This window comes from Thalassophryne amazonica, chromosome 16 (genome assembly GCF_902500255.1).
Source record: "Thalassophryne amazonica chromosome 16, fThaAma1.1, whole genome shotgun sequence".
NCBI classification, from domain to species: Eukaryota; Metazoa; Chordata; class Actinopteri; order Batrachoidiformes; family Batrachoididae; genus Thalassophryne; species Thalassophryne amazonica.
In genome coordinates, this window is record NC_047118.1 from 31,503,056 (window position 1) to 31,710,262 (window position 207,207).

A 207,207-nucleotide genomic window follows, 5' to 3' on the forward strand; every position below is an offset into this window, starting at 1 on the left:
ACTGATAGGGCTAGTAGAAGAGGAAATGTCTTTAGGTAGAATTCACATATTGTGTAGTCCCTTTTCAAATCAAAATGACAATTTTCTCTGGTGCTTTGGTCAATTTCAGAATGCATGCATTCACAATAACGTACAGCTTCGTTAAAACAAAACAAAAAAAAAAACAAAACAAAAAAAACAATGAATATATAAACTTGCCAACATACCAATAAAAACACTGAATGTCTGAAAATGTTGAAACATGATAAAGTAAAAACCCCAAACAAACTAATATACACACACCCAATTAATGTCTCCATCATCTTAGCGCTCACTTTATCCAGGCTATAATTAAATGGAGACATGTTACGGTGTTGTTTAATACAGTAGTGTGTGTTATGCGGTGAAACTAGGGAAGTGCCGTGGAGAGAGCACAGATGGGTTCAGATGAGGGAAAAGAGATTGAATGAGACATTTAGCAGAATCCAGAACAGTAAAAACAAATGACAGTAAGGAGGGAGAGTGGTACATGGACAAAACCGAAACACAATAAGTACAGACCCGACCACCCCGTCCAACCACAGAAATCAAAGTTAAACATAGCTCTCTTGCAGTAGAAATGGAAAGATAAGCAGTTACATGTTGTTGTTTTCTCTTTTTTGTTGTTTCTTAAAGATGCATTTTTCTTTTGTTTTCGCATATCATTTGGAGTCATCTTCTTCCAAGCCTCTGTGCAGCCTCGTCTCTCTTCTTCAGGGGCTAAAAAAAAGAAAAGAAAAGAAAAAATAGAAAATTTGAGTAAATAAACAATATATCTTCGATAAGTCACTTCGTTTTCATATGAACGAATGCTTTTGTAAGAAAGCACAAACCTTCTAAAGGGGCAATTTTATTTTAACGATAAAATTGCAACTGACCACTTCACTCAGTAAAACCGCCGTTACACAGGGATGAAGTCTGTTCAGCGGTCCTTGTGCGACCATGAAATCGCTGCACAACTGCAACCAGGATTTTGCAAGGCCTGCTCAGTATCTGCTCACAAACCACCACGATTGACATGAAGTATGAAGCTGCACCTGACTACAGGAGAAGAATCGCCAAGGCCAGAAGACGCTCAAATACCACACAGAGAACCGCATGGCCGTCCAGCACCCGCGCACACAGGAAGCAACTTGGGGATTATGGACTTTGTCCAAGGGTCCGTAGTGATTGTCCGGCCAGACTGGGGTTTGAACAGAGGATCCTCTGGTCTGAAGCCCACTGCTTAACCACTACACCATCATCTCCCTTTTAAACACACACAACATCCTTACAACTGTCGCCATCATGTGTAACAGGGCTCTAACAAAGTAGCAGTAAAGAGCCTGAAAGCTTGTCCACATGAACACACTCTATGGCTCTGGATTCATAACATGTGCATGTTATGCAATATGCTCTTGTACAAATAACTGAATATTTGCAAGCTGCTGGAGCCACAGCTGTATCCAGTATTATCAGTCATTTAAAAGCAAAACAAAGCATAGAATGTTACTGAGGGTTGTTCATGGTTTATTCAAATGCCTATTTTGGTAACTGAATAATCATTTTGAGTCTTTGTAATAGCAACACCAACAATATTTATGGACCACACAACAACTGGATTAATCCAGAAAGCAATCAGATTACTTGTTAATGAAAATAATTTAGCTGCACTCATACGAAAAATGCTGGGATTTTAGGTCATGGTCCAGTGCAGAGTACAGGGGTCTTCAACTCCAGTCTTTGAGGGCCGGTGAGCTGAAACTTTTAGATGTGTCACTGCTTCAACACACCTGAGTCAATTAATGAGGTCATTAGCAGCACTCTGGAGAAGTTGACTGCATACTGAGGAGGTAATTCAGCCAGGGACACATCTAAAGGGTGCAAGACACTGAGCTTCCCTCAATGACTAAAGTTGAAGACCCCTGGTCTCATACTTAAGCAGTGGGCTTGAGACCAGAGGATCCGCCAATCAAACCTCCGTCTGTCCGGAAAATCACTAAGGGCCCTTGGGCAAGGTCCTTAATCCCCAAGTTGCTTCCAGTGTACAGTGAGAGCCTTGCATGGCAGCACCCTGAAATTGGTGTGTGAATAGGAGGCATTACTGTAACATGCTTTGAACTTCTGATATAGATGTTAAAGCACTATATAAATGCAGTCCATTTGCCATTTATTTTCTGTCTTAGGAAGAGGCAAAGCTGTGCGCAAAGTTTTCATCTATGAATACCTCTTTAATTTGTGGCTATTTATCTGAATTATAATAGCCAAGTGGTCTCTGTGTGCGTCGGTGTGTGCATTATGGCTTCGATCACAATAACTAAGGAGAGCTGACATTTGCTGTTTGGTATGCTTATGTATTTTGGGTCAAGGATGAATACTGCGAATATGGAAAGTTGACAGGACTACTATTTTTGAAGAAATTATTAATTTTAGCTAACCAGAACACATGGACAATGTGCTGCAATGCAGTATGGGAGCTCTGGATTTTAAATGTTATTGTGGTTCATGTTAGTGTTATTGATTTACTGTGTTTTTGTAGTTCAGCTGGTTTAGTCAGTTTAGTTAAGAGTGATGCTGTCGTTACCATGAGTGAAATTTTGCTTTTGATGTCTTCTGGCACAGTCTCTGTGCATGTGTAAAAATTAAAAGCACCTGCTTGGAGCAGAATGCAGAGAAAAAAAAAAAATCTCTGCGTGCATTCGACTGGCGACAGCTGACATTCGCTGTTTGGTATGCTTATGTATTTTGGGTCAAAGATGACAGCCAATCAGAGCCGAGCAGCATCGTGACATCACTGGCTGATCTCTCTGGCACTCCAAAACTGCTTCCTTTCTATCTAAATATAACACGTTTCTCATATATTATGTAAAAGCTAGCAGGAAATAAAGACTTCTAACTGCAAGCGCTGTTTTGTAACCTGACACCTCGTCTGGAGTCATTTACAAGACATCTCACGGATGTTAGCATGGTGATGTCTGGTCTGGCTAGCTGCTAACACCACTTTGTTTCTGTGTAAATATAACATCTGTCATGTATTATGTAAACGCTAGCGACAAATGAACACTTCTAAAATTGAAAATGCTGTTTTTTAACCTGATAACACTTCTGCAGTGATTTTCAAGACATCTTGCGGACATCAGCATGCACGTGCATCACACGAGGTCAAAGCTAACTTCCACCTTTTCAAAAGCTCACGTATGCGCACACGCATGCCATCCTGCAGATGCCGTTTCAACTTAAATAAAATATTGTTTATTCTGCAACATCAATATAAACATACAGAGGTGTATGTATCAATGATACAGATAACACAAAGCATAAACGCTTATTTCCACTGTGGTCCTTGTGTAATTATCAAGTGAAAATATAGGGACTTGATTGAATATGTAAAGATTGTACATAAGACAATAGGATCTTAATAATTAATGTTATATATTATATTATATTATATTATATATATATATATATATATATATATGACACTTCGGAGTAACACTGTTTTAGACTCCGCGTCGTGCATTCAATCCGTATAATGTGCAGCTTCGTCGTTTAATCCTTACTTGTCTTATGTATAAGACAATAGGATCTTAATAATTTACATTAAATTTAATTTTATTTAAATTTAATTTACATTAATTATTAAGATCCTATTGTCTTATGCACTATATATATATATATATATATATATATATATATATATATATATATATATATATATATATATATATATATATATATATATATATATATATATATATATATATATATATATATATATATATATACACACATACACATATACACACACACACAACAAAAATAAACGCAACACTTTTGGTTTTGCTCCCATTTTGTATGAGGTGAACTCAAAGATCTAAAACTTTTTCCACATACACAATATCACCATTTCCCTCAAATATTGTTCACAAACCAGTCTAAATCTGTGATAGTGAGCACTTCTCCTTTGCTGAGATAATCCATCCCACCTCACAGGTGTGCCATATCAAGATGCTGATTAGACACCATGATTAGTGCACAGGTGTGTGTGTGTGTGTATATATATATATATATATATTAGTTTGCACTGAGATACCAATTAAACAACTGCAAATTATCAATAAGACAATGCTCATATGGCTGAGGGTATTTTAGCATTGCATTATTTTTAATTTGTACAATAAATACTTTTCATGAAATAATATTTAAATGCACGATTAAAACCTATTGGTAGAATACACTGTTATGATTTACTGGTAAATTAACCAATCATCTAATCCATAAATAATCAGACTATTAAAAAACAAACATTACATTCATTGGTGGGGGGTGGGGTAGATAAATTTATCAATTTCAAAAATAATCATTACTTGTATTTCACATACCGTTAAAAGCTGCATGTGTAGTTTAGGGCCATTATTTACATATTTACCATCCTCTTGGAACAACGTGACAACAGATTTACTGGCAGCTGTGAACACACACAGTGCTCCATCTAGTGGCGCATTATTAATTTGATTTAGAATTTATTTTTTTTTTAAAAAGTCAAAAAGTCGCTGTTATGCTCATACGGCCGAGGGTATTTTAGCATTGCTTTATATTTATTATTTTCAGAAAAAAATTAAACTTGAGTGATTCATTTTTAACATGAGTTTAGCCACAGCTGTTTAAGGTCACTGTGCTTCAAATTCTCAGTTTGCCCTTGTAAAGCTGCACGTTACTGCAAGTAGTCAAGCTAACACACACACACACACACACACACACACACAGCAAGTTACTGTCACTCTTAAAATCATTGTTGCTTAAACGCTCCAATATCTCCAGTGCAGCTGTGACTGGTGTAAAGAAAAAGGCTTGTTCTTATACCGGTGTGTCTCAGGAAGATGTCTGGTAGTTTTCCTGGAAACGAGCGGTTTCCTCAAAAATCAGCTCCTTCAGCTTCTCCTTGGGAAGATCATCCAGTTCCATGGAGAAAGTGAAGGGCTCCTCTGCTACAGGCTGCACACAAATACAAATACGTGAAGCATCAGCTACAACATGGTAATGACACCTTAAGAAGTCCGTCAGAACACTGTGTTCTGACTATTTAAAACACATATCATTAAAACAAATGTACGAATGGCTGCAAATAAAGTAAAAAAAAAAAAAAAAAAAAAAAAACACAACAACAACAACAACAACAACAACAAAAAAAAAGCTTTTGGCACCATGGCTGCTGTTAAATCTAATGAGGTATTATGCTTGTTAGTAATTATGTCTAGAATGTAGTTTAAGGTGTGTTGGCAGCTTAGCCTTTTGCAAATGTGTACCTCATCTGTGGGATCATAGTACTGCTCCAGGTAAGGGTGAGCCAAGGCCTCCTCAACGCTAATGCGCTTGATGGGGTTAAAGGTCAACATGCAGCATAGCAGGTCCAGAGCTGTGGAAAATTAAGAGATCACCAAAGTGACTGGTTTGCAAACTCAGTCCACAGGGACCAGTTCTGCACATCCATATTATTCACTAAATGAGTGTCATTTTCTGGTTTCATGCAACATTCATTACATATTCTAATCCAATAACATTTTTTCCGTGAATCTGATTGGTTAATCGTGTGAGATTTTGCACCGTATAATATCGGGGTAACGGTGGGAAAATAGTCGACCATTTCACATTTGGATGTTACTCCGCGCCCTGACGAGATGTCATTCCTGTTGAATATCATTCCTGTCTGCAACTGCGCATGCATGCTCAGTATTGCTGGGGCTCGGAACTGTTTTATGAACTGATTTATGCGACGACACGCACAATTCGACAGAACACCAGCTGCGCGCGCTGCTAGCTGAGAGCGAGAGAAAGTCAGGTACCGCTGCCGAAATGCGTGAATTTAAGCTACCATACGAAAGTATCGATGTGGAGTCTGATACAGAATTACCGTTTCACATTTGATGGTTTTTCACGTTTGATGGATTACTCTGCGCCCTGACTGCTGTTGGAGCAATGCTACCTCGATGGTAAGCCTTGCTGACCGAATTACCTACAGAAAAATAAACTGTGCAAACAATGGAATTGGATTAGAATGGGAATAACCCTGTTGTGTCTCATGATTTGTGGACATTCATGTTGTTACACGGTTGAAAATAGCCATTTCTCCTTTTTACTCACTTCACATACGCTTTGCCGGTAAAGCTCAATTTGCGATTGTATAACCAGCATGAACATCCGCAAATCAGACACAAAGGGGTTATTCCCTAAGAAGACACTGGCACTGTGTAGTTTTCTTGAACCATACTTTCCTAAACGTGCACAGAAGAGTCATGTGGCATTTTCTTGTACCGTTTGAGTCAGCCTTTGGGTAGATTTTGCTGAAAGGGACCCTATTTTTAAAAGGCAGGTTCTGCAAGTAGTTTCTCGCCTTCATGTTGATAATGCAGTTCAGATCTTCTTGAGATGGAGAGCCAAGGATGCCTGTCCAGAGGGGAAAACAGGAACTAACCTCTGTTCCTACAGACAGTTGTTCTTCAATGTAGTTCCTCAACTGGTAGCTACTAAACATTGCTCTACAGTTACTCTGCTACTGATGTAAGAAAAAAACTGTAATAGTATTAAAAGTTGTAAGATAATCCTGTTTCACCTACTTTGCTTTACAATCCTGTGCATCGTCTTACAAAACATGACTGGTTACCATAGCAGCGAATATTCCACCTACTTGAAAAAGAAAATACATTTCACAGTATATTGATTTAAAATGTCCCACCCAGTATGTGGTTGAGCTGGTCCAAGTAGTGTTTCCCAGGAAAAAGAGGCCTGTTGGACAGCATCTCAGCCAGGATGCAGCCCACTGACCAGATATCAATGGACTTGGAGTAGCCCTAAGTGGCACAGATGGTCAACAGACTGAGCTGACATTCAGTCACATATGTAGACTCGCAATCACCTACACACACTACTACGTGCCTACCTTTGAGTTTAGCATGATTTCTGGGGCCCTGTACCAACGTGTAGCCACGTACTCTGTCAAGAATCCTGTGTGGTCATGATCTGGGTCGGCTATCCGTGCCAAGCCAAAGTCACAGATCTGAAAATGGCATAAAGAGTCAGAGGTCAGAGACGCTGATCTGCCACCTAGTGTTAAGGTGCCCTGACACTTGCATGACTTTGATCCGCGCACTTGCACGCGCTCTGCCATGCAGGAGAGTGAACTCATCTCAAACTTGTAAACTGTGCAGGGCTTCGTGCAAGTGCGCAAATTTTTTTTTTTTTGAACTGTTCAAAATCTCCAAGCATTAATTATGTGAACATTGCGCAAACAATTCAAAAACACAGCATGTGATTGTGTCAGTGCACCGCATCACAGCACAGCTCATCTGTATGATTATAACAAGATGTTAAATTTATCATAAATGTACTTTTACAGCTGCTCATAAGAAGGAAAGAACATGCAACTCTTTTACCAAACAACTACAACATAAACATTACAAATAGTTACCTTTTAGACTGTTACAATACGTTCTCCGCCTCATTAAGCATATGAGAGAGAGAGAGAGAGAGAGAGAGAGAGAGAGAGAGAGAGAGAGAAAAAAAAAAAAGCAGCAGATGACCGGGTCCTCTGTGATTCCAGAAGTGATTAGAGGTGTTTTCAACAGCCAAACTCTGAGAAAATGATTAATCCGCTATGAAATAATTGTTTTATATACGCAGCGACCAACGCACAAAGCTCGACATCCAACAGGTGGGATTGTCACAATGAAGTGCGTGCAACTGCGCAACTGAAAGTCATGCGATCGTCAGGGCACCTTTACCTTGAGTCAGATGTAAAAGTGCAAATTACTAGAAGAGGAGCAGATTAAAAAGGCCTCATCTGCTCCCATACAGAAATCAGGAGGCGGCGCTAGAACCTATTCCAGTGCGTATTAGGTGAGAGACAGGGCTAACCGATACAATCACATTAACACTAAGGGCACTATCTAAATGCAAAAATGAGCTGTCCAGAGAGTGCAAATTTATTTGGAGTGCATCAGAGTGCACATTGCTACTTAAGCAGTGGGAAATACCAGCAAAACCTGACCATCCCTTTAAACCAGAGTGCACCAGGGGCACAGTGGCACTGAGAAAGTGGACACAGTTGGCAAAAGTTAAATGATTACAGACAACTTGTGAGATTCCACAGAAGTCATCAAAGCTCCTTTAGGTGAAACATTGCAGCAGGTAGTCTCATTTTGTTAACGGTTATCAATACACCTTTGTTATGCATTTTATGGATATAATGACACGTGTCTGAGAAGGGGGCATGGCAAAGTGAGATTTTTCCCAATCACAAACATTACATCACAGACACTGTAACCAAATGTGCACATCAGTGCACAAATAGATTTTAACACATACTAAGATGCAGATTTTGTAAAATGTGAGGTTTTGTTCTACTTCCCCACAAGCGATTTTTTTTAAAATTTCAGTAGACTCCACACACAGGCATACTAATATATTGTTGCAGGTGAATGCCGACGATACGTACACTGCATCCAAAACATATTCACAGCGCTTCACTTTTTCCGCATTTTGTTATGTTACAGCCTTATTCCAAAACAATAAAATTATTTTCCCCTCAACATGCTATTGAACATCTCTCCAGAGATGTTCAAATCGGCTTCAGGTCTGGGCTCTGGCTGGGCCACTCAAGGACATTGGCAGAGTTGTCCTGAAGCCACTCCTTTGATATCTTGGCTGTGTGCTTAAGGGCATTGTCCCGATGAAAGATGAACCCCAGTCTGAGGTCACGAGCGCTCTGGAGCAGGTTTTCCAATCAAGGCTGTCTCTGTACATTGCTGCATTCATCTTTCCCTCAACCCTAACTAGTCTCACGGTTCCTGTTGCTGAAAAACATCCTCACAGCATGTTGCTGCCACCACCATGCTTCACTGTAGGGATAGTGCCTGCTTTCCTCCAAACATGACACCTGACATTCATGCCAAAGAGTTCAATCTTTGTCTCATCAGACCAGAGAATTTTGTTTCTCGTGGTCTGAGAGTCCTTCAGATGCCTTCTGTCTAACTCCAGGTGGGCTGCCATGTGCTCTTTATTAAGGAGTGGCTTCCATCTGGCCACTCTAACATACAGGCCTGATTGGTGGATTGCTGCAGAGATGCCTGTCCTTCTGGAAGGTTCTCTTCTTTCCACAGAGGAATACTGGAGCTCTGACAGAGTGACCATTGGCTTCTTGGTCACCTCCCTGACTAAGGCCCTTCTCCCCAGATCGATCAGTTTAGATGGGCGGCCAGCTCTAGGAAGAGTCATGGTGGATCCAAACCTCTTCCTTTTACAGATGATGGACACCACTGTGCTCATTGGGATCTTCAAAGAAGCAGAAATGTTTCTGTACCCTTCCTCAGATTTGTGCCTCGAGACAATCCTGTCTCAGAAGTCTACAGAAAATTTCTTTGACTTCACGCTTGGTTTGTGGTCTGACATACACTCTCAGCTGTGGGATCTTATATGTAGACAAGTGTGTTCCTTTCTAAATCATGTTCAATCAACTGAATTTACCCCAGGTGGACTCCAATTAAGATCTAGAACAGGGGTCACCAACTCTGTTCCTGGAGGGCACCTGCCCTGCATGTTTTCTAACTCTCCTTGTTGCACTCCCAGGTAATGAACTCTATCAGGTGTGCTCAGCCAATCAAGAGCTGGAAAACAGCACTTAAAAAAAAATCAGGTGACTTGAGTAGATAGATGTGGAAAACATGCAGGACAGGTGCCCTCCAGGAACAGGGTTAGTGACCCCTGCTCTAGCAACATCTCAAGGATGATCAGTAGAAACAGGATGCACCTGAGGTCAAGTTTGAGCTACATGACAAAGGCTGTGAATACTTATGTACATGTGACTCCTTAGTATTTTTTAAAAATAAATTTGTAAAAAAAATCTTGGAAATTTTTGGGGTATTGTGCATAGAATTTTAGGAAAAAATGAATTTCAACCATTTTCAAATAAAACTAACATTAAAAATGTGCTGTGAATACTTTCTGGATGCACCGTAAGGAAGATCAGAAAACAGATGGATGGACAGCACTGTATGCTGGATAGATGATAGAGGCTAGAGTTGATTTTGAGTCACCATCATTTGTAAAATAGCATTCTCAAATCTTCCATCTGTGGAAAAAAGTTAATGTCCTTTGCCTTTGTCCCAATTGGATGGGCGTGGGGAGACGTGGTATATTTTGTGCAAAACATTTAACCATAGTATCTGTTGTAAATGGGGGGGAAGCATGTATTTGAAAATACAAACCCATTTTTGTCTCCAACAAGCACAATACAACGGTTAAACCTTCTGAAATTCGTTATTCCGTTTGGTCACCCGTAAACCCCCCCCCCCCCCCCTCCAAAAAAAAAAACAAAAAAACAGCAACAACAATATTTTGGTGCACCGAATGTCTGTAAAAGGGAACTTTGAAGTTTTGGGGTTTATCTTTTCACTCTGGAAAAAAACATTTTAATAATTACACTGTTGATTTAGAACGCAAACATCATCGTGGGCTCAAAAGCTAAATAGTGTAATTGTTTGGAGTAAGTGAAAAAACAAATGCATTTTGTAGCCACTGAATAGCTGAAAATGTCAATGTAGAAGTGTACACAGAGAGAGAGAGACACACACACCGAAGTATAATGAACGCATAAGTAAGGATACAAAATTAGCATGCACAGCATATTCCTCAAGGTGTACAAATTAAATACACAAACAGCCTTTCCCAAATTAAAATGAGACCCAGAGGAAAGCTCTCGTGTGTGCGGTAGTGAAATGACTGTAAACAAACGTTAACGTGTTGTGCATTTATGTTTGGAAGCAGAACTCACCTTGAGGTCGCAGGTGGTGTTGATGAGCAGGTTGGAGGGCTTGAGGTCACGGTGCAACACGTTGGCCGAGTGAATGTACTTTAGGCCTCGGAGGATCTGGTAGAGAAAATAGCAGACGTGGTCGTTGCTCAGCTTCTGAGTCTTCAGCAGCTTGTACAGATCTGTCTCCATCAGAGTCTGCACTATGTAGCTGGAAATATGCAAGGAGGTGCATGAGTCAAGGAGGTCAACAAGAGGATTAAGAATCTCCAGTTAAACCAACGCAAGTCCAACATAAAAAGTATGAGCATTTCTTTAGCATCTTTCTAATCCTATTATTCCTGACTACAGTGAGGCGCTTTAGAGTAAATCAGTGTTATCAGCTGTAACAGCTCATCTCTCGCTGTCACTCTCAATCTTAGCGATATTGAGGGACTCACACCCAAATTATTTTGTAGACAGATGGATTCAAAACTACTTTGTACTGCTTTTGCATTTACTGCACAGCAAGAGAGGTTACACGGCCTCAACAACAAAAGCAAACTTTATTTACAGCCTGAGTTTTAAACATGAATAAGTTCTAAATTATAATAAATAGAATCAATCCATTAAATAATTAGCTTCAAATTAATTGGAAATGTACCCCTTGCAAGGACTTCACTTGCAGAAAATGTTTAAGTACAGCACTAACTACAGCAGATGTTGCTGTTCCTATTTAAGTCTTTCTGAACCTCTACTGAAGGAGCATATGAGGTTTATAATTCAGACTCCTCCATATCTGTAGCCAGCAGAACATTAAAGCTGCACAAAACTCAATGTTTTCAAGTACCTGCTGAGGTTTAGGGATTAAAAATTCTGAATTACTGGACAGTTGAACATTCCTTAACAGTGACAAGTTGCTCAAACTAGGGATGCACGATACCACTATTTTCCAGACCGAGTACACGTATGAGTACTCGCCAATACCGAGTATCGATATAAATACAATGATACCATTACAGTTTTCTGATTACTTTGAAAACATGTTTTATTCATCAATTTTTCCTTACTTTTGGGTGGAACTGCTACCAATATCATTAGCTTTGTTTTTATTTACAAACATTTCACTTAAATCATGTAACTTCACTTTTTGACTACAACAAATTTTCCTTTAACGTCAATCGTGTGTTTCTTAACAAATATGACACTGCTAGACAACTCACTGAAATGAAACTCACTCGGTTACGCCAATCGGAGGTCACTAAAATTAACATTAAATCGGTGTGTAACTTTGCAAAAACAATGTCGGACTCTGTTTTCTCTGGGCCCCTCCCCAATCAGACCGGGAGTGACATGTTTAGCCGCATGTTCTCCTTGAATTGCTGGCTGTCTGAGTGGTGTCCAAAAAATGAGGTGGGCTTCATAGATAATTGGCAAAGCTTCTGGGGAAAACCTGGTCTTGTTAGGAGAGACGGCATCCATCCCACTTTAGATGGAGCAGCTCTCATTTCTAGAAATCTGGCCAATTTTCTTGGATCCTCCAAACTGTGACTGTCTAGCGTTGGGACCAGGAGGCAGAGCTGTGGTCTTATACACCTCTCTGCAGCTTCTCTCCCCCTGCCATCCCCTCATTACCCCATCCCCGTAGAGACGGTGCCTGCTCCCAGACCACCAATAACCAGCAAAAATCTATTTAAGCAAAAAAATTCAAAAAGAAAAAATAATATAGCACCTTCAACTGCACCACAGACTAAAACAGTTAAATGTGGTCTATTAAACATTAGGTCTCTCTCTTCTAAGTCCCTGTTGGTAAATGATATAATAATTGATCAACGTATTGATTTATTCTGCCTAACAGAAACCTGGTTACAGCAGGATGAATATGTTAGTTTAAATGAGTCAACACCCCCGAGTCACACTAACTGTCAGAATGCTCGTAGTACGGGCCGGGGCGGAGGATTAGCAGCAATCTTCCATTCCAGCTTATTAATTAATCAAAAACCTAGACAGAGCTTTAATTCATTTGAAAGCTTGTCTCTTAGTCTTTTCCATCCAAATTGGAAGTCCCAAAAACCAGTTTTATTTGTTATTATCTATCGTCCACCTGGTCGTTACTGTGAGTTTCTCTGTGAATTTTCAGACCTTCTGTCTGACTTAGTGCTTAGCTCAGATAAGATACTTATAGTGGGCGATTTTAACATCCACACAGATGCTGAGAATGACAGCCTCAACACTGCATTTAATCTATTATTAGACTCTATTGGCTTTGCTCAAAAAGTAAATGAGTCCACCCACCACTTTAATCATATCTTAGATCTTGTTTTGACTTATGGTATGGAAATAGAAGACTTAACAGTATTCCCTGAAAACTCCCTTCTGTCTGATCATTTTTTAATAACATTTACATTTACCCTGATGGACTACCCTGCAGTGGGGAATAAGTTTCATTACACTAGAAGTCTTTCAGAAAGCGCTGTAACTAGGTTTAAGGATATGATTCCTTCTTTATGTTCTCTAATGTCATATACCAACACAGAGCAGAGTAGCTACCTAAACTCTGTAAGGGAGTTAGAGTATCTCGTCAATAGTTTTACATCCTCATTGAAGACAACTTTGGATGCTGTAGCTCCTCTGAAAAAGAGAGCTTTAAATCAGAAGTGTCTGACTCCGTGGTATAACTCACAAACTCGTAGCTTAAAGCAGATAACCCGTAAGTTGGAGAGGAAATGGCGTCTCACTAATTTAGAAGATCTTCACTTAGCCTGGAAAAAGAGTTTGTTGCTCTATAAAAAAGCCCTCCGTAAAGCTAGGACATCTTTCTACTCATCACTAATTGAAGAAAATAAGAACAACCCCAGGTTTCTTTTCAGCACTGTAGCCAGGCTGACAAAGAGTCAGAGCTCTATTGAGCTGAGTATTCCATTAACTTTAACTAGTAATGACTTCATGACTTTCTTTGCTAACAAAATTTTAACTATTAGAGAAAAAATTACTCATAACCATCCCAAAGATGTATCGTTATCTTTGGCTGCTTTCAGTGATGCCGGTATTTGGTTAGACTCTTTCTCTCCGATTGTTCTGTCTGAGTTATTTTCATTAGTTACTTCATCCAAACCATCAACATGTTTATTAGACCCCATTCCTGCCAGGCTGCTCAAGGAAGTCCTACCATTATTTAATGCTTCAATCTTAAATATGATCAACTTATCTTTGTTAGTTGGCTATGTACCACAGGCTTTTAAGGTGGCAGTAATTAAACCATTACTTAAAAAGCCATCACTTGACCCAGCTATTTTAGCTAATTATAGGCCAATCTCCAACCTTCCTTTTCTCTCAAAGATTCTTGAGAGGGTAGTTGTAAAACAGCTAACTGATCACCTGCAGAGGAATGGTCTATTTGAAGAGGTTCAGTCAGGTTTTAGAATTCATCATAGTACAGAAACAGCATTAGTGAAGGTTACAAATGATCTTCTTATGGCTTCGGACAGTGGACTTATCTCTGTGCTTGTTCTGTTGGACCTCAGTGCTGCTTTTGATACTGTTGACCATAAAATTTTATTACAGAGATTAGAGCATGTCATAGGTATTAAAGGCACTGCGCTGCGGTGGTTTGAATCATATTTGTCTAATAGATTACAGTTTGTTCATGTAAATGGGGAATCTTCTTCACAGACTAAAGTTAATTATGGAGTTCCACAAGGTTCTGTGCTAGGACCAATTTTATTCACTTTATACATGCTTCCCTTAGGCAGTATTATTAGACGGTATTGCTTAAATTTTCATTGTTACGCAGATGATACCCAGCTTTATCTATCCATGAAGCCAGAGGACACACACCAATTAGCTAAACTGCAGGATTGTCTTACAGACATAAAGACATGGATAACCTCTAATTTCCTGCTTTTAAACTCAGATAAAATTGAAGTTATTGTACTTGGCCCCACAAATCTTAGAAGCATGGTGTCTAACCAGATCTTTACTCTGGATGGCATTTCCCTGACCTCTAGTAATACTGTGAGAAATCTTGGAGTCATTTTTGATCAGGATATGTCATTCAAAGCGCATATTAAACAAATATGTAGGACTGCCTTTTTGCATTTACGCAATATCTCTAAAATCAGAAAGGTCTTGTCTCAGAGTGATGCTGAAAAACTAATTCATGCATTTATTTCCTCTAGGCTGGACTATTGTAATTCTTTATTATCAGGTTGTCCTAAAAGTTCCCTAAAAAGCCTTCAGTTAATTCAAAATGCTGCAGCTAGAGTACTGACGGGGACTAGCAGGAGAGAGCATATCTCACCCGTGTTGGCCTCTCTTCATTGGCTTCCTGTTAATTCTAGAATAGAATTTAAAATTCTTCTTCTTACTTATAAGGTTTTGAATAATCAGGTCCCATCTTATCTTAGGGACCTCGTAGTACCATATCACCCTAATAGAGCGCTTCGCTCTCAGACTGCAGGCTTACTTGTAGTTCCTAGGGTTTGTAAGAGTAGAATGGGAGGCAGAGCCTTCAGCTTTCAGGCTCCTCTCCTGTGGAACCAGCTCCCAATTCAGATCAGGGAGACAGATACCCTCTCTACTTTTAAGATTAGGCTTAAAACTTTCCTTTTCGCTAAGGCTTATAGTTAGGGCTGGATCAGGTGACCCTGGACTATCCCTTGGTTATGCTGCTTTAGACGTAGACTGTGGGGGGGTTCCCATGATGCACTGTTTCTTTCTCTTTTTGCTCTGTATGCATCACTCCGCATTTAATCATTAGTGATCGATCTCTGCCCCCCTCCACAGCATGTCTTTTTCCTGGTTCTTTCCCTCAGCCCCAACCAGTCTCAGCAGAAGACTGCCCCTCCCTGAGCCTGGTTCTGCTGGAGGTTTCTTCCTGTTAAAAGGGAGTTTTTCCTTCCCACTGTAGCCAAGTGCTTGCTCACAGGGGGTCGTTTTGACCGTTGGGGTTTTTCATAATTATTGTATGGCCTTGCCTTACAATATAAAGCGCCTTGGGGCAACTGTTTGTTGTGATTTGGCGCTATATAAAAAAAAAGTTGAGTTGATTGATAACTGAAGTGAAACTGTTCATCTCCACCATTATTTCTGAGGACTAAAAGCCTTTTTTGAAAATGTGAGGGACAGATTCATTTTGATGGAAAGAAGCTTCTCTGTGTTATCAGCTGTGAGCCTGTTTCTGTTTTTATCTACGATGTGACAGTGAGCTAAACAGCCTTTCACTTGCCACACTATTTTTTAACTTTTAATTAAATATGTACAGGTAACATACCATAAATGCCCCCCGCCCCAACGGTGGAACATGTAAATATTGGAGGAGCACGGCATGCATGTCGCGCGGCATCTCGGCAATATATGGAGGCAAAACAGAGTAATTTTAACATTATTTGATTTTTTGTTTGTGGATCATGGGATAACTTCCTTGTGTTCAGACAGAACAGCCCGTTGCCTGCAGTAACTGAGCCGTTAAGGAGGTGCAGTGAGTCAACTTCTGGCACAAAGTGCAGCTCGTGGAGGTGAGTGGGGGGTCCAAACACAGCACCAGAGATTACGCAAACGGATTACACCTGTAGCGGACCGAGACGGTCTCCCATCGGCTGAAACTCACCAACCTGATGGACAATCTCCGACGCTGAAACCGATCTGGGTTCTGACGGAGGAACTGGTGCAAAGTGCCGAAGTCACAAAGGAACCTTTTTTTCAGCCACACGCAGAATTAAAGTATTTTCAGATGTTGTGTTCCAAACTCAGGAGGCTTTATGTGGATTATTTTTCATTCAGGACTGTATGATGATGAAGTCCACAAACAGCTTATAGTGCAGAAATTTCAGAGCATATGCGTGAAAATCCCACATTGAGAGGTTGACATCACGCTGCTGTAAAGGGGTATTGGGTCATGTAGTATCGGAGATGTTTTATGAATACAAGTACCAGTAAATGAATACGGGATCAGGTCGATACCCAATACTGGTATCGGGATCGGTGCATCCCTAGCTCAAACTTATGAACGACTATCACATTGAAACCGAGAACACACAACATTGTAAGAGCACAATGATTTTACTTTTATGTTTCCTTTTTTCTTTTTGGAAATTTCCAGTAAGAATTTCTACGAAATGTTTATGATGATTTTGTTGTCAGGAGTACACATATACACACACAAAATAAACTTGATTTGTGAAATGTTTGTAGCTTAAGAAACAAAACAAACAGTTTGGTGGATTTGTTCAACTGAAACCAAATATTTAAAATCTTAAACATTAAAATCTTGCAGACAAATACAGCCATGCCCTCATTATAAAAGCATGAAAGGATACACATCCCTCATGTTGTCTATGTGTTGTGCCCTGAGAATGTCGTTGATGCCGATGATATTCTCATGGTGAAAGCGCAGCAGGATCTTGATTTCTCTCAGCGTGCGCTGGCAGTACGTCTGGTGCTCAAATGGACTGATTTTCTTGATGGCTACACGCCGGTCCATTAAGTTGTCAAGAGCAGAGCTGGATAAGACAGATGTGGAAAAAAGAAGAAAATATCTCTGGTTACAGTGCACTCAAACTGTATTAGAAACTGGATTAGACTCGTGTTTCCCCTCAAAGTATGTTGAAAACAAGTTCCACTTCTGTATTGTGTACTACAGCCACAGTCTTGATTGCAGATGGAGATTAAGTAGGGATGAGAAAAGATGTGGACTGTGGGCTTCTGGGACCCTTAAGCTTACAAACTTCAACAACATTTAGGATCCAAATTCTGTCTATTAATAATGACTAGACAGTTACACTCCACCAAACAGGTCACCTTGTTTTTTCCACTTAATGAGTTTGAAAGGAAACCCTTTTCATTAATAAATGGGAATTGTGCTCCCCAACACACACACACCTTAATAGTAAGTCCCTTCGGCTGCTCCCTTGTTTTTTTTTCTTGTTCTTGTATTTTTTTTTTTTTTTTTTTTTTTTTTTAAACTTGGTGCCTCCACAGCATCTGCATGTTGAATTGACACAAATCTTACGCCGGACGCCCTTCCTGATGCAACGCTACATTGCATAGAGAAATGTGGCAGGGGTGGAGTTTGAACCGGGAAGGTTTCGTACTGAAATCAAGCACACTAACTACACTCAACAAAAATATAAACGCAACACTTTTGGTTTTGCTCCCATTTTGTATGAGATGAACTCAAAGATCTAAAACTTTTTCCACATATACAATATCACCATTTCTCTCAAATATTGTTCACAAACCAGTCTAAATCTGTGATAGTGAGCACTTCTCCTTTGCCGAGATAATCCATCCCACCTCACAGGTGTGCCATATCAAGATGCTGATTAGACACCATGATTAGTGCACAGGTGTGCCTTAGACTGCCCACAATAAAAGGCCACTCTGAAAGGTGCAGTTTTATCACAGCACAATGCCACAGATGTCGCAAGATTTGAGGGAGCGTGCAGTTGGCATGCTGACAGCAGGAATGTCAACCAGAACTGTTGCTCGTGTATCGAATGTTCATTTCTCTACCATAAGCCGTCTCCAAAAGCATTTCAGAGAATTTGGCAGTACATCCAACCAGCCTCACAACCGCAGACCACGTGTAACCACACCAGCCCAGGACCTCCACATCCAGCATGTTCACCTCCAAGATCATCTGACACCAGCCACTAAGACAGTTGCTGGAAAAATCGGTTTGCATAACCAAAGAATTTCTGCACAAACTGTCAGAAACTGTCTCAGGGAAGCTCATCTGCATGCTCGTTGTCCTCATCGGGGTCTCGACCTGACTCCAGTTCGTCGTCGTAAGCGATTTGAGTGGGCAAATGCTCACATTCGCTGCCGTTTGGCACGTTGGAGAGGTGTTCTCTTCACGGATGATGTGAAGGAGATGTGTTGCACTGCATGAGGCAAATGGTGGTCACACCAGATACTGACTGGTATCCCCCCCCCAATAAAACAAAACTGCACCTTTCAGAGTGGCCTTTTATTGTGGACAGTCTAAGGCACACCTGTGCACTAATCATGGTGTTTAATCAGCATCTTGGTATGGCACACCTGTGAGGTGGGATGGATTATCTCAGCAAAGGAGAAGTGCTCACTATCACAGATTTAGACTGGTTTGTGCACAGTATTTGACGGAAATGGTGATTGTGTATGTGGAAAAAGTTTTAGATCGTTGAGTTAATCTCATACAAAATGGGAGCAAAACCAAAAGTGTTGCGTTTATATTTTTGTTGAGTATAGTTGGCCACCACCCCTGCACACGCGCGCACACACACACACACACACACACACACCCCCCCCTTAATAATATTTAAAAGCATGCTTGTCTCAAAACCTTAATATGACAAATGAAATTTGGTCCAAAACCAATAGCAATTAGCTCATGCTGAAGTTGTAAACATTTTTGTATTGTCATCCACCAGCACCTTTACCAAAAAATAGTACTGATAAGTATATAAAAAGTAAACTCGAAGTATACTTCAAACATACTTGCATATACTACTTTTTGGTAAGGGCAGTGCAGCTGTAAGAAATCCAGGAGTGGCCGAACACTGTTTTTTGCAAACAACATTTATAACTTGGGGGGGGGGGGGGGGGGGGGGGGGGGGGAATTTATTTAATTTGATTTTAAAAAAAAAATTTGATTTTTTTTTATTTTTATAAATTGGAATATGAATATTTGGTCATTTCAAATTTGGTTTTCTGTTGGCCTTTAAATAAAGCCCCTAATACTACATTTTAACTGAAAATCTAGGGTGCCTCAATCTTTCACATAGCACTGTACATTTTAAGACAGCCATACACTGTACCTTGCGTATGGCTTCCATTTATACTACTGCAAGTTAAGCACATAAAATGCAGGCCTAGATCCCGCTGGCACGCAGCAGAAATCCCATACATTTTGCAGCCCGTGATTTGGCATTACCTGCATGTATGTATCGCTGGGTTTTTTGCAAGGCACTGGATACATTTTCATTTTTGCACTAATGGCAAGGGAATCTGACCTGTCTTTCTCTCTTGAGCAAATTATCGAGCGCACTCAAACAATTAATGCATACTTGGCGGACAACCTGATAGTCTAGAGATGGCATGAATTGTTGGGTGTTACGTTATACCGTGGTGGACGCAATGTCTGACACCAGCAGCAAATATAATTCCTCTAATATATCGCATTTCCAGTGGTGGGCACAGTTCCGCTAATCCGCTAACCGTTAATTATCAAATTTAACTTTTTTGTTAGCAGATTAGCTTTTCAGCTTACTTCAAAAACCATCAGCGTTGTCCATCAGCAAAAACCATCAAACCATTAGCTTCTGATAAATTTAGTTCCGATAACTTTTAGGTTGCTAACTTTTTTTTTTTTTTTTTTTTTTTTACAGAGTAATGGTGAAAGACATTTATAAACCCTGTTAGCTCCTGTCTGCTACATATTTTGCAGTAGTGAGGCAACTAAGAGGAGCTGAGCTCAACTCCACCCCAGCAGAAGGAACCTGGCTGTCGAGCTGCTACAAAAAAAACAAAAGTCGTTACCCTTTACAGCGGTCCAGCCGTGAGGCCGAAGTCCTCAAAAGGAAAGCAGGTTTGACTTATGGTTTTGATTTATAAACCAAATTAATCCAGATAGTTTAACTACTTTAATGTCAACTCTGTCAATTGCACAATGTGAAAATATAACCATATAATGTGTGTGTATATTCATGGTCATTTGCATTCAGAAACGCCCTCAATTAACCATGTAAGTGGCAAAAGATTAATTTATTGCTTGTGTTCCTTGTCGGAACTTTTGTGAAACTGAGATCAAGGTGTTTGTGTGAGAGCACAGCAGTGAAATAATAAATGTGAAAAATAAATAAATCTAGATAGAGCACCACGCTCGTACAGCGCAAACCTCCGCCAACACTAGTTTTCAATTCCACAAATTTTTACCGTGGAAAAAAATTATCAAGGTCAAAGTCCTGCTAGAAGTGCCATTTCATAAGATAAACTAGAATACAAAATATAGATCAAAGGGGCTTTTCAATATTAAAATCAAATATCTACTAAATCTGCAATACGGATCAGATGTGGATCAAACAGTCTTCATTGAGAGCACCAGTTTGCACCTCATTGTCACAAATAAGACTGATTGGGGCCCCTTTTGATTAAGATACGAGGTCTGTTAGAAAACTATCCGACCTTTTTATTTGTTGCAAAAACCATATGGATTTGAATCATGTGTGATTGCATCAGCCAAGCTTGAACCTTCGTGTGCATGTGTGAGTTTTTTCACGCCTGTCGGTTGCGTCATTCGCCTGGGAGCAGGCTTTGTGTGAGCAGTGGTCCACCCCTCTCGTCGGATTTTTATTGCGAATAAATGTCTGAACGATTTGGAGCTTTGCTGCATCAAATTTTTCCAGAAACAGAGAGACCTCCAGGTGGACACCATTCGGAAAATTCAGATGGCTTTCAGGGACGATTTTATGGGGATTACACAGATTGAGGAGTGCTCCAGGCCGGTTTTAAAGACCCGCCCACAGCAACATGAGAACGCGGCGCACTCCGAGCGCCGATCGACAGGTTAAAACCCCGCTGAAACAACCAAATCATTTCCAAAGTGAAGGCTTTGTTGATCCGGGACGTCGTCTGAGTTCCACAGAAATGGCAGAAGAAGTGGACATCAGCACTTTTTTGGCACATTCCACTGTTACAGGAGTTTTTGTCATGGAAAGAGAAGCGGAGGGATGCGCCACGGAGCCGCTCATGGCGCGGACAAAAGCACCTCCGCGTTGGTCTCACAGGATGGCTTTCAGATGGCTTCTGGTTGCTTTTCAGTCGTGTAACTATCCGAGAAATTGTGGATGAGCTGGACATGCCAGAACATGTCCTGTGAGGCTTCATCACGGCATTGCTTTGCGCCATGCGGCTCCATCCCGATGCGCAAATTTCTCAGCACGTCTGTCTCAATGTGCCGAAGAAGTGCTGATGTCCACGTCTTCTGCAATTTCTGTGGTACAACCCCTGGCAATAATTATGGAATCACAGGCCTCGGAGGATGTTCATTCAGTTGTTTAATTTTGTAGAAAAAAAAGCAGATCACAGACATGACACAAAACTAAAGTCATTTCAAATGGCAACTTTCTGGCTTTAAGATACACTATAAGAAATCAAGAAAAAAAGATGGTGGCAGTAACGGTTACTTTTTTAGACCAAGCAGAGGAAAAAAAAATATGGACTCACTTAATTCTGAGGAATAAATTATGGAATCACCCTGTAAATTTTCATCCCCAAAACTAACACCTGCATCAAATCAGATCTGCTCGTTAGTGTGCATCTAAAAAGGAGTGATCACACCTTGGAGAGCTGTTGCACCAAGTGGACTGACATGAATCATGGCTCCAACACAAGAGATGTCAACTGAAACAAAGGAGAGGATTATCAAACTCTTAAAAGAGGATAAATCATCACGCAATGTTGCAAAAGATGTTGGTTGTTCACAGTCAGCTGTTTCTAAACTCTGGACCAAATACAAACAACATGGGAAGGTTGTTAAAGGCAAACATACTGGTAGACCAAGGAAGACAAAGCGTCAAGACAGAAAACTTAAAGCAATATGTCTCAAAAATCGAAAAATGCACAACAAAACAAATGAGGAACGAATGGGAGGAAACTGGAGTCAACGTCTGTGACCGAACTGTAAGAAACCGCCTAAAAGAAATGGGATTTACATACAGAAAAGCTAAACGAAAGCCATCATTAACACCTAAACAGAAAAAACAAGGTTACAATGGGCTAAGGAAAAGCAATCGTGGACTGTGGATGAAAGTCATATTCAGTGATGAATCTCGAATCTGCATTGGGCAAGGTGATGATGCTGGAACTTTTGTTTGGTGCTGTTCCAATGAGATTTATAAAGATGACTGCCTGAATAGAACATGTCAGGTAAAGGCACTGGGGAGATGGCTGTCATTACATCATCAATAAATGCACAAGTTTACGTTGATATTTTGGGACACTTTTCTTATCCCATCAACTGAAAGGATGTTTGGGGATGATGAAATCATTTTTCAAGATGATAATGCATCTTGCCATAGAGCAAAAACTGTGAAAACATTCCTTGCAAAAAGACACATAGGGTCAATGTCACGGCATAGGGTCAATGTCAACGAGCAGATCTGATTTGATGCAGGTGTTAGTTTTGGGGATGAAAATTTACAGGGTGATTCCATAATTTGTTCCTCATAATTGAGTGAGTCCATATTTTTTTCCTCTGCGTGGTCTAAAAAAGTAACCGTTACTGACTGCCACAATTTTTTTTTCCTGATTTCTTATAGTGTTTCTTAAAGCCAGAAAGTTGCCATTTGAAATGACTTTAGTTTTGTGTCATGTCTGTGATCTGCTTTTTTTTCTACAAAATTAAACAACTGAATGAACATCCTCCGAGGCCGGTGATTCCATAATTTCTGCCAGGGGTTGTAGTCAGACGATGTCCCGGATCAACACAGCGTTCAGTTTGGAAATGAACGGCATATTCCACTGTTACAGGTGTTTTTGTCATGGAAAGAGGAGCGGAGAAATTTGCGCGTCGGGACGGAGCCGCATGGCGCAAAGCAAAGCCGTGATGAAGCCTCACAGGACATGTTCTGGCATGTCCAGCTCATCCACAATTTCTCAGATAGTCACACGACTGAAAAGCCACCAAAAGCCGTCTGAAAGCCGTCCTGTGAGACCAACACGGAGGTGTTTTTGTCCGCGCCATGAGCGGCTCCGTGGCGCATCCCTCCACTTCTCTTTCCATGACAAAAACTCCTGTAACAGTGGAATGTGCCGAAAAAGTGCTGATGTCCACGTCTTCTGCCATTTCTGTGGAAGTCAGATGATGTCCCGGATCAACAAAGCCTTCACTTTGGAAATGATCTGGTTGTTTCAGCAGGGTTTCAGCCTGTCGATCGGCGCTCGGAGTGCGCCGCGCTCTCAGTCGCTGTGGGCGGTCTTTAAACCGGCTGGAGCACTCCTTAATCTGTGTAATCCCCATAAAATCGTCCCTGAAAGCCATCTGAATTTTCCGAATGGTGTCCACCTGGAGGTCTCTCACAGTTTCTGGAAAAATTTGATGCAGCAAAGCTCCAAACCGTTCAGACATTTTATTCGCAATAAAAATCCGACGAGAGGGGTGGACCACTGCTCACACAAAGCCTACTCACAGGCGAAAGACGCAACCGACAGGCGTGCAAAAAACTCACATGCGCACAAAGGTTCAAGCTTGGCTGATGCAATCACACGTGATTCAAATCCATGTTTTTTGCAAAAAATAAAAAGGTTGGGTAGTTTTCTAACAGACCTCGTATAATGCAAAGCACCAAATGCGCTTTTCAATATTAAATTCAAATTTCCATAAAATCCACAATCCAGATCAGATCAAACTTTCAGGCGATAGTGAGTGCCAAGCAGTTTGAACCCCACCTTTGGTCAAGATTATTCACTCATGATGTTTATTTAGACATCAAAATCACTAATAATGGCTGTTACCATTTTGACCACAATGCAGAAGTAGATAGAGTGTGGGGCAGCTTTACTGCTTGTCATGGACAGAGAGATGTGCCTGGCATAGAGGAAGGAAAGAAAATGGTAGACCAACCTGTTACCTCAATGTTTCTGGTGCCTTTAAGAAACTTCTTCAGGAATGACAGGAAAGGTGTACAGAGTTATTACAATTTTTTTCTGCTCCACCTATAGTGCATGAAGATACAGTATTCTAAAGACCACTGGACCTGCTGTGATGCTAGCATTAACCCTGAAGCTCCTTAGCACAAGCGAGACAAAAGTTTACTTTTGGGATGAATAGTGGTGGACATATGTGCAGATAGCAAATAATGCAGTCATTTGTGTTGAATATTGTGCAGCATTTTCTCAACAGTTACTTCACTGTGTTGCGAGACATTTATATGCATGTGCATACTCTGGATGGGACTCTGGTTCCAAATTCATCAGAATTGGATGCTTCAGATGCTATCAATGCCTCTTAACATTGTGATCATGTTATTTTAACATAGCTGCATTGCAAAAAACGCATGTCATAATGTTACATCTGATATCGTGCTATCAATATCTGCACTGAGCATCAAGAGAAACAGCTGCATTGACACTGAAAACCTATATAAGCCAATATTTTTTTTTCAAACACAGGAAATTGATTATGAATCAACAATGAATCAGGCCGATAATGACAATCTATGCCATCAGCAAAACCTTATCTGTCCCAACCCAAGCACATATGCTTAACTGAAGCCCAGATTCACCCGGGTGTGTAATGTGTGTACGTCTGTTACACTACATCACAAATATGAAATTTTGCAGTACACATTTGTGTGGCTGTTGGCTAAGTGTGCTTGTTTCCAGTGCAGAAGGTTCCCGGTTCAAAACCACCCTTACAAATTCTCCAATAAGCAGTTGCGTCAGAAAGAGCATCTGGCGTAAAACTTGTGCCAAAAAAAAAAAAAATAAATAAGAAAACATGCAGATCCACCTCGGACCTGCTGTGGCAACCCTGAGTGGAAAAAAGAGAGATGCGAAAGGCATTTACTTTATTGCATTTTACCAAATATGGCTGCAATCCACCGCATAAACCTACACATAAGACTACAACATGAATGGCCTATGCAAAAATGCTCAATAAACCTTCCTTTTATGGTAGCAACATGCAGGGTCAATTAAAGATTACACAAAGGGACTACAGGGACAATCCAGATGAAATTTAAAACAAAGCAGCCACTTTCATATTGTCTTTTGTTGTTTTTAATGTGTGACCTTTTTTTCTTCCTGAAGCAATCTCTGCATTTCAAGTTCGAAGCTTATGTTAGGAAAAAGGTACACTGCAAGTGTTCACAATGCATGAGAAACACTGTTTTAATTATGGTTTTTTTTAATCCTTAGAAAACCTACAATAAAATAGAAAAAAAAATATGGGGCTATTCCACAGTGGGCCGTTCCTTCCCGTTTAATCCCGAAGTGCAAATCTGGACAAATTTTGAAGTATCATAGTAACTTATTGATCCATATGTGTGGATCTTGAACAAACCTGGTATACATAGTACATATGGCCATCATCGGCACCAGATTTGAAGTAGGGATCCAATTTATGAACTACTGAAAAATTTCATCCCGATTTTCAAAATCGGTGATAGTACATGGTAGCTTCCAGGTATTAGCAGTTTTAACAGCGTCAATCATGTAAACGTCTTTAAACAGGGTATTCGTAGTGACTACAACTTGAAACTCATTTGATCGTGCGCCATTGAGGTAAAAATCTGAAGCCAAAGCAGCGTTTGTTGTGGTTTTTGTCTAAAGGTGAAAAGCTCAATCATGTCTGAGTGAGGGCAAAGCTCCTTTCTTTCGGTTTTTTTTTCAGGCGGGTTGCCAAGTCTGCACTTTATAATCCAGCCAGTTGCCAGGTTTGCATTTAATAAGACAGACTGTTAACAGGCAAACCAGATTAAGCAGTTTCATCCCGTTTTAGCAATTTTTTTGCATTGTGGGTGATTGCAGAACATCCAGAACATCATGAAAAAGGGGTGTTAGAGAAGAAAAGGATTACATTTATATTGAAAATATAATCAACTACCTGGTAATTGGATGGAGAATAAACTATACCCCCCCCCCCCCCCAAAAATAAGCAAAATGCAGCAAATTTAACACCATCCTCGACCTCTCTATTCACCCTTTTCAGTTTTCAAATCCAGCAAAACCTTGGAGAGTTCGCCGTGCTGCGAGATCTCAGTAACATTGAGAACTGCATTGATACGCCCTGATCACGCTGCACTTTAACCGCTGCACATGGACAACACCATTAACATTGCAACATAAAACTATTTTTATATTGTGCCTAAAACTCTCGTGAATATATTCTCTGGGTTTATAGACGTTATTGCATTTGTTTTATGTAAACATGCGAGAATCACAGGCTGTCTCTATGTTATTTTCAATGGGAGCTGGTGTGAGCTACGCTCACTTCCTGATGATGTTGCTCGGGGGGAAAGTGAAGTTTGCTCTTTAACATCTTTATTATTGTTCTTTACAGCACTGTTTGTCCTCTTTGTTCCAGACTAATATATATAATATGTCTGAAAATCGGTTTGCATTTATTAAATTCCACGCAGATTAAACGTAGTAGACATGGATTATTTGTTATATTTGTTTTAGCAAGTTTTCAGGGTATCATGCAGCAGTCTCTTATTAACATGATGAAAAGCATAAAAAAAAATTACATTTTTGTAGTACAATATTCATTGACAATTGTGTTGTGGATTATGTTGTTTTGACTGCAGCGACTGTCTGGCGCGCAAGGGATTGTGGGATACACAAAAACCCCGAATATAAATTAAAAAGGTGAGAATTAAAAACTTTTTGAAAAGACTATTACAAAAATGTTTATGTATAATTGGGGTTAAATTTAGGGTCTGGGTTATGCACAATTAATGCCAACACCCCCCTGCACCCAAAACTTGAAAATATATTCATCTTTAAAGCTGGTACACACAGACAATAACGTCAAATCCCGAGTAGGTTTCTATCATAAAAAATACAGTGGGTGTACACATTGTTTACAAACACGACTATGACGACACAAAACAAAACGCTGCAACTCCACTGAAATCAATGTGGAACCCGCACTTATACAGGGCGCAGTCCTGTCGCATCTAATCGCAGTTAAAACAGTGGTCTCGACATTGATATTAAGTGCAACAGAGTTGCACAACATGCCCACACAAGGCTGGAGATCACGCACGATAACACGGGGCGAGCAAAGGCCTCAGCAAGAGAAGGGGAGAGAAAAAAAATATCCCACTCATATCCTCTGCAGCCGCATTTGCTGCAGGCTGCATGTTTAACGACCGAAAGTCAAGATCAGATCGTGTTTCTGAGACTGAAGCCAGAATCGGCGATAACCAAATTGTCTTTGCGGTAAAATGCAACATGCAGCAGATTTTATTGTGTGACAGCAAAAGACGTCCTGCGCAATCACTCCCGATATGGTTTCCTGTATAGCACAGCCACGCCTGTAGCCAGTCAGCTACCAGACGAACAATAATTCACCAGCGTCTGCTAACTGCTTTCTGATATTACACACACGGCGCTATATCACGTTCGTACATTTACGTAACAATGTTACTAGTTACATTAGACAGTGCGGAGAATCTGCTAACCAGCAGCTTGCGTTAGCTAGCACGTTTGGTTTACATACTACGGCAGCACGAACTCACCAAACCATTCCGTACGCTCCCTCCCCGATGTACGACAGGTTGGTGTAGCGGGGGCCCACATCAAATATTTGGCCCTTGACGGACTCGGACCCGGGTTTGGGTCCCGCAGCTCCGGGAGCTCCATCATGCGCAACAGTGCCAGCCACCCCGGCAGGAGCAACGCAGTCCGAGTTCGCGGCCCCAACCGCTGCAGTGCTGCTCGAATCCGCCATTCTTCCTCCAAAGCGCTCCTGTGCTGTCGGTGACAGTTACCGAAGGACCGCCGTGGCTCTCAGGCCGATGAAGCGTTCGTCAGGAGCGGATTGTTCACGGAGCGGAGATCGGCCCCTCTTTTCCAACTACTGGTCGTGCGCGAGCGCCGATTTGATCATTGGTGGTAGCACAGAGCGTAAGTGCGCGTGCTGCCAAATTACGGGAGGTGCGTTAGTTTTGTACACTGAGGCGACTTGTGTGGGCGGAGTTAAACCACTTGGATACTTGTTTTGACAAGAAGCACCGCCTTTTCAAGTTTTACCGTCAGCACAAATCGCTCGCGATTTACAAAAATAATATACTAAACCTACGAGCGCGTGTCAATTTTTGCTATTTGTATAACAACAACAACAACAATAATAATAATATTAAATTCAATGTATTTTCTGGTATGCTAACCAGAAAATTTGGAGTATCTGATTTAATGGTGTCAGACAGGGTGGAATTTTGTCCCCTCATTTATTTAATATCTACATGTGGATGGCTGCTATTATTGTGGCATACTAATTAACCAAATTATGTATGCAGATGACCTGATACTAATGACCAGGCAGGACTCAACAAACTTGAAAGTATGTGATCTGCTATCTAAAAGGGTAGATTTGCCAGTGTTTAAACTAAATGGTGAAGTCCTGAGAAAAGCTGACTCGTGTATACCTCTGACACCTAATCAGTAATGACCTAAGAGATGACCTTGATATAGCCAGACAATGCAGACAGCTATATGCTCAAGGGAATATGATCCTACACAAATTTCATATGAATAATCTTAACCTTGTCTACTCTCCAATGTACACAGCTCAACTTTAGTGGACCTACAAGAAATCATCTGAAAACAAACTGTATGTGTCATATCATAGCATTTTTAAATTATTCATTGGATTCTCCAAATTTGAGAGTATAAGTACACTCTGCACTTTGGATGCTGTAGCTCCTCTGAAAAAGAGAGCTTTAAATCAGAAGTGCCTGACTCCGTGGTATAACTCACAAACTCGTAGCTTAAAGCAGATAACCCGTAAGTTGGAGAGGAAATGGCGTCTCACTAATTTAGAAGATCTTCACTTAGCCTGGAAAAAGAGTCTGTTGCTCTATAAAAAGCCCTCCGTAAAGCTAGGACATCTTTCTACTCATCACTAATTGAAGAAAATAAGAACAACCCAGGTTTCTTTTTCAGCACTGTAGCCAGGCTGACAAAGAGTCAGAGCTCTATTGAGCTGAGTATTCCATTAACTTTAACTAGTAATGACTTCATGACTTTCTTTGCTAACAAAATTTTAACTATTAGAGAAAAATTACTCATAACCATCCCAAAGACAATCGTTATCTTTGGCTGCTTTCAGTGATGCCGGTATTTGGTTAGATCATTCTCTCCGATTGTTCTGTCTGAGTTATTTTCATTAGTTACTTCATCCAAACCATCAACATGTTTATTTAGACCCCATTCCTACCAGGCTGCTCAAGGAAGCCCTACCATTATTTAATGCTTCGATCTTAAATATGATCAATCTATCTTTGTTAGTTGGCTATGTACCACAGGCTTTTAAGGTGGCAGTAATTAAACCATTACTTAAAAAGCCATCACTGACCCAGCTATCTTAGCTAATTATAGGCCAATCTCCAACCTTCCTTTTCTCTCAAAAATTATTGAGGAGGGTAGTTGTAAAACAGCTAACTGATCATCTGCAGAGGAATGGTCTATTTGAAGAGTTTCAGTCAGGTTTTAGAATTCATCATAGTACAGAAACAGCATTAGTGAAGGTTACAAATGATCTTCTTATGGCCTCGGACAGTGGACTCATCTCTGTGCTTGTTCTGTTAGACCTCAGTGCTGCTTTTGATACTGTTGACCATAAAATTTTATTACAGAGATTAGAGCATGCCATAGGTATTAAAGGCACTGCGCTGCGGTGGTTTGAATCATATTTGTCTAATAGATTACAATTTGTTCATGTACATGGGGAATCTTCTTCACAGACTAGGGTTAATTATGGAGTTCCACAAGGTTCTGTGCTAGGACCAATTTATTCACTTTATACATGCTTCCCTTAGGTAGTATTATTAGACGGTATTGCTTAAATTTTCATTGTTACGCAGATGATACCCAGCTTTATCTATCCATGAAGCCAGAGGACACACACCAATTAGCTAAACTGCAGGATTGTCTTACAGACATAAAGACATGGATGACCTCTAATTTCCTGCTTTTAAACTCAGATAAAACTGAAGTTATTGTACTTGGCCCCACAAATCTTAGAAACATGGTGTCTAACCAGATCCTTACTCTGGATGGCATTGCCCTGGCCTCTAGTAATACTGTGAGAAATCTTGGAGTCATTTTTGATCAGGATTTGTCATTCAAAGCGCATATTAAACAAAATATGTAGGACTGCTTTTTGCATTACGCATATCTCTAAAATCAGAAAGGTCTTGTCTCAGAGTGATGCTGAAAAACTAATGCATGCATTTATTTCCTCTAGGCTGGACTATTGTAATTCATTATTATCAGGTTGTCCTAAAAGTTCCCTAAAAAGCCTTTAGTAATTCAAAATGCTGCGCTAGAGTACTGACGGGGACTAGAAGGAGAGAGAATATCTCACCCATATTGGCTCTCTTCATTGGCTTCCTGTTAATTCTAGAATAGAATTTAAAATTCTTCTTCTTACTTATAAGGTTTTGAATAATCAGGTCCCATCTTATCTTAGGGACCTTGTAGTACCATATCACCCCAGTAGAGCGCTTCGCTCTCAGACTGCAGGCTTACTTGTAGTTCCTAGGGTTTGTAAGAGTAGAATGGGAGGCAGAGCCTTCAGCTTTCAGGCTCCTCTCCTGTGGAACCAGCTCCCAATTCAGATCAGGGAGACAGACACCCTCTCTACTTTAAGATTAGGCTTAAAACTTTCCTTTTGCTAAAGCTTATAGTTAGGGCTGGATCGGGTGACCCTGAACCATCCCTTAGTTATGCTGCTATAGACGTAGACTGCTGGGGGGTTCCCATGATGCACTGTTTCTTTCTCTTTTTGCTCTGTATGCACCACTCTGCATTTAATCATTAGTGATCGATCTCTGCTCCCCTCCACAGCATGTCTTTTTCCTGGTTCTCTCCCTCAGCCCCAACCAGTCCCAGCAGAAGACTGCCCCTCCCTGAGCCTGGTTCTGCTGGAGGTTTCTTCCTGTTAAAAGGGAGTTTTTCCTTCCCACTGTAGCCAAGTGCTTGCTCACAGGGGGTCGTTTTGACCGTTGGGGTTTTACATAATTATTGTATGGCCTTGCCTTTACAATATAAAGCGCCTTGGGGCAACTGTTTGTTGTGATTTGGCGCTATATAAAAAAAAATTGATTGATTGATTGATTGCACAGTCTTTGACATACAGTGTTGTCAGGCTGTGTTCAGGAATTTGGCATATCGGTTCATGCCCATGTGCTATTCTTGACACCACCTTAAAATATAGGTCCAGGATCAGGACCCACTAGTTACGGATGTTACATACAATCTTCACTGTATAAGTCTGTAACTGCTCACACATGGACCTATGTACACGTCATGTATCTATGTACTCATGAGTGTGGAATAAAGTCATTATTATTATTATTATTGCTACTACTACTACTACTACTGCTACTACTACTACTACACAGTTATGATTATTAATTTATAATTAATTATAAGTAATTGTAATTTATTATTATTATTATTATTATTATAGTATACAGCTACAAATATAACATCGTTACCTCACAGTGCTACACTCATCCCATAAGCAAAACATAATATTATTAATAATAATAATAATTCTATGTACATATTTTATTGATGAACATAACTAATAAATAAATAAATGAATAATGAACACGCTATGACAGAAAACAATTATTTTTGTGTCGCCCATCATTAACAGTCCTTGTTATTGTTGTGGTGTTCTGTAAATTAGTACGGCTTATTAATGCTCAGAGGATCAATAAAACCGTATGTTTTTCTTCCATTTCTCATGGAATATATAAAGATAACATTACTTTTTATATCAGTGAGTTATGAATGTTTACATTTTACGTTCATTGATGCCTACATTTATTTACACACGCATTTGCCATTTTTAATAAATTAATTCAGGAACCAAACAAACAAATCTGCAGGAATATGTGTTGTTTTTTGTTTTTATATTTGTTTATTTCTAGAAACTCAGAGAACAATGCGTAATTAGTATCTTATCACCATGGACATGACGCACCGCTCGAGCGCGTTCTTTCGGTGACGTCACGGCAGCGGGCGGAGCGAGCACTTCCTGGTTGTGTTGCGCTTGTTGTTGATTTATCTTCTTGAGGAATGGTACGTTATTTATTTCTGGAACAAACTTGGCTTGGACGGATTCCTCTTGCGCTGACTCTCCTCGGGCTCCCGTGTACCGTCTGCAACGTCGGAACCAGGTGTGGTTTTGCAAATGTAGCCTTGCGGTTTCACTTAAAGTTAATTGAATTTCTACATTTTCCATTGCTCTTAATCAGTTGAACTGACAATGATGCAGCAATATGGGCAGGAAGGTGCTCGTTACAAGTATTAAATAGTTACTTCTGATAACTGTATGCAATATTCGTGAAAAAAAATGTAACCATATTCACTGTCAGACAAAGCTACATTTAAATTATACAGTAGATGTGTCATCACAGTGCTGTTATCACTAGGACAACATTTTTTGTTGCAAGGTAGATATGTTGGGTGGTGCAACAGCAGCCTGGTGCAGGGAACAGAAAGCGATACTGAAGCTTTGTCTTTCTCATATTTCTGTGTCTGCAGACCAGCTCACGTCTGCTTCTCCAGCGTTCCATACACAACCGGTCAAATCGTTGTTCCCAGTGCCTGCAACATGACATCCCCAGCAGCACCTCACATCAAGTCTAGATGCCCTCAGTACCCAGGGTCAAATGTCAAACGATTCTCTGTGCCTGATGACAAAGTGGACTGGAATAAGGACTGGCCCAGTCAGTATAATCCCCTCAGCTACACCGCTCAGTCTGTAGCGAAACAAGCCAGCATGGGCAGATCCTGATATTGGGTAAGACAACTAAATCAGCAGATACTAGCTCTAAAATGTATCATGTCTCCTTATTCAAATCGAACTGTGATAGATGATTCTGTGCAGTAAGCAGATTGGAAACATATGGTGGTTGGATCGGTCCATATCGGATTCTGATATTTGGAATTTCAGAAAAATTTTAACTAACAATATAGGTAAAGTAATTTGCATGATTGCTGCACAGGTATAATGCTCAGTTGGTGTAACACCTGCATCTTGTTAGATCTCAAAGGGGGAAAGCAATGTTCTGAATAGGCTGAAGAGACTGCTTGTAGAACCCCAAGACCTCTGAGCAGTGTCTACATGCAGAATTGTTGTTACAATCAAGAATGGTATCCAGCATTAAACTTGTGGCATATCCCAACGCAGATCTCTATGGGATCTGCTGTGGCAACACTGAACAACTGGGGTCAGCCAAAAGCATAACTATATAAATTGTACAGTCTGCTGAGACATCAAGCTTAGAGCCACATTCTGGAAGTGCGCAGTGCCTTGCAGGACTTACAGTCAGATTGTCATGCACAAAACAATCTGAGTTTGTCTTGGGTCACGTTACATGTAGGACATATGCCCTGTAAAATCTGTCTTGCGGTTAGCAGTTAGAACCCCCAGAAAAATAGGTCAAGGCACCGGTCTTCAGTATTCTCTTCTACACCCCAACATGCATCACTAGCACTACTATAATGGCATTTGCCATTTCCCTTGAAAAAGTAAGCCATTATTACCAATCTTCAATAGGCCTCTTGTTCATCCCATGCATCATTGACATTAGTATAATGAGTATTCATTGTGTTATCTGGTGACATTCCATTTACGTTGTTAATGACAAAGTTGGCCTATTTTCCTTGATGTCTCCAATCTTTAGGAGGCTTGTGATCCATCGTAAGATGTGTCACTGACATCAAAATGATAACTATTCCTGAGCCCATTCGAGGGATAATGTATTTATGTCATCACTTGGACATACCAATGGACCAAAAGATGATGACAATTCTCCTTTGGCCTTCAGCAGAGGTGTTGGAATGGATATGGCACCAGCACATGCTCCCAGACATGACCTGACCATTAGCTGAGGCATGATTTAAAACTGCATAGAAATATAGATGCATTGATTTTGTGGATATGTTTATTTTTATAAAATGATAAGAACTGAAGAAGGTGGCAGTGCACATATGAATTTTAGATAGCATAGTATTAACCCCTTAACGCCCAAATTTATATAGCTGTATATAAAAAAAGTTTTGTGTATGTTTTTGCCTTTAAGTAGATGGTAAATAATGTTGAGATTATTAATTTCACTTTTGCACAAAAACTAGATAATAATATTGGGTATTCTGGTAATGACTTTATGTTTTAATGTTATAATAATAATGATGGCATGTTGCAAATTTGCGACAACGGGCATACAGGTCAATTTGGTAAGTCGCATATTTGAGTCAGAGATTGTAGCATATATGCGACGATGGGCGTTAAGGGGTTAATCCTTTTTATTCTGTTCTAGCTCAGTATCTCTACCTTGAATGGGTTATGGCGTTTGAAGAATTGCATGTTCTACACTAACGTTCTGTTGACAAGCATGTGCAGAAAACCCTTTTTATTAGGGAGAAGTTTTGGAACTCTGTTCATCACAGTTTTTGATGTCTTTTGCAGGGCTTTCTCCCCTTTATTCAACAGCCTGATGGTCCTGTGGACAGAACAAGCTTTGACGGCAACTATAAAGTGAAGAATGGAAAGCCACTGTAAGCCACCAAGTGCCATGAAAAATTAACCTCCACCACTACTCACTCTTCCACGTTATCTAAATGTGCATCCGAACCCATAGTAAATATGTTCTGATATATAACTTATTGGCAAAGGTTTGTCACAGTTGCTGAATCTACATGATTTCATTTGTTTTTGTTTTTTTTTGGTGCAGTTGCAGGATTTGTTGCCATATTTTTTGTGGTGTAGTGCCTGAATGAAAGTCAACCCATATAATTTGTATACTATTTTTATCCACTAGCCAGCAAACCAAACCAAAAGTCCTATCTCACAATGTAACCCAAGTCTCGACATACTTTTCCATCATCTCATGTCTTTCTTCCTATTGTTGTGGAATTGCTATATCTACTGCAATTGCCCTTTCTGGTTCCTTGTCAACCACCACTATGTCTGTTTGGTTGGGCGCATCTGTTTGTCTGTCTGGAACTTCAAGTCCCACCATGTGCCTAGCTCTGCTGCTCTCAATCATCTTCTGGTGGTGTTACCGCATGGACTTTGGTACTTCCAGTCTGTATTTAGCAGAGATGTTCATGTAGACTGTCCCAGCTACTTGGTTGCGTTTCTGTATTTGGTGCTAGCTTGCACCCTCCCACTATGTGCTGGGTCACCTCAAGGACATCTTTGCACAACCAGCAGCTGTGGTCCTATCTGTGTGGTTGACCACTGCATCTTTGGACCTGGTGCTCAGGGCCTGTTCTTGTGCTGTCATAATCAGAGTCTATGTGCTGTCCTTTGCTAGCCATTGGTAGGTATTATTGATGTCAGCTACCCCTCTAGAGCATATGCTGGTGGTACACCTTTGAAGCTTTCTCTTATTGTGCCGCTGTTCTGTGGAATGATCTCCCTGCATCAATAAAATAGTCAGATTCTGTGGAGATTTTCAAGTCCAGACTTAAGATGCACTTATTTTCCCTTTCATATGGCTAGCATACTGGTACAGTTTTGTTTTACGCTTTTACTCTTTTAATTCATTTATTAGTAATTGGAGCGGGCTGCAGCCTCAACTTTACCTAAATTCTGGGTCTTTTAGTGAAGTTTAGGGCTAGTGGCTGGCAATCACCTTAGTATTTCTCTTTTTTTCTTGTTGTTTAATGCTGGCAAATTATACAGTTTTTTTTTTTTTTTTTTTTGTCTTTCTGATGCCCGATTCTGTCTTTTTCTCTCTGTTTAAGGTGCAGTTCCATCCAGAGATGGGAGTTGTATTCGTGTTGGCGATCCTCCTGTCCTGTGCGCCAATAGCATTTCTTGTACGAGGGCTGTCCGTAAAGTATAGGTCCTTTTTATTTTTTTTCAAAAACTATATGGATTTCATTCATATGTTTTTACGTCAGACATGCTTGAACCCTCGTGCGCATGCGTGAGTTTTTCCATGCCTGTCGGTGACGTCATTCGCCTGTGAGCACTCCTTGTGGGAGGAGTCGTCCAGCCCCTCGTCGGAATTCCTTTGTCTGAGAAGTTGCTGAGAGACTGGCGCTTTGTTTGATCAAAATTTTTTCTAAACCTGTGAGACACATCGAAGTGGACACGGTTCGAAAATTAAGCTGGTTTTCAGTGAAAATTTTAACAGCTGATGAGAGATTTTGAGGTGATTCTGTCGCTTTAAGGACTTTTCACGGTGTGAGACGTCGCGCTGCGCTCTCAGGCGGCGTCATCAGCCTGTTTCAAGCTTAAAACCTCCACATTTCAGGCTCTATTGATCCAGGACGTCGTGAGAGAACAGAGACGTTTCAGAAGAAGTCGGTTTCAGCATTTTATCCGGATATTCCACTGTTAAAGGAGATTTTTTTAATGAAAGATGTGCGGACGGGTCCGCGCGTCGACGCGGCGCGGCGGCACAGGAAAAACACCTCTGTGTTGATAACCATTTGTTAAAATCCAGTTGGCTTTTGATGGCTTTCAGTGGAGTGAGTATATGAGAAATTGTTTATCAGCTGGAGATGTTCCAACTTGTCCTCAAGGCTTCCAACAGAGGTGTTTTTCCTGTGACGGATCGTCGCGGCGGCTGCGAGCCGACGCTGCAATCCGCCCGCACGTCTTTCATTAAAAAAATCTCCTTTAACAGTGGAATATCCGGATAAAATGCTGAAACCGACTTCTTCTGAAACTTCTCTGTTCTCTCACGACGTCCTGGATCAACAGAGCCTGAAATGTGGAGGTTTTAAGCTTGAAACAGGCTGATGACGTTGCCTGAGAGCGCAGCGCGACGTCTCGCACCGTGAAAAGTCCTTAAAGTGACAGAATCACCTCAAAATCTCTCATCAGCTGTTAAAATTTTCACTGAAGACCAGCTTAATTTTTCGAACCATGTCCACTTCGATGTGTCTCACAGGTTTAGAAAAATTTTGATCAAACAAAGCGCCAGTCTCTCAGCAACTTCTCAGACAAAGGAATTCCGACGAGGGGCTGGACGACTCCTCCCACAAGGAGTGCTCACAGGCGAATGACGTCACCGACAGGCGTGGAAAAACTCACGCATGCGCACGAGGGTTCAAGCATGTCTGACGTAAAAACATATGAATGAAATCCATATAGTTTTTGAAAAAAATAAAAAGGACCTATACTTTACGGACAGACCTCGTATATTCGTCTGTGAATTGTTCTGTAATTTATGTTTGTGGCATGGCCCAAGCAGAGGGTCACCCCTATGAGTCTGGGCTGCTTGAGGTTTCTTCCCCAGAGGGAGTTTTTCCTTACCACTGTTGCTCTGGGGGTTGGTAAGGTTAGACCTTACCTGTGTGAAGCGCTTTGAGGCACCTCTGTTGTGATTTGGCGCTGTATAAATGAAAATAAATTGAAATTGAGGAGTTTGATCTTCCATGACTTCTCTTCTTCCTCACCACCCTTTGACATCTGCTGGCAGTTTCTCCCTGGGAGTAATGTACTACAGGATGCTCTTTGTTTCATTCTGGATAGTGGCTTTGACGCTTATTATAAACCCCACCCTCCCCGTTTTCCCTGATTGTACACTCTCAGAGTGCTGAACTTCAGGTGGAACCTTCCATGTAATGTAAGGCATTTACATATGACATCTACAGTATATCTTCCTTTGGGGGTGGTGGGGGATGCCAAATTGTAGATTTCTGACATTGATATTTGACTCCAAAAGTAGGTCCAAGGTGTTTAATATCCATGGTTTCATCTGCAGTTGAGTCGGTGCATGGACAAATAGCACTTCATGACCCTTCAGCCGGTTTTGACTCCAAAATCAAGGCATCTTGAAACCTTTTCTCATGTTATCCCGGTGGCAAGAATGGTGATGTACCCCTTTTGTTTTTGCTTTATCATACAAACAGATAAAGAGACACTGCTGAATGCCTTACCCATGCACCAGTTATCATCAGCATAAGTAATAAGCTGAAAGCACTAAAAAGAATGTTAGACCCGATGTAACTTTAGGTATCTTTGCTTTTCTAGTGAGCATCTCTTTTAATTATTATTGTGGCATTACATGTTTGTAAAAGTATTTCTAATGTTCCTTTTGACTCCTTCAAGTAATTTCTGGCAAACACAACTTCACCATCCATTCTACTTTTGCTCATTCAGAAATCCTCATGGACGCACAGGGTTGACTGGAAGAGGTTTGTTGGGACGATGGGGACCCAATCATGCAGCAGATCCCATTGTCACCAGGTAACTTACAAAAACTTTTTTTTTTTCTGTCATTACATATTCTGTGAGGTTTGTTACACATAGGTGGAAATTAAATTTTCAGCTGGTATGTTGGTTTACATTAAGACTGTAATGAATACAGAAGTCAAGAAAAATATATATTTTTTCTCATTATAATCCAGTCTGTCTGTGGAGCAAATTAATCTGTGAGATAATTGCTGGGCTACAAATATGTAGACATGGGTTCAGTTTCTGGCCAAGCTCCCTGTCTGTGTGCATGTCCTCTACTGCAAGTATTTAAACTCATCTGTCCTCACTACCTCTACTCTGTGTAACCACACTATTCCACTGGGCTCCCTCAAATTCAAACACATGTACTCAATCTTGCTTCTGTTGACTTTCATTCCCCTTCTTCCCAGAGCATACCTGTAGCTCTCCAGGCTAGTTTCAATCTGATCTCTACTCTCACTGCAGGTCACAATATCATCTGCAAACATCATAGTCCATGGAGACTCCTGCCTGATCTCTTCAGTCAACCTGTTCATCACCTTTTCAAAGTTAAAGGGCTTAGAGCTGATCCTTGATGTAATCCCACCTCCACCTTGAATGCAACAAATGCATCTGTCATTCATACTGTGCATCTCACCACTGTCACGTTGTCCTTGTTGAGATCCTGCATCACCCTCACATATTTCTGTGCCACTCCAGGTTACCTCATACAACCCCAATTCCAATGAAGTTGGGACGTTGTGTAAAATGTAAATAAAAACAGAATGCAATGATTTGCAAATCCTCTTCAACCTATATTCAATTGAATCCACCACAAAGACAAGCTATTTAATGTTCAAACTGATAAACTTTATTGTTTTTGTGCAAATATTTGCTCATTTTGAAATGGATGCCTGCAACATGTTTCAAAAAAGCTGGGACAGTGGTATGTTTACCACTGTGTTCCATCACCTTTCCTTCTAACAACACTCAATAAGCGTTTGGGAACTGAGGACACTAATTGTTGAAGCTTTGTAGGTGGAATTCTTGCCCATTCTTGCTTTTTTGCCTTTCATAATGTGCCACACATTTTCAATGGGCGACAGGTCTGGACTGCAGGCAGGCCAGTCTAGTACTCACACTATTTTACTATGAAGCCACGCTGTTTTAACACATGCAGAATGTGGCTTAGCGTTGTCTTGCTGAAATAAGCAGGGACATCCCTGAAAAAGACGTTGCTTGGATGACAGCAATGTGTTGCTCCAAAACCTGGATGTTCCTTTCAGCATTGATGGTGCCATCACAGATGTGCACGTTGCCCATGTCATGGTCACTAACACACCGCCATACCATCACAGATGCTGGCTGTTGAACTTTGCGGTGGTAACAGTTTGGATGATCTCTTTCCTCTTTTGTCCAGAGGACACAACGTCCATGACTTCCAAAATCAATTTGAGACGTGGACTCATCACACCACAGCACACTTTTCCACTTTGTGGCTGTCCATTTCAAATGAGCTCGGGCCCAGAGAAGGCGGCAGCATTTCTGGATGTTGTTGATGTATGGCTTTCGCTTTGCATGGTAGAGTTTTAACTTGTACATGTAGCGACAAACTGTGTTAACTGACAATGGTTTTCTAAAGTGTTCCTGAGCCCACGTGGTAAGATCCTTTACACAATGACGTTGGCTTTTAATGCAGTGCTGCCTGAGGGATTGAAGGTCACGGGCATTCAATGTTGTTTTTCGGCCTTGCCACTTACGTGTAGAAAGTTCTCCAGATTCTCTGAATCTTCTGATTATATTATGGACTGTAGATGATGGAATCCCTAAATTCCTTGCAATTGAACGTTGAGAAACATTGTTCTTAAACTGTTAGACTATTTTTTTCATGCAGTTGTTCACAAAGTGGTGATCCTTGCCCTGTCTTTGCTTGTCAACAACTGAGCCTTTTGGGGATGCTCCTTTTATACCCAATCATGACATTCACCTGTTTCCAATTAGGTGTTCTTTGAGCATTCATCAACTTTCCCAGTCTTTTATTGCCCCATCCCAACTTTTTTGAAATGTGTTGCAGGCATCCATTTCAAAATGAGCAAATATTTGCACAAAAACAATGAAGTTTATCAGTTTGAACAATAAATATCTTGTCTTTGTGGGTGTATTCAATTGAATATAGGTTGAAGAGGATTTGCAAATCATTGTATTCAATTTTTATTTACATTTTACACAACGTCCCAACTTCATTGGAATTGGGGTTGTACAATACCACAACTCTTCTCTTGCCACCCTGTCATAAATGTTCTGTAAATACACAAATACACAATGCAACTCCTTCTGGCATCTCTATACTTCTCCTTCAGCAGTCTCGGTGTAAACATTGCATCTGTAGTGCTCTTTCTTGGCATGAAACTGTATTTCTCCTCACAGATCTTCACCTCTGTTATAAACCTATCTTCGACTACTCTTTCCTGTAACTACAAGCTGTGTCTGATCAACTTAGTTATTACAGCTCTGCACATTGTCCACCCAGCTATAAATGGTACCAGTTTTTGAGTGGGGCAGTAACATGTCATTGAGTGGCATCCCATCCAGAGGGAGGCCTACCATGCGTCCAAATGCTAGTATGAACTTAACATTGGTTAATACATACCACTCAACCGTAACTGTACTATATACTATAGAAGTAAGTGAGTGAGTATTAGGGGCACTATTTGGATGTGCTGTGTTGTTGCCATTTTAGGTGTTTATGGATTATGCATGTGTGCATACCCATGAAAATGTCTTCGTCTTCGGTTACCAGGCTTCAGCTGCATAATGGGATAGCTTAGAGTAGTAAGTTTGTGCACCATGGAGGTAGTAGAACATCTGAGTACCGTTCGACTACTACTAAATGCATACTGAGTGTTCGGACACCTTGTGGATTGTGCGTACTACTTGTTGTCTAGTGTGTGTAACACGCTAGTATGCATATTAAGATGTAAGCCTAGACTCTCATCAACACTAATAGACCTCAAAGCATATATAGAACTTTCTTATTCTGCTGTTTTGGCAATGGTGTGGCAATGTTTACATGCTGTATATGTTGTGTAATTTCACTTTTATTAATAACTGCATGCTTTTTGTTATTATCACACAGGTGGAAGGTCGGAGACAAAGGAGCAAAGATGAATCACTCAACCTCCAACAGGCCAATCCTGCAGTTTGTGTCCATCAAGAGGAAAGACTGTGGGGAGTGGGCCATTCCAGGGGTGGGCAGCATTTACTGTATTCCATCAAGTTTTTCATTTCATTTATTTCCTCATATTTTATTACTCTTCTTTCTTTTCCTGCTTACTGTTTTCTGTACAGAAAAAGCACATAGACATGGTTCTACTATATTTAAGTCTTGTTTAGGTTTGAGTAGTAGAGCTGCAAAACTGGATGTTGCAGCACTGTGATGAGCTTGATATATTGATTTTTGTCTTTTTGTTTATTTATTTTTTGTAGGGGATGGTGGATCCCGGGGAGAAGGTCTCTCTCACACTGCAGAGGGAGTTCTCGGAGGAAGCGTTGAATTCGCTGGCAGTCAAGCCATTAGAGAGGGCACAAATCCATGAGCGTATCGTTAATCTCTTCAGATCGCCAGGGTTTCTGGTCAGCAGCTCAGACACACTCACTTGTTTCAAACTATTACATTTACCTGTTGAATTTAAGTGTAATTTGCTCTGGGAATATGCATGTCTACAGTTCTGTGAAGTAATTTAAAATTGCTGCAAACATAATATCTAAATATAAATATGTACAATGTGCGACTGCTTTTCACCTGAAAAATACATACATTTTTAGGTGATAAAACTACATCATTTCATTTAGGTGTTCTCTTACACCTTTTTTTAACACCAAGGCAGGTGTAGGCATAAGGGAGTCAGTCAGTGAGTGACTGGGTCTGCAAAAGGTCTGTCAGTAACTTCCCCAAAATTACTGCACATTCAGGTTTCAAATTTTGTATTCTAACAGATGCAGGTGACCATCAGTGAACCTCCACTTTTGGGCCATATTAGCATTTTTAACATAATTTGCAATTATTCCTTTTGTTGCCCCAGGGCAGCTGTGGCTACACTAGTAGCTTACCACCACCAATGTGTCTGAATGTGCAAGTGAATGAATAATGCAACTTGTAAAGCGCTTTGGGTGTCTTGAAAAGCGCTCTATAAATCCAAGTCATTATTATTATTATTATTATTATTATTATTTTAGTATTGACATAGAAACATTTCTTGGCTTTTATGAAAGTCTTTATTGAAGGTTTAATCTGTTTTCAGTTGTGTTCAGTTTCCTAAAATGAATTTTTGTCATCAATGAACTTTTCTGAAGCTGCTTAACCAGTATAATATTTCATGTAAAGAAATTACAAATAACTGAAGTTTTCTATTTGCACTGTGACAGTGTTCACGAGATCAAATCTCTCTTTTTTTTTTTTTCTCTCCTCTTTTTTTCTTTTTGGCCTGTGTGAGACACTGTTGAGACACAATTCTGCTGTTTTGAGTGTGAACTTGTTAATTCTGGGTTTGGGGTCACATGCAGACAGAAAATGTCCAGATTTGAATCTGCTGTCTGGGATGTTAAAGGATGGACAGGCTGATGAATTCTTTCGGGTCTGCAGCAAACTCATAGGCTTTTATTTTGAAATACAGACTCTTATTGTGGAAGTGCAACATAAATAGGCTTGTTGTTTTCAAAAATTTTATATTTCTAAAAAAATATTGGTCTGATCACCTTGCTGTTTTCATGACTTGAATCATCATGAAAAATATATATGTAGGCCAAAGGATGAAATCTGCTCTTTCTGGATGTTAATTGATGCTCCCGGATACACAAAACACACATAGGCCAACTTATCAACTCATCCAATACAAAGTTCTTTCATAGAACACACATTACACAATTAAGACGTATAAAATGGGCCTCTCAGACTCTGATGTTTGTTCACAGTGTGAGGTAAACACCACTGATACCTATTATCATGGTCTTTGGCTCTGCTCAACGGTCCAGTGTTTTTGGTCAAAAGTCACTAAAAAATTGTCCTCTTTCTTGGGATATAGAATTCCCTTATCTCCTAATTTATGTTTACTTGGAGACATGACAATTATTGAACCGCCAACTAAACAGTCTGAAACTGTACTTGTAGCACTGATTATTGCCAAAAAAACCCCCAAAAAAAACAATTTTGCTGAATTGGAAAAATAAACAATGAATCAATATTAACCATTGGTCAAACCTCCTTATCAAATATATATCGATGGAAAAAATAGCCGCTTCATTAAAAAAACAATTAACACAATTTAATGAAACATTGATTGATTGATTGATTTATCAATTCATTAAATTTGAATTTGGAGGTCTAATAAAAAAATTATTTTCTTTTTGCCTGTTAGGGAATGCCACTCTTGCACCTGTACTGTATTAATATTACATTATGATTTGTTCCTATTATTGTTGACCTACTGACTTTTCTCTCTCTTGTGCCGCTGATTCAGGTTGCAGTTCTTTGGGGTACTTCTGTTGTCAGAGACTGATACTGTGTGTTTTTTTTTTTTCTTCTTTCTCTCTTGAATATGATGAATTGGTGGAGGAGAGAGATTGTGTCTTTTGAGTGGCTGGCCCCTCGGGTGCGGTGGGCTGTGCGGCCTGGCCGTGCGGGGATGGTCTGGTGTCTGGGTGTGGGTTCGTGACTTGCTGGGGGATTTGGGGTTGGGGGTAGGACTTCAGGGGTCCAGGGGTTCCTTTCCGGTGCTGATCGTTGGGTCCGCGGGCTTCTGGGAGGTGGGTTGGGTGCTGGCCGTGCTCCCCTTGCCTCTCCCTTCGTGGCGTGGGTGTGCCTCTGTGCCTGGGGGGGGGGGGGGGGGGGGGGGGGGGCTTGAGTCGGCTGGTTGGCCCGCCGATGGGGGCTGGGCGGCTGGTTGCCTGCCGATGGGGGCCCAGATACCGCGCCGCGGGGCTTCTGGTCCTATTGGCGGTGGGGGTGGTGGTGGTGGGTGTGGGGAAGAGTTTGGCAGCCATCGTTCCTTTTCAGTTGGGTCTGTCTGCTCTGCCGGTGGTAGGGTTGGGGTCCGGTGCCTGGGCGGGGGTGGTGCCTCTCCACGGGGCTCGGGTGTACGTGGCCCCCCATGCCTTGGCCTCTCCCTCCAGGTTTGTGGGGCCTGCCTGTCTCCCCTTGGCTCCTTGGCTGTGCCTTCCGCTCCAGGGTCCCATCTTGCACCTTCCCTGGTTCGGGGACCTCCGGGCAGGGTGGCCCATCATATTGGGTTGTAAGTAGCACATTGTAGGGTTCATATAGATTTGTGGTAGGGTGTTGGGGATGAGTTTGCAGGGCAGTCTGTGGCACAGCTGTGCGCTCCAGCCTTCCACTGCGATCTCCATCCGCCACTCCTGCCTTGCAATTTTAATGCACACACTTTATTTCTACACGTTTAGTAAACACCTTCACTAATTTAGAGTTGGGGTCACTAGGCAGTGGTGGGTTTGTAGGGCAGGCTGTGGCACAGCCGTGTGCCACGGCCGCCCATGGCAGTCTGCCACCTGCCGTCTCTTGCCCTGTTTTTAATGCAACACTTTATCTTTGCACACTTAGGAGGTTGTACACAGAAAGGGAGATTAATTGTTACAACTATGGTGGGGTTGGTAGGTAGGGTGAGTGTGGCATGTGGGGTTGGCCCCGGGTAGCTGTGGATGTCTGGGGCTCTGGGGTAGGGGGTTTGCCTTGCCGGTTTTGACGTGGCCCTGTGGCCCTGCTCTGTACCTGTGGGGCATGGGGTCCCGCGGCCTGTTGTGGGGGTGGGTGTTGGCACTGGGGGGTTGGCGGCTGCTGGGGGATGTGGTCTCTGTGGGGTGGACCCCGCTCTCGCTCTCGCTCGGGCGGTCTCCTGATCATGGGCTTTGGTGTTTGGCATGGGATCTGGGGTGGGGGGGTTTGGGGGCCCTGCTGGCTGCGCTGGTGGTGCCTGGCTGTCGCGGGGCCTTGTCCTCTTCCTGGCACCGGGGTTGGGCCTTGCCTCTTGTCTTGGGGCTGGGCCCCGCCCTCGTATGGCTCGGTGGTCCCTACCTTGTGCTTTGGATTCGGTTGCGGTGGCTTCTTTGCCCACCCGTCCTTGCCGCCGCTTGCTCCCGCCTTCGGGGGCTGTGGCCCTGGTGGTGTGGTTCTGGGGCACCCCCCATTGGTGGGCCTATGCTGGTACCCTGTGTGCTTTCCTTGGGTATGGGGCTGCTCCCTGTGCCTTCATGGGGAGGGATGGTGTCGGGGTGCATTCCGGCATTGTCGGGCCGCTCCCCTGTTGGTTTGCTGTGCTGCCCGGTGGCTCTGGGGGCTGCCTTTCCTGGCCCCTGTGCCCTTCCGCTGCCCCTTTTCTCCTGGTTCCCCCGGGGCCCTGCTTCCTGGACCCATTTCCGTCGGTTCTCGCGGCCGGCCACATGGCTTCTGACGTACCATATGGTAAGGTTCTGTACCCTTGTCTTGGCCCAACACACCAGCCACAGTAGTGATTGGATATTTAGCTGTGATCTGGGTCTCTGTGTGTGGATGGTTGCGTGTTTGTGGCCGTCAACACAATTTGGTTTTTGGGTGCTATTAAGGGGATTAACACTACGGTGTTCTAGATTAGCGTATGGATGCTCACTAATTAGACAACAGACTGTTGCTGTCACTGTTTGTTCATGTGTGGTTGTTTGTCCTGGTATGTTGTATGGTTGGGGCCCCGTCTCCTCGGTGTCTCACGTCACAGTTCTTGTCTTCACCACTCATCTCTTGTTCTTGTCTGTCTTTGTGTTGTTTTGGTGGTCGGCCCTTCCTGATAGAAGCTGTCGGTTGGCTTTGAGTAGGATGTTGTAGGCTGATCAGTAAGGGTGGATGGGGGTCACACACACACCACATTCACTCATGCACTACATACCTTCTGTCTTGCAAGAATAAATTGCACATATGGGTATTAATGTTCATAAATGGTTCTGCCAGTGTGGCATTTACCATTAGTATACAGTGGTCCCTCGGTATAACGCAGTTCACTTTTTGCGGCCTCGCAGTTTCACAGAATTTTTTTTTAGTGCAATTTTGCATGCTTCTTTTTTTTTTTTTTTAACAGCGCATTGTGTTCTGCGTCCTTATCAGGTGGACCGGTCGCAGCACCGGTCGGCATCACCGCGATTGAGCTCACTGCCTCCGATGCGCTTACTAAGTCTGCGGGCTCGGTAAACGCCGCAGCGGGCCTCTCACTCCTCCCCCCTGTCTGCTGTGCGGAGCTGCGGACAACTCTGGCAACAGGTCCAGAGACTACGCTCGCTGTTTTGATGCAGAGCGCTCCAGCAGCCCGCAAGGATAGACTTCTTGCAGAAAAATCCGCAGCGCCCGCTGCATGGTCTCGGTAACCGCAGCCGCAGAGCTCCGTGGCCATGACTTGGATTCTTTGTGGGTCCCGCATGCGTACCCCCGGAGGTAATGAGCGAAGGGAGAGCATGCGCATTGTGTTCTGCATGTGTTTATAATCTTCTCGCCCAGAAGAAAAAAGAGTGTTTACACAGGAGAGAAAAGTTAGAAAATGTTAATGCCTGTTTGAGAAAAGTGTATAAAGTGTGTAGTGAGGGGTTTTACAGTCTTAAAACATCTATAATAATTGTAAAAAAATAACGCTGACTACTTTGCGGATTTTGCCTATTGCGGGTTATTTTTAAACGTAACTCCTGCGATAAACGAGGGACCACTGTATATGCAGACAGGGGAAAAAACAAACAAACAAACACACAGAGGCCACTTCCTTTTATTATATGGATGTTGCATGAAAAGACATTGGACTACTGCAATGTTCTATTTTCTAGTTTACTGCAGTCCAGCATTAGGGGTTTCCAATTCGTTCAAAATGCTGCTGCCAGACGTTCGACACGAAGCAGAAAGTTTGACCACATTACACCCATTTTGGCATCCCTTCACTGGCTTCCTGTCCCTGTGAGATCAGATTTTAAGGTTCTACAACTAGCCTATAAAATTGTTCATGGACTGGCACCTCCGTACTTAGCTGACTTAATTAAACCCTACGTATGACTAGCATACTGGCATAGTATGTTACTATGCTTTTTACTCTTTTAATTCATTTTATTAGGAAACAGAGAGGACCGCGGCCTTAACTTTATCTAAATTCTGGGTCTTTTAGTGAAGCTTAGGGCTAGTGGCTGGTGATCACTTTAGTATTTCTTTTGTTCTTCCTGTTGCTTAATGCTGACTAATTATACTGTATTTGTTGTCTTTCTGATGCCTGATTCTGTTCTTTTCTCTCTGATTGAAATGCGGCTCCACCCAGAGATGGGTGTGGCATCTATTTCTGAAACACTCCTGTCCTGTGCACCGGCAAGATTTCCTGTATATTCGTTTTGTGAATTGTTTTGTAATTTGTGTCAACAGCATGGCCCAAGCAGAGGGTCACCCCTTTGAGTCTGGTCTGCTTGAGGTTTCTTCCTCAGAGAGAGTTTTTCCCTACCACTGTCGCCTATGTGCTTGCTCTGGGCGACCTTACTTGTGTGGAGTGACATATTTAGCCGCATGTTCTCCTTGAATTGCTGGCTGTCTGAGTGGTGTCCAAAAAATGAGGTGGGCTTCATAGATAATTGGGAAAGCTTCTGGGGAAAACCTGGTCTTGTTAGGAGAGACGGCATCCATCCCACTTTGAATGGAGCAGCTCTCATTTCTACAAATCTGGCCAATTTTCTTAAATCCTCCAAACCGTGACTATCCAGGGTTGGGACCAGGAAGCAGAGTTGTAGTCTTACACACCTCTCTGCAGCTTCTCTCCCCCTGCCATCCCCTCATTACCCCATCCCCGTAGAGACGGTGCCTGCTCCCAGACCACCAATAACCAGCAAAAATCTATTTAAGCATAAAAATTCAAAAAGAAAAAATAATATAGCACCTTCAACTGCACCACAGACTAAAACAGTTAAATGTGGTCTATTAAACATTAGGTCTCTCTCTTCTAAGTCCCTGTTAGTAAATGATATAATAATTGATCAACATATTGATTTATTCTGCCTTACAGAAACCTGGTTACAGCAGGATGAATATGTTAGTTTAAATGAGTCAACACCCCCGAGTCACACTAACTGCCAGAACGCGCGTAGCACGGGCCGAGGCGGAGGATTAGCAGCAATCTTCCATTCCAGCTTATTAATTAATCAAAAACCCAGACATTGAAAGCTTGACTCTTAGTCTTGTCCATCCAAATTGGAAGTCCCAAAAACCAGTTTTATTTGTTGTTATCTATCGTCCACCTGGTCGTTACTGTGAGTTTCTCTGTGAATTTTCAGAACTTTTGTCTGACTTAGTGCTTAGCTCAGATAAGATAATTATAGTGGGCGATTTTAACATCCACACAGATGCTGAGAATGACAGCCTCAACACTGCATTTAATCTATTATTAGACTCAATTGGCTTTGCTCAAAATGTAAATGAGTCCACCCACCACTTTAATCATATCTTAGATCTTGTTCTGACTTATGGTATGGAAATTGAAGACTTAACAGTATTCCTTGAAAACTCCCTTCTGTCTGATCATTTCTTAATAACATTTACATTTACTCTGATGGACTACCCAGCAGTGGGGAATAAGTTTTATTACACTAGAAGTCTTTCAGAAAGCACTGTAACTAGGTTTAAGGATATGTTTCCTTCTTTATGTTCCCTAATGCCATATACCAACACAGTGCAGAGTAGCTACCTAAACTCTGTAAGTGAGAGAGAGTATCTCGTCAATAGTTTTACATCCTCATTGAAGACAACTTTGGATGCTGTAGCTCCTCTGAAAAAGAGAGCTTTAAATCAGAAGTGCCTGACTCCGTGGTATAACTCACAAACTCGCAGCTTAAAGCAGATAACTTAAAGCAGATAACCCGTAAATTGGAGAGGAAATGGCGTCTCACTAATTTAGAAGATCTTCACTTAGCCTGGAAAAAGAGTCTGTTGCTCTATAAAAAAAGCCCTCCGTAAGGCTAGGACATCTTACTACTCATCACTAATTGAAGAAAATAAGAACAACCCCAGGTTTCTTTTCAGCACTGTAGCCAGGCTGACAAAGAGTCAGAGCTCTATTGAGCCGAGTATTCCTTTAACTTTAACTAGTAATGACTTCATGACTTTCTTTGCTAATAAAATTTTAACTATTAGAGAAAAAATTACTCATAACCATCCCAAAGATGTATCGTTATCTTTGGCTGCTTTCAGTGATGCCGGTATTTGGTTAGACTCTTTCTCTCAGATTGTTCTGTCTGAGTTATTTTCATTAGTTACTTCATCCAAACCATCAACATGTCTATTGGACCCCATTCCTACCAGGCTGCTCAAGGAAGCCCTACCATTATTTAATGCTTCGATCTTAAATATGATCAATCTATCTTTATTAGTTGGCTATGTACCACAGGCTTTTAAGGTGGCAGTAATTAAACCATTACTTAAAAAGCCATCACTTGACCCAGCTATCTTAGCTAATTATAGGCCAATCTCCAACCTTCCTTTTCTCTCAAAAATTCTTGAAAGGGTAGTTGTAAAACAGCTAACTGATCATCTGCAGAGGAATGGTCTATTTGAAGAGTTTCAGTCAGGTTTTAGAATTCATCATAGTACAGAAACAGCATTAGTGAAGGTTACAAATGATCTTCTTATGGCCTCAGACAGTGGACTCATCTCTGTGCTTGTTCTGTTAGACCTCATTGCTGCTTTTGATACTGTTGACCATAAAATTTTATTACAGAGATTAGAGCATGCCATAGGTATTAAAGGCACTGCGCTGCGGTGGTTTGAATCATATTTATCTAATAGATTACAATTTGTTCATGTAAATGGGGAATCTTCTTCACAGACTAAGGTTAATTATGGAGTTCCACAAGGTTCTGTGCTAGGACCAATTTTATTCACTTTATACATGCTTCCCTTAGGCAGTATTATTAGACGGCATTGCTTAAATTTTCATTGTTACGCAGATGATACGCAGCTTTATCTATCCATGAAGCCAGAGGACACACACCAATTAGCTAAACTGCAGGATTGTCTTACAGACATAAGGACATGGCTGGATCAGGTGACCCTGAACCATCCCTTAGTTATGCTGCTATAGACTTAGACTGCTGGGGGGTTCCCATAATGCACTGAGTGTTTCTTTCTCTTTTTGCTCTGTATGCACCACTCTGCATTTAATCATTAGTGATTGATCTCTGCTCCCCTCCACAGCATGTCTTTTTCCTGGTTCTCTCCCTCAGCCCCAACCAGTCCCAGCAGAAGACTGCCCCTCCCTGAGCCTGGTTCTGCTGGAGGTTTCTTCCTGTTAAAAGGGAGTTTTTCCTTCCCACTGTCGCCAAGTGCTTGCTCACAGGGGGTCGTTTTGACCTTTGGGGTTTTTACGTAATTATTGTATGGCCTTGCCTTACAATATAAAGCGCCTTGGGGCAACTGTTTGTTGTGGATTGGCGCTAAACTAAGGGTGTAAATTTAAGTAAAGAACTCAATTTTTTTAAAAAGAAGATTGAATTAAATGAAAACATACCAGTGAAAAAATATGATAACTTTTTAAAAAGAGGGTGAATTTCCATGACCCAGAGTTGAACTCTCAAGGCCTGGGGACTTTCCAGAAAAGTAATCTCACCAAACTGAACTCTCCAGACCTGGGGACTTTCCAGAGAAAATGATCTCACCACCTGGGTACTTCTTGAAAAAAATATCATCATCAACAGCTGTTTTTATTGGTGTAAGATGTGTTATATTTAGAAAGACCACCCATTTGGGGTGGGGCAATTGCCCTTTTCTCAGTATTTAAGATGACTGCAAACCAGTGTAAATCGAAGCTGTTCCATGGTTCTTTGAGGGCTGTGTGAATTTTGCTTCCTTTGACAGCAAATCAAAACTTGCTTTGGGACTTTGATTTTTCTTTGACTTTTCTAGACACCTTTACGGAGATATTTTTGACCCATTGAGTGCAGGTAAAACATTTAGACTCTCATCTGGTGTTCAAGGGCTCTGTCCTGAGTCTCCACAACACTTTATATATTTGTTGAATGGGGGATGTTGACACATTTGAACTCATCTTGTGCAGACAGGCACATATATAGGCCTTTTGTTTGCATGCAGTTTATGAGGCTTTGTTTTTTTTTTTTTTTAAACCTAATAATTTTCTTTGTGAGTGAATTTGGAAAAAATCTGAATGGATTTTATTGGAATATTTCAACACCCCCCGAGTCAAATACTGCATTGTTGTTCAAATTGTAGGCTGCCTAAAACGTTTCCACACTGTGATGAAAACAACTGCCCTGACAACATTAAAGTACTTGGTACTTTAATGTTGTGGGCTTTAGGAGGCATTACAAGAATTATAAAATTTATTGTTATAATTGAAGACTTGGGTTTATTGTTTTTGTTATTGCTTCTGGGATTGTGGGTTGTGTGACAGTGTTTGTCTGGTAGTATTCTGAGAATTGTGTTTATGGTTGCATGCTTGTATATAATTTTTATTTTTAGTATAAAGGGTAGGCATTTATAAGCTTTGCTTCTGGACTCATCCTTTCGGCCACACGGGGTCTTTGTAAAGTTGTTTTGTTATGAGTTTTTTGTTATGATTTTTTTTTGTCGAACTGTGTGCCGAATAAATTCATTAATTCAAAAAGAATTTGTATTATCAATACTAATCAACAATTGGTCCAGTCTGTCTGGGTTTGTGTGTTTTTGAACATCTGTTCTTTTTGTGTTACATCCAGGTTTATAAAGGCTATGTCGACGATCCTAGAAACACTGACAACGCTTGGATGGAGACCGTTGCCGTGAACTTCCACGATGAAGCAGGTATCGATAATTTGATAGTATGTATTTTTTTATTCATTGTGGACGTTTAAAAGACTGCAGTTTCACTTAATTCAAAATATCAGTGTTTTTAACAATTTCTCAACTATTTTTTTAAAACAGGTTTTTGATTCAGTACATGATTTTTGTTTTTAAGTGGCATCTACAAATGGTAAAAACAAGAGAAATTGATTTTGCGGCTACTGAAATATCTGTTGCTGCTTCAGGTACCAGCGTGAGTGAGCTGCCGTTGCAAGCTGGCGATGACGCTGGACAAGTCCAATGGGTTGACGTCGACTCCTCATTTGCCCTCTATGCAAGTCATTCACATTTTCTGGAGCTGGTTGCCAAAGAAAGAAAAGCCCACTGGTAACTAAGAACATAAGGGTATGTTGTATTTAAAATAAATAAAAATGAAGAAAACACCAGAGAATTAATACTTGTAACTCTGATCTTAGTTCACTTTAATTTTGCATTTATGCTACATGCCACCTAACCTCTTTGGAACCATCCACTGTCAGAATGAATATAATATTATATTACAGCTATAACGATCAAAGTCTGAAAGTCATCCCGGTGTAGTGATGGTTTAACTTTTTTATTTGTGCCACTGTGTGCAGCTTGTGATGTCACCGAGTTGTTTTATGCTAATGAAGTACTGTCGATCTTGCCTCCTTGAAAATGGCATGTAGAGATCTGAGTGGCCGTGTGATCACATGACATGGCTTAAATATTGCACAAGACCAAAGTGTGCTCTTTGAAATCCCTTTTATAGTGCAGTGTTGTAATGTGGCTTTTGTCACAGAACAGAAAAGAAAAGAAAAAAAAATTGGGGGCAGGGGAGGATATAGTAGAGTGCCTATATACTGAGACTGGCAACATTCAGTGTCCCAGGGCTGTAACTCACAGGTGCCACATTGTTTCAGACACAAGAGTATTCGCCCATTGATCACATTGTAAATCTCACACACATCTCTCTCGATGCAGCGGGTTGTTGAATGCACGCTTTCAATCCCCAAAAACTGTAAAAATGGCAGGATGTCATGCATATGAGTGCCACAAATTGTTCTAAAAGGGATATAAAATGTACAGATTTCCTGCAGATAGAGAAAAGAGAAAATGTGATTAAAATAAAGCAACATCCAGCTCATGTCTCTGTCAGGCAGGTTCATGTTCAAGCTTACACATAGTGTGTAAGTGCTGCCCTTCAGGATTTTATGTTATAATTATGGCTGTCAAAATAAAGTGCTATTTTTGAATAATACATACATATACAATACATACATATAACATAAAAATGAATTTAATTAATCTCATCAGTGTCAGGCCAGAATACTATATATATATATATATATATATATATATATATATATATATATATATATATAATATAAAGTAAGTCCCTTTGACTGCTCCCTTGTTTGCACTCGGGGTCGCCTCTGCATGTTGAATTTGCACAGGTTTTACGCCAGATGCCCTTCCTGACGCAACTCCACATTACATGGAGAAATGTGGCGGGGGGGATTTGAACCCGGAACCTTCTGAACAGCTGACATACCATTATCTAAAATGTGTGTTTTGTGTGCATTTGTATGTTAAGTAGTGGAGTTTTGCTCTGAACGCTTAAGCCTTAAACAATTGTGAATTAAACACTGGCCCTTGAATCATGTAAACTATACAAAAATGCTTTATTTCCATTGTTCTTCATCCAGATTTTAATGGGTAAGGATGAAATATTGGAACAGGTTATGTACAGATAAGAATGGTTATTTTTCACATGTTTAAATGATAAAATAAAATTGTAAATGGCACTAGGTTTCTTTTTTTTTTTCGTTTTTGTAAATACATTTTCAAATGTACTCTAAATGAAACCTATTGGGTGACTATAAGACAGCTATGACTGTGAAGTTGTCATGTGTAAAAACAGTAAATTAGTGTCCAATGGCTTACGCTAGGAAACACTATGGCTTCAAATTGCTAGTTGTTGACACTCTTCGTATGTAGGCACTCTAGTATATAGGAATCACAGTGTACGACTTCCTTCTGTCTATGAGTCTTGTAAGCGCAACTCCTTTTAAAATGTTTGGTGGATGTCAGTGAAGCTTCTCACACCATATGAAGATGTACATGAAGCAAAATAATTCCAGTCAAACACCTTCAAGGGGAGATGATTGGAATTTTGCATTTAATTGATGGATCACATGATATTGATGTTGTAAGCAACTCCTCCTAAACTATTTGATGGATTTCAGTGAAACTTCACACAATGTTAGCACACCGTAAGAAATATGCATGGATGAAAACAATTCCAGTCCAATGTCTTCAAAGGAATAAAATTGGTATTCTGCATTTAATTGATGCATCACATGACATTGACTTCATACATGCAAAGTCTCTTAAACCATTTGTTGGATTTCATTAGCACTTCATGTAATAGTAGCACACCATATCAATATGCAGATGAAGTAAAATAATCAAGGGAGACAACTGGAATTTTGCTTATACTTGATACTGACCTCATAAGTGGCTTTTCACAGAATGGTAGCGCACCATATGAAGGTGATGATGGTTCCAGTCTGACATCTTCAAGGGAGATAATTGAAATTTTGCTTTTAATTAATGTGTCACATGATATTAAACTTGTAAATGCAACTCTTCCTACACTCTTTTGTGGATTTCAGTGAAACGTCACACAGTGGTAGCACATATGAAGATATGCAGGAAAGAAAATAAATGTGGTCCAGTGCAAAATACATCATATTTGTCAATTACATATATAGAGGTTGACCAGTTTGTTAATTCAGTCGTTTCATGACAAAAGATCTACTAATACCAATATATAATACTCGTAGTGTTGGGAGAGATAGCTAGTTTTACATTTGCATTTCCATAAAACATCTCAAATTTTAATTGAAGGAAGCTTGATGCTGCTTAGTGGCACATTTCAGCGGAATAACAAAATACTCGTACACAGCTCACCACATTGCTTCCATTGTTAGGAACAAATTCTGCTACTTTATTCAGTGTTAATGAGAAGTACTGTGAGCAGCTGAACATGACACTCATTACATAACTTAATGCAGCGTGGCCATGGAACAGTCAAAATAAAATCGTGCTCTTACTTTGATCTTCGCGTTGGAATAGAACACATAGATGTGCTGGACTTTTCCTCACAGATCAGCAAATAGACTCGAAAGAGACAAACCTGTTTACAAGTGGTACCAGATGGCCGCAGCCACATGGTCACTTTCACACTCAACAGCTCGTCTGTCCAAACTTTCACATCAGTATGTGTCATCTTGCTGATGGGTTTGCTTTGCAAAGAGGCAGAGATGGAGGATTATGCATCAGACAGTTTGTAGCTGTTAGAGTTTGTGATGTAAAGAGACGCAGATGGACCCTTCTGTGCAACAAGGCAGTCAACACCATGTTGATTAGATGTTGTCTAATCTCTCTTTGATTGGAGAACAAGTCATCAGGTTGAATTAGAATTTACAAATTTGCAACATACATATTTGTAACAAATGTGGCTGTAATCAGGTTGATTAAGTTCTAGAAAGAGGTCAGAGGCTGCAGAGTGAAATCCCTTACGGTGGGAATAAGATGTGTATAATGTTTTCAGTGCTGATCAGGTATGACATTTTATTTTACCTTGTAGTGTGCAGGTATCACACCAGGAGTTGTGTCTGAGGAAGTTCCTATTAAATTTGGCTGTCAATCTTTTTGCATTATGTAGTGTAATCTTAATGCTTCATGCACACAGATGGACATTCTATTGTACAGTAACACTTTGGAAGTATCTGAGCACCATCGGGCTGAAGTAGACCATTTAGTGGCCACACCGAACCGCTTTCATTAAGAACACCAGCAACATTTCCTGTGGGAAGGAAGTGTAACCCCCACTAGGCTTTTTCCATTTGTACTGTTGTATTGTCACAAACCCTTCTAATATTTTATGTCAAAGTTGTATCCGATTTCATTTTTCTCTGTATGTGTCTGCACTGTCGATAGTATTTAAACAAAGTTCGGATGAGAGCGCTATATCATTGCACTGTGTTGAAACCAATTAACTGTCAGGTTCATGATGTTCATGTATTGGCTTTTGGAATTTTGTGGATATTTGCAAAGCTATACATTTTAGAAACGTGCAAACAATAGTCAGTCAGAAAATGGATGGTTCCTTTTTCATGCACGTCAGCACAGTGGCTGTCTTAGATTCGTAATAATGGCAACTTAAATTGAGGTAATTTTCTCATTATTTCAGCTTCTAGAATATCTAGGATCTTGATTCCTGTGGGTAAATACTCATTTTCAGGGCTAATGAATCCGGTGTTGTGAACTACAAAAAATGGAAACAATGATAAATCCACATTTATGGGTGGTGATCTTTGATTATCAACTGACTTTGCCCACTTGTACATTTTTGTAGTTGGCAACATTGGATTCGTTAGCCCTGAAAATTAGTATTTAGCCACTGGAATCAAGATAATAAGGACATGTAGAAGCTGAGATATTGGAAAAACTCCTGTTTTAAGATCCCTTTTTTCAAATCCAAGATGGCTGCCATGGTAGCGTCTCCAAAAATTGAATCATTCATTTTCTGACAGGCTACTGCAAACATTTTCCAAAAATTATGGTTTTAATAATTAAAAATTACTTTAAATTAATAAAAAAATTACATAATGAATATGACTATGATCTGATGATTATGAGAAAACAGTGTTATACTTGGAGTTTGTATTTATAGGGGTCATATTATACAACCTTTAAGCAAGCCAGTATAGGCTGCTGGCAGTTCTAAAAGCAGACATTGTTTGTAGCTAATATTATGCCATAGACATTGATGTGAGGTGTCAAAAAAGGAACAAAAAAGAAAATCCCTTTTTCCCAGGTGTTAAGTCAAGCAATTTGTGCACTTGTTGCTTTAAATGAAAAGAAGCTGCTGTTTGCCACATCCATTCTCTATTAAAGGGGGGGGTGGGGTGGGGGGTGGTGCCGCTTCCATCTTCTAAAGACCATGTGGTTCTTTGTGTGTTACAGAAGTCTGCAACAAGCCATTTCAAACTTAAATCTTGCTTGTTGCAGGATAATGTCTGCATGCACTGACAGATTTGTGGAATTTGGCAGATGTATAACAGAATCTATGTAACTGTAAAAGATAAATGAAAATATGTCACATTAAGACCCCTTTAATTGTGTGTAAGCTAAACTTCAAAAAAACTTGCAAGCTTTACTTGCACTGGATGTTGTCCAAAATCTATTTTTGTGTTTATTTTACTCACTTGAAATCGTAGCACATGTGCATCTTTTCTCATCTGAGGGAGGCATCCAAAAAACTCAGAGTGGGCATACTTTATCATGTCGTGGCCTTTGTGACAAATCTTTTTTGCATTATGCTTAAAAACCATTGATGAAATGCTTGTTTTATAATTGAAAAATTGTGTGAACGCCCAGCGCCTGTTGCATGGTTGTGCTCCACGTGTGCGCACGTTGAAAGAGAGTACATTTAGTCTTCACATATTTCTCACATTTTCACACTATTAATACACTCAATAATCAGTCCACCAATGTTTTACATCCCCTCAATTATGCAACAAACAAATGCCTTAGAATTGGTCACATCAGTCACCATGACCTACTACTACAGCTGCTTCACCCCGGTAGGTCCATTCTGGACTTTCATTGTTTTGGTATCATAGATTCTGTATGAATGTATACATGTCAAACCCAACCATGAAGTTATTCCAGATTATTGTTTGAAAAGTCATGTTTCAAATGTTTGTGAAGCCTTTGACACCATCTGTATTATGATGTGCAGCACAACCAATAAAGTTATTGTTGTTGAAGATTTTGTTTCCTATGTCAAATATACAGGGTGACCCCCCCCCCCCCAAAAAAAACCCCAAAACAAAACAGAAACTATAAATATTGTAATAAATCCTACAAAGGTCCAGCAAATTTCAAGAAATTCTTGCAAATTTCAAGAAATTTGCTGGGTTTAAATTTCAGTCTGGGTACGATCATTCCCCAAAGCTTCCATTGTCTTGGTCGCTTTGCATAAAAGTCATGTTCTTTCAAAATTATGCTCCAAATAATATTTGTTGGTGAAATAGGCCACTAGGCAAAATGGCTTTTCCTTGATTGACCAAGACATGCTGAGAAAGACAGTTGTTCCAGTCGTCTTCTTGAAGTTTCTTGCAAATTTGCTGGACCTTTGTGGGATTTATTAAAACTTTATGGGTTCAGTTTTTTTTTTTTTTTTTGGGTGGGGGGGGGTCACCCTGTACTTGCTTTGGTCTTAATTTGTGTGCCAAATATTTGTGCATTGTGACACTGTATCAAATCGTTTTTGCATTATGCTTAAAAACCATTGATGAAATGTGCATTCTGCATTCTGATTAAAAACTGTATCGCCACTCAAACTGCCTTGTGTCTGAGCTGATATGTAAAATGTGTCCTCTTAAAAACAGTGAAGGGCAAGATACAAGAACAATGGGATTGTAGGTACTGGGTAGATTGTCAGAAAGCACAGGGGAGACTCACACCAAGTTGTTTTTTTTTTTTTCTTCTCCATTTTAAAGGCCTTCCTTCTGGCATGAAATGGTTGTAACTGGTGAAGCACCAGAGAAAAATCTTGCTGTTTGTCCAGTCACATTCACAGAGGCTTGTAACTCCTTCAGTTGTCTTTGATGTCTTGGAAGCTTCCCTCACTTCATTTAATATCGCTGTGTTTTTTCAGTGAGCCTGCTCTTAACAAAACTACCATTTTGCACCATAATACTGCTATTTATTACAGAACTAATTCACCCCATAGATATTCAGTGACTTGGACTTGTTTTTGCATCTGTCCACTCACTTGTGTTAAGCAAACAAACAACATTCTTATAAAATCATGACTTGGATGCGTTAAATTAAAAATGTGTGCATATTTGGACTGACTTTTCTTGCATTGACTTTCTACTTTAGGGTGTACTTTTTCAGCATTGTCTTTCTAAAGTATTTGCTTTTCCATTGTTCATAACAGGAAGCACTCTACTTGTCCATTTAGATAAAATGCAATTTTTGAGAGATAAGATCACAGCTGGGAGCATGCGCTGCTAACATGCATCGCTACATCCGCCACACTACCAAATGGCAGGCAACTACACTCAACAAAAATATAAACGCAACACTTTTGGTTTTGCTCCCATTTTGTATGAGATGAACTCAAAGATCTAAAACTTTTTCCACATACACAGTATCACCATTTCCCTCAAATATTGTTCACAAACCAGTCTAAATCTGTGATAGTGAGCACTTCTCCTTTGCTGAGATAATCCATCCCACCTCACAGGTGTGCCATATCAAGATGCTGATTAGACACCATGATTAGTGCACAGGTGTGCCTTAGACTGTCCACAATAAAAGGCCACTCTGAAAGGTGCAGTTTTATCACAGCTCAATGCCACAGATGTCACAAGATGTGAGGGAGCGTGCAACTGGCATGCTGACAGTAGGAATGTCAACCAGAGCTGTTGCTCGTGTACTGAATGTTCATTTCTCTACCAAAAGCCGTCTCCAAAGGCGTTTCAGAGAATTTGGCAGTACATCCAACCAGCCTCACAACCGCAGACCACTTGTAACGACACCAGCCCAGGACCTCCACATCCAGCATGTTCACCTCCAAGATTGTCTGAGACCAGCCACTCGGACAGCTGCTGAAACAATCGGTTTGCATAACCAAAGAAATTCTGCACAAACTGTCAGAAACCGTCTCAGGGAAGCTCATCTGCATGCTCGTCGTCCTCATCGGGGTCTCGACCTGACTCCAGTTCGTCGTCGTAACCGACTTGAGTGGGCAAATGCTCACATTCGCTGGCATTTGGCATGTTGGAGAGGTGTTCTCTTCACGGATGAATCCCGGTTCACACTGTTCAGGGCAGATGGCAGACAGCGTGTGTGGCGTCGTGTGGGTGAGCGGTTTTCTGATGTCAATGTTGTGGATCGAGTGGCCCATGGTGGCGGTGGGGTTATGGCATGGGCAGGCGTCTGTTATGGATGAAGAACACAGGTGCATTTTATTGATGGCATTTTGAATGCACAGAGATACCGTGACGAGATCCTGAGGCCCATTGTTGTGCCATACATCCAAGAACATCACCTCATGTTGCAGCAGGATAATGCACGGCCCCATGTTGCAAGGATCTGTACACAATTCTTGGAAGCTGAAAATGTCCCAGTTCTTGCATGGCCGGCATACTCACCGGACATGTCACCCATTGAGTATGTTTGGGATGCTCTGGACCGGCGTATACGACAGCGTGTACCAGTTCCTGCCAATATCCAGCAACTTCGCACAGCCATTGAAGAGGAGTGGACCAACATTCCACAGGCCACAATTGACAACCTGATCAGCTCTATGCGAAGGAGATGTGTTGCACTGCATGAGGCAAATGGTGGTCACACCAGATACTGACTGGTATCCCCCCCAATAAAACAAAACTGCACCTTTCAGAGTGGCCTTTTATTGTGTGCAGTCTAAGGCACACCTGTGCACTAATCATGGTGTCTAATCAGCATCTTGATATGGCACACCTGTGAGGTGGGATGGATTATCTCAGCAAAGGAGAAGTGCTCACTATCACAGATTTAGACTGGTTTGTGAACAATATTTGAGGGAAATGGTGATATTGTGTATGTGGAAAAAGTTTTAGATCTTTGAGTTCATCTCATACAAATGGGAGCAAAACCAGAAGTGTTGTGTTTATATTTTTGTTGAGTGTATTTTCTGCTGCCTGGTGGGATGTGGGTGTCTGTCCCCTTGGCCCTTTCCACTTGCTGGAGACAACTGCATGCTGGCTCATACCCAGAAAAACGCCATTTGGCCAAAATAACTGAAAGGTGATACAACTTTGATTCATCTGATATTGATATAGAAGGGAGTCGTACTCCCTTCTGTTGTATACTCTATGCAGTGGCTGTGCTGCGTGTGCATGGATTCATTCTTTTCACCAGCTGGCTGCAGGCCCAAACACCTCCCACATGCAACTGCATAATGAGTACTCTTGTTGAAATCGGCAACTAAATTTAGAGTATAATGTGTTTCTGTGCAGCTTAGAGCCGGACAGATAATCTCTGAAAACTACATGTATAGTACATTATAAACTTCTTTCTGTGTTGTTTTGAGGCATTTCATGCATGCAAGGAGGGGCGGGTGCAAAAGGTGTTCAAAGGACACTGCTATATAAAGTATTTGCTTGAACAAAGTGTACTGTCACTGACATAAAAGGGTGTTTCTTGTTAGACCTGTTTAAAGGCCATATAATGAAATACCAGGCCTTCTTTTGCAGTGGTTGTTTTTAAGGCCAGGCTCAGTCCCTAGCAGCAGCAGCAACAACAACATCCATCCATCCATCCATTTTCTTCCGCTTTATCCGGAGTCGGGTCACGGGGGCAGCAGCTCAAGCAAAGCCGCCCAGACCTCCCGATCCACACACACCTCCCCCAGCTCCTCTGGGGGAACCCCAAGGCGTTCCCAAGCCAGCCGAGAGATGTAATCCTTCCAGCGTGTCCTGGGTCTTCCCCGGGGCCTCCTCCCAATGGGACGTGCCCGGAACACCTATCCAGCGAGGCATCCAGGGGGCATCCGGAAAAGATGCCCGAGCCACCTCAACTGACTCCTTTCGACGTGGAGGAGCAGCGGCTCGACTCCGAGCTCCTCCCGAGTGACCGAGCTCAACATGAGTACTTAAGATGCAGCTTGTCTTCAGACAGTTTAATTTGAGTTATATACAGCATGATGAAGCTGTATTTTTGCTTCCCTCAGTCATTATTTATATAAGGTCGTGCGTCCGACTCAATTATAACATGCTTTTATTTCATCTTGGATTGATTATTGCAATGTTTTAGTCTATGACCCGCCATTTGTTTCTAGCACAAGTCTTCCAGTTGCGGCAAGAGTTCTAACCCACTCACTCATCTTTAATCGCTTTTCCGGGTTCGGGTCACAGGGGCAACAGCTCCAGCAGGGGATGTGCCTTGTCACCAATCCTGTTTGTGGTATTCATGGACAGGATATCGAGGCGTAGTCGGGGGAGGAGGGTTTCCAGTTTGGTGGGCTCAGGGTCTCATCACTGCTTTTTGCAGATGATGTGGTCCTGTTGGCTTCATTGGCCGGTGACCTTCAACACTCACTGGATCGGTTCGTAGCCGAGTGTGAAGCGGCTGGGATGAGGATCGACACCTCTAAATCTGAGGCCACGTTCTGGAAATGTGATCATATAACTCCATTACTTCTCTTGCTTCATTTTCCTCTTGTACATTTAAGATTAGACATAGGTTTTGTTGTTAACATATAAAATACTGAATGTTAGAGTGCTATTTTATGTGACAGTTCTTGCAAAGCCTTCCCAAGCTTAGCATTCCCAAAATGCAGTTCTACTTTGTGAACCTGTGGTCATGAAAAAGAAGTCAGCAGGTGTACAGCAGATAGCTCATTGGTTAAGGAGCAGACCTACCAATTTGTAGACCTGGATTCAAATCTGCATCATCCCAGTCCACCCAGCTGTAAATAGGTACTGGCCTTGGCTGGGTGAGTAACCTACATTGGACTGGCACCCTGTCCATGGGGAGGGGTAAACTCTCATCTACTCCATGCTACGGAATCTGCACATAACCAACAGCACCAATGGGCCCATGTAGAACTCTGTCTTTTCCATCTGAGATAGGGCAGAAGTACTTTGATGCTTCATATTCATCTTCTCACACACCAATATCAGAAGCTGCCAGGCAAGACCATCAGCTGTATACTGGGAACAACTGGGAAAATTCAGACAAATTGTTTGATCCAAGGGCTGAACCCAGGCCAACACATCAGGAAGTATTTCTTCTCAAAACATATCTACAATAAACAGTTCACCAAATAAAACAGTGACCAGTAATCAGTGGCTTAATGAGCCAGTTGTAGAGAATTTACAGACAGCAAGGGGGCTTACAATCAGTAAGACACTTGAATGGCCAGTGGGATTCGATAAACTTCGGTAAATATTGGTAGTCCAATTCCTTATCTGAGTTATCTGTTCATATGATATACCTTTTCATTTTGCCAGTAAAGTTACAGGCGTGGGTACATGTCACTTCTGGCGAGGTTGGAAATCCGAAGTTGAAAATTTGTACTTCTGTGACTGGTCGCCCCTTGAAAACATGCTTGGGCTGTATTGCTTGTCTATTGAAATCAGCTGGTTTGGTTTTGTCTCTATCTTGTTTCTATCAGCCAGATGATAATGATCATTGCCTGGAATTATGAGATTTACATAATATGTATTTGAGTTTGGCGAGGCCAAAAAATGACCACCAGAGGGCGCTGGGGTGAAGTCCGCGCCCGCCCATACAAAACTTCTATGGATTAAGACAAGGAAACTTCCAAAAAAGAACTATACTTATCGTTATTATACTCTTCAAGAGCAAAAATGTTCACAGGCACATGAGGATTAGTATATTATGAATTATTATGAGACGTTCACGGACAGAATAAAAGAAACAACATTACCCACAGGCCTCTGCGGCAATAACCGCTGTTGACGACGTGGCCGAGGGGCGGTTCCTTCTCCTATGTTTAGTGGACCGGGGTGATTCAAATTGAGCTTTTTTCCCCCCCACACACAAAGTCCAGGGTTACGTTGACTTTAAATGTTAACACACATTCTTTTGAAAGCTTGACGTATTCAGTGCTTTACCATGTCTGGGAAAATTAAGAGCCGAAATGTCGCAAACGCAGACGCGATCTCTAGCGGTGTGTCCTGCGATGAGCGCATCTTGCGGGATTGTCATCAGCTGTACACGGATCCTGATAGCGGTAAGTTATTTTTTAAGCACTTTGACTCCAGTTCTAGTTGGGAAAACGCGAATTTTTTTATTTTTTTTATGTTCGAGATAATTAGCAAACCCGTGTTAGCCATGTTGAGTCAGGACGCTCGTCATCCACGCGACTAGCTGTTAGCTAGCTTAAAAAGTTTTATGCTTCATTGTAATATCTTGGGCAGTTTTATAGACCGTATTGTTTTACATACATTAGTTTTTTGCCAAATAAATCAAAAGCTATGTGTAAGATGCCGACGGCCAGAAATACCCCGAAGATGAAGAAGCTAGCATGGCAATATAAATCATTTTGGTACAAGTGCATTATAAACTAAATCAGAATATCGTGAACAACTTCAATATTTTTTGAGAAATTCAGCCTCATTACATATAAACTAAAATGTTTCAGGCATGTTAAATGTTGATTAAATGCTGCATCTTAAAAAAAAAACAAAAAAAAAACAGGAAAAAGGGAAACCCACTTGAATAAAAAATATCCTACAGGACAAATGCCATGAATCTCTGAGTCAGTTTCAGTGAACACCATCAAGGGGACGACTGCTGACTTTGACAGTTGTCCAAAAGACGCTCACTGACACCTTCCCCAAGGATGGTAAGCCGCAGAAGGTCATTGCTGAAAGAGCTGGCAGTCCACAGAGTGCAGTATTAAAAAGAATGTTCATGGAAAGTTGGTCGGAAGGGAAAAGTGTGGTAGGAAAAGACACACAAGCAACAAGGATGGCCGCAGCCTTGAGAAGATGTCAAACAAAGCTGATTCAAGAGCTTGGGGGAGCTTCACAAGGAGTGGACAAGTGTCACAGTCCTAGTGTCGAGCCACTCCTGAGCCAGAGACAATGTCAAAAGTGTCTTACTAGGCTTATAAGGAGAAAAAGTTCTGGGCCCATTGCTCGGTGGTCCAGAGTTCTCTTTTCAGATGAAAGCAAACTTTGCATTTCATTTGGAAATCAAGGTCCCAGAGTCTGGAGAAAAAGTGGAGAGACACAGAATCCAAGTTGCTTGAAATGCAGTCGGGGATGATTTGGGGCACAGTGTCATCTGCTGGTGTTGGACTACTGTGTTTTTCAAGTCCAAATTAACGCGTCTGTCTCCCAGGAGATTTCAGAGTAGTTCATGGCTCCATCTGCTGACAAGCTTTCTGGAGATGCTGATTTCCTTTTCCAACAGGACTTGGCACCTGCTCACAGTGCTAAAACTATGAGTAACTGGTTTACTGACCATGATGTGAAGTACAATAAGACTATTACTAATACATTATTACCAGTACTTCATTGGCCAGCCAACCAAACCCATGGAATCTATATGGGGTATTGTCAAGAGGAAGATGCGAAATGCCCGACCCAACAATACAGACAAGCTGAAACTCACTATCAAAACAACCTGGGCTTCCATAACACCTTAGGAGTGCCACAGGCTGCTCGCCTCCATGTCACGCCACACTGATGCACTCTCATTCCTGCAAAATGATGAACCCCAACCAAGTACTGAGTGCATAAACATACTTTTCAGTAGTTCAGCATTTCTGTATTATAAATCCTGTTTGTGTTTGTCTGAAATATTCAAGTGTCTTTTTTTTGGGGGGGGGCTTACTGTAGGCTGTAATTATAAAAAAAAAAAAAAAAATGCTTGGAAGCTTTTGGTCTATGTAATGAGTCTAGCTGCTCTAGCATAACCGGCGACTTTGTTTTTTTTTTTTTAAGGTACACCTTGCTAGTACCATATTGGAGCCCCTTTTGCCTTCATAACTGATTTAATTTTTCATGGCATAGATTGAACAAGGTATTGGAAGCATTCTTCAGAGATGTTGGTCCATATTGACATGATGCCACCATGCAGTCTCTCATTCTTCTCTGATATCAACAAGGCATTTTTGTCCACACAACTGGATATCTTCTCTTTTTTTGGGCCATTCTCTGTAATGGTTTTGCGCGAAAATTCCAGTAGATCGGCGGTTTCTGAAATACTCAGACCAGCCTGTCTGGAACCAACAACATTGCCATGTTCAAAGTCACTTAAACCCCCTTTCTTCCCCATTCTGATGCTCGGTTTGAACTTCAGCAAGTCATCTTCACCACATCTGGATGCCTAAATGCATAGAGTTGCTGCCATGTGATTGGCTGACAAGCTATTTGTGTTAACAAGCAATTGAACTGGTGGCTGGTGAGTGTATAAAACTTTTACTTTGTTTTTCACTTGGAGTTGCTAGAGCAGATCCAACATGGATCTGCATGTTGTTTTTGTTTTGTTTTAAATGCTGGATCCCCTTAATGACACATCTCCACAGGAGAATTGGCATGTGTGGTCTTGAACGTGGAACCTTCTGTTGTGGACACAAGTGCACTAAAGAGAGGAGGGCTTGTGGCCAGAGGATGTTCTGTTTGACTCCCAGGAGTCAGATAAGAAACTTAGTAAGGTGCCTTGCTTGGAGCAAAGTCTTTAATTCCTATGATGCTCACTGTGTTGTATTGCATGATGGCACGCTGATGTAGGTATGTTTTGAATGGGTAAGCGCGAGGCACTGTTTTAAAGCTAGTCGAACATCTGCATCACATGGAAAAAGCATTCTAGAAATACATTTCATTTACCAATTAATTTCTGTATTTCAGGCTTGATCAAACTGGCTGAATCTGTCGGGGTTAAGTTGCTGCCACCCAGGAAAAAGATAACCGTCATGCTAATGGGCAACCACTCTGCTGGGAAAAGCTCCTTCATTAACTGGTAAACATGACTTTGTATGAAGCCCAATCCAATCCACTTTATTTATATAGCACACTTAACAACAGAAATGTTCCAAAATGCTGCACATGCAGTAGAATCACAATAGATTAAACCCCAATAGTCAAGAAATAAATTAAAAATAAGAAAATTAACAATAAAAATAACTAAAATGTGCAAGATAAATAAATAAATACATACAGCATACAAAAGATAAAACCAATAAAATATACCAAAATAAAAACAAAACCAATAAAACAGAGGACCACACAACTCGCGCAGTGTTAAAAACCAGAGAATAAAAGTGGGTCTTCAGACGAGACTTGAAACACTCCACTGTAGGGGCTGTTCGGACATGGAGGGGCAGAGCATTCCAAAGTCTGGGGCCAGCCACAAAGAAAGCCCTGTCCCCCCTGGTTTTAAGTCTCGCCTTGGGTACCAGAAGCTGGAAATGGCCCTCAGACCTCAGAGCATCCGCCGGAGAGTAAATTTGTAGGAGGTCAGTGATATATTGAGGGGCCATTCCATTCAAAGCTTTAAAGACAAACAATAAAATCTTAAAATCAATTCTAAAATTAATAGGAAGCCAGTGCAAAGATGCAAGAATTGGGGTTATGTGCTCACGCTTCCAGGCTCCTGTTAAGTCGCGCTGCAGCGTTCTGGACTAACTGCAAACGGGAAAGAGCCTGTTGGCTAATGCCGAAATAAAGTGCGTTAGAGTAGGCCAGACGACTTGAAACAAGAGTGCACAACTTGTTCAAAAAGGTTGAAAGATTAAAAACGGTTTTACCTTTGATAAAAGACGAAGATGATAAAAGCACAATTTCAAAACACCATTGATTTGTTTATCAAATTTAAAATCGCTGTCTATTGTGACGCCAAGGCTGGTGACCTTGGGATGTACAAAATCCTTAAGAGGTCCCAAGTCAACAAGGGCAATTCCAAACAACATAACCTCTGTCTTGCCCTTATTAAGTTTCAAAAAATTCTTTGACAACCAAGCCCTGACGTCACACAGACAGTCGAGTAGGGGTGTCAGGGGGCAAAGGCTGTTTTTAGTGATAGGCATGTAGATTTGACAATCATCAGCACAAAAATGGTAGGCCACGTCATGTTTGTAAAAATCTCTCTGAGTGGGAGGAGATAAAGAGCAAAGATGATGGGTCCCAGGATAGAACCCTGGGGGACTCCACAATGAAGTGGCTCCACAATAGCTTTTTTACAAAAAGAAGGCACAATTCCACAAGATAGACTACAATTAATAATTTCTGTGACAAAAGAGCCAGTGGTGCAAACCTCCTTAAAAAAGCGAGGGGGGACCGGGTCAGTGGGACAGGAAGAGGGTTTTAGATTCCTAACTATTCCTGTTAGCACAGTCATTGACACAGGCTGAAACTTACTAAAAACACCTGAGCACTGATTTGCTACACAATGACACACTGGAGACGGTGATATATTGGCCCTAATGGCATCAACCTTATCAATAAAAATGTGGAGAAACACGTTTCACTTGTGATTTCCAGTAAAGTGGACGAACTGGGATTAAAAACAGAATCAGTTGTTTTAAAAAGAATACGAGGCTTGCCAAGATTGTTTAAAATCACCAGCTTTAGCTTTAACCACCCTCTGATAATTATTCCAGCTCTCTTTAAGAATCTGTTTTGAAACCTCCAAACGGTCTTGTTTCCACCTGCGCTCTGCCCTCCGACAGTCACGCCGAGCTGTGCGCGTGTCATTAAACCATTGTTCTCGCTTAAGCTTAGAACGCATGACTTTACAGGGAGCAGCAACATCCAGAACCCCAGAGCAAGTGGAAATAAGAGTTCATCATCTGTTCTGTGCCAAAAGCAGCAGAATCTAACAAATTCTGCTCAAATGCACTAAAAAGAGGAATAAAAGCAGCAGCGGTGTCAGGCTTAATAACACGCCCGTGACGCACAACAGGCATCGTCATGTCAATGTCCAGATTAAAATCAAACATGATGGGGCTGTGGTCAGAGAACACAGCGTCACCAATAACAACATTTTGGACAGGAAGACCAAGAGATAAAATAATATCCAGCGTGTGTCCCTGCACTTGTGTGCTGCCAGTGACATGCTGCGTCAAACTGAAAGCTGCGATCAAGTCCAAAAACACTCTGGCCAGAGGTTTTGACGGACAACAGACATGTACATTAAAATCCCTGACGATTTTAAAATTTTGTCATAACATGTCACCATCGAAGCAACAAAGTGAGAAAACTCTTCTATGAAGTCTCTGTTGTATTTTGGTGGTCTGTATATGACAGCACACAGCACTGGGATAGTCTGTCTCAGCTCAAAGCGGCTCAGTTCAAAAGAGGAGAAGGACCACTCCAACATCACTTTGTCATAAATACAGTTCTTTAAAACAGTCGCTATGCCTCCACCACAACCAGTAGCTCTTGGCGTGCTTATAAAACCACAGTCAGGAGGTAGTAACTCTGAGAAGGCAGATGACTCACCAATGTTGATCCAAGTCTCCATTAAAAACAATAAATCCAAACTGTGCCAAGTAAAAAAAACTTGCAAAATAAGTCTTGTTCACCACAGATCGTGCATTCACGAGTGCACACCTCGTAGAAGCCGTTGCCAGGTTAGCCGCCAGGTTAGCCGCCTGAGCTGCCCGGCTCAGCGGCCTGAGGTTAGCCGGTGACACGCCGCCAAAACCCCGGAAAGAAACGAGGCGAGGGCGCAGCGTGCAGACATTCTCCCGGAGTCCAATAATGGGAGGACTGACTGGAGCAACTGCGTGTCGGGAGACATACCGGCGAAAACAATCTCTGTAGTCCCGTGGAAGAGAAGAGGACCACACCACATCAGGAGAAGGTGCCAGCAAGGCTTTCAGCTTTACCAGCCGGCCAGATCACACCCCGCGGTGTTTGCGCTTTCTGGGCGAAGGTGCCTTCACACGAAGAAGGCACTTAGGCAGTTCCGCCAGATAGAAAGAATCTGACTATTTTGCATCCGAAAAGGCACACGATTGCACTGTATCTTTGATTTTTAACAGCTCCAGGCGATTATACACCAGCAGTGAGTCAGTAGTCCTTATGACAAATGTTAAAATCAACATAAAACAAACAAAACTGAGAAGAGCCAAGCGGTGACACAGACACACCGGCGCCATCTTGTCACCCAACCATTCCAGATAGCCCAACAACAGAATGAGCCAGCAAAATAAAATGTGGACAGTCAGAAAAAACAAATCAATATATAATTTTGAAAAGCAACATGTTTCATCAAACCTGATTCATATCTGCTCTCCCACAGTTAATCAATGCCTCAGTCAACTAATAAGAATTGTTGAATGTCATGGTTTCCATACAACTAGTAGGCCTACATAAAAAATTACATTAATTTTTCTCAAAGCCATAAATGTTTAATGTACCTACTTGCAAAATGGTTACAGAAGATGCCCATCCTGGCAGAGGGTAGATTCTGTCACACAAAGTATAATCAAAATCCACCAAAGGATTGCTGCAATCTGATTTATGCCCATAAAATAGAAAGTGCCATCTGCCAATCCAAATATTGACACGACCAGTATCGGTCCAGGGCTCAGTATTAACATTTTACCAAATGCAATGTAAACCCACTTGATGGGCAGTGAGCTGCCCCCACTGTTACAGTGGGATAGATGGACTGACACACACACACCATCACTCCTGATATATGAAATATAGACCTTTACACAGTTGCAATAAAAACAGGTCTCATGGCATACCTCAACATGCCCATCCATCTTGACTTGTGTGTAAAGGTGCCTCGACACTTGCACAGATTTGATCAACGCACTTTCACTTGCACATGCACGCAATCTCCCCTGCAGGAGAGTAAACTCCTTGTAAACTGTGCACAGCTTTGTGCAAGTGTGCAAAGAAAATTTTTAAATGTTCAAAATCTGTCACACATTATGTGAACTTCACGTGTACATTGCTCAAACAATAAAAAAAAAAACACTGCGAGTGATTGCATCAGCACACCACATCGCAGCACAACTCATCTGAACGATTATAGTGAAATGTTAAATCTATTACAACCTTAACTTTCACAGCTACTCATAAGAAGGAATGAACATGCAACTGTTTTACCAAGGTATTACAATAAAAAACATTACAAATAATTACCTTTTAAACTATTCCAAATGCGTTCTCCACCTCATGAAGCGAGAGAGAGGGGGGAAAAAAAGCAGCAGCTGTAACGGTCATCTCTGATTCTGGAAGTGATTAGAGGTGTTTTCAACAGCCAAACTCTCACAGAAAATAATTAATCCGCTACAGAATAATTATTTTATATAAGCAGCAACCAGCTGCACAAAGCGCGGCATCCAGCTGGGAACACAGCGGGTGGCATTGTCACAGTGAAGTGCGCGAGAGTGCAGGGCCAAAATGCATGCAAGTGTCAACGCACCTTGACACTAATAGTGTCAGATTATGCACCAAAGAGAGATGACATGGTTCAAACATCGCGCAGTCATGATGCAGATACATTTTTATGTAACTTACTGAATTTATTTGATTTTTGTCTTCCAGGTATGTGGAAGAGCACATCCAGCGTACCGGAGTAGCTATTGAGACACAAGGCTTCAGCTTTGTTACAAATGGTCGCAAGAGAGAATCTCTCACAGTGAGCGCAGTGTTATAATTGTGCAATAGGAGTGTATGTCTATAGTTGAGCCTTTATCATAAAAGGCAAAACTGCTTGCAAATTTAATTCAAAGTTGTAGTGATTATTTCATAAAAATAAATTAATTCTTCCTCACAACTGATGCCAACACCTCTCTTTTTTTTTTTTTTTTTTTTTTTTTTTAGGGAAATGCCACTCTTCATCTATATCCACACTTCAAGCCTCTGCAAGATTTCAAAGGTGAGACTTTTGGCTTGAATCACAATCTTATCTCAGTGCTGTTTTGTTGGTTCTTCACAGTGGCAGTGTGTTCTCCTCAGACTGCTGTCCCACAGATCCATTTCTGCACAGACAGTATTTTGATGAAACTTAAGAATTATTTGTAATGTTTGCGTAGTCATCTCTGGATGCAACAACAGCTGATCAGTGGTGCTGCAAAGTTGTTTTTGTCCTGTGTATTCATGGGCCAGTTGCCAGTGTTAGAGTATAGTACTGTAACGATTTCCCCTTCAACGGTATAATGTTTGTTTAAAAAATAAACCTCTGTCATTCCACATGAATCATTTAGGGAGTTTACATAGCTGAAACACTGTTGCAATGGCAGGAGGAGGCTGGGAGTATTTTGGTTTTCAAGATAACCCCCCAAAAAGGATTAATCCCCTCCTAAAAAAAAAAGCCAATTGCATCTTAATGTGCACAGCATGTTTTTGATGCGTGATTGTATGAGGAGGGAAAACAATATTGCACCACTTTTTAATTCCCTCACTTTGAAATTAAGTCAAGACCACTATAGGGAGGTGCTAAATTAGTGAAACAAATACTGTAGCATAACCAGCGAGGCAGATAACACAGCTAATTGCAAATTAGTCAGAATTCAAAGCAAAATGCCACAAAGTCAACTAGCAGGATAAAAAAAAAAATTACACCTAAGTGCTGAAGGACTCCTCTCTAACCTGTGTGTGAAAACCTGTCAGATATGTGGAGATTGAATTAACTTTTTTTCTGATAAGTAGTTTGCTCCATTAGTCAGTGTAATAATCAATGCAAAACACAATAAAAAACAGAATGAGTATAACAAACTGTGGATATGTCAGATGTCCCACGTCCAAGTCCACAGCTTCAGTAAACAGCATGTCTCCACACTTTAGGCTCCAAAATCCGACACTCTGAAAAAGTTAAGAGTTTCAGGGTGAAGCGGGTCGTCTCCTCTCTGTAAATTCGAGCCATCACTTTCGAACGGCAGCTCAGAAACTTTTTTTTTGGACAGAGCAGGTTTATTTCCCTCTGTCTGTCAGTCAATGAGAGGTTTCTCTTTTGCTAATTAAGATGTCACACACTGAAAAATGCAGAGAATTGCCGAGTGAAACGTTTTCCAGAAATGCACCTGCTAATGCTCAGAGAGAAAGGAATAAAATACATCAGAGACCACTAATTATTAGAATAGAATAGAATAGAATTTATTTCAGCAACAACACAGCAGCATAAAGACAACATATCAAACAAACAAACAAAAAAAACAAGACCAAATTAAACACCGTGTGCCTGAAAAGGGGGTGGGAAGAAGCAAAGCTTAAGGGGTGGGAAGAAGCAAAGCTTCACATATGTGCGGAGACACTTACAATCATGAGTACTTTTATGTTGTCTTACTAACTGGGATGTTAAAAAATGTGAGGCATGTCCTTTAAGTAGAACAAAGCAAATATGCATCTGTTTTTAACAGTGTAAAAGGATGTGTGGATTCAGCAAAAGTTCTTTTCACAATAGGTGACCGGCTTCAAAAGTTTAATTCTCGGGTCTTCCTCTTGAGCATTCTAGGCGTATCAGAGTACTTGAGCACAGAGATCTGCACATCACGACAGAAACGGTTCAGCCTGGTGACATTTGTGGATTCACCAGGGTTGGTGGACGGTGACATGAAATATCCTTTTGATGTGGATGAGGTTATCCTGTGGTTAGGTGAGCGCCAGTGTTTATTTACAAAATACACCTGTTGAACAGGGGTTTCAGTCTGTTTTTGTAGATAAAGTTCTTCCCACTGTTGCACTCAGGTGACCTGTGTGACCTGATTCTGGTGTTCTTCGACCCCATGGGTCAGGCTCTGTGCAAACGTACCCTCAATATTGTGGAGAACCTGAATGAGAAACACGGGGATCGGCTTCGGTTTTACCTCAGCAAGGCTGACGAGGCCGGTGGAGAATCTGACAGACAAGTATGCACACAAGTCGCTCAATTCAATTGCCGTTTATTACAACACAGGATCAGTCACTCAGCAATGGAACACCATGTGCAGTACATAAATGTTACTACAGTAGTTCCAATTGGGCTCTTACTCATTGTGCAATAAAAAAGGTCTTTGTCTGTAAGATTAATAGATGATGATGTGGAAATTTTTCTTCCATTTTTGTCGCTACATATATTTGTAATTTCTGGTTTGGAGTTATGGCTTAAAGTAACCTATTCACATGGATGTGTGTGAGCTTGCAGAGAGCTATCAAGTATCTCTCATGTTGGCTGATTTCAAGCACATGAACAGAACAAGTCAGTGTGAATTGACTTCATCACACCGCTGTATGTACTCAGAATTGAGAACTAAACATACCAAGATTACCCATTTCTGTGATTTAAATTTCTTAGAGAGTAATGATGCAGATTGTCCAGGAGCTCTGCAAGCGACCAGGCCTCAACAAATGTGGCTTTGACATGCCAACTATCTACATTCCTAATCCAAATAAGGTAAATGTGTTTTTGTAGTGAGTTTTTGTTGAAAATTCTAAATTTTGTGAGTTTTACTCAAATAACTCTTTGATTAAATTACCGAAAATTGTTGTTCCCAGCCAAGTCGCTGTGTTAACCAAATTGAGGATGTGTGTCGCACCATTGAGAAAACCATCAACCAAACTGTCCAGAATACACTTAACTCCCTGGAAAAAGACTGTGAGCTCATTATTAAAGCCACCAGTGATACACTCGTCAATGACAGGTAACACACATGCTGCTATTACTGCTCTGTTAAAGGCAACTTTTACGTTGGAGGCCTATTTTATTTCCAGCAAATAAAGTAAATGCCTCTTTCTTGGGAGTGTTATGGAAACACTGATTGATTACTACAATTAATGAGGGGGCACGGGTCTTTAGTTTGTTATGGAAACACTGATTGATTACTACAATTAATGAGGGGGCACGGGTCTTTAGTTTGAAGGAGTAATACTATCAGGCCATTAGTGTTGTCAATCCAGAGACCACAGCATTAAAGACATGAATCAAAGTAAATTGCAGTTTGTGAATTTTATTTCCTCTGGACAATACGAGCAGACTGCTTTGATACAGTATTTATGCTGGTAATCTGAACCCATCATTTTAGTTTTAATGATAATGAAAAGCCTTTCAGGGACATTATCATTTTGAGTTATTATGGTAAAGAAGAAAATGCAAAGTACTGATGAAGTACCTATTTTCCAGAATATAAATCATGTTTTTTTTTTAATACTAGTTTGGGAGTTGTTGCGACTTATATACTGAAAAAAATTTTTATTACTATGAATAATAATAATTTTAATGACTATTTCATTAGATCTTTCCCACGAATCAAAACATGAAACAAACTATAATAATAAAATAATAAATGCCAGTAATAAAATTTACACTTCAACAATGGACAAAAATCCCAAATTAAGACCTGATAATAGAGGAAAAAAGGTGCAATTTATAAGCTGGTACTGATTGGGGCCTCCCTTCTTTTCAGCTTTGGATGCCTTTATAATGCGTATATAATAGAATATGCAGAGTTGTCTTTTCTCCACATTTGTTTAGTCTATATTGTAATGTACTTGAAGGTGACATGCTGAGGAAGTAGAAACTGGCAAATGGATTCATGGATAAACAAAAAGGCTGTTGACTGATGCATTATACATTTCCCTCAGGCCGTAGGGCAGCTTGTGAATTGTCCTCTTGATCTGTGACTGTTAAGTTTCCCTGGGTTCTATTCATTGGGAAATTCAAGAATCATTACCTCTGCAAAGGCATTTTTTTCTGTTTGCAGGATCATGCAAAAGTTAATGAATTTGACTTGTTGGAGGAATTAGGTATGGGCTAAGTAGGATCCTGTTAAATTTGGGTGTGGATCCAGGGTTCATTTATTAATTATTTTTGATACATTTTTACAAAGTTTTTGATTTTGTCTCCAAAATTAATCTATTTTCATGAGAAAACTCATGCATATTGGTCACATGATATTCTATCTATAAGTGTGCTTTGGTGCAGATCCAAATAAGCTGGTAAATAAAATGTTTTTGGGCAGAAGTGGTCCACTAGATTAGACTGAGGATTGGAATTTGGTTTGGGCCTTAATTTAACTTAAGGAAGACTATCCATGGGTATGTTCTCTATTGGTTGTCCTTGTTAAGTGCTGCAGTTGGTGTGACACACGCCGCGACCTCATCAGTGAATGGTGTCTTACAACAATGTTCGTTTTATCCCAGGTGGACCTCTGCAAAGAACCGCCATGCACGCTGTAAGAGCTGCCTTCTGACTCTGGTGGGTTTCAGTATCCCACTGGCCCTGTTGGCTTTACTGGTTCTGGGTGCTTTGTCTAAAGACATGCTGGAGGTGGCTCTGGGCCGCCAGGGCACAGATGTCCTCTCGCTCTACCTGGTTAGTGTCTGAACCAGTGCGGCTGCTGCTCTCACGATGTTGAACCGTGGGAGCTGAAGAGGGATCAGTTGTGTTTTTAAATATTAAAGTCTTGTTCTATCTGCTCTTTTAATTCAGTCTCCCATTGTGAGAATATCTGACTCCCTTACTGCAGAGCAGCAGGTTTATTGCTGTGGAGGACTGGTCCTTCTCTCCTTTCTCCTACTCATCATTGCACGTTTTTCCTTCAGGTAGGAGAACAAGATCCTGTTGCTATTTGAAACCTCTGCTGCTGTTAAAAGAGAGACTATGTACTGTTACTTTTTGAACTTTGCACAGATTTACACTCAACAAAAATATAAACGCAACACTTTTGGTTTTGCCCCCATTTTGTATGAGATGAACTCAAAGAGCTAAAACGTTTTCCACATACACAATATCACAATTTCCCTCAAATATTGTTCACAAACCAGTCTAAATCTGTGATAGTGAGCACTTCTCCTTTGCTGAGATAATCCATCCCACCTTACAGGTGTGCCATACCAAGATGCTGATTAGACACCATGATTAGTGCACAGGTGTGTTTTGAGTTTGTAGCGTCAGCAGCAGATGCTACTATTATTGTGAACACCCCCTTTTCTACTTTTTTTTTTTTAATTAATAGCCCAATTTCATAGCCTTAAGAGTGTGCATGTCATGAATGCTTGGTCTTGTTGGATTTGTGAGAATCTACTGGTACCTTGTTTCCCATGTAATGTTATAAAGCTTGGGACTCCGATGAGGGCGGTCGCATCTCCTCCACTCTCCCTTATCTCTCTGCTTTTAATCTTCAAGTCCCTACTTCACCAGACTGTGAATTCCTCAAAACTATATTGGATTCTGGATCTATTGGACTACTATTGGATTAACCATGTAATTGATCAGCTGGTCTCTGAACGCTATTGGCACCATTTTTTCTACAAGAAGGTCAGGACCGGGGGATCCTGCCTGCCCAGATGGAACGTATCTTGCGGGCTATATCCTCGACTCCTGGAGTTCCTGGCATGTGGCATGCTTGGCGCCTTTCTCCGTTGAGGTTGTTGAGGATTTATTCATTTTTGGTCTCATGGTAGCAGGGCTGGTACTTTTTGGCTTATGTGCTGCCCTGAGCTACCGGAAAATTGGCAAGACGGCGGCATCAAGAACCACGGGCCCTCGCTTGTCCGTCATGATTAACGAGGTTGGCAAGGCAGTGCATTCTCAGACTGCGTTGACTCTTGAACTCAGATGCAAATTGGATGACACCTTGGAGCTGATGCGTGCCTTGCAGTTGAAGCTGAAGGTTTCGGAGGCCAGTGAATATTCTTTTTTTTTTCCCCTAATATTTTATTTGCTTTTAACATAATAAAACAAACATTAACAACACCACTGAGCAGACCAAATGTAAACCAAAACAAAAATGTATTATAAGTTATACAATAGGTTACACTGGGATGTAGTGAATCATTTAGAAAATAATAATAATAAAAAAGAAAAATAGACTTTTCAACCAGCGCACTCAAAAATTGAAAATGGAAATAAAGTAATATTTAGCCCAAAGTACCAGAACCTCTCATAATAGTAAGTCTCAGATGAGAAGGCAAATAATATTTCAGTGAATAGCTCACTGTTACCCTTCAATTTAGCACTAATTCTATCCAAAGGCAGCACTTTAAAAATTTCCTGATACCACTCTGTAACTATAGGAGGTTTGTCTTTAATCCAATTATTTTGTATACATTTCCTAGCCAGGGAAAGAAACTTTTTAATTAATTCTAAATGTGGGTATATATTTTTTTGTTGGTAAACCTAGTACAAATTGTCCCGCATCCTTATTAATTTTGCATTTCAAAATTGTACCAATTTCTTTAGTAATATAGGACCAAAATTCTGGTATTGTGGTGCTTTTGTTTTTTGCTTTTCTGTTTTTCTTTTAAATGAATGAAATAAATATTAAAAAGAAAAAAAGAAAAAGATATTTTGGGACAATTCCAAAAGCAGTGTATATAGGTAGCAGGTGACTGTGAACACTTAAGGCAGGCTGAAGATCTGTTAGGATCCATTTTGTTAAGAACATAAGGAGTCCTATGCTGTCTATGAAAAATTTTAAAATGCATTTCTCTGTATTTATTACTCACAAACACTGCTTGAGTACTTTTGCTGGATTCTTGCCAGTCGTCTTCTGTAAATGCACTGGAGATCTTCCGACAACTTTCTCTTTTCCATCTCTTAGCGCATTGTAAAGTGCTGTAGCAATGTGAAATAAAACCTTTTGACAGTTTAAATGTAATCATAAAAACCTCAATTGAATTTAACAAAGGAGTTTGCAGTTTGCTTGTGTTAATGAAATGACGAAGTTGAAGAAAAGCAAAAAAAGTATTCTTAGAAAGGCTAAAACGACTTTGTGCCTGAGCAAAAGACATAAGATTGCCTCCTTCATCATAAAGATCTTTGATAACACAAATTCCCTTTTTATACCAATCTGCAAACACTTTACTTTTGACACCAGGGGGGAACAGTCTATTGTCCACAATAGGCATAATAAAGGAAAAGTTGCTCCTGTCTCCCAGATGAGTAGACATGTCCTTCCATGTTTTCAGATAGTTCATCAAAATTGGATTAGACCGCATCTCTGGCTGAATTTTCAAGGCCAGAATTTCCCCTAAAAGATTGTATGGGGTACACATCCAGGATTCCAAAGGTTCAGAGAGTCCATTCAGATAAAACTGAAACCATTCCCGGATGACCCTGCCTTGACAAGCCCAGTTGTACAGAAGAATGTTAGGAAAACCCAAACCTCCTCTGTCTCTTGGACATTGTAAAACACTCATCCTTAATCTAGACTTCTTATTCTTCCAGATAAACTTACTCAAGTCTCTCTCAATCTCTTTAGCTTTTGTTCTTGACAAATAAACAGGTAACATTTGCAATGGGTACAAAAGTCTTGGAATTACATTCATTTTTAACAGGTTGATTCTACCCATCCATGATATTGGCAAGTCCTTCCACCTGAGAAGGTCACTTTGAATATTTTTACACACATTCTGAAGATTCACTTTGAGTAATTTCTATGCATGGGGAAACAAAAATTCCCAAGTGTGTAAAACCTGAGATAGACCATGTAAATGGAAAATTAGGTATAGAAGGAAGACCTCCATCATAACCAAGAGGTAGTGCCATTGATTTATCAAAGTTTTTATTTTATAGCCAGATAGTGATGAAAATAATTTAAGTTTCCATGAGCTCTGGGATAGATTTATCTGGGTCAGAGATAAACAGTACATCATCAGCATAAAGTACAGTTTTATATATTTTATTGTTCATCTCAAATCCAGAAATATTTTCATAACATCTAATAGCCTGAGCCAGAGGCTCTGTTGCCAGAGCGAATATTAATGGTGAAAATGGATCACCCTGACGAGTAGATCTGCCCAAATGAAAGGGTGAAGATTTAACTCCATTAACCAATACACAAGCCACTGGGGAAAAGTATAAAAGTTTGACCAAATTTATAAAGTTATTACCCAATCCAAACTTTTGCATGACCATGAAAAGATAAGGCCACTCGACCCGGTCAAATGCCTTCTCTGCATCAAGAGAGACAATGATACCTTTTTTTATTATTATGTTTTGTGTATTGGATTAAATTAAGTAAAGCTGTCCTGTGTTTTATAAAACCTGTCTGATCTTTGTTGATTAATAAGGGAATGAGAACCTCCAACCTCTTGGCCAATATTTTAGACAGAATTTTACTATCTACATTTATTAAACTTATAGGACGATATGAACTACACTTATCACTAGGTTTATCTTTCTTCAATATTACAGAGATATTTGCTGAATATAAAGAGGGGGGCAAAGATCCCTGTTGCAAAGAGTGCAGATACATGCCCAGCAAGAGTGGGTTAACTAAATCATGGAAGGTTTTGTAGAACTCTGTGCCATATCCATCTGGTCCTGGGGCCTTTGAATTTGGCAGTGGTTTTATGGCACTAGTAATTTCTTCTTTGGTAACTGGATCTCATAAAGACAACCTATCTTCTTCTGAAAGGATAGGGAGGCTAAGGCCACTCAGAAAATCTTCAATTTGACTTTCGGAACTTTTCAATTCCGAGGTATATAAATTTATGTAGAATGAGTTCATAATTTCAATCAGCTTTTTAGACTCAGTGTTTTTTACCATTTTCATCCTGGAGAGTAGAAATTGACCATATTTCCTGTTTACCAGCTGCTAAGCAAGCTAACAGACGGCCTGGTTTGTCTCCCATTTCAAATACTGTGTCTTGCATATAATAAACTTGCTTCAGCTTTTTTGGAGTTACATCCAGCTCTTTAGACAGAGGGAGATGGATTTGTTTTCATTAATTGATCAAGTGCCCTGAGCTGCGTTTCTAATTCAAGTTGGGCTTTCAATGCTTCCCTCTTTCTGGCAGAGCTATAAGAAATTATAACACCCCTAACATATGCTTTCAATGTATCCCAGAGAATAGAGGCATTAGTGTCTTCATTATTATTAAAAGCAAGAAATTCTTTAATCTGTTTAGTTAGATATGTTACAAAATCTGGTTGTTGCAACAATGACGTATTTAGACGCCATTGACGTGCTGAAGGTTGAGGAGAAGGGGGGGGGGGGGGGGCAACCACCAAAGAAACTTCACCGTGGTCAGCGAGTAAGTGTGCTCCTATTTTACACTCCTCACTTCTGTCAAGCACCATTCTGGTAGAAAAAATAATCAGTTCTGGAGTGACTACGATGAGGGTTAGAATAGAAACTATAATCTCTTTCTGTTGGGTTAATCACTCTCCATGTATCCAGCAGCTGAAGATCAGCACAGAGCTGTTTAGTTGCATCCCTCATTTTGGAGCTAGTTGGTTTAGCTGAGGGGAACTGGTCTACCTCTGGGACCATCGGGCAGTTAAAGTCTCCTGCTAAGCTACTGAAGGTTTGTGTCATATTAGAAGCATCTGCCAGAAGTTTAGAATAAGTCTTTCTCATAAACATTGGGAGCATAAACACACCCTATAAAAATGTGTTCCCCATATAAATAACCTGTTATTAGCACATATCTACCCTGATTGTCTTTTATGCATTTATCCAAAGTAAACGGAGTATTTTTATTAATAAGAATAGCCACTCCTCTCTTACTAGAGGAAAATGAAGAGTAAAAAATTTGCCCAACCCATTCTCGCTTTAATTTATCATGTTCCTTATCAGTAAGGTGGGTTTCTTGCAACAAAGCAATATTTTTTTTTCCTTTTTTAGCCAGGTTAATATTTTTTTTACGTTTAATTACATTGACACTTTTTACGTTGAAAGAAATATATTTAACCGTACCCATTATTCTTCACAAAAATAAGTTTTCAAAATGTAAAACCAAGTTGCAGGTTTTATATCTAGACCAATATAATCCACATTAAAATACAACATAAAGATTCTGCTCAGTGTAAAGAAATAACTTGAGTGCCACAAACATGCACCTCCAAACACAACATGACACACACATATACTAACAAAAGGGAAAATAACGTCCCCTATTTCCAAAGTCATTAGGCTCCGAGATACCAAGAGATAACGGAGTAAACTGCAAGCGCAAGTACAGAAACTGCCCAGTGTACAGTCCTCACCTGCGCCCACTCGCTCCTGGACCGACTCATCACGTGCAACTACTCACAGGAGTCGTCCTGCTCCAGCGCGTTCACAATGACTGCAGCCGCTGCTGCGCTGTCAAGAGTAGTCGTCCTTGTTATGTGAAAACGCAAGGATTGCTGGATACCTCATCCGGAACCTGATGTTTTTGGCGATAAGCCTCTGGCACATGGTGTTGAACGCTCTTCTTCGCTGGACAATACTTTGAGGAAAATCCTGATGAATGGTGATTGTAGCACCTTCCCACGTCAATTTACGCCCATCGCACAGTGACAGCACTCTCATTTTATCTGCTGGGTAGTGAAACTTCATGATTACAGCTCTGGGAGTATCTGATCCAACACGACCAGCACCCCCCAGTCCGGTAACATCTGTCCAGTACAAGACAGCCTTTGGGGGCTTCAAAGTTGAGCAATTTGGGCAGCCAGGTTTCAAAAAAGGTCAGAGCATTCCCCTTTTCAGTTCCTTCTTTTACGCCATAAATTCTGAGGTTATCTCTGCATCCTCTTGCCTCTTGGTTGTCCAGTCGTTCAGTCATGAGCGCCAATTTCTTTTCGGCATTCGCCAATCTCGCCTCCAGCTCCTCTACGCTCTCCTCTGTGACAGAAATGCGCTGCTCGACCGCATCCAAACGCAGAGATTCAGAGTCCAGCTTGGCAATAATCGTGTCGAGCTTGTTGGAGACCTCCATCATTTTAATGTCTTTAATAGCCGCAATCTTGTCGGTTATATTCTTTGATAAGGCAACCAAGTCATTCTGCGTGCATGGTTTAATGCTATCCATGCTACCTGTGTTAGCCCATGTAGTCTCGCCACCTTCGCCATCTTTGGACTCAGCCGCTTGGGGGTTGTGTTTCTGAGTATTTCTCCGCTTGTCGATGCTCTTCGATGCCCCCTCTTTCCCAGACATGATTGCGGACGTTTATCTTTCGGCTGGACCTGCATATAGCTGCAAAGACAGCTTAAATGTATAACTTTATCGGTATGTCGGCCGGGAGCTATCTGGCTCTGCTGCTCTTAGTCTGACGTCATCACCGGAACTCTGGCCAGTGAATATTCTTAATTCATAATTGGGATTTGGCTGTGCGAGTGGAACTGTTAAGTGTTTTTCACTGCTCGGCTGCAACACTACAGGCTATCAATTGCCCACTGTTTACCTCCAGAGGAGTTTATCCAGGCTCTGGTGAGATTATTCGGCTCCATTCTTATCTCAACCCACAAGGTCAATAAACTGACAGACTTACACATGGACTGAAGCATGCTCCACTTTTCTCCTCTCACCTCTCTTCCTGCCCCTCCCTCCCTGCAGCAGGCCTCCGTTCTTTCCCAAGCTGGCAGGTGGCGCGACTTGACATTTGCAGCGGTTACCAACACACTCACATCGCCTCAATTGGAAAACGGACTGTTTCAAGTTTAGTGCACATAAACAGTGTCAAATGTATATGTGTTGTCCTAATTCTGATGTGCCATTGTTACGGTAAACAAGTAATTGTAGATCAATTGCTGTTTGTATGTGGAATGTGAGTGCAGAAATTTCGTTATGACAATAAAAGCTATCTAACAATAAGAAATATACTCAAAACCTGGATTAATCTTTTTAGTCTCATAGCACTATTATTCTGAACATTACTCTCTGTGTGTGTGTGTGTGTGTGTGTGTGTGTGTGTGTGTGTGTGTGTGTGTGTGTGTATATATATATATATATGTGTATATATATATATATATGTGTATATGATGTGCGCGCGCGTCTATGCATATTTTTTCAATTTATACTTTTAGTTCTTCTATATTTGTTGCAGGACTCAGCCAACTTTGTCAAGCAAACTCAAAAGACAACTGCAGGAGAAACTAGAGTATGTTCAGGAGATGGTCAAGACTAAAAAGGTAGAGCATATCTGTGACAAAGGCTGTCTGTGCAGTGCTGCTAATAACAATAATATTAGTAGTAGTACTTTCACAATTAAACATCTGTTCTTTTCCTCTAGAAAAAGTTGTATGAAGATTATCTACGCCAGAGTGTCAGCGATCATGACATGGGCTTATAAAGCAGTGAGACATAAACTGACCGTGATTGCAGGGGGGGGGGCGAAAAAACGAGCTTTTGTGCCCTCATTGACCTAGGACCAAATCCTTACTTTGGTTTTGACACCAGCTGTTGTCCTCGCCACTAAATGTAGTGTTGTTTTTGTTTTGTTTTTTATATAATAATGTGTAAATTAGGGTTATAAGAGCACGTCACTGTGTGTGTACACTTACTGCCCCCCGCCAGGTGTTGTGCTCTGCATCCTATAATAGAAACATTACCTCTGTACGGACCGATAGATATCATTGCCTACAGGATTTGCTGTTACTGCTGATTATGAAACCAATTTCTGAATGTTTTATACATGTATTTGCATTCACACCCAAACCACTTAAAACATATAGACTATTTATATTGTTACTTTTGGAGACATTTTATTGTGTTTAAGCAGCATATAGCACTTGTTTACATGCATCATTTGGAACAAGTTGATATTTTTTTGAAGAATTTCACCAGCGTTTTTATAATGTAGCACCACTACTGCGGATAAGAATTTTTATTGTAGTAATAGTACATTTAGCATGATGAGAATATTCAGTTATGCACAAACCTTGCCATTGAGAAATTTATTTTGTTTGTGAGCAATCAAACATTTATACTAATCACAGTGGCAGATGATCTTTTGTGCTTTTCTACATTCTCATGTTTTAAATTAGGATTGACTTGAATAAAAATTGATTAATGATGAGAGATGTGAAGCGCTTTATTAAATTGTGAACATTCCAATGTTAATTCATAAAATACTGCTTTTCTTCAGACTTTGTTGTATGATTTTTGTACTCACGCCGCCCTGTTTGAGTGCAAACGATTGACGGGGAAACTTGATGCTTTCCTTTCCAGAGCTCAGGTTTCATGATGAAAATTGAACTGAGGCATAGATGACCGGAGAACAAAGTCCAATCAATAGTCTCAGTAGTCCTACGGTTTTGTCTGAAGCTTGTGGATGTAAGGACTCCACTCTGTTCAGACTTGAAGCTGTTGAAAGCTGAAAATAACCTCTGGTGCATCACTGCATGGAACACCTCAAGGGCAACAACTTTTTGCAAGAACATGAAAAAAATTCAGGTTGTGTATAATTCTTCATGAAAATAAAATTTACAAAGACAGTCTATACTATACTATTTAATAGCAATTAAGAAGATTTAAGGGTCACAAAAGGGTGCAATAGCAGTATTCATCCAGCAGAGGGTATCCTTCGTAACCCTTAGGGCTCTTTGCTTCATGTTATCAGCATAAACCTACAAACAGAATAAACTACTACTAATAATGTAGGTACGTGAAAATGCTCAGCAATTTTATATGCATAAATACAAAATCCAGTGTCACTCATTCTTTTTATTTATTTTTTTGGTCTTGGTACATTAAATGCCATATGTTGTTGCCATCACCTAGTTGTGACACAAGCATGCTGATGTTAAGGGGAAAATACTTCACGTAGCACAAAACAAAAATGAGTGCTTACAGGTTTTGGTGAAGCTACTGGCTGTACAACAGTTGCTTCACCGCTATCTTGCAGTGCCCTCTGATGGACACAGTTCAAAGGCATGTCTGCCACCCAGTCTGTTGTGTTTGACTCCTGTGGAGGTCTTACAAATGGTGCAGGGAATTGTGCTTGCAATGGAGAACATCATAACCTCTAAAACTCTCTGCAACTGCTCCCTTGTTTTCACTCGGGGTCGCCATAGCAGATCCAAGGTGGATCGGCATGTTGATTTGGCACAAGTTTTACACCGGATGCCCTTCCTAACGCAACTCTGCATTACATGGAGAAATGTTGCAGGGGTGGGGTTTGAACTGGGAGCCTTTCGCACTGAAACCAAGCACACTAACCACTTGGAAGATCATAACCTCTGTGTCATTGAAATTTGTAGATTTATGCAGGAAGCTTTTCCATCAAGATGGTTTTTTTTTTTTTTTTTAATGCATGGAAAAACATCAGCTCTCTCTTTTTAATTGAAGTCTGAAATGAGTACAACTAATGTAGATGATCTGATACTGGCTCACTAGTAAAAGTGGAGCTGAGCTGCACGTGGCCTCCAGAAGTGCACAAAGTGTGCAGTTTTGGAAATTCACCTATTTTGTAAGTATTGCTCAATTTTCAAGACTTTATGTTCATTTCAGAGAAATTTAATACAAAGCCTTTTAAAGGGAAAGCGATTTGTGATGTCACTGGGCAGACATGAGCTTCAAGCCTAATAATCATTCTAGAAGTATGGAGCACTCTCAGAAGTGGTGGCCAAATTCACTGCATATGACTAAAGTGAGCAATATTAGTAAAGGAATGAAAGCAGAAGAAATGTTTAGTGCCACTGAGACTTCAGGGTGATATAAGCAAGTGGTGTGGTCCAATGGGCTCCGATAAAGCCCATCCTGAAGAAGAAAAACTAGTTCCTTTAAGGCCTCATATGGCTAGGAACTTCTTTAACTGGCTATTTGAAGCAAGCGGGATCCCATTTGTTGAATTCCATGTTAAAATGTCCCATTTAAGAGTAAAAATAAACATGTTTACAGCTATCTATGACTACTGTTTTGTCCCCCCCCCTCCCCCCCCACACACACACTTAGAGGTCAGTCTCTGAACTTCCAAGGGTTAGTGCAGCAAATAAGTGAAACAATACTCAAGCACCAAATCCAGCACAGATTCTCCTTAGACATTGCTCTTTTGAAAAAGACGACGGCCCACTTGAATTTTTAATAGGCGGCCACATAGGGGTCAATTGAAGAATTACGCAGGGGTCAAAATTTAAAAATGCTCCAGTCATATTGAAAACTACACATTATTTGTCTGATCATAAAGATTCCTAAAAGGTATAGTTTGGACTATCTATGACTGAATGTTATGGAGTTATGGGGTAAAAACCTTAAGAATGGTGACAAAGGTCAATTTCAGTTTGTACAGGGGTCAAAAGTTAAAGTTGTTCCAATTTTAGTAAAAAAAAAAAAAATTGTGCAAATTGTTGATTGAGCTACTTGGATTAGTTTTGACTGTGTTGAATACTTGGTCTCTAAACTAAAGGTCAAATAATGTTGACATCCATTGAATTCTATGACATGTGACATGTGTTACTATGTAACATGATAATTAAGCATGATACATGGTGTAAACTATTCCTTTTTGAAGCCCTATTGACTCAACCAATAATTTGCATCACCTTTGAACAAAATTGGAGCAACTCTAACTTTTGACCCCTGTACAAACTGAAACTGAACTTTGTCACCATTCTTGTTGTTTTTATCCCATAACTCTATAGAATTCGGTAATAGTCCAAACTATACCTTCTTGGAATATTTACAATCAGACAAATAAGGTGGTATAATTTTCAATATGGCTGGAGCATTTTTATATTTTGACCCCTATGTAATTTTTAAATTGACCCCTACGTGGCCGCCTATTGAAAATTCAAGTGGCCTGTCGGTTTTTTCAAAAGAGCAGTATCTAAGATGTACTTTTACCAAATTTGGTGCTTGTATAACCATTTGAAGATTCCTCTGTAAATGTTCTGTTATCTGTTGCCGTAGGTTCTGAAGGTGCAGACTGAGCAATGCAGTGAAAATGTGAACAAGCGTTTCAGAGAGGTGGGGTGGTGGTGGTAGTGGTTTTTATTTTAAAGAAACAAGCCGACAGGTTCAATTTACCAAATGTAGTGAAATGCCTACACATCTTAAAAGCAATTAATGGGAGGGGGGCAATGCCCCTCTGCCCCCAATGTTTCTACGGCAGTGGCTTAGGATAGTTGGAGCATTTTAATTAATTGTGTAATAATGATAAAAATGTAAATAATAGCTGCAATCTTCTGCGCCCTCCTGTAGATGAAACTTTACAAATGGGGGAAAAAAAACAAAACAAAAAAAAAAACTATTGAACCAAAAAGTGTGGAAGAACAGTCCGACCAGGAAAACGCTTTTCTGAACAGGAAGGAGGTTGACGTATTTCCGGAGGCTTAAACCGGGGAAAGTTGTTTCCTGAAGTTGTCGCTCCTCTGATGTTTTATTTCCACACTAAAACTAAAGTTCAAATAAAATGACTCTGTTTTAATAGATGTCTTTCTTGTTCGACATTCCTCCTGCTTAATGGAGCTGTGTGATGACAAAACGACCTCAAAGAATGAAGATAAAACAGGTAATGACAGCTACACACCTTGAATTTAAATCATTTTAATTAATGCTGACGTCTTTTAACTCCGTGATGTTTATTAATGAAGCGCATCGGGTTTAATCGATTAAACGGTCTGTAGCATCAGTCAGTCATTGGGAGTTAGCAGTGCTGCTAGCCGCTAGCTAGCACTTGTTGCTTCTGAGTTTAAACTAGTCTGTTTGAGGGCTTTAAACAGTTTCCTGAGCAGCGTTATAAATAATTACTTAGTTTATTACTTATTTTATTTCAAACACATGAATAAAAGCGTATCCTGTTTTCCACCGTTTTAAAGTCCTGGTGTTGCATCACATTCTGTGACCCGTAGTACAACCCCTGGCAAACATTATGGAATCACCGGCCTCGGAGGATGTTTATTCAGTTGTTTAATTTTGTAGAAAAAAAGCAGATCACAGACATGACACAAAACTAAAGTCATTTCAGATGGCAACTTTCTGCCTTTAAGAAACACTATAAGAAATCAGGAAAAAAAATTGTGGCAGTCAGTAACGGTTACTTTTTTAGACCAAGCAGAGAGAAAAAAAATTATGGAATCATGAAAAACAAAAGAACGCTCCAACACATCACTAGTATTTTGTTGCACCACCTCTGGCTTTTATAACAGCTTGCAGTCTCTGAGGCATGGACTTAATGAGTGACAAACAGTACTCTTCATCAATCTGACTCCAACTTTCTCTGATTGCTGTTGTCAGATCAGCTTTGCAGGTTGGAGCCTTGTCATGGACCATTTTTTTCAGCTTCCACCAAAGATTTTCAATTGGATTAAGATCCGGACTATTTGCAGGCCATGACATTGACCCTATGTGTCTTTTTGCAAGGAATGTTTTCACAGTTTTTGCTCTATGGCAAGATGCATTATCATCTTGAAAAATGATTTCATCATCCCCAAACATCCTTTCAATTGATGGGATAAGAAAAGTGTCCAAAATATCAACGTAAACTTGTGCATTTATTGATGATGTAATGACACCCATCTCGCCAGTGCCTTTACCTGACATGCAGCCCCATATAATCAATGACTGTGGAAATTTACATGTTCTCTTCAGGCAGTCATCTTTATAATTCTCATTGGAACGGCACCAAACAAAAGTTCCAGCATCATCACCTTGCCCAATGCAGATTCGAGATTCATCACTGAATATGACTTTCATCCAGTCATCCACAGTCCACGATTGCTTTTCCTTAGCCCATTGTAACCTTGTTTATTTCTGTTTAGGTGTTAATGATGGCTTTCGTTCAGCTTTTCTGTATGTAAATCCCATTTCCTTTAGGCGATTTCTTACAGTTCGGTCACAGTCGTTGACTCCAGTTTCCTCCCATTCGTTCCTCATTTGTTTTGTTGTGCATTTTCGATTTTTGAGACATATTGCTTTAAGTTTTCTGTCTTGACGCTTTGATGTCTTCCTTGGTCTACCAGTATGTTTGCCTTTAACAACCTTCTCATGTTGTTTGTATTTGGTCCAGAGTTTAGACACAGCTGACTGTGAACAACCAACATCTTTTGCAACATTGCGTGATGATTTACCCTCTTTTAACAGTTTGATAATCCTCTCCTTTGTTTCAATTGACATCTCTTGTGTTGGAGCCATGATTCATGTCAGTCCACTTGGTGCAACAGCTCTCCAAGGTGTGATCACTCCTTTTTAGATGCAGACTAACGAGCAGATCTGATTTCATGCAGGTGTTAGTTTTGGGGATGAAAATTTACAGGGTGATTCCATAATTTATTCCTCAGAATTGAGTGAGTCCATATTTTTTCCCTATGCTTGGTCTAAAAAAGTAACCGTTACTGACTGCCACAATTTGTTTTTTTTTTCCTGACTTCTTATTGTGTTTCTTAAAGCCAGAAAGTTGCCATTTGAAATGACTTTAGTTTTGTGTCATGTCTGTGATCTGCTTTTTTTCTACAAAATTAAACAACTGAATGAACATCCTCCGAGGCCGGTGATTCCATAATTATTGCCAGGGGTTGTATTACGTGACAGGATTAGACATTTAATTAAGCGATTTCAAATATTTACCGTCGACAGTTGACATATTTTGACAGGTTTTACGAAGCTTTCCTGAACTCGGTCATCAGAATATGCAGTGTAAAAAAAAAAAAAAAGTGTGGAACTTGTACAGACCTTCACTTACCTCGGCAGTGACATGTTTCAGTATGTCTCTGGATCCTCAGCTTTTGAGATCGAGTGAGATGCTTGGGAAGAGCTTATGTAGTTGAGTTTACTGGACTGAGGTGTTTGGTGATGCCAGTACTCTTGCTGGAAAGCAAAGGTCCAAGTTTGTGTAGACTTGGTGTTCCCTGTCTTGCTGTATGGTTGTGAGAATTGGATGCTAACCAGTGACCTATGGCTACAACTAGATTTCCTTGGTATTGGGGGAAGTGATGGTCTAGTGATTAAGCAGTGGGCTTGTGACCAGAGGATCCGTGGTTCAAATCCCTGTCAGACTGGAAAAATCACTAAGGGCCTGCAGTTGCTCCTGATGTGCAGTTGAGTGCCTTGCATGGTAACACCCTGATGTGTGTGTGTGTGTGTGTGTGTGTGTGTGTGTGTGTGAGAAGGGGTAAATGTGAGGCATCACTGTAAAGTGCTTTGAGCCTCTGATTCAGATGGAAAAGAGCTACATAAATGCAATCCATTTCCATTTATTTTGTCTCTTTGGATGGTCCTTGGGTACTGCTGGGAGTACTTATGTATCATTGCATTGGGAGGGAACGACGGCTGCGACATTCTGGCAGTATGTTGCGTTTCTCTATGGGGTGCCTGATGCCGCACACAGGTGCCTTAATGTTGAGGACCCAGGCAACTGGAGAAAGCCAAGGGAACATGCGTGTTTCACCTGGCTGCAGCAGCTATTACATGGTTACTTTCGGGAGGTGGGAATGTGCTGGCTGTAGTTGCTATTCAGGACGCAGGGTGGTTCAGTGGTGTGATGGCTGCTGCAACACGTGCCGCCAGCACATGTTGCCAGACCTGACCCTGACCTGCTCAGATGAAGTAAGGTGAACACATTTGTTTCTTTATTGGACAGTGTGTTATTTGTTATGGATTTCTGTCAGTCATTTTAATATGCATTTGCTTTTTCCAGTTAACATACTCGTATGTTAAATTATTTTGAAACCAATTCATAATTCTGCTTTATTGTGAACCATTAAATGGGATGTTAGTATGTGGAATGTTGCTGCTGGTTGAAATCAATCAAGTTCATCCTCTATGGTATTGAAAACTGTTGCAGATCTGAACTGGTGGATCACTGTGACATTGGCAAAGATGCAAGGATAGCCTCAGGTGAACAGGGCATCTGTTCTTTGGTTATTGCAACAGGTAATCTCAGTTTTAACTGCTGTTCTACATTAGCTGGAGTAAATGTGTATGGATCAGGAGTAAAGACTTGTCCTATGCTTCCTTGCAACTTGCGCTTATTACAAACGGCAGTTTAAAAGGTCCTTAATCTCCAGGTTGCTCCTGGTGTGCAGTTGAGCGCCCTGATACTGGTGTTTGTGTGTGTGTGTGAGAGAGCGAGCGATAGAGAGAGAGAGAATAGGTGAATGTGAGGCATCACTGTAAAGCATTGTAACCATAAAATGCTGTTCATTCACAAACGACTGTCTGCTGGCTGGCAGACCTGTGGTTTTATTTTATTTTTTTTCTCCATGACTTTCAGAAAACATCAAATAGTGTGGCACTCGCTGTTTAAAATGCACAAATCAAGTTTTGTGTCTTCCTGGATTATGATACTTTGATAATTTTAAGAGTACCAAGCTATGACCAGTGTACAAGTACTTCATGAAATGTGTATTTGCCTCTATGGAAGAGAGTGGGAATTTTTAATTCTCACACATTTTAACCATTTAATTCTCGTTTCATCTGTTAGCTCTGGGTTATCTGTGATTGTGTGCATTCCCAATTACATTTTGTACGAAAACTTGAATAAATAAAAATAAAATTGCACAAGATGTTTGTTTTTGGCAGTCACAATCTATAAGGCTCTGTGTAGCACCTGGATCATAATAATCATCCAAACAACAATAAATATATAATTCAGTGGACTATTTCTCTCAAAACAGTTGCAGTATCCTTGCACAAAGTTTCATAAAATATCCTGATAATGTTGATCCAAAACTTTTTCCTCTTTTGCTCATTTATTTATACTGCATTTTGCAAAACAACATATATAATCTAAATACATATATTAGTGGGGCAGCATAGCGAAACAGTTGTTCATTTTGTGATAAAAGCATGGAATTTGCCACACATATTCTAAATTAACTAATGTTCATTTTCAGATATGGAGCCATCCTGAAGCTGACCTCTAATGACAAGGGTCAATAAAGAATTACACAGGGGTCAAAATTTTAAAATGCTCCAGTCATGTTGAAAACTATACCACATTATTTGTCTCATCATAACAATTCCAAAAAGGTATAGTTTGGACTATCTATGACTGTCAAAACTATTCTATTTATTAATCCTTTTATTTCAACCAATAATTAGCATCATGTTTTACCACATTTGAAGCAACTTTAACTTTTGACCCCTGTATGAACTGAAACTGATCTTTGTCACCATTTTTGGTGTTTTTACCCCATAACTCCATGGAATTCAGTCATAGATAGCCCAAACTATACCTTTTTGGAATCATTATGATCAGACAAATAATGTGGTATGTCGTTTTCAACAGGATCGGAGCATTTTAAAATTTTTACCCCTGTGTAATGCTTTGTTGACCTCTGTAGCTCATTGGAGGTCAGCTCCAGGATGGCTCCATATCTGAAAATAAACATTAGTTAATTTAGAACATGTGTACCAAATTCCATGCTTTTGTCACAAAATTAACAATATTTATTGAAATTTGAGCTAAGCTGCATCACGTATATATACAATCATTTGTTTGTGGTTAGTTATTTGGTGTCTTGATATTGGCAAAGCAGATAAATGCTGAAGTACACTACATGTCCTTTACTTGCTGCTTCCCATATTTGAGTCATAATACTATATCATTTGTACTGATGTTGAAAATTACGGCAAAACCTCACAAATGGTTATTTCAGAGAACAACCTTCAGGCCCAGCTAGCTGAGTGCCGAGCTCAGGTTGAACACTGGCAGGGCGTGGCGACTATCTGCGAGCTGAGCAAACAGGAGGAACTGGCAGAGCTGCAAAAACAATGTGATCAAGAGATCCAGTCTCTGCAGGAGGCTTTCAGAGGTCAGTGTGCACGTTTGTGACCCATAAGAAAATTTAGCATGTCATGTATGGGTGAGGATTTGTGCGATTTGTTTGGGAACACTAAATAATTATAAGTGCAGTTTGTGTGTTATGTGAATATCAGCACTCTGGTTCTAAATGTTGCAGCCTTGAACATGACAACAATGGAAATTCCACTGTGTTGGCATATAAACACGAAAAGCACACTACACATAAAATCTCAAAGTAATAAAAAATCCATTTGGACTAAAGAAAATCTGTTCACAGTCCATAAGAAATACAAAGCAGGACAACACCTAGTTTTCAATAAAGCGATATTTAAAGTGCACTTGCATAAAAATATTTGATCAGTGCTTTCTGCTGTCTGTATCGTCCAGCAACAAGCGCAAATAAAAGAAACGTGAACAGCTCGAGTTGCACGTTTTAATAATCATGTCCTTAACCAGGAAATGTTTGTTCTGATTCATGGGTGGAATGGAATGATGGTGATGATTCCTTTATGTTGTTGTGTTCTTAGAGACAGCAGAACAGTATGAGACCAGGCTCGCTGTTCTGCAGTCTCAGCCAGCAGAGTGGAGGCGAGGCAGCGGGCAGTTCCTGGTGAGTGCGCGACTTTTTGTCCAGAATTGTTCCTTTGAGTTTCAGACGGTTCCCTTCATTTTGTTTTCCATGCGGTTTAGATCAGCGGAAGGAAAACCAAGGTGGATGCTGATGTCATTCGTGAATCCATGACGTCGATGACCAATAGCCTGACAGAGATGATGGCGGAGTCAAACAAAAGCCAGAGCCACACAGCGGAGCTGGAGGCGGGGACAGAGGGAGAGGGGCCAGGACTTACAAATGAAGAATATTTTTCGAGGCACTGTGACTCGGCTTCGTTGTCTTCCTTCTCCTTAGACACTCCCTCCCTGCCCAGAAAACCCCACCATCAAGAAGACACGGATTCCCTTTTGTCAACAGGAACATTGGTGCCTGAAGCCATTTACCTTCCACCAGCTGGTCATCGCCTGGTCACCTACAGTGACTGGGACAACCTTAATGCTCAGGTTCTAGCTTGAAGCTTTTATCAGTGTCGGATTATCTTGAGAAATGATTTTATGTATTGAAGCAGTTGTGTTGAACAGGTGTCAGAGCTGCGAGCGGAGGTGAGTCGGCTGAAAGCTGAGAAAGAAGAGTTGGAGAAAGACCTGGACACACAGACCAACAGCACTCACAAACAGGTGGGCAACACTGCTGGATAACACCGCTCACACACGTCCACAGGTCCTCAGTAAGCATGCAGGTTGCACAAAGTGATGAAAGTTTTCCACATATTTCCAGATTCTTTTTTTTTAATTTCAATAAAAGCCACTTCTCCATTTTTTTCTTTTTTTGTCCATAAAATGTTCAGAATAAAGCAAAATTTAAATTATTACAGATGAGTTTTTCGTTTTGGCTTTAGATATGACCACAGCCTTATTTGTAGTTTGTTTTGCTTTGGCTCATTCACTGTTCAGTGCTTGCATGGAGTTGGTTTTGAGTGGTAGGATTGTGGAAACCAGCGACTTGGGTGCTTTTGTTGATGACAAGGAAAGGCTTACTGACCTTGACTTCGCGTACCATGCTGTGATCTTTGAAGAGTCAGTGGATAGCCTGATTGCAGCACTTGAGAAGTTGAGTGAGGAATCAGTGTCTGGGTTTGCATTTGACTTGGATCAAGGCTAAGATCCAGACTTTTAATAATATCCTGGACTTGACCATCAGATGTGTATCAGTATGTGGTGAAAGTGTTGAAATTGCAGAGACATTTACTTATCTCAGCAGTGACATTCATGTCTGTGGGTCCTCAGCCTATGAGAGCAAGAGACGCTTGGGAAGAGCTTATGGAGTCATGAGGTTGTTGGACAGAGGTGTTTGGTGATGTTGATATCTTTGCAGGAGAATGAAGCGCCAAGTCTTTAGGGAACCTTGTGCTTCTTGTCTTACTGTGTGCTTGTGAGACTTGCACCCTAACCAGTGGCCTAAGGTGACAACTCGATGCCTTGGTACTAGGTTTCTTCAGAGGATGCTTCAGTAATGCTTGAATGGCTTTGCTTCAAACAAGTGGTTACTTATGGAGTCTAAGATGAGGTGTATTGCTTCCATTGTGAGGGAACATCAGCTTCGACATTTTGACCATGTGGCTCTTTTCTTTATGCATGATCCAGCAACATAGGTGTCTGAGTTTCGAGGAACCCAGCTCACGCTTTACCTGGCTGCAGCAGATATTTTAGAGAGGTGGTGATTGATCAGTTGTCTGCCTTGATGGTTGCCATCCAGGTCCCAAGACGGTTCCATGGTTTCATGGATGCGGTGAAGCAGGGCACCAAGACTTGCTCCAAGACTTGACTTGACTTGGTTTGTTTGACCAACTACTGACATCCCAACACAAAATTCAGCCAGTGTGATAGGATTCAGTGTGTGGCTGTGGAATAAAAGTCACCCCAGCCTGATATTACAGTGTTTGGGTTCTACCATGGAGTTTTGGGCATTTTCAAATCACCAGAGTTATTTTGTATCAGCTAAGTGCTCTTGTAGCTGCTGCATTCAACATGAAGGTGCTTTTGCTTGAAGCAAAAGCAACAAATGTTAAAATATCCACTCTAATTATCCCTAAAATTATCAATATACAAAAGCTTACATCAGCTAACTTCACTGCAGAAGCCGTCATTGCTAAGTTAGCATGACTTTAGTTTTGTCTTCTTCCTCTAACTTTAATGGAGGTTGGCAAAGCTGTTAGTGCATTACAGAAATCATCTGGGCAGGAGTGTGTAGCAGCAAAATGACCAAAGCAACAACATAAAAGTCTTGTATTTTTTCTTTACCCCACTTTCATCACTGGACACTTCATATGGTATATCTGTGTTGAAGGTGTCACTGCTCCAGTCTCAGATCCATATGTCAGAGGCCCTCCTCCAGGATTTGCAGAAATCTTTTAGCCAGTCGCAGAATGCTGTCCAGAGTCGGCTGGTGAGTGACATACTTTGATGAGGATTAACTAGCCCAACTAGTAAAAAATCCAGCACACTGAAAAGAGGTGATGATGACTTGGCTGTGTGTAAGCTCTAACTAACTAGGGATGCACTGATCCACCATTTTTCACTTCTGATCCAATCCCGATACCTGAATTTGGATATCTGCCGATACTTTTCTGATCAGATACCAGAGCTCTATTTGCTTTAATATTAGTATTATCATTATTGTTTTTATATGAGGATTTTCTTAAAAAGGAGACCTGAAAGTTCAGCTACAATTTGGCAGAAGGTGCATCTAAGATGAAAGCCTAGATTTGATGTTTTGGTGAAAAAATTAAGTACTTTTATTTTTTTCTAGACTTTTAAAGCCTTATTTTTATGGACTTAAAGAGAAAAGACAGCACTCTCTGTCTGTCTCTCCTTATCAATTTTCAGTTTCAGTGGAGCTTTATTGATATGGGAGACATATGTTTACATTGTCAGAGTAAAAATTAAGTCTTCTCTCTCTCTCGCTCTCGCTCTCTCTGTGTGTGTTTGTGCTGCACAAACTTTGAACTTTTTGGAAACACAAAGTCTTTCAACTGTAAAATAAGTGTATCATAGTCAACGCTCACATGCAGGATTTTAATGGAGACTTTTTTCCCTTTCAGCGGACAGAATCTCTGTTCAGCTCCTCCTCGGCTGCACGCTGAGCTGGCTTTTCATAGCGTTCGACAGCCTTGGGACAGTGAAGCGGCTAACTTTTTAGCACACATGTTCAGCAACAATTCAGTTAATTTTTCAGAAAATCCGTGCTCGACAAACAGTTTGAATCCGAGATCCTGCAGAAACTTGCTGCTAACCGCAGCTAGAACACTGCGGAAGAGCTCTCTCAAAACAGCCCGGCTTCAGAAAACCTTCTCTCTCCCCTCCTCCCGCTCGGCAGTAAACAAGCAGAGAGCAAACAACAGCAGTTGAGAGGATTCACAGTGGCTCTTCTCTGGTATCGGAAAATGTCGTGGGATGGATCGGTATTTTCCGATATGTGAATTACGTCTGTATCAGAACCCAATACCGATCCGAGGTTGGATCAGCCCCATCCCTATAACTAACAGTAACTTGTTTCCCGTAGCTAATCTGTGTAAACTCTGCACATGCACGGTGTCATATGTATAGTTTGTGTCATGTAGGAGAAGGAGGTGTTGAAATTTTTGTATGTGTGCTATGAGTCCAGGCAGACCTGTCACTTTCCCAGCGGAGAATGTGCAGTGAGCTGTCCAGACTTAAAGGAGAAGAGGTCAAAGAGGAAGAACCTGACTCCAGTATACCTTTCCAAGCAACACTGCAGGTACACTTACTGATCCAGCTGAGTAAATCTTTAATTTCTGACCGTCGCAGTGATGTTTGGAATACGTGAACACTTATTATATTAATTACTTCACACACTTTTTACGATTGTAATTCTGCATGTAATCCCGTGATTTAAGGTCCATTTGAGATTTCTTCATCATGATGAAGACAAAGTATAATAATGAAGTATTTCTCTGGGTTTAAGAAATGTTGTGAGCATTTACTTTTGTAAATGTAATGGTTGGAAATTACATTGGCTCAGCGTCAACTGATGCTGTCTACCAAATTTGGATCGGGTCAGTTCCATAAGGAAAAATGTGCTTGTTGCTGTTTCTTAAGATGTAGGATCATGAGGAAACTAAGGTTTTCATTGGCCAAAGACAAGCAAAAGTTCTGTGCCACATTTCAAGGAGACTATGAACAGCAGCCTCACAGACAAACGTGGATGTGATTCATTTATAGGTGAAAATGGCCGTTAGTTACAGCCCTGGTATTGTAGAATTTTTATAATCACGCTTGACCTGTGTGCATTTCCGTTTGTCCTCCAGGATGGTAAAATGGTACACAGTTCAAAGTTGACAGTCTGCTGCTTCCGATGTAGTTGATGCTCACTGTTGAACTCTGGCCTGCAGGGGGCGCACTGTGAAGAGCGTCTTCGCATTGAGATAGTCAACTTGAGGGAGCAGCTGGTCACTCAGACAGAAGAGAACGGTTTGTGCATCATTTCCTCTTTGCTTTTGTGAAGACTGATTTTGCTTTGACTCGGTCACTCTGCTTTGCCACATACAGTAGTGTTCAGAATAATAGTAGTGCTATGTGACTTAAAAAGATTAATCCAGGTTTTGAGTATATTTCTTATTGTTACATGGGAAACAAGGTACCAGTAAATTCAGTAGATTTTCACAAATCCAACAAGACCAAGCATTCATGATATGCACACTCTTAAGGCTACGAAATTGGGCTATTAGTAAAAATAAAAAAAAAGTAGAAAAGGGGGTGTTCACAATAATAGTAGCATCTGCTGTTGATGCTACAAACTCAAAACTATTATGTTCAAACTACTTTTTTAGCAATCCTGTGAATCACTAAACGAGTATTTAGTTGTATAACCACAGTTTTTCATGATTTCTTCACATCTGCAAGGCATGGAGTCAACCAACTTGTGGCACCTTTCAGCTGTTATTCCACTCCAACATTCTTTAACAACATTCCACAATTCATTCACATTTCTTGGTTTTGCTTCAGAAACAGCTTTTTTGATGTCACCCCACAAGTTCTCAATTGGATTTAGGTCCGGGGATTGGGCAGGCCACTCCAAAACATTAATTTTGTTTGTTTGGAACCAAGATTTTGCTCATTTACTAGTGTGCTTGGGGTCATTGTTTTGTTGAAACACCCATTTCAAGGGCATGTCCTCTTCAGCATAAGGCAACATGACCCCTTCAAGTATTTTGACATATCCAAACTGATCCACGATACCTGGTATGCGATATATAGGCCCAACACCATAGTAGGAGAAACATGCCCTTATCATGATGTTTGCACCACCATGCTTCACTGTCTTCACTGTGAACTGTGGCTTGAATTCAGAGTTTGGTGGTCGTCTCACAAACTGTCTGCGGCCCTTGGACCCAAAACGAACAGTTTTACTGTCATCAGTCCACAAAATATTCCTCCATTTCTCTTTAGGTCAGTTGATGTGTTCTTTGGCAAATTGTAACTTCTTCTGCACATCTTTTATTTAACAGAGGGACTTTGCGGGGGATTCTTGCACATAAATTAGCTTCACACAGGCATCTTCTAACTGTCACAGCACTTACAGGTAACTCCAGACTGTGTTTGATCATCCTGGAGCTGATCAGTGGGTGAGCCTTTGCCATTCTGGTTATTCTTCTATCCATTTTGATGGTTGTTTTCCATTTTCTTCCATGCATCTTTTTTTTTTTTTTTTCCATTTTAAAGCATTGGAGATCATTGTAGGTGAACAGCCTATAATTTTTTGCACCTGCGTATAAGTTTTCCCCTCTTCAATTAACTTTTTAATCAAACTACGCTCTTCTTCTGAACAGTGTCTTGAACCACCCATTTTCCTCAGGCTTTCAAAGAGAAAAGAATTTTCAACAGGTCCTGGCTTCATCCTTAAATAGGGGACACCTGATTCACACCTGTTTGTTCGACAAAATTGACGAACACACTGACTGAATGCCACACTACTATTATTGTGAACACCCCCTTTTCTACTTTTTTTACTAATAGCCCAATTTCATAGGCTTAAGAGTGTGCATATCATGAAAGCTTGGTCTTGTTGGATTTGTGAGACTCTACTGAATCTACTGGTACCTTGTTTTCCATGTAACAATAAGAAATATACTCAAAACCTGGATTAATCTTTTTAGTCACATAGCACTACTATTATCCTGAACACTGCTGTACCTGTGACCGGTGTGGAAGAAACATGCAGAATTGATTAAGTTACCTTAACAACTAGCATGTCAAATGCCAAAGTGTTTTTTTGCTGCTGTTGTGTTGTTGTTTTTGCACTGGCTACATTAATTGTAATTGATTTATAATCCTAATCTTTCTCTTTTCCCCCTTTATTTCCACTTCAAACTATCGTCATCAGAAATTTTAGAAGGTGAGTGAGCATCTTCTAAAGTCTGCTCATAAGTTTAATGAGAATCTTCTGTGCTGTAATTGTCAGTGCTGCTCAAGAATAAATTTTGAAATGTGCAAATATTTTAGAATACTCAGCTCAGTAGTGCAGTTAAGGTGCTGTTAGCGCAGCGTTCTGTCGTACACCGCGGTCTTGATGCAGCCGTGTCTGTGACTGTGTCTGCAGTGCAGCTGTCCAGTCTGAAGATGGAGATGGAGAGGATCCAGGCTGAGAAGGACCAGTTGCAGGCTGATCTGCTTGACTGCCGCACTGAGCTTGAAGCCCTCCGGGTGGCGCTGTCTCACGTGCAGAACAACAACAAATCTCTCAGCAATGATAAAGTAAGTCCTTTTGCATTAAACACAACCCCAGTATAGATTTTTTTTTTGTTGTTGTTTTTTTGCACAGTATCTGTTGTAAATGGTCTCGGCTGAACTCTGTAGAGATGCTTCTGCTGGGGAGGAGTTGTGGTAATCTGAAGTTTTCACACTAGCGACCACAAATTTATTCACTCACTGATTGTGTTTCCCTTTGAGTACATTATACATAAAACAACAGCTGTGGCAAATAGTAGAATATTCTGTTAGTAATGACAAAATAAAATGGGACATTTAATATTTTGTTTAAAATGCTTGCGTCACAAATATTACTGTGAATGCTGTCTCTTCTTTTGAGAGATACTTTGCAGAAATGTGACAGAATTGTCTAATTGTTTGACTTTTCTTGGAAAGTGAAATGAACAGTGAGTGACTCTGTTCACATTAGTAATGATCATTTTCTCATGTATTTCCTGTATACATACTGCCATTTGTAAAGTGTCAGCACATTATCAGTATTGTGATGAAATATTTGGTCAGTAAAGTTGTATGAGTTGGTCGCTGCTGTGAAGCCAGAAAAACAGAAAAAAAAAGACCATCATTTTGCGCTACAGTATCATGATTATCTGTACTGATGTTTACTTATGTCGCACTTTATTTTATTCTATGTTAATATTTTGTATTCTTTAACTTAATTCTGTAACTGTATTCTTAAATTTCTACCCGTTACATTTTTGGTGCAATTACTTTCCCAGTGTAATTAATTATTCTAAGTATAATTTAATATCTTGGGCAGTGTGGTGGACAAGTGGTTAGCCCAATAGCTTCCAAAGTAGAAGGTTATATAATGTGGAGTTAGGTCAGAAAGGCCATCTAGCATAAAAACCTGTGTCCAATAAACATGCAGATCCATTTCTGACCTGCTGTGGTGACCCCATGTGAAAAAGGGAAATGCCCAAAGAACTTACGAGTACAATTTTGTATCCTGTTTTTCTTTAATGTTATTTTATTAAGCTGTAATGTCTTCTTTCTTTCTTGTATATACGTTACATAGCTTTTCATAATTTGAAAATACTTTTTTTCTTTTCTTTCCCCCTCTTCTTTGTAATTTTAGTATTCCACTTATTTACATCTTTATTATGCTGCTAAAACAAATTAATTTCTCCAGTGCGTGATCAGTAAAGTCTTGTAGTTAATCGGCTAATCATGTGGCAGAAATTAGGTATTGTAGATGGGGCCATACTATAATATGAAATAGAGCGAAATGGGGACTGATAATTAGAAAATGGGGGTAAAATGTAATGAAATGCAGTAGACTGAATCAGACTGACTCCAAATAAGTACTTTTATTTAATTATTTGGCTTTTGTGTTTTTTTGTGAGATGCACTCACTACGTGTGGTGGGGGTAGGCGCGCCATCTGGCATTCAAGAGATGAAAACTTCAGTCAGTGAGTCAGTCTGTTCCATTTCGTCCCCATTTCACCCCATTTCAAGTACTTAATTGAATCATATTTGGAATCATTCTGCTCCATTTCACTACGTTTTACCCCTGTTTCATTATCAGTCCCCATTTCACTTAAAAATGATTAAATAAAAGTACTTAATTGAATCATATTTAATCATATTTGGAGTCAGTCTGGGTCAGTCTGCTCCATTTCATTACATTTTGCCCCCTTTTCATGATTATCAGGCTCCATTTTGCCCCATTTCGTATTTTAGTATAGCTGTGGTCTAGAGGATGTGCTGAGGTTCAAAACAAACACACCAGAATGGGGTAGGAATGTGATTTACATTAGTTTGACTCTAGCGTTGCAGTCAGTCTGGTTTGCATGCTTGTACTGGGATTTTCACATACAACCATCTCTAGGGTCCACATTCTGAGAAAGAAGAATTCCCCCGTGAGTGGTGGCACTTTGGGCAAAAAATGGTTTGTTGATGATGAAAGTTGAGGGAAAAAAATGGCCTGACTTGTCTTTAAGGTAGTAGAAAGGCACCGGTAACACAAATAACCACTTGTTATAACTGCGGTATGCAGGAGAGCATCTTTCAACGCTTATGCATCCAACCTTGAAGCAGATTGGCTGCAGCAGCAAAAGACCACACTGGGTGCCGCTTCCTGTTAGCTGAGAACAGGAAACTGGTCCTAAAGTGTGCACACTCACCAGGATTGGACAGCAGAAGACTGGAAAAATGTTTTCTCCTCTGATGAGTCTTGAATCCACTGACATTCAGATGATCTGGTCAGAATTTCACATAAATGGCATGAAAGCAAGGATCCATCCTGCATCCTATCAACAATTCAGGCTGGTGATGATATCGATGATGATATCATCATGTCAATATGAAGCAAAATCTGTGACGTATGCTCCCAGTACCTTTGTGAATATCCAATCCAGTACGAGCACATTGTACCTAATAATGTGACCTAAATCTCAACACTTTACATTTCAATAAAATTGAATACAGATTTAGTGTTGCTGGAACCATAAAATGATAAATTCTGAATGTGTTCATTGAATTATATTCTATGGAAAATGTTTTTATTTGATTCTGGGAGATGCAGAGATGCTTTGAATGAGTACAAGACTGAAACTTGCACGAATAATATGGCTGTTTTCTGTCAGGCGGCACTGCAGCAGCAGTGTCTGGAGCTGCGCAGCCAAGTGATCAGTCTACGTTCACAAATGGACACTAGTCAGACCGTACAGAGAGACTTTGTCCATCTGTCACAGACACTGCAGGTAGGAACTGTGCCTGAGCGGCGGGGTGATGGTCCGGATTCCCTCATGTGAAAGATATTAAACTTGTTTGTAGCAGAACCTGGATTAATTGTAATTTATGCTCATAATTGTGTTGATAGACTACTAGAACAATCAGACATCTTTCAGAAATGTTCCATACAATTATACTCGAATGAAAGCAGGGCTAAATTTGAGTAACTGTGTTTGCGTCTCCTCCTCTGCAGGTGAAGCTGGAGTTGATCCGTCAGGCCGAGAGTCTGAGCCAAGTCAAAGAAATCTTGGAAGGGGGAACAAGTGAAGCTGATTCTCCACCAGCTAATGTACCATGAGTCAGAAAGTCACAATGGCACCAAAAAGCATAGACCCTGAGTTTGTCACTCAGGGTCAAAGGTCATGCCCGCAGCGACTATAGGAATGTGAACGCCATGGTCATTAAGATTATCAGAGCTGGAGCTGCCGGCACTAGTATTCTGACCAGATATGTTGAAGCTACTTACAAAAAGACATTTGTTTAGTAATAATATTTTGGTGTTCAACCAATACTACTGCAGCAGTAACTAACATTCGGGGTTCTTTTTTCCCCGATATATGCAGAAACACTTGTTCCAATAGTACATGAGTAAATGTATTCTGTTTATAAAACTTGCATTGTAAAATGCAAGCTACAAAGTCTGTTCAAGAAGAATAGAAGATAACCCTTTTATTGTCAATAGACATGCATGCCACCAAATTTGTCCTCTGCATTTAACCCGTCCTAATTACAGTTAGACACAACTCCAGATGTAGAGACGCTGCCTGGTCAGGGGGCAGAGAAAGGAGCAGAAACTAAATAAGTATGTTTATGATTGAAACCTTGAATAAAAATAAGGACCTCTGAAAGTATTCAATCACCGTATAATACTGACATTTTAAGTAATGCAGTCTATAGTACAGATTCACCAACTAAACTGGAATTAATGTGAGATTATGTTCTAAATGACTTTTGCCATTAAAAAAAAAAATCAGCTTTAACTCTTTATATTCTTGCACCAACACTTAAATTATGGATTAACAAATAAATTCACTAAACTTTTTTTTATGAAATGTCAGTGTGTATCATCTTTACATTTTGTGTTGTTATACATAATCAACTAATAATGGACTTAAGTCTTTGTGTTCTTTTTGAAACACTGAGTCACAACTTGCATCATGTCTCTTAATGTGTACTTACAGTAAATTTGTCAGATGACTGATATTCTTGCGTATTTATCTGTTATGTGATACTTTTAATAAAATATTGAAATGGCTATGAAATACTCATAATTGTGTAATTGTCATGTGATTTATTTGTACTTTCTTTTTGCTATAGGGGAAAAAAGAATCAAAATAGGAATAGAACTGGGCAACATTCTAATCTGATTATACAGCAAGGTCACAAATTTTAAAGGGAGTCTACATATAGCAAAAAGCCCAGTTTAGGTTAAGATGATACTGGCATCAGGATTTTTAAAGTTGAAAAATTTGAATGAAGGGCAACGAAAACTTCAATTCGTCAGTATTTCGTTTTACTGTCGTTCTTGATTTTTTTTTTTTTTTTTTTTTATCGTTTGCTTAGTGTTTGTAACGTTAGTGTTTAGTTTGACTTCGTTTGACCAGCTACATGTTTTCACTCAGTGCAGACACCGGTTTGTGAGCACTGCTGCTGCCACTGCGTTCATGTACCGTCAGAAATTACAGGGCAAACTCAGCCTGTTTGCTTGGATTTTTTTTAATCTGGTTGGAGGGTCAGCTTCACTGGGCTCAGGCACCTTATATAGGCCAAAATTAATCTTTTGTGTGGATACAATTAATTATTTTGCTACAAGCAACTGCTGAATTCGAAACAACAAAAAAGTTGTGTAATTTCCAAAGGTACTTGAAGGCAGCATCAGCGACAGCAGCAGCTCCTACGTGTGTTTATAATTTTTTATTAAATATAACAATATGAGTGTAGGAATGACAATCCAGCCCTTATGTACATGTGGCAACAGGTAGATAATTCAAATGATTATATAAAGAGCTGTTCTGGAAGGCAGAATTCACATTGTGGATCAGCTGCAGCTGGTGGAAATAACCGCACGTGAGTCAGTGCGCGTTCACATGCACTGATCAGTTTACTGCTCTGATATATTCAATCATCTTTACACTTATATTTATTCCCCCTTTTGACAGTTTTCTGTTATAAATCAATATATATGGCTTAGAACATAATACAGTGATACAGCAGTAACCATGGCACACCAGAGTTTTTTTTTTTTTTAAATTCTGATGATGAGATGATCCCTCTTTTGTTCTTGACGAGGAACCAGAGCAGGTGTTCCCACTGACGTGTGCATAGATCTCCACAGCTTCTGTTTGCAGTTTCTCCAGGACTCAGATGCTCTGAGCTCCGTCCCAGCGCCGAGTCCTGGAACACAGAGATGCAGACACACGCTGGTCCAGCTGTGGTTCCAGGCGCGTTTCATTTAAAGTGTCGAGATCGTGAGCTTTGGTTTTGTTAAGTTCCTCTTTCATCCCTTTTGTGCTCTTGCTTTGCAGGCTATTTGGTGATAAAACTCTTTCGTCCACTTTTTCTCAACGAATTGTGACTTTTTTTACTTTTTCCCTTCGTTCAGGAATCGTCATGTGCCATGTGACTGGGCACATAAGTCATCTCAGGACGCTTCATGAACAGTTACATTGGCGACAGTCAGTGTCTTGCATAGACATGAAGAAACCTCAAGCAGACCAAATTCAGTGGTATGACCATCAGCTTTGGCCATACTAATGTGACAAAACAAAAACCACAACACAAGATTGACAGAAATGTTGGATCTAAAGAATCATATACAGTCCAGTGTGCACAGTGATGGGATAGTTTAAAAAAAAAAAAAAAAAACTGAGATGAAGAGTCCCAGTGACAGTTTGGGATTTTATTGTTAAGTCACTGATGTCATCATCAGACCCCTCACACACACACGCGCACACACACAGATTCGAAATCCAAAAAAGCATGGTGCAAAAAGATTTGTTTTTAACTTCTACACTTTAAATGCATTTGCTTAAAGCACCTTTGATGCCTCAAAAGGCAAATTTTGTAGTTTGGTGACATCTGTATGTAGACTCCAGCTTCATATAAGATATTGTGTATGAGATGGTGCACAATAGCTAACGGCTAATTGTATGCAAGAAATAGTGGCAGGAAACAGCACTCTCATCCAAGTTTGAATTTTTTTTAATACATTAATAATGTCTTTCATACATCTTTAAGAACAAAATCAAAACAGCATATTTTAAACTCTTATTTAAAGAACATACACAGGAAAAAATACTATGCAGCTTTTCTTGGTGTATTTGCAGATGGCTTATGTACTGTGTACTTATGCCACTTGATGTTTCCACTTGACTCGCTCTCTTGCGGATGTCGCACAGTGTTTTGTGCACGCCATCTCGCCATTCTCTCTGATGCACGCTGCCTCTAGACTTTTCCTAAATGGGCAAAAGATAAGCTTGTCAGTTGAGGTAATGCATCATGCATTCAGAGTGATTATACAGTAGTGTTCAAAATAATAGTGCTATGTGACTAAAAAGATTAATCCAGGTTTTGAATATATTTCTTATTGTTAGATGGGAAACAAGGTACCAGTAGATTCAGTAGATTCTCACAAATGCAACAAGATCAAGCATTCATGATATGCACACGCTTAAGGCTATGAAATTGGGCTATTAGTAAAAAAAAAAAAGAAAAAGAAAAGGGGGTGTTCACAATAATAGTAGTGTGGCATTCAGTCAGTGAGTTTGTCAATTTTGTGGAACAAACAGGTGTGAATCAGGTGTCCCCTATTTAAGGATGAAGCCAGGACCTGTTGAAAATTCTTTTCTCTTTGAAAGCCTGAGGAAAATGGGTGGTTCAAGACATTGTTCAGAAGAACAGCATAGTTTGATTAAAAAGTTGATTGGAGAGGGGGAAATGTATACGCAGGTGCAAAAAATTATAGGCTGTTCATCTACAATGATCTCCAATGCTTTAAAATGGACAAAAAAAACAGAGACGCATGGAAGAAAATGGAAAACAACCTTCAAAATGGATAGAAGAATAACCAGCCTGTGTGAAGCTAATTTATTTGCAAGAATCCCCCGAAAAGTCCCTCTGTTAAATAAAAGACGTGCAGAAGAGGTTACAATTTGCCACAGAACACATCAACTGACCTAAAGAGAAATGGAGGAATATTTTGTGAGCTGATGAGAGTAAAATTGTTCTTTTTGGGTCCAAGTGCCGCAGACAGTTTGTGAGACGACCCCCAAACTCTGAATTCAAGCCACAGTTCACAGTGAAGACAGTGAAGCATGGTGGTGCAAGCATCATGATATGGGCATTTTATCCTACTATGGTGTTGGGCCTATATATTGCATACCAGGTATCATGGATCGGTTTGGATATGTCAAAATACTTGAAGAGGTCATGTTGCCTTATGCTGAAGAGGACATGCCCTTGAAATGGGTGTTTCAACAAGACAATGACCCCAAGCACACTAGTAAACCAGCAAAATCTTGGTTCCAAACCAACAAAATTAATGCCTCACAGATGTGAAGAAATCATGAAAAACTGTGGTTATACAACTAAGTACTAGTTTAGTGATTCACAGGATTGCTAAAAAAGCAGTTTGAACATAATAGTTTTGAGAATGTAGCGTCAACAGCAGATGCTACTATTATTGTGAACACCCCCTTTTCTACTTTTTTTTTTTTACTAATAGCCCAATTTCATAGCCTTAAGAGTGTGCATATCATGAATACTTGGTCTTGTTGGATTTGTGAGAATCTACTGTATCTACTGGTACCTTGTTTCCCATTTAACAATATGAAATATACTCAAAACCTGGATTAATCTTTTTAGTCACATAGCATTACTATTATTCTGAACACTACTGTACGTATGTCTACATACAGTACCAGTCAAATGAATGAGGAAAGTGTGTTCAAACGTTTCACTGGTAGTGTCTGTAATGTTAGTCTGATAAGCCTCTTTCACATCGGGCCTGCGTAGAGTTGCATTGTGCTGCGTGTGTACCTGTTACACGGGGGGCTTCATGCTAGTAAAGTTTAGCAGAGTCCAGCAGGATGAATAAAATCTAGCACTACAGGTATGTACTGATTTAAAAAAAAACAAAAAAAAACCTAAAAGGATTTTTCGCCGGACTGCCGTAGGGTAGCGGACAATTGTGGAGGCTTGGTGTACAGTAGCGGAGTGTTGCGTAGACTTGCGTAGAGCACTGGACGCAGTGTTCTATGCTGAATGTCTGTAAAAAAATAAACATTTAATTTTTTGCTTCCATTTCACAGCCCCCTTTGCATCCCTCAGCGTATTGCTACGTAGGGCTGGATAAGCTCGGTGTATTCTGTATGCAACATTACGCAACTCTGTGTTGGCCCATTGTGACAGGGGTTTTAGTCTCATTCCCAGTGTATTCTACATTAAGGGTTTGATGCAGGTAATGGAGGATTACTGGCGCTTTGTAAAATGAGTCACAATGGCAATTGCACACACAAGCTAATTTGAGAAGTAGTTACTGTAAGTACTTTTGTCATATTTATCAATAAATGCATTACTAAAGCTAGAGACAATTTAAATGTACATTTGTCAGTTCAATGCCATTCATTGACATGCTGAATGGTATTGCTGACCTTCCAAAGATGACCAATCATCATAAAGTCTGCAGAATGGATCCGTGCTGAATTAAAAAGACTATTGAGACCATATGGCTCATGTGTAGCAACTTATATAATTACATTAATGAGAAACTATAAAACAAACAAAAAGAGCATTGGTTGCTCAGGTTGCCACAGATCAATGGTACAGATAACAGAGCGTGAAAGTTTAAAAACATGCTCAATGCCAAGAACCTGAAGTTAATGTAAAGGGGATACCTGGTTTTGTTACAGGGATATGGAGGAGGGGGAAACGGGTTTAGGCTGGATTGTCAGAAAGGGAGTGGTGGGGGTTGGGGGGCATCCAATGAGGAAAATCCATATAAGGTCATCAAGGTAAATGATTATAGGACGGAAGATGAGTCATGATGTCAGAAAGGATAAAAAAAAAAAAGGGAAGAGAGGTTAACAGTTATAAAAGAACATTAAAAGACATTTACTAGAAATTAAACTATTCAGTGGAAAATGAGAACAACCATGCTTGCTGTTTTTAAGTCCATTATCTCAGAACATGGGTTTTTATGATCTTGCTACAACAAAGCTGATTTTGTCATGCCGATGGGTTCAATTATCTTGCCTCAAGATAAGAAAACTTGTTTTCTCCTGATAATGGGTTAACTAAATTGGGCATCTTAAATTGATAGAGCTTCCTTTCTCCTGGTAACTTATTTCATTATTGATAAGAAAGCTCGTTTTGTCCTGATATTCAGTTAATTTAACTAGTTGTCTTATCTAGTTGTCTTGTGAGATATTACAGCTTGCTTTCTCCTGATAATGGTTTAATTCATCCCGTTATCTCAAGATATTAAAACTTTTGTTCTTGTGATAGTTGGTTAATTTATCTCCATCTTTTCTCACAATATCGTGAGATAAAAGTTTTTTGTGATATCTTGCATTGCAATAATAAAGCTTTTTTTTTTTCATCTCAGTAACAAAGCTTTTCTTATGTCTTAATTTATGTTGACATAACTTGTTAATTTATCTCAAGATAAAGCTTGTTTTCTTATAAGGAGCTTTTTTTTTTTATTAACCTCAAGGTAAAGCTCAACTCATCATGATTTATCCTATTTTGGTAAAGATTTTCTTGGATCTGCTCTAGAGTTGAGCAGGATCCGTGAAGACCGAGGTCACAGCGATGTGGCGGCACACACTGTTAGCAGTAAACAGAATTATCTCTTCATGAATATTTATTTTTATTTTGTGTTTGATGATGGTTCCATGCAATAAAGATATCTGACGGCTCCTGACGTGCGTTGTAGACGTTGGCGTTGCTGTCAGTGGTAGGTCGCAAACTTGTGACAGTTGCTCTCTTCACCCTCACAAGATGTAGAATGAAAACATGGCAGAAAGGTGCTCGGTGTCCTTCTCCCAAGCAGATGCAGTGGAATGGATTTAGATTGGATGTTGGAAATACCGACTCCGAATCAATGACTTCTGATGTGCAATCCAATGCAGCATTAATATCACTTATTTTCTTGTGAAAATAAATTATTTTGCCATCATGAGAAAGCAAAACAATATTTTTTTTATGACTCAGGCCTGTTTGTCAGAGATCTTGGTTGCCATGCACACATGGCATCTTGACAGTCGGAGCAACTGATTTTGGCTGAAGCTGTTCAATCAAAGAGAAACCCTAACCCCGCGCAATGCATCAAACCACTTCAACTGAGCTCTAACAGACAAAAAGTATGTTGCCTTTAAATCAGCCTTACATTTTCTCAAGATAACTAAATTAACCCATTATTATGAGAAAATGAGTTCTGTTACAAGAAGATAAAATAATTTACGTGTGATGCTGATATTTCTGCAGTGAAACAAAACAAAACAAAATTGCAAGCATGGCCGTTCTCTGCGTTCGTTCTATTCTGCAACATTACAACAATCATTATTCCTGTAATATCAATGAAACGGTGGAAGTGCTGGATGATATTTTCAGATATACCATGTACATATTTTAAAAGTAGGCTGGTTTGCATGGAAATGTGTAAAGTTAGGGTTTAGAGTCGAGTAACGGGTCAGTAATTGAAAGAACTCTGCTGCAGTTTTAAAAGTGTCACTTTAAGCATCATTGATGTTTCATCATACTCGTATATTAAGCTAAATACTGTATATGAGAATGTGCATTACTGACTATTTTAAAAGTGGTGAGATGTGCGATGAGGACTGTAGACTTTGATGTGTAGTGTTGTCATCAATTCCCACAAATATGGAATGAATTCATCCAACTATAGTGTCATCTGTCACACATCGTACAGCTCTGTAGTTACTGATGGTGACATAACCTGAACCTTCATCGACACATTTTCTCCACATAAAAGCTCCAGAATGGGGCTTTTATTTATTTCTACCAAGCATTTTATGTTTCCATCTTGTTGAAATTTTATTTAATGTATCTTTGCTTACAAACACTGTCATTTACGTACAACATGCAAAGCCCAAAATATCATTAGGACTGGTATCAATTATGCCAAAATTTATGCCTGTGTGTAGATGTCTACAGATCAGTTTTTTTTGTGATGAGACCCATCTACATCTGCATTGACATCGTTCAGGCTTCCTTCCACCAAATGACATTCCCGTACATTTAATACATTTATTATGCACACTAAACGGTCAGATGTTCAATTTACCGCCCAGGTATGTGCGAGCCACAAACTTGAGAACCTCGTCGAGGAAAATGACTGGGATTGAGAGCTTCAGCACCATCAGCCACTGCTCCACATTCAAATGAGTGAGCTTGAAGATCACCTGTGGATGAGAGCAGCAAAATATTAAATATGCCAAAACTGCAACAATAAAATGTTTTTAAGTGCACTAAGTAACAAATGAACTGTTTAGTTTATAGCTCCTGGAACCTTCAGCTAATTTAGCAAAATGTTGTTAAAACCATTGATGCAAGATAATGACTTTCATAGAAAGCCTTATTCAAGTTGTGCTTTGGGTGTTTTTTGAGGACAAGATGAGCTACCTCACCATTGTAATCCATTGTTTCAAGGTTTACATGGTCATGGAGCAGTGGTGACTTCCAGATAGTATTTCTTATTTTGGGTTTGATTATTCAGTGGTAGAGTAACACAATTTGGAGTAAATGTGTAAAAATAAAAAAAAAGTTGTTTTGACTGCATACAGTATGTTACAAAATACACAACTGACAGAACTAACTAAATGGGGGAAAAAAAACCCCATTCAAATCATATTTACCCTTGACATGCAAATTTGAAAATTTTGAAAAAACTTAAGTCAAACCATTCTAAAAATGACACAGCTAACAACAAATGACAGAATCAACACTGCTTTCTTTTCTGGATGTTTACAGTTGTCCTCCAGTTTCTCAGTTTTATCACATTGTGGTTCCTGGAGAGTTATTTGTCTAGGCACCAATCCATTTTTACTCAAGGCCAAAATATGGCCATCTGGTATTGCGAAGTCTTTGCGTTCCTCCGTACGTCTGTCTGTGCTCAGCATAACTCCAGTCCTAGTACAGCCAAGGTCTGAAAATTCATAGGGAACATTCTTGGGACAAAGACCTTGGACAAGTTCAAAGATGGCTAACCTGGACCCATTTTAAGTGGTCAAAAAGTCACATTCTTTCTACACACTCTTTCATTGATTACATGCTCATACGGCCAAGGGTACTTCAGCATTGCATTTTGTATTTTGAATTATACTAGCAGACAGCGTGAGTGGCGTGCACTTGCTCACTTGATCCCGGTGCATTGCCTAAACAATACAACATATCTGCTATGAAAATGGGGGACACTATTGTACCACATCAGTCAGAGAATGTGAGAAACTTTTACAGCAGTGGTAGTGCTACAGAAATTCTTGAGGGGCCTACAGCCCCTTCAATCTAGAGCCCCCCATGTAGTGGAGGCAAAAATCTCATATATATATCCTGAACAGCTTATCAGAAGATGTGCTGTCCCATCTGAAACCCCTCTTAGTATTTTGAGCAGGTTACCTGTTATTATGTAAGCAATGAGAACGTGAGTGCGGCACTGTGTTGTCGGGAGAAGGAGTAGTGGGTGATGGATGTTCAGATTGGGTAAAGAGGGCTGTAGTGTAAACTCACGGGTAGAGGGTCGATGTAGATGATCATGAAGTGAAGGGACATGGAGAGGGTCATGGCACTGACCAGCCAGATGTTGCTCCAGGGGGGCATGCGCAGCAAGGACTGGTTCTCAGACAAGCTGGGAGGAGGAGGAGGAGGAGGAGAGGGAGGGTGATGTTGGATGTGGAAGCAGAGGGGAACATTAATGCATACAAAAATGTAGTGCAAAAAGAAAAAGTGAGGCTGCCTATGCAAGAATGTACATTTGGGCTGAGAATTTTGAGTAAAGTGAAAGTGTGTGAAGAAGAAGCACTACTGAGTAAATGGATTAAAAATATTGATGTCGTTACACTTTACTAATCCTCCAAAGAGTGACACCATTTGATTATATATAATTTACTGATTGATATACCGTACTTTCCATAATCTAAGTTGCACTGGCGTATAAGTCTGTATGATGTGCTTTTTAACACAGAGTAGAGAAGCTTGTATCTAATGAATTTAACACAGAGTTTCCTCAGAGGCAAGCTGAAGCTCACTGGAGCATGTGTATGCCACAGCATGCGCTGTTACTTAACAGAAGGACTTTTAAATTCCAAAAAATAAGCAAGATGGACAAATGAACATGATAGACAGCATATTGGATGTTATTTGATGCAATGTGGGCAACAGAAAATGTCAGATTGAGATGGAAAACTGAACAGTGGATTTATGCAGGAAGCCCTCAGCTTGTGGTGTGGGCCAAAAGGACTTATAAATTCAGAAAATAAGCAAGATGAACAAATACACATGCAGTGGACAACATATTGGATGTTATTTCATGCAGAAGAACAAATTGCTGACCCACAGTGTTGGAAACATGACAATAAACATGTAAGTCAATCAGCTCTTTAATTTGGGATTTAAGCCCTGTATAAAGTTGTTATTAGTGAATGTGATTTTTTTTTTTTTTTTTTTTAGTATACATGGCACAGCAGTATAAGCTGCAGGACCATTCAAAGAAAAAGAAAAAAGTGGCATTTTCCAGAAAATACAGTAAGAAGAGGAGTGGCCTGTCCTTTGCCAAAATGCAGTTTGCAGCCATGCAAATGCTTTTCACCTACTCTCTGTGATTATGACAGCTTTTTAACAGTTCACAGAAAAGTGTAGCCCAGGGGCCCAAGGTCACTTGAATGCACCCCTGGCCAGGATATTTACACGCTGTGGTCAGACCTGTTCAGGGCATTGCACATCTCAATGGTGACCAGCACGGACAGAGCCATCGTCATTGGAGGAGAAGATTCAAACACCTCGCAGTGGACCCCGGCAAACTCCTCGTTGTGCTCTGTGCACTGCATGAAATGTGACTGGGAGGGAAGAAAGAGAACATCAAATCCACCTGACACCCAAAATCTTACTCACTTCATTGTGGCAGAGCCCTTCTGAAGCCGAGCTGTCCTTATTAAAATGTATGTAGTTGCAGTGATCCACAGCGTGAGGCCTCGGTGGGAAATATTGTGCAGGAAAAGATGGCAAAATGAAAAAACTAACCAGCTGGTAGAAAGTGACCATTGGGCCGTCTTCACAGTACAAGAACCACCAGGCTGCTGCTGCGACTGTTGCGGCGCCAACGTAACCTACAGGAAACATTTTGCAAAGATGTTTGTTGCGTGCACTTTTGCAGCCCGTCCAAAACAAATGCATCTTGTGTTTTCTATTATTTATATGAAATCTCTGGCCATTTCTACAACGATGGTTGTATGTATGACGGAGCAGTACTGCTGAGAGTAACATGCTAATATCATGCATGTTTATGCAAGTGCTGAAAATTGGATCTTGATTAAAATTATGTTACAGTGAAAGAAAGAGTGCAGAATTGGGTTTGAGTCTACACCTGGTTTTGCAGATGATACTCTATTAAAATATAGCCCCAACTGTTTCATGAGTAAGGAAATGTTAAGGGAATACCTCATGAGATCGCAGGGAATCTCTTAAAAACTAAATTTTGAGCCCTGTGTAACCCTTCATAGACCCCCACCTGGCTACAGCTACCACCCTGGGATGGTTCATACATTTGTCAAGACGCTATAGAATAGAGAGCAAAATGCTATCGGGTTTGCCAACTGATCTGGGCCATGGACTATGTGTCTCCCCTACAATAGACTGGCAGCCTGTCCAGGATGTCCGGTGTCTGCTGGGATAGCCCCCCATAGCGCTTTACTGGACTAAGCAGGTTTTTTAAAATGTTGAAAACCGATTGACAGGAGATGCTACTAGAGCTTGATGTCGTGCACCTCCAATTGCCATGTATCTGAAGAAGAGCCATCCGGAGATGAGCGCCTCTTTGGGGGAGCGGGGAGCTTTGTCCATGATGTCTAGGTCAGGGGGATTGAAGCCCAGTGCAGTAGCAGGGAGCCCATCAGTCACGAGGTTGACCCACAGGAGCTGGACTGGGATCAGAGCTTCAGGTAGACCCAAGGCGGCGGTCAGGAAGATGCTGACAATGCAAAGGAAACAGAACATTTTTAATTCCACACAAGTCTGTCCTTTTATTTGTGTGTCTGTAACAACGTGACTGAATTAGCATATTGATGATTACGCTGTGTTCATGTCTAAAGGCAAATCCAGCATTTGGCCACATTCTGCATTATTCCAGTCCATTAATATGTTTTAACATTGAACAAATATTCAAAAATTCACAACTCTGTCAAAAAAAGATTAAATTTCTTTCATATTTGACAGCGTTATGTAGGATTGTATCCTTTATTGCCTGACAAAGTTTGATCCAGACTGTGGATTTTGTGGACATTTGAATTTCATATTGGAAAGTCCAGTTGGTGTACATCTGGCATTATATCTCAATCAAAAGTGCCCCAATCACTGACATTTGTGACAGTGAGGTACAAACTGACACTCTCAATAAATAGACTAAGTTTGAACCGCACCCTATCTGTATTGCGGATTTAGCCGATATTTGATTTTAACATTGAAAAGCCCCATTAAGCTATATTTTTTGTATTCTATTTTACGAAAAGCCACTTCTAACTTTGACTTTGAAAAGTTTTTTTTCCAGGTAAAAAATTGTGGAATTGGAAACTAGAGTTGGCACAGGTTTGTGCTCTATGAGCATGGTGCATTGTTGTTGTAATATTGTAAACATGGTAACTTGTGAATAATGCATGCCTTGCAGATGGTTCAAAATGCTGCTGCTCATATTCTGACAGGAGCAGGGAAATACGAGCATATTACCCCGGTGCTGGCCTCTCTCCATTGGCTTCCTTGTCAGTTTCGTGCTGATTTTTTATGTTTAATATATTTATTGATTTAAATTTTCAAAAATACAATACAAAAATAAATACACAAAATAAAGAAAAACCCACCCCGACAAAAACACCCCGTTTCACTGTCAAACAAGTAGGTTAACAGTTTTGCAGCAATACAGAGGACCAGTTATAGCTCAGTCAGCCAAATAATTTAAATAAAATGAAAATAAAATTGTTACGCCTGAAGCTGTGTAGATGGCTGGTCAAAGAAAGTTAAAAAAGGTTTCCACACTTTGAAAAATTTCTTTTCGGAGCCCCTCAGGACAAATCTTATCTTCTCCAGTTTAAGGTGAAACAGTACATCTTTAATCCAGTGTGACACTGTGGGTGGGGCAGAGTCCTTCCATTTCAAAAGTATCAAACGTCGTGCTAACAATGTCGAAAAGGCCATAAGTTCTTGAGCTCCAGCCGGTAGCATCAAACCATCAGTAACAACCCCAAATAAAAATAAAGTTGGATCAAGTCTTATCCTCACCCCAAATATGCAAGAAAATGTCTCACAGACACCCTCCTAAAATGTCTGGATTTTTGAACATTGCCAAAACATGTGAATTAAAGTGGCCTCAGATGATTTGCATCTTTCACAGGTTGGGTCAATTTGGGGGTACATCTTTGCCAATTTTGATTTACTGAAATGTACTCTATGCACAATTTTAAACTGTATAAGCGAATGTCTTGCACACATGGAGGACGAATTGACCTTCTCCAAGATATGTTCCCAGTCTGTTCCGGTATAACTAATTTGGCGGTCCTGTTCCCAGGACTGCTTAATAGCAGTCATGGAAGAGGAGCCCAAACATGTAATTAAGGCAAGCATTCTAGAAATAGCTTTTTTCTTGACAGGATTGAAACACATAATATCATCGATTACATTATTGGAGGGTTTATTAGGGAATCCTGGAATAGAAACTGAAAGGGTAAATTATATTTACTAGCCAACTGTTCAAAGGAAGCAAACGTATTTTCAATAAATAAATCTTTCAAAAGTAGTTTCGTGCTGATTTTAAGGTGCTTTTATTAACTTATAAAATTGGAAATGGTCTTGCACCTTTTTACCTAAAGGATCTTGTGAACACTTATACACCTTCCCGCAACCTCCATTCTCAGGGAAATGGCCTTTTGGTTGTTCCGAAGGTCAAGAAAAAGACTGTTGGTGAACGAGCTTTGTCTTTTCGGGCACTGAAGCTGTGGAACGATCTTCCTGTGGACATTCGACTGGCAGGCTCTGGATGTTTTTAAAGCAAAGCTAAAGACCCACTTATTTACTCTTTGTTATCGCTCTTGAGTTTTTTTTTTTTATTCATTTTAACTAATTGTTGGTTTGTATTTTACTGTCTGTGTTTTGCTTTTACTGCCTGTACAGCACTTTGATTGAAAGCACTTTATAAATAAAATTATTATTATGTCAGTCGCTTGATACTACCAAGTGGTTAGTACGCTTGTTTCCAGAGCACAAGGTTCACTTGATATTTATACCATAGATATCCCCTGGAGAGTGGATGAGGTGATTATATTGTATGGTTGTTTCAGCATATATTTGCAAATTAATGAGTTAGTAGGCATTTATATTGCAAAAACAATTAGTCATAACTAATCTGTGGTAGACACTTGACACTCGTGCCATAGGCACCCTTTTTCTCCAACATCAATAACTGGAAAATGCTTTATGACTACTGATAATGTCTGTATATTATAGAGATACAAATAGGATAGCATACGTATATGGTAATTGGGGTACTGCGAGGAGCGACTGACAAGTTTTGGGCCTTACCCAGAAAAAGTACAAAGTGATTCGCCATCTTTTGCATTCTAAGAAACCAACATTTCTCAAGAATGTGTGAAGTTTTGACTCACCATGTGCAATGTTGAGAAATGTTGGTTTCTCAGGAGGCAAAAGATGGAGAACCATGCCCTACTGTTTCTGTGTCAGGCTCAAAACTTCTCAATCACCCTTCATACTTTGCATTAACATCTATGAACCAAAAATGCTTGACAGTAGGTTTCATATTCAAAATATGCATATGCCTATTCTGTGGACACATGCATACATGGTGATGTTAGTATGTGTGTTAATTAGGACACCGTAAATACTGCATGTTCAAAATTTTAAAATTCTATGGCAGTGGCTTCAAATCCTGTTCAGCAGTTCAGCTGAATCTTGTTATATTTGCTGGAGATTTGACTTGACATTTCACTATAGGTCACTGTTCCATCACAAAGATAAGACAACCACTTTGAAGTAGCTAGACAAAAACCAAAGCAAAAATGGGTGTAGCATACAAACTCCACATAGAAGGGTCTCCTGTTTGGATTTCAGCCCGTGGCTTTTGTATATTGACATTGCATATTATTAACATTGTATACCACTGCAATGTTATTCTTACAGTACGTTGCCAAAAACACATCTCCATCTTACCAGACGACCTCACCGACATTGGAGGAGATGAGGTAGCGGATAAACTGCTTCATGTTGTTGTATATGGCTCTACCCTCCTCAACAGCAGACACAATGGAAGAGAAGTTGTCGTCAGCCAGGACCATCTCAGAGGCAGACTTGGCAACGGCAGTGCCAGAGCCCATGGCGATGCCAATCTCTGCCTTCTTCAAGGCAGGGGCATCGTTCACTCCATCACCGGTCTTGGTGGAAGGTAGAAGGCAAGTAGAGATGACAAATCTTAGCTATCTATTCTAATTTTTTTTAAGCACAGTGAACAATGTATGTGTGTGTGTGTGTGTGTGTATACTCAACAAAAATATAAATGCAACACTTTTGGTTTTGCTCCCATTTTGTATGATATGAACTCAAAGATCTAAAACTTTTTCCACATACACAATATCACCATTTCCCTCAAATATTGTTCACAAACCAGTCTAAATCTGTGATAGTGAGCACTTCTCCTTTGCTGAGATAATCCATCCCACCTCACAGGTGTGCCATACCAAGATGCTGATTAGACACCATGATTAGTGCACAGGTGTGCCTTAGACTGCCCACAATAAAAGGCCACTCTGAAAGGTGCAGTTTTATTTTACTGGGGGGGATACCAGTCAGTATCTGGTGTGACCACCATTTGCCTCATGCAGTGCAACACATCTCCTTCGCATAGAGTTGATCAGGTTGTCAATTGTGGCCTGTGGAATGTTGGTCCACTCCTCTTCAATGGCTGTGCGAAGTTGCTGGATATTGGCAGGAACTGGTACACGCTGTCGTATACGCCGGTCCAGAGCATCCCAAACATGCTCAATGGGTGACATGTCCGGTGAGTATGCCGGCCATGCAAGAACTGGGACATTTTCAGCTTCCAAGAATTGTGTACAGATCGTTGCAACATGGGGCCGTGCATTATCCTGCTGCAACATGAGGTGATGTTCTTGGATGGCACAACAATGGGCCTCAGGATCTCGTCACGGTATCTCTGTGCATTCAAAATGCCATCAATAAAATGCACCTGTGTTCTTCGTCCATAACAGACGCCTGCCCATACCATAACCCCACCACCACCATGGACCACTCGATCCACAACATTGACATCAGAAAACCGCTCACCCACACGACGCCACACACGCTGTCTGCCATCTGCCCTGAACAGTGTGAACTGGGATTCATCCGTGAAGAGAACACCTCTCCAACGTGCCAAACGCCAGCGAATGTGAGCATTTGCCCACTCAAGTTGGTTACGACGACGAACTGGAGTCAGGTCGAGACCCCGATGAGGACGACGAGCATTCAGATGAGCTTCCCTGAGACGGTTTCTGACAGTTTGTGCAGAAATTCTTTGGTTATGCAAACCGATTGTTTCAGCAGCTGTCCGAGTGGCTGGTCTCAGACGATCTTGGAGGTGAACATGCTGGATGTGGAGGTTCTGGGCTGGAGTGGTTACACGTGGTCTGTGGTTGTGAGGCTGGTTGGATGTACTGCCAAATTCTCTGAAACGCCTTTGGAGACGGCTTATGGTAGAGAAATGAACATTCAATACATGAGCAACAGCTCTGGTTGACATTCCTGCTGTCACCATGCCAATTGCACGCTCCCTCAAATCTTGCGACATCTGTGGCATTGTGCTGTGTGATAAAACTGCACCTTTCAGAGTGGCCTTTTATTGTGGGCAGTCTAAGGCACACCTGTGCACTAATCATGGTGTCTAATCAGCATCTTGATATGGCACACCTGTGAGGTGGGATGGATTATCTCAGCAAAGGAGAAGTGCTCACTATCACAGATTTAGACTGGTTTGTGAACAATATTTAAGGGAAATGGTGATATTGTGTATGTGGAAAAAGTTTTAGATCTTTGAGTTCATCTCATACAAAATGGGAGCAAAACCGAAAGTGTTGAGTTTATATTTTTGTTGTGTGTATATATATATATATATATATATATATATATATATATATGTGTGTGTGTGTGTGTGTGTGTGTGTGTGTGTGTGTATTCACACTCACCATGGCCGTAATCTCATCAAACCCTTGGAGGAACTCAACAATCTTAGATTTATGAGATGGTTCCACTCTAGCAAAGCAGCAAGCATGGCGGACGGCATCCTCCTGCTCAAGTTGAGACAGGTCATCAAACTCACGACCAGTGAAGGCTTTGCCAGTGACGTCCTCATCTTCGGTGAAGATACCAATACGACGGCAAATGGCCACTGCTGTGCCTTTGTTGTCACCTGGGAGGGCAGAAATACACATTTGCAACCTCACATACTGGAACTTGAAGGTTTTAATTTCTTTAGAACATACTGAGTGTGCATCAAAAATGATAAAGTATATACGGACCTGTGATCATTATTACACGGATACCAGCTGCTTTGCACAACTGGATAGAACCCATAACTTCCTTACGAGGAGGGTCGAGCATACCAACACAGCCCACAAAAGTTAAGTCAGTCTGGGGACAAAACATTTAAGGTCCTTTTTAGCTATTTGCAAGTAGGGGATTAAACATCTGCAAGATTAGTCACAATTATACTTCAAACCTTAAACAAAGTTGACAATGCCAATAGGGATATCCCATATGTCTGACATGAACCACTTATGGTGTCTTTCCTTTCTGTCTTGTTGCCTCATTTGGCCTCACTCACCTCATAGTCTACAAACTTTGTAGAGTCCTCCAGGATCATGTCTTCCTTCCTTGGCGGTGTGTCGCGGGTGGCCAGTGCCAAACAACGGAGGGTGTCTCGTCCGGTGCCCCACTCCTTAATGACTGACATGATTTGGTCTTTGACTGAGCCCGTCAGGGGTACTCGGTTGGTGCCGACACGAACATATGTACAACGGTCAAGCACGCCTTCTGGAGCGCCCTGGTGATGCAGATTACACAATCATGGTTTGCTTGTGGTTGCAAGAACCTCGACACATAATACAGTACCTCTGAAAATAATATTCTTCTGGAAAAATTCTGTGGTACTTGTTCATTGCTTCAGAAACACTGATATATGATCAGTATGTTGCAGAGGCGGGAGGAACTCACCATCAAGTCACTCTCAAGTCATAATGACCATCAATTGTTTGCAAACTGACTTGAGACTTTACTTGGGACTTGCAGATTCATGACTTGATGGTGACTTCGTCCCACCTCTGGTATGTTGTGCACCAAGCTCACTTTGACAAACATCTTGGTTCCCACAGGAGCTTTTGCAGACTTGGCAGGAGAGCAGTAGACAGACATGGACTTCCTGTCTCTGGAGAACTCCAGGGTGAACTCCTTCTTCATCAGGTGCTTGATCACCTGTGAGTGAGTGAAGATAAAGAAGGTGAAATAGTACAAAAGGATTATAAAACAGATAATGATCACTCCAGAATCAGTGCCTTGAATCCCAGTTGAGGCACTGAACATGATATCATAAAATAAAGGTGCATCACTGTTTTAGGAAACACAACTTATCTGTGTGTGTCACAGAAATTTTTGTTATTTTTGTTTGTATAATCAGTGATTCACACCTGCCATGAACCATTAAGAAGAAGAAAAGAAATAAGACTTATATAGGCCTCAACATCTGTTTGTCCTGGTACTTATCCCTGCATGACTCCCCTGGTTGGGAAACTTGTCCATAAAAGCTTGATTTCCCAGCCAAGACTGGTACCCATTTACAGCTGAAGTCTCTTGTCACAAGTAGTGTGACTAAGAATCTAAACCAGATCTACATATTCCAATCCCACTGAGCTAGCTGCTCTGCAGGATAGGAAAACATGACTAGAAAAGAGCCTTTATTTGCCATTGTACATACTGTACATTTGGATCCACCCTAATCTTACACAACTTGTATAATAATAATAATAATAATAATTCTCAACGCCGTCTGTAGCCGCCTCCCAGTTTGGTACCATCCCTCAAGTGTACAGGATTCAAACTTTCCCCTCAATACTCATCATGCTTCACAGAATAGCCAGAGGGTATTTAGATCTCAGTGCTCGCCTCCCTTCCTCCCATGGCATGTTAGGGATCTTTCCCCCCATGCTTTAAGTATAGGACTGTTGTTTTCTACAGAGAGCACTGGAAAACAGGATGCAGCTGTTGCTATATTACACCTTTAGCCTTTACTGCTCTGGACAGGACCTGGACCCGGATAACACCTAACCCCAGTATGGTGTAGTACATGTTGAAGTCTCAAGTTTCTGCTTACAGCAATTCAGTCTTATACTGCAAATAATTGTTTTGCAGTGTGCTACCAGGAGCTACGAGGCTACAGGCTGGTTACAGTAGAAGGCTTATGGACACTATCTCCACGCTATAAGGCTCCGTGATGAGGCTCTGCAATCACTTACCCTGAAGTGTCACTGATACGACAGAAACGTGCATGTGCACTGTTTATTGTCCAGTTAGTGTGCACAGCAAACTGGTGGCCACTAGTTCTAGTTAGACACAATCCAACCACAGTGCCAAGGGATCAACTCCAGGTTCAGAGACACTGCCTTAATAAATGGGATTGAAAGAAGCATAGACCTAATACTAGGGGAGCTATGACCACTACCTTTGCACCCCCCCCCCCCCTCCCAGGACTAAACCAAACCAACTTTTTTAGGTTCCTTAGATTACCCCAAAACACAATCAGGATGTTCCCAAAAATAAAAGCTGGCTTCAAGATGGCTGGCAAAATTGTGTTTTTCACAAAAACACCTTTAAACAACATATAAACAAATATCACAGAGATTCAATGGGAAGACCATTGCAGGTCACAGCAAACTCATTTGTGCCTAAACTAAATTCATTCATGGGTTTAAGATTTAAAATGGCGTTCAAAATGGCCACCAATAGACCCTTATTATTGAAATTGGAAAAAAAAAAAAAGCTGGTTTGGTTTAGTCCTGGGGGGGCAAAGGTAGTGGTTGTAGCTCCCCTAGTATAATGTTTGACAGTGATAACAGGAAACCAGAGTGTTCAGAAGAAAACCCCACAGAAACCCATTGCAGGACCTGTTTTCTTGTCTGACTAATTCATGACTAATATGACTAGTGGATGTTTCTGTGAAGGCTCTCAGTTGTCCAGGTGGTTTCCATAGTAGAGAAGCTTGAATCTTCGACTGGACTGGGTTGCTTGACGCGAGGACATTTCGCTTCAAATCACAGAAGCTTCTTCAGCTAAAAATCTTGCTCTGGTAGTCTGACTTCTGTCTGACCCTTGTCAAGAAGAACAAACAGAAGCCACAAAAGCTGGAGTTTTAAACCTAACCAGACGCCTCCTACCAAGAGGCAGACTGCTATTGGCTAGTGACTAAACAGTTGCTTTAATTAGCACCTATTGTGCTCTAGTTAGCACCCTCCAATGACAGGGTAGCCGTCCCTCCTAACGATGGGACTGATGTCTCTCCTGATGGCGTGAATGACTCATTACCATGAACAAAAGACTGAAACTGCTTTGATCTGAGTAACCCATTGTAAATGGGACAAAGCGTGCCTCAGACCCCCTCCCCGGTTAAGGCTGGGTTTCAACTGTTTCACATAGAATGCCTCCTTCATACCTCTCTCAAACCATTTCTTCTCTCTGGCTAAGATTTAAACTTCCTTGTCCTCAAACATGTGGTTAGTGTCTTTAAGGTGGAGATGAACTACAGACTGAGGTCCACTGGCACCCTCTCTGTGGTGCTGGTATAGCCTTTTGTGTAAAGGTTGCTTAGTCTCACCTATGTAGTGTTCGTTACAGTTTTCCTGACATCTGATAGAATACACTACATTGCTCTGTTTGTAACTAGGGATCCTGTCTTTAGGGTGAACTAATTTCTGTCTCAAGGTGTTAACAGGTTTAAAGTAAACTGGGATTTTGTGCTGTCTGAAGATTCTCTGTAGTTTTCCCCCTACTCCTGCAAAGTAAGGGAGAGACACTCTTCTGCTTCCGTCTGCACTTTGTCCAGGGACCATCATGGGTACCCACATACCGTGAGGGCTTTCCGGACAAGTTGTTGTTCTTTAGCCCTTCCCTCTGCAGTTGTGGGCACCTGTAGGGCTCTGTGTTGAAGAGTCCTGATCACCCCGAGCTTGTGTTCAAGTGGGTGGTTTGAGCCAAAGAGCAGATATTGGTCAGTGTGAGTGGGTTTTCTGTAAATCCCTGTCTGGAGCTGCCTGTTCTCTCCAATTGTAACATCACAGTCCAAGAAGGCTAAATGGTTGTTTCTGGCATCCTCACATGTGAACTTGATATTGGAGTCCACAGAGTTGATGTGTTCTGTAAAGTCCTCAACCTCCTGTTGCTTGATTTTAACCCATGTGTCATCGACGTATCTGAACCAGTGACTGGGAGAGATGCCCGTGAAAGACGTCAAGGCTGTCTTCTCCACTCGCTCCATGTACACATTGGCCACAATGGGGGATACCGGAGACCCCATTGCACAACCATGGATCTGCCTGTAGTAATTCCCCCTAAACAGGAAATATGTGGTGTTAAGACAGATCTCCAAGAGTTGGCAGATGTGGTCTGGTGTGAGTTTGGTCCTTTCAAGTAGAGACACATCCTCCAGCAGTCTCTGCCTCACAGCTGAGACGGCCTCAGCGGTGGGGATGCAGGTGAACAACGATGTCACATCAAATGACACCATTGTTTCATCTGCATCCAGCTGCAGGTCCTTGATCTTGTTCACAAAATCTTGTGTGTTCTCCACATGGTGGTCTGAGTTACCCATTAGAGGAGCCAAAATCCACTTGAGATGCTTAGCCAAATTGTAAGTGATGGAATCTGTACTACATACAATAGTCCTGAGTGGCACATCCTGTTTGTGGAATTTGGGCAGCCCATAGATGCATGGAGTGGCATCCCCAGGGTACAGTCTGTAGTATGCCTGCCTGGCATACGGCTACCCTGTCATTGGAAGGTGCTAACTAGAGCACAATAGGTGCTAATTAAAGCAATTGTTTAGTCACTAGCCAATAGTAGTCTGACTCTCGGTAGGAGGTGTCTGGTTAGGTTTAAAACTCCAGTTTTTGTGGCTTCTGTTTGTTCTTCTCGACAAGGGTCAGACAGAAATAAGACTACCAGAGCAAGAATTTTAGCTGAGGAAGCTTCTGTGATTTGAAGCGAAACGTCCTCGCGTCAAGCAGCCCAGTCCAGTCGAAGATTGAAGCTTCTCTACTATGACTAGTGGATGGTCAGTCAAAAGTGGAGGGAAAGGTATGTGGAGTATACCATATTCTGTGCTTGTGTGCTTCTGTGGGACATTATGTTACATCTTGGCAGTGGTGGGCACAGTTCAGCTAATCAGATAACCAATAATTATCAAAGCTAATGTTTTTGCTAGCATATTAGCTTATCAGATAACTTTTAAAACCACCAGCTTACCAATTATCTTCCGATAAATTTATTTCCGATAACCTTCAGTCTGCTAACATTGCTTTTTTTTTTTTTTGCTAGTAAAGTGAGCAAAGTTTAATGGTAAATGACGGCATAAACTGTGACTTTTAATACTGTGTTTTGCTGCTTTTGAAAGATGATGACAGTTTTTGAAGTTTTATTTTTTTATTCATTCATTTTTCATGCGTTCTTTTTGTGTTTATGATCCTTGAATTTTCCCAGCAGCCTCTGCGGTGCTTAAAGTGAAACTGGTTTATCAGAAGCCGGCAGTGTAATCTGATGTGGCTACATCCAAATCAATACTAAAAGTTATCGGTTATCTGTAATAAAGCTTTTTTTTTTTTTTTTTTTTTTTTTAGCAGTTTATCGGTTTAGCATCATAAAAGATAACTTTTCAGTTATGGGATTAATGGTTATCGAAACTAACTTCTTGGTTAGCTGTGCCCACCACTGCATCTCGGTATTGGTTTCTGGTCCGGCCTTAATTTTGGCATTGGCTTTTCACACCAATGAAATAGTGCCTTGATGTATTTTAGTAACAGGCCCGGAAAATTTTTCATTGAAGGATAAACTTCTTGTCATATAGACTTACAGTACAGCAAGCGTTTGCCCGTTCCACCTTTGACAGGCCGCGAACGTCAGCGTTGAACACATTCATCTTCTCCACCAAGCAGCACAGGGCTGTTTCAGTGGCCTCACCCACTTTCTCATAAATGCCTTTGGCCTAGTATGAAAGGAAAAGGATGAGCTCCAGATATTCAAACAGAACTGAAGTTTTGGCTTCTAAAAGAATTTAAAACTTTATATGTAAACAAAAACACAACACATCGTGACTGTTCCGCCTACCTCATTGTAGTCCAGAGATGAGTCATTGCACAGTGCACAGATGGTAGCCAGCTCAACCAGTCCGTCATATTGGCTGCACTTCACAGGCATTCCGTTCCTGGTACTGGGATCAAAAAATTGACAAAAAATACAATTGTGGCCCAAGCATGGGTTTAAGTATTTTTTTGATTGGTCTTTTAAGATCAGCCGCTCTGACACTTACACTTCTCCCTCAGGGGTGTATTTGGAGCCTGAGATGTCAAACTGTCCAAGAGAAACACTGTCGCCGTCAACTTTTTCGATAATGAACATCTGTAGGAACAAGTGACAAAAAATTTTAAGGAACTGTTAAAATCTAACCCTGTAATAATTATGCGTGTCAGTTCCCTTTTTATTTAATTGCAGCTTTCTTTAGAATGTGCTAGCAACATACATTTTCTCTTCAGCTTGTGTGTGCATTTGTCTGCACACCCACCTTAGTTACACACATCTGGTTGGTGGTGAGGGTGCCGGTCTTGTCGGAGCAGATGACTGAGGTGCAGCCCAGAGTCTCTACAGAGGGGAGGCTTCTGACAATGGCGTTTTTCTTCGCCATACGACGTGTTCCGAGGGCAAGGCAGGTAGTGATGACAGCTGGTAGGCCTGTGATGGGTAGAAAGAGAGAGATGATGGAGAAAAGAAGATGGAGAAAAGACAGAAGCTATTTCAGCAAGTCTTTGAGGGAGCATACGTATATTGTCATACATGCCATCTGAAGACATTACCAAGGATTCTTAAGTGCTGAAGTTCAAGCACAAGATGCACAAGACCAGTTTCTTGAAATGTGACAAAAACCTGGTGCCAACGTTTTTGAACCTGTGAAATGTCTGCGGTTGAAAACTTAGTAACAAGACAAGAAAGAAAAGTAACAAGACTGAAACTGCAAAAGTTACCACAAGCAAAAACAAGGTAATGGTGTTCAAACAACAAGGCAATGTTGCTTTCCATCTCTTTGTGAAAGTTCAGCTTGACTTGAAAGAACTGATGACCTTCCCGCTAATTCCCGTGAATTACAGTCTCGCCACACCTGATAAATACTTCACTAAGACCGACAAAGTCAAAGGATTTCACTTCGTTATGAAGGGCTGTCCCAGTGCTACCTTGCTACCAACCAATGAGATGCTTACTGTCTATAATGGAAATGCATATTTCCACTACCCGAGAGAATGCCATCATATTACAGTCACCTTTGTTCCAAAAAGGTGCCACAGTAGCCAGTTCTCAAAAGCTGAGTGACTGTGCAAGAAAGAGAAGAGTGAAGAAAGCCACCAAGACACCCAGATAACTTCTGTAACTGTGATTGGAGAAATTGTGCACAGTGCAAATTTTGCATTTTGCATCACCACTCGTAGCTTCATAGAGAGGTAGAGCGGAAAAGGATTTTCTTTCACCAAAGCAGATCAAATCTAGGCTTGCATCTCAGATGTACCTTCTGGCAAATTGTAGCTGAACTTTCAGGTCTTCTTTTTAAGAAAATCCTCCTCTATACCACTTCATCATGAAGATGGATAACTGGTGATACAAAATGCAAAGCTTGCACTGTGCATAATTTCTCCAATCACAGCCATGTAAGCCTATAACTTCTGGGTTGTCTTGGTGGCTTTCCTCACTCTTCTCCTTTTTGCACAGTCACTCAGTTTTTGAGAACTGTTTACTCCATGCAGATTTACCATAGAGTGCCATACTGTTTGTATTTCTCTGTAACTGATGTAAATAAAGTCCAAGACATATTCAGTGGCAGCTTCACCATCAGAGAGCCTCGTCCATAGCTATCACTAAAGACTCCAAGCTGTCATTGATGTTAAAGGGGCAGCACACGGTATTACAGTTTATTACAGTTGTTTACACACTAAAATGAATTTTTTCACACAATCAACAGATCTTTACACTCAAGAAGCAAAACACCTGTCCAGAGTTGCACAACAATAAACAGAGACTCAGCTTCACACTTTTTGCAAAACATTACACACAATGATTTGCAAAATTCTACACACATTTTCATACCTTAGACACAGATAAGGATTGTGAGGTTACTTCCTTCTCATTACAAAGCCCTGTCTTGCCAATGACCACACTAATGAACAAATTGGATAATCACATCCACCAGGTGTGGAAGCACATGTGCTTAATTGAAAATACAGCATTCAGGTATGTGCTATAAAAGGCAGCAGATGAGTTCACCAGTCTTCAACAAAAATGGAAGGAGTTAGAAGAAGAAGAGTGAGAATGAGAGGGGGAGCTCAAAGAGGAGAAGAAGGAGGTAGAGGAAGAGGCCTAGATAGAGGAAGAGGTAGAGAGGGACCTGAAGAAATGATAGCACCTGAACAAAGAAGACGAGGACCAAATTTAACTCAAGAAATCCGTGCAACACTTATTGACCACGTTATCAACCATGGACTGACACTGAGAGAAGCTGGACTAAGAGTTTAGCCAAATCTCAGCAGAAATACTGTAGCGACAGTAATTCGAACATTTCGTCCAGAACACAGGTAAACTAACTGCACAGTACATTGAAACTGCAGCTTACTGTATTTCTCATCACTTTTGATATCCTTTCCTGTGACGTGTTTTTTGTCTACATAGGATTGAGGGTCGAGGACACCAAGGTGGAAGGGGCCCCACGTTCACTCGGGCACAAGAGACAGCCATTGTAAACATGGTTTTAGCCAACAATTATATCAGGCTGAGGGAAATCCAAGCCAATGTCATCAATGATCACAATATTTTCAATAACATCCATCAAGTCTCTCTGTCAACATTAAGCCGAATCCTCAACCCCCCCCCCCCCCCCCCCACCAAAAAAAAAAAAAACAAGTTCACATGAAGCAACGGTATCGAGTACCATTTGACAGAAATTCAGAGAGTGAAACATCTGCGTAATGAGTATGTGGAGGTTTGTAGTGTTCACCTTACTATGGTGTGGTATTGTGCACTGCACACAACCTTTCTGCATGAATAATTCCTGTACAATAGATACTGAACAGTGTCCTATTGTATTTTACTGTGTTTCAGAGAGTCTTGCAAATGGATGCTGAAGAAATCCAGCATGAATTTATATATGTTGATGAGGCTGGATTTAACCTTGCAAAACCTAGAAGAAGGGAGAAATGTAATTGGACACAGGGCAATTACCAGTGTGCCAGGGCAGCGAGGGGGTAACATCACCTTTTGCGCTGCCATTACCCAAAATGGGGCCCTCCACCGCCATGCAAATCTGGGACCCTATAATGCCAATCTAATACTTGCATTTCTTGACAGATTACATGACATCATCACAGCATTAAACCAAGAGGACCACATGCAGTACATTGTCGTTTGGGACAATGTATCGTTCCACCGATCTGCTCTGGTCCAGAATTGGTTCCATGAGCACCCTGAATATGCAGTCTTATACCTTCCACCATACTTCCCCTTCCTTAACACAACTGAGGAGTTTTTTTCTGCATGGCGGGGGAAGGTATACAACCTTCAGCCCTACGACCGTTTGCCCCTCATTCAGGCTATGGAGCAGGCCTGTGATCTTATTGAAGCAGCTTCTGTGCAGGGGTGGATACGTCACACAAGGCAATTCTTCCAACGGCGCCTTGCCAGTGAAGACATAGCCTGTGATGTGGATGAAATCCTATGGCCTGATCCAGCCAGACGGAGAGAAAATGATTAGTTACAGAATTGTTGTTGTTGCTTTTGTTTTTCTTCAGAGTTGCTGTAAGTGTATGTACTTCATGCAGTAATTTTTATTTGTCTACAGATTGTTGTCTACACTTTACAGTAGTAAGAAACTACTATTTTGTTCTGATTTTCATTGTGGATTGATATGTTACTGTAACTGAGTATAGTAAGAAATAAATATTTTCTGCAGAATCAGTGTTGTGCAGTGCTTGGTACGTTCATAGTATTTGTGTACTTTCTCTGTATACCTCAAGTAATCATGAAGAATGTTGTGGGTTTGTCAATATTTTGTCATCTAAATAATCCCTTACATAAAAATGTCTGGCAAAAAAGTGTAGCTCATGCTATTTCCTAAAATAAGGTTTTTACAAATGTGTTTTATATTGATCACAGTAGTGTGTAACTGCAGTAGTGTCTGATCATTTGAATACTGTGTTAGTGGGATGAAAACAAAACAGCATTTTTATAAATATGTGTATGTTTTTGAAATATGTGTATATGTTTTGACTGAAGTGTGTCATTTTGCAAACAGTCTAGGAGTTATGCAAATTGAGGGTGGTGTTTGGATAATTGTGTGAGGCTTTTGAAAAAAGGAGCCCTGTTTTCAGCCCTGTTTGGGTAGTTTCTGTTGTCATTATGATTTAAAAAGAGTAAACAGAGTTGTTTGACAATAAATGGCTTCACCCAACCACTAACCATGAGTAAAAAAGAAAAGTTTTTGTTATCATTAATATTCTATGAAAAATGGCCAAAAAAAAAAAAAAAAAAAAAAAAAAAAAAATTCTGCCAGGGTATGTAAAATTTTGAGCACAACTTTATAATATATATATATCTCTATATATAATTAGTTAAGCCAGCAGTAGAATGGGGATCTGTCCAGGGTGTACAGTGCCTCTCACCCAGTGACTCCTGGTATGGGCTCCAGTCCCCCCAAACCCTGAATGAATATTGTTTGACTCTAAATTGACTCTTTGTTGTATGAGCCAAGAGTTGGTTTACTTAACACGTGGTGATGTCAAGGACGGATGGGACAATGTGTTTGCAGAACAATAGAAAAACAACTATAATCCAATTACCATTTTAGTTTTGGAACACAATAAACTTGCATTCCGAGAGTGGGAAGGTACATAAGGTTTCACAGGGACAGCTCAATACGGTATGCACAAAAAAAAAAAAAAAAAATGGAAGCCACTCTCACAGAGAAGTCATGCGTGGAGGCATATGTAGTGCTTGTCACCACACGACTCACCACTAACTGCCACAAATACGTCACATAATGCCAAACGGTTGCCAGCACTCTCCAGGTTCGGAGAATGCTTTGGCCATGTTCAAAACACTTGCCACTCAACTTGACGTGTTGCATGGTAGTAGTGTTGGTGGTGGGTGTCTAGTTGTTTACCTTCACATGCCACCAAAGCCAAAGTTTTTGTGCTAATGCAATTCTAAGACTGTAAGTCTAATATTAACAAGAAACCTTGTCTTTAAACTTGCTTTGGGATGTTAAACCTACACAGCGCTGTTTATTATTATACAGTGGAGCCATTTGTTCTCATGAATGGGTCAAGAGCTGCAGCGTTGTATACCGTCGACAAGCCACACAATGAGAATTCCAGATATGTTAATCTTCTTGGGCAACAAAATAGAACTTAATCCTGGGCGTTTACCTTCGGGGATAGCGGCCACAGCCAGAGCCACAGCAATCTTGAAATAGTAGATGGCACCACGGATCCAGGATCCGCCGTGGACAGGGTCATTGAAATGGCCAATGTTGATTATCCACACAGCCACACAAATGAGGGAGATGACCTGGAGGTCAGCAGGTCAGAGGGAGGTGCCGTCAGTCTTTGTGTGTGAGACAGTTTAAGGATATCAGGTCCACCTAACCCACCTTGGAGAGCTGCTCTCCAAACTCGTCCAGTTTTTGCTGCAGAGGGGTTTTCTCCTGTTCGGTGGCAGCCATCTGGTCACGAATCTTACCGATCTCAGTGGAGACACCTGTGGCGACCGCAATACCGACGGCTTTTCCCGCAGCAATGTTTGTGCCCTGAGCACAGTTTAATAATGAAGAAGAAAGTAGATCACATTTTATCTCAAACCACCACATATGTTTTTGGACTTCGTTCTTTAAGATGTATGGAATATGATTATTTTTTGTGTATAATTATATATATATATATATATATATATATATATAGCTAAACATTTACTATATATAAATAAATATAATTAAGAAAAAATTGTGACAACTTTTTACCTTTAAAAAGTACATAACATTCTTTAGGTGGTTTCCTGTGTAAGACTATATAATGTATTTATTGTTTGTGTATAATAAATATAAAATATATATTAAAACAAAGTATTGAAACTATTCAAACAAAAACATCATATTTAAGATATCTGAAATAACAACCTAATGGTTTCCTATTTAGTTATTGTTTCATTCTTATGTAAATTTTATTTAACCTCTGGAAAGAGATGTAGACCAGTTATATAAACAACATCTAAATATTTCAATATGTAATCATTTATTATTGTCAATACAAGCAATCATGAAGAAAGACATTTTAATATCCGGTTGTAATTTAATAATGTAATTTAATTTATAATGTAATTGAATAAAATCTGAATAGGAATATTTGGCCATTTCAATATGTTTTTGCTATTGATCCACTGAGAAAGAAAGAGAAGTTTAGACACACACACACACACACACACACACACACACACACACACACACACACACACACACACACACACACACACACACACACACACACACACACACACACACACACACACACACACACACACACACACACACACACAAAGGCTACAGGCGTGGGATTGAAAATATTCAGACTTATCAAAATTAGGTTTGTCAGTTTTGATTGTCTGGATTTTTTTTAAACCGAGGAAAATTAAACAAAGGGACCACTTTGTATTATCACAGTATGACAGTGTAGAATCACTCAACATAGTTATGACTTCATTAAAAAAAACACATGAAGGACTCACCGAGAACAGCATGTTCTTCTTGTCCTGGTTGACAGCTCGGGGGTCTGGTACAGCGTCTGTGTGCTTAATCACACTAACGGACTCACCTGAGAAACACAAATGTCGAGGATGAAGGGCTGCACACGTTAAACAGGCCTCCTTTTTCTTGTTTACATGAACGCCTACCGGTAAGAATGGACTGGTCCACGCGCAGGGTCGTAGATTTGATGGAGATGATCCTGATGTCAGCTGGAACTTTGTCTCCAACTAAAGGCAAAATTGCACACACACACAAACAACAAATCATGCTTCATTATCATCCAGAAATTCTGCCAGATAAACATTTATTCAAAGAAATCAGCAATCAGGATCAAATAATCAGGAAGATGAACAAAGATCTGTGATCAGGATCAAAGGCCAGAAATCGGGATCAAATCCCAGTGATCAGGATCATGGGATACAGAAATAATTTAAAAAATGACTAAAACTCAGGATCAAAACTTAGTAATAAGGGTCAAAGGTCAAGAACATAATCAAAGATAAGTGATCAAGATGAGGGATGGGTGAGGACCAAAGGTCAGCAGTCAGGATAAAAACAATGATGAGGATCAATGGCCAGGGACATTATCAAAGATGAGTTATGTGAATCAAGGATGAATGACCATGACCAAAGGTCAGCAGTCCTGATCAAAACTCTGATCAGGATCAAAGGTGAGGAACATAATCAGTGATCAGGATCAATGGTGATTAATCAGAATCAAAATTTGGTGATCAAGTTCAAATCTCAGGAAGATGATCAAATATGAGTGATCAAGATCAAAGCTCAGCAGTCAGGATCAAAAGATCAGGAATCAAATCAAATCAATTTTATTTATATAGCGCCAAATCACAACAAACAGTTGCCCCAAGGCGCTTTATATTGTAAGGCAAAAGCCATACAATAATTACAGAAAAACCCCAACAGTCAAAACGACCCCCTGTGAGCAAGCATTTGGCGACAGTGGGAAGGAAAAACTCCCTTTTAACAGGAAGAAACCTCCAGCAGAACCAGGCTCAGGGAGGGGCAGTCTTCTGCTAGGACTGGTTGGGGCTGAGGGAGAGAATCAGGGAAAAGACATGCTGTGGAGAGGAGCAGAGATCAATCACTAATGATTAAATGCAGAGTGGTGCATACAGAGCAAAAAGAGAAAGTTTTAAGCCTAATCTTAAAAGTAGAGAGGGTGTCTGTCTCCCTGATCCGAATTGGGAGCTGGTTCCACAGGAGAGGAGCCTGAAAGCTGACGGCTCTGCCTCTCATTCTACTCTTAAAAACCCTAGGAACTACAAGTAAGCCTGCAGTCTGAGAGCGAAGCGCTCTATTGGGGTGATATGGTACTATGAGGTCCCTAAGATAAGATGGGACCTGATTATTCAAAACCTTATAAGTAAGAAGAAGAATTTTAAATTTGATTCTAGAATTAACAGGAAGCCAATGAAGAGAAGCCAATATGGGTGAGATATGCTCTCTCCTTCTAGTCCCCGCCAGTACTCTAGCTGCAGCATTTTGAATTAACTGAAGGCTTTTCAGGGAACTTTTAGGACAACCTGATAATAATGAATTACAATAGTCCAGCCTAGAGGAAATAAATGCATGAATTAGTTTTTCAGCATCACTCTGAGACAAGACCTTTCTAATTTTAGAGATATTGCGCAAATGCAAAAAAGCAGTCCTACATATTTGCTTAATATGCGCATTGAAGGACATATCCTGATCAAAAATTTCTCCAAGAGTTCTCACAGTACTACTAGAGGTCAGGGAAATGCCATCCAGAGTAAGGATCTGGTTAGACACCATGTTTCTAAGATTAGAGGTCATCCATGTCTTTATGTCTGTAAGACATTCCTGCAGTTTAACTAATTGGTGTGTGTCCTCTGGCTTCATGGATAGATAAAGCTGGGTATCATCTGCGTAACAATGAAAATTTAAGCAGTGCTTTCTAATAATACTGCCTAAGGGAAGCATGTACAAAGTGAATAAAACTGGTCCTAGCACAGAACCTTGTAGAAGGATCATGATCAAAGAAAAGTGACCAGGATCAAAATCAAAGGTCATTAATCAGGTTCAATATTCAGTGATAAAGTTCAAAGTTCAGGAATCAGGATCAAAACTCAGTGATTAGGATTGATGATCAAAAACATCATCGAAGATTAGTGATCAAGACCAATGATAAGTGATCAGGGTCAGTGGTCATGAGTGAGTGAAGTTCAAACGTCAGGAACATGATCAAAGAGGAGTACTCAGGATCAAAGCTCAGCAATCAAGAATAAAAACTCAGTGATCAGGATCAAAGGTCAGGAACATGATCACAGATGAGTGACCAGGATCAAAGAACTGTGATAAAGCTCAAAGGTCATTAATCAGGATCAAAAATTGGTTATTAGATTCAAAAGGGGAAGATGATCAAAAATGCATGATCAGGATCAAAAGTAATTAACATGATCAAAGATCAACAATCATCAACCAAAGTATGTGGATCTGGTGGACATGGATTCAGGTGGGGGTGATACCTAGGATTACAATTTATTTTGTGGCTTAACGTAAATTAGTGGGGGCCTGGCCCTTGGCAGAGGTCCGTGCTCTGCCTAGCGTCCTTCTAGTTTGTGTATAAATAGCCAGTTGCCTCAGTATCATGACGGCTGGACTGCAGCAGAGCCTCCAAACTGCATTACAGTGTGATGAGTGTGTGTCGGGAGACCCGGGGTTGATGGACTGGTTTTAACACTCTGGATGGATGGTGTTGTTGTTGAAAACTGATGCCACAGTCAGAATCACACTGAGAGAATAGAGACCTTGGGGAGGTCGTGAAGTGAAAAGAACAGGTGCACAGCAAACAGAGGAAAAGAGAGCGATGAGCAGGTCTGATAGACATCAAGTGTATTTATACTCTCTTTTTTTTCTTCCCACAGTAAGCTCCTTCAGTTCCCTCCTCCATGTTTCTGTCGCTGCCTTAAAAGGACCCGTGTTAGTCCTCAAGGTTGTCTGCACCTCTGTACTGCAGATCGTACAAACGTGCACGCACAAAGAAATGCGTGGGACTATTTTGAGGTGTAGAAGCAACTCCACTAAACCGTAGCTGTCAGATGCTGAGCTTCTTGATCTGTTATTTACGTTATGGTAAATTAAGCGGCTTTTGGACTGTCTGAAGTGGCTCACATCATTACTGTTCACATACACCATCAAGTGGCATGAGTATGTGCACTGTACTAGGGGAGCTACGACCCCTACCTTTACACCTGCAGGACTAAACCAAACCAACTTTTTTAGGTTCCTTAGATGACCCCAAAACACAATCAGGATGTTCCTAAAAATAAAAACTGGCCTCAAGCCAGTTAGCCAAGATGGCGCCCAAGATGGCCGCCAAAATGGGGTTTTTCACTAAAACACCTTTAAACAACATATAAACAACTTAGATATCACAGAGATTCAATGGGAAGACCATTGCAGGTCACAGCAAACTCATTTGTGCCTAAACTAAATTCATTCATGGGTTTAAGATTCAAAATGGCGTCCAAAATGGCTGCCAATAGACCCTTATCATTAAAATACATAGTAGAAAGTTGTTTATATGTTGTTTAAAGGTGTTTTAGTGGAAAAAAACCTATTGTGGTGGCCATCTTGGATAACTGGCTTGAGGCCAGTTTTTATTTTTGGGAACATCCTGATTGTGTTTTCGGGTCTTCTAAGGAACCTAAAAAAGTTGGTTTGGTTTAGTCCTGGGGGAGGGGGGTGCAAAGGTAATGGTCGTAGCTCGCCTAGTACTGTAAGAACAAGCCGCGACCCCATCCTGGATAAAGCAGCTAAAGATATGTGTGAGTGTGTGTAGCTGTTTTTCCCTCCATACCAAAAAGCAATATTCAAATAATACTCCCAGGAGTATTATTTGAAGCCTATCCCAAGAGTCATAGGGCATGAGACAAGTACACCCTGGACAGGACTCTAGTCTGTCGCAGGGACCTTACACAATTTTGCTCATTTAATTGAACTTAAATTGAGTTTAGTTTCTTTCTAGTGATTTTTGGGTGAACTGGTTTAAAACTAAATTAAAAGATGCATACAACACTAACTTCAAATATTTTAGTTCTAATAACTTATTTTTATTTAGTACATAAAACAAATTTTTTTTTAGGTAATCAGTTTTTCTGAGGTCTGCCAACTTGCTCAAGTCTGATCACAAATGGGAAAACATGTCATTTAGTGTTTAACTGATAGTGAACGTGGATCTAAAAGGGGTCACATGCGTCCATATCAGGAACAGTTTGCTCAGAACTAATTAAGGTGTTTACAGTGAAACTCAGTGCTTCATGCTGTTCTCACATTAAAAGCCAGGGGTAATATACGTACAGCCACCTTGATGCTTGGATGCATTCTTGCGTGCGAATGAGTAAACTTGTGCGAGGCTGCGTGCTAATGCACAAAGAAAATTTTGAAATGTTCAAAATTTCTGGCACACAAATTTCATGTGAAACTAGTTGTCAGCTTTACACAACCTATTTGCAAACACTGCGTGCCATTGTGCACAGGGCCTCACACAGTTTACAATGGGTTTACTCACTGGCACACCAGATTGCGTGCCAGTGGGGGGATCAAATTCATATAAGTGTCAAGGTAGCTTTTTAAGCATAGCATCTAATGACACGCATTGGCACGATGAATTGCCTGTCAGTGTTGTGATCAAATTTGTTCAAGTGTCAAGGTGCCTTACCCTACGAGAATTCACAGTACTCAGAAAACCAACCAATACATGCAAGGAAAAAGATCAAATGTGAGCACCTTCAGCTTGTAATATGAACACAGCCAAAATACTAATACATGTAAGGAAAAAGATTGAATCTAGGCCGCTTCAGCCTGTAATGTGAACACAGCCAAAATACTAATAGATGTAAGGGAAAAGATTGAATCTAGGCCGCTTCAGCCTGTAATGTGAACACAGCCAAAATACTAATAGATGTAAGGGAAAAGATTGAATCTGGGCCTCTTCAGCCTGTAATGTGAACACAGCCAAAATACTAATAGATGTAAGGGAAAAGATTGAATCTGGGCCTCTTTAGCCTGTAATGTGAACACAGCCAAAATACTAATACACATAAGGGAAAAGATTCTGAATGTAGCCAAAAATGTAGCCAAAAACTACAAGGATTATGACATTTCAAAACACCAGGAAAAACAAACAAATAAACAAACAGACAAATGCCTTTGTTTATTGTTTGACTGTGGTGTGTTCATAAACACATTCTGAGTGTATGACTTTCTCATTAAAATTGTCACCAAAAATGACATTTGTGTTGTGGACCTTTACTGTGTAATTTACACCACAACAGTCCATCAGTTACAAGAATGAGTGATGCAGCTTATCAACACTATAATATATCAATCAATCAATCAATTTTTTTATATAGCGCCAAATCACAACAAACAGTTGCCCCAAGGCGCTTTATATTGTAAGGCAAGGCCATACAATAATTATGTAAAACCCCAACGGTCAAAACGACCCCCTGTGAGCAAGCACTTGGCTACAGTGGGAAGGAAAAACTCCCTTTTAACAGGAAGAAACCTCCAGCAGAACCAGGCTCAGGGAGGGGCAGTCTTCTGCTGGGACTGGTTGGGGCTGAGGGAGAGAACCAGGAAAAAGACATGCTGTGGAGGGGAGCAGAGATCGATCACTAATGATTAAATGCAGAGTGGTGCATACAGAGCAAAAAGAGAAAGAAACAGTGCATCATGGGAACCCCCCAGCAGTCTACGTCTATAGCAGCATAACTAAGGGATGGTTCAGGGTCACCTGATCCAGCCCTAACTATAAGCTTTAGCAAAAAGGAAAGTTTTAAGCCTAATCTTAAAAGTAGAGAGGGTGTCTGTCTCCCTGATCTGAATTGGGAGCTGGTTCCACAGGAGAGGAGCCTGAAAGCTGAAGGCTCTGCCTCCCATTCTACTCTTACAAACCCTAGGAACTACAAGTAAGCCTGCAGTCTGAGAGCGAAGCGCTCTATTGGGGTGATATGGTACTACGAGGTCCCTAAGATAAGATGGGACCTGATTATTCAAAACCTTATAAGTAAGAAGAAGAATTTTAAATTCTATTCTAGAATTAACAGGAAGCCAATGAAGAGAGGCCAATATGGGTGAGATATGCTCTCTCCTTCTAGTCCCCGTCAGTACTCTAGCTGCAGCATTTTGAATTAACTGAAGGCTTTTTAGGGAACTTTTAGGACAACCTGATAATAATGAATTACAATAGTCCAGCCTAGAGGAAATAAATGCATGAATTAGTTTTTCAGCATCACTCTGAGACAAGACCTTTCTGATTTTAGAGATATTGCGTAAATGCAAAAAAGCAGTCCTACATATTTGTTTAATATGCGCTTTGAATGACATATCCTGATCAAAAATGACTCCAAGATTTCTCACAGTATTACTAGAGGTCAGGGTAATGCCATCCAGAGTAAGGATCTGGTTAGACACCATGTTTCTAAGATTTGTGGGGCCAAGTACAATAACTTCAGTTTTATCTGAGTTTAAAAGCAGGAAATTAGAGGTCATCCATGTCTTTATGTCTGTAAGACAATCCTGCAGTTTAGCTAATTGGTGTGTGTCCTCTGGCTTCATGGATAGATAAAGCTGGGTATCATCTGCGTAACAATGAAAATTTAAGCAATACCGTCTAATAATACTGCCTAAGGGAAGCATGTATAAAGTGAATAAAATTGGTCCTAGCACAGAACCTTGTGGAACTCCATATTAACTTTAGTCTGTGAAGAAGATTCCCCATTTACATGAACAAATTGTAATCTATTAGACAAATATGATTCAAACCACCGCAGCGCAGTGCCTTTAATACCTATGGCATGCTCTAATCTCTGTAATAAAATTTTATGGTCAACAGTATCAAAAGCAGCACTGAGGTCTAACAGAACAAGCACAGAGATGAGTCCACTGTCCGAGGCCATAAGAAGATCATTTGTAACCTTCACTAATGCTGTTTCTGTACTATGATGAATTCTAAAACCTGACTGAAGCTCTTCAAATAGACCATTCCTCTGCAGATGATCAGTTAGCTGTTTTACAACTACCCTTTCAAGAATTTTTGAGAGAAAAGGAAGGTTGGAGATTGGCCTATAATTAGCTAAGATAGCTGGGTCAAGTGATGGCTTTTTAAGTAATGGCTTAATTACTGCCACCTTAAAAGCCTGTGGTACATAGCCAACTAACAAAGATAGATTGATCATATTTAAGATCGAAGCATTAAATAATGGTAGGGCTTCCTTGAGCAGCCTGGTAGGAATGGGGTCTAATAGACATGTTGATGGTTTGGATGAAGTAACTAATGAAAATAACTCAGACAGAACAATCGGAGAGAAAGAGTCTAACCAAATACCGGCATCACTGAAAGCAGCCAAAGATAACGATATGTCTTTGGGATGGTTATGAGTAATTTTTTCTCTAATAGTTAAAATTTTGTTAGCAAAGAAAGTCATGAAGTCATTACTAGTTAAAGTTAATGGAATACTCAGCTCAATAGAGCTCTGACTCTTTGTCAGCCTGGCAACAGTGCTGAAAAGAAACCTGGGGTTGTTCTTATTTTCTTCAATTAGTGATGAGTAGAAAGATGTCCTAGCTTTACGGAGGGCTTTTTTATAGAGCAACAGACTCTTTTTCCAGGCTAAGTGAAGATCTTCTAAATTAGTGAGACGCCATTTCCCCTCCAACTTACGGGTTATCTGCTTTAAGCTACGAGTTTGTGAGTTATACCACGGAGTCAGACACTTCTGATTTAAAGCTCTCTTTTTCAGAGGAGCTACAGCATCCAAAGTTGTCTTCAATGAGGATGTAAAACTATTGACGAGATACTCTATCTCCCTTACAGAGTTTAGGTAGCTACTCTGCACTGTGTTGGTATATGGCATTAGAGAACATAAAGAAGGAATCATATCCTTAAATAATATATGAAAAATAAACGTCACGTTTTGAAAAGTGTCATATTACACACTTTCCCAGTCATCTAATATCAGTTATCTGGTGCATTTTTACAGATACGATACCAATCTATAACCATGCAGTGGAGGAAAAAGCTTACCAGAGACTTCCACCACGTCACCAGGAACCATCTCCCTGGCCTTGATTCTTTGCACGCTCTTCCTGTCTGCCCGGTAAACCTTCCCCATCTCTGGCTCATATTCTTTCAGAGCCTCAATGGCGCTTTCTGCATTGCGCTCCTGTTGCAAAAAAATATGTATAAAACACATTTAAATATGATTCTCATCTATGTATCTTGTTAGCACTTGCAGCAGGTGTTAGAACCGATCTCACTTTACACTGGAACTATTAAAGATCTTTTTTTTTCATGCAGAGCAACAGAAATTAGAGTGCCCACTGTAGTACTTATCCGTGAAAAGCAAAGAATTTATACATGTCAATTAGCGTTGTATCTTAAAAATGGAGACCCACTGGTGGTCACCTTGGACCAGAACCCATGTCTTGTCCAATATCACAGACAGGTAGATGACTAGGAACCAAATCCAGGGCCTGTATCCACGAAGCAGCCTAAGGTTTAAAAATAGCTCCTAGTGACGTTATTCTAAGAAAAATCATAGCATTCCTTTAATTCTTAAACATTTCTTAGAATTTTCCCTTGATAAGATGAAAGTTGTCCTCAAAGCACCTTACGCCCTAAGGTGCCAAACTGGTAAGAGGAGGGAGGAGGACTTTTAAGAAGCCTAAGAGTGTCTAATGCCTGGTTCACACAGCAAGATTTCAAAATTCTTGGTAGGTTTCCAATGCCCGAGAGACCACACACATGGAGATAAAAAAAAAAAAATCATAGACGTAACAGTTTTAAAACTTTCATACAGTGTGTGGTGTGCAGCCACACGGTCAAGACAACACACCACACACGAACAGATTTCACACACAAACATTCCCAGGTCACATGGGAAATCTCACAAAATCTCTCGAGATTAAACGTGACTTGAGAGTAAACAGACGGTGATAGTTTGGGGACTATTTACAACAGAGGAAAAAACAATACAAAAAGAAAAGGCGCTCTTTAAAGGAGTGGAGACAGCACGACCACCGGACTTTCTGGTGCGCCATAAAAGCCGTTTTGATTTTGGATTCTGCCCCGTGCATCCATCACCTCACGCTCCTGAGCGCTCCTGACATCCTTCAGAGCAGACTAGAGCACTGTTCATGTACCACACATGGCAGGAATAGCTGAAGGATTATCTTTAGAGCCATCATGATAGTTGGGGTGTCCTTAAGATTATTGGAAGGGGAAGATCGGATCCGAAATTGGCATAATTATCTTTCCATGTGGACCAGGCATTAAGCGGAGGAGATGGTGGTAAAGACAGAGGAAGGCAGATTTTGCTGTTTCATCATCATAACATTAAATTATCCTCACGATTATACGTCTTAATGCAGTTCAGTTTATATGATTGGTTGATTTCACTGTCCATTCATGAGTAGGAGGGTGGAGCACATTTTTAAAATTTCTCCTCCCCTTTCCATCACAATCAATCACAGGTCTTAGAGGACTGCGTCATTCCTAGCAACGGGGTCAACCCCGTGTCCTCACAAAGATAGGAGTTTCTGTCCACTCCTTGCTCAGAGTTGCTCTCAGACACCTGCTGGCTCACTCGTAGGCTAAGATTCCTTGCCAGGACATATTAAGCCAAGTTAGGAGCTCTTTGAGAGGACTTTGAGTTGCTTCGCGGATATGGGCACACGTCTACATATTGGTAGCCCAACTCATATCCCCCTGAGCTACTCCCACAGACAATTTAAGACAGAGACACACACAAACACACAGCACAAGTCTGTCTCAAAGAGCAATCAAGACTACAGATGTGACCTCTGTGACATATAGTATGTCACAGAGGTCACAGTATGACATACAGACATATAGTATATACATATACTGTGTGTGTATGTATGTGCCAGAGCAATTCTGGAATCCACCTAAGTATGTGCCACATTTGGTTCAAATCGGGTTGAAAATCAGATTCTTTGAGCTTGACCTTTGCTGAAATGAACTCTAAGGTCAATTTTCATTGATATACCAGGTTTGGTAGAAACCTGTGAGATGTAGGCCAACGAAGAAACAGGCAGACATGATCATGGACCCTAATGATTGACCTTTTGCAAATTCAATGTTTATGTGGCAAGTTTGATGCAAATCAGAGTTAAAAACATAAATGTTGTGTTGTGAAAGTGTAGGAACACGGACCCACAACAGGGGGCGCAAATGAACGGACAATGGAGGAAGTCAAATAGCACTTTTACTGTTGTGAAATAAGCACAACAAACACAACCGATTACAATAATAGACAATAAAGTCGAATCACAAAGGTGTCATGTGGGCAGGCTCGAAGATAGAAGACGTCTGTCCAAAGCAGAACCGGAACCACACGATTTCCTCCGCCACCGAACCCCGGGAATACTGGAGCCGCCAAGTCCCGAACTCCCAGGTGGCCACTGCCTCCGCTTGTCGGATCTGGTACTGCTGGCGAGGAACAGAAACAGTCAGATGTGGGTGCGCCTGCACCCAGCAACACGTATGGTGGAAAAACCACCTCCACCTCTCGTCAGGAAAACACTGTTAGTGCAGGAATGTGAGTACTTATCCGAATGGTCCAATACAGTCTCCTGCTGTTCTACTCACTATCTGCGCAAGGCAAAAAAAGTATTGATGGTCAAAAAAGACAACACAATTGGCTGGATACGTTACCTCCTCGGTAGAGCGATATCTCGGCAAAGAGGTGGAGATGATGTCTTGCTGATATACCGATGCGGATCAGATGATTGGTAACAGCTGCCGTAGGTGACAGCTGTCACCCCGGCTGCTCCTGTGAGGCGGCAGCGCCCTCTGGTGCCTGGAGCCCGCACTCCAGGCAGGGTGCCCTCTGGTGGTGGTGGGCCAGCAGTACCTCCTCTTCAGCGGCCCACACAACAGGACCCCCCCCTCAACGGGCGCCACCTGGCGCCCGACCAGGCTTGTCCGGGTGGCGGCGGTAGAAATCGGCCAGGAGGGCCGGGTCCAGGATGAAGCTCCTCTTCACCCAGGAGCGTTCTTCGGGTCTGTACCCCTCCCAGTCCACCAAATACTGGAAGCCCCGGCCCATCCTACGGACATCCAAGAGCCGGCGCACAGTCCAAGCCGGCTCGCCATCGATGATCTGCGCAGGAGGTGGTGCCGGACCCGGAGTACAGAGGGGTGAGGTGTGATGCGGCTTAATCCGGGACACATGGAAAACGGGATGGATCCGCAGTGAGGCCGGAAGCTGAAGCCTCACCGCGGCTGGACTGATGACCTTGAGGATTTTGAATGGACCGATGTACCGATCCTGCAGTTTAGGTGAGTCCACTTGGAGGGGAATGTCCTTTGTTGACAACCACACTTCCTGCCCTGGCCGATACGTAGGAGCCGGGGTCCGCCGACGGTCTGCATGGGCTTTCGTCCTCATCCGGGCCCTCAGCAAAGCAGAACGGGCGGCACGCCACACCCGACGGCATTTCCGCAGGTGGGCCTGGACCGAGGGCACACCGACCTCTCCCTTAACCACCGGAAACAACGGAGGCTGGTACCCCAGACACACCTCAAAAGGGGAGAGGCCGGTGGCTGACGACACCTGGCTGTTATGGGCATACTCGATCCAGACCAAATGGGTACTCCAGGCCGCCGGGTGCGCGGCCGTCACGCAACGCAGGGCCTGTTCCACCTCCTGATTGGCCCGTTCTGCTTGCCCGTTGGTCTGGGGATGATACCCGGATGAGAGACTCACCGTGGCCCCCAGTTCCCGGCAGAAGCTCCTCCAGACTTGCGAGGAGAACTGGGGACCGCGATCGGAGACGATGTCTGTTGGAATCCCATGCAGCCGGACGACGTGGTGGACCAGGAGGTCCGCTGTCTCCTGGGCAGTCGGGAGCTTCGGGAGGGCCACGAAGTGGGCCGCCTTGGAGAATCGGTCCACTATCGTGAGGATGGTGGTGTTGCCCTGGGACGGCGGGAGGCCCGTGACAAAATCCAGGCCGATGTGGGACCAGGGGCGATGAGGCACGGGCAGCGGCTGGAGCAGTCCCGAAGCCCTGCGATGATCAGCCTTGCCCCTGGCGCAGGTGGTGCACGCCTGGATATAATCCCGGACGTCGGCCTCTAGGGACGCCCACCAGAAGCGCTGCCGGACAACTGCCACGGTTCTTCGCACCCCTGGATGACAGGAGAGCTTGGAGCCGTGACAGAAGTCCAGGACTGCAGCCCTAGCCTCTGGTGGGATGTAGAGTCTGTTCTTCGGCCCAGTTCCGGGGTCCGGGCTTCGTGCCAGGGCCTCCCGGACGGTTCTCTCTACGTCCCAGGTGAGGGTGGCCATGATAGCGGACTCCGGGATGATGGGTTCCGGTGGATCCGACAACTCCGCTTTGACTTCTTCTTCATGTACCCGGGACAAGGCATCCGATCTCTGGTTTTTGGTCCCGGGACGGTAGGTGATCCGGAAGTCAAAACGGCCGAAGAACAGTGACCAGCGGGCTTGCCTGGGGTTCAGCCGCTTGGCGGTCCTGATATACTCCAGGTTCCGGTGGTCAGTGAAAACCGTGAATGGCACGGACGTTTCCTCCAACAGATGTCTCCACTCTTCAAGAGCCTCTTTCACCGCAAGGAGTTCTCGATTGCCGACGTCATAGTTCTGTTCGGCCGGGGTCAACCTGCGGGAAAAATAGGCACACGGGTGAAGGACCTTATCGGTCTTCCCGCTCTGGGAAAGCACAGCTCCTATCCCTGAGTCCGAGGCGTCCACTTCAACCACTAACTGGCGACTAGGATCGGGCTGCACCAGAACAGGTGCAGACGAGAAGCGCCGTTTCAACTCCTTGAACGCGGCATCGCAACGATCCGACCAGGTGAAATGGACTTTTGGTGAGGTCAGGGCTGTCAGGGGGCTAACTACCTGACTGTAGCCCTTAATGAACCTCCTGTAGAAATTCGCAAAGCCGAGGAACTGTTGCAGTTTCCTACGCTGGTAGGTTGGGGCCAGTCTCTCACCGCCGCGACCTTGGCCGGATCAGGAGCGACGGAGTTAGGGGAGATGATAAACCCCAGGAAGGACAAAGAAGTGCGGTGGAACTCGCACTTCTCGCCCTTCACAAACAGCCGGTTCTCCAACAACCGCTGCAGGACCTGACGTACATGCCGGACATGGGTCTCAGGATCCGGAGAAAAGATGAGTATATCGTCCAGATATACGAAGACGAATCGGTGCAGGAAATCCCGCAAGACATCATTAACCAATGCTTGGAACATCGCGGGGGCGTTTGTAAGACCGAACGGCATGACCAGGTACTCAAAGTGACCTAAGGGGGTGTTAAATGCCGTCTTCCACTCGTCTCCCTTCCGGATCCGAACCAGGTGATACGCATTTCTAAGATCTAGCTTAGTGAACATTTGGGCTCCATGCAGGGGCGTGAACACTGAATCCAACAAGGGCAATGGGTATCGGTTACGAACCGTGATTTCGTTCAGCCCCCTGTAATCAATGCATGGACGTAGTCTGCCATCCTTTTTCCCCACAAAAAAGAAACCTGCACCCATCGGGGAGGTGGAATTCCGGATCAACCCGGCAGCTAAAGAGTCCCGGATGTAGGTCTCCATTGATTCGCGCTCAGGTCGTGAGAGGTTGTACAGCCTGCTGGAGGGAAACTCAACGCCTGGAAAATCAATGGCACAATCATACGGGCGGTGCGGGGGAAGGGTGAGCGCCAGATCCTTACTGAACACGTCCACAAGGTCATGGTACTCCACCGGCACTGTCCCGAGATTGGGCGGGACTCTGACCTCCTCCTTAGCCTGGGAACCGGGAGGAACCGAGGAACCTAAACATACCCGATGGCAGGTCTCGCTCCACTGAACCACTACCCCGGACGGCCAATCGATCCGGGGATTGTGTTTTAACATCCAGGGGAACCCGAGAATCACGCGGGAGGTGGCAGGAGTCACAAAAAACTCGATCTCCTCCCGGTGGTTCCCTGACACCACCAGAGTTACTGGAGGTGTCTTATGTGTGATTAAAGGGAGTAGGGAGCCATCTAGTGCCCGTACTTGCACAGGTGAAGTAAGTGCCACCAGAGGGAGCCCTGCCTCCCTGGCCCATTTGCTGTCTAGCAAATTCCCTTCAGAGCCCGTGTCCACCAGTACTGGGGCCTGAAGGGTTAAATCCTCATAAAGGATTGTAACCGGGAGTCGTGTGGCAATATGGGTGTGTCCCACGTGAATGTCTTGGCCCACCCCTAGCCCAGTTTCTAGGGGCGGGCGTTGGTGTTTAACCGCTCGGGGCAGTCCCTCACCTGATGCTTTATCGAGCCACAAACAAAGCACGCTCCGCGGACCAGCCTCCTCTTTCTATCTGGTGGTCTAAATGTGGCCCTGCTCGTGTCCATAGCTTCATCAGCAGGGGGAGCTGTGACCACACGGAGCATAGGGGCCGTGGAGCGTGGGGAGGGCGGAGCTCGGTCGGAGCTAGAAGGGAGAGGGACGGCGCGTGCCCGGCCACGCCCTTCGTCTCGTTCCCGACGGCGTTCTTCTAACCGATTGTCTAATCGTATAACGAGATCAATAAGCACATCTAAATCCCGCGGTTCGTCCTTAGCCACCAGGTGCTCCTTCAGAACCAACGACAGTCCGTTTACGAAGGCGGCGCGGAGGGCAGTGCTATTCCAGCCAGACCTCGCAGCCGCGATGCGGAAGTCGACTGCATAAGCAGCTGCGCTCCGGCGCCCCGTCTCATTGACAGCAGCACGGCTGAAGCGGTCTCTCCTCTATTTGGGTGATCGAACACTGTTCTGAACTCCCTCACAAACCCATCATATGTCTGAAGGAGCCGTGAATTTTGCTCCCAGAGCGCTGTAGCCCAAGCGCGTGCCTCACCGCGAAGCAGATTTATCACATAAGCTATTTTGCTGGCATCAGTCGCGTACATGATGGGTCGTTGTGCGAAGACGAGCGAACACTGCATAAGAAAGTCCGCGCACGTCTCCACACAACCCCCGTACGGCTCTGGAGGGCTTATGTATGCTTCCGGGGAAGGTGGGAGGGGTCGTTGAACGACCTGTGGAACGTCACTGTTACGCACAGGGTCGACAGGAGGGAGAGCCGCAGCAGCGCCCTGAGGGCGCGCTTCCACCTGCGCGGCGAGAGCCTCCACCCTGCGGTTAAGGAGGACGTTCTGCTCGGTCATTAGATCCAACCGAGCCATGAAGGCGGTGAGGATTCGCTGCAACTCACCGATCATTCCTCCTGCAGACGCCTGTGCGCCCTGTTCTTCCATTGGCCGTTCAACAGCCGGTTGACGCCCCTCGGGATCCATGATGTTGGCCGAGATATCCTGTTGTGAAAGTATAGGAACACGGACCCACAACAGGGGGCGCAAATGAACGGACAATGGAGGAAGTCAAATAGCACTTTTACTGTTGTGAAATAAGCACAACAAACACAACCGATTACAATAATAGACAATAAAGTCGAATCACAAAGGTGTCATGTGGGCAGGCTCGAAGATAGAAGACGTCTGTCCAAAGCAGAACCGGAACCACACGATTTCCTCCGCCACCGAACCCCGGGAATACTGGAGCCGCCAAGTCCCGAACTCCCAGGTGGCCACTGCCTCCGCTTGTCGGATCTGGTACTGCTGGCGAGGAACAGAAACAGTCAGATGTGGGTGCGCCTGCACCCAGCAACACGTATGGTGGAAAAGTCACCTCCACCTCTCGTCAGGAAAACACTGTTAGTGCAGGAATGTGAGTACTTATCCGAATGGTCCAATACAGTCTCCTGCTGTTCTACTCACTATCTGCGCAAGGCAAAAAAAGTATTGATGGTCAAAAAAGACAACACAATTGGCTGGATACGTTACCTCCTCGGTAGAGCGATATCTCGGCAAAGAGGTGGAGATGACGTCTTGCTGATATACCGATGCGGATCAGATGATTGGTAACAGCTGCCGTAGGTGACAGCTGTCACCCCGGCTGCTCCTGTGAGGCGGCAGTGCCCTCTGGTGCCTGGAGCCCGCACTCCAGGCAGGGTGCCCTCTGGTGGTGGTGGGCCAGCAGTACCTCCTCTTCAGCGGCCCACACAACATGTTGGCCTTTTATGGCAATGACTTTGAACCCAGTGCCTGGCCATTAGTAAATGTGGTCTGTCTCACCTTTGCAATTCCACAATTCACCTACAGTAGTGTTCAGAATAATAGTAGTGCTATGTGACTAAAAAGATTAATCCAGGTTTTGAGTATATTTCTTATTGTTATATGGGAAACAAGGTACCAGTAGATTCAGTAGATTCTCACAAATCCAACAAGACCAAGCATTCATGATATGCACACTCTTAAGGCTATGAAATTGGGCTTTTAGTAAAAAAAAGTAGAAAAGGGGGTGTTCACAATAATAGTAGCATCTGCTGTTGACGCTACAAACTCAAAATTATTATGTTCAAACTGCTTTTTTAGCAATCCTGTGAATCACTAAACTAGTATGTAGTTGTATAACCACAGTTTTTCATGATTTCTTCACATCTGCGAGGCATTAATTTTGTTGGTTTGGAACCAAGATTTTGCTAGTTTACTAGTGTGCTTGGGGTCATTGTCAACATGACCTCTTCAAGTATTTTGACATATCCAAACTGATCCATGATACCTGGTATGCGATATATAGGCCCAACCCCATAGTAGGAGAAACATGCCCTTATCATGATGCTTGCACCACCATCGTCGTCTCACAAACTGTCTGCGGCCCTTGGACCCAAAAAGAACAATTTTACTCTCATCAGTCCACAAAATATTCCTCCATTTCTCTTTAGGCCCGTTGATGTGTTCTTTGGTAAATTGTAACCTCTTCTGCACGTCTTTTATTTAACAGAGGGACTTTGTGAGGGATTCTTGCAAATAAATTAGCTTCACACAGGCATCTGACTGAATGCCACACTACTATTATTGTGAACACCCCCTTTTCTACTTTTTTTACTAATAGCCCAATTTCATAGCCTTAAGAGTGTGCATATCATGAATGCTTGGTCTTGTTGGATTTGTGAGAATCTACTGAATCTACTGGTACCTTGTTTCCCATGTAACAATAAGAAATACGAGGGCTGTCAATAAAGTATAGGTCCTTTTTATTTTTTTCAAAAACTATATGGATTTCATTCATATGTTTTTACGTCAGACATGCTTGAACCCTCGTGCTTGAGTTTTTCCACGCCTGTCGGTGACGTCATTCGCCTGTGAGCACTCCTTGGGCGAGGATTCGTCCAGACCCTCGTCGGAATTCCTTTGTCTGAGAAGTTGCTGAGAGACTGGCGCTTTGTTTGATCAAAATTTTTTCTAAACCTGTGAGACACATCGAAGTGGACACGGTTCGAAAAGTTAAGCTGGTTTTCGGTGAAAATTTTAACGGCTGATGAGCGATTTTGAGGTGATACTGTCGCTTTAAGGACTTCCCACGGAGCGAGACGCCGTGCAGCACTCTCAGGCGCCGTTATTCATTAAAAAAATCTCCTTTAACAGTGGAATATCTGGATAAAATGCTGAAACTGACTTCTTCTGAAACTTCTCTGTTCTCTCACGACGTCCTGGATCAATAGAGCCTGAAATGTGGAGGTTTTCAGCTTGAAACAGGCTGACGACGGCGCCTGAGAGCGCTGCGCGACGTCTCGCACAGTGGGAAGTCCTTAAAGTGACAGTATCACCTCAAAATCTCTCATCAGCTGTTAAAATTTTCACCAAAAACCAGCTTAATTTTTCGATCCGTGTCCACTTCGATGTGTCTCACAGGTTTAGAAAAAATTTTGATCAAACAAAGCGCCAGTCTCTCAGCAACTTCTCAGACAAAGGAATTCCGACGAGGGGTTGGACGACTCCTCCCACAAGGAGTGCTCACAGGTGAATGACATCACCGACAGGCGTGGAAAAACTCACGCATGCGCACGAGGGTTCTAGCATGTCTGACGTAAAAACATATGAATGAAATCCATATAGTTTTTGAAAAAAATAAAAAGGACCTATACTTTATTGACAGACCTTGTATACTCAAAACCTGGATTAATCTTTTTAGTCACATAGCACTACTGTTACTCTGAACACTACTGTACATATGTGTACGTTTGTTGGACAACCAAGTGAAAAATAAAAAAATAAAAAAATGTAGACCTTTGACCCCAATGACATTGACCTTTGTTAAAAAATAGCCTATAAGGGCAATTCTGGCTCAGCCTTAATCTACATACCAAGTTTGGTGGAAATCTGGCCAAAGAACTGGGAGGAGAGGAAGAACAAATTGTAAACAAACAGTATGAACAAATAGTATGATATAGCGCTTTGTAGACCTTCAGAGAGTATTTTGAGCTGGTGTGTGTGTGTGCAGGCGTCTCGCCGTCATCACAGCCTCAGGTGTTGAACCGGTGGTTCCGTCAGAGGCTACCCCCAACAGCCTCAAAGTGTAAAGCCCAATTTAACCCGTCCTCCCCAGTTCTTCTTTTCCACCCATACTGCCCATGTGTGAATCCTTGTGCATAGTTTCCAAATAACTAAAGCCCCCCAATCCCCTCCCAATATTTTTTTTACTGTGGGTTACACAGTATTGACTATAACAAACCAGACTGTATTATGTGCCTTGAAAGCATCACCGATTCCCCTCCCATTGGTTTAACCTTTCACCTTTTCACCTCTTTCTGACGTTATGCTTCTCATTCTGGCTTCCCTTGAACTTTGAGCCGACAGGCCATGCTCAGGGAGGCGTGCGTGCTCACACTAAAGGACACAGATTGCAAGCCGAACGAGCCGCTGTTCTTTGTGATTTATTGCGTGACTGTTGCTAAGTGTAGGTGTCTATTTGAGTATGTGTAAAAGATGGCGTTCAGGGGGCAAGTATGTGTCCTTGTGGTGGTTGTTGGCACCCGTATGTGTGCACATGAGGATCTGCTCACTCACCTGCCAGACACCAACCACGGCATTGGCGATGAGGATAAGAAGGATGACGAAGGGCTCGACAAAGGCAGTGACTGTTTCCTCGCCTTCTTCAAACCAAGCCAGAACCTGGGCAAGAAGCGAGGAGAGTTATGTACTGCAAACATTATTGACATTATCACTGTTAGCATAAAGTACAGTCCCACGAAACTTGTACCCAACAAATTCATAAAACAAATAAATAAATTACAATTACATGGTGTACATTGGGTAGTATGGTGGATTACTGTTTAGCACTGCTGCTGTACTTCACAGAGAGAAGGTCCCAGGTTCCCATAGGATCTGGTCCTTTCTGTGTGGGGTTTGCATGGGTTGACTGTAGGTTTGAATATGTTTGTATGTGTCGGCCCTGTGATAGACTAGTGGCCGGTGATAGAGCAGACTGTGCACCGTAGGGGAAAAATTTCAAACTTTCTTATTATGAACCTTGTCATGCACACTAATATTGTAATTTATTTTATGCCTTTCTTTCAGTACATTTTCCCTTCCCGTGCCTCTATATGTGACATTTTCAACCATCTGCAGTCTAAATCCATGTGTACACAACCTTGTGAGCAGCAGTTCCGTGTTGCTAATGCAGATCTGTTTCGGAAAGGTTCGTATTGACATTGACACAGATTAGTTGCAGGCCAGCGAAGCACAGACATAACCAGAGAGAAAGAGACCAACAGTAAGGAGAACCATCAGTACATCCACCCATCCTCCTGTAGGAGCACTTAGCATACCTCAGCATCCTGATCTGACCAGGTATTGTATCATCTCACCTATTTCTAAAATACACCGTATTGTTGATGGCAACTCAAGGGAAGGTATTTAAAATGAAGACTACAGGGACAACAACAGCACAAGGACTGTGTGTGTTTCTCAGTGTGTGTCAGGAGGAAGGGCATTCGATGTAAAGCTTGTGCCAAATCCCAGTGTGGATCTTTACTGGATCCACTCTGGGGACACTGAACAAGTGGGGGTAGCCAAATAAATAAAACAAACAAAAAACTACTAGCAGCAACAACATCATCTGAGATTAAAGGAGAGCCTTGCTGTGCAAAAACTGTTGTTGCCAACAGGAACAGAGGAGAAGAATGCCAGTGATCCAATGAGCCAAGACAATTCTGTTTTGGTCAAGTCAGGTCTGAAAGCATGTGCTGGTATTCCATGTAGGCACAGCCACAACTCTATGAAACCATCTGGGGTTCTGCCTGGCAGATCCATCTTCACTTCTTGAAAGTAGCCATCTTTCTGCCATGTGAAACATAGGTGTCCCCTTGGTCTTCTCCAGTTGTTTTGGTCCTGGACATCAAGATACCACATGGGCAAAATACCGTCCTCACAATGCAAGTGCTACACCTCATTTGAGTCTTCCTAAACATTAATTTGACAGAAAGTAATTCCAGTGGTACCCAAGGATCACCTTAAGAGATATGGTACCAAAGACATCCAGTTGTTGATTTTTGGTCACTAGTTAGTATCCAAGTCTCACAACCATTCAGTAAGACAGGAAGCCCCAGAGCCCTAAAGACTTGGACTTTCATTCTCCTGCAGAGGTGCTGGCATCGCCAAACACCTCTCTCCAGAGGCCTCATGACTCCATAAACTCTTTTTAGATGTCTCTCAATCTCAAAGGCCCAGGACCCAGAGACATGAACAACACTGCTCAGGTAAATAAATCTCTCAACAACTTTGATGGTTTGTCCAAATGCATATACACGTCTGAGGGTTGAATCCAGGAAGTCATTGAAAGCCTGGTTCTTAGTCTTGATCTTGGACAATCACAAACCCAGAGCCTCCGATTCCTCACTCAGCTTCTCAAGTCTAGTAATCATGGTATCCATTGTTTCCACAAGGATCAAAGCACTGTCCGCAAAGTCAAAGTCTGTGAAAGTGCTGTGGCATTGTTTGTTTGGGTGAGGTTAATAAGGTGAACGATGACAGACTAATTTGCTTAAACTTCTTGTAATTGGTCCTAAAGCCCTAATCATCCACAAAAACACTTCCACACTGTAAATAAACCAAAACACTACCTCTTCTTTTGGAACAATGAAAAATTGGATGTTTGATCTAGACCCGTGTTTCCCAATTGTGGTCCTCAGGACCCAAAGTTAGGGTGCATCATTACCCCTCTTTTTTCAAAGGGTTTTGAAAATCACCTTGTGCATAGTTTTATTTTGTGACACTACCCAAGAAATTACTCATCTATGAGCCACTTATCAATTTTGGCCTACTTGGTACCACGTAAGGTGACAAACTGACATTTAGAATCCAGCCTCAGTGGACCATGGCCTACATAAAAATGTATGATAACCATCCCAGGGTAGTAGTTATAGCCAGGCAGGGGTCAATAAAGAATTACACAGAGGTCAAGATGTAAAAACGCTCCAGTCATGTTAAAAACTATACATTATTTGTCTGATCATAACGATTCCAAAAAGGCACAGTTTGTACAGGCGTCAAACATTAAAGTTGCTCCAATTTCAGTAAAAAATGATGCAAGTTATTGGCTGAAATAAAAGGCTTAATAAATGAAATAGTTTTGACTGTTTTAAATGTTTGGTCTCCAAAATAAAGGTCAAACAAGGTCAACGTCCATTGGATTCTATGACTTGTGACATATGTTACCCATGATACCTAAGCATGACACATGGTGCAAGCTATCCATTTTTAGAACCCTATTAACCCAAACAATAATTTGCATTTGTTTTTTTTTTTGTTTTTTTGCTGGAATTGGAGCAACTTTAACTTTTGACCCCTGTACAAACTGAAACTGACCTTTTTCACCATTTCTGTTGTTTTTACCCCATAACTTCAGAACATGCAGTCATAGATAATCCAAACTATACCTTTTTGGAATCTTTATGATCAGACAAATAATGTAGTATAGTTTTTAACATGACTGGAGCATTTTTACATTTTGACATCTGTGTAATTCTTCATTGACCCCTACCTGGCTACAGCTACCACCTTGGGATGGTTATACATTTGTTTGTAAGCCATGGTACATTGAGGCTGGATTCGAAGTGCCATTTCATCACCTTAAGGGGTACCAACAACCTGCTTGGCCCATGGACAAAGTTCAGCAAAATCAAAATCTATTTAAGGAGACCACCAAGGCTTTAAAATTCTTATTGTTTTTATTGTCTCTTAAACACAATAGAAGGCAGAGAGAGAGAGAGAGAGAGAGAGAGAGAGAGAGATGTTTCCTCTCTAAATTCTGTAGTTTGTGCTCATTTCTGTAACAAACAGAATGACGTGAGGTATGAAACTGAAAGTGAAACTGATGCTGAAAGTTGTTGGGAAGTAAAACTGCCTGAAATGTTTTGTTTTCAATAAGCAGGCTACACTGTCTTTAATTTATCTGAGGATCATCTATGCCACTAGTCTGCCATCAATCAGGAAAATTACAAAGTTAAATTTGCAGAGAATTATAACCTCAGCATGGTCCCCCTAAACATGAACCAAATCACCTCAAAATTCACAATTGTTATTATTTTCTGGAATGAAACATTTTTAAAGCGGGGACATAGAAATCTAAACGTAAAGGAGAGAATGATCCATCCTGCCAAAAGTTCTGCACATTTTCCATTTGTTTCTGAACTAATCAGCACAGATCACATCAGTCAGGTGTTGATTAGCTGATTAGAGTCCTGAGGACCAGGATTGGGAAACCTGCACAGCAAGCAGATCACTTTATGGCACGTTCATATAAACAGGACAAGCTGATCTACCAATCGGACAGAATTCAATCAGATCAACAAGAAAGTGCCCATGTAAACGTGGCTAGTGTTCTAGACCATGGTCCAGGGTGGTTTTCACACCTCTATGACCAAACTGAAAAGCCCTGAATTCCAAACCAAAGAAGGTGAAAGCACAGTGAGAGAACAACTGGTAGCAGATGCTGCCTTCTCTCAGAGGCTGAAATGAGCTGGAACCGGCACCGTCTGTGGTCTGTCTTCATCCCTTCAAAGATACAGTCGATCTCCAAACTTGATTCCTGTCCTGTCAGCATGTGGCGGGGGTGGTGGTGGTGGTGGGATATTCCTGTGTGCATGAATAGGATGGGTATTTGGTGTTCTCCTTCTTGGGAACCATATGCCTCTCAGAATGTGTTCCTCTCATTTGCCATTCTAACACATAATGCCATTGTGCAATCCAATCCCTAAGCCTCCCCCCTCCTCCCCCGCCAACCTCCACTCTCTGCCTCTCCCTCTCTGCTGCCATCCCTCGTTCCTTCCATCCCTGACCTTTGTCCAAGGATACAGTTTCTCTTCTTGGCTTGAGACTTTCTTAAAATAAAAGCTCCTGCCCTCCATGCATATATGTGCCCATGTGGCGATGCACACTGTGTCTTTGTCTTGAGCTCACTCTGTATTTCGGACGCAGCCTTCAGGCCTTCTAAGGCCATGGTGACAGCTGTACTCAGAGGTCAGAGGCCAAAGATTCAGGATTAAGACAACATGTGCACCAGCCTGCTGGCCATAAAATAGTTATGGAGAGCAGGCTCAGAGGGTGGGACCGGGTGATTCCTGGGGTAAATGAATGAGGACACACATTTATCAGTAATCCCAAATAGAAAATGCATCAAATTACACTCTAAAACTGTTAAAATAAAAAGAAAAAAAAAGAGATAATTTGCATTGATCTTTTTTGAGTATTTCCAGCGCAGCCACTGAGTACACAACATGAAACCTACATAGTCAGACTAACTCAAGTTTAGCAAAACATTTAGTTAACTGGTTTAGTTTACATGATTTATCTTTTACGAGGTTAAACTGTTTTGGTGCTGTTAAGTAGCCAAATTATTGCATTTAAGTCATTCTAACTACTTGATTTTACCTCTAATCTACTCAGAAATGTCCGTGCACCGTCACTTATGTCAGAATAAGTTACATACTGCAATTCCAGTTTTATTATCCATTTTAAACATTTATTCAGCTGTTTTTTTAAACTATGAACATCTTTGTATCATTGTCTTGGAAGTTAACTTACTAAAATGTGAACATGCAAAGACCTTATTTTTCTCATGCTGAAAATATTCTTTAATTTAAAGTATGCAAACTAACTTCATTAAGCATTTTTTAGAATGTAGAAATGATTCAGGTGACAGTTCTGCTGAGTTACAGCAGCAGCATGACTGAACACTGCAGCATATTCTCAGTTCTCTACTTTCTCTACTATTAGTTTACTTTCTGTTCTTGATGCAGGGAAATGATATGCTGACTTTGAATGAGATCATCATAGAATAATTTGAGAAACACTTGTCCATTTGTTTGTTCCCCCCAAGACCTTTGGCTGAATTTTGACTACTTTGTGATTTTCAACTGTGCAGAAACACAAAGAATTCTAATACTATTGAAAACAATTATTAGGTAGACTGTTATACATGTTTATATGGTTGGTGTGGATAATGCAAATTATACACAAACCTGAAAGGGAAAATAATGATATATTCTCAGGTATGCAAGCTACTTAATAAGGCACAAGTGTTCATTATCTTAAGTGCCAAACTGACAAGTACTGCAAAGTGTTTAGCAACAGGCCTGATCCTTAATCCCAGAGATGTTTTCTCAACTATTCAAATTGACATATTTCACTTCAGAAGATGGAAGACCCATCCAAACCCTGTTACCATCAATGGAACAGAGGTGGACATTGCGGACTACTACAAGTACCTGGGTGTCCACATAGGCAACAAACTGGACTGGACTATAAACACAGATGCTGTGTATAAGAAAGGTCAGAACTGAGTGTACTTCCTCAGGAGGCTCAGATCTTTCTATGTCTGCAGAAATATGTTGCAGACGTTTAATTACTCGGTGGTCCCCAGTGTCATCTTCTACGCTGTAGTGTGCTGAGGCAGCAGACTGAAGGCAGCTGATGCAAACAGACTCAACAAGCTCATCAGGAGAGCTGGCTCAGTCCTGGGAGTTGAGCTGGAGTCTGTGGTGGAGGTGTCAGAGAGGAGGATGTTGAGGAAACTGCTCAGCATCCTAGACAACACCTCTCACCCCCTGCATGCCACACTGATGTCCTGTCACTGTGCCTTCAGCCATAGACTGAGACCACAGAGGTGCACCATAGAACACCACAATAGGTCTTTCCTACCTGTGGCAATCAGACTGTATAATTCCTTCCCCTTCTGCAGGATGAATACATAATGAACAGAGTTATTCAGTTATTCATAGGTGTGTGCAATATTGTCGAACAGCTTGTGCAAATGTCTCCCAGTCATTTTGCATAAATTTGTTGTAAGTATTGTAAAAGACAAAACAAACAAACAAACAAACAACAACAACAAAAACAAAACAAAAAACATTGTTCACTGTTTCTGTACTCTGGCAAATCAATTTCCTTCCGGATAAATAAAGTTGGTCTTATTTTATTTACTGCAGGTTTTACTTAAACAGAAGAATGTCAAGTACATGTCAAACTGTAAATGCAAATGTTATATAACGCACAACTGTGACGTCATCAGTTTACAAAAAGGAAGAAGAAAACATTTTTCTGCATGATTCATGCATAGAACGCAGTGATGCTTGAACTAAAATGATTTCCTGCTGTAATGCAAAAGGGAAACAAACTCACAAAAGAGATGCAGGCTGCTAGTAGCAGGATTCTGACCAACAGGTCCTCAAACTGTTCCACAACCAACTCCCAGATGCTTTTTCCTGATAGAAAACAAAATCACACATAGTATCAGAATACTGCAAACAAATATGTACAGTATTGTGAATTGTGTAGACATTTGCACATCTCCTTGTCAAACATGCAGGTTATGTCACAGTTAAATGTTATTTCACCTCACAAATTCAAAATTCAGGTTTTAGTAATATCTAATGAGTCGTTGTTTTTTTTTTGTTTTTTTGCATGCATGGATTTCAGTAAAGTGCAAATAGGAGTACAAGGCAATCAATTCCTTGGATGTTTACATGATTGTATTTGGATTTAAATAAAATCAAAGTTCATTATTATTATTATTATTATGAGTATTAGTAGTACTAATAGTAGTAGTATGAAAATAATAATAAAATCAGGCTCCTTTGCATAATATATATAGAAAAGTCTTCTCTTTATTCTTAAAGCTACAATGTGTAGGATTTAGTGTCATCTACTGGTAAGTTTGCAGATTGCATTATGTCACTGATGGTCATGATTTGCAATTCCTTTGGGTTTTTAAAGATTTACGTCATATAAAGTATTTTATTCACCATAATAAATAATAATTTGATTTCTTAGCATTCATGTATGCAATCTTATATTGCTGAAATGCTCAAAATTAACCTTGCCTGGAAATAAAAATAAAATAGAATTTTAACCATGAGATGTCAAGCCCGACTAAAAAACTCAGTTTCCCAGCATGCCATTCAAGGGTCACAGTGCATTGCTAAGCTACATATGCAAACGTTAGCTTCAAGGATCTGAAAAAAGTCTGTAGATCTAAAGAAAGCTCTGCAGTGGTGTCTGTTGTGTGTGCAGTGTGATTGTATTGTTTGTTTATGTCACTATCAGTGGTGCACAGCAGAACGAGGAGCCAGTGACAGGTGTAAAAATGACAGGCAGGTGTGTCGTCACAGGAAGTGAGGGGAACTCGTGTACGTCTGGGTGGCACAAAATCAAAAAATGCACAACACAGATGGATGGGACGAGCAGTTCAAACAGGAATATTTGACAAACAGGTGCTGAAAGCGGACTCACCCTCCTCTGCTGGCAGCTCTATGGGTGACGACCGACAGAGGATGTTAGCACGGATACACATTGCAGTCACTCAGTTCCTGCATCTACATATATTTTTAAAAAATGCTCATGAAACAAATCAATTTCAGAGTCTCTTGCACTTTCTCTGCTTGATTTAGGCTTTAATGCAAACATTTTGAGAACTTTTGCTGAGTCCAGCCTTGAACTGTCTGAGAATGTCTGTCCATCAGCTCACGCCTTTAATTAATGACACCAAGCAGCTGGTTGGATCTGGGCCTCCTCGTAATTTCAGCCAACCTCTGATAATCTTAACACCGGCAGAGGGGCCTGACTTTTACAGGTAATTTTTTTTTTTCTCTCAACATTTGTTTGAGATGATTCACACTAAATTGAGACAAACTGCAGCCTGGTTCACAACTTACTCACTCAATAATAACAGATTTGTTTTGAATTAAATATGCTCAATAGTGCACACTAAAAAAAGGAAACCATTAACTTGTAGAGTCTGTAAAAGAGTGAAAACAACAGAAACTAGCTCCATATATGAAATCAAAGTTGCAGAGGGAGAACACATACTTGCCAACAAACACAGCAGGTGTTTTATGCCTAGGCTACAGGTCTTTCTGCAGTTTGTACATACAGCTTTGTGATGTCATAAAGTTGATTGTAAGGGAGAAAAAAATACTGCCTTTGAAACAAATCAGTTGCAGGATGAAGACAAATGTTCATGAAACTAATGAAAAATGTTAATCTACACTTGGAACCAAATTGATGAGCTAGTTTCAGAAGCTGAAAACTCCTTTCATCAGTTCCCCTTTATGACATTTAGATACAATAACCTTTTCTGCACCTTCATGCATTTCACCATGCCTGGGTAAATACGGGATTCCTGTTTGTTCCACTTTCTGCTTATTTCATCACTTAATTTCTCTCCTTTGTTTGCTGCATAACCTGTTTAGCCATCCATCCATCCATCCATCTGTCCACCAGTCTGTCCATCCATCCATCTGTCCACCCATCTACCTATCTGTCCGTCCATCCGCCTGTCCGTCCGCCCATCCATCCATCCATCCATCCATCCATCCATCCATCCATCCATCCATCCATCCATCCATCCATCCATCCATCCATCCATCCATCCATCCATCCATCCATCCATCCATCCATCCATCACTTTCTCTTCCTCACCATTGTAGCCATACTTGTCCAGGTTCTTCTTAACCTGGTCAGGTGAGAGACCCGTGTCCTCAGTGACAGAGAAATAGGACAGAACCTCCTGTGACTCTTTGGCATGCGCATTCTCCATCCTCACTAAAGTAGAGCAGCTTCAGAACAGGGGGATATGAACAATCAGATGGTCTGATGCTCAGATCAACTGAACTCAAGCAGTACCAACCACTTTCTCGTAGATGTGAGTCTGGGTTAAAAACTGGCAACCTCCTGTGTTCACACGTAGTCTCTCTCTACCTCCCCCCCTTCTGTCTCTCTCCCCCTCTCCTCTTAGAGCCGTGGACCAACAGAAAGTGCAACCTGGCAAACTGTCCTGAAAAGTTTTATGCAGATCAAAAAGTGGCCTCATTGGTGCTTGCTCACCATGCAACCAACTCTTATTGGCTGACAATGTCACAAATAGGCCAGGACGGCCCTGTGATAAAGAATAGACAGAGGAAGACTGGGGGGTGGAACAACTGCAGAGGGGGTGTAGGAACCGGCATGCTGAAAATAAGATGGGCATAGCTGAGCATGATTGGAACAATGAGGAGGGGCAACAAAACAGTGAGACTTCCTGAATGAGAGGTACTAGGCATTAACTGGGAACATGACCCCAAACTACTTGGTGTACAGCGGGTAAAATAAGTATTGAACACGTCACTATTTTTCTCAGTAAAGATATTTCTAAAGGTGCTATTGACATGAAATTTTCACCAGATGTCAATAACAAGACAACAAAGCCATACATACAAAGAAAACAAAGCAAATAAGTACAGAAATTAAGTTATGTGTAATAAAATGTACTGACTGAGGGAAAAAACTATTGAACACGCTTACTGAAATTTATCTACCCCTTCATACAAAAGCTTCAAGACGCCTCCTGTATGGAGAAACTAGTCGCATGCATTGCTCAGTCTTGAAATCTTGAAGGTTGCGGAGAAGCTCTTCTATGAACTCTGGTCTTTAGTTCTTTCCATAAATTTTCTGTTGGATTCAAGTCAGGTAATTGGCTGGACCATTCTAGCAGCCTGGAAGATGACAGCAGATTTTCATCAAGAATGTCTCTGTACATGAAGTTTGCTGAAGAACATCCCCATACCATGATGTTCTCACCTCCAAACTTCACTGGTGATATGGTGTTTTTGGGGTAATGTGCAGTGCCATTTGACCTGCAAACATGATGTGTATTATGGCATCCAAAGAGTTTTTGGTCTCATCTGACCTGACTATATTCTCCCAGTATTTCACAGGCTTGTCTAACTGTTGTGCAGTAAACTTTAAACAAGCTTCAACATCCTTTTTCTTCAGCAATGGAGTCCTGGTGTGTGGTGAGCATGCAGACAGGCCATGGCAGTTGAGTGCATTATGTATTATTTTCTTTGAAACAATTGTACCTGCTAATTCCAGGTCTTTCTGAAGCTCTCCACAAGTGGTTCTTGGCTCTTGGACAACTCCTCTGATAATTCTTTCACTCCTTGTGAGAAATCTTGTGAGAAGCACCTGGTCATTGCCAGTTTATGGTGAAATGATGTTCTTTTCACTTCCAGATTATGGCTCCCCAGTGCTCAATGGAACATTTAAAAGTTTAGAAATCCTTCTATAACTAATGCCATCAGTATGTTTTTCAACAATAAGATTGCGAAGATCTTGAGAGCGCTCTTTGCTTTTACCCATCATGACATGTTTCTTGTGTGACACCTTGGTAATGAGGCACCTTTTTATAGGCCATCAGTTGGGACTGAACCAGCTGATATTAATTTGGACTGACAAGGAGCAGGATTATGTTCTAATTACTTATAGATTTCAACTGGTGTCTTGGAGTTTTTGCCCTTCTGTTTTTTCAGGTGTTCAATACTTTGAAGTGGTAGGTGTACAAGACAGTAGTGAGACCAGCTATGTTGTACGGCTTAGAGATGGTGCCACTAACAAAAAGACAGGAGGTAGAGCTAGAAGTGGCAGATCTGAAGCTGCTACGATGGGGATGGCCATAATTAGGAATCAGACAGACAGCTCAAGTTTGATGGTTTGGTGACAAAGTCAGACAGGTGACATTGAGATGGTTTGGACATGTGCAGAGGGGGGACCCAGGGTACAATAGGGAGAAGGATGCAGAGGATGGAGCCACCAGGGAGGAGGAGAAGTGGAAGGCCAAAGAGGAGGTTTATGGATGTGGTAAGGGCAGACATGTAGTTGGTTGGGGTGGCAGAGGGCAGGGTGAATGGAAACTGTTGACCTGTTGTGGCAACTCTTAACAGGAGCAGTCGAAAGAAGAAGTCTTACTTTGTTCAATGAAACAACCATCTAGTCTCACTGATAACCAATGAAACCGTCTGAGCCCCACAGGATTACTGACCATCAACTCTGTCTTCCCCAAATTCAAAAGCAATAAATTAGAGGACATCCGTCTTTTCACAGACACCAAACAATCCTCCACATCCCCACTTGAGAGCGGGGTATCATCAGTTTAAGAATAAAACGCAACTTGAAAGCATCAAAGTCTGTCCTAAGGGGGTTATGTATAAAGAGAACAACAAAGGAACCAATACAGAACCCTAAGGTACCCCATAATTTGCAAGTACAAGTTTATAGGTAGTGCTTTATACAAAACAAAGTGATAGCTGTTTTATAAATATGATGTCATTCATAAAAGAACCAGAACAGGAATATAAAAATAATTCTTGAGCTTATTCAGCAAGATATGGTGTTCAGCTATATCAAATGCAGCACTAAGATCCAACATCAGAAGAAGAAGAAGAAGAAGAAGAGCTTTTATTGTCACTGTACATATATACTCGTACATACAAACAATGAAATTTGTCCTCTGCATTTAACCCATCCTAACTACAATTAGACACAATCCAGTCACTCAGAACAGTGGGCTGTCACGGTCCCGGGGACCAACTCCAAATGTAGAGATGCTGCCTTGGTCAAGGGCAGAGAAAGTTGCCAAAGCTAAATAAGTAGCACCATGATAGCGTTTTCTTTTTAACATGGTGATTCTGTTGACAAATCAGTTTCCCTGACCTTGAAATATAAAAAAGGGAAATTTTAGGGTCAACCAAGTTTGGTGGAAACAGCAAAAGGACATGAGAGGAGTAGACCAAGAAAAAGACAGACAGACATAACCTTAGCCCCAGTGATGGACCATTATCAAATTTAGCCTTGCCTGGGCAATTGTGGAACCCACCTCTATATACGATGTGCCAAGTTTGGTGGACATTGGCAAGAAAATCCAAATTTTGACTTTTAACCCCAAAGACCTTGACCTTTGTCGAAACAAACTTCTTAAGGGCAATTCCGCATTCGCCCTTCATTCACCCTACATTGTAGACAAGACTAATTATAAATTAAAATGACTTTATGTTGATAGTCACAGACAAAATGTGCCTGAAATCTCATTACAATTGAAAGCCAGGTAATCTAACACGCAGTTTGCAAACTAAACACATGCACAAGAATATCTAATGAGGCCTAATGTTTGTTGTAGTGCAATTTAAGCATACAGCACTGGTGTTGTGTTAGTGACAAGATATCAATTAAGTGCAGCTTGTTTGCTGACACATGCATTGCATTCTATTGTTTATTTATGCTTGTAATTGTGTGCTCTCATCGAACCATTTTCTGCGTAATAATCCAGCACTGAAACGGAAGCAGGCCCAGTCGTGATGTACCCGGTGTGTGAGCGTGTCTTGGCAGTGTGGGAGGTTGGTACGTTGGACCTGTCTGCCTGTGGCTGCTCATCACTGTGATGGATACAAAAACACGCTTTCAGGGAGCATGGCGAGGGCCAAAAGTAGCAGCCTAGCAAGCAGCTAACGTATGTGTGTGTCTGTGTGTGCAGCATTGTATTATTAGAGGTGGCAGGGCAGCTGAGGTTTGAAGGGTCCCACTGTAACTGTACCTATAAGAGCAGTTGTGCTGCTCTGGTATAAATAGTGCAGCGGGCGGCTCTGACACAATGGCAGAATCTGAGTATTCTTTCTGTGATGTTTGAGAATGTGACACCCTGTAGAGTCAACCTTCACTCCTCTGCGGAGGCTTGAGGGTAACGTCAAAGAGCGGAAAGGCTATGCACTATAGTAATCAGATTACTACTCACTTTTAATAAATCTGGTTGCACGTAAGCAGAAAACTTACCTGCTTTTCAGTCTTAAATATTCCTCTGCATGCTCATATTAAAAATGGTAAAGGGATGATATTGAGCAAAAATGCTGTTCACATAACTTTTGGGGTTTTATGTCAACATTTTTATCTCAAAATACAGGTGAGGACAACGTTATTAGTGCTCACCTATGAAATGTAACATTTTTTTCAAAATTTTCCCAAGTGTTTTTTTTTTTTAACAGAGCAAGCAATTTTCTTCCCAGTTTTATTTGGATGCTTACATTATTTTACTTTGCACATAGAAACACAATTATTAACACAAAAACTACCAGGGTCAAAATAATTAGCCACCCTGATGCTAATAGTCAATTGTGTGCCCTTTTACTTGCAGTTTCAACATATATATGTATTATTTCATCATTAATTCAACTCATATTTAAATTATTATTGGATTTGGATGTCTGGGGATTGAAGTGGTCCATAAGACTTTTTATTGGTTAAATTGTCCTTAGTTTGAAAAAGTTTGAGAAACACTGGATAAGTGTAAGCTGCAACAGGCACAACCCCTAAAATGATTTTAGGGATGACAACCTTATCTTGTCTTCTTTTTTGTACTTTTAAACTTAATTAAAAAAGCATTTGCTGATTTAAGTTAGCTCAGCTAAATTTAGTGGAAGCTAATCCACTCACAAAAAAGTTAACTTTGCTAATTAGCCAGTGGTAGGCACAGTTATGCTAATCCGCTAACCGCTAATTATCGAAGCTAATGTTTTTGTTAGCAGATTAGCTTTTCAGCTAACTTCAAAAACCATCAGTGGACCAGTTAGCATCTGCTAACTTAGTTCTGTTTTTTTTGTAGTTTTTTTTTTTTACATAGTTAGTGAAAAAACATTTCTAAACCCTAAAATCATACATGTTGGCTGCTGTCTGCTATGTATTTTTCAGCAATCAGGCAGCTGAGAGGAGGTGAACTCAACTCTACCCCAGTAGAAGGGGCCTGGCCACTAGGCCGCCAGGCTGCTGCTGGTGCTGCAAATAAAAAGTTTGTTTCCATTTACAGCAAACCGCGGTCCAGCAGTGAGGCCGAAGTCCTCAAAAGGAAAGCAGGTTTTGACTTATGGTTTTGATTTATAAATGAAATTAATCCAGATAGTTTAACTACATTCATTTCAAGTCTGTCATTTGTACAAAGTGAAAATATAACACACATCTTTAATTTTAAAATAATGCACTAATTCTGAAGTTTTGAACATAACACACACAGATGCCAAAATGCATTATGGGTAAACTGACCCTCTGATGACTGATTTATTCATTATATGTAAAAACCAACACACAAGTAATGTGTGGTTTTTACAAATAATGTGTATTTGTAAAATATGTCATTTTGTAATTTGTTACAAAAGGCATGTGCAAAACTGAAAATTCTGTTTGTTAAGTTGTGATTCAGCAACAACCTTGTGATATAACTGGGCATCATTCACACTACTGGATGGCAGTGTGAATGGTGCCCGGTTATATTCAGTGGTTCAACTAATCCGATAGCAGATAATTATCAAAGCTAATGTTTTTGCTGTCAGATTAGCTTTTCAGATAAGTTTCAAAAACATCATCGGACCAATATCTTCTGATAAATTTAGTTCCGATACTTTCTGAAACATTACAGCAAACATTTTCTTTGCTGGTAATGTTTAACGGTCAAAAACGGTTGTAACCCTAAAATCAACATTTTATTCAGTTTATGTGTGTTTATATTTCAGTGAGCAGCCTGGCTGCTTGTCACTTGCTCATGGGTCATCATTAATCGCAAAACGTAATGGTGGTTGACGCAGGGAGCATTGTGGGTAGTGTAGTTCAGGTTTACTTTGGACATTACAGTGACTTGTCACTCGACCAAAAACAAAACAGACTAATTATAACATTATTTTATTTTATTTCTTTGTGGCTGTAATTAATTGCCACGACTCGGTAGGGAGAGGAGCTCTCATGGCGCAGCTGTGTGTACAGAGGGAGGACTTTTCTCGCGTTTAGACGCTTGTTTTGGATTTTAAAAAGGATGCTTTATGTGGATTAGTTATTCAGATGAATCCCACTGAAACTAACAGGAAGAATTCTATTTACTACGTGTATTTTTACTCTGCCAATCATTGCATTATGGATGGTATTTCGGTTATTTAAGCTGCAGAGTTCAAGCATGTGTAAAAGCCGCAAGCTTTAGCTCGTAAATGATGATGTATGTAATACTGAGATAAACTGTGACTATAATACTGTGTTTACTGCTTTTAAAGATGATGGCAGTGTTTGGGGGTTTATTTTTTTATTTATTCATTTTCGTGTGTCCTTGTGTTTGTGATCCTTGAATTTACCAGCAGCTCTGCGGCACTTAAAGTGAAACTTGTTTATCAGAAGTCGACAGTGTAATCTGATGTGGCGCGTCCAAATCATACTAACAGTATCGGTATCTTAATAAAGATAATTTTTTTTTATCAGTTTATCCGTTTATCGTCATAAAGATAACTTTTCAGTTATCTGATTAATGGTTATCGAAGCTAACTTTTTGGTTAGCTGTGTCACCACTGGTTATATACATGGTGTAGAGTTTGAATCACCACTTAACAACAGAATTTTCAGTTTTGCAAATGCTTTTTTTTTTTACTTTACTTACAAGTAAGTTACTTACTTACTATACTTTACAAAGACACATTTATTTGCAAAAACAACACATGTTACAGTCACTTGTGTGTTGGTTTTTATATTAACAATCAGTGATGAGGGGAGGCTTGTTTACTCCTAATGCATTTGGCCTCTGTCTGTGTTAATGTTCAAAACATTTCAGGAATTAGTGCATTATTTTAAAATTAAAAGATTGTTATATTTTCACTTTGTAAAACTGTCAGAGTTGATATTGATGTAGTTAATCTATCTGTATGAATTTGGTTTTTATAAATCAAAACCCTAACTCAAACATGCTTTCCTTTTCAGGATGTCTGCCTCCTGGCTGGACGCTTTATACTGTGACTGGAAAATGTACTCTTTCTTACAGCAGTGGGCAGGGTGCACAAAGACAGAAGTGCTGACTCATTGGTTGTGTTGGATTTGTGATCATCTTTGATTCTATCAGAAGCATTGGCTGGTGCTTAACTCAAAACTGACTTGGACAGTAGCTGAGAGTGTACCGGAGACGATACTGAAGGTTAGCGATTCCACAAATTTTTTTTTTTGTGGTTTATCGGTTAGCGTTATAAAAGTTAACTTTTCAGTTAGCCGATTAGCCAGTACTCAACGCTAACTTTTTGAGTAGCTGTGCCCACCATTGTAATTAGCTGATTAGCTAAACTGTCCACCACTGTCAAAAATGTTGGAGCACAGTCAAGAGAGGAGGAAGAGGAGCAAATGCATAATTATGCACAATCCATTTGGGATTCTCCCTCTTTAAATTTATTTCACAAATCCTCACATGGATGTTGCTGTTGGCTGAAACTGTGAAGCTGCTCTGTGCTCTGATAATGACTCTGACTGTTTGGCAATTTCCTCCCTAGCCACTTTAACAATCTCTGCCTGGAATCTCCCTGGTCTTCTTTCACCCATGCTTGGCCCGTGATTCCTGTCCTTTTCCTGTTGATGCTGCGTGCCTCAAAAGTCTGTTCCTGGAAGTTGCCATGGCCAGTTGCACCTTCAGTAAGCGTGTCTCTGAGAACATCATGTGAGGACACACCAGGTTTTTCATGCAGCTGTTAAATCACCAATGAATCTCAGGCCATGCTAACCATCGCCCGTGCAAGGAGACTTTGACCACTGACTGAGCTATGACCCTCCTCAGATCTGTTTGGGTTTTGTCAAAAGTTTGAGCCAAAATGGCCGCTGTTTAAAGATAGCCGCACAAGTTACACTGCAGGCATTCTTTTAAATCTCCTACAAGGCAGTGGTGGCTTCAGTAGGAAGTTTTATTTATTTATTTATTTTTGGAGCAGCATGATTATGTCATGGTAAACTAATAGAATTTGACATAAATATGCAACAAATATGCAGGTGCTTCAGTGTGAAGGACACCAGCATCTGTAAAAAGCCAAGGGATGCCCACACTTCACCTGGCTGCAAGCCGATATATGTTACTTTGAGAAGTGGGGATGGACAGTGTTTGCCTGGTGATTACCATCCAGAACCCAAGGCAGTTCTTCTTAAAATTTTTCTTAAGTAGAACTGCCTTAATTCTTTAATGCAGATGCATCAAAGGACATGTAGTTTATCTGCTAAATTTCTGTCACTGCATGTTCTGTCAGCATTTTCGTTGTGGCTTTTGTTTTGTCTTGTCACTGGGGCATCGCAGATGGCCCTCCAACCAAGTCTGGTCTGCTTGCGGTTCTTCCTGTAATCAAAAACTGCTGCGTGAGATTTTCTTTCCCACTGCCGCAATGTGCTTGCTTGTTAGGTGGGCAAAGTCAAGACCAGTGGTGTTCAAAGTATAGGTCACGGCCCAGCAGAAGGTTACTGTAGTGGACCACGAGAGGTCATAAAAAATGCATTAGCTTTTCAATTTTGCCATAGTTTAAAATTACTTAAAAAAATTGTTTAAATATTTTTTAAACGTTATCAGGAAGTCGCCTGCGACCCAAACCCGGAAAAGTGGTTGGAGGATGACGTGAGTGAGTATCAGGAGTCATAAACAAACTCGTAGATGTAATTACAGGGCACAATGCTCTCCACCTGAATTCTACCGAAGAGGGTGTGGGCGGTACACGAGCATGGCCAATATCACGTGTATCAGAATGCCAATTTTAAGAAAATGTCATAATTTCATAACAAATAAAAAAAAGAGACCACAAATAATTCACCTGATTTGTTTCCATTTGTGTCCTTTTCTCATTCATTAAATGTATCCATGTAATTTACTTTAGTTCTGGTGGACATTTAACCAACTTTCTCAAAAAGGAGGTGAGCTGTTGCTGGAGGGCCAACAGCCAACTATCAGCCAAGTACCCTCCTGGGGTATTTGTTCTTCATTTGTTGACGGAGTTTAACAAACTGTATGTTCCGGAGTATGAGCCACAGCTTCTTCTTCTTTTTTTTTTTTTTTTTTGCTAGTTTTTTTTGTACAAAATAATAAATAAACACAATTAACAAATTAATAAGAGTTGGCACCAACTGCAGTTTCTGTCCCGATTTCAAAATTAAGGAAACCTGGCCAGATAAAAAAAAGCAAAGTTTGTATTACATACTGTTTTATGTCTGCTTACATACGAATGTAACCAATTTTTGCCAATACACATATGAGTACATGACTCCTATCACATTCTTGTCTTTGGCTACCATACCTCAGGGCAGGTTGTGATTCAGCAGCATGAAATATACATTAATCGATTGGTTTGTGATACTGTCACAAAAAGCACCACATTTTTGTAACAGGAGCACAAATTAATTCTAATACATTCCGTGACCGTCTGCACGAAATTAAAAGTGAAGCAGGGGGGTCGGGGTGGTTAAGGTTAGGGTTGGGGGTAGGAGTAGGGTTAGTAATAGTGAGTTAAAAAAACTCTTCACGAAAATTTGTATCATTTCGTGACGGAAGCATGGAAAAAAAAGCCCGTGAGACTGGGTTGGTTTTGGTACATGCACTGGCACGTGTAAAATGCTACTTCTGCATTTTTCGCACACTTTACCAAAAAGGTAAAATGTCTCTGTGAAAATCTCAAAACTGTCTTCTGCTGAAGAGCACAACATGCTCTTCATGGGTTTCAGAGGAGCATAAGAAGGAGGAATCTGCTCAGAATGGTAGGTCTAAATTGTTGCACATCATACCCGCTTTTACACGTCTCTTACTTTTACACCAATAAAACCTGATCATTCACGTTTTGTGGATTATGATGTGTCACAAAATTTTTAAATGTTTAAAACATTCCTGATTACTCACAGGTTCTACAATGCTACATTTACCACTGATAACACCCACTTTCTAACCTGATTGGGTATTCATTTTTTTCCTCGCAAAAATTGTAATCAGGTATCAAAATCAGCAAAGGAAGACAGCCTTAAAGAAATGTTGCATCAAAGTCTAGAATAACCATTTAGAACCTTCAGCTTTTAGACCTGAATGCCAAAGTCTGCTTGTTTTTTTCTTATATCAACCAAGAGAACCTATTGGACATATTGTTTCAAAACTTGTAAAAACTGGTTAAATAACTTCAGTATACTATACTCTTTAATTACAATGTGTAGTATTTATTGCAAATAAAAAGTAGCATAACAGCAGTAAAAGTTGCAAAAAGTACAGTACAAGATTTAGTAGAACAACTGAAAATACTGTACAGTAGTGTTCAGAATAATAGTAGTGCTATGTGACTAAAAAGATTAATCCAGGTTTTGAGTATATTTCTTATTGTTACATGGGAAACAAGGTACCAGTAGATTCAATAGATTCTCACAAATCCAACTGCTTTTTTTTTTTAGCAATCCTGTGAATCACTAAACTAGTATTTAGTTGTATAACGACAGTTTTTCATGATTTCTTCACATCTGCGAGGCATTCATTTTGTTGATTTGGAACCAAGATTTTGCTCATTTACTAGTGTGCTTGGGGTCATTGTCTTGTTGAAACACCCATTTCAAGGGCATGTCCTCTTCAGCATAAGGCAACATGACCTCTTCAAGTATTTTGACATCCAAACTGATCCATGATACCTGGTATGTGATATATAGGCCCAACACCATAGTAGGAGAAACATGCCCTTATCATGATGCCTGCACCACCATGCTTCACTGTCTTCACTGTGAACTGTGGCTTGAATTCAGAGTTTGGGGGTCATCTCACAAACTGTCTGCGGCCCTTGGACCCAAAAAGAACAATTTTACTCTCATCAGTCCACAAAATATTCCTCCATTTCTCTTTAGGCCAGTTGATGTGTTCTTTGGCAAATTGTAACCTCTTCTGCACACATCTTTTATTTAACAGAGGGACTTTGCGGGGATTCTTGCAAATAAATTAGCTTCACACAGGCATCTTCTAACTGTCACAGCACTTACAGGTAACTCCAGACTGTCTTTGATCATCCTGGAGCTGATCAATGGGTGAGCCTTTGCCATTCTGGTTATTCTTCTATCTATTTTGATGGTTCTTTTCTGTTTTCTTCCATGCGTCTCTGTTTTTTGTCCATTTTAAAGCATTGGAGATCATTGTAGATGAACAGCCTATAATTTTTTCACCTGTGTAAGTTTTCCCCTCTCCAATCAACTTTTTAATCAAACTACGCTGTACTTCTGAACAATGTCTTGAATGTCCCATTTTCCTCAGGCTTTCAAAGAGAAAAGCATGTTCAACAGGTGCTGCCTTCATCCTTAAATAGGGGACACCTGATTCACACCTGTTTGTTCCACAAAATTGACGAACTCACTGACCGAATGCCACACTACTATTATTGTGAACACCCCCTTTTCTACTTTTTTTACTAATAGCCCAATTTCATAGCCTTAAGAGTGTGCATATCATGAATGTTTGGTCTTGTTGGATTTGTGAGAATCTACTGAATCTACTGGTACCTTGTTTCCCATGTACAATAAGAAATGTACTCAAAACCTGGATTAATCTTTTTAGTCACATAGCACTACTATTATTCTGAACACTACTGTATGTAGAATCAATAAAAATAAGGTCATTGGTTTCCTCAAACCGTTTACGTTGAATTAACTCATCAGGTTTTTAAATCAGTTCAATGATTTTGACAAACTGCTGCAGAAAATTCTTATGCTGACTAGACAATAAATATACTGTAGATCCTCTTATGTCCATGCTGCATGTCTGCGGGCAGGTTGGTTGGAGGAGTTTAATATTCTTTGAGCTTTGGAGTATATTTAACCCTATGGTTCTCCTGCTGGATAGCGCCGCCATATACGGATTTGAACGTGGGCAGGCTGGGTATGAGTGGATCCTCAGGGATGGAGAAACAATGCTGAGGACAGGACAATGGATGATGTCGAGCCAGATGGAGGGACATCACTGTGAAGAAGCTGATAGAGGGTTTTAAAAAACTATTTTGTCATCTTGTTTTGTAGTGAGGAGGCACAGTAGTTGCTCGGTTCACTCCTTTATGATGGATGAAGAGCAAAACAGAAGCTACTATGGACACAGGTGCTGAGGCACATGTCCAAGTTGTGTAAAACAAGTGGCTCTGCACAGCAGCCCCAGAAATGTGACCTTGCAGACACAAGTGTCACTATTATGATATGTCACAGTGTTCAAGTGCGAGTATGAGACAGACAGACGGACACAACAACTCGGCGTATGGTATGCATGAGGCTGGCATGCGTGTGCGTGTGTGTGTCCTAGGAATAGGGCTGCGATTGGTACACCACTTAAAGATTACCACCATTCCAGCTAAACACCTGTCACGTACCCGTGAGCACACACACACACCAACACACACACCACACACCCACCCACACACACACACACACACACACCCACACACAACACACAACACACACACACCACACACACACACACACACACACACACACACCACTAATATACACTACAATTCTTTTGAATTTTCATTCCTAAATTTTTCCTTTTCTTAATTCTCTGGCAATGTGGGTTATTTTTCTCCTAATTTAGGCAACCTTTTTAGCCAACTGCAGGCTTCAATGCATTTCAGCCCTGACTTACTAAACGTTTTTACATGTAAAGACAAGGCTCCTGAAAAAAAATGTGCATGCAGATTTTCTAACAAGGCACACTGAAGCTTGTGTCTTTCCAGTGCACAAAATAATAGTTATCGTCCATTTCATAATTTGGACTTCGTGGATACGCAATTTTTTGTGTGTCCACTCAAGTGGTAAAATTGTGGGATGTGAGCATACAAATAGGTGAGGCTTCCACATGCAATAAGATTTATCAGGAACAAAAGGAAATTTATTGGTATCTAATTGCATCTATATATTGCACCTTTGAAACCTGGCTGTGGGGAACACAGTGACTTAGTGGTTCGCACTGCTGCATCACAGTGAGAAGGTGCCAGATTCATGTGGAGTTTGCATGTTCTCCCGGTGTTTGTGTTCGCTCTTCCTCCCACTTCTGCAGACATGCAAACAGGACAACAGGCAAGGAGCTTGGTAGAAGACAACAACTGTTATTTATTAGAAAGTGGAATAAACACAAGCTGACTGTCAATCTCCCTCGGTCTGGGATTCCATGCAAGATCTCACTTTGTGGGGTAAGGATGATCTGAGAAAGCTCAGAACTACACAGGAGGACCTGGTCAATAACCTGAAGAGAGCTGGGACCACAGTCACAAAGATTACATTAGTAACACATGATACTGTCATGGTTTAAAATCCTGCAGGGCAGCAAGGTCCCCCTGCTCAAGCCAGCACATGTCCAGGCCCGTTTGAAGTTCACCAGTGACCATCTGGATGATCCAGAGGAGTATGGGAGAAGGCCATGTGTCAGATGAGCCCAGAATAGAGCTTTTTGGAATCAACTCCACTTACCATGTTTAGAGGATGAGAACATCACCATTTCTGTTGTTTTTACCCATAACTTCAGAACATGCAGTCATAGATAATCCAAACTATACCTTTTTGGAATCTTTATGATCAGACAAATAATGTAGTATAGTTTTAACATGACTGGAGCATTTTACATTTTGACATCTGTGTAATTCTTCATTGACCCCTACCTGGCTACAGCTACCACCTTGGGATGGTTATACATTTGTTTGTAAGCCATGGTACATTGAGGCTGGATTCGAAGTGCCATTTCATCACCTTAAGGGGTACCAACAACCTGCTTGGCCCATGGACAAAGTTCAGCAAAATCAAAATCTATTTAAGGAGACCACCAAGGCTTTAAAATTCTTATTGTTTTTATTGTCTCTTAAACACAATAGAAGGCAGAGAGAGAGAGAGAGAGAGAGAGAGAGAGAGATGTTTCCTCTCTAAATTCTGTAGTTTGTGCTCATTTCTGTAACAAACAGAATGACGTGAGGTATGAAACTGAAAGTGAAACTGATGCTGAAAGTTGTTGGGAAGTAAAACTGCCTGAAATGTTTTGTTTTCAATAAGCAGGCTACACTGTCTTTAATTTATCTGAGGATCATCTATGCCACTAGTCTGCCATCAATCAGGAAAATTACAAAGTTAAATTTGCAGAGAATTATAACCTCAGCATGGTCCCCCTAAACATGAACCAAATCACCTCAAAATTCACAATTGTTATTATTTTCTGGAATGAAACATTTTTAAAGCGGGGACATAGAAATCTAAACGTAAAGGAGAGAATGATCCATCCTGCCAAAAGTTCTGCACATTTTCCATTTGTTTCTGAACTAATCAGCACAGATCACATCAGTCAGGTGTTGATTAGCTGATTAGAGTCCTGAGGACCAGGATTGGGAAACCTGCACAGCAAGCAGATCACTTTATGGCACGTTCATATAAACAGGACAAGCTGATCTACCAATCGGACAGAATTCAATCAGATCAACAAGAAAGTGCCCATGTAAACGTGGCTAGTGTTCTAGACCATGGTCCAGGGTGGTTTTCACACCTCTATGACAAACTGAAAAGCCCTGAATTCCAAACCAAAGAAGGTGAAAGCACAGTGAGAGAACAACTGGTAGCAGATGCTGCCTTCTCTCAGAGGCTGAAATGAGCTGGAACCGGCACCGTCTGTGGTCTGTCTTCATCCCTTCAAAGATACAGTCGATCTCCAAACTTGATTCCTGTCCTGTCAGCATGTGGGGGGGTGGTGGTGGTGGTGGGATATTCCTGTGTGCATGAATAGGATGGGTATTTGGTGTTCTCCTTCTTGGGAACCATATGCCTCTCAGAATGTGTTCCTCTCATTTGCCATTCTAACACATAATGCCATTGTGCAATCCAATCCCTAAGCCTCCCCCTCCTCCCCCGCCAACCTCCACTCTCTGCCTCTCCCTCTCTGCTGCCATCCTCGTTCCTTCCATCCCTGACCTTTGTCCAAGGATACAGTTTCTCTTCTTGGCTTGAGACTTCTTAAAATAAAAGCTCCTGCCCTCCATGCATATATGTGCCCATGTGGCGATGCACACTGTGTCTTTGTCTTGAGCTCACTCTGTATTTCGGACGCAGCCTTCAGGCCTTCTAAGGCCATAGGTGAAGCTGTACTCAGAGGTCAGAGGCCAAAAGATTCAGGATTAAGACAACATGTGCACCAGCCTGCTGGCCATAAAATAGTTATGGAGAGCAGGCTCAGAGGGTGGGACCGGGTGATTCCTGGGGTAAATGAATGAGGACACACATTTATCAGTAATCCCAAATAGAAAATGCATCAAATTACACTCTAAAACTGTTAAAATAAAAGAAAAAAAAAGAGATAATTTGCATTGATCTTTTTTGAGTATTTCCAGCGCAGCCACTGAGTACACAACATGAAACCTACATAGTCAGACTAACTCAAGTTTAGCAAAACATTTAGTTAACTGGTTTAGTTTACATGATTTATCTTTTACGAGGTTAAACTTTTTGGTGCTGTTAAGTAGCCAAATTATTGCATTTAAGTCATTCTAACTACTTGATTTTACCTCTAATCTACTCAGAAATGTCCGTGCACCGTCACTTATGTCAGAATAAGTTACATACTGCAATTCCAGTTTTATTATCCATTTTAAACATTTATTCAGCTGTTTTTTTAAACTATGAACATCTTTGTATCATTGTCTTGGAAGTTAACTTACTAAAATGTGAACATGCAAAGACCTTATTTTTCTCTATGCTGAAAATATTCTTTAATTTAAAGTATGCAAACTAACTTCATTAAGCATTTTTATAGAATGTAGAAATGATTCAGGTGACAGTTCTGCTGAGTTACAGCAGCAGCATGACTGAACACTGCCGCATATTCTCAGTTCTCTACTTTCTCTACTATTAGTTTACTTTCTGTTCTTGATGCAGGGAAATGATATGCTGACTTTGAATGAGATCATCATAGAATAATTTGAGAAACACTTGTCCATTTGTTTGTTCCCCCAAGACCTTTGGCTGAATTTTGACTACTTTGTGATTTTCAACTGTGCAGAAACACAAAGAATTCTAATACTATTGAAAACAATTATTAGGTAGACTGTTATACATGTTTATATGGTTGGTGTGGATAATGCAAATTATACACAAACCTGAAAGGGAAAATAATGATATATTCTCAGGTATGCAAGCTACTTAATAAGGCACAAGTGTTCTTATCTTAAGTGCCAAACTGACAAGTACTGCAAAGTGTTTAGCAACAGGCCTGATCCTTAATCCCAGAGATGTTTTCTCAACTATTCAAATTGACATATTTCACTTCAGAAGATGGAAGACCCATCCAAACCCTGTTACCATCAATGGAACAGAGGTGGACATTGCGGACTACTACAAGTACCTGGGTGTCCACATAGGCAACAAACTGGACTGGACTATAAACACAGATGCTGTGTATAAGAAAGGTCAGAACTGAGTGTACTTCCTCAGGAGGCTCAGATCTTTCTATGTCTGCAGAAATATGTTGCAGACGTTTAATTACTCGGTGGTCCCCAGTGTCATCTTCTACGCTGTAGTGTGCTGAGGCAGCAGACTGAAGGCAGCTGATGCAAACAGACTCAACAAGCTCATCAGGAGAGCTGGCTCAGTCCTGGGAGTTGAGCTGGAGTCTGTGGTGGAGGTGTCAGAGAGGAGGATGTTGAGGAAACTGCTCAGCATCCTAGACAACACCTCTCACCCCCTGCATTGCCACACTGATGTCCTGTCACTGTGCCTTCAGCCATAGACTGAGACCACAGAGGTGCACCATAGAACACCACAATAGGTCTTTCCTACCTGTGGCAATCAGACTGTATAATTCCTTCCCCTTCTGCAGGATGAATACATAATGAACAGAGTTATTCAGTTATTCATAGGTGTGTGCAATATTGTCGAACAGCTTGTGCAAATGTCTCCCAGTCATTTTGCATAAATTTGTTGTAAGTATTGTAAAAGACAAAACAAACAAACAAACAAACAACAACAACAAAACAAAACAAAAACATTGTTCACTGTTCTGTACTCTGGCAAATCAATTTCCTTCCGGATAAATAAAGTTGGTCTTATTTTATTTACTGCAGGTTTACTTAACAGAAGAATGTCAAGTACATGTCAAACTGTAAATGCAAATGTTATATAACGCACAACTGTGACGTCATCAGTTTACAAAAAGGAAGAAGAAAACATTTTCTGCATGATTCATGCATAGAACGCAGTGATGCTTGAACTAAAATGATTTCCTGCTGTAATGCAAAAGGGAAACAAACTCACAAAAGAGATGCAGGCTGCTAGTAGCAGGATTCTGACCAACAGGTCCTCAAACTGTTCCACAACCAACTCCCAGATGCTTTTTCCTGATAGAAAACAAAATCACACATAGTATCAGAATACTGCAAACAAATATGTACAGTATTGTGAATTGTGTAGACATTTGCACATCTCCTTGTCAAACATGCAGGTTATGTCACAGTTAAATGTTATTTCACCTCACAAATTCAAAATTCAGGTTTTAGTAATATCTAATGAGTCGTTGTTTTTTTTTTGTTTTTTTGCATGCATGGATTTCAGTAAAGTGCAAATAGGAGTACAAGGCAATCAATTCCTTGGATGTTTACATGATTGTATTTGGATTTAAATAAAATCAAAGTTCATTATTATTATTATTATTATGAGTATTAGTAGTACTAATAGTAGTAGTATGAAAATAATAATAAAATCAGGCTCCTTTGCATATATATATAGAAAAGTCTTCTCTTTATTCTTAAAGCTACAATGTGTAGGATTTAGTGTCATCTACTGGTAAGTTTGCAGATTGCATTATGTCACTGATGGTCATGATTTGCAATTCCTTTGGGTTTTTAAAGATTTACGTCATATAAAGTATTTTATTCACCATAATAAATAATAATTTGATTTCTTAGCATTCATGTATGCAATCTTATATTGCTGAAATGCTCAAAATTAACCTTGCCTGGAAATAAAAAATAAAATAGAATTTTAACCATGAGATGTCAAGCCCGACTAAAAAACTCAGTTTCCCAGCATGCCATTCAAGGGTCACAGTGCATTGCTAAGCTACATATGCAACGTTAGCTTCAAGGATCTGAAAAAAGTCTGTAGATCTAAAGAAAGCTCTGCAGTGGTGTCTGTTGTGTGTGCAGTGTGATTGTATTGTTTGTTTATGTCACTATCAGTGGTGCACAGCAGAACGAGGAGCCAGTGACAGGTGTAAAAATGACAGGCAGGTGTGTCGTCACAGGAAGTGAGGGGAACTCGTGTACGTCTGGGTGGCACAAAATCAAAAAATGCACAACACAGATGGATGGGACGAGCAGTTCAAACAGGAATATTTGACAAACAGGTGCTGAAAGCGGACTCACCCTCCTCTGCTGGCAGCTCTATGGGTGACGACCGACAGAGGATGTTAGCACGGATACACATTGCAGTCACTCAGTTCCTGCATCTACATATATTTTTAAAAATGCTCATGAAACAAATCAATTTCAGAGTCTCTTGCACTTTCTCTGCTTGATTTAGGCTTTAATGCAAACATTTTGAGAACTTTTGCTGAGTCCAGCCTTGAACTGTCTGAGAATGTCTGTCCATCAGCTCACGCCTTTAATTAATGACACCAAGCAGCTGGTTGGATCTGGGCCTCCTCGTAATTTCAGCCAACCTCTGATAATCTTAACACCGGCAGAGGGGCCTGACTTTTACAGGTAATTTTTTTTTTTCTCTCAACATTTGTTTGAGATGATTCACACTAAATTGAGACAAACTGCAGCCTGGTTCACAACTTACTCACTCAATAATAACAGATTTTGTTTTGAATTAAATATGCTCAATAGTGCACACTAAAAAAAGGAAACCATTAACTTGTAGAGTCTGTAAAAGAGTGAAAACAACAGAAACTAGCTCCATATATGAAATCAAAGTTGCAGAGGGAGAACACATACTTGCCAACAAACACAGCAGGTGTTTTATGCCTAGGCTACAGGTCTTTCTGCAGTTTGTACATACAGCTTTGTGATGTCATAAAGTTGATTGTAAGGGAGAAAAAAATACTGCCTTTTGAAACAAATCAGTTGCAGGATGAAGACAAATGTTCATGAAACTAATGAAAAATGTTAATCTACACTTGGAACCAAATTGATGAGCTAGTTTCAGAAGCTGAAAACTCCTTTCATCAGTTCCCCTTTATGACATTTAGATACAATAACCTTTTCTGCACCTTCATGCATTTCACCATGCCTGGGTAAATACGGGATTCCTGTTTGTTTCCACTTTCTGCTTATTTCATCACTTAATTTCTCTCCTTTGTTGCTGCATAACCTGTTTAGGCCATCCATCCATCCATCCATCTGTCCACCAGTCTGTCCATCCATCCATCTGTCCACCCATCTACCTATCTGTCCGTCCATCCGCCTGTCCGTCCGCCCATCCATCCATCCATCCATCCATCCATCCATCCATCCATCCATCCATCATCCATCCATCCATCCATCCATCCATCCATCCATCCATCCATCCATCCATCCATCCATCCATCCATCCATCCATCACTTTCTCTTCCTCACCATTGTAGCCATACTTGTCCAGGTTCTTCTTAACCTGGTCAGGTGAGAGACCCGTGTCCTCAGTGACAGAGAAATAGGACAGAACCTCCTGTGACTCTTTGGCATGCGCATTCTCCATCCTCACTAAAGTAGAGCAGCTTCAGAACAGGGGGATATGAACAATCAGATGGTCTGATGCTCAGATCAACTGAACTCAAGCAGTACCAACCACTTTCTCGTAGATGTGAGTCTGGGTTAAAAACTGGCAACCTCCTGTGTTCACACGTAGTCTCTCTCTACCTCCCCCCCTTCTGTCTCTCTCCCCCTCTCCTCTTAGAGCCGTGGACCAACAGAAAGTGCAACCTGGCAAACTGTCCTGAAAAGTTTTATGCAGATCAAAAAGTGGCCTCATTGGTGCTTGCTCACCATGCAACCAACTCTTATTGGCTGACAATGTCACAAATAGGCCAGGACGGCCCTGTGATAAAGAATAGACAGAGGAAGACTGGGGGGTGGAACAACTGCAGAGGGGGTGTAGGAACCGGCATGCTGAAAATAAGATGGGCATAGCTGAGCATGATTGGAACAATGAGGAGGGGCAACAAAACAGTGAGACTTCCTGAATGAGAGGTACTAGGCATTAACTGGGAACATGACCCCAAACTACTTGGTGTACAGCGGGTAAAATAAGTATTGAACACGTCACTATTTTTCTCAGTAAAGATATTTCTAAAGGTGCTATTGACATGAAATTTTCACCAGATGTCAATAACAAGACAACAAAGCCATACATACAAAGAAAACAAAGCAAATAAGTACAGAAATTAAGTTATGTGTAATAAAATGTACTGACTGAGGGAAAAACTATTGAACACGCTTACTGAAATTTATCTACCCCTTCATACAAAAGCTTCAAGACGCCTCCTGTATGGAGAAACTAGTCGCATGCATTGCTCAGTCTTGAAATCTTGAAGGTTGCGGAGAAGCTCTTCTATGAACTCTGGTCTTTAGTTCTTTCCATAAATTTTCTGTTGGATTCAAGTCAGGTAATTGGCTGGACCATTCTAGCAGCCTGGAAGATGACAGCAGATTTTCATCAAGAATGTCTCTGTACATGAAGTTTGCTGAAGAACATCCCCATACCATGATGTTCTCACCTCCAAACTTCACTGGTGATATGGTGTTTTTGGGGTAATGTGCAGTGCCATTTGACCTGCAAACATGATGTGTATTATGGCATCCAAAGAGTTTTTGGTCTCATCTGACCTGACTATATTCTCCCAGTATTTCACAGGCTTGTCTAACTGTTGTGCAGTAAACTTTAAACAAGCTTCAACATCCTTTTTCTTCAGCAATGGAGTCCTGGTGTGTGGTGAGCATGCAGACAGGCCATGGCAGTTGAGTGCATTATGTATTATTTTCTTTGAAACAATTGTACCTGCTAATTCCAGGTCTTTCTGAAGCTCTCCACAAGTGGTTCTTGGCTCTTGGACAACTCCTCTGATAATTCTTTTCACTCCTTGTGAGAAATCTTGTGAGAAGCACCTGGTCATTGCCAGTTTATGGTGAAATGATGTTCTTTTCACTTCCAGATTATGGCTCCCCAGTGCTCAATGGAACATTTAAAAGTTTAGAAATCCTTCTATAACTAATGCCATCAGTATGTTTTTCAACAATAAGATTGCGAAGATCTTGAGAGCGCTCTTTGCTTTTACCCATCATGACATGTTTCTTGTGTGACACCTTGGTAATGAGGCACCTTTTTATAGGCCATCAGTTGGGACTGAACCAGCTGATATTAATTTGGACTGACAAGGAGCAGGATTATGTTCTAATTACTTATAGATTTCAACTGGTGTCTTGGAGTTTTTGCCCTTCTGTTTTTTCAGGTGTTCAATACTTTGAAGTGGTAGGTGTACAAGACAGTAGTGAGACCAGCTATGTTGTACGGCTTAGAGATGGTGCCACTAACAAAAAGACAGGAGGTAGAGCTAGAAGTGGCAGATCTGAAGCTGCTACGATGGGGATGGCCATAATTAGGAATCAGACAGACAGCTCAAGTTTGATGGTTTGGTGACAAAGTCAGACAGGTGACATTGAGATGGTTTGGACATGTGCAGAGGGGGGACCCAGGGTACAATAGGGAGAAGGATGCAGAGGATGGAGCCACCAGGGAGGAGGAGAAGTGGAAGGCCAAAGAGGAGGTTTATGGATGTGGTAAGGGCAGACATGTAGTTGGTTGGGGTGGCAGAGGGCAGGGTGAATGGAAACTGTTGACCTGTTGTGGCAACTCTTAACAGGAGCAGTCGAAAGAAGAAGTCTTACTTTGTTCAATGAAACAACCATCTAGTCTCACTGATAACCAATGAAACCGTCTGAGCCCCACAGGATTACTGACCATCAACTCTGTCTTCCCCAAATTCAAAAGCAATAAATTAGAGGACATCCGTCTTTTCACAGACACCAAACAATCCTCCACATCCCCACTTGAGAGCGGGGTATCATCAGTTTAAGAATAAAACGCAACTTGAAAGCATCAAAGTCTGTCCTAAGGGGGTTATGTATAAAGAGAACAACAAAGGAACCAATACAGAACCCTAAGGTACCCCATAATTTGCAAGTACAAGTTTATAGGTAGTGCTTTATACAAAACAAAGTGATAGCTGTTTTATAAATATGATGTCATTCATAAAAGAACCAGAACAGGAATATAAAAATAATTCTTGAGCTTATTCAGCAAGATATGGTGTTCAGCTATATCAAATGCAGCACTAAGATCCAACATCAGAAGAAGAAGAAGAAGAAGAAGAGCTTTTATTGTCACTGTACATATATACTCGTACATACAAACAATGAAATTTGTCCTCTGCATTTAACCCATCCTAACTACAATTAGACACAATCCAGTCACTCAGAACAGTGGGCTGTCACGGTCCCGGGGACCAACTCCAAATGTAGAGATGCTGCCTTGGTCAAGGGCAGAGAAAGTTGCCAAAGCTAAATAAGTAGCACCATGATAGCGTTTTCTTTTTAACATGGTGATTCTGTTGACAAATCAGTTTCCCTGACCTTGAAATATAAAAAAAGGGAAATTTTAGGGTCAACCAAGTTTGGTGGAAACAGCAAAAGGACATGAGAGGAGTAGACCAAGAAAAAGACAGACAGACATAACCTTAGCCCCAGTGATGGACCATTATCAAATTTAGCCTTGCCTGGGCAATTGTGGAACCCACCTCTATATACGATGTGCCAAGTTTGGTGGACATTGGCAAGAAAATCCAAATTTTGACTTTTAACCCCAAAGACCTTGACCTTTGTCGAAACAAACTTCTTAAGGGCAATTCCGCATTCGCCCTTCATTCACCCTACATTGTAGACAAGACTAATTATAAATTAAAATGACTTTATGTTGATAGTCACAGACAAAATGTGCCTGAAATCTCATTACAATTGAAAGCCAGGTAATCTAACACGCAGTTTGCAAACTAAACACATGCACAAGAATATCTAATGAGGCCTAATGTTTGTTGTAGTGCAATTTAAGCATACAGCACTGGTGTTGTGTTAGTGACAAGATATCAATTAAGTGCAGCTTGTTTGCTGACACATGCATTGCATTCTATTGTTTATTTATGCTTGTAATTGTGTGCTCTCATCGAACCATTTTCTGCGTAATAATCCAGCACTGAAACGGAAGCAGGCCCAGTCGTGATGTACCCGGTGTGTGAGCGTGTCTTGGCAGTGTGGGAGGTTGGTACGTTGGACCTGTCTGCCTGTGGCTGCTCATCACTGTGATGGATACAAAAACACGCTTTCAGGGAGCATGGCGAGGGCCAAAAGTAGCAGCCTAGCAAGCAGCTAACGTATGTGTGTGTCTGTGTGTGCAGCATTGTATTATTAGAGGTGGCAGGGCAGCTGAGGTTTGAAGGGTCCCACTGTAACTGTACCTATAAGAGCAGTTGTGCTGCTCTGGTATAAATAGTGCAGCGGGCGGCTCTGACACAATGGCAGAATCTGAGTATTCTTTCTGTGATGTTTGAGAATGTGACACCCTGTAGAGTCAACCTTCACTCCTCTGCGGAGGCTTGAGGGTAACGTCAAAGAGCGGAAAGGCTATGCACTATAGTAATCAGATTACTACTCACTTTTAATAAATCTGGTTGCACGTAAGCAGAAAACTTACCTGCTTTTCAGTCTTAAATATTCCTCTGCATGCTCATATTAAAAATGGTAAAGGGATGATATTGAGCAAAAATGCTGTTCACATAACTTTTGGGGTTTTATGTCAACATTTTTATCTCAAAATACAGGTGAGGACAACGTTATTAGTGCTCACCTATGAAATGTAACATTTTTTTCAAAATTTTCCCAAGTGTTTTTTTTTTTTAACAGAGCAAGCAATTTTCTTCCCAGTTTTATTTTGGATGCTTACATTATTTTACTTTGCACATAGAAACACAATTATTAACACAAAAACTACCAGGGTCAAAATAATTAGCCACCCTGATGCTAATAGTCAATTGTGTGCCCTTTTACTTGCAGTTTTCAACATATATATGTATTATTTTCATCATTAATTCAACTCATATTTAAATTATTATTGGATTTGGATGTCTGGGGATTGAAGTGGTCCATAAGACTTTTTATTGGTTAAATTGTCCTTAGTTTGAAAAAGTTTGAGAAACACTGGATAAGTGTAAGCTGCAACAGGCACAACCCCTAAAATGATTTTAGGGATGACAAACCTTTATCTTGTCTTCTTTTTTGTACTTTTAAACTTAATTAAAAAAGCATTTGCTGATTTAAAGTTAGCTGAGCTAAATTTAGTGGAAGCTAATCCACTCACAAAAAAGTTAACTTTGCTAATTAGCCAGTGGTAGGCACAGTTATGCTAATCCGCTAACCGCTAATTATCGAAGCTAATGTTTTTGTTAGCAGATTAGCTTTTCAGCTAACTTCAAAAACCATCAGTGGACCAGTTAGCATCTGCTAACTTTAGTTCTGTTTTTTTTGTAGTTTTTTTTTTTACATAGTTAGTGAAAAACATTTATAAACCCTAAAATCATACATGTTGGCTGCTGTCTGCTATGTATTTTTCAGCAATCAGGCAGCTGAGAGGAGGTGAACTCAACTCTACCCCAGTAGAAGGGGCCTGGCCACTAGGCCGCCAGGCTGCTGCTGGTGCTGCAAAATAAAAAAGTTTGTTTCCATTTACAGCAAACAGCGGTCCAGCCGTGAGGCCGAAGTCCTCAAAAGGAAAGCAGGTTTGACTTATGGTTTTGATTTATAAATGAAATTAATCCAGATAGTTTAACTACATTCATTTCAAGTCTGTCATTTGTACAAAGTGAAAATATAACACACATCTTTTAATTTTAAAATAATGCACTAATTCTGAAGTTTTGAACATTAACAAACACAGATGCCAAAATGCATTATGGGTAAACTGACCCTCTGATGACTGATTTATTCATTATATGTAAAAACCAACACACAAGTTAATGTGTTGGTTTTTACAAATAAATGTGTATTTGTAAAATATGTCATTTTGTTAATTTGTTAAAAAAGGCATGTGCAAAACTGAAAATTCTGTTTGTTAAGTTGTGATTCAGCAACAACCTTGTGATATAACTGGGCATCATTCACACTACTGGATGGCAGTGTGAATGGTGCCCGGTTATATTCAGTGGTTCAACTAATCCGATAGCAGATAATTATCAAAGCTAATGTTTTTGCTGTCAGATTAGCTTTTCAGATAAGTTTCAAAAACATCATCGGACCAATTATCTTCTGATAAATTTAGTTCCGATAACTTTCTGAAACATTACCAGCAAACATTTTCTTTGCTGGTAATGTTTAACGGTCAAAAACGGTTGTAAACCCTAAAATCAAACATTTTATTCAGTTTATTGTGTGTTTATATTCAGTGAGCAGCCTGGCTGCTTGTCACTTGCTAATGGTGTCATCATTAATCGCAAAACGTAATTGGCTGGTTGACGCAGGGAGCATTGTGGGTAGTGTAGTTCAGGTTTACTTTGGACATTACAGTGACTTGTCCACTCGACACAAAAACAAAACAGACTAATTATAACATTATTTTATTTTATTTCTTTGTGGCTGTAATTTAATTGCCAAGACTCGGTAGGGGAGAGGAGCTCTCATGGCGCAGCTGTGTGTACAGAGGGAGGGACTTTTCTTCGCGTTTAGACGCTGTTTTGGATTTTTAAAAAGGATGCTTTATGTGGATTATTTATTCAGATGAATCCCACTGAAACTAACAGGTAAGAATTTATATTTACTACGTGTATTTTACTCTGCCAATCATTGCATTAATGGATGTATTTCGGTTATTTAAGCTGCAGAGTTCAAAGCATGTGTAAAAAGCCGCAAGCTTTTAGCTCGTAAATGATGATGTATGTAATACTGAGATAAACTGTGACTTATAATACTGTGTTTTACTGCTTTTTAAAGATGATGGCAGTGTTTGGGGGTTTATTTTTTTATTTATTCATTTTTCGTGTGTTCCTTGTGTTTGTGATCCTTGAATTTACCCAGCAGCCTCTGCGGCACTTAAAGTGAAACTTGTTTATCAGAAGTCGACAGTGTAATCTGATGTGGCCGCGTCCAAATCATTACTAACAGTTATCGGTTATCTGTAATAAAGATAATTTTTTTTTATCAGTTTATCAGTTTATCGTCATAAAAGATAACTTTTCAGTTATCTGATTAATGGTTATCGAAGCTAACTTTTTGGTTAGCTGTGTCCACCACTGGTTATATTACATGGTTGTAGAGTTGAATCACAACTTAACAAACAGAATTTTCAGTTTTGCAAATGCCTTTTTTTTTTTTACTTTACTTACAAAGTAAGTTACTTACTTACTATACTTTACAAAGACACATTTATTTGCAAAAACAAACACATGTTACAGTCACTTGTGTGTTGGTTTTTATATTAACCAATCAGTGATGAGGGGAGGCTTGTTTTACTCATAATGCATTTTGGCATCTGTCTGTGTTAATGTTCAAAACATTCAGAATTAGTGCATTATTTTAAAATTAAAAGATTGTTATATTTTCACTTTGTAAAACTGTCAGAGTTGATATTGATGTAGTTAATCTATCTGTATGAATTTGGTTTATAAATCAAAACCATAACTCAAACATGCTTTCCTTTTCAGGATGTCTGCCTCATGGCTGGACCGCTTTATACTGTGACTGGAAAATGACTCTTTCTTACAGCAGTGGGCAGGGTGCACAAAGACAGAAGTGCTGACTCATTGGTTGTGTTGGATTTGTGATCATCTTTGATTCTATCAGAAGCATTGGCGGTGCTTAAACTCAAAACTGACTTGACAGTAGCTGAGAGTGTACCGGAGACGATACTGAAGGTTAGCGATTCCACAAATTTTTTTTTTGTGGTTTATCGGTTTAGCGTTATAAAAGTTAACTTTTCAGTTAGCCGATTAGCAGTTATCAACGCTAACTTTTTGAGTAGCTGTGCCCACCATTGTAATTAGCTGATTAGCTAAACTGTCCACCACTGTCAAAAATGTTGGAGCACAGTAAGAGAGGAGGAAGAGGAGCAAATGAATACATTATGCACAATCCATTTGGGATTCTCCCTCTTTAAATTTATTTCACAAATCCTCACATGGATGTTGCTGTTGGCTGAAACTGTGAAGCTGCTCTGTTGACTCTGATAATTGACTCTGACTGTTTGGCAATTTCCTCCCTGCCACTTTAACAATCTCTGCCCTGGAATCTCCCTGGTCTTTCTTTCACCCATGCTGGCCCGTGATTCCTGTCCTTTCCTGTTGATGCTGCGTGCCTCAAAGTCTGTTCCTGGAAGTTGCCCATGGCCAGTTGCACCTTCAAGTAAGCGTGTCTCTGAGAACATCATGTGAGGACACACCAGGTTTTCATGCAGCTGTTAAATCACCAATGAATCTCAGGCCATGCTAACCATCGCCCGTCCAAGGAGACATTTGACACTGACTGAGCTATGACCTCCTCAGATCTGTTTGGGTTTTGTCAAAAGTTTGAGCCAAAATGGCCGCTGTTTAAAGATAGCCGCACAAGTTACACTGCAGGCATTCTTTTAAATCTCCTACAAGGCAGTGGTGTCTTCAGTAGGAAGTTTTATTTATTTATTTATTTTTGGAGCAGCATGATTATGTCATGGTAAACTAATAGAATTTGACATAAATATGCAACAAATATGCAGGTGCTTCAGTGTGAAGGACACCAGCATCTGTAAAAAGCCAAAGGGATGCCCACACTTCACCTGGCTGCAGCCGATATATGGTTACTTTTGAGAAGTGGGGATGGACAGTGTTTGCCTGGGTGATTACCATCCAGAACCCAAGGCAGTTCTTCTTAAAATTTTTATTAAGTAGAACTGCCTTAATTTCTTAATGCAGATGCATCAAAGGACATGTAGTTTATCTGCTAAATTTCTGTCACTGCATGTTCTGTCAGCATTTTCGTTGTGGCTTTTGTTTTGTCTTGTCACTGTGGGCATAGCAGATGGCCCTCCAACCAAGTCTGGTCTGCTTGAGGTTTCTTCCTGTAATCAAAAACTGCTGCGTGAGATTTTCTTTCCCACTGACGCCAATGTGCTTGCTTGTTAGGTGGGCAAAGTCAAGACCAGTGGTGTTCAAAGTATAGGTCACGGCCCAGCAGAAGTTACTGTAGGTGGACCACGAGAGGTCATAAAAAATGCATTAGCTTTTCAATTTTGCAATAGTTTAAAATTACTTAAAAAAAATTGTTTAAATATTTTTTAAACGTTATCAGGAGTCGCCCTGCGACCCAAACCCGGAAAAGTGGTTGGAGATGAGTGAGTGAGTATCAGGAGTCATAAAACAAACTCGTAAGATGTAAATTACAGGGCCCAATGCTCTCCACATGAAATTCTACCCGAAGAGGTGTGGGCGGTACACGAGCATGGCCAATATCACGTGTATCAGAATGCCAATTTTAAGAAAATGTCTAATTTCATCACAAATAAAAAAAAGAGACCACAAATAATTCACCTGATTTGTTTCCATTTGTTGTCCTTTTCTCATTCATTAAATGTATTCCATGTAATTTAATTTAGTTCTGGTGGACATTTAACCAACATTTCTCAAAAAGGAGGTGAGCTGTTGCTGGAGGGCCAACAGCCAACTATCAGCCAAGTACCCTCCTGGGGTATTTGTTCTTCATTTGTTTGACGGAGTTTAACAAACTGTATGTTCCGGAGTATGAGCCACAGCTTCTTCTTCTTTTTTTTTTTTTTTTGCTAGTTTTTTTGTACAAAATAAATAAATAAACACAATTAACAACTTAATAAGAGTTGGCACCAACTGCAGTTTCTGTCCCGATTTCAAAATTAAGGAAACCTGGCCAGATAAAAAAAAGCAAAGTTTGTATTACATACTGTTTTATGTCTGCTTACATACGAATGTAACCAATTTTTGCCAAATACACATATGAGTACATGACTCCTATCACATTCTTGTCTTTGGCTACCATACCTCAGGGCAGGTTGTGATTCAGCAGCATGAAATATACATTAATCTATTGGTTTGTGATACTGTCACAAAAAGCACCACATTTTTGTAACAGGAGCACAAATTAATTCTAATACATTCCGTGACCGTCTGCACGAAATTAAAAGTGAAGCAGGGGGGTCGGGGTGGTTAAGGTTAGGGTTGGGGGTAGGAGTAGGGTTAGTAATAGTGAGTTAAAAAAACTCTTCACGAAAATTTGTATCATTTCGTGACGGAAGCATGGAAAAAAAAGCCCGTGAGACTGGGTTGGTTTTTGGTACATGCACTGGCACGTGTAAAATGCTACTTCTGCATTTTTCGCACACTTTACCAAAAAGGTAAAATGTCTCTGTGAAAATCTCAAAACTGTCTTCTGCTGAAGAGCACAACATGCTCTTCATGGGTTTCAGAGGAGCATAAGAAGGAGGAATCTGCTCAGAATGGTAGGTCTAAATTGTTGCACATCATACCCGCTTTTACACGTCTCTTACTTTTACACCAATAAAACCTGATCATTCACGTTTTGTGGATTATGATGTGTCACAAAATTTTTAAATGTTTAAAACATTCCTGATTACTCACAGGTTCTACAATGCTACATTTACCACTGATAACACCCACTTTCTAACCTGATTGGGTATTCATTTTTTTCCTCGCAAAAATTGTAATCAGGTATCAAAAATCAGCAAAGGAAGACAGCCTTAAAGAAATGTTGCATCAAAGTCTAGAATAACCATTTAGAACCTTCAGCTTTTAGACCTGAATGCCAAAGTCTGCTTGTTTTTTTCTTATATCAACCAAGAGAACCTATTGGACATATTGTTTCAAAACTTGTAAAAACTGGTTAAATAACTTCAGTATACTATACTCTTTAATTACAATGTGTAGTATTTATTGCAAATAAAAAGTAGCATAACAGCAGTAAAAAGTTGCAAAAAGTACAGTACAAGATTTAGTAGAACAACTGAAAATACTGTACAGTAGTGTTCAGAATAATAGTAGTGCTATGTGACTAAAAAGATTAATCCAGGTTTTGAGTATATTTCTTATTGTTACATGGGAAACAAGGTACCAGTAGATTCAATAGATTCTCACAAATCCAACTGCTTTTTTTTTTTAGCAATCCTGTGAATCACTAAACTAGTATTTAGTTGTATAACGACAGTTTTTCATGATTTCTTCACATCTGCGAGGCATTCATTTTGTTGATTTGGAACCAAGATTTTGCTCATTTACTAGTGTGCTTGGGGTCATTGTCTTGTTGAAACACCCATTTCAAGGGCATGTCCTCTTCAGCATAAGGCAACATGACCTCTTCAAGTATTTTGACATCCAAACTGATCCATGATACCTGGTATGTGATATATAGGCCCAACACCATAGTAGGAGAAACATGCCCTTATCATGATGCCTGCACCACCATGCTTCACTGTCTTCACTGTGAACTGTGGCTTGAATTCAGAGTTTGGGGGTCGTCTCACAAACTGTCTGCGGCCCTTGGACCCAAAAAGAACAATTTTACTCTCATCAGTCCACAAAATATTCCTCCATTTCTCTTTAGGCCAGTTGATGTGTTCTTTGGCAAATTGTAACCTCTTCTGCACACATCTTTTATTTAACAGAGGGACTTTGCGGGGGATTCTTGCAAATAAATTAGCTTCACACAGGCATCTTCTAACTGTCACAGCACTTACAGGTAACTCCAGACTGTCTTTGATCATCCTGGAGCTGATCAATGGGTGAGCCTTTGCCATTCTGGTTATTCTTCTATCTATTTTGATGGTTCTTTTCTGTTTTCTTCCATGCGTCTCTGTTTTTTGTCCATTTTAAAGCATTGGAGATCATTGTAGATGAACAGCCTATAATTTTTTCACCTGTGTATAAGTTTTCCCCTCTCCAATCAACTTTTTAATCAAACTACGCTGTACTTCTGAACAATGTCTTGAATGTCCCATTTTCCTCAGGCTTTCAAAGAGAAAAGCATGTTCAACAGGTGCTGCCTTCATCCTTAAATAGGGGACACCTGATTCACACCTGTTTGTTCCACAAAATTGACGAACTCACTGACCGAATGCCACACTACTATTATTGTGAACACCCCCTTTTCTACTTTTTTTACTAATAGCCCAATTTCATAGCCTTAAGAGTGTGCATATCATGAATGTTTGGTCTTGTTGGATTTGTGAGAATCTACTGAATCTACTGGTACCTTGTTTCCCATGTACAATAAGAAATGTACTCAAAACCTGGATTAATCTTTTTAGTCACATAGCACTACTATTATTCTGAACACTACTGTATGTAGAATCAATAAAAATAAGGTCATTGGTTTCCTCAAACCGTTTACGTTGAATTAACTCATCAGGTTTTTAAATCAGTTCAATGATTTTGACAAACTGCTGCAGAAAATTCTTATGCTGACTAGACAATAAATATACTGTAGATCCTCTTATGTCCATGCTGCATGTCTGCGGGCAGGTTGGTTGGAGGAGTTTAATATTCTTTGAGCTTTGGAGTATATTTAACCCTATGGTTCTCCTGCTGGATAGCGCCGCCATATACGGATTTGAACGTGGGCAGGCTGGGTATGAGTGGATCCTCAGGGATGGAGAAACAATGCTGAGGACAGGACAATGGATGAGTGTCGAGCCAGATGGAGGGACATCACTGTGAAGAAGCTGATAGAGGGTTTTAAAAAACTATTTTGTCATCTTGTTTTGTAGTGAGGAGGCACAGTAGTTGCTCGGTTCACTCCTTTATGATGGATGAAGAGCAAAACAGAAGCTACTATGGACACAGGTGCTGAGGCACATGTCCAAGTTGTGTAAAACAAGTGGCTCTGCACAGCAGCCCCAGAAATGTGACCTTGCAGACACAAGTGTCACTATTATGTATGCATGTCACAGTGTTCAAGTGCGAGTATGAGACAGACAGACGGACACAACAACTCGGCGTATGGTATGCATGAGGCTGGCATGCGTGTGCGTGTGTGTGTCCTAGGAATAGGGCTGCGATTGGTACACCACTTAAAGATTACCACCATTCCAGCTAAACACCTGTCACGTACCCGTGAGCACACACACACACACACACACACACACACACACACACACACACACACACACACACACACACACACACACACACACACACACACACACACACACACACACACACACACACACACACACACTAATATACACTACAATTCTTTTGAATTTTCATTCCTAAATTTTTCCTTTTCTTAATTCTCTGGCAATGTGGGTTATTTTTCTCCTAATTTAGGCAACCTTTTTAGCCAACTGCAGGCTTCAACATGCATTTCAGCCCTGACTTACTAAACGTTTTTACATGTAAAGACAAGGCTCCTGAAAAAAAATGTGCATGCAGATTTTCTAACAAGGCACACTGAAGCTTGTGTCTTTCCAGTGCACAAAATAATAGTTATCGTCCATTTCATAATTTGGACTTCGTGGATACGCAATTTTTTGTGTGTCCACTCAAGTGTGTAAAATTGTGGGATGTGAGCATACAAATAGGTGAGGCTTCCACATGCAATAAGATTTATCAGGAACAAAAGGAAATTTATTGGTATCTAATTGCATCTATATATTGCACCTTTGAAACCTGGCTGTGGGGATCACAGTGACTTAGTGGTTCGCACTGCTGCATCACAGTGAGAAGGTGCCAGATTCATGTGGAGTTTGCATGTTCTCCCGGTGTTTGTGTTCGCTCTTCCTCCCACTTCTGCAGACATGCAAACAGGACAACAGGCAAGGAGCTTGGTAGAAGACAACAACTGTTATTTATTAGAAAGTGGAATAAACACAAGCTGACTGTCAATCTCCCTCGGTCTGGGATTCCATGCAAGATCTCACTTTGTGGGGTAAGGATGAGTCTGAGAAAGCTCAGAACTACACAGGAGGACCTGGTCAATAACCTGAAGAGAGCTGGGACCACAGTCACAAAGATTACATTAGTAACACATGATACTGTCATGGTTTAAAATCCTGCAGGGCAGCAAGGTCCCCCTGCTCAAGCCAGCACATGTCCAGGCCCGTTTGAAGTTCACCAGTGACCATCTGGATGATCCAGAGGAGGTATGGGAGAAGGCCATGTGTCAGATGAGCCCAGAATAGAGCTTTTTGGAATCAACTCCACTTACCATGTTTAGAGGATGAGAACAACCCCAAGAAAACCATCCCAACCGTGAAGCATAGTGGTGGAAACATCATACTCTGGCGGTGCTCTTCTGCAAAGGGGACAGGACAACTGCACCGTATTGAAGGGAGGATGGATGGGGTCATGTATTGCGAGATTTTGACAAACAACCTCCTTCCCTCAGTAAGAGCATTGAAGATGGGTCATGGCTGGGTCTTCCAGCATGACAATGACCCCAAACACACAGCCAGGACAACTAAGGAGGGGCTCCATAAGAAGCATTTCAAGGTCCTGGAGTGGCCTGGCCAGTCTCCAGACCTGAACTCAATAGAAAATCTTTGGAGGGAGCTGAAACTCCAAACCTGAAAGATCTGGAGAAGATCTGTATGGAGGAGTGGACCAAAATCCCTGTTGCAGTGTGTGAAAACTTGGTCAAGAACTACAGGAAACGTCTGACCTCTGTAATGGCAGACAAATGTTTCTGGACCAATTGTTAAGCTCTGTTTTTCTAGGGGGTCAAATACTTATTTTATGCAATAAAATGCAAATTAATTATTTAATAATCATACAGTGTGATTTACTGGATTTTTTTTTTTTTTTTAGATTCTGTTTCTCACAGTTGAAGTGTACTTACGATAAAAATTACAGACCTCTCCATTCTTTGTAGGTGGGAAAACCTGCAAAACTGACAGGGGGTCAAATACTTATTTTCCCCACTGTATTTACCAGGTTGCTTAAATATCCTGGATGGAACAATAATTAAATATCTGAAATAGCATACTGTTTTATTTTTCTTTACGTGGCAGCGTGTGAAAAGGCTCAGTTATGTGGCAGAGTTCGTGTGTAACTGAAATGCAAAGTTCTCATTTACCTACTGCTGTCTATTTCATGTTAACACCCACTGTCATGTGTGCACTTATACTTCATGTTACTGGCAAAACATTCTCAAACACAACGTGCCAAAGTTTGGAAAGTCCATGCAATTTAGCACTCAGTGTATGGGGGTCTGAGTAAATCAGGCCCTCAATGAGGTAAATGCAGCCAATCAGTGCTGTTTAATTTGAGGTCACAAAGGGGTGAAGGTGTTATCACATGAACAGAGTTGTTGCCGCACCAATTAGACTGATGACGCCCTGAAAATATGTCAGAATTTTTGGATTCATTGTGGGAAAGTTATGCTCACAACTTGGATTTATGTTTAACTTTTGAAACTTTTGAGGCAGTTTGTTTTTCATTTTGTTCTTGACGTCTTATATACTGTACATGCACAAAGCAAAAACAGCTTAATCTAAGAATCCAAAAAGACATATTGGATTTCAGAGATCCATCCATCCATCTTCTACCGCTTAGTCCAATTAAGGGTCGCGGGGGGCTGGAGCCTATCCCAGCAGTCATAGAGCGCGAGGCGGGGTACACCCAGGACAGGACACTAGTCTGTTGCAGGGCCACAAATAGACAAACAAACACAGACACACCCACACACACACCTACGGACAATTTCAAAGATTCCAATCCACCTAACCCGCATGTCTTTGGATGTGGGAGGAAACCGAAGCACCCAGAGGAAACCCACGCAAACACGGGGAGAACATGCAAACTCCACACAGAAAGGCCACGGGAATTGAACCCACAACCTTCTCGCTGTGAGGCAACAGTGCTAACCACTAATCTACCATGCTGCCGATTTCAGAGATCATTAAGTGTAATTTAAACGGACAGTAACCCTGTTTGATGTGTGCTGCTGTTATAAAAAAGTTATGTTAAACAGGTTTCAGTAGTTATAATATAAATAATTATGCATATATATATATATATATATATATATATATATATATATATATATATATATATATATAATAGCTAATATAGCTTGTACTTATATCAGTAGATTATGGTAAAGTAAATTCAAATCAACTGTAAAGTGCGATGAGAGAATAGGTAGATAAATGAATCCATCTTGTCCAGGTTGTTAACTTGATAAGGCAAAAATAATAACTGTTGGTATTCTTTATTTATAGAAGATTAATTAAAAAAATCTATTCTTTTTTTTTTGCTCATGTAATGTTTCATTTATTTCTATGCCGATTGTGAGCACGCTGCGTTTTGTTTACTGTAAAGTGTGTTTGTAACAGCTGGGTGATATCTGAGGTTCTGCAGTGACCTCGAGGCCTGTAAATCACCTGCAGCATGTGCGGACTTCCATTAACGATCCAAAAGAGCAGAGTGCTGAAAGAGGAGACAAGTAAATAATATAACAGTGAGCCCAGCGCTGGAACAGTTCTGCGCAGCCATGCATGATGCACGCTTAAGGCAGAACCCAAGAGTGGATGCCTTTTAAGAAAACCAAACATTGTCAGGGTGGGTCCTGGCCAGGGGCGAGGTTATGATTTTGTACCCTTTTGACATCTGCCTCCTCTTATTTGATCTTCTTTGTTGCCCTTTTATGATCAGTTTGTAGTATGTTTCCTCTGGTTCTGTTTATCTGTGCATCTTCGGCATTTTAGTATCTTGTTGTGTTCCTTTTGTTTTTGGTATTGTTTGTTACCTGTTATTATTTCTCTCTTGTTCTCGTCATTCATTGCATTATCTGTTTTGCTGTAGACTCTGGTTTTGTTTATGTTTATTCTTTTTTCTGGCCATTCAATAGTTTGCTTTGGCTTCTTATTTTTTATTTTTTTGATGGTTATTACATTTATACTTCAGCCATGTTCTGTTCTAGTTTTGGTTATAATCTTTTCTATCTTATTTTCTGTGTGTGTGATTTCTGTGATTTATACTTCTGTCAGATTCGGTTCTAGTCTTGATAGCCTTTTATTATTCTTGTGCTCTTTTTAGGTCTGTCACTCTGTTTCCTAGTTTGCCCTTTTATTTTGCTCACATTTCCTTTTGTTGGTCTGTGGGCACATTATACTTTCACCATTGGTTTTCATTCACTGACTCTTCTTGCTTTTGATCTACTTTGTTTTTCACTCACTTTCTCTCTCTTGCCTCTTTGCTTCACCAGACCACAGTTCCTTTCCAGAACCCTCCCTTACACGTGCACCTTGTTACTTCACCTGTTATTTAAGCCCTCTCTTCCCTCACTGCGGTGCCAGCTCATTGATTTTCTGTATCTTCGTTCCAGCCTTGTTCTCGTCTCGTTTGCCTCAGTGGTTTTTGACCTTGTTCTGTTATTCCGGATTTTGCCTTTTGTCTCAGCCCTAGATGTTGTGTCTCTCCGTGCTTTTTGACCCCAGCCTGTTTCTGACCACGTATTTTTGCCTTTCCCTCAACTGTACCTTTGCCACGCTGCCTGCCTTTTTGTGTACTGGACACTGGACTGTTTTTTATATAAAGCTTATTATTGCATCCTACGCTTTGTCTGAGAGTTTGCACTTGTGTCCACCCACCGTCTGTGCCACAGCACCATGAATCATGGCAAACATGAAGAAATGTAACTTTTGTCTCTGAAGGTCATAATCAGAAAATGTTGATTTGAGAAACGTTAGTTTGTTCTTGCCCTGCGATAGACTGGTGTCCTGTGCAGGGAATGCCCCGCCTCACTCCCTCAATGCTGGGATAGGCTTCAGGCCTCACCGTGACCCTTAATTGGGTTAAGCAGGTATACAAAATGGATGGATAGTTTGTTCTTTACGTGAAGGTAAAACCGTAGTTTTAATTTCAATTTCATTTTATATAGCGCCAAATCACAACAAAGTTGCCTCAAGTTGCTTCACATGTGTAAGGTCTAACCTTACCAACCCCTAGAGCAAACACACAGTCAATAGAGGTAAGGAAACCTTCCTCAGATGGTATTGAGGAAAAAACCTCAAGCAGACCAGACTCAGAGGGGTGACCCACTGCTTAGGCCATTCTAACAGTTACAACGTTTTTACAAAGTTTTACAGAGCTGAAGAAACAGAAAACAAGAAATCACACAACATGAAAAACTATGGTTTTATCATCTTTAATGTGTAGAAAATGTAATGAACTGAGAGTGTGGAAGACATTTTGGCTGCAAACAAACACTTAGCCGGACAGAGAGTCCTGGATCTCCGGAGCTGGCTGAGAACACTTCCTATTATTGGAGAATATTGTCCTTGGGTATTTTTATAAAAGGTGACATGTAAGCATGCACACGAAAGAGGCAGACGGGGATGAAGAGTTCTCAGAGAAGACAGAGAGAAGAGCTCCTGTTTCATCAGCTACTGCGTCACATTTTACAGCCTTGCACATATCGCTTTCCTTAAATCTTCTGCCTCGCTCTCCACGTGCTTCATAATCAGTGTGTCACTGTGCTGATCTGTGCCGCACACACACGGTCTATTTCTAGTGCATCGTGGGGTTTGAAGGGAGAATTTTGTTGACCCTCTTGTCTCAGCTCAGCTCAGGACCTTACAAGGAACCCCCCCACCCCACCCTGGTGGACACAGTTGCCAAGCAACCAGCTGTGTTTTCACATAAGCTGTGAAGGTCCAATGCATGACCCAAACCTGCTCATCATCATCTTACAGTTAACGTCACTATGTGCCCTCAACATCATCCTCTCCCTCCTCCTCCTCCTCATCATCATTATAATTACTAATACAGCACGCTCCCACCATCATCATCGGTAGCAGTGGCAGCAGCAGCAGTAGCATCTTACATTTGATTACACCATGTGCTACCATCATCATCATCATCATCATCATCATCTTAAAGTTAACTGCAGTGCATGCTCCCATCATCACAGTCATCATCACCATCATCATCATCATCTTAAAGTTAACTACAGTGCATGCTCCCATCATCACAGTCATCATCATCATCATCATCATCATCATCTTAAAGTTAACTGCAGTGCATGCTCCCATCATCACAGTCATCATCATCATCATCATCATCTTAAAGTTAACTACAGTGCATGCTCCCATCATCACAATCATCATCATCATCATCATCTTAAAGTTAACTACAGTGCATGCTCCCATCATCACAATCATCATCATCATCATCATCATCATCATCTTAAAGTTAACTACAGTGCATGCTACCATCATCACAATCATCATCATCATCATCATCATCATCATCTTAAAGTTAACTACAGTGCATGCTACCATCATCACAATCATCATCATCATCATCATCATCATCATCTTAAAGTTAACAACAGTGCATGCTCCCATCATCACAATCATCATCATCATCATCATCATCTTAAAGTTAACTACAGTGCATGCTCCCATCATCACCATCATCATCATCATCATCATCTTAAAGTTAACTACAGTGCATGCTCCCATCATCACAATCATCATCATCATCTTCTTCTTCTTAAAGTTAACTACAGTGCATGCTCCCATCATCACAGTCATCATCATCATCATCATCTTCTTCTTCTTAAAGTTAACTACAGTGCATGCTCCCATCATCACAATCATCATCATCATCATCATCATCATCTTAAAGTTAACTACAGTGCATGCTCCCATCATCACAATCATCATCATCATCATCATCATCTTAAAGTTAACTACAGTGCATGCTCCCATCATCACAATCATCATCATCATCATCATCATCTTCTTCTTCTTAAAGTTAACTACAGTGCATGCTCCCATCATCACAATCATCATCATCATCTTAAAGTTAACTACAGTGCATGCTCCCATCATCACAATCATCATCATCATCATCTTCTTCTTCTTCTTAAAGTTAACTACAGTGCATGCTCCCATCATCACAATCATCATCATCATCTTAAAGTTAACTACAGTGCATGCTCCCATCATCACAATCATCATCATCATCATCATCTTCTTCTTCTTCTTAAAGTTAACTACAGTGCATGCTCCCATCATCACAATCATCATCATCATCATCATCATCATCTTCTTCTTCTTAAAGTTAACTACAGTGCATGCTCCCATCATCACAGTCATCATCATCATCATCATCATCATCATCTTCTTCTTCTTAAAGTTAACTACAGTGCATGCTCCCATCATCACAGTCATCATCATCATCTTCTTCTTCTTAAAGTTAACTACAGTGCATGCTCCCATCATCACAATCATCACCATCATCATCATCTTCTTCTTCTTCTTCTTAAAGTTAACTACAGTGCATGCTCCCATCATCACAGTCATCATCATCATCTTCTTCTTCTTAAAGTTAACTACAGTGCATGCTCCCATCATCACAATCATCACCATCATCATCATCTTCTTCTTCTTAAAGTTAACTACAGTGCATGCTCCCATCATCACAGTCATCATCATCATCATCATCATCTTCTTCTTCTTAAAGTTAACTACAGTGCATGCTCCCATCATCACAGTCATCATCATCATCTTAAAGTTAACTACAGTGCATGCTCCCACAAAATACCAAAGAGAGTGGCCTCGATGGCCATCAGACTCAGGGTTTGGAACACAAGTGACATGTAACTTTGACCAGACGTACTTCTAATTTTCCTATCTAACAGGTGGTAGACAGGTATATGCTACATTACATAAGAACAACAAAGTTGCTTTTTTTAATCTTGTGCATTAAAGTTGATCAAGTTCTAATCACTTTGATCTCATTATATACCTTTTTAATTTGAAGACGTATAAGATGATAACGTTTATTGTTCTTGAGTTGCTGTATTAACAGTCAGGAGTGGTGGACTCATTTGATTCTCTCACTACATTTTACAGAGCACATGTCTGGGCTTTTGTAAAGTCTAGGAATAGATCCTAGCAAAATGACCTAGCTTATTACAGAATTTTTACAAAACTTGGTGAAAATGTTGAACCAGGTCAAGAAGATATAACAATAAAATTTGGTGTGAAGGAATAAAGAGAGGCTGAGTCACAAAATTCATTTAATTTTTTAAAAGTTTGAAGACAGGACATATTAATCCTTGGCTAAGGCATGCAATCTACCAAGTTCTTATTACGTGTATGCTGACTCAAACTACAAAAGCTTATGTGTCACAGTAAAAATAACCAGGCACGTTACTTCTGCCGACAGACAGAGGGTGCTAACAATCATAAAATTCTAACATTATCTTAATTTGTTTGTTAGCAGCACACCTTAAAAACCTGTGGTTCAGTCTTCATTAAATTTCCTGGAGGAGTGGGAATCCAGCAGTGAATCCATAAATTTCTTCCACATTTGTGAAGTCCCAATATTCTTGCCTTATGATATCATAAAGTAACACCTAACATTGTTGCCTTATGACATTTTAAGGTCATAAAAGTTATCTGCCTCCATCTCCCCTGTGAGGTGTGTGTGGATCGGGAGGTCTGGGCGGCTCTGCTTGAGCTGCTGCCCCCGCGACCCGACTCCGGATAAAGCGGAAGAAAATGGATGGATGGATCTCCCCTGTGACTCTTAATTGGAATAAACAAGTAAAGAAAATGAATGAATGAATGAATGACAGAGAATAACTAAAATGAATATTTTTACTCCCCTCACTTTTGCAAATATAATCACAATGTCTCATCCTCAGTGGGACTGTCATATGCACTATGAATAGCCTCAACATTGATATCATCATAATTCAATTTCACCATTTCACCCTCTCTACCCGTGTGTCCATCAATGTCATATACAGCCCGATTAAGTTAATTATCACAGAGAGACACAGAGTGAGCACTGCATAGTGTGACAGTGAGCCGTGGTAATGATGACGAGGCTCAGAGCAGAGCGGAGGAGCAAAAGGTCGAGGCCATTAGTGAGAGACAGCTGCTGGAGACGAAGTGACATGTTGGAGGACAGAGGAGGAGCGTGATGTGGTCTGCCGGTGATGACAAACAGTCCGAGGGTGAGCAGAATCTGATATTACCACAGGAATTTTGGTGAGAAATGTTCTAATTATCATCACTGACAATATTTTATATTTGCTTCTTTAATGGCACATTGAAAGAAAAGAATCTTTCTGAATCTGTTTTCTACTGGTCTCAACATTGAGAGAGCACTGTACATATAAAATGGTAGAAAAATAAAATCTTAGAATAGAAGACACTCTGGCATCCTATGAAGATTAATGTTTGCATGACTCATGGAGACACGTAGATAATAAGCATGAGTTCTGTTGGGCTTTAACACTAATCAACACCCCTGGGGTCCAAGTGATCCCCAGGGGTGTATTTATTGATATGATGTGCAATACAACTTAGTACTGAAGCACTTTTGCACTTAGCACTTGCCACTTTAATACAGTACTTTTGCACCTCAACATTCATCATGAAACTCTTTTGGTACCTCCACCTGTTGGCTATTTATTATCTATCAATTATCGTTACTTTGAACTGTAAATATCTGTATGTGTATTTTGTTATAATTGTTTTTCTGTCATGACTAATTTACGTTGGTATGTTGTGTCGTCTTAGTCTGTTTTTATGTTACTGGGACTACGGGGGGAAATTAGAATCTTGCTATAATCCGGCATATTTACATTAACTATGTTCATTAATATGCACTGTCCCATTTTAAATAAACATATGTGTGTATTTTCTCTCACCTATACAGTTATTTTCAATTTCATTTATTTGGATCCAGTTTATTAAATACCTGGGCTCCATAATAACTGTTCTTATGGGGTTCACTTGGACCCCAGTTTGATATAACTAATATAAATATCCATTGGTTTGAATGCATAATGCAAAAGATAAAAAAAAACAGTGACCTTATTATATTATTATACATCTGACTGAAATCCTTTGTTCTGATTGGCTGATTCACGTGTAATAATTGCAACACTTTTCACAATAAATCATCCAAAGTTAACAATAGCCACATTATTGACTGATTCTGCACCATTTCGGGCAACATTATGAGTGATTGCGGACCCATTTTGTCATAAGACGCAGACGACATCATGGCGGAGAGCAGAAGGTTTGCGTCCGTGGATATTGATGGGATAAACACTCTTCTATCCAAGAAAGACAGTGAGAGTACCGCGAAAAGTATCAAGAAAAGTTCCACACTGTTCAAGGAGTTTTTAGCGAAGGACGATGGGAAAGATTTACATGGTGTTTCACCCGACAAGTTCGAGAAGCTTCCTACTGCCACACTCCACCATGAACTGGGACAGTTCTACGCATCAGTGCGCTCCAGGTCTGGCCAGAGGCTGAAACATAGTACCATGAACTCACTACGGTATAAGGGTATTGATTGACATTATGGGGAATCCCGAGTTTCTAATAAAAATAACAAAAAATAGAAATTTAAATTATTTGTTTCTAGTAAATTTAAATGATTTGTTTCTAGTAAAAATAACCAAAAATAAAAAGAATAAAAAATGACATAGCAAATTGTTTCACACAATTGTAAAGATAAACTACACAGATGTATAATAAAACAAATGGTGATCATTGTTGATCCCTCGGGGTGACATTTCATTATGCTGCCCTCCAAACCAGTCACTATTTGTATATTAGTCAGAGAATGAACTGAGCTAGCATTTTTTAGCAGCTATTGGTAGCTTCATAATGTTAGGCTATTCATCCATAATTACTGAGGAAATAAGTGGTTCAAAAATTTTTTTCATGCCCACAACAAAGCAAAACCGCTGTGAGAACTACCGCTCGGTCACCTAAACACCTGAACCCAGGTTAACCTCAGCTGAGCTTGTTGGTAGCATGCTAGCGATCTGAGCATTTGTAGCAGCGATCTGTAGCTTGAGGGTGTTAGGTTCAGTTAATGCATGATTACTGAGGAAATAAGTGAGCCATAATTTTTAATACCCACACCAATGCAAAACCATTATGAGACCCACTGCTCAGCCCTCCAAATTGTAAAGAAATTGTAAACACTGGAACTGATGCTAGCCTGTTAGCTGAGCTTGTTGGTAATTCTTAAAATGGGGGCATTTTCAGGCTTAATTTTTTACATTGCATTTTTTTTCCTCTATATTCTTGAATGGGTTATTAATTAGAAAAGATTTGTGTGATGAATCTCTGGTATGAAAGCAACTGGAGAGAATCTTCTTTATTATCCCTGAACATGAAACATCTCAGAATTATGTTGCAATAACTGATTTATTACAATGTAGAAATCACATAATCTGCAAAAACCATCATATACTTCAATGATATTAATTCACTTTGAAAATCATCACTGTTCTCAATACTGCAAAAATCTGGTGAAGCTCAGACAGTTTAACAGAATTCTCAAAGTCACATAATTATGTTTATAAAGACTTTGATAGAAATGTGTAAAAAAATTACAAGCAATTTTTCCAGGCACAATAAAAATAGTGAAGTGTGAAGTGAACATCATTCACAGTGGACATGATAGTAATGCTAAACTATGGACAATAATATATAAGTTACTTTGCAGTTCACATTTAAAGAGTGACTGTTAAGGAAAAAATGTGATTGATTTAAAAAAAAGCTAAATGATACATGACATATACAGTGTATTTTACTCAGTTCCATTTCAATATAAGAGTATTACTTAAAGCCATCAGTAGTTCCAAAACAAATCAAGTAAACAAAGAAAAACTGTGAAAGTTTGTTTTGTTTGTAAAGGCGTTGACTGAGATGTTAAAAATTATTATTGTGAATGAATTGAATGAGCAACCCACAAAGAGAAAAATATCTACAAAAGTGAATTAATTATGCCAATAACATTTTCATGTTATTAGCTAATAAGTGAGTTCCCTCTGAGTGATGCAGCTTCTTCCCACTTGCAAATGAATGGGTGACTTTAAATTGACCATAGGTGCAAGTGAGCATATGAATGTGTTTGTAAGTGTTGGTCCTGTGATACCCTACCTCTTGCCCAATGATAGGCTTAATTAGAATAAGCAATTTTAAAATATGAATGATGGATGGACTGTGAATTTATTGTAAATCAGTCCTATGTCAAGTGTTTGATTTCTACAAAATGTTTCTTAAAAATACTTGCACACTGTGATCCTGAAGAGAACTGAATTTAAAACAAAAAACAAAACAAAATGAAAGGATTTGTAAGCTCTTCCAATAACTTGAACATTTTTAGATGAAGATGATACAAATATCGATTAAAGGCACATGCTAGGAAGGACAGCTTTTGAGAGCTAACTAGACTGCTAATATTTAAAAATTAATTAACAATTAACTGAAGGAACCGTATTTGCTCTGTCTGTGAAATTTTTTTTTAACAAAGTGGATATTCTTACATTACCGGAAGAGGACTTACTTTCGCTATTTGTCCAGAACACGATGTGACGGGAGCAGGATAGAGTGATGCGCGCGCGAGTGTGTGTGTGTGTGTGTGTGTGTGTGGTGTTCTGGGGTGACTGAGGGGTTATGGTAAGGGAAAGGCAGAGTGACAATGGGGGTCTGGATGGGGTTCATGAAAATTCAGTAAGGTATATCTTATATATTCCATTTCTAAGGTGGAACTATGCCGGTATACAAAGGTATATCTAAATATCTAAAAAAGAAGAGTAAAATAGGAGAGTAGAAAAGAGTAGAGTAGAGCCACTTAGGTGCCTGGTCTTGAGAACCAGGGATGGTAGGTTTGATTAGGAGAAGGGAGGGAGTTAGGTTATGGTTAGAGGAAGGGGTTACAAATAGGACAAAAAAGTCATGAAAATATTAAAAACCCAGTGACCCTAAAGTGGGTCACGTGATGATATCATCATGCTCGACCAATCACAACATGTTCTGGACCAGTCACAGAGTTTTCCAGACAAATAGCCAAAGTAAGTCCTCTTCCGGTCACGGAAGAATATCCACTGCTTTTTTAAAACCGACAGTTCACACTTCAGTAGGTCAGAATATTTTCTAAAGTTATACTGAGCATCATGGCTAATAGAGATGGCAACCAATGCCATACAGTAAGTAAACGTCACCGTAATTACTGGGTCATGCACGCCATTTAGCTAACTAGCATGTAGCACAACATGACTACCCAACAATAACACAACAATATGGAATGTGTTTATATCCTTCAGCTCACTGCAGAATATCTGTTTTTAGAACAGTTGTGGCAGGAATTTTGAAAATGTGATTACATGGCAAAGCTAGTAAATGTGACAGCCAATGAGCCAATATAGTTGCTGGGTCATGCTAGCTAATTA

At 40.7% G+C, this 207,207-nt stretch overlaps 5 protein-coding genes and 2 long non-coding RNA genes across 8 annotated transcripts; 4 read left to right on the forward strand and 3 right to left on the reverse strand.

Annotated features, from left to right (window-relative positions):
* Positions 1-538: 538 nt before the first annotated feature.
* Positions 539-28,415, reverse strand: mapk3 (mitogen-activated protein kinase 3). Its single transcript, XM_034189551.1, has 9 exons — positions 28,006-28,415; positions 17,098-17,280; positions 10,823-11,012; positions 6,935-7,051; positions 6,731-6,845; positions 6,310-6,441; positions 5,304-5,413; positions 4,861-4,992; positions 539-738 (listed from the first exon to the last, which is right to left on the reverse strand). The coding sequence occupies exons 1-8, from the start codon at positions 28,215-28,217 to the stop codon at positions 4,870-4,872; spliced, it is 1,182 nt and encodes a 393-aa protein (XP_034045442.1). The 5' UTR covers positions 28,218-28,415; the 3' UTR covers positions 539-738; positions 4,861-4,869.
* Positions 28,416-32,482: 4,067 nt separating this feature from the next.
* On the forward strand, positions 32,483-53,666 carry nudt9 (nudix (nucleoside diphosphate linked moiety X)-type motif 9). The gene is given in 10 exon segments (XM_034190100.1): positions 32,483-32,679; positions 33,047-33,272; positions 33,274-33,305; positions 34,977-34,999; positions 35,002-35,065; positions 38,631-38,717; positions 41,821-41,932; positions 42,171-42,317; positions 52,440-52,524; positions 52,749-53,666. Coding segments are annotated over 10 exon segments (1,023 nt in total). The 5' UTR covers positions 32,483-32,578; the 3' UTR covers positions 52,895-53,666.
* A 934-nt stretch (positions 53,667-54,600) lies between these two features.
* Positions 54,601-58,904, forward strand: LOC117527662. The gene is made up of 2 exons (XR_004565584.1): positions 54,601-56,153; positions 56,217-58,904. It is a non-coding gene; the product is annotated as an uncharacterized LOC117527662 (long non-coding RNA).
* A 5,196-nt stretch (positions 58,905-64,100) lies between these two features.
* On the forward strand, positions 64,101-84,798 carry si:ch211-11k18.4. Its single transcript, XM_034191013.1, has 12 exons — positions 64,101-64,354; positions 66,981-67,092; positions 71,640-71,733; positions 71,919-71,973; positions 73,549-73,689; positions 73,782-73,942; positions 74,368-74,466; positions 74,568-74,713; positions 76,212-76,383; positions 76,501-76,613; positions 83,827-83,911; positions 84,013-84,798. The coding sequence occupies exons 1-12, from the start codon at positions 64,237-64,239 to the stop codon at positions 84,070-84,072; spliced, it is 1,356 nt and encodes a 451-aa protein (XP_034046904.1). The 5' UTR covers positions 64,101-64,236; the 3' UTR covers positions 84,073-84,798.
* Positions 84,799-88,019: 3,221 nt separating this feature from the next.
* On the forward strand, positions 88,020-104,792 carry rabep2 (rabaptin, RAB GTPase binding effector protein 2). The gene is made up of 12 exons (XM_034189806.1): positions 88,020-88,230; positions 93,317-93,472; positions 93,990-94,072; positions 94,153-94,518; positions 94,597-94,692; positions 96,362-96,460; positions 97,679-97,792; positions 98,427-98,505; positions 100,418-100,429; positions 100,634-100,788; positions 103,390-103,506; positions 103,731-104,792. Exons 1-12 carry the CDS (start codon positions 88,182-88,184, stop codon positions 103,833-103,835), a joined length of 1,431 nt encoding a protein of 476 aa, XP_034045697.1. The 5' UTR covers positions 88,020-88,181; the 3' UTR covers positions 103,836-104,792.
* Positions 104,793-106,722: 1,930 nt separating this feature from the next.
* atp2a1 (ATPase sarcoplasmic/endoplasmic reticulum Ca2+ transporting 1) lies at positions 106,723-162,115 on the reverse strand. Of its 2 annotated transcripts, XM_034189805.1 has the most exons (25): positions 161,783-162,115; positions 160,595-160,612; positions 159,485-159,567; positions 152,873-152,977; positions 141,982-142,120; positions 134,057-134,137; positions 133,892-133,977; positions 132,765-132,920; positions 132,541-132,682; positions 127,644-127,810; positions 127,392-127,480; positions 127,190-127,292; positions 126,936-127,067; positions 122,168-122,293; positions 121,647-121,865; positions 121,342-121,453; positions 121,009-121,232; positions 118,982-119,202; positions 115,537-115,739; positions 114,794-114,879; positions 114,476-114,609; positions 113,285-113,402; positions 111,843-111,960; positions 109,432-109,476; positions 106,723-106,992 (listed from the first exon to the last, which is right to left on the reverse strand). In XM_034189805.1, the coding sequence occupies exons 1-24, from the start codon at positions 161,898-161,900 to the stop codon at positions 109,472-109,474; spliced, it is 2,985 nt and encodes a 994-aa protein (XP_034045696.1). In that variant the 5' UTR covers positions 161,901-162,115; the 3' UTR covers positions 106,723-106,992; positions 109,432-109,471. The 2 variants fall into 2 exon arrangements, with proteins under 2 accessions (XP_034045696.1, XP_034045695.1); XM_034189804.1 differs by lacking the exon at positions 109,432-109,476.
* Positions 162,116-179,201: 17,086 nt separating this feature from the next.
* LOC117528254 lies at positions 179,202-181,842 on the reverse strand. Its single transcript, XR_004565716.1, has 3 exons — positions 181,510-181,842; positions 180,313-180,330; positions 179,202-179,286 (listed from the first exon to the last, which is right to left on the reverse strand). It is a non-coding gene; the product is annotated as an uncharacterized LOC117528254 (long non-coding RNA).
* Positions 181,843-207,207: the final 25,365 nt, after the last annotated feature.

What these genes read in the sequence shown, in the direction of transcription:
- mapk3 (XM_034189551.1), bottom strand. Translation starts at nt 28,217, where the DNA reads ATGGCGGATTCGAGCAGCACTGCAGCGGTTGGGGCCGCGAACTCGGAC. An exon ending in AAATCATGCTAAACTCAAAG is followed by an intron (nt 6,846 to 6,934) that starts GTAGGCACGTAG and finishes TGTGCCACTTAG; the next exon opens with GGCTACTCCAAGTCCATTGA. An exon ending in CCCAAAGGCTGACTCAAACG is followed by an intron (nt 5,414 to 6,309) that starts GTACAAGAAAAT and finishes AATTTTCCACAG; the next exon opens with CTCTGGACCTGCTATGCTGC.
- si:ch211-11k18.4 (XM_034191013.1), top strand. Translation starts at nt 64,237, where the DNA reads ATGTCTGGGAAAATTAAGAGCCGAAATGTCGCAAACGCAGACGCGATC. An exon ending in GCAAGAGAGAATCTCTCACA is followed by an intron (nt 71,734 to 71,918) that starts GTGAGCGCAGTG and finishes TTTTTTTTTTAG; the next exon opens with GGAAATGCCACTCTTCATCT. An exon ending in ACATTCCTAATCCAAATAAG is followed by an intron (nt 74,467 to 74,567) that starts GTAAATGTGTTT and finishes TGTTGTTCCCAG; the next exon opens with CCAAGTCGCTGTGTTAACCA.
- atp2a1 (XM_034189804.1), bottom strand. Translation starts at nt 161,900, where the DNA reads ATGGAGAATGCGCATGCCAAAGAGTCACAGGAGGTTCTGTCCTATTTC. An exon ending in GGGCAAACGCTTGCTGTACT is followed by an intron (nt 122,294 to 126,935) that starts GTAAGTCTATAT and finishes ACTCACTCACAG; the next exon opens with GTGATCAAGCACCTGATGAA. An exon ending in TTGATGAGATTACGGCCATG is followed by an intron (nt 119,203 to 121,008) that starts GTGAGTGTGAAT and finishes CCTTCCACCAAG; the next exon opens with ACCGGTGATGGAGTGAACGA.
- rabep2 (XM_034189806.1), top strand. Translation starts at nt 88,182, where the DNA reads ATGGAGCTGTGTGATGACAAAACGACCTCAAAGAATGAAGATAAAACA. An exon ending in TCTGCAGGAGGCTTTCAGAG is followed by an intron (nt 93,473 to 93,989) that starts GTCAGTGTGCAC and finishes TTGTGTTCTTAG; the next exon opens with AGACAGCAGAACAGTATGAG. An exon ending in GAGGCAGCGGGCAGTTCCTG is followed by an intron (nt 94,073 to 94,152) that starts GTGAGTGCGCGA and finishes CATGCGGTTTAG; the next exon opens with ATCAGCGGAAGGAAAACCAA.